At 38.7% G+C, this 238072-nt stretch overlaps 1 protein-coding gene across 5 annotated transcripts; it reads left to right on the top strand.

The window, feature by feature from the left end:
• The first annotated feature begins 66211 nt into the window (after positions 1 to 66211).
• Positions 66212 to 215964, top strand: EML4 (EMAP like 4). Of its 5 annotated transcripts, XM_042829864.1 has the most exons (25): positions 66229 to 66338; positions 143493 to 143675; positions 153889 to 154018; positions 159343 to 159516; positions 161544 to 161672; positions 165311 to 165336; positions 165778 to 165810; positions 176609 to 176732; positions 181739 to 181888; positions 183406 to 183475; positions 184693 to 184803; positions 186975 to 187070; positions 188936 to 189070; positions 189300 to 189435; positions 191194 to 191345; positions 192862 to 192987; positions 193103 to 193234; positions 193854 to 193921; positions 199880 to 199968; positions 201256 to 201353; positions 206642 to 206729; positions 208031 to 208129; positions 212397 to 212527; positions 213223 to 213351; positions 213454 to 215964. In XM_042829864.1, exons 1-25 carry the CDS (start codon positions 66314 to 66316, stop codon positions 213685 to 213687), a joined length of 2868 nt encoding a protein of 955 aa, XP_042685798.1. In that variant the 5' UTR covers positions 66229 to 66313; the 3' UTR covers positions 213688 to 215964. The 5 variants fall into 5 exon arrangements, with proteins under 5 accessions (XP_042685787.1, XP_042685795.1, XP_042685798.1 ...); XM_042829853.1 differs by having other exon boundaries at positions 66212 to 66338; positions 213223 to 215964; XM_042829861.1 differs by lacking the exon at positions 165778 to 165810 and having other exon boundaries at positions 66212 to 66338; positions 213223 to 215964.
• Positions 215965 to 238072: the final 22108 nt, after the last annotated feature.

Genomic DNA, 238072 nt, shown 5'->3' with positions numbered 1-238072 from the left:
GGAGAGGAGAGGAGAGGAGAGGAGAGGAGAGGAGAGGAGAGGAGAAACATTTTTACAGCTGAAACATGTTGAATTTGGGAGTTTCATTTTCCAACTGAAGTAATTTCTAAGGGATCATTCCCAATGCTAGTTCTGGTCATCTTCAATCAATGTCTCAGCCTCAAAATCTACTAGGTTCCAAAACATCTTCAGGAACTGCCATCTTCCAATGCTGAGAGACAGCACAAAGGTGGTCAGACTTCCTCCCCCTCCTACAGCCACTTTTTCTGTCTCATTCGGACTCTGTTCACTGGAGATTATGTGTATTACCATCTGATAGCTGCTATCCTCCTATCAGATCCAGAGCTTATTGGGATCTTGCTTGACACTCATGATTAAAAGGGTATTTTCTGATAATGACGAGGGCCTTGTGTGGCAGAGGTACAGTCCATAGCATTAGCAGCTACCAGAGCACAAGGCTCTTGAGCTATTATTTGATGCTATAAAATGTCCTGGCTCATACATATATACACTATATATACTGGTAATATATATTATTTTGTTTCCTTTTCTTTGCATGTGAAACTTGAGAGCCATGCAGGCTTCAACAAAACTCTGCTCATGTAACAATCCAGCTGCATCCCACTATGACATTAATCCAAAAATCTAAGACCTCAAAACTTCATAAGTCCTTGCCAGATTTTCCCTCGCCCTTCCTGGGTTAGTGCTGCAGCCAGTTAAAACCACGCTGAAATTACCTTTTAAACATGCCTTCAGGCATAGAGCAAAAGCAGAGGTTTGGCAAAGCTCTTCCAATTCTTAATGCTGTAATGCCATATTATTACTACTCATTGAAAAGCTTAATGCATTTAAATGCAACCACCATGCCAAAATACACTGATGTTATTTAAGAGTTTGCCATATAATTTGGAACTTATTGCATATTTATTACTGAAATAGTCTCAAACTGAAAAGCCCTCTGGTTTCTTCAGAAACACTTATCCTTCTCACACTTGCTTGTCTCTTCCTACATGGATGTTATTCACAGCAGGCTTCAGGGAATTCTTTATTTAAGAGCGAATATTTACATTTCTTCTTCCTTCATCACCAGGGTTTGAATTTGTGGTTCAGAGATTTTTCTGATGAAAAAGTAACAAGAATCTCCTGCAGTAAAAGATCTCAGATTCTTCTGTTTCAACACACTTCACCCCAGGCGTGCCCCAAGGAGCCAATGTGCTTGTTCAACAGCTTTTTGGAATGTGTCTATACAGGCAGCACTAGGAAATCATCCTCTTTCTTTGTGAAAGCTGTTGAGATCAGCATGAGTCGAAACAAACACATTCTAGGGCTAATTCTTTAATTCCTGCTGTAATTTGTAATTTAAAAGATGGATACTGAGAATCTGGCTAGCTGTCAATGGCCATTCATCATTTTAAAAAAAACACAAATAGCTGAAATGGATGGGTGCGTGTTCCCACAAGACGAGAACAGACAACACAAATCTCAGAGTCTGTTTGAATCAATTTTTAGCACATTCACCATTTTGCTAAAGCCTCTTTGCCTGCGTTTTTACACATATTTTGTATTCCTGAGGAAAATTCACTGTTGCTAGCAAAAAGTGCAGTCACAGAAAGACACTTTCTTGCAGCTACACCCTCAAATTACACTAGGGTAGTAGCTGGTGATGGTCAGTCACTGTAAACCATTCAGTAGCATCTCCCCAGCTGAACCATGCTCTCACAAAAGTACTCTCTTCTTCTCCCCTTATTTCTCCCTGTATTTCACATATAGCCACGCATATCCCGGAACATCCAAAAACTGCAAATGGATAGGAACATTTTTCAGATAGGAACCTGTTTCAGAAAAAGCTTCCTTTCACTGAATTATTCCACTAGATCATCTACTCAAAATCATAAAATCATTAAGGTTGGAAAGACCTCTAAGATCACCCAGTCCAACCATCCACATTGCTCACTAAACCACATCCCTCAGTGCCGCATCTAAATGTTTCTTTAATACCTCCAGGGACAGTGACTCCACCACTTCCCCCTGTTCCAAGATATACAATAGTAGCATAATATGAAATAGCAACCAAAGACAGCAATGCTTTATATCATAGACATGAAAATAAAATAAAATAAGAAAAGGAAAGGGAAGGGAAGGGAAGGGAAGGGAAGGGAAGGGAAGGGAAGGGAAGGGAAGGGAAGGGAAGGGAAGGGAAGGGAGACACATTTATCATCTCTCATTCAGAGAGGCATCCATTTGGCAGTACATTGAATGTGGTGGATATAGTTTGCACTCAGCAAGAACAAGATCAGGTCTCCAGTGCCCACTGTCAGTTCACACAGAGGTAAATTGCAGAAGGCAAAAATGCACTTTGTTATGCTAAAGCTCTCCAGCTGGCCTCTGTGGAGTAAAACCAAGAGAAGCACTTGACCCTCTGTGTATTTAACAGGATCTGTGCCAGGAAAAAGAAAAAAGAATAGGAGGATAATAGCCCACACACAGCCCTCAAATTTATCAAATAAGTATCTTTTAAGGAGTTACAAAAAATCAGTCTTTCTTGGGTGACAATTATATCTGTGTTGCAACTCACCTCTTCCACAACAAAATGACACTTTGCATTTCTTTTTGTTTGTTTTTTTTTTTTTTCTTTCCCAGCATGTAGTTCTGTTTCTGCCCTGCAAATGGGCTGTTCACCGTCAGCCACAAAGTCTGCAAATTGAACTTTGTGAGCAGAGTTTATTTTTTCTTTGAAACTATCAATCAAGTAAACTGCAGCAGACACATGGAGCTCTTTATGATATGACTTGTGCAGGAGCAGAATTATAAGAGCTAGAAACATTGCCTTTAATTTCTCTGACTGCTCCACTGACATCGAAGTGAGTTAGATCAGGCTTGACTGGAGGAACTTTATACTGGAAAAGGGTCACAGTGCTGAGGATATGGGAGGCAAAAAAGAAACAAACAGAAACCAAAATGCACTGAATCATGCTGGTCAATTAAGAAGCACAGCATTGCCACCCAAATGGAGGGGAGCAGGAATCCAGAATACACTCAGCTTCAACCACATCCAAACACACGTATTTCATAATGAAAGCATCTTTACTGATTTGTAGTGAATCTGGAGCCACCCAGATGTTGGGTATTTTGTTTGTTTTGAACTGACATGCTCCTTTCCTGAACTGATACATGAATGGAAGATGGAAGTGAAAGGGAATAAATAAATCTTGCATGGAGAAATAAATACATTTTCCCTCTTCACAGCATCAGCCAAACTCTGGGGAAATAGGACGACAACCACGTGTCATTTCATCATCTCATAAACTGACCAGCTTGATTTCTTGGTGCTATATTGGCCAATACAAATGAGATCATGTCATCAATGCGCAAATGTCAGAGGCCAAAAGCTACAAGAACAGCCCAGATACAGTATTTCTTTAACATCCAGAAGCAAGGAATTACACTTTCTCTTCAATGATTTTATTAGGCAGATTGTCACTTGTGCCCCTCTTTCAGTCCAGATACCCCACTCTGCTAAATTCCTCTAGCAGAGGAATATATACACAGCTTTACAATTTTGGTCATGCCGTTCCAGAGCTTATACCATCCTGCTCTCAAAAAGAAGTAGCCATCTATTCCTTAAAACTGCCAGGGAACAGCCTTGTTAGAAATGTTGGTGGGCAGTCCTTGGGAAACAGGGCAGAAAGCAGGAAATCTCAACAGCTCTCATACCTGGATTGGGATTTTTCTATCAAATCCTCACTGAGGCAACTCTGAGTCTAGTGAAAAGTTGTGGTCCACAAGAGCACACAGCAACAGCATGCTGGGAATGAGACCCTGTGCATAGGAAAAGAGCTGTTCTCTCAGGATCTTACAGCAAGAGCTGCTGTTGTCTAGGCAAGCTAACTCAGTTCTATTGAATATTTTTCAGTAAGTTCTACAAATTCTGTATGTACCTTAACAGAGAGAAAATCATATTGGACAACTGTGTTAATACATTTGATTTTGAATGGTTTATCTGGGCAAGGACTGATGAAACCAAAGAAAAGATTGTGGATTAGATAATTTTTGTCACACTGATGATGACCTTATCGTTATATTGCTTACTAGGTCATTTTCTGCACTGAATAAGATTAGCAAATTCCTTCCCCAGTGACTATCAATTCAGTTGCTATTTTTAAGCTTTCTTTTTCTTTGACATACATAACCCAAAGCAAGTCACATCAACTTTTCTCTGAGATGAATTTTGTTCCTGTTTCTTTACCTTCAGAACACCTCACACAGTGTTTTGAGTTTCAGTGAATCACAAGAAAAGGAAGAATGGGATCTGACATCTGGAAATGATTATGAAAACTTATTGTACTGCAAAAATATGCTTCTTTTTCCCTGCCCAATTCTAGCACAAAGCAGTGATACTGAAACAGATGCCAGACTAAACAGTGGAGAAAACAATGCAAATATGAACTTCGCCACCATCAACCTAAGTACTCAGCTGGATCATCAAGGAAAGTACAAACTGGACTGTATGGATATCCTGAAGTGGATGAAGTAGTCTGCTATGAAATTTTTGTGTATACATATATATTTATATATCTTGTGAACATAAGCAAAATTTGATATCACTGAAAACTAGCTGGTCTTAAGTTGCTGAAGTGTGAACTCACAGCAGAAAGATCTAGTTTCTAAAAAAGCTCTAGGAAAATAGGCATCTCTAGCAGAGAAGGAAGTCAGAAGGAAATCAACTAAAAAGAATGTCTGCTCCATTTCCTCTGAGACTTAGGTATTTCTATCTCCAGAAAAGGGGAAATAACTGCAGCTTGCCTTGGGCCCCAGCTGCCTCAGCCAGCTCTTTCTTGGGCTTTGTCATTTTCTTTTTTGATGGTTTTGGGTTTTGAGTGATCTGGCTTTATTATCAGTCTCCCTTTCTAAACATATTTTTGCTCTATCAAATATTATCAGTCTGCCTTTCTAAACATATTTTTGCTCTTTCAAATAACCACTGATTCTGCATTTAGCTAGTAATATGGCATTGGATTGCTTGACTCTGTTGAAGTATTTTCTTGTGTCTGAAAGTTCAAGTAACTTTTTATGTACATATATCTGACTGTCATTTATTTTTAATTCAATCAAAACCAAGTTACCAGTATTTTGAAAATCCTTTCAGTGTCCAGCCATATGACAGTCTGATTCAGTATTCAGAACAAACAGGTGATCACCCCAGAGAATTTACAACCACTGAGCATAGGTGGGAGAGAACTGTGAGAGTGAGGAGAGAAGTTATTCTAGAAACCTACATGGGGTACAAGCAGTTTACCAGGTAAACAAGTAAAAGTAGGGGACATTCAAACACTCCTTCAATTTGACATCAATTTTTGTTCTGTGAACTTACTGTGAATATAATTCCATCTTGCTGTCACTCTTATAAGCATGGAGATATAAACATGGTCAGCAAGAAGTCTGAATCAGTACTGTTGATCTTCCTGTCAGCCTAATACTCTCTAGCTTCCTTCTCCATCTCCTGACTTTCACTACTGCCCTACACTGTCACTAGCACTACAATAAGGCTGCTGTGCAACCAGTAAGCACAACATCCAGTCCTACTCTTCTTTGTATGGCAGTCCACTACAATCTCTTTTGCCCCATGAGAGAGCCCACATACACAAAATCTCTACACCTTCTCCACGCCTCTCATGGACTAGATGGACTTGCATTTCTGCTCTTTATATTTAGTTTCAAACACACTTAGAGGAGTTATTCACAACTGGTAGGCAGAAAGTATTATGTGTCTGCTGATACAAAAACAATCTGTAGATCTTACGTATTGCATCATAAAAAATTATGACTCCATTATTTATCATCTGAAATGTGATGCTATTCAGCTTGTTTTTCTGTTTCACTTAAATGCTAGATGGGTGAATTCTCTGAAGTGGTATAAAAAGTAGCAGATTATGACAACATAGGAAGACTATGAAAGTACGACTTTCCATTCCCTGCTCCACTGCATTTTTCCAATGTAGAAAAGAATATCTAAACTTTGGAAACTCTTGTAGAAACAGCAAAACTGTTCCAGATAACCTTCTTTAGGAATGGCTAAGCATTGGCTTGAGTTACTCACCCAAGTTGCCTCGAGTTCCTACTACTTGATGGGGCATAGTCCAAGGTCAAGCAGCTCCCCATGTGGAGCTTGATTTTTCTTGCCTGATAAAACACGGTTGATTTGCCTGAGGCCAAGCCGCAATGTGATCCAATAGAAGGAAGTGAAGATGGTGGGAGAGCTTGGATTCAAGCCACAAACCAAAGTGTAATTAGGCACAGATAATGTCATGTCAGAAAGCACTGCTGAAACCAACAAGTCAGCTCTGGCTGAAACCAACAAGCAGTTAGGTGTTATCAGGCAGTTATCTAGGCAGGTATTTTAACTGGAATCACATTATCATCTGACTTTTACTGCTGCACATGGGAGGGGAATTGTCGCTTGTCTTTGCAAATCTTTGGATGAGACCAGAAATGAGCAGGTACTCAGGTGTTTCCCTCTTCATATACTGACCCAAACCAGTAAAAACAGCTTGAAGACAAGTTGCTTAATCTCCTGATTCCAAGTGCACGATTTGCTAGTTCTTCTCACGCTCATAAAAATGTGCCTTCCAGAGCATATCAGACATCCACTTTTTCCAGGCAAAAGTAGCCAATCCAAAGAGAAAGTGTATTACAAAGCCCATGGTAGCTGAAAAACAATATCTCATCCATGAGTTATTCAGACATCCTTACACTCCCCAATATTGGCTGGAAATGGTTTTTCCTACAGGCTGGTTTTCAAACATACAGTCTGTAAAGTTCAAGGGAACTACTAGCAGCCTCATCATAGCCCATGATGCTGTGAACAGCAGCATGTGGTAAACAAATTTCAGCTCCTTACATGCATCTTGGTAACAGCAGTAGCAGCAGCATTCCTTTTCTCCACAGTCTACATATTCATGACATAGGGGAGACAGTTTCAAAAACATGCTGATATATTGGAGAGGCTGTAAAAGTGATTGGAGTGCTCAGGAAAACGCAAAATAACAAGAGCTGTTGTGTCCAATCTATGCATTCTATCAAACATGAAAGTGAAAGACAAGCTGTTCATCACATGAAAACATTCAGAAAAGAAAACACGAGGGATTCAAGATGTGTAAGGTCTGTATCTAGCCACTGAAGCCAAATAAAATCAAATTAGACTACAGGAGCACTTTTTAATTGCAATCATGATTATCCACTGGGGTAAAATCCAAAGAAAGTGGTGAGCTCTCTGCATCTCATTGTTTCTTATAGCAGGGGGTAGGTGCTTTGCTAGAGAAGATGATTTCAACAAGCAAATTAGAAGCTCAGTGCAGCAGTGAAATGCAGCCTGTGTGTTATTCAGAAGGTCAGACCAGATGATCTAATGATGTCTTTTGGCTTCAGAATTCTGTTTGTGAATCTGTGAATCCTTTTTTTTTTTTTTTTTTCTTTTTTATTTTTTTTTTTATTTTTTTTTTTTTTTTTTTTTTTTTTTTATTTTTTTTTTTTTTTTTTTCTTTTTTCCAGCTCCAATTGCTCTGTGCATAAACAGAGCTGAAATGCTAGTGCCTGCCACTAAGAGTATCAGTGTTTACACAGTTGCATTAACATCACTTCCACATCATTTTCACCCGGCATCCAGGGCAACATTAACAAGACAGACGCTGTCTACCTCCTTTCGCACTCAAACTAGGGGACAAATGCATGACACAGGACTCTCTCCAACGAAGCTCTGGAAAGTGTGAGGGCCAGAGGTTGGCGGGGCGATGATCCTCGAAGCAAAACGGCCATTCATCCGTTCTGCTGCGGATCCGGGAAGGCAGGAAAAATCTTTCCCCGCCCACCCGAGGGCTCGCAGGCAGGGCTCTCGCCGGAGGCCGTGCCCATCGGCCACAAGGGGGCAGCGCCGCGCCGAGCAGGCAGGGACCGAGGCCTGGGCGGGTCCGGAGCCAGTATCCGGGCCGGGGCTCGGCGTGCTGCGTGCCGGCCGCTACCCGGGTACTGCGCGGGTGCTGGAGCGGACGGGCTCGCGCTGCTCCGCTTCTCCTTCTCTTTAGCAGAAGGTCTTTTCTCTTTTCCTTTTCCTTTTTTCCTTTTCCTTTTTCTTCTTCTCCCTTCTCTCTTTCTTCTTCTTCTTTTTCTTCTTTCTTCTTCTTCTTCTTCTTTTTCCTTTTTCCCCCTGAAACCTAAACTAGACGCGTTGAAAGGCATAGGAGTAGCAGAAGTCAATGCAGTATTTCCAGTTGCATTGATCCTGTGTCATTCTGAAGCCATACTGGCTAGAATTAGATGCACTGTGCTCCTGGAGCATCTGCTGTTGCTTTACATTTGCATATACAGCCAGGAAAGGTTTTGGTGAGAAACAAAACCATGGCACACACAGATTTATGTTCACAGGAGAATATCCGTGGGGAAACAAAAGTTTTAAATGTGTAATTCCACAGATTAGTAACTAGTATATTTTAGGAATTAACAATTCTTGTAAACTCCGAGGATTTAGAGTTTTAATAAACCAAATGTTTGGTGAGCTAGACCTGCTGTCTGTTTCACACGTGATTTATGTGCTACGCATTATTTCTGAACCCATAAATGCCAGTTCCAAAGTGCTTGCAAACTCGGTAACACTACAGTGGTTTGCTCTGTTCACTCAGAACTCTGAAGTCCTGCTATTTTTGTACAGCATTAAATTCTGCCTTTATTTTTAGCACACTCTGATAACTAGACAGACATACATACCGTGGCAATGAAAGTTTACAGCAGAAACACCCACCACATTCTGAAGCACTCGTTTTGCTTCCAGAATTTGTGTTTGATGTATGGCAACATTTCAAGACACAAACGATGTGACACAATAGTGATAGAAACATTCTAATCCCTTGGAAGATGAAGTTTGGCCTCTCTCTCTTTTTTCCCATGCTGTGACTCTTGTATTTATTATGAACAAACTAGCAGGAAATTAATTTTATATTTAGATTTACTGTGCACTCAATACCTATGCTCCAAAACCCAGCCACCCGAGTTTTCACTGTTCCCCTGCTAGCTCCCTTTCCCATTGCCACTTTTTCTTGTACAGCCAAAACCACAGTTTTTAAACTCTGCGTGCCTCTTTCTCCTACACTGTTAAAAAGCAACAAGGGATTTGATTCCACTTTTTTTTTTTCTTAGAACCCCTTCCTTTCTTCAAAAACAATTTTTCCTCATTCAGAAAAGATACTAAAAGAGTTAGACCAGGATCTTGAGAACAGATAAAAATTAGGAGAGTTTTGCTTCTTATTCCATTTTCTTTCATTATAGCAGAAAAATTGAGTGTCCTTTCTCTCAAGTTCATAAGCAACAAAATAATTCCTTTTATGCATGGTTTCTAATAGACGACAAGATGTTTTCCCTGTGCTTGAAAAGGAAATGAGTAATAAGTAATTATTTTCACAAGATAAAGTTAATTCAACAGGAAAGAGCTATACTTCAAGATAAACTTAAAGTGTGATAATTATTTTTTTAGATTTGTTGGTTTTTTTTGTTTTTTTGTTTTTTTTTGTTTTTTGCTTTGACTGCAGTTTATGTGGACAGTATTTTTAAATGAGTGGCTTCTAGCTTATATAGTAACCATTGCAGATCCAACATCACAACTGAATAGAAACTGAATAGAAACAAAATAGAAACCTCACATAATTTAAATGACTTGAAGAGCCCTTTACACTGCATCTGTTACTCCTACAAATTCACTGACCCTTTGATAATGAAACAGTTAAAAATATCTGAAATAAATTGACTGGGTCAAATTGCTCCCTGTTACAATTCCATAGAGTATACTGGGGATGAATTTAGCACAATTTTATCAGCATTATAAAAGCTACATCCAGTCATTACCCAGTTGATAAATTATTCAGGAGATTTCCTTCCATACAGGCCATTAGGGAAAAAGAAAATCCTTTTTCAATCAGTCATTGTCTCGTCTTTATTTTTGGTACTAATTTAAGAAAACAGACTGCATTAAGAAGTGATTAATACTGCAGGTTGCATGCAGGTCGGGAGCATTGTTCCTCTGTGTGCAGGGGTCGATACAGCTTGAGCCCATCCTACACAAAGCATAAGCAGCTTGGAAGTCAGCTGAGCCAGTCAGCCCAGCACCATTTCCATCACTGACCACCTCCTGGTTACAGAGGTCAGAGCAGAAGATGCGCAGTGCAAACAAAATTAAGATGTATCACTGTGCATCTATCCCCTCAGCTATCCTGCAGCTTGCCTTTAAATCTTGTGATAGTGCTCATGATGAGCTTTTCCTATTACAGAGTTTGTCAAGCAATGGGACGCTGGATACTAAGCATAGTAAACCCCTTTTTGGTGACAGCTGCACAATTTCTACCCTCATTACCACAGCCATGTCCCTTAAAAGCACTTAGATGTTTGAGTTCATATGCCAAAATCCAATATTTCTGATCCTCCGAGATCTATTTTCTCCTGTTTTGAAAATTCAACAAATATCCATATTTCCTCAGCATTCGATTCCTGACTGCAATGTTCAAGGTCAGATTCATTACCTTGTTGAAGCCTTGTTGCACTTCCAAATGCCTTTGGGATTTCCCACCTGGAAGATTATGCCTTTTTTCCTATCTTTTTCTGCCCTGAGAACTTCCAGTGAACACAACAAACATTTGGGAGAGAAAAAGGAGGTGTTTTCCCCATTCCTCCTGCTTCAGCCAACAGTTCTTGAATAGCTGTAGCTATCAAATAATCCGTGGGACATCTCAGCTAAAATCTCCCACCAGCAGTTTCTGAATAGGATATCAAACTTCAATCTCTCATCTGGAAGAGAAATGCATCTCTCTTGCCTATGTCAGTCTGTAGTGAATTAATTTCCTTACTATTTTTCCATTTGTAATACAATTTTTGGATACAAACTGGGGGATGTACAGGGATTGTACAGTCTTCCAAGTTCAGGTCCTGTACGTGGGGCTACAGTCTGATTTTCAGTCCTTCAGTGTAAAATACAGCTAAGAGTATTGAGGATCTATTACCAGATTGACATTTTTTTTGAGAACTCCAAAACGTTGGGAAGATTCTAGCAGACATGGAGGGAATTATGAACTATACTAAAGAAATTATCTTTATAAAATTCCATTAATTTTTCCTTGCTTGAGACCTTTAATGTTTTTCCTATAATCTAAACACAAGATGAATACCTGGCTCATCCTCTCATATTGGAAAAGAATAAGCAAAACAATCTGTGAAGAGGAATTGTTTCTGTCATATCAGTTTGGGCTCGTTACATTAGGGCCTGGAAGATAATGCCTAGCTCTGCAGCAGAATTCTTGCTACTCTGTCATGCGGGTGAAACTAATTCATAATAGGAGATAGAGTTACACACTTATAAAGCCAATAACCATGCCAAAGCTTTGATGCGTTATATAAAAACTCAATATCAGCTTTCACTCCCCTTCAGTTCTGCCTGACTTAAAAATTTCCCCAGTCAGCTCTGTTATTTCATATCCAACATAAATTCTCTGCAATGTAAGTGAGCACAAAGCACAGTCCTCTCCCAAACCAGATGATATTTAAATTAGCTTCATCTATTTGCTTATTTAAAGCAGCATGACAGCAGGGATAGCTGAGCTCCACCTTGATGGCATAATAAACTTGAACTTAGTGATATGTGCTGGGGATTGATTTATGCTGTTGACAGATTCTAGGCTTCAACAATGAATGTGTTAGAGGAGATGTAAATGCAAATGGCCACATGGTTTTCCAGAGACATAAGTTCTCCAATGGTCTTATACTAATCACTTCCACATTTAACTCTTGTTTTCCTCAATGTAAGCTCCCTGCTTTTCACAGGAAAATTATGGACATTCAAACCAAATGTATTTATTTATCAGCTCAAGGAGTTTTTTTTTTTTTAATAATAAAACCAATTTTAAAACAAATAAAAAAGTACTCATCTTTTTGAAATATCTCTTAAAGGTGCATTCCAATATGTGTTAGAGCACAGCCCTGACTGAATGAGAACTGACATGGGGTAAAAATCAGTATAAGAAATGTCAACCTCTATTTCCTATGCTGTTATAGATAAATTATACTTTTTTTTTTTTACTTTTTTTTTTTACTTTTTACTTTTTTTAACTGTCTCTGAAAATTTCAGTTGGGAACATACATCTGTAATAACAGCATGAATTTTTTACCAAAAGATAATGCTATTTTCCTTCTCATTTCAGAAAGCCTCATCTCTCTCTCCTTCTCAAGAACCACAGATGAATCTTTAGTATCTGTTCTTAGACTGAATTCCAAAGCGTGGGCGTTTTGCTTTTGGCTTGAAATGAGACAAGAAAGTCCCAGAGATGCTGCTACCTTTCCCTAGAATTCTTGCCCTGCTTAAAACAAGACATAAATTTTGCATTATAGAAAACCTGTTAAAGGAACTAAAAAGAGGGGAAATCCTGATGCCTTGGCAATATAATTGTCTATTGAAGTATGACTCACTTCTTATCAAGATTACACATGTATAGCCATGCTGACAGCTCAGTAGGAAATGTTCTTCTCCTGCGGCTTCCAAGAAGAGCACAACTCATTCACTGCACCCATTGACAGCCCACAGCTCCTACAGAGAGTGTCTCGTGCAAGCAGATGTTAGTGGTATTGGCGTTTTGAGGAAGGAAATGACCTTGCCTATGAAGGGGCAAGGTCACAGACAAACCAGCAGCTGTCTTTTTAGACAGGAAATGCTGAACACTTAGCTGATGTTACTTTCTTTCTTCTCGATTTTTGTGTGAAAGGAAACAGAAGCCACACAAGCCTGGGGGAATGTCGTGGCTGGCAACCTTCTGTGAAATTCAGTGAAATCATAAAGATGCGGGGCCTGGTCTTGAATGTAACTGCTGTACAGAACTGTGAGGGGGAAGAAAAAAAAAAAAAGTTTTGCAAGGCAGAGCTGTTGATCCACCTCCAGCTTGGAAGCCAGCAGATACTTGTACCTGCTAGTGGATGCCAGCCAGCACGAAGTGCCCACGATTTCCAACATAAGCTTACTTCCTTTCCTCGTTGTACTCGCCCCATCCTGTTCCTTTGTGCTTTGAAGAGAGCAAATGCAAACACAAGGCTTTTCCTAATATCTCTGTGGAATTGATAGTCAAATCAGCTTTAGGATTTAAGGATGTTTAGGATTGCTGTTTGTACAGGCTCTGCTCAGAAGTATTTTGTTGTCAAAACACAAAACACATACAAGGCTCTGTTTGCCCTTGCTCTTGAAGCCATTCCTGTTCTTTCCAGCTTTCCCGTAGAGACATTAAAGCTGATATGAGTTTATCTGTTGTGGTAAACAAAAAAGAAAGAGACTTCATTCAAAAACTCCAGAAATTGGAGTTTCAAAGAAAAAAATTTCACAATAAGACTGCGAGAGCTGCCTGCTGTGTAGTAGCCTTGCAGTATCTGCTGAGTTGTCTCGTAAAGACTTGCAAAAGAAAAGAGATGGTTTAGTAACACCCAGATTACTCAAAGCCAGCCTTTCAAAACAAAACAGGAAGCTTTTGCTTTGCACTGGCTGCCTGACTGCAATGAAAGCATTTGCAAAGGGCTGTTGCACGCAACACAAGTCATTGAAGACCCTCTCTTAAAAAGAAGTATCAATGATTCCAAAAATTTCTACTGTTTCTTTACAATCTTTTTGCACTATATTTTATTTTCATCATTTGGAACAGATTTAGTTTCAAGGAATCTTATGGATTATAGGCAAGTCTGCTAAATCATTACATTAACACTTCCTCATCCCTAGGCATATCACTTTATAAACTTGAAACCTCACAGTGTTCTCAGAGCAAGCATTACCTCTGTTTTAGAGTAAGAGAGAAGTAAGCCATATTGCTCAAGCCAGGCCAGGAAGTCAATGTCTGAGCCACTATCAGTATTCTGGATTTCACTGAGTCCCCCACAGCCTCAGGCAGGGATGATCTTGGTGAACAGTGGTCCATTGGGACATTCTTGGAGGGCAGCATTTCAAGGTTGAGCTGGAAACTGCTAAGAAGTCAGTTTTCTATGAAATTTGAAAAAGACTTCCAGGCTACCTAGAAAGTGAAATTGCCCTCTCATTAACATCAGCTGTTTCAGAAAGGCAGCATCAGTCTGGTGCTAATGTATATCACAAGTTCAGTCACCTTAATAATGTGCAATGAACTCAGTTTGGTCAGCTTTAACGTTTAAGAATGTATTATATTTGCAGGCTGTTCCTAGAAGGGTTTTGCTGCCAAAAGCTAGAAAATACCATACAGACTAAAATTTCAAATTGCGTTAATTTGTCCAGAGCACACTGTTGGATACACATTGTGTGATTCCTCTTTTAGAAGTAGCATACACGTCATTCCGCCTGAAAAGCAAAGCAGAGCCACAAAGAGCTGAAAGTGATCATGTAAGAAGGTCAAGAAGTCAGAATCAGACACAGTTGTGATTGAAGAATGAAGTTAAAATAGACAGTTGTCCCACCTTGAGCTCATCTTGAAAGATGACAGAGATGAGTAGACTCCTCTAGATCTCATTCAAACACAGTGTTTCCTTTTTCTAATTCCAATATCCTGATCGACATCCAAAGCTGTACACTCAACAATCATCACTATTGCAAAGTGTCTCAAGGTAGTAAGATGCTTTGCATTAAGGCACCTTGATAATTCTCTGGCTACCAGCATACTAACATAGTATTCGGTTTAGATTACTTTCCTCTTGATAGTCTTTCACTGCATTGTAGCATAATGGTAGAAAGGACTGTCTTACATTTCTTGGTATTTCAACTCTTTATTCTTTCTACTGTAAATTTCCATGTGGCCAGTCTGGGGCTCAGGACATGGGGTTTTTGAAAATATCATACATGCTCACAGAAAAAGCTGCATATTCTTTTAAAGGGAGTAATAAATTCCTGTGTTTACAGGACAGTTGCAGTCAGAAAGTTCTTTTTTGTGTGTGTGTATTGTATTTTCTTGTATTTTTTTGCAGTAACAGCACCTTAATTACCCTGCTCTGTGTGATGCAGACTTTTTGGCTTAGCAACTGTTTGTTCTTTCTCTAGCCACGATTTAGAAACCCAGAACAGGTACCCCAGAGAGACAAAGATTCCTGACCTTAACTGTAGGTGGCATTCTTCATCTGTTCATCTGAGTTATTACTTAGGAAACAAGGACAAATGAATAATTTTCGTGTACCCTTGATTAATGTTATCAGCCCTCTTCTAAGTTTAATTAAATTGTACTTTCAGTTGGAAGGAATTTAGTTTCATAAAATCTGAAGTTGCATAACTGTGTTACCTGGAAAGATTAAAACAATACTCTGCTGTTCTTGTCCTAAAAGCTGAGGAAATGACATGCATTTGAATGATTTGGAGTGTTTCCAGATAAATTCTTCTGTAATGTGCTATGAGGAAGAAAAAGATTTAGTGCTTAAAGGTTTAGACATGGTCTAGAGATGATTTTCAATTGCCTTGAAGCAACAGTGAGTAAATACAGTTACATTAAAAAATATATATATATATATATATATATATCAGCACTATTTTTAGCAAAATCTCAGTTTATTTTATTGGGAGTGTTTTGACATATCTAGAATTTTTCATGTATCCTTGGTTACTTGAGACAGCTTTGCAGCCTTCCAGCAGCTTTAGAATTACCAGAAGATGAAGAGCAAATTTTCTGCTTTCTTGAACATAGCAAAAAATTCAGTGAGCTTGAAAAAGAGGAGTCACGCAAAGATAGAGCCAGACTGAACTACAAGCAAGCAAGTTATCTTTGAGTATCTCATGCAGCTCTGAGTACATTTTGCTCTCTAAGCTTTTCCAACCCTGATCCTTTTGCTAATGTAGTGCCATCAGTGGTATTAGATTGTGTGCATCGTTCATGATGTAGGCAAGCCATCCACAGAGGAGTAGACTAAGGGCATGGATTCATTTCTATTTGTGATATGGGAGAGTAGAAAACTTCTAATCTTGCAAATAAATCTTCCAAATGGAAATGCAATTCAATTAAATTATTCATTTCCCTTCCCAGCTTAATCAAAGATTAAACTACAAGAAATACGTACTTGTGCCAGATAACTAAAAACAGATGGCTAAGATTCATTTTCTTCATCGGGGAAATTGGTAGGTCAAAGACATTGAGTACCTCAACATTAGGCTTCTTTTTTTTTTTTTTTTTAATAATAAAAATAATGAAAGGTCTTAGTATATGAGTAGCTCATTTTCTTTTAATATTTTTATTTTTGTCATGACAGTGAGGTGCAGTGAGAATTGTTAAATGAGCTGTGTATCCACATAGCTGAGAGGGCTATGGGAGACATTTCACAGGGATTTATACATTTTTCTACTTTTCCTGTGAAAGATGTATTATCAGAATATTAACTTCAGCCTTCTACATTAATTGAGTTGAAAATCTTTAAGTCTTTTTCAAGGGGAAATACTCAGATAAAGTTTAAAGTAAATATCTTGGAAAATTACATTTTTCAGGAGACACTTTGGGGCTCAGTGCAAACAAAATGAAGTTCTGAATTTGGTGAGTTTGGTCTAGGTTTTCTGAGGATGGAAGACTAGTGCAGTTGTCCTCCCCTCCATCCCCGTCTCCCATTATTACTGCTTGGTGCAACATTCATTATCTGTTAAGTGGCAGAGATGATGTAATGAGTCTTATCTCTCCCACCCACAGTGTTGCCAGCTTCAGCCTTTGATAAGAAGAGCAGAAGTATAGATCAGTCCCCATAAAGAAAGCTGTGAAAGAGATGAAAATCCTGTATGTTGCTGTATAATAGTACCTTAGATACTCTTCCTTAATATTAAGTCAATGAAAAAATACTAGAATGCTTGCTTTTGATTTGTTGTTGTTAGAATGGTATATTAGAATGCAGGAAAATTGTATCAATTTATTTTTTCTCTGTTTTTTGTTTGCTTTGTTTTGTTTCCACCTGCTAATTTAAATACCAAAGCTTAAAGGATTTGTATTTCAGGCCAAACTCGCTATGAATGTTGAAAAAGGAACTGCGTAAAGGGCCAGCCTACTCCATAAGGAAAATACATCGCAAATGAAATGTACAAGTAAATAGTGTTGAAGGCTGTCCTGGATTTGCTGCTGACTACATCATAATATTTCAGAGATTTCGCTAATATCAACAGTATTTGTGTTATTTCACCAGAACAGGTGGATAGAAAATACATTCTTAGACCTGGTTCAGTATACTTGTGACTGCACTACACTGCAAAGTCCTGACCAGGTGAAACTCCAAACAAGACCCCTAAAAAGCCTTGAGCCCAACTTGGCTTAAGCTTATGAATGATTTATATCTCAGCCTTGCTTGTCTGAGTTTTGAAAAAGACCAACTGTATGGGAACTACTGAGTCACAGCCTGAACCTCTGATTGATCACCTGAGGCGAGCCATGAGTCAGCCAGAGGAGCACAGGTGAAGGCAATTCACCTGTGCTGCCGGAAGGGGTGGAGCCAGGCTCCAGCCCTCCTAGACCTATTTAAGAGCTGGCTACCAGTGGGGAAGGGTCTCATCTGGAGATTGCCTCTCTTGGTGTTTTGTGGTGAGCCCAGCCTAAGGGTAAGCCTTCCATTTATTCTCTTTTGTTATCATTGTCCACTTTGCCTAACTCTCTTGATTATATTGTGATTGTAACATCTTAATATACATTGATTATAACCAACACATGAAGTTCTTGTTTTGGGCTTTTTTTTTTTGTTTTTGTTTTTTTGACTTTCAAATTGGACCAGTGTTAATGAGGTCTTTAGTTGTGCAGGTGATAGAGAAAAGCAGCTGCATTCTGCATGAGGGAACACACCAATGTTACATAAAATGTTGTCTAGTATATGTTATAGCTGCCTTCATGTTCTCACGTCTGGAAAATATGCTTCACGTTGACAGTTTAACTAGAATACCATGAGCTGAAGCATGTAACAGATTTCTAGGTTTCGTATTTGGCAGAGAGAAAAAAAATAAAACAGCTTTGTTTTTTATAAACATTAGTCATTATGGTATTAACTTAATCCTACAACTCAAGCTGTGTCAGATGTATGCGTATTTACACAGACTTCTGTAATCAAGCAGTGGGTAAATAATTCCCCTGCTACCTTACCAGCACACAGCATGCTGCCATGTAGGCACAGCAAATTCAAAATACACATTCATAAACATACATTTTATAACGCAATATTTTTTTTCTCTTTACAGAAAATACACCTGATGTGGTGCTCCAGATGAAGTCATGTACACTACAACTCTGCAACGAAACTGAAGCTAGCAGCATTACACCTATGTTGGCTGCCTGGGTACGTAAGCAGCAGTATCTTTAATTTGTTGGTAACTTTGCCAGTTATTTTGATAGTTTAAAATTACCCCATGTCTTTTCCCAAGAACTATTGCTATCTGTCACATAAACATGAATGAGATGCAAAATCCAGCTTTACTGGGTATAGATAGATCTCTCCTTGGTCATATCCCTTGAAGTTACTGTGGCAGATAACCTAAGGGGTAGATGACTGGTCATAAAACTGCTCCATTCTGCTCACAGTGAAACAGACACAAGACAGTCTTGAATTCCCTGTAGCAGCACAGGGATGGAACTAACACAAGAAGGCAGCTGCACTTCATGTTTTGTGCCATGGGAGGGTGGCATCTGATTCTCGTGGGTTATTGTAAGAATTAGTTTTATAAATCCCTCTTCTCAGGTTTAATTAATAAAGGGATTTGGGTAAAGCAGAGAAAATCGTATAATCTGGAGAGAAATAGAAAAAAAAACTTCATCACATTGTAGATTTAATAATGAGAAGCTTTAGAGACCTACCAGGACCACATCTTCAAAAATCATGCAGTGATTTTCCCAAATGAAATTCATTCAGTGTTTTAGAAGAGGGCCTTGGAAAATGAAGTCCATGATGTTTCTTGTAACACGTGGACAGTGCGTAGGCATATATTCCCATATTCGTGTAAACAGATTGCATGTTTTCCCACTCCTCTAGAAACTGAGCTAATGCAGAATGACTGATTCATTTTTTTGGACTGTCAAAATGCTCACTGTAAATTCAATGCACCACTTAGCCTAATTAAGTTGCAGCAGAGGATACAGTCCAAGGAGCACAGTTTCTTTTCCCTTGATTAATAAAGTCTTGGAAATCATGCCCAAGAGCATTCCAAGTTCCCCTAAGGTGAACAAAAAATGCAATACTTGGGAATTAGAAGTGGTTCACACTGAGGCATTAGGCTGTAATTCAGCTCACCCTACCTTGCTCACTAATTTACTTTAAAAAAATTACAAACAGCTTCTGCCCTTCCTCTCCTTCTCAACAATGTTTTGTTTTGTTTTTCTTCCTTCAGGAGGGACAGTTTGGTTATTAGGGATCCCCATTCAGTCTTCATACTAATTACGTAGTTTGGCAGAATTGTTGGAGGGAACATACACTTCATTCTTCTTTTATGTTTCTGATTCGTAGGAAATACTGTGCACATCCCTGGCAGAAGTTAGGGCCACAACCCAAACATTTTTGCCTTGTATGTGTAACTGTTCAGTTGAGGACTGGCGGTGAGTGTGAGTTTGCTATAAAACATAAGGAAAAATCAGCTTTTGTAGGAGCTGCAAGGCTAGTTTTGTAGGAGCTGTATGCAGAGTGAGCAAACAGTTGTTGTTTTCTCCTTCTCAGTAATTTACTTCTAATGTAAACTGAAGTGCTTGTATCAGTACTTAATCAAATAATTCCCCTCACACACCATTGCAAATAAACTTTACGCAGGGAACAGAGGGTGTTCAAGCAAAGCCAATCAATATTTTCTGTCATAAGACTGCAATAGCAGCAGTACCTAACAATAAGTAATGACAAAGAGAAATAAAACATTTGTGAAGTGAGAGTATCAAATCAATGAGCGTCACTTGGGACCAGCCCAACTGAAGTAAGACAAAAGACATGGGGCAAGGAATGGTACACAGGACTCACAGGGACACAATGATGCACCTGATAGCATTAACTGAAAGGTGAAAGCCCACTCAGCAAATTTGAAATGTTACTTCTGTCACGTGGTTCAGTGGTGGACGGAATAGTTACAGAATTCAGTTTTGGGGTTTTAAGCCATTTTACAGAAAGTATGTTAACAAGGTTCAGCAAAGTCTCATGTAAATAGGTTGCTCTGAAAGTAATACCTCCTAATTTTTTTTCTATGGAGACTACAACAGAAAGCACAATTATGCTATTTAATAGAGGAAATTGTCAGCTGCAAAACACTACTTGTCAATGCAGTCACTACCACTAGCCATGCATTTTCATCAGTGATGAAGAAAAGCCTGCAGACCTCACTTGTATCAACCTGCAACCACAGGTGTAACCCACTGTTGATATCACCACTGCTGAATGCACTACCAACCACCTCACTGTGCTTGTATCCACTCTTAGGTCTCCATAAATGTTCAGCAAGTATGGATGAATGTCAGTGGGTGCCATTTTTTCCACATGGAGGAATTCAGTGACACACTATTGCTCTATACACACTTCCATGTCAGATGCCTTTTTGTCAGACTGTTCCTCTGCTGTCATATGTCATGGCAACAAAATGGAACAGGTTATTGGTGGGAAGGTTCAGGTTCTACTGCCATACCACCAACATCCACATCTGATGTCGTAGGCCAGCATCATAACATGGGAGGCATTACTTCTGGAGCTGTCCTCGTGTTTGTTTTTCATAACATTTCATATACAACTTACTAAAATCTGAAGAGCTTTCAACAAATGCTTTCAAATAATTTCTTCAAACCATGACATACTGAAAGCACTTTTTTTCTCCCTTGAGCAAGAAAAAAGGTCTTTTTAAAGCTTATAGAATGTGCAACACTGAATGTGTGTCTTGTCTAATGAAACCCCAAGGGATACAGAATGGAGTTCATATCACAGGAGCAATTCTAAGGCCCAGAAACCTATTATTTTGTTATAATTAATATGGAAATCCTAGCATTCATCACAGAATATTAATTAGTAACATTTTTATTGTATCACCACTGGAATGCCTTAATATCCATTAGGCAACTCATAAAGGCTTTATTTTTACAGGATGGAAGATGCTCATCTCAGGATCCAGTCTGAAGATGTCGGGGTAATATTGCTGCCTGGAAAGGAAGGTGCTTGGAATGCTAGAAAAAATGAAGATGTCAGCTTTATATTCATCAACGCAACAGCTTATCTGACGTTGTAAAATCATGCATTTCACATATTCTGAATGGAGAAAGGGCTGACATGTCAGTTACTCTCTGTTCATCACTACAATAACAAAAAATTCTGAAATGGGGGAAGTGTTTCCAGATTTCCTGTTAGGAATTTGAAATACCTGCTGATAACAACTGCTGTTTCTTTTTCCTGTTCCTTCAGTAATTATCACTCAGACTGAAAAGAAATGATAGCTGTGGTTTTGTCATTAGAATAAAAAACAGCTGTAACTGAGAAATAGTATGGAAAACAAATGTTAAATACATCACTTTCAAAATTCAGTGGCTCACTCATCTTTCTGTTGTTAATCTAATGAAGCTTGCAGTTATCTAATTATTTAAAATGGAATAAAAAAATAATATAAAGGCAGATAATCTTTATGTGAACAATTATATAGACAACACTGCAAGTTTTGACAAGAGCACATTATAATGCCTAAGGTCAGGAAAGCAAATTGAAATGCACAGAAATAAATGAAGCTTTAGCAAAAGTATGCAGTGGAAAAAAGTATATCAAAGGAAAGTTCAGGAAAAGAAAAATAAATTAAGGGGAAATTGCTTAAAGAAAATGGGAAAGAAAAAAATAAATAAGGAGAAAGCTGTTTAAAAATGTTGGATTGTAAAATACCATATTCTGCCTTCACTGGAAACCAATCTAATGGCTACTTTTTTATAGGTGGAAGGGTAAACGCTCTGACTGAAACACTCTGGATTCCAAACAGCATTGCCAATGCAAATATCACCAGGAAACATAAGCCGTGCACAACACTTGCCCCATAGTTAATTCTGTTGTTCTGACTTTTACAGGCAAAAAATGCTGTGCATGTTGTTCAGTAACATTATACCTGAGCCATGCATACAGATAGGTTTCCTTGATAGCCTCAGTGCATGCAGGGTCTGCCTGGCCAGCAAGGGGCTTGCCCATCACAAGCCTCCCAAGCCTGAAGGGCTCTACTGTCGTCATTCATTAAGCTCTTAAGGTAGGGTACCTTTCAAGTTTTGTATTTTACTCTTGACATACAGAAAACCTACGCTGCTTTGTGTGTTTGTGCCAGTGTTCCCCCACACCTAAGGAAAGACTCACAGTTTCAATCTCAGCAACTTGTGCAGTATCGAACCTGAGCTAGTTGAATGACCTTTGCCCTTGCATCTCTATGCATATGGTTAAAACAAACTGTTTGTGATCAAGTTGCCCTACTGCTTTCAATGGTTTACCACAAAATATCATTTGAGAACCTCTGAGAAATGTGAGGAATTTGTGCTGGCCTTCCTCAGGTCAATTAGAAGTGGCATGTTCACTAATATGGTTGACTCCATGAAAAACATGCCCACAGGGTCACAGCTCTACCAAACCTCCAGCATCTTTAGGGAGCAGACACATCACCACCTTCTGAAGGCCATCTGACTCGGTATTTTTCTGGTTGATACCTTCTGCCTCTTGCTGAGGGAGGAAGCAGCTACAGGCAATTCTTAGAGCGGATAGACTCTGCCTGGTGTCCTCAGTGTATACCTGAGATTGCCTACACTATTTCTTCCCTGGGATGGTTTAATTCATTACCAACATCAGTTTATGTGCCCTCCCCTTGTCGAATGAGTGAGATCACATCTTTACAGTCAAGGCAGTCCCAAGTAGAGATCACAAACCTGGCTGGCTCTGGGATGTGCTCAGTCCCGGCAGCCTGCCTGGTGGCACTTGTGAACCATGTCGCTTCCTTAATGAAGACTGCTCCCATCCCTGGGAGCTGCCAGCATCACTGGGAGTGTTGAAAGATAAAGTGAAGAGAAGGCTGTTTTAGGTATAGAATTTCATTGAGCTAAGATAAAGGTTATTTTCCCTTTCACCTTGTCTAAAAAAATCCTCTTTTCTGAAGAATTGCTATGGCCTCTCCAAGCCCTTAAGATGCTCAGAATTATAATTATTTTGGGAGGAAAAGATGAAATATTATTGTGTCATGTTTCCACTGATTTAAAGAAAAGCTTACTTGAATATTCTTCCTTTGATGTATGAAAGAGAAGTAATATCATTTTCAAACTCTTTTCATGGATGAATGCAGTATATACTGAATTCATGTCAAGAAGAAATATTTCTCCTTTTTCTCTTTCTCCTCACCAATTCATTTTGTAATGAAATGACAGCATTGACTCATTAAAATTCCTGAGTTCATGGCACACTTTTTAAAACTGAAAGTGTGTTTTAAAATAAATACATCTCAACTTGATCATTGTATTTGAAAAGGCAACATGAGGATGTGTTTGCAAGCTATGACTGAGCTATGGATCTCTCAAAAACACTTTTTTTTTAGTAGTCTTGAAATGGAAATTAGTCCAAACTTGGAAATTTTTATATAGAATGTCTGCTTAGTTAGTAATTATGGCTAAATGTAATAGCATTTTAAGGTTCATATACTGCTTGATATCTTTTTCCTGAACAAGAAATATCCAGCCATCTCTGCTATTGCAGTGAGGGAGAAAATTTCTGCTGACATCAACAAATTCAAATATTGCTCAAATTCCCCCAATCTCCAAGTTTTGACCCCAAGACGCTTATTTTCTATATTATAAATAAGTCAAATAATTATGATGCTATGTGTATGAAGGCAGATATTACAATTTAAACAAAATACAAATATTTGTTATAAGCATAAAATATGTTATAAGCATAAAAAGAAAGATAACATCACGAGCTTGAACTAATCACAGAAATCAAGTGCAGTTAATGTTTAAAATGTTATGCAAACATTGCATATTGGCTTCAATGTCTTTTAAACTAGTAAACCTGGAGGGTGGGGTATAATTCAATTTACATTTGAGTAGACATCAGTGATTTTTATGGTGGAAAAGCCAAACAGAATTTTTTTCTCCTTTTTCCCTTGTCCTCTCTTGAGAATGAAAAACAGGCATGAAAGACATATTTAAAGCTATCCAGTGCTAATGTTTTGAACATACCAAACATCGGAGTGTCAGAATTAAAATACATGTATGCGTAAATAAATAGATGTTAAATATAAAAACAAAGAGCAAAATAAAACAGGACACTGAGCAGTCATCAAGCAGTTTTATAAGGAACACCAAGATCCCTGATGTTTTTCATTTGTGTTGGAATATATGGGCAACATTTCTTGAATTTTGTTCCAGCTACTTGATTATTATTGCTGCCTTTTATTAGCTTTACAATGCCTTCGTTAATAGGTAAGCATTCTACTTTTTGATCTTTTCTTTTGTCTAAACTAAGAAATGTAGACTACTGTAAAAACAAAATCCGTGAGTTTAAGGAAGACCTATTTGAATGTGAATTTAAGTCAGAAATTCAAGAGGCTTGGAGTAATGATCTCCAGGTGGGAAGTTCCAAATCATTCTGCCTGCACACTAGGAGAAGTTAGTTGTTGCTTCTTTCTCCTTACAGAGCTGTCTGACAATAAGAACTTCCAACAGTGAAAATGCAGAGTAAATTCTCCTGAGAATGGCTGACAGAAAAACAAGGTGTGCCTCAATTTTAAGCTCAAAAAAAGCTTAAAAAGACATTTTTAAATGGCAGAGATTTTGCAAAAAAGTTTGCTGTTAGAAGCCAACAGTTCAGTAGCATTTTTAAGATCAGGAAATCCTTCTCTACAATGGATACTTTGTAATGCCAACAGACAGATCCAAAATTACATTGTGACTCATTCATCAGGCATGCAAAAATTTTTATTTTCTTCAAATGTCTGGAGTTTGAATCATCCAAATCTCCATCAAAAGAAGTAAGCAAAAACTTTCTCCTTTCTGATGAGATGTTTTGACAACAGGCTGTGTCTTTCGCCAGCAAATGCAGCAAAGTATGGGATCCGTATGTCAGCAACAGCAGTCTGCAGTGCTTGCAGTCTCTTGGGCACTAACCAAGCTGCTACCCAACTTGTCTCTACAGATTTTTACCTCTAATAGAGCCTTTCAAAGAACAAAAACACTTTGGCTGTGGTATGGTATATGTACATCATAATGACTTTGTACAAACTGTATACTGTTGAAATTAATCTGTTTAGACAAGTTCCTCATCTGATTCACAGCTTAAGTAACATACCCTGAAAAGGTTTCAGCAGGATTTTCTTAATTTTCTGTGTTGCTTCTATTCAGGCATTGCCGATATTAATTTTTTTGGTCAAACACAGGAGCAGCAAGGATCTTTGATGCTGACATTCACAAAACCCCATAAATTGCTTTCCTAAGTGATTTAATCCCCAATTTCGTTGTAGAAAGTGTAAGAAATGTGTTCATGAGGCGCATAAAGATTCACTTCACAGGTAAGTAAAGTCAGTGCTCACTTGTGAAATCTCACTAGTAAACCTTGAGGATTTTTTTTTAATACTTGAGAATATCTGTGAAGTTATTTTTGTATCTCATTTCGTTTACCCACTGCACCGTTCATTACTGAGCAGTTTTTGCCTGTAAGTGGTGAAAAACAGAACCACGAGTGGATTAAGTTTATTTTGTCTTCTCTCTTGACTTTTTACCTGAGAGGGACTGGGTTTTGATCATAAACTTAATGAGTTACTACATACAGTGAGTCTAAAATCAGGGTAAGTTCTATATCCCAGCCTGCGGGCTGTGCAGGCATGTACCATGTTCATATACACCCCTGTACACCATGTACCCCAGGTATAACAGCATCATTACAGATCATCCACTCCGCCAAACTGACAAAAGCTTAATAATCAAGAACTATGAAACATCTAGGCTCTTGTCTGCATGCCAAAGGAAGCAAATTAACTGCTTAGGTGGTTACAGTTTATTCATGTGGCTCTCCTTGAAACCAAATATAACACCTCACATTTGAGACTCTGATCCTACAGGTTCCTGCAAGCCCCTGAAGGACTGCCTGATTTTACTGCAAAGAGCAGTTCCATTCAGTGACTGACACAGAGCTGATAATGAGAGTTAAGCAAACAAGTGTGTGTTTGATTAAGCCTTCAAAGCTGATCTTTAGAGTTGATCTTTGAGTTGAAACTGAGGTATTCAACAAATTTCTTAGATCTGATGATCACTTGGACTTTATTTCAGTGATTATTTATTTTTTAGTTTCTTCATTGCAACAGTGGCTCCATAGTGATTTGATACAAGCCTAACAAAGAAAAATTATCTAGAATTAGATAGTTATTTTTAAAGTAGGTTTGATTAGAAGCAAGTCAATTAAAGTTTTAGTTCACACACAAAGAGAAAAACTGTAATAGGGAAATTGCAGTGCAGCCAGACAAACACCCAGTTGCTCACACAGCCTGAGAACTCATATTTTCAAACACACCAATGGCACAAGAAGGAATACCTGAGATTCCAGCCTTGGCTTTGCAAGAGTTCAAGCATTCAGACTTTAAAAGTCTTTTGAATAGAAAGTACATGCTCTCCACATTTTTTTAATACTCACTTCTAACTTTCAGAAAGCAAACTCTCAAATGCTATGAAGATGGGCATAAACACTGGTCTATTAATTGAACAGGTTATGTTCAGTTCACCAAGCATTATTACTCTCATTTCCACTACTAGTGTGTATCTGACTGTAGCAAGATTTTGAGGGTAGAATATATTTAAGTTCATACCTTAAATCAGAAACCTTTTTCAATTTCTGCTAATTATAATTGTCTTGAAAATAAACCTTTATCTATTCAGATTAGATCTACCACACTTATTGTATTATAAATTAGAACATATAAAAAAATGCTCTATTTTATTCCACATTAGGCTACCAACACAGCAGAATTACCTTTTCAGATTTGGTGATGTACTTGTGCTATACTATTTCCCGTTTTTGTCCTCTGTTCAAAGCTGGAATATACCTATGTGAGAACTGCCAACTGGAAAAACACCAGCGAGACAACAGACTTGCCAAGGGCTGGGTTGCACCATACAACCAGAAAAACCATGGAGAAAATTTTAACTGCTGTTTCTGGAATAATTTGTCCTTGTCTACTCTGGTTGTCTTATCAAACATAGATCTAGTTCAGCTGCAGCCTTTACTGTCTCTCACTGAGAGTAATAAATGATTTCTGAGGGTAAGTAATGACTTGAGGCAAAATCCTGACCTCCTGCTCTCACTGAAATACTGTGATTTCAGTGGACAGAATGTTAAAGACTGTTTATATCAAAGTGATGCTTTACTATTATTTTTAATATATTTAGAAGTATTAAATGGCAAAGTAGGCTGACACTCCTGCTTTAGATGTTGGTGTCAACCAGCATCAGGCAACCAAAGGGAAGTTACAACCAATACACATCATTACTACCTGCCAATAACTTGCAGAGAGAAATGACTGTTTCCACTGTGTTATCTGTTTAACAGTCATTGGGGTGCGGGTTTTCTTCGAATGCCTTTGCAAAGTCCACACTGTTATGAATACTCATACAATAGCAGATTGAATCTTGGCTCACTGAATTGACCTGTAATATACAAGCTTCCCTGGAGCAAGATAGCCATTAGTATAGCAATCTGTCTTAGACAGCTAATGAATGGCTGTCACAGCACAATAAACTTACTCTGAATGAAAAACAATTAACTCTGAAACACCACTGCAGTGAAAACTAACCACGAAGTCTGCATAAAAGTAAAGCAAAGAAATAACTTATATAGTGACAGCCTGAGCTGTCACCGTAAGCCATGCCTCACATTTTCCTTTTTCAGCCCTGTGGATCTCATAAAAGAAAAAAAATATGATTAATGTCACTCTGCAATCCACCAGTCACAAGACTTGGTGGCACAGAAGGATAATTTTGATTTTGAAGCAAGAAGTATGATAAGTATCCCCAAGAACACTTCAAGATAAACAGAGCCCAGGAATGTTATTATAAAATGCTCTCCAGGCATTTTGTCCTCATTTTCTAGAATCTTATACGTAATATGAAGACCCACATGGTAATGACTGCGAAGCAGAGTCTAACTTTTCAAGGTCCTTTCTCAACAGGAAATTTTTAGTGCAACATAAATTTACTTTTACTCTGCAGCTTCTGAGAGTGAGCTCTTTCCTGGAAGAAGATGTTGGCAATTTCTCTGGCCAAAAAAACAGACAGCAATCTCAGCTAGAAATTGCCTTGAGGTACTCCAGACAGCACTGTGATTCCCTTTGATTTGCCAGTCATTCAGCCTCAGTGATACTCAAAGGAAACTTCTCCAGAGATGCAGAAATGGCAAACCTAAATGGGAGGTAGTGTCCACCAGATGCCACAAAAGGCATGTTAAGATCTCTGATGCCAACATAGGCAAATTGCAACAGGTTTCCTGGCTTAGAAAGAGTAAGAAGATAACCAGAGAACTATGAATAATCAAAATCTCATACTCATAAACAAGTGATCAATCTTTTGTGGAATGAGATGATTATGAAAGAAAGCTGTATACTGTCCTGCATTTTAACCAAACTCACTCCAGAAGCCTGTCAGAGCATTTCAGCAGGCATGACGTGAAGACCAAGATCTGATTCCCCCTGTGCTCAGACTGTGTAGTCTGGTGGTGTCCAAATCACCCAGAGGACGCTGGCACCTTCATATCCGTGACACATCTGTGTCCATTGCAGTATCCATAGATGTTTTCCTTGGGAAAAACCAAACTTGCTCAGGTGAACAAATGAAAGCTAGGAGAGTTTGAGAAAAAATATTTTAACTCCCCAGGCAGAAAGCCATAGCAAATGAGGAACAGTGATAGGACTTCTTCAGAAACAGTCACACTTGGAAAAAAATCCTATACTGTTGCACTTATTCTTTCTTTGCACCTGGTTATGATGGCATTAAATTCTTTGTACAAAAAGTGTCAGAAATTGCAAAGCAAATATGTCCTATAATCATACTCTATGTCTCCGTTTCCTCTGTGAATCTCCAAGTACTCTACAAAGGAAGAGAAATATTGCTATTCCTGTTTGAAGTGGGTGGTTCCTGGGTCACAGGTTTAGTTACTACCCTAGTAATTGTTTAGTTACTACAGTCTCCCCAGCAGTAACATTTCTCAGTTCAGCTCTAGCTATGAAGAGGATCAGCTCAGAGATGCATTTTAACCAACATACACCAGAGAGAGAAACACAAACCTTGAAGCATTCAGGTTACATCTCTACAGGACATGTGAAGATTAGAGACGATGTTTCTTGTAGATACATACAGCCCAAATACCTGTATATTCTTTCGGATTTATTTCATAAAGTGACTTTTCTTTCCATTCTTCCAAGCAGCACATCTTCCAGCCACTCAAAATGGTTAGAAAGCAGCAGAAAAATTGGGGTGGGAGAGAAGCAAAGGGAAAAAGAGAATATTTATATGTGGCTTTAAATATTTTCCAGATTTGTGTTTTCAGAGTTGGGGGAGGAAAAGGAGGAGTGTGTTCTTCTAAAAAGCATGGGAATCCAAAAGTTGAAATCTTTAAATTTCCAAATGCCAAAATTCAATGGCGCTAAGTCAAAACAGATGTTTCATTTTGTTTTTGCATTTTAAAAATGGATTCATGTTTTAATATTGTTGTTCCATACAAAATATTTTGTTCTAAAACACGCTATAAAGCACTCCATTTTTTCCTCCCTGACTATTTTTAAAGCAGCTTCCCCAGAGAAGTTTCAACAGGAGAAAAGAAAGGGCTCTATGACCTCCCCTACCTCCAAGCTTGATTTTAACCTGCTATGCATACAGCTTGCACTGTTGTCTTCATTATGCTATGCTCAGAAACAGATTTACTGAAGAAGGTGGTAAATATTCTCTATTGGATATGATATGATGAGATAATGAATGAAGGACACAGAAAACATTACCTTTGCAAAATTCATTTTGCAATTTGGAATAATGTATTTCTTGTCATTTTAAAACTTTGAGGTATCTTAATTTTGTATTATTTTTTCCCATCAAGTTTCTCACAACATGCTTTTTATAGTCAATACTTCACATTTTGCATATTAGTAGAAGTGTTTTCTTTTGAGAGATATTATAGTACTGAAAGGACCTTAGAACAGTTCATGCAAATATACATATCAAGTATATGCAAATGCACATAGGGCTGTATTTTCATTTTTAATATATTTTAATACAGTATGCCTCCAATACAAAGAGAAATTAACACCTTCACTGAGGACTGATTTTCTTTCACTTAACCATCTTCTGCATTTAAAATGTTGCTTTGTGAATGATGCTGTTGACACATTTACAAAGAAGTGTAAAATCTTCTATAAATTTTGAAGCTAATCGACTAGCCTTCACAAACCAATGCCTTTCTAAAGATTTCTATGGCACCACAGAAACATTTATGCAAATATGCCCACTGAGATGAGAGTTAAAGACTGGAGAAGGCAGCTAAAGGGATTTTTTTTGGTAGAACAGATAAGGGTAATCTGAAAGGAAGAAAAATGTAGTTGCAAAATATGGACTTAACAGTGTGGATCCTGTGCGATAGGAAGGACTGAAGAATAAGAGAAGGGAACACATGCCTGAGGATTCAAGCAGAAAAATGCTAGAACTGCTTTGCAAATGACAGAAATAGCTTCTGTGTGCTATTTTTATCTTTAGCAAAGTAAGTCTAAACAGCATGCAAGGGCCCAGGGTCAGGCTTTTAAAACACAGAGGGTGTAGATAAGATGCAATGGGTGCAGAGGGACGTGTGTAATCTGTCATCTCATTCCCACTAAAAATCAGGAGGTGAGCAACTCGTTTTAACTTCAAAAATTCAGCCCCCAGCTCCACATACAGACAGACTGTACATGAGGGAGCAGCATTTCCTCTTTAAAGTGTTTTTCCATAAACCTTCAAAGAGCCATAGTATACAAGACCTCTTTGGTAGATTTCAGAGGGCTGCAGAAGCAGAGCGTTGCAGCAGGGCTTCTCTGCATTCCACTATTAAATTTACCCACCCTCAGCTGTCCCTTTATAACACTGCACAAGAAATTAAAAGCATTAAGTTATGTTTCTTCATAGCTAGTCTTAGACCGTGACTTCAAGGGCAACAAAATATCCTGCAGCTTTCAGAAAGAGCAAATTTTATTCACTCTGGCCCTTAGTCACAGACTGCATGCAGAGTTTTGGGCAATATTTTATAATCTTCTGTGAATTACCATGAAACTCTTCCTCAGGGCAGCCCACGAAGGCTGAAAACCTTCTGCTCCCTTTGATTTGGCCCTGATGTGCAAGCTGTCCACCTGGAAGCTCATCGAAGAGCAGTGCTACATCGCTACATCTGTAATTGCCTATGAATAGCACTGTTACTTCTGTGCTGGCTACTGAATCCACATGCTGCCTACAGGGTGGGTGCATTGCACTTTATTCTGAAAGTTTATGACTGATGGATGTATGATTGCTTTTCATTTGTGACAGGGCAAAACACTTCTGCCAATAGGTCAAAGCAGAACAACAGCTACAGCCCAAAAATCTCACTCCTCCCACTGGGATATTCATAGAGCCATTTGAGCTGGAAGGGACCCTGATTGATCACCTGAGGCGAGCCATGAGTCAGCCTGAGGAGCACAGGTGAAGGCAATTCACCTGTGCTGCCAGAAGGGTGGAGCGAGGCTCCAGCTCTCCTAGACCTATTTAAGAGCTGGCTACCAGGGGGGAAGGGTTTCTTCTGGAGATTGCCTTTGCTGGTGTTTTGTGAGCAAGCCCAGGATAGGGGTAAGCTTTCTATTTTTTCACCTTTCTATTTTTTTCACCTTTGTTATCATAGTCTGCTTTGCCTAAATCACTTGTCTTTTTTTGTGAATATAGCATCCTAAAGTTCTTTGATTATATAGCTTAGCAGCAAGGTCTTGGACTAAGGTGAGGGATAACCCTTTAGTGTATAATGGCAGTAGGTGTGCAAAAAGGGAGAAGAATTTGTATACCTCAGAAAGGCCCATAAGTTCCCTTAACAGGTCAAGATACACCCAGTCTAAAATTCAAAGTTAATCAAAACCCAGGGATTCCTAGCAGCAGCTGAATAAATTTAAAAAAGAAGTTAACAGAGCATACACAGAAAGATACAGATCCATGGGAGAATTTTCAATTTAAGCAAACAAGCAGCTGAGGATGAGATGGTGAGACATAAAGAGAGCACTCAGAATCACACAGAAAACTTGAGAGAGCAAAGCCCTATGCAATCATACTGGAAACCTCACTCCATTTTTCCAATTCTATGACGTGTGTCACCCAACCCTCGTGCAACCGTTTGGTGGCTCAGGAAGAAGTCTATAGCTTACTGATCATAATTCTCCAACTCAGTTCTTAGACTTTGGCTCAAACTTCCCTCTCTCTGAGTGGTAAATCTGTGGGAAGGAAGGCATTTCTAATCTATTTGAGAAAGTGAGGCACTGAAGCATATTGCCCAGAGAGGTGGTGGATACCCTGTCCCTGGAGACGCTCAAGGTCAGACTGGCTGGGGCTCTGAGCAACCTGATTCAGCTGTGGATGTCCTTGTTCATTGCAGTGAAGTTGGTCTTGATGGCCTGTAGCGGTCCCTTCCAACTCAAATGATTCTATGATTCTATGATTCAATGAAATATGTTCTTATGACTGTTCCATCACTGGAATTGCAGTGCTTACTAATCTTTGCAGAACACTACTTGCATTCCTTTCACTAATCACGAAATCAGTGTTCATGAGAAAGCTTGCTTTTTTCCTTAGAATCAGCATTTTGAGTTCTTTTTTCCTTTCTCTTTAGATTGCTCCCATTCCGTTTACTTTTCAAACCCATCTTATTTTCTCTCAAATGATGGTCAAAGAAAGCAGCTGACCTACCATGGTTCAGCTCTCACACAAACTGGTTGCACAGAGCTGTGGACATAAGAATGGTGCTTTTGGAGCAGCTGCCTGCTTGGCTGTCAGTACCACCTCCCACAGCCCTGTCTTGCTGCATGTGCTGTTAGCAGGGGTGGATGACGTCGTCACACACCGTTAGCTGCCCAAGAATTAAGCAGGTTGTAATACTGTGTCCTCAAGAAATTATTGCTTCTTGACAGGCCCTTTGTTCTGAGATCAGCCTCTTTTTTACTTAACTGGGACACTGAAGAATGTGTCACAGCATTTCAGCACTGCTCAGAACTGGCTGAGTGGAGTCAGTGATTAACTGCACATTCTGGGATACCTAATGATCTGCATCGAGTGTCTAGTCCTCAGAATCTGCTGCATTCATAAAATCTGAAAAATGGGGCCTTTGTAAACTTTCTTCTAAGGTTTTGAAGCATGTTTTCTTGCAGTTTTTGTGGTAATCAAGTCCATTATCCCTGTGCTGGTGCCCTGAGCTATGTCTTGGCACCTGCATGCAGACATTATATAAATACATACGTAGCAGATTTTCAGGCTGCTCGGGACTTGACTAGCTATTGCTTTTGCTTCCTGGCAATCTCTTCGCAAGTGAATTTATTGGCACAAATATTCTTCAACTAAAACAAGTCTGAAGTGGCTCTTATAGAAGTCTTTTGAACTGGTATTGTGTAAAATCTTGCTAGGAGCCCATTTCCCCGAGGTACAGACATCTGATCAAGGAATGTGCTGGAGCACTCACATCCTGTAAACATACGCTCAGCTTCACGACTTCACACTTTTCTGTGATAATAAATATTTGCAGATGATTGGTATTTCAGAATGCCACTCCCCACTCTAAAACCACTCGTGTTCCCACTTCAACTCTCTCCCTATCATTTTTTTTCCAACGGCCAAATCCCCATCGCAAAAGAGACGGAGTAAATCACCCCCTGAAACACCTCACAAGAAGATGAGATCCTGGGATCTCAGTGCTAGGCACAGCTCAGGCACTACTGGTGGACCATGGTCCCACTAGTGCAGCAGCAGCTTCTCCACTTCCCTGCTGTGGAAGAGCCAGGCCCAGCTATCGTCTGCTCCACATCTGGTTGGCAGACCTGATATCTGGCACTGTGTCTGTATGGATATTTGCAGTCTGTTGAGTGGTTTGATGAACATGTCAATATGATGGTCAAGCACATCAACTTTCATTTAAAGTAGTGTTGCCAAAGTATGTTTTTTATTTAAAGTGAGGCTGTTTTCAAACTCCCTTTCATTCTCCTATGATGTCTCATGGCTTACTGAAACTCATTTCTGGAAGGGCTCTGCAGCTCACCCTCTGCTCCTGTTGGGCTGCCCAGGGAACCCTGATCATGCTCCAGCATAGGCAGGGTGCATGGCCTTTGCTACTTCTCCTTGCTTGTATGAAAACACTCTGACACCACCTGTGTTTAGCAGTGGTTAGACATAACTGGGTCTAGACTTTGTCCCTGCTGGAAAAGAGTGGGTAGGATCTGAGCAGCATAAGAGCATTCCCACAACAGCACTGCCCAACACTGTTGAAGTGAGGGCTAGCCTCCAGGAGGCTACATGCTAGTACAGATGAGGACACCTAGGAAAGCTAATCCTTATTAACCTTTAAAGTGGATTGGTTAAACTAAATTAAACTCCAACATACATGCTTTTACTCATCAAAATGGAATAAGCCCTGGCAGCCACAGTGATTTATTTAACAGAGTCCACAGGGCAGTTTAATTCAATTTAATTAATTCATTTTGGAATTCACCCCTTTAATTAAATAGGAGTTCACTTTCTAACTGTCAGATTTGTTGACAAGCCTAAATGAATAGCCCTTAAAACAAGACCGTCTGTTTTTCTTACTAAAAAATGGAAGATGTGAGAGGAGCTGTAAAAAGAGCTGGTACAAGAAAGTGCTTGGCTTTCTTTTAAATTACAAACCACTCTGTGACATTTCACATACTTCTATTTTGCTGCTTTGGATTTCTAAGTAAGAATCTGAGATGCAATTAAATGATAACACTGTATCCTCGTTCTGTAAGGAATCATCCAGTTTCTGTAGACCTGTACTGAATTAAAGCTTATAAAAAACAAGACCAATAACATTCCCTTAGAGATATGTGTAGTAAATGGAGTCTGCACGTCCCCAGGCTCTATTCCAAGTGCCAAGAATGAGCAAAAAGTTATATTTGTTTATGCACAATGAAATACCAGTGCTGTTGTTTCAGTGATCTAGCAGTAAAGTGAGAAGGAAATATAAGACCAGTTCCAGGTGCTGTTTTTCAGTGGGTTTCCTGTCTTTAAATTGTCATTGAACTACCCTTGCTGCCCAGTTGGATGACTAAAGACTTCAGGAAAAAGAATGATGAACTGATAACATAGTGACTAATGGCTAATGCATTTATGGCACTACTGCTTATGTTTTGATGCCACAATGTGATATTTTCTTGATGCTTGAATACATGTATAGAAACTATTCAAAGTTGGTTAAAAGGCTGATGCTGAGTGGGAATTTTCGGTTTCTTGAATTGCTTTTTATTATCTGGGAAGGGCAACTAGGATACAATTCTTCAAGAGGTTATTAGGCATTATCTTAATCCAACAAAGCACTTAAGCAAAGAGCTTCAAAGCTCTGCTGTCTCCTTTAAGTCAGAGGATTCTACTGCACCTTGGTGATCCAGTGTCATGTGAAAGCTACCTAATGGGGGACAGCAAAATTGCTTCCAAACCATCAACAGTTAAAAATGCAGCTGCAGCATTCCAGTAATAACATCCGGGAAATCTCAGCCCCCGTAAGATGACATTGACCACAAAAATCTCCCAAGCTTAAACACTCAGAAAAATGATTGCTTCTGCTTTTCAAAAAAAAAAACCTGTCTAGTGACAGCAGGTTTATGAAATAGATTTGTAGCAGCAGTTATGGCCAATATTGGGTGGATTTCCTCTCTGATGAGAGAGTGATATCAGCACGCGCTGTTCTCTGAAGGTCTCAGAACACAAAACCTTGAGGGATTGTACAAAGGCATTTCTCTCAAGCCCTCCAGATGGGGCATTAGAAGTCATTGCTCTGCACAGCTATGCAAGGTACAGTCTCTAATTTACAACCCCACATATTAAGTCAGTTTTCAGACTGGATATTACAACCCTAGACGCATGAAGTACATTAAGCAGTTCTGTGGATAATCAAGAAGTTTTCCATAAACACCTAATCAGCTTCGGTGTAGATATACACTGTGATATGGGTACAGTTTATCTTTACATAATGCATGGATGCTGCTTCAGCTTTTCCTTTCTTAAAATACCTCTCCTGGAGTTGACTTGTTTTGAATTTCCTTTTCAAAGAAAGGAAGAGTCTGAGCACACAACATAGGTCAGATGTCTCCCTTTGTCTGGGTGCCCTAATGATCATCAGAGACTCCACAGAGGGCCTTCCTGCCTAAAGGAAGTGCTGACTCTTGTGAAGAAACTTTTTCCTCATCAGTAGGGTCTCTCCATTGCTTTTCATATCAGTGCTTCTGGCCCCATATGACCAGCTGAGTACTTCACAGCTGTAAGGAAAGAAGCTTATATGAGCCAAGGCCACCTCCTCCTACAATTTCAACATCAACAAGCATGTTGATTACAACACAGGGGGCAGATCATCCTCCTGCCACAATACTTGCATATGTGACTTCATCTTTTTTCAGGGCTTTGTCTCAGTCACTGTATAGTTTTCCTTAGCTTCTCCTTCTACTAAAATAAATAGGGATATCACGCAGGATAACACATACAGATCTGAGCCCAGCTTAGATCTTGTATAGGAGCACCAGAAAGAAAAACTCAATCTTAGGCAGTTCTGTAGCACTTGCAGACTAATGAGGAATTCATTTTTTCCCTCCAGAACAGTTACCTGGGTCGATTGTCCCCAACAGGAGGTGATTTGTGTGCCCATGCAGAGACACGCAGGGTGGAGAACTGGCTGCGCCTCAATAAATATTGGTCAGATGGGAAACTGCCTCTTGCTGGGTGGTATTGATTTCAGCATCTTGCCTTACTGATTCCTTCATGGCACTGTGACAAACTTCAGATTTATCTCCACCTCTGGCATTAAGTCTTCAACAACACATCCATGTGCCAAGACCATCCAGAAAAAAATGCGCACAATCAAAAAAATGTATGTATTTCTCCTCCTTTAATGATAGATTACCTTCATTTTTAACTATAATTGCAGTCTGAAATGGTTAAGATGTTAACAGAGCATATAGTGTAGTATTTAGAGAGCGATAATCATGCAGTAGTTGAAGCAAGGGTGGTAAGTGAAGGTGAAGCGTTTTATTAGACTTGGTGCTGTTGCAAGAAGAAACAAATGAACTCTGGTCTCCTTCACTCTGAACACCTGAATACCTTTTATTTGCTTTCCCTTTCTATAAACCATGTCTTAATTCTGCATTAATAGAAGGTTAAAGATGCAAATAAATAGAAGGTTAAAGGTGAAAAGAAGAAGAAGCAGTCAGTTCCAGGAGAAATCAAGAATGATATATTCCAGTTTTCAAATTTTAAGTTGTTGAGTAAAATCTTGAATTTAAGCAGAGTTTGTTTCGCACATCTCAGGTCTTACCATTCAAAATATGCCTTGGGTCCTTATTTCTAACTTGTTTTCATTTTTATCAAATGACATAGCCCACAACTCTTTTCCAGCCTATTTATTTATGCCACGCTTACATAAATCAGGATCTTTGTTTCTGCTATTTTTTCCAAGCTCATTGTATGTCACTGCTTAAATCTTAATAAAGATCTATTCTCTGAAGCATTTTAACTTCAGAAAATCAAAACTGCAGTCACTAATGATGAATGTTTAGATTCTTGTTTGGGGCTGATCTGTAGGTCTAGAAAATTTCTTAACTTCTATTTGTGAAACAGGTGCAAAAGGAGAGAAATTATTTCAAGGTACCAACACTTAATCTCACACGATTTCTTTCAACTTTGGCCAAAACTTTTGTCTTTGCTAATACCAAGGAAATACTTGAAGTATTCAGCAAAATAATAGATGGAAATTCTTGACTGGCAGTTGTTTGCTTAGAGCATAATAACCAGTCCAGTACCACATAACAATAGTATGGGAAGGCATTGCCCCATGTTTTTGAAAGGACAGTTGTAGGCACTATAGAAAAATAATCACCAATCTCTAATTTACTACTTCATCTAAATCTTTCCACAAAGAAAACCACAGTGGGTGAATCAGAGCTTTTGCTAGGGCACAGCATTAGCATCTCTTATTTCCACAGGAAAATATATTCATAGGACAGATGCACCCACCAGCAGCAGGAGTGAGTCAGGTCCTGGCTCCTGTGGTCGGAAGTGGTTGGGCATTGTGGCAGCACCAGTGGGAAGACAGGGCTGCGAGCTCTGCCTCCCAGCTCTCTGGAGGTGTGATGGAGGGCTGACTCAGTAGATGGTATGTTTTCCTCTGACTCGGGTTACTGCTTGCAGCACCCGGGATTTTCCCTGAAAACTCCCATTCAAAACTTCATAAGAAACCCTACTGATATACTGGCAAGGACTCAAGAAGAACAAAAGTCATCCTACAGAAAGAGAAATTGGGTCTGCTTACTGGGTGTTTTCTCTTTGTTTTATCCCCCTTAGAATTCAGTTTTCGATAGCTAAGCCACCAGAAGTATCAGAGAGAATGTTCCACAACTGAAACTTGCATTTCTTCAGCAATACAGTTCAGCAGTATAGTGTGATTTTGCAGTGAAATAACAGAAATAAATTAGTTTCATGATTATGGTAGTATTCTGCTAAAGGCAATTTCCACAAATAGAGCCTCTGTGACAAAATCAAAGCAAAAGTCTGTACTGTAGCTATAAGTAACACCACCAGCCAGCATCTAAGATCACTTACTCTACAGGGTTTGCCTCATTCTCCTTTGTGTTAGCATGGAAACTAAATTACGGTTTATATTCAGTGAGCTAAATGTATTTCTGAAATGTCCTTGACAGTCAATGGGTATCATCTTTTCAGAAAGCGTCATGGGACAGTGTGAGCAGAGAAAATAAAATGGTCTCATGGTCTCCACATCATTTTTTCTTTTGCTCTGATTTCCATCCACTACTTTCAGTGGACTTCTTTCACAGATTTGTATTCATCTAGTTATAGTCAGCTTCATTCTGTACATATTTTAAAAACTTTATATAATTAGCTTTTAAGGATGAGCACTGAAAACATTCTAAGAACTGAATGTTTTTGTGATACTGCTCTTCTACCTCTTTGTCTGGAGAAGGAAAATATTTGGCTTCTTTTGTAGGTGTGTGTACTTCATATTCTGCTCTTGATTCCATTAGTGTTAGTTTTGAACAACTCCATTTATTTTGTTTATCTATGTTATTAATCATATTCCTGACACTAGAAACTGGCAGCCTTTTCAGATGTCTGTTGAGCCAAAATTCTTTGTTCCACTATTGTGCACCTAAAACGAACACTTTCTAAAATTCAACACATTTACTCGTGGTAGCATTACCTCTCACAAGTTTCATTAGTAATTACTAATGTTGCTTTCCTTTGCAGGAGATAAGTCTCATTTAGATGACCTTGAAATGATTTTTTTCTTGAGATGACAAAGTGTTAGATCCTCTGCACTCACATGCAAGCTAAATCTGCACAGCAGTAGTGCGCCTTCTGTTTCTGAAGCAGTGTGAAAAAAGTCCCTCTGTTTGTGGTCCCAAATACTTTTAGGATGCTTTTTTGGCTGTGTCACTGTAGGTGCAAACTTCATTTCTCAGAATACTTAAGCAAGTAGATAGCCAGGTAAAAAAAAAAAAAAAAAAATCTGCCTGTGCATCACCTAGCCTGGCTCTCTGGCAAGGTACAACTTTCTTGTTCAAAAACTGACGGAATTGTCCAGACAGTAAACCTGTGCAGCCCTTTCTGTGAGTACACAGTGTTTACAATTAGTCACATTCCTTGACATGCTCACTCCTGTAGTAATTCCTCTATTTTGCATCAGGAATAAAGCACAAAAGCTGCTTGTTTAAAGCACCCATTTTCCCTTCTGCTTCTGTAACTCTTCTACTGGCTGGCCCCAAAGTCCATATTGTGAGATGACTTTCTAGTGCTAGGGCATGTATTCTATCAGCAGACCAAGTTTAAAGGCTTTCTCCTACATGTGACAGTACGAGACCAAGGTTACTCAAGTTGTCTTAGAAATGGGAAGGAAGGAAACACAGAACAGTAGGCTCACAGAAAGGTGCCAAGTACCTTGAAAGAGCATAGAGCATAGTCTATCTTTATTTGTCTTTCTTTGTCTTTATTTTTATGCTATCAGTGGGTCACATACTCCTGTTGCTAATGGCAAAAAGGACCAGCAGTGAGATGATTTTGTTGTCAATCAAGCACAATGTCTTTTAATTTCCTACATTCAGCTATCTCTGACCATCTCTTGCCAAAATGAAGGGAAGTCAGGTGGTTCAGGGCAGACAAATCCCATAGAAGTGCTAGTGATGTGAGACTTTCCTGTGGCAGGCTGGATGCCAGCAGCACAGCTCCTGGATAGGGGTGCTCTGGGAAGGTGGGTGGCCACAGCACAGCAGGCTACAGGGCAGCAGGGGCACAGTTCATCTGGGCAGGCCCACTACTTCCTCATCCCACTTGCTTCCCCTTCATTGGAAGGCAGAAAGTTTGCTGAGGTGAATGCAGAGCATTGTCAAATGTGACGGGGGAGACAGGAGGAGGAGCAGGCTGCCTCCTGAGTCATTTCTGTCTTCTGATATGGCCTGGTATATTCCCTACGTAATGCTGTCTTTTACATGGTTGTTCTGTATTTCTGCTCTCCATCCTGTACCTTGAGAGTATAATGTGCTCCTGCTCCTGCAACTTGGGGCCACCTCCCCCTGTCTGCTGAACAAATATGGATTCTCATTTCTAGGAAAATTTGGAGAACTTCTGCTAAATCAGTTCTTCAAGTATCTGCCAGCACATGTGGTTACTTCCAGTTTTTGTCAGCATTCGACCTTCTGCCCGTATGCTCAGCCTTCAGTCTCTCCTCTCCAGCCAGCTTTGCATTTCTTGCCACTCAAAGCCTCCTATTCCCCTGAATGAGAGGGAAATGGAACTGCCCTAATAGCCTTTGACAGACTCATGGAGAATAAACTTACCTGCAAATATCAGACAATTAACTACCCGCATCTAAGAATTCCATTTGGAGATTGAGACACAGTATAGATTATCTCAAGGAAACTCGGAAAGAATGGAGCTTTTTTGTATTGCCTGTATTTCCATTTTCACATTTGCTGTATATCCATTTTGGTATTCTTCCTTCAAGGAAAATTAGAGCAATCAGTATTTTAAATAGTATTTTTAGTTTGATTCATAAACAGACCTTGTTTTAACAGACACAAAATAATAGGGAAAAGAAGATAATTTCGTATACCCACAGGGAAAGAAAAAAAGATTGCTTTTTAAACAGCACCAGTGCTGATGAAAACAGGTTCTTTTGAGCTGACATCTGTTTGTCTTCTGCTCACTACAGCAGCACACAATTGTACCAATTATAGTTGAGATGCTCCAAACTTCCACCTACACCACTTCACCAGACGCCCTTGCTCTGGGCTGGAAAAGCACGCTGAATTGTGAGGCATCTTTTATTAAACAAACAGCAATTGAGAAAGAAGCAAGCCCTTAAGCCACCACTGTGTTCTGCTGAGAGCCCAAGTGAACTGCTACTAAGAGCAGGGGAGAAGTCTCCTGCAACAACCAGGCGCCCTTAGAGCAGACACTCAAATAATGCGACATTATTCATCACAATAGTATCTCTCATTAGCAGATGATTATCGCTACGTATGTAATCAAGATAAGGCTTCTAGGGAGAAACAGTTTCTTTTATTAGACTAGTTGGCATATTTGGAAGAAACTAACAAGCTTTGAGGAACACAGACTCTTCTGCAAGGCACCGTCTGAAACCATTTTCAACATGTCTGTTCACCAGTCACTCCTCACTTCTTGGATCTTCTGTTGCTTGGGGAAGTTCACTGGAACACTGCACAAGTTATCCTCTCCCAGGATTTGATCAGACAGTTTACGCCACAAGTGTATTTGTATCATGTAGTCCTGGTGCAGAAAGCAGAGGAAAGTCTGGAGGAAAGCAGAGCCCTGTCCTGGAAGCCAGCACTTCAGAGGCTGTAGTAAGAGGGACACCCCAGGGGACAAGAGGTAGGTGATGCTGGCATGACAAGGGGGTTCCCAGCCCGGAAGCCCATGGGAGGACCACATCCTGTGGCTTTTCCCCACTGTTACCCCTCTTTCTCTGGGCTCCCAGGGGTCTGACATACAACCTAGTTCAGCACAGGGAAAAAGCACCAGGGGCTTTCCTGTGCCTGCCCAACTCGCAGCCCACTCAGCTGTGCTTAATGCTGTCTTCGTGCTGTCAGCTCAGTGATGAGAAAGAGTGCTACCTTCAGGAAAAAAAGAACTGTTTAAAGTGGTGGAAGGTCTCCAGACACTGCAGCAATGCACACGCCTTGTTGCTTACAAGAGGAAAGGAGGATGCATGTGACACTAGCCGTGGGTGACAGCTGTGGGCAGATGCTGCCATGCCAGAAGGACTCAGCATCACTCATCCAGCACCTCCCCAGCAAGGGATGCAGCTCACAAGGGTAGAACTACCAGTCACCCCAGACGCTGTGCAGGAAGCCATCCCAGCAAGCTGTCGCTTCACTGTCTGCATGCATTTCTTTCCTTTTGGGGAGGCTGTGCACTGCTCTATCCACCCCATTAACAGTCTTCACCTTCTCTCAAATATGTTCTTGGTTTAAATGATGTGTGTTGCAATCACCTCCCAAAGTCTTTTGGATGCCTTTTTCCTGAATGCTGAGTCTTCACAAATTAAGCATGTCAAAGCTTATGTGCATCTTTTTCTTTCTTACTGTACATTTTATTCTGAGAAGCGTGGTCTGACCATAGAGAAACATTAGCCTGCATACCATTTTCAGAAGCTCAGAGATCTCAGCACTTGCCACACAGCAAGATTTGGTCTTTCTGTGTACTAGGTACAGTTCCAGCCCTCACGGAGGTAGAAAGGAAAGGTTTGAAAATGAAATGCTGATCATCCAGAGAACGAAAGACAACCAAAACCATGGATATAGTTTTTAAAAATGCGTAATGTTAGAGCACCTTGAGATTTTTGGAAGTTTGGGGCTGGCAAAAGAAAATGTGCCTCTTAATTTCCTGGGTTTGGAGAAAGATGTATCTGTACTGCGGAAGAATAGCTGTTGAGATTTCATTTTCATCCTGTTAGCATCCATCATCACTCTGTAAGAAGCAGACACACACACACCATTTCAAGCAGTCTGGGCCGCATCCTTATTTAGAGAACAGTCTCAGCTTCCTTGTACTTTTTGGTCTGAGCACGCTCAAGCCATGCTACACATTAACATAACAGCTGACAAAGTTAATCAGCAGTAATAGAAGCACTTGCATGACTTGACCCGTATAATCTATTTGAGGACATCTCTCTCTTGCCTGCTCTTTCGCTCACCCTGTGCTTTTATGTCTAGCTCACTTATTTTTACCCGTCATCTGCAGGGCAAGATGAAAATACTGTAGCATGACTGTGATTACTGGGCTGCACAGCAGAAGTTACTTTTGGCAGTAGTTACTATAGAGTGGGTCAAATATAGCTGTAAAGCTGCTCTTTTGTGGCATCTTGGTTTTTTCCTCATCTAAGTAAAAATCTGTATGAGAAAAATGTTGCTTGGTTTGAGACAAAGGAAGTAAAGAAGTAAAAAATCCAATTAAATTTTGGAAAAAACAAACAAACAAAAACAATACACATTAAGGAGTGCCAAAGCAAAAAGAAAAAAAGAAAAAACTTTCTTGAAAATTACCTCAAGTGTTATTATGCGTGACAGGAGATGTTACTCTTTATTCCTGATGTGTTTTTATTGTTAATAAACTGTATTTCTTCTAATCAAAGGGCAGAAAATTGAAATGAAAGGAAAATTTCTGTAGACCTCTAGACCTCTAAGCTTTCCTTACAATAAGAGGTGAAAAGGCCTGATTTTATGTTGTTTGAGAACAGAACTAACTCAAGACATCAGATAGAAAGGACCATTTTCTCTCTTAAGAATGAGAAATAAAAGATACAATACAGATAGAAAGACAATTCTCTCCATGTAATGATGATGAAAGTAAACCAAGCCATAGAAAATTCATTCTCATTATGCTGCATATATGCTTTTTTTTCCCTTGGAATACTGCCTTGTGTTACTGTGCAGTGAGCATCCTGCAATTGTCAGCTGACTGTCTCTGGGAGAGAGTGTGCAGCCCTGGGCTGGTAACACTTGGGATGTGCTTGGAGACTCTCATACTGCATCTGACATGGAGCTGGATGCCTTTCTGCCCTTATCTTCTCGAGCAAGGGGTGTTGCTATCTAACCTTACCAAGAATATTAAAGTACAGGCAGACACAATTCCATGTGCTATTTTTAAATCTGAAAGTATGCAAATACACATGCAAGTAAGGCATGGCTCAGGCATGCCGGTGTGCTTGCCAGGATACAGCTGCAAATTTTGAGGGGATTCTGGAACAGGCAACTGCATCACTACTCCCATTAAAATGGCTATTCTATAACATTCATTCTCTGAGTTAGAGAGTCTGAGTCTGAGTTAGAAAAATATTTCATTCCATGTTGTTGTGAAATATTCCATTTGCATAATTTTTGTCTATGGAAGTATCACAGGGAGGCAGGTGAAGACAAATAAATTACATCATAACTTACTACATACACTTCATGCTTGTTTATCCTACATACTATCCATTTCCAGATGACAGCTCTTCCAAACTTGTTTTGATGATGAATTTAGAAGTACTTCTCTGATTTTGCATTTCATGCAACAATGGACGAAAACAGAATTTCTTAGTTGTTTTTACTGAGCCTAGGTAAAGAGAAAGGACATTTGGTTCAAATGAATACATTCAGAGTGGATGGGAGAGTGTTAGTTTCTGTGAAGCCAGTTCTTAGTGGCTCTGGTGATCCACAGGAGAGGTCCAACACTACCTGAGAGCAATGGAGGGTTCTCAGTTTTGATTTAGACTTTACCAAATATATTCAGGAAGCATCACTTGCATCAGTGCAATATAAAAAGAACTGACCAGCAACGAATCAGTGGAGAAGTTCAGCTATCTCCATCTAGGACATGAGCCTACTCTTTGTACAACAGAAGGCTGAAAATATCCAGCGAGCCTTGAGCAGCAGAAAAGAACTAGGTAAAATTCTATGCAGCTGAGATTCTCAAGTAGAGACAGTAGCACAGAAGGCAGCCTTAAATTTTTAAAAATAGCAAAAAAAAAAAAAAAGGCACTTTATGATAAAATCACATTGCAAATGTACTTTACAGAGCATTGTAAAAACTTGAAAAGGGAAACAGAAAATTAAGACCAACAAAATTAAGGAGAGCAGGCAGAATTTTGAAATTCTTGAAATTAGGGGGGTAAGAACAAAGTTATTCAATGCATGGATTGAAAAAATTCTCAACTTTGAAAAAGTGGTCGAATTTTCAAGAGTAGTGAATGCATGAAAATGTCTGGTGTCAGTGGAAAGGCTTGGAAAATTTGTATTCGGAAATATTATCAGAGCTTGCTGAGGGCTTTCCTGAACTCTTTCCTTGAATCATTTTTGGCTGATGTTTTTTTGTTTCAGTTCAGCAGCTCCTGCAATGTAAAGGAAAACTGGGGAAGACTGAAGATCACTTAGGATAGTGTCAATATTTAAAAAACAGGTAAGTAAGATGAGAGGTATTACACTGGTGCTCATCTCTGAATCTCAAAGGATATACCCACACACTTCTCATCAGTCTAGCTATACTGCACAGTGCAGCTCTGTACAGAGATACTATCTTTGTTTCAGGAACAGTTTAGCTGCATCAGTGTAGCCTCTGTCCTAATTTAATTAGCCTGGGCATACCGCTGTGCTGATGCAGCTAGACTGTTCCCAGTTCTGGAGCTGTTTCAGTTGGAGTTATGTCAGGTATTGTAGCATATTTTTGTATTGCACCATAAAGGCACAAAGGCTAGGCTCCATACGCCTGTCCATGTAATATATTGCTCAACAGAGAGGTCATACTTTTACCACTGAGGAGAACTTCCTATTGGAAGAACAGGCATCGATACAACATAAATCTCACCAGCTGTCCTTCCAGCATGGTAATTTGTACTTGTCTCCAGCAATAGTGCATTCACAGTGCTACAAATGATGATTTATGAGCACTGATGTAAAATACAGTTCAGATGTTGCCACCATATCATGAACTACTTTGCATGAGACTTCTTAGTGCAGATAAGGTCAACAAGAAGGTGCCAGCCATGATGATTTACACACACACAGCCGAAAAGGAAAAACAATTGAGAGAATACTCTTGATAAAAAGGGGCCAGAAAAATACTGAAGACATAAGAAATCATCACACGTTTCAGGCATGGTTTGTTGAAGAGTAGAAAATGGGATCTTTCATCTGTTCATCATTTTGTTTTTATTTTCTGTGGTTGGATTTTTTAAATAATTCTTCTTCAAGTCCTGTGGGACTTCTTCCACAGCAACTGCCCTGGAACTTATTACCCTAATTGTGTGGATAATTCGTGCGACCCGCAGGCTAGTACTTGGACTTGGCTCTCCATACTGCCAACTCTTTTTTCCATCAAATTTTCTTCCTTCTTTAGTGCCATACTTCTCATCTTTCTCTTTTTCCTCCCTGCTGTGAAAATGTTTCAATTCTGCTCCCTCTAAATCTGCCCTCACCAGAGCAGGAGATATGGGATCTGACAGAGTTCTCTTCAGGTTGCTCATAAGCAGCAAAACATTGGCCATGGCAAGCTCCTTGCAATCAGTTAGCTGCCAAGAAAGGTTCCTCAGGTACACCTCCAATGCCTCCAGTAATGCAATGCAAGCCTAGAAACACTACCAGCTCTTCCTGGAGGAATGAACACACGACTGTTCATCTCCTCAAAGCCAGACCTTCTAATTCTTCCTCACCTTACAGCAGCCAATGAGCAATGCTGGGTTGGTGCTGCCAGCCTGCTGCTGCACTGCTGCTTCTGCAGGTACAATTGTGCCCCACAGAGGTACAGTGTTTTCTCTGTATGGTCCCTTTGCTTTGAAGGACGTTGTTGAACATATTTAACTTGAACATATTTAATTGCTTTTGTCATTAGCATGACATGCTGATACTATTCATTGAAGCATGGATACAGTCAACATCCCTGAATGTGCATGTAAAATCTTAACTAAGAATTGAAGGAGGAAAGAATGAGAAATAAAAAATACATTTTTTTTTGCACTGTCCGTGTCTTTAGCTCCTTCTACGAAAGGGGAAGAGTGAGGTAAAAGTGTTAAGGGAAATCCAGGAATATTTCTTGGTGGCAGTAAAGCTTTCCTTCCCAAGCTAACACCCCATCTACTTCACCATGAGATTAGGGAAGAAAGAAATACAGTCATCATTATTGCTTCCAGAATTTGCAGAGAGATACTTAACTCTCCCCTTGCAGGAGGGGTTTTTTGTGTATCCGTATGCTTTTTAAAGTCTTTGGCAACCTCCCATCTCTACAACAGATTCACTGCAAACATGTGCATTGTATTAGTAAGTTATATTGTCCTTTACCTTCCCTCATCATGTCAGCAGTATCAAGTTCTGGAATTAATTTGATCTCTTCTTTCTTCATCCTTGTTGTAAAAAACCCAGTCCTTCCCAGCTACTCATGCAGTATTTTAAGAGGAATATTTCTTACCATTTTAGGCATTTAAAAAAATACTTTGGTTCCTAGAATCCCACAGCTTTCAGTTAGAAATGAATTTGCCCCTGGAATCACCAAGAAAAGTTGCAAGTAATTTGAAAACTAATAGTCCCAAGCAAGTGAAAAGAACTGTGAATCTGTTACTGTTAAACCTCATTATTTTAAAAACAATCTAATGATCTTTGCGGTCTGACTTATGACTTCTGAATGCCTGGGGCTGGTACATTGTCTTTATTGAGTTGATGGAGTGCTTTATTCACACGCTAAAGCTCTGGCACTTTCTTAGGAAGAGGTGTACAGGTGGGATAGAACCAATAAAGATTATTTTTGTTTATTCATTTCCTATCTGTGTTCTTATGCTTTCTTGAGCATTATCTCACATGTTGAGGTACACTGCCTCTGCTCTGCAAAATTTTTCACAGGGCAGAAGTGAATTTTCACTTATTAGGCAACGACAGTTCATTTCTCCAGTTCAGATCTGGAGCAAGAAACTTCATCAAGAAATCAGGAAAGAACCATATCTATGATACCCCATGTTTTCCCTCAATCTTTTTTGAGGTCTTGTTACAATTCTGTAGGTGAAAGCAGGGTCTGTCAGCACAAACTGCTCATTTATCTGTCCCGTGGATACTTGTACACTGCCAAGTCTCAACTCTAAGCCAGTTCCCAATACACACTCTGTACTATGCAGCCCAGGACATATACATGGCTGAAGCAAAATAAGGCTTTTCCTGCATTCCCTGCACGTATTGTGTATATCCAAGTTCCAAAAGCTAAGGTAGAAGTTATTCCAAAAACATTGAGTCTTCAGAGCTGAAACAGTATCCACATATTGCAGCTTTTTTCCCCTCTGTGTATATACCCTTCTTATCAAGAAATGTTCATGAGACCCCTGCACAACACTACATAACAAATAATATAAAACTACATACTTTTTAATAGCCATTCTCCATATCAAAAAGCATGCACATGGACATCTGGTGAATAATCATTGGAAGATATGGCATAATATTACCCCAATTCTCACATTTGTACAAATCACTGAACCAAAAGGAATGTAGATGACTCTTCCTCTCCTCTTTTTTTTTTAATAAATGAAGTTTATTATAAATGAAGTAATTCAAGTTTGAACTTGAAGCTTTGCAGAGATCAGATGGTGTCCTGGGCAGGTGTTGGGCAGGAACTGCCACTTGGGTGTTCCTCTCTCACTGGGGCTCTGCCTGAACTCTTCCTTTTGTGCTGGAAACACTCGATGACCACGTGGAAGAAGAGGAGAGGCTGAAGCAAATGTAAATAATTTACACTACTTCAGAAGGCCAACTGTCTTTCCAGGCCGCAAGTAGCTCAGTGAAAGGCTGAAATGGGTGAGAGAAGCATTTGGTGTTGAGTGATGGATTTGATACCTCCTCTGCTCAACAACGGAAACCTATAGGGAGGGCAGAGCACTGAACTTTGAGCTCAGACTCTTTGAGGAACAGCTTGGAGATTTGAGAAGCCAAGGGTAATGCATAGTTTATGGAAGAGCATGAGAGAAAGAAAATGCTTCCTCCATGCTGAACACATTTACAAGAGCTGAGAGAAGAATGAATTCTCCAAAAAGGCCAGCATGGAAGTGAGTAGGACTCGAGTTTATTTCTAGGAAGCTCACCAAATCCAAGATTAGATATCAAAACAATGATAAAGGGACACTTTAAAGCACCACTGGAAAAAAATAAATTAATAAAAAATAAATTCCAAGAGTTGTACCCAGTGAATCATGTTGAATAAGTGGTGCATGCAGGCCAAAGCAACAGGTCCTGTACTTTATCAATAACAATTACAGTTATTTTGCTAGTATAGAAACTTGCAAAATGTGTTCTTAATTAAATTTAGAGCAATCCATACATTCAGTGTCTATGGGAAAAAAAAAAAAAAAAACAGGGAAAAAAAAAAACAGGGAAAAAAAAAGTGTTGGGGAATAATGAAAACTCTGTTGTAAGCACAAATAAATACAGGGCTTTGGCTTCACAGTATGTGCTGTCAGAATACACGTAGGTTTGTATACACCAAAGGAGGATCCAAGTTTCTGTGATCTTTAACATCGCCTGGTCTTAACTAGTGCAACAGGTCTCACTGTGCTGTCCTCCCCCTAGCCATAAGGAGCAAACAGAAGGCACCTTGGGAGGAACCTGCACTTCCTGCAGCAGATTCCAGGCTTGTGTTGGGGTAGTTGTCTCAGATTCTCCCCTGATGTGATTAAGGTGTGAGGCAAAAGTAGAAGAGATTTTTTTTAAACCATTCTCTTCCCAGCATTTTCTGCCAAATCATCTTCAAATGAGCTTAAGGGTAAGAGGTGTATTTAAGAGGACATAGAAGACAACTCTACTTAAAAGGAAATCTTGGAAGATTTAAATGTTAAATATACAAAATATAGTCAAGCAGAAAGCTGTTATTACATCCAGACAGAGAAATGCTGGTGGAGATCTTACTATTATGGCTTCACTAGACAGGGAGGAGATGGTGTGGTAACTGTAAGAAGAGTATTTTTTCCTCCCAGAGTAATACAACCCAAAGAACTCCAATTATTCCCATGGAGAGTGATAAAAACAAACAGGTTCTGCAAATGCAGTGTTTATTTGTGAACTCAGTCGTGACCCACTAAAAAGACGGAAGAAAGAACAAGAAACTTTAAGACCCCCATGGCATCATTTTAATCCCGCTCTACACATCTCACCAACTACAGTTAGAGCTGTAATGGGAAACACGAGCTCAGGAGTATAACTTTGGGAAGGGATCTCTTTTACCAAGTCATTGATGGAAGCAGTGAAAAGGCCTAGGCTGAGGTATGACGATTTTCAGGTGCATGAAAACACTCGAATGAAAAGAAATACATTAAGTGAACACAGGTTAGCAAGTGAACATTGAATTTTTCCTTTTATTTTTAAATATGTCCACAACACTCAGGGTCTGAAATATAAAACTTCATCCATGTTTATCAGACTCGGGCTCAGGCCATATTGACAACTGATGATGGCCGTCTCAGCACAACCCTGGCAGATTCTGGAAGACAACAGAAAAGCAGAGAAAAGGACAGAGTTGATCTTAAGCAAGGAACATCAAAACTAATACCAGTAAGACATACTGTGTCCCAGCAGGTTTTTCTTAAGTGTTTTTTTCCCCTGCAGGCAAGCAAAAAAAGAGTTGTACAGATTTTGAAATCTCTTTTAAACAATAACAAGGAAACATTAGTCATTACGTAAACGAAAATATGTCATATAATTATATAAATTGAACCAAGCTCCTAATGGAATATTATCTTTGCTATCACTGGCACTTAAGTAACGTTGAAGTTTTACCATTGACTCCAAAGAAATCAGGACTCCATCCTTAATTCTACTTCTTCCAGTGAAATTATAGGGCCGATTTTAAAACCTTCTGAAGCTATTAACAAAAGACAGAACAGAAGTCTTTGGATTTAGCGGGAGCAGGTGGTGAACTGACAAAGTATGAAGGTGCTAGATGAAAATACACAAGAATGTTTCCAAAAAAATGAGTTTTAACATTTGAGCCTTTTGCTGCTGGAGTCAATGGGGGTTTGTCTCAAAAGCAGTCCTGGTCCTTTCCAGACCAGCAAAGCAGAAGAGATCATGTAGTGAATAGGCAAGACACTGCTGCTGAGGCAAGTTTCTGCATGAAAGTTATTTTTTTGCACTTAATGTCTTCTAGGCACTGCCCCTGCTTCTTGATTCATATCCTTAGAGATTATCCTTGCATCAGAAATAAATATTGATGAATAATATTGAAGGATTTCATTAATCACTCCTTAATTGGTCTAGGTGAGGTTGAAAACACAAATTCACTAGTGGATGGTGTTGCATCAGATTCAGTAACTATTATTTGTCCTTTTGCATACTCGTCCTTTTCAAAGAAGTGGTGAAGAGCCACATGTACTTACTCCGCATAAGCTCCCAAACTCAGAGACTACATTGAGAAGTCAGGCTGTGGTCCCTCACACTGAGAGTCCTTGGCATCCCCAGGAGCCTCTCCTGCAAGGCCATGCGCTGCAATGGTGTCTGTATCAATCACAGCCAATTTTTCCACATATGGCAATGCTGGTGTGCTACAACTGATAAATAACAGGTGTTAAGCACAAAGGAATGCAGGCACATAACAAAGGCTGCATAGGGTTAAAACAGTGGTATTTTGCTTGCAGCTGTCCACAATAAACACGCATAAGTTCATTTTTTGCTTAGTTATGTATTCATCCACCTGTTTTCCTGAGAGTGCCAGACATTTTGTGCTCTGATTATTACCAGGTCCTAACCAAAATCCATTTAAGTTAACACAAAATTGCTTTCAGCGGTCTCAGAAAACTTGGACAAAGCCATATGGATCTGCAGATTCTCCCTATCAGATTTCTGCTAAAGGTTCTCAGTTTGACTTTAGGAGAGGAGAGCCTTGAGTAAAAAAGCTACATTCCTTGTACAAAAGACTTGCAGATTCTGTGCCATTCTTACCTCTAATGTTGCTCTTACGTTATTCCAATAGATTTCTCTGCAGAAGTATGAGTCTGTGGAGAACTCAGAGCTGTGGCCCCAACCAACATTGCCCTGCTCACCCCAGTTTGGATTTTGACAACATTTTCTTTTGCACCCAAGGCTGCTTCACTTGCAGCAGAGCGTTGGGCATGAGACAGAAGAAGAGTTGCTGCCACAGCAACAAGCATACTTGCTTTCAAGTATTACAAGCTTTCAGTGAGGTTTAAGGTTGTTTTTATAAATCTGGAACTACATCACAAAATCTATTATAGATCAATTAATAATCCATTTAACGGTGTAAGCCACCACATCATGAAATCTCACCTTTTTTTATCCTTCATCTTCCCTCATAAACCAGTAAGAAATTCTTGAATGTGACACTGCCTGGCTACTCAGAATCCTTAAATCACATGCCTTGTTTTATAACTAAACTACTAGATAATCAGCATTGGACTTATCTTTTTTTTATTGTTGGTTTGGTATTTATATTCAAGATGTTGGCAAATCTTGGTACAGAGGTGGTGAAAATGTGGTTTGCATTTAAAAAATGAGGGTTTGTTCACTTTCTACACAATCACTTTCTCACAGGAGCCTCTTGGGGTGGAGTTCCTTCTTGACCAGGCTTCAGGAGGTGAGTGGGTGTGATCAGGTGATGGAGTCGTAAACAGTATATGCACGTAGCAGGAAGTAAGCCTCCCAGTTTCAGCAAGTAAATGGAAGAAGAGATGACAGACTTTATTTCTTTAACATCATTTTACTTGCTTTTTTTTTTTTCCTTTTGCATTTGTGTAGTTATGTTAGCAAACCAAGCGAAAAAAAATACACGTTGTTTTCTTCTCCTAAATGTTTCAATTTGCATTGTCTGTAAGTGTAAATCCACCTATGTAAGCTACCAATAGCTAGGAAAAAATAAGGAAGATTATTTCTTCAAATCTATTTGGAATGCAAAGTATGCAGTATTTCCTCCTAATTTCACATGGTGAATCAAGATGCATTTTCTTGTTACTGACAGTTTTCCTCATGGTGCTTTTGTGATCATTTCAGTAAAAACAGCAGCAGAGCTCCTTCAGTGCCAGGCAGTCTCAGGTCCTTCCATCACATCCTGACACAATGAGGCAACAGTTGTCACCCAGATCCTGCATGGACCATGCAGGTGAGGCAGATAAGTACTTGGCTCTCTGCAGGCCAGATTGGTCCCTCCCTGCCTCATTCACATCCTTTCTTGCTAAGTGCTGTGTGATCCAACAGTAGATCAGAGTAATGCCACTGATAGAGTTTATTTTTGGAAAATTAAAGAGCTACCCTGCCCTGACAGTGGAAGCTGCATTATGATTATTTCAGCAGAGAAGCACAGTACAGCATTTTCTGCTTCTAAAGACTGCTGCAGATCCATGGAAGTCTAATGATTTACTCACCTTTGTTTTTTAGGGATAGACACTTCACATTTCAGAACAGACTACAAAGCCCAGTTATACATATCTATTGCAAGATATTGTATGAAAGTAAAGTTTACACCATAGAATACATATTGCATTAAAGTACAATGGTCATGTGTTATTATATATCTCTATTATCATATTATTCTTGTGAAATACTCTAAATATTGTAACATTCATGGTGAAATTAAAAGTCTCTGATTAAGTCCTGGAAATAGGAAATATGACTAGAAGAGAACTTCAGGTATCAGTGAGAAGTAATTTCCATCCCATGTGAAGAGAGCTCCAAAAGCTGAACAGGCTAAAAGAGAAGAGAAAGCCTGCATCTGTGCAAGCCTTCCCTAATTGGTTTCATGCTGCTGGAAGAAGCTTGGTAAAAGTTGGTCAGATACCTGGTCAGAAATAGCTAAAGCTGCTAGCAAGGAAAAACGGAGACATCTGTACACAAAAATGATTCTTTGCACAAGTACACAGACTGTTACTGAATTCTGGACCTGAATGCATCCCAGCCTTCCTTGTTGTGGCTGAGAAATTTTAAGAGCCACATTTTCCTTTTAAATTGATGTTCAGAAGAAAAAATCAAATAGGACATCCAGGAAAGAACCTCCTGGGAGTTCAGTAATGCTTTTTGCTGGAGTTCTCTGCAGCAAGTCAAATCATATGCACTGAGAATTAAAGAAGTGATTAGCAAAGAAAAGGAAGGGATGCTTAACTGTGGTGAGCCAGTATGGTTCCCATGCAATCCACAAAATGCCAATTCAAACAAGAGGAAGACAGAGCTAAAACTCTGTTTTGTATCTTCCTTTGATATATAAATACATACACATAAGATTGAAGATGAGTTTTTAAAAATCATATAACTATAATACCTGATGCAAAACACCACTCAGTTTTAGGGGCCTACTTTACATCATAAACCTTATGTATGAGAGTTTAATGATTGATTTGGCTCTGTAGTCGAGACAAAGCCTTATTTCTCAGAAGCATCAGCCTATGCTGTAAAGGGACTCCAAGTTTATGGGAAAAACATGCATAGCAGAAGCACTCTGATTTTACCATCAGTGATCTGCTTCAGGAAAAAGGTCTGCAAAGAAATATCCCCCAAACTTAATGAAAATATAAAGTACTATTTCCTATTAAGCCTGGACTTTTTCTGGTGAGATTATCCCATGCAATAAATTTGGCAAGAATCACCCCTGAAGAAAAACGTAATTGGTTTTACTAAGCACTGTTAAAAATGTATTTTAAATCTAGTATATATTTGTAAAGAGAGATGAACTTGGGAATACATTTCTGAATTTTGCAGCAAATGCTTCTCCTCACAAATGAGCACCAAGACCAAGAATCACTGCAGTGTAAGTGGACATCAATAATGGAATACTTTCTGGGCACTAAGCAAGAAGTTATCCTTTATACTGTACTATTAATGAACATAAAACCCCATAATAGAATAAGCCTATAAGAAGAAGTAATGCTGCAAACACGATTTCTGTTTTATCTAGTATTGCTGCAAGTGTAGATGCAACTAAAATATATTTACAGTTAATAGAATTAAATTCCCGACACTTTTATAATTTAAGTGTTCTTTTGTTAGTGACTTCAAAGAATCACTAAATCTAGTTCAGCAATGTAAATGTTGACTGCCTGTTTCTATACTGTGCTTTGTATTACTGTAGGTCCTGAGGCATCATTAAAAGACTTTGATACTTAGATTCAAAAGGGGTGAGTAATTAAGGATACTTTTGCCAGAACATCAGTCCTCTGTTCTGACTGTTCATCATTTTGCACCTGGTCTGGTCCATTGGAAATGCACAGAGTCAGTGTAAAAGATTACAGAATCAGGATCAGGTTTGTTCTTAATCTTTTTATCAAGGCATATGAAATGTAAGGCAGGAGATGGGATAGTCATTGCCATTGTCTTGTGGATCTGGTGCTGGACTGGATTCTAGCTGTCTTCATGCAAACTTTTCAGATTTGATCTCTTTCACCGTTAACTCATGATCAAATATGAGCTCTTGTTCTGTGGAATTCATGGATTCAAAGTCACAAGAACTATTACATGTAATGTGGTTTCTTTGAAAAAAGGTAACCAGCTGTAAATAGGACATGGCCTCGATTCGTCTCAATGTTCATTTATTTTTTTTCAGGTATCTGCTGGAATTCATTTATCAAAAGGCTGCTCTGTGCATTTTGCTGGACAGCATATGCACAAAAATATTTTCAAACTAAATGCAGATGGTTCTAATCCACTGATAATTCAATCTACATGCATCCCTAGCTTTAACATGAACCAAGACATCTGTAAAATGTTAGTTACATTAGAAGACACAAATTCACAAGTCTAGTTTTTGACCAGAGCTGAGCCAATCAATATGACTTTATTTCTTTGATCTTTGTGTTTTCTGGAATAATGGCAAGAAACCAAACCGAAGTCACCACAAAATCAATCCAAGCCATAATTCAGCCTTAAAACTACTGGGCACTCTGATTAGGGGTTTTGCTGCTGATAGAATGTCTCAGTTCGTCACATGCATTCCAGCGGCAACTCAGATTTTTCTGCAGAAATGAACTTAGAGGATAAACAGCACTTGCAATCATTTAGCAAGCTGTAGGAATGTTGAAAAAGGATGCATGCATATGTGGGCCTCCTTGCTTTTTTAAAAAATAAAATACAGGTCAATTTTTTTTTAAATAACTGGTATAGTTGATGCAGGAACTAAACACAGAAAGAATGCGGAGAAGAACAATTTCAAGTGTACCAAAAGCATTTTATTGATACTGAATATTCACGTTATGTTCAAACTGTACTTATTTCATACTATCACATTCCAGATCTAAAGTGGTTTCACTAACATATACATATAACATTAAAAAAAAAAAAAAAGAAGAGGACAAAAGATACTTTTTTTCTTTCCTTTACTCCTGCAATTCCTTTATTCATCTTGCATTTTTTCTCACATTTGTGAGACATGTACTTTTGACTCAGTATTTTCACCATCCTGCATTTATTAACATGAGAACAAGCTGGGTAGGAATGGGTATACTCCTTCTGCAGTAGGAGAGCACTTTCATTTTCCTTTGTGACCTTGTTTTTGTAATGAACAGACAGAGAAACTGGTACAGTCCACCAACTACTCTCCAGGCCTTGGGGAAGGATAGGAGCCATTGATAAGAGTTTGAGACTACACACTAAGGTGACCCAAATGTAGTTCTACACTTGCTGCCTGAGGTACATGTGTGTTTGCAGTAGTATCCCTTTTAAACATATGGGCACATAAGCCATTGGAAACCTGTCATCACAACCAAATTTACCTGAAACTCATATTTTCTAAATAGTGATGGTTTCATTTCAATAACAAACCAACATCTACTAGTGCCTGATGATGCTTTTTGCCTTTTCCACTTTACTGTCATTTACTGTCTTCTACTTCACAAACCAGGGGACCAGCTACTTCTCCCACGTTGTTAAAAATATGTGAGGCAACCCCATCCTTTGATCCACTTCAGTTGTGCGATGTGCTGTTGCAGAATGAATGGAAATGGTCTTACCCAGGTCAGTACAAGTAACCCTTCAGATAGTCACAGCTGTAAAGCATGGTGGATGTGTGACATAAAGTACGAGGGACAAGACCAAAAAAGAAAGCCCTTTCAATGCAGATCTCTTGGGCTGTGAAAAATTATTTTAAGCACAAAATATAAAAGCAAATGTGGTGAGCCAGGAAAAATAAAAGGAATAGACCATCTTCCTCCTTCTTATGTTATCACCCGTTCTTTCCCAACAAGAATCTAGCTTGACAGTCTTTATGGAAAGAACATTTAAATCTGATTTTGATCTCTATAAATTTTAACAGCTGGAACAGTAAAAAATAGAACAGCTCACAATTGGTTTCTATATGAAGAAATGCTGGAGATATCTCTAAATCCTTTGATTTGGCAGAGAAAAGCAGTATGTATTGCCAATATACTCTGTCTGATGCATCTTTTATTCAGAAAGAAAATGTCATTCGTTATCATGCATACTTCAACCACAGCATGCAGAGACAAGGAAAGAGGAGGAAATCTTTAAAAGTCTTCCATGGGAGCAGGGGGAGCATCTCACCTTTGAAGTCACTAGGGCCGTAAGAAATCTTGATTAAATCTGAAGCAAAGAACCTTCAGAAAATCACCATCGGTTGTGAACTGGGTCTGGAACAGGGAATCAGCCTGGCAGGGCAGTTTGAGCCAAAAAAAAGTCCTTATATTCCAGAGCAAAAAAGTATATGGTAAAAGAATTAGCAGAGTAAAGAGAAAAACACTAAGTCCAGTTTGGAAAAGAACTGGGTTGCCTGGTTAGAAATGTGTAAAGGGATCTACAGAGCATATGACAGCTGTGTATTCAGCATAACATACAAGAAGAGTAAGAAAAATTTTCACAAAAGAATGTCCATCAAAGCAATAGGATTGGAGAATTTGCTCAACAACAATAACAACAACAACAAAATAGACTATTCATAACGTCATGGGAATGGTTAACTCAAGATATTTTTCTAAATTTGACACAGTACTGTCCCAATATACTTGTTTTCCTCAGCTAGGAAGCCCTAAGGGAAGCTTGCCCTTCTCACAATTTATTTCCTTTAAAACATATTAAACCTCTGCAGAGATGGAGCTGCAGGATTAATTTTGATGCTTTGAATCACCTGTGGAAATCTTACCTCTTTTGGCTGCTATTAAAAGGATGAATTCATGAGCACCTGGATATTAAATGAAACTTTTGTCTTTAATGCCAGTCTCGCAACTTCAGCAGTATTCGTTCTTGAATAATGTTTTTCTTTCTCTTTTGCAAAGCCTTCCTTTGCATGGAACTCCATTGATGCTCAGGCAGAAAAGTTCTGATGCCTTGCTTCTAGTGTAATAGATTTTCTGCATTCAGTGATAAACCCTGGGAGGCTGTGGTCTTGATGAAAGATCCTGTTTGAGAAGTGTGTCACAAAAGGAGACTCTTTCCTATTCACCAGTGTTATATTTAAAGCAAAATAAAAAGACTGAGTTGCTCCAGGCACTCATCCCTGCCTTCAGCATTTCTTAAGCACTGTAAACCACACAAAAGGACAAAAGGATACCTCAGTGCCAGGCCAGAGAGACTTGAAACATGAAATACCTCTCCAGGATGAAGATCACAGATATCAAGATCACACACCAAAAAAAAAAGGTAATTTTCAACTTTCTTATATTCTCATGACCAGTGAGAAAATAGGTCACTCAGGAAATTATTTAAAGCCTACCCATCAAAGCAAAGAAAGCAAAAACCAGATTTGGTGGTACACTGTCTCTCCTGCTGCCATCTACTGTTTTCACGTGGAAGCATTGAAGATTTCAAACACTACCATGATTTTTCCTGTGACCTACTGCATTAACCCTGCCTACAGTCTGGCAAAATTTCCTGGACCATGCAGATGCAGACAGATATCATTCAAGCTGTTACACTCACTCCATGCTTTCAGGAAACAGCAAACACAGTTCCTTCATTTGCAGAGCTGCTGGTACTGGAGATGTCCACGCAGATTGACATTGCTTGTGAGCACCTGCAGGAAAACCATCCTCTGGCAGGAAAGGCTGATGCTGGCTGCACACCAGAAAGCCTCCACAGAGGTTACTCTGTTCATTCTATGTGAGCACTATACTCCATGAGGGCACTGGGAATACAGGAAATACTTGACAGAAGTGAGGAACCGCAATAGCTGTTGTGCAGCATCCATCTCTACATGAATACTGCAAGAACATCATTCCTGTGTTTAGTAAGAGGGATAAGCCAGAAAGCTTTTGGAAGCTTATTTCAGTTTGTCTTTGCTTGGAAAGCACCTGGTTAATTTTTTCTCATTTTCTTCAAAAGGAGAACCTAAAGTAGCTCATGGTGATATTCCTGAGTGTTATGCTCTCCCTGAAACATGGGCACTCTGTGACAGAGGCAGCTCCATTTTGTAGCATTTTCCCTTTATGCAAGGGAGCATCTGTTCTGTATAGGATCAGACCATGCTTCTTCACTTTTTAAATGCAAATATATAAATAAAATTAAGGGCAAATCTTACTTTTTCCCTATTTTTTGTTTAAGAAGGACAATTTATTAATATGACCTGGATCTTTTTCCTTTATTTCCACTGCACATTTTGGTGTTTTTTTGTTTTTGTTTTTGTTTTCTTTGTTTTTTTGTTTTTTTTTTATGTGAATTCCCATTTGGGGTATGTGGAAGGTTGGCCACTTCTGCTGAAAAACAAAGGATGCAGATTAATAGGGGAAATAATGTATTCATCCTAGTGTATTATATACTTTCTATAAGTAAGTTTTAATTGGATGACTTGCATAAATGGAATGAAAATGTCTCTAAAGCACAGCATGCGTCTGGTGCTTGAAAAGGCAAAGTTCAACTCCTGATGTCATTAATCAGGAGCTATAATTTGTAAATGTAGAGTAGGTAATGGAAATTAAAACAAATGTGCTTTATTAAGTAATTCTTCAGGCACAGGTAAATCTGTCTGAAAATGAGTTAATTCGCCGTAGCTAAGCACTGTGCCTTATTATGTCTAAGTTAATAATCTACTGCTGTTCACTGCAGAAAATCTAACTCTCCTGGATAAGGACACACATATGGGGACTGTGGTGCAAGATAGAAATTTCACCTTCAAGTCTTTACAGATTTGGTCTAAGTAAAAATCACTTATCAGCCCCATCACACTGTCTGCCTGAAAGGCTTTGGAGGCCTTATCAAAGCAGGAGATACTAAGCTGAGGCATATGTTTTGATGAGCATCAGTATTTTGATGAGTTAGAATTTTCATTTTCTTGATCAGTAGCAATGCTCCTCACATTATTCATTCAGCAAAGATACAGTCAGATATCTAACCATACTTTGCAAGTGATGCTGAAACCATTTCTTTACATCTATCCCGCAAATACACTAACAGTGTGTGTTCAAGAGAAGATCTACTTCTTAGAAGAAGAAGGCAGCAGCCTCCTTCCTACACCTACTTTTTCTCCTGGAGAAATAATGAAAATGTCTATTACGTAGGATGGAAGGTATCAATGCCCAGCTATTCTACTGTGCATTACCAGGTGTATGGGAACTGCTGAGTCACTGCCTGAACCTCTGATTGATCACATGAGGCGAGCCATGAGTCAGCCAGAGGAGCACAGGTGAAGGCAATTCACCTGTGCTGCAGGAAGGGGTGGAGCCAGGCTCCAGCCCTCCTATTTAAGAGCTGGCTACCAGTAGGGAAGGATCTCTTCTAGAGACTGCCTCTACTGGTGTTTTGTAGGTGAGCCCAGCATAAGGGTAAGCCTTCCATTTTATTCTCTTTTGTTATCATTGTCCAGTTTGCCTAACTCTCTTGATTATATTGTGATTGTAGTATCTTGATATCCATTGATTATACACCACAGTACTGAAAGCAGACTTCCACTTGAGTCCAAGCTCAAAGTTCTTATTTTTAATTGGAGTACGGTTGCTTTCCATTTTGTTTCAATTTAGACTGTGTTGACCTGTGTTTGGCCTTCATTCTTCAGCCTGCTCCCCTGCACTAACATCCGTGTTGGTGTTCTCAGCCTGTAAAATGGGGAAAGATCTCCATACTAACATTATCCTTTCCAAAAGAAAACATTGCACACCTGCCACGATAGCTAATGACTGGGCAATATAGTGGTTGTCATGGCTTAAAAATGCAGGAATGGAAATGGGAAAGAATTCCAAACTCCTAGAAGCAAAAAGCCAAAGAAAGTCAAAAACTTACTGCTGAATATGGTGCAGCTGAAAGGCAATAAAAGATTCCTTAAACTGGGCATAACAACTGGACAAAAGAAAAACAAAACTTCCCAAAATGTGTCTGTTTGGTTCTACTATGGGATCGACTGCTGTCTGCCAGCCTATTTTAAAGTCAACATTTCACAGCAAGAAACTATACAGTAATGTATCACTTCTCGGCAGGCACTTCCTTTCACTGACAAATGGTTCAAGTGGAATGATGGCCTAAACAGAATTACACAGAGGGGGGATGGCGTTGATGAAGAAGGATCTATATGAGTGCATTTATTTATAGATACATACACGTGCACACAGCCTATTGTGTGGACCAGCTTGTTATTGTGGAAATTATCTGCATAAAAATGCAAAGCTACAGGAGATGTTTTAAGTCAGGAAAAAATAATCTGACTGTGATGCTAATTTATTCTGTTCCCAAGGGGGATACCCATAACCCCTTCAATCTCAAAATCACCACCTCTTCCAGTGGCTTTAATGTGTAGTAGTTAGCATCTCTAGTTAGCACTACTAGCTTTACCTTTTCCTAATTTTTCTAAGTAGGAAAACAGAAAACAGATCTTTCCAAAGCTTACCACAGAGCTCCCAACTACAAGCTGAAGCACATTTTTTTTCCTGAGGCAGGGAATAAAATGCACCCTAATGTAAATGGCTGATACAATGCCAATGCACCAATTTATGCTTCAGCTAAATTCTTAACTTAGCACTTATGTAAGACATTAGACTTTTATAGGGCTTGGACCAAGGTATGAATTTCATGGGGAACTCACTAATTTGAGAAAACAACTGAGTGTGCTCTTTGGTATGAGAAACCAGACCACGTATCCATTGGGGAGAGATGAAGGAAGATAAGATTCTATTTTTTCAGCTTTGTGAAATGTTTTTCAGATTTCCTCACTTAAAGTAATCTCAGTATCAACAAAGTTCCAGAATAAAATTTTCAACCTGCTCTCTAGTTAAAATGCTGAGCCTTTCCCCTCCTTAGAAAAAAACACATTGCATACATTTCCAACTATCTCTGTTACAACTCTGCCAATTTTTTGAATGCTTAGAGCTGCACTGCATCTGCTTATTCCCCACCAGGGCTGGTGAATGAATTAGCACTAGAGCTCTGCTATTTTTCTCTTATCCAGTAGTTCCAGTTCTGTGAAACTGCCATTTTAGAAATACATTAATTCAAGGATGTGAAATGTAGCTTAAACTAACAGGTTTTGTAGGTTCTACATTTGAGCCAAAATGCATGCTTAACGAGGACACCAGGAAATTATGCACTTCTTGTCAGAGTTTCATTAATGACTTGGGATTGCAATTTTGGGGTAATCAATATAAAACAGCAAAACCAAGTTTGAGTTTTCAGGAGGTGAGTGCTCTGCGCACCCTCAAAAAAAAATATCTCCATTGGGTCTCCATAATGGAGGCCCTCAAAAAACATTAGTGTGTTTAAATAAAAAAAAGAGCTTTTCCTTTTTTTTTTTTTTTCCTTTTCAGATTATCATAAAATTGCATTTATCCTATGAAATGAAGACATTTCTGAATATTCAGGAATGACTCTGCAGACTGTGATCAAATCTATTTGCAATAAGCTGAAATAATTAAACTTGCAAAAGATCAGCTCCAAAAGTAAAATCTGACTGAGGAGATTTTTTTGCCACACTAATTAACAACAAAGTAGTGGCATTATAGAAATAAGACTACAATCCACCCTGCTACAGAGTCCACCTAACACAGAGTTTAGCCTCTGAAAACATGCCTGTAAAATTTGATCTTTTTATTTGGGAGGATAGTTTCTTTGGATATCTTAAAACGGAGGACCATTGGCAGAGCCTTAGGTATGCCTCCACTTCTGACTGCTAGGAATAATGTAAAAAGATAGAGTTTTAAGGAATTGGAAAGACTTCTATTTTTTTCCCCTCTCATGCACTACCAAATGCATTTAGCTGCCCATTCACTTTAATAAACACACAGCAGAGGATGTAGCTGGGAGTCTTTGTCAAAATCACTGAGGATAGCCACAGTAGTTAATAAAGTTCAGTCCAATTTGGATAGCCCGATGCCAGATTTAATGTAAACACTTAACAACACTGGCATTCGGCTCAACCACCATCACCGTCTGCTGCTACCTGCCAAGTTGTAATCAAATGTCCCCAGTTCTGTTCAAGTCCCTGGCATGACTCCTGTTGCTTCCCATGGCATTCAGCATTGTAGGTGATTCATGCCCTCTGGTCATGTATAGGGGAGGAAAAATCCCGGCTCAGAAAGGAAAACTCCAGACTCTGTGCTGGAGGTAAGAGGATTACCTTCTGTAAACCAGGAAACAGTAATTTAATCCACCTCTAGGTCAGGTACCAAATTATTTTCCCTTACATCAGTGACTCCTGGGAACTTCTTACAAATGCAGCCTTGCTTGGGAGAATTACCAATAGGCCATGCCATATGGTAAACCAATAAAATTGTTCCTCTTCAGAACAGGGCACCATAAAGAACCCCAAATACCCTCAAAGGAGCAGCAGCACCACACTCAGGATGTGATCCCTCACTGCTTCAGCCTCCTCCAGCTGCTCGGCAGAGCTGCTTCCAAACTGTGTGCTGCTTCTCCCTGCACTTGCAGGTGGTGCTGGGGGAGTAGGGCCAGAGCTGGTGCTGGGCTCCCTGCCTCCTGGCCAGCACTGCCTGGGGCTGCTTGCACCAGGAAAGCATGATGGAGGACATTTCATTCCATGTTTCCACTCTGGATCAGGAAACCGTGCGCCATGTTAAGTACTAGGAGATGAGTAGAGTGGGAAGCAGATTTCTCATGCTAATGGGCAAAGTGAAGGGGCTCAGAGGCTCAGACTCTCAACTTCACGTACAAGAATCTCAGCAATTTTGTTTTGTTTTAATCATTTTTCTGTGTTTCCTCGGTGGGAAGGTGGTTAATTACAATTTACATTCAAGCCACCAAAAAATTTAAACAACTCCCAGGCTGAACGTTGCCAAACTATGTCAATTAAAAATAAAATAAATACTAAGGTATTCTTATAAGAAGCACTGTTCAAAAAACCTGTGATCCAAGGAAAACGTGCCAGAAAAATGAAACAATAGGGGAAAATATCTTATTTCCTTCAAGAGCAGAGTAAAAATCCTAGGAATGCATTCAGCCTTTGCTGAGTGCTTCACAGCAACCTCCTTCTGCAGGTCATATTTTCCATTGCTCTCCTAAGTAAGAGGAGACTCCTTGTGTACACGTGGGCCCCAGCACAGCCCCAAGAGGCTTGGCCAGCGATGGGGCATCCACCACCTCTCTGGGCAACCTGTGCCAGTGCCTCACCACCCTGACAATAAAAAACTTCTCCCCTATATCCAATCTAAATCTCCCCTCTTTTAATTGGAAACCATTTCCTGTCACAACAGATCCTGCTAAAGATTTCATCCCCTTTCTTCTTCCATCCCTTTTTAGATACTGACAGGCTGTTATCATGTCTCAACTGAGACATGGGGTTGGTTTACTCACGTATCAGTGAGTAAATGTCTCTGCTTTTTAATTTCCTTAACTTTATTTGGTTCCTGAACTCCACAATGAAATAGCTTTATTTTTTTAAATGTTAGTATTTAAGTTTGGGTTTTCAATTCTACCTGAGCACCCCACTGTGCTTACAGCAAGGTAGTGGAGAGCTGGCTCTCTCAGCAGCTCTACCTTGTGGTGCACGTTGGGCAGGACTCATTTGCATTTGTGCTCCAGCTGTAATTAAGCCTCTAGATAAGGATTTGTTCCTTCAGCTCTGTGCCTCCCTTTTCCAAACTAAAAGGTGCAGTGCTGTCTCCAGCGACCCACCCGGCCCTGCACAGGACGCGCTACTCAAGATCTCCCCAGCCCTGCCCAGCGGCAGTCCCGGACACGGCTGCAAGCAATAGCAGCGCTATGGGGCAGCATCTGCCCCCCTCGCTGTGTGCACGAGAGGAAAGCGCTCTCACCACAACAGGATGTTGCAACGGGTACGCAGCCTTTCCTGGCCAGAGTGAAAGCAACGCATCGCACAACTTGGCGGCGTTGCCTAATGCACGAGCTCTTATGCAGGAGACGGGCCGAAGTGCAGCAGGGCCGACCTGAATTTCTGGTTCTGCTTAGCATTGCTCCTCATCAACGTGCGCGGGGCTGGAAGCAAAGGGGCAGCCCGGAGCGGGGCTGCCGCGAAGAGTGGCGGCTCGGGGAGCCACTTTACATCGGGACGAACAGCTCCAACGGCTGCTAAAGCACTTCACCCCCAAATTAGTCTGAACCAGTGATTCCATAGCTACCTAAGGAAACCTCAGCTTTGATCGCTGCGTCTCACAAAGGGTACCAACCCCTGAACGCAACCCGAGCAAATGCCCCACAGAGAGGTTGCGGGTGCCACTTCTCAGGTGTACAGGCGGCAAGGACGTGGGCAGGAACGGGGCGCTCCCGCTCCCCTTTGCCGGCTGCTCAGGCGGTGGGATTTCTCCCCCTGGGCAGCCGGGGCCGGCGTGGTGCTGCCGGCAGCAAGGACGGCCCGGACCCCGTCCCGCCCGCAGGGGAAGCGGCGGCTGCCAGGGCGGGCGGAGTCGGAAGCACGACAGCACGGGGCGCTGGGGCGGCGCTGGCGGCGGCGGGAGGAGCTCGGCGCTCGGCACTCGGCACTCGGCACAGCGTTAGGGTCGCGGCGCAGCGACGGAGCCGGGCAGCGCCGCCGGCCCCGCAGCAGCAGCAGCAGCAGCAGCAGGAGGAGCCGGAGCCGCCCCCCACCGAGAGCCGGGAGCCGCTGCTCCGGGCGGCCGATGAGCGCCGGGCTGCGTCGCCGCTGCCGCCGCTCCGCGGGTGAATGAACCTGTCCCGGACGGCGACAGCGGCTTCGCCTCGGGCTGCGGCACCAGCCTTCCCCAGGACAAAATGGACGGGTTCGCCGGGAGCCTGGGTGAGCGGCTACGGGCAGCGCGGAGCGGAGGGCGGGACGGAACGGCACGGGAGGGACGGGGCGAGCCTGGCTCCGGGCGGCAGCCCGCCCTCCTGTCGTGGGGCCGCGGACCGGGGACGCGCACCTGCGGCCGGGCCGGGAGCCGCCGAGGGCAGCGCCGGGCTGCTGGCAGCGCCAGCGGGAGCTGGAGCCGGGGGAGACGCGGAGCTGAGCGCGCAACGCCACCCGCTCTGCGGCGGGAGGGGAGGGAAGCGAGTCGGGAGGGAGGGAGAGAGAGAGAGGGAGGGGATGCCAGCGCGAAATCTGGTCAGCTTCAAACCATCTGTTGCGAGAGCTCCGGCTGCACTTGCCTCCTTTGTTCTTTCCTCGCCGTGGGCTTGCTCTTCCCCGGAGTTACTTACTTGGGCTTGTCTGGCTCGTTCTGTTTAATGCCATTTTAATTTTGCTCCGGGTGCGGAGGGACCCCGGACGGCCAGAGCCCGGCGAGACGGCTTCGTTCCCTCTGCTCCCGGGCCGGGCCGGCTCCTGGGCCGCCTTCTCGGGGCACCGCTCTGCTTGGAGCGCGGGGGAACAGCCCCTGCCCGGAGCTCGGCGTGCTGCGCTGCGCCCAAACCCGAAACATCTATCGCTCATCCGCCTCAGTGCACCCGGAGAGCTGACAGCCTGTGCTCTTTTCGGTTTTGCTAAGACGAAGGCAAATTTTCACCACGTAGTTTAGGAGAAATCTTCCAGCAGCCCTTTCTGAATGTTTCAGAGGATAACTCGTATATAGCGTGAAGCCGTCCTAGTTGAAAGTATGACCTGACCTGGTTATTTCTGTATGTAAGAACTGTAGAGTGCGTGCATCCTAATTTGTTTTCGGTGGCACAGCTCTGCCTATTTGGTTTGCAGGACACCGAGCAATGCGCTGTCTACCTGCAGCCCTTCTGTGCCTGCCCCAGTGCTGCTGCACCCGCTGCACCACTCAGCCCCCCTCCATTTTTGGCAGGAGAATAAATCTGCCCCTCTAAAAATGACACGAAGTTAATTTTACAGCACTTGGGTGAAATCTATAATAATAGGGAATAGTTCTCGATTTTCTGGAAAAGCTGACTCGTTTCAATAGTGCTGAGTGTGATCCCAACCTTTAAGGTTTCTGAAATGTCTGCTCCCACGTTTTGGGCACCTGTCCAAACCAAACTGGTGCACCATAATGAACAGTGCACTTCTTTAAAATATACTTTTTTTTGTTTGTTTTTCTTTTCTTACTTTTTAATAAACCTTGGCTCTTGGCCTGATCCACTCTCCTTGCCCAAGTAACTTTTCTGATTATTTCATATCTCCCGATCAAAAAGCAACACGGGGAAGAATTGCGAGTGTTCTATTCTCATTTTTCACCGGGAAAATTGTGCCCGTGGGTGACGTATGCAAATATACCTTGCTTAATATTTATGAACCTCTTTACCCAGTGGTGGAATTGATCACCATATCAAAGAGCACCCGTGTGCCTTTAGCTTGGGGACTACTGCCCCCCATGAGATCCTTATTCAGAAATAACTGTTGGAAGCGGCGGGGGGGCATGGGGGGGTAAAGACCCCAACACTGATTTTGAAATAATGGAGCACTGTTTTCCTGCTTGGAGGCTGCTTTCAGAGCAGCGACTCAGTCAGTGTTGTGCATGGAGGCAATGCCCGCTTGGGGCATCCTGCTCCCTTTACTGAGGGAGGCTCCATCTGGACCTTTAATTTGTTTCACTGTTTGGTCAGGCAGGCTCTGTGATTTTATTAGAATTTAATGAGGATTAAGCTCAGCTCGGTCTTTTAAAGTATATTTCATGATATTGTTAGTTGGCCTTTGAGTTTGCTTCTGGAGTAAGCATCAATGCATGTTGTTTGCAGGATGTCGGCTGGGAGAGCACGTCCAAAGTTTCAGGCTCCAAAATACAGAGCTCTGTGTGCCCCCATGCTCCCAGGTTCAGCTGTGCTGCCTGCTTGGTGTTTTGTCATCACTTCTTGTTTGCTGCTGGTGGTAACAAGCGTGTAACGTGCACAAAGTTGTTTGGAGACTTTTTTTTTAAACATCTCTAATTAAAATCTAATGGCTTGAATTTAATCAACTGTCCGCTAAGCGCCTTTAGGAAGGCCATAAATTAATGTAATTTGGGGTGAAACGTAAAAATTAATTGCCATTATTGTTGGCAAAACTGTGCTATCTCTGTATGTGCATGCTTTACCAGTCAAGCGAGCTTATTAGGAAGCAAGCTGTCTTTTTAATGCCTCCTGTCATCATCTGGAAGGCAAAATGTTATTACAGATTGTGCCCTCCAGCACAGGCAGAAATACCTTTTTGCATGTCTCCTGCAGTCTAAAATACTTCACGCAGCTGTTTTCTTTTGGCTTCCATACTGAAACTTTTATGAGAATAAAGAGATGAAAGAAACCATTTCATATGTAATTTAAAAAATTGTTGTAGTTGTTGATTTAGGATGTGCTTGTGTAGCAATGTGTCAAGAGTGGAGACACCCACTTACTGTAAAGAGTAAAAATAAATAAATAAAATTGGGCATTATTAGTTCAGTTCCACACCTGAAATAAGTTTTGGCTTGCTCTTTTGATAAAACACTAAGTTATTTCACATTTATTGGGCCTTGAGTGCATTTTCACTACTGCTACTAGCAAAGCAGTTACTGAATCCCATTTGTTAGGTCAGGTCTGGCGCAACTCACATCTAAGTGTTTCTAACAGAGCACTCACTGGGAGCTCAATGAATTGAGGGCTTGGTGAATTCTGGCTGTCCATTTTTTCAGATACACCCCTTGAGGTGAGGGAATGTGCTTCTGAATAGGAGCAAGAGATCCAGGGACTCAGACAGGGCTCTTGGGCTTGTGCCTCGTGCCCTTGCCAAGACACAGGCACAGCATGGTGGCTGGTAAGGGTCTGCCAAGTTCTTTTGCTTTGGGGTCCTGATCAAAGCAACCCAGGGGCATCATCTTCATGGGAAAGAAAGCATTATTAGTCCCACCAACAGAAGAAGACCGTGAGGTTTTGGCAAACAAAGTCAGTGTGAGAAATAGTACAACTGAGGCAACCAGCAAATGTTGCCTTGTTTTTACCATCTCTCTTTTTCATGGTGCAGACAGTTGCCTCGATCTCTTCCACTGTCATGCTCCTACCAGAACTGGTGGCCCAGCAGAAGGCTGTAAGACTGCATTGTTGGCAAAACAGTTGGTCATCTAACTTCAATTTTCACATTCCATCCAATATTATAGTCTATAGTCAATTCTTGCCTTCCTGCTTTCCCATGTGTTATAGGAGTTTGTCCATAAGTTGGCTTGTTAGAGGGTTGGAGAGGTTTGCCAGCCCTTATGTTGGCTTTACTGTATTGTGAACCTGCTGAAGTATGGAGAGGGATGCTTTTCTTGGGCCTAAATCTTAACTTTCTGGGACTGATACCTTCTTTGGAGCAACAAATCATAGAACTGTAGAATGGTTTGGGTTAGAAGAGACCTTTAAGACTATCCAGTTGTACCCCCTGCCCTAGACAGGGCTACCCCAGGCCCCATCCAACCTGGTCTTGAGTGCCTCCAGAGATGGGGCACCCAGAGCTTCTCTGGGCAGCTGTGCCACTGCCTCACTGCCCTCTGAGTAAAGGGCATTTCTTCATCACATCTGATGTAAATCTTCCTACTTTTATTTTAAAACTGCGCCCCTTTGTCCTGCCACTGTCTTTCTTCCAGTGCCTCTTGCTGGAAGGTCTGAATACAAAGCATTTGCCACTGTGTTACTTCTCTGGGTCAATTCTCAAGCCGTCCATGTAATACCCCTCTTATTTCTGCAAGATTTCTGGCTATGGTACAAGATCCTTTAAATCCCACTAGATTTAGACTCACAAAGGGTAAGTCGTGGGATGTTCCCCGATGGACAGTTTTCTGCTGTGCTTAGCTGTTGCATTGTTTTCTGTTCTGAGAAAGCTTCAGCTTGTTGAGCTCTGTAACAATAACCAATTGTAACTAAAGATGTGGAAGCCTTCATAAGATGCTTTTAAAAAGAGCACGTCTGTTTCCAAGTTTGTCACCAGAATGATAACAACGCGGCATGAAGAGCGTTATAGGACTGTCTCCAGCAATGAGGTCTGTGGGAGAACAGTAACTTATAAAAATAAACAAAGAGCTCGCAACTTACAAACTGTAACCATTGGTTCTGTGCGGGAGGCTGGGAAGCTTAGAAATCACTCCTCTCCTGAAGTTTCAGGCAAAGTAATTAAGAATTAAAGGAGAAAAAAATGTGGTTCAGTTTATGCCTTTTTTTTTTTTTTTTTTTTTTTTTTTTTTTTTCCTTCCCCCAGAGGAAGAGAAAACAGAAAAGAGTAGTAATGGCTAAGGGGGGTGGCTTTGCTCTTCTGTTGGTGCTACAAGAGGGGAAGCTGGAGAAATGAAATGAAAAAGAGGTTTTCCATATCACGCAGTATCTGCATACTGTTTTTGTCACTGTATGTACTGCTTTTAACTGCAGTACATCTTATCGCAGGAGTGGCATGTAGGTCAGATTCATTTATTTTTTAATTCTCAATTTGCATTAAAGTTTGTTTTAAAGTTGTTGGAAAACACGTCTGTAGCTGTTATCTTGGATAACTACTGAGACTTGTGAGAATGTGCTCCTCCTCTGGATATGGAAAGCCTGTGGTTCCTGTTGAGGCTCTGGCATTGCAAAAGCTCCTTCAGCCCTACAGTGAGAGAGGGAGAGAGACTGGCTGCAGCAGGTTGGAGGGTTTGTCATTTATGTGGGCTAGTTTTGTTTTCTAATGGATGCCCTTTTAGGCTGCAGACAATGAGCTCAACTTGATTCACTGGGCTGTGCTCCTGGGACTGCTGTGTGCTATTGTCAGTGTGCTAGCTCTCTGAGAAACAAAACTTTTGGCAGGACATCGATCTGTCCTGCCTGAGAAGGATGGCTGTGACTGGTACCAGGGTGTGAGGGTGGCCAGGAGGACATTGCTTGCTGTGGGAACTCTCTGCTGGCTCCTCTTGCTGCATGGGCAGCACACAGCAGCCCTGCTTCTCGTTGCCAGCAGAACAAAGAAACCATAAACCTCAAATGCAGGAGAATCTGTGAGAGTTTCTCTCTCCCTGCTGTAGAAAGGCTCTTAATGCCTGGGATGCAGGGGATAATTTTGGCCTTAACACTGTGTACTTCACACTCTCTGAATATTTCTAATACAGACAGCACAGTTATTTGGTAGAATTTTCTCTTGCCAGAAAAACCTCCTCTGAAAGGATTTTTTTTTTTCCTGTTTGTCACTCCCTGCATTGTGATGTCTGCAATTATTGAGGTTTATTATTTTTTTCCCTTTTAGATCCTTGCTAAATCTAATCCTTAATGAGGTAATCTTTAGGTCAAGAATGTTGTTCCTGTTTTACCCACACATGATGTAATAGAGTAATTAATTTTGTAACACATAGTGTGTATGATGACAGTACAGGTCTGTGCTGTTGCTGCTGTTGACTGTTTCTGCTAGGGAGATTGTTCTGTTCAACAGATCAGAATCACCTGATTAACAGCTTTTCATGAGTTTCACTAACTTCCTTTTCAAGAAATCTTCCTACATTGCTCCTGAGCTCAGGTGGAGCCTCTGCTTGCTTTGTTTCACCTCTCTGTAAATAAACATGCTGAGTTTAAAGAGGAGTTGTTACTCATTTTTGCTTCACCAGGTTGATGAAACTGATGCAGAACTTTGGTGTTATGGGAATTGCTTTCGTGACGAGCTCAATGAGGGACACCTGTAAGCCCCGTGGGTGATATGTGGGCTCCTCTGAGAGTTTGCAGGCATCTTTGGGAATCGCACACATGCACTCTGATTTAGGGGCAGGCCTGCAGCCTAGGTTGGTAATTCAACCAGTGGCAGTGAGAGGGTGCTGCTGATGGAGGGCTGGGATATGAAGAGATGCCAGAGAGGTTAAGACTCTGAGTTTATGGCTAGATCTCAGAACAAGTGAAATGTTTTTCTCCTTTTTTTAAATTTTTTTATTTTTTAATCTTTCCCATTCCCCTATCGCTTCCTACTTTTTATTCACTTTTTACTTTTGATATTCTTTCTCTTCTTTTGGCTCCATATTTCAATTATTCATGGGATGTTCAGTGATGGTACGTAGCAATGTGCTTCCCAAGTTTTATGCCTTAAGACTTCTTACTTGAATGGGTGAGGTGCGTTTTCTTAACTGTTTTTTTTTTTCTTTTTTTTCTGCTGTGTGTCTCAGTGGATTGCCCTTTCTGCTCATCCTCAATGGCTTCAGCCCAACTTGTTCGCTAAATATGGCTGTGTCTTGATGTTTTTTTAACTGCTCTCCTGGTTTTTAGTGTCTGTTCTACTTTGTAAGATATTGATTTTTCGTTTGTAACAACAACAACTTTGTTTTTTCTAGTAAGCACTGGAGAATCCATTTGCCTTCTTTGTGGTGTCTTCTGCTTGATTGTGTGGTCTTGCAGTCTTTAGGCAAGATGCTTTAGTGAGTGCAAATCTGACCTACTGTAGAAGTAGCCTTACTCTTTGTATTATATAAATTTTATTTAGCTATCTAGAGTAGCTTGTACGTGTGCATGACTCATATATGTACTAAAATTGTGATGGAAGGGGAAGAGATGAAGCAACATAGTTCTGCTGTATAAAAACTTACGGTATGTTTTAGAGAAGTTCATCTGCAAGAGCTGCTCCAAAAGTAATGCCTCCTACTTTATTATATTGGCTCACTACATTCAGAGGTGGATGCTGGTAGTATGACAGTAGAAGTTCAACCTTTCCACCAATATTCCATTACATTTTGTTGCCAGGTGACAGATGGCAGCAGAAGGGCAGTATGACACAATGGCATCTGACATGGAAGTTCACATAAAGCAAAGGTGTGTCGTTGAATTTCTCCCTGAGAAAAAGCTTGTTCCCACTGACATTCATTGAGGCTTGCTGAACTTTTATGGAGACCAAACACTGGATGTGGGCACAGAGGTGGTGGGACACAGCAGTGGTGACAACAACAGTGGGTCACCTTTGCTGGTGCAGATTGTTACAAGCACAGTGTGCAGGCTCTTGTTCATCTCTGGTGAATATGTATACCTAACAGTGACTATGCTGTAGAAGAGTGTTTTGAGCTGAGAATTTGCTCAAATAGTGCTATTGAGAATTTGCTCTATCAAATAGTGCTGTTGTGCTCTTTGTATCTGCTATAGTTTCCATGGAAGTAAATAGGCATCACATCTGGAACAACCCATGTACCTTTGATTTCAGGTGTTCTGTAAAATCAGGGAAAAACAGTCACTGTTGCCTGTTGTGTGATTCACTTGTATTTTACTGAAACCCAATTTCTAGCTTTGATGCAATATTCCAGAATGGAGCTGGTTCTCACTTGTCCTTCCAGTTTATCTGGGCTTATAAAGAAAAAAATAAATAGGTGGAAGGGACAAGAAGCCAAACTGTTTTAAGCTGAAATATATTTTAAACTTGTGTAAACAGTTTTAATGCATCAAGCTAAGTTGGCAGACTTTCATAATCCTCTGGGAAAATTGGGAGTTCAAAACCCAGTGGATAAATTGAAGTCACAAATGCTTTTAAGCCCAAGATTTGGCTCCCTAAAGGGATGCTGCAAATGAGTTAGGCCTAGAAATGTGGTTTAGCTAAAGCAAATGAAAATACGTTTTCATGAGAACTTTATGATTTTAAGGACAAAATATTTGGATTTCTTTGTTCTGAGCTGAGGACACAAAACCAAGAAATGGCTGTTCCCAAGAAAAGGTTGTATTTGCTGTCCAAACACAAGAGGTAATGATTTCACCATATTTTATGTTTTTAAATGAGTTTATGACATAAGAATAATAGAGGCTGTTTTAAAATGCAAAATTTCATTTAGCTGCTGAGTTGAGCAAATGTTCCCAAGCGTAATTGAATTAACAATGCCAAATATACATAAAATGAATGGCAGATTAGTTTGTTTACAGCTTATTGTATGTCACGTTGTTTCTCTCTTGGAGAACAAAAGAAAAAATGTTTCTTTTCCACGGGATTTTGAAGAGCTTTGCACCTACTGCAGTATAAAACAACAGCAGGAGGAGGGTGGGCTCCAGTTTGTTTCCTTCCCTCTCATTCACAGTCACAAGTAGACCATGCCATTTTCTCAAGAGGTTTCCTGTTGTGTACATTACGTGGGTCTGTAGTTAACTAGACCACTGAGTTTCACTGGCAAGTTGTGTTGAAAAGATGGCAGGAGACCAGTCAAAGGTTTATCTTGCAGATTGGGTTTTTGAGGATGGACATCACCTTAAAAACAAACAAACATATTTTCTAAGGTTATAATATACATCTGGCTTTTATAACAAGCTTTGGAGTGGCTTGGAATTATAGGTGTAGTCCCGTAGGACTACGAGATCTTTGACCAAGCTCTTTTCCAGGAGCAGGAGGTACTGGAAGTCTGACCACATGGAATGGAAAGAAATTGATGGATGTGTTATGGCATGGGGGTTTTATTGCTAGAATTTGGCTGAGAAGAAGTTCAGGATGCATTCCTACGAATGTGATCTTCGTTGCTTGTAGAGTTATGGAATCATTAAGATAGGAAAAGATAATCTGAAGATCATCTAGTACAACTGTCAACAAGTTGCCACCGTGCCCGTGTTTCTGAAGAGAGATGAGGAAGGAGAAACCTTCAAGGATAAGAACTGTACATGAAAATTTCTCAGTTGCAGGACTCACAGATGTAGCAATGCTCATGTCTAGATAATACCACTTCAGCTTTTTCAAACAAGAACTCAAACAAGAGGAAAGTTACAACTTTGTTTAGCAATGAAATGCTGTATTAAACTGCTGTAGCCTCCTGTTGCAGTGCATGCTATGCAAATATCATCAGAGATATCAAGCAGGAAATTAGTGGTTTGTGTGGTTGTAGTGCTTTCTTCCTAAACTCTAAACATGTCTGTTAAAATCATGAGTGAGACAATAATAACAAGCAGCCGAAATTCAGTGCATCTGTAAATTTTTATTTATTTATTGCCTGGAATGAACCTGAAAAAGTTCTGAGCCACTGAAACATCTCTGATAGGAGTGATAAGCCCAATTATGAGATCCCTTTTGTTTTTTATCTCTCATGCACTGGAGTTGGGAGGATTTCTGTGTTTCTGGCATTGAAAAGACATGACTTGCTGACATTGCTGTTCTCTAGGTTTTGTGGATTATTTTGTGTAACTCTTATTATATTTTCAATTACTTGTGACAACAGTATTTTTGAAAGGTGCTCGTTGGTTCAAGGATTGCCTGACATGGGAATGGCAACAGTAAGGCTCTGTCTGTTGTTGCAGTCAACCAAAAATTCTTGGTCTGAGTTATTATTAGAGGAGTTAATTAATAATTAAGGTGCATACGTAAGTTACTTTTGGAGGCAGATGTAGTGAAACAATTAGGAATGTGATTTCTTTTGAGCATATTTTTTCAGCTAAAGAACCAGAGTAATAAGACCATGTATTTAATTGGTGTATTCTTGATGTAAATGTGTTCTTTTTTTGTGTGTGATACATTAAAGTATGTTTGTTTGGTGAGATGCTGCTTCTGTTTGTTAATGTTCTTATTTCAGATTGTTTTAACTCATTTTAGTGGCCTAGATTTGCAGAATCTACTGTAGCTTGGGCAAACATTTAGTATGAAGCAAAGAAATACCTGAAATCTTACTCTGAGTTCTGTGCCTTTGCTTTCAAACTGAGCTTTGCTTTACCTGCATGTCGACAGATATCAAAGTGTGGTACATGCATATAACTTCAAGTTTTTGTTTGGAATGAAAGCCAGCTCAGGAGTTGCATGGTTTCTGTCTTCTGGCACTGTTCAGTTCAGCCACTTTCACTTGGATTCCAAAAAATGCATGTCTAACCAAACTATCATCTTGCAGCATGGGGAGGGGGAAGGTTTCATTAGGAGAAAGCTTAGAAAAGCATGTTTGTTCCAGGAAAAGCTTCCTGGAGGATTTGGTATGGAATATGAAGCAAAAGGAAAATAAGCAGGGAGCCCCACTACCCTTTCTGCTGCTTTCATGCTTATTTTCCTTTGGTTTATCATCTCATACCGGATTTCTCTTGCAGTTGATGTGGCTGAGAACACTGATTTAAGAAATGTTTGGTTAGAAGGAAAAGGAACTGCAAGAAGATAACTGTTGTTGCAGAAGTGATGGAGGAATGAAGTGGGCAGAATGTGCAGTGTTCCCAGCGGTGACGAGGCCAGATCCAGAAAGATAGAGTAATACAGCCATTAATACAGCTTCTAATGACTTCAGGTTCTGAATAACAGCATAATATTCTTTAATTCTATAACTAAAGCAGCATTTCCTGATTTCAGTAAGCTAATGGAATTAAGTTCTTTAGATTTATTTTTCTTTTCCCCTTGGAAAGTGGTTAGCCTTGCTTTGTACTTGTTGTTTTTGTTCTGCTTGATATGCAAAAGTGGTGGGGGATGGGAACCAATGCTAGAAACTACCACCAAACTCTACAAAAGTTCATGTCTTATTGTGAGTTGACTGGAAGCTATCACTCTGAGGTTCTTAGTGGCTCTGTTCCTCCCTAGAAGCAAGTGATTTAAGGAAAAATAATGTGATTAATTAGATTTTCTGTGCTAGCTGGTTTAAACGGAAAGAAAGTGGGTCTGAACTTATAATCAGCAGATTTATAGACTGATGTTTAAAGCAGCCTCAGCTAAGGACCGCAAGTTGTTGTAATGGCCGCAAGTTGTATCAGAGGAGGTTTAGGTTGGACATAAAGATCTTTTTCTCTCAGAGAGTGGTCAGGCACTGGAATGGCTGCCCAGGGAGGTGGTGGAGTCGCCGACCCTGACAGTGTTCAAGAGGTGTCTGGACAACGTGCTGTGTGATATGGTTTAGTGGTTGTGGTGGCAATGGTGATGAGGAGACGGTTGGACTAGATGATCTTATAGGTCATTTCCAACCTTGTGATTCTAAGGACTGGAAAAATGAAGCCAAAAAAGTAAAAAACAAACAAAAAAAAAACCCAGAAACCTCAGCAATTTTGTGATGTGAAAACACTAGTGAGAATTTACTTTAACTACAAAATTAATTCTAAAATAATTTTCATTTTTTACATATAGATGCCAAATCTGTACATAAAAGTTCTTACTTAAGTACTCTTGTAGAGGCAAGCTTTTATTTTCAGATGCATCGCATTGAAAGTGCCTATATTTAATGAATGTCAGTGAAACTATACCCAATAAGTTGCTTTAAGATTTCAGTGTAATAAGCACCTTATTTATTTTGTGAACTCTTTATTATTGTATATGGACATGGGAGTGAGAACTGATGCAGGGTAAAGAAGTTGAATATTCCAGTGTTTTTGTTTTTTTTTGCATCAATTATGTATTTAGATTTGCGGTATACAGAGTGTGTGGTAGAGGGAGGGGGGATAAACTGGGTAATGCAAGGGAAACCTCTCTTTGGTCTTCTGAGTGAGATGATTTAATACATTTAGACTTCAGTAGAGTTCTTGCAAACAATATGAGAATAGTTCTTGTTATGCTGCTGTATGACCATCAGTGATTGTAAGTCATGTAGCACTGTCATTGTGGTGTCACTGCGAATCTTGTTGATTTTTGGGCAACTTTTTTTTGAAGATGTCTCAGTGTATGACTCTACTTTTCACTCTTCTGTTGATGTACAGAATTGGCATCCAGCAGTAAACATTCTACTTAGAGTTCCACTTAAAAACATACTTACGGTATAAATCGTGTCTTTTGAGTGCGTGTGTGCTAGTTCAAAGATGTTCTGTATGGCATCAACATACTTGTTTCTGCTTTTCTAATTTTGTGTGTCCTTTCACAGTGAAATTGCCAATCCATTCATAAAATGATATGTCAGAGCTATGATCCCAGGCAGCGGTAGGAGTGTGAATTACAGCCTTGACAGGGGTGCAGGGCTGCAAATTCTAAAGGGTGCCACAATCGTTCTTCAGCACTGGAGGCCACAGCAGGTATTTTGGAACTCCTAGGGAGTGCTGAGGATGACAAACAAGAAAATGAAGGCTGCCTGTGGAGTCTGCTATGTATAAATATATTGCAAAGGTAACTTTGGTACAAAGGTATTCAAACTGGGGGCATCAGGTTGCCAGTTATTATGGATGTCTGATTGAAGTGTACTGCAGAATTGTTTCACTTGGGTTAAATTTCCTGGTGTGCATTGGAAAACACAGAAAATTGTGGCGTGTTTGGAGGAATCTTATGTTGTTTTACCATGGGATTAACTTGTCAGTGAGCTCCATATCACTGGATAGTAGTTAACTTGGCATCCTGTTTTCTAAACTATTATGATGGTGAAAAGTTGTTTGTTTGTTTTTAAATACCAAACACTGGAATTTGGAACTGCTTTTGGATCATTCATTTTGTATGTGTATCTACTACAAAAACATGGTTTTCTATGGTGGTTTTTTTCTATATGTCCTACTCCTTGCCATTAAAGGAATATGAAGTTGGGAGAGTGGTCAATTTGGATTCTAATAGCCAGGTGCTGAAGTCATAATCCCTGTCAATCAGGAGGATTGCAAGCCATTCGGTACTGTGTGGTAAGGTGTTGCAGAAGTTCTGCTTGTGGAGCTTGCAAGGTGTGCAAGTGTCAGACACTGCCTCTTGCTATGTGCCTGAACAGCTTAATGTATGCTTTACTCCTGATTTTCCTTCAATTCAAACATTTATGGCTTGCAAACTGTGCATTTGAAATTCTGTTTACACTTAAATCAATAAAATAAATAAGACATTACAGCTGTTTCAGTTGAAATTTTACCTGTTGTTTCCCTGCAGCTGAGGTTTGAAACCCAGATGAGACCTGACTTGCATGGTGTTGCTCCCCTCTTTTTTTCCTTCCAATCTCTAGTGATTTGAAACCTCCAGAGATAGAAGATGTGACCTAACGTTTGTGTGCTCTCTGAACATTGGTTCAATTATTGACCAGCTAAATAATAGAGGTGTATGAGTGTAGAGGTTCTTGCTAACATGCTTTTAATTATCTGCATTTACGTAATTATTATTTGCAGTAGAAATTTCAATTTCCTGTTCGTACAGCTAGAGCAGCTTTAGCAGTAAAAGAACTCAAAGCCATAACTCGGCTGCGGCTTTTGTGAATTAATGTCAGCATTCACTGTTCCATTTTTATAAACCATAAAGGGACTTTTGTTTTCCAAAACTATTGATAAAATGGCAAAAGGAATTTCAAGAAAGTGAAATTGGCAATAAAGCATACATAAGAGCATCTGCAGCATGTAGCATGTACTAGACTTATCAGTATGTGTGCATTTATACTTGATAGGGACATAGATATAGCTACCTTTCCACCTTCACTTAAAGATAAATTTAAACATATTTTCAGGATTATGATCATCTTATTCACTATAATGTTTGTTTTGCTTTTGTGAAGCTATAAGCTGACTCTGGAGTAGTATTTTTTTCCCTTTCTTTGTGCTATTGCTATTTGCAAGTCTTTTGCATTCAGTGTTGTACACATTAAAACTCAAATACTTCTCAAGTTAGAGTAATTAGCAGGTAAAAAAGTATATAAATCTTTACTAGGAAGAAGTCACTTGTTCAAGATGAACTACAATTTGGCAAACAGCTCTTGTGCCATCTTATGACCTTTGTGTAGGCATTTTAAGAGGAAAATTGGGTAAAACCTATGTCATATGAAGTCTCCTGTTCACCCTTAACTGCCCTGGGATATTATGGATATCAGCCTTGTGCTGTTGTACATTACATCTGTATCATTCTCTATGGAGTAAAGCTGTAGACATGAACTTTTCATGCTAGTGGTCATACTGAGTGTCATCAGCTTTGCTTGTGCACAGATGTGTCCCTTTCTGCAGCATGTATAGCATGTGTTGTCTCTGACCTCCTCCAAGCTGTGTGAGGAGCAACTGGTCAGTGGCCTTCAGCCACGTGCTGCCTTGTCTCCACCTTGGTGCTGGAGGTGCCAGGAGGCATGGCTGGGGTCCTGCTGGCAGATGTCTGAAAGGAAAGCCTGCTGCAATCGAAGGCAGTGGGAGCCACCCTCAGCTGCCCTCTGAGAAGTGTCACAGGGATGCTGACAGGCTGCAGCTGTCTGGAATGAAGCTCTGCTGAGCAACTCGTATTTCTTCCTATTGTGTTGGGCTGCCATAATATCATGCTCACCACTATAAATACCTGGAGTTTCCAACACTGTGTCATTTTTAGAACTGCTTGTCCCCACCCCCTAGTATCTGTATGGATGTTTTGTTTCCATTCTTGTTCCTTCTGTTTTTTGTTGTTGTTGTTTGTTTGTTTGTTTGTTTTGTTTTGACAACTGCTGCTGAACTTCAAGTTTTTGCTGCAAAATTCCTGAGGTGGGCCCTGACTGTTTCTGCTGCTGTTAGCTGCACAGCTAAGTTCTTATCCTCAGACAGGAGAAGCAGGGAGAGGTGAGGCTGGTCCTTGTAGTGTACTTGACAGCAAAGAAAGCAAATGCTGTGGTCATCCTTAGTAGTGTTGCTGTACTAGGGAGAGCGATGGGACCTGAAGTCCACATACACTTTGAACTTTTTTGTACCTGAGGGGAAAAACAGGGAAATGGTGAAGCTTTCTGTGTATTCTCTAAATGACGCTTGGTAGTTCCACAGTTCCAGCTGGTGACTGTGCTTCTGTTCTGACTTCGGCTTCATGGCTGCATGCCTCCAGCTTTGTGCTGGCGATGGCATAAAGTCACCCCTCAAACCCAAGGGATTGCTGTGGCATGCTGGCAACTGGTTCCAGTACAGCCCTGCTCTGCTAATCACTATCAGTTTTGTTGGTCCAAATCTGATGCACACAACACGCCCTCCATTCTTCTGCTGTGCTCCTAGTTGTTATGGACACATGATGTCACTCTTCTAGCCTGTACCCACCTCAGATGCCGACTAGATGATTTCCATGTTGTACAAGCAATTTTCCATCTCCTGGAAGCAGCTGTTAGAATAGGTTTTAGCAATTTAGCTTTTGCTCTTTGTTAACTGACGATATTTTTTGAAATGGGAAACTGAATCATTTTGACTCTGTGAGAACTTCACATGTTGCTGGGCCATTTCCAGGGAGCTTAGAGCAGAAAGCGGCTTCTTCAGCGCTGCATTGACTGCTCAGTTCAATAAGGATCTTCTCTTCTGTTCTCTAACAAGAACCATTCTTTAATGAGATGATAGCTGCCACATGGCTTTCTTCTTTTCCTTTAATTTTAGGTATGCTAATCGATGACCATTAGCCATACTGTTGTAGCACTGAAAGTAAGTTTTTAGGGTTAGTTTAGTGCATTAAGAAATTGTTTTCCTGATATTGTAAAGTACTTCTTGAGTTCCCCAAAGTAAACGTGTGTTGTTGTCTTGTTTTACTTACATATTTGTTTGTTTATTTGCAGAACAGTTGCTGGATTTTAAGATGACTTTACCTATTGAAATATTACACAACTTTTTTGCACTTTTACACTTATTTAACTTTGAATAAAACATAGTATTTAAGGGCACTTTCATTTGATAAGTGTTTTTTAGTTTAAGTATGTTCCAATTCTTTGTTAATCATTATGGCTTGATTACTTTGTTTGACATGAGTCATTTTTCCATGGGTTTTTATTGCATCAATTACGTACTTAAAACAGGAAGCCCAGAAGGATGTGTAACCTCAGATCACTGAAGATTCCCTGCTTCTTTTATAGCTGATCTGTGTGTTGGGTATTGTTAAAGTTAATGATTTCTTGCTGTACATATTCTGTTTCACCTGTATAGCATATACTGTGTCTGCTTTATCAGTGGAAGGCTTTCCTGAACCTAATGTGCATCAACATAATCAGTAGGAAACTTATCTTTGACTTTGTAGGTGAACACAGTTTTACTTAATGGTGCATTCCAGTGCTGCTTTTCTATTTTACTGATCTAGAAAGGTAACCTATGAAGCCATATAGATCAGTTATTGTAATTATCAAGATATTGTACGTAATTATACTTATTTACTCTGCTTCATATTGTGGTCTTGTTAATGTCGTTTGCATTCTACAGGAATTCTGCTTTTTTCTTTCTTCTTCCTTTCAATGAACCCTAGAGAGGAGTTGCATATTAAGCTATTTAGAAAAGGTTCAGTTTTGATGTAGTATTTGTCGTCCTTTGGTATATCATTGTTCCTGTCTGTATGAAAATGTTGCTAAAATTAGTAGCAAGGGCAAACCAGACTGACTTGATTTCTGGTTGCGTTCTGCCTACGTTCCTTCCTTGGAGCAAGAACAATATGCTCCTGTCTCCAGGACCACACTTTGCTTGTTGAGCATGTAAGCTCATCTGTTTGTATGATGCCTCATTGGGCATAGGGCAAACTGGATCCAATCACAAGGTGTTTCCGAGAGCCAGGCTCTCCTGGCTTGGGAACAGAAGTGTTATTGTAATTATTACTTTTTTTTTTTTTTTTTTTTTAACTAGTCAGCCCTTGTAAACCCTCTTCCTGTTAACACCGACTAATGGCTGTGTTTGAAAGCAGAGAAAACGAACAAGATGAGTGCTTCTCACAAGCTCATGTATAATGAGGTATGATAACATAATGTACTTAGAATTAAAAGGCTGGATTCTGCAGGAGGCTAATAATGATTTGTGGTTGCTGAGTTAGATGGTTTGCTGTTGACAACTACTTTCTTGCATGTGTTCGGGCAAGAGTAGTAACTTTCTCCTCCTCTTAGTCATGCTGAGGAAGTCAACCAGCCTTTCTGAGGAGCTTTGAGACTTGTTGGCTTGACTTTGCCCTCTACAAAGAGCGTAGGCACAGAGGTAACACCAGCTTTGCATCAGTGTTGCCTTTGACTTGGTTCCATTACTCTTCATCACGAACATCAGCATTGTGCAGCGTGAATGCAGCCAGTGTATAGAAGGTCAGAGGTAGAATAAATTTGTCATGTCTCTGGAGGACAGAAGGCATAGGTCTTGGAAGTGAGAGGGCAAAGAATCTAGAATCTTGATTTGGGAAGTGAATGTACAGGTGATATTGTGCCTCTATGGTTTTGAAAAACTCTTGAGCTGGGGGGAATGAGAGACAATTGGATGCTTTTTGTCATCTCTGTTCCTCCCTCCATAGCCCAACACCCTTTTTCTCCCTCTCAATTTTTATGCATTTCTTTTCCTCCTTCCATTGTCACGCTGTTTCCAGAGGAGACAACACTGGGTGCTTCTGTTTTCAAGAATGGATTTCCCTTTCCAGTGCCTTATGCACAGTGTAGTCAATCTCATTTGTAATCTTAAAAATACTATATGATCAAATGTTATTTAAGCCGAACAAACTCTGGACTTGAATGCAACTAATGATGTGATTTATTCTGCTTCATCATCGCTATTTGCTAGTTGTCTTTATTAAGGCAGTTACATTTTCTCATCTGCAATGTGCACATATTTTAATTGGGATTTACAGTTGCTGTGTTCTAAAATAATACAGCAGCTAACTTAATTCCAGTTTTGTCGCATTTATACCTTTCATGAGAGTAGCCTCCAATTAATGACTTAATGACTTAATTTTTAATTTACAAGACCAGATTGTGAGCACCGTATTCTAAAGCTGGTATGTTGTGGAACAGCTATTTACAAGAAAGGTGAATAAGTATCGAATTACAGATTTTTTCTACATTAGCGATATGACCATATGTGCTTTTGAATAACTCCAGATGGAACACTGATGGTTTACAATTCACTATTTTGGACTGAATGTCTTCCAAATTTTTTTTATTAACCCCCCCCTCCCCCCAAAACAAACAAACAAACAACAACAACAACTGGCACATTTTAAATGTGTTTTAAAAAAAAAAGTTGGTTTGCTAGATGTATGAATCTATTCTATAAATCTGCTCTATTCACCTGTTTACTCCCACACCCCCAATATTTTGGCTACATAGTTTGCATAGCTGCACTATCACAAATCTGGGATGTGTAAGGCTTTGATTGATTGTATAGACTTTTCTTGTTATGCAGCCCTAAGTGATTGTGTTTTTACAGTGTGATTATTTTTGATGTGTTTTTTAAAAGCATATTCAGATGCTTATCAAGTCTATTCCCACAGTGAATGTGAAACCTTTTAAATAAAAAGGTAAATATTTGAGAAAGTTAAAAACCTCTAGAACAATATTATAATGGAATTGTTTTGCAACCTTGACTCTGGCTGCCAACACTAGTGCACCCTGTGACTACTTTTGAAAGAAACACGCTTTGAGAGTTTGCCAGTTTATTTTGCTTAATGCTTCTCTGCTCAAAAGAGAATGGAGTACTTTGTGATTATCAGATAATTTAAAGACCCCTTGGTTACAAAAGGAATCTTAGAAATAGAAATGAGAGCTTAGTTCATCTTGGTGAAAGCAGTGGTTAAATACCCTGACTCAGAAATTGCAGCTGTACTTGTTGGCATGGTGAAAAAAGTGCAATTTCGTGTAATAGTTGATGAAATCACAATTGTTCCTATATCTCAGGTTGCGTGGGACTTTCTTGCATGAGCAGTGCTTTTGAGTAGTCATTCCAGTTCTCTTGCCCTCCTGCTCTAGGCTATTTGATCATCTTTGATCCCCATGAGAAATGCCCCACTTGGTTTTCAAGTCCTTACTGGTGCTTGTTTGCTTATTCCTTGTGATAAGGCACTGGGATGTACCATGGTAAAGTGGAATAATCCCTGCAGTTCTAACTCTGTGTGTCTGTATTTTCCGTTGTTTTTATTTCTCAAACAGTTTTAACGGTATTTTATAACTTGGTGTTACAGGAAATATTAATTTACCCATGTCAGTAGATTCTTTCAGCCACAGCATCGCATGGGGTATCTGTGTGACTGTGGATGACAAGCTAGCAGCAGAAGTGCTGGTTCTATCTTTCTTATTCATCTTCATCCTTCATTGGTTTGTTTCTGCTGTCAATGCCAAATTTCTGGAGTTTAAGAAAGGCTGTGTGTTTTCTGCTGCATTTACTCCATGACGGTGTAGAATTTAATCTTGGCCATTACAATTACAGAATCAGAGTATCTGGAAAACTCATTTTCATGGCTAAGTGCTTTATGCTGCTTTTATTACTTTTTAGAGCTAACAGTATTGTTTAGTGATTGCTCAGAAGTCGTGCGAAGTATAAAGTAGGACTTCAGAACCCTTTAATTTTAAGCCTTGGTAAGGTTTCCCCAGTGACTTTCAGCTAGAATTTAAGTGAAGATGTTCTTTGCATGCTTTGAAATACTAGCTGCTGTTTTTGTCTGCAGATTGTTCCTTTTCTTTGTGTAATGCTAAAAAAAAAAAAAAAAGAGAGAGAGAGCTCCATGATAAATCCTTTTTACGATAAATGCAAATTTGAATAAAATGTCAGCAATTATTTTTTTTTCAGATCTGTTCAAAGTATCTGTGATTTGAGAGAAATCATCTTGATTTTTGAAGAAGAATTGTATTTTATACCTTTATGGAGAAGTGCGACTAAGTAAAATAGCTTCTGGAGTACAAATCCTACTGTACAGTGCTATTTCTGAAATGCCACTAGGAAGGAGGCCAGGATTAGAAGCAGAGCAAAATTTAGCAGAATGGAGGACTGGGATTGCTGATCGTAAGCATTTTGTTATGCTTGTCCTGTTTTCACACAGCAGTTTTAAATTGATTGGAACATCTTAGGGGGAATAGCAAGAAATGTGATGTGCCTCTGTAACCATCTTTGTATCTTTTTTTTTTTTTTTTGGTTTGAATTCTGTATTCTAAATGGCTTTGTTTCTTTCATAAAAACTGGCGCCCATGTTTGAAAAGTTAGTTCACTCATTGAATGTGCAAATGTAAACATATTCACAAGTCCTTGTGTTTTAAAGGGAGAGTTATTTCAAGGAGCTACGCTGGGGACTCAGGGAGTGAGCTACCTTTTGCAGTATACAGCTTTGATTTGCTTCTTGGTCACTGTTGTGGGACGCTCTTGGAAGCACTGCTTTGCAAGTGAAATTCTGTGACTGTTCTGTTCATGTTAGCATTGCTAAACCTGGAAAACTTGCCTTGACACATGATGGTGGTTAGCTGTACAGTGCTGCAGGGAGTTCTTTACTGTGTTTTTTGTTTTGTTCTTAAACAGCTGATGTAGCACCAGTGAGGTCTGTCTGGCATTTTTTAAGCTGTGATTGTTCTCTAGCAGCAGCAGGCCTTCAGGAAGATAACCATCACCACACCTACCAGCAGCTCCTTTTTCTCAGGGAACTTCTCAGCCTACCGTTTCCTACCATGCTGGTAGGATTCAGCCCCTCAGAAGCATTTTTTTAGACCATTCTACAAGGCAACAGTATTTTACTGAAGGGCGATGAGCGAAACCTGGAATGAAACCGTTGCAGGCTGACAAAACCTGCCTGCCTCTGCCTCCGCAAAGGGTGTAGGGCTGGTGGGGTAGGTGTGTTCCTCAGCTCCTGGAGCAACTCATGTGAACCATGTTTTGGAACAGAGATGTGGTTTTGTCAGCACTGATTTTCTGATTGTAGCACAAGGAAAATATGGAGTGTATGCACGGACAGCTTGAAAAATGTCTGAAGCAGTTGTGCTCACTGTTTCCACAGAAATTGCCTTTGGGTAGAAATTGGGCATGAAGAGCACAGGCCCATATGGCAGTAATTTCCTGGAGCTATGGAATCACAGAATGACTTGGGTTGGAAGGGACCATCTAGTTCCAATCCTTCTGCCTTGGACAAAGTTGCCAGCTGCTAAATGAGGAATTAAACCACCAAAATTTGGAAAAAAAGAAGGATGATGCTATAACAGGAGGTACAGATACCTCCTCTTGGTGAATGCGGGTTAACAGAATACAATGTACAACACTGTGCCTCTGAGTTAAATGCTTAAACATAAGTAGATTAAATACTTTGGTCTGTGTAAAATAAGAAAAAATTTAGGGAGAAGATGCATTATTACATTTGAATACTAAAAGGAAGTAGTGGAGGTGACTGGTGGGGTCTTTAATTAGTTAAGATTAAAGAAATACCAACTATCTTTACAAGCAGGTGACCCATAGTGTCCTTTTCTACATAGCAGAAGCTGCTTCATGAAAATGGAATTCTTAATATGTAGTAATTTTGATACTATGCGAGCACTGTGTGGTCTCATTTCATAGCCTGGGTTGCCACAAGGAATTGCAGTAACTAAAATGTGCTGAAAGATATTTGCATAAAAATGTGCGGTATTTTAAATGACATGTTTTCTTCCACTGTTGAATGACATACCTGAATGTGATGTAGTTAATTTTTTTGTACAGAAATACCTAAAAAAAAAAAAAAAAAAAAAAAAAAAAAAAAAAAAAAAAAAAAAAAGTTTGTTATGGCTTTTGGCACAAGCATATTTATTTATAAAGATATTACAACTTCTGAAAAATAGTCTGAAAAATACCTTTTGATTTCTTTGCTTTTTTGTAAAAGTGTTTGAAATTTTTAGCTTGAGATTTCTGAAGAGGCAACTGTTACGCATGGTCCTGAATCTAAAAAATGTGGCTGAAAAAGCTCAGTAAAACTGCTCACAAAAGGAGATGCAGCTGCTTTTGCACACAAAGGGAGGTGCTCACAGCTTACAAAACTAAAGCATCAAGTTGAAAGCACCAAATTTTAATAGGGCAATTGCCATATGGGATTTAAATTTATAGAAGCATACTGTGAAATGGTTCTGATTTTATTTCCTTAGCTGCATTAGTTTCACCTACTTTTTGTGGTGCCCTCTGATTGTCCAAATACGAGTAACTTGAGTGACAAATGTGTGATTGTGTAATGCGGTTTTCTAGATGCTTCTGCTAGACACAATTAAACCTCTAGTCTGTATGACCTTCAAGTCTAGTGAACCATTACACCAAGTCACTGGATGTGACTTCTGACTTCTTTCAAATGTCTAAGTGGTTATTCAGTTTTATTCCATTTTCCAAATGGTTTAACCAAGATGTATCTATTTCAGTTCTGAATTTCTGATGCCACGCTATCTTGAGTCATGAAATGCCTCTCATTCAGTCAGAATGCATTTTTGTAAATGACACTTACATGGCAAGAATTAGATACTGATAAGCGTTGGCATCTTCGGTCACTGATCAAGCTCTACCACACTTGCTCTAAGGGTTTCGGTGTTCTATTTTTCTCTCCTTCCATCTGTGCATGTAGGGCATATTATTTGCTTTTTAGCCAATTTGCAGACATATGTTGGCTGAATTATTAATTATTTTTGGTTTTATGCTTTTGCAATTGAGAAGTAGCAAAATCTGCTGGGACTAATGTGTGTTTGCATGTAACTTTTGTGATCAGTGCAGGCGGCTTTATTTTGCATGAATGTAACATATGCTTGAAGTATAAATTTGTGACTCCACAACAGTGATAAGGAATTTAACACTTAACATCTTTCCTATGTTTCTGATACTATGCCAGGAGTGCTAATTCAGTACATTCCAAGATAGCCATTTCACCAGGTGTTGCAGAAAATCTGGCTTTTCTGCCTGTGAAACAAGGAATCTTCATAGTTGTGGAAGATCGTTTTCTCCTCTTTTTTTTGTCTTTTTTTTTTCTTGTAGAAGTAAATTACACCCAACTCAGTAGATTTCTGCTCACATACCAGCTGTTATGATAAAGGCTGTGTTTTCCAAATGTCAGCGCTAACATTCTTGCATGCTCTCTCTGTGCAATGTCTTGGCCTCCATATTTCTTAATTGCAGACCTTTTCCTTTTACTACACGAATCATCAATATTTTAACTTCTAAAATTACTTTCATCCACACATGCTCACCACAGGATCCTCAATTTGTTTGTGCACTTTTTTTGTAAATTACCACAACTTTAAGCAATGTGGAGGTAAATATGTTGTTATATTTTGGTTGTACTAAGGGATGTGGTTTAGTGGGAAAATATTGATGGTAGGTGGATGATGGGACTGGATGATTTTTAAGGTCTTTTGTAACCCTGGTGATTCTATGATTTTTGTGAAAGTCATAGCACTGGATAAGCTTGCCTTTATTCCAGAGGAAGGGTAAATTGAACTCTTTGCTTAACAGTGCTGAAACCACCTGAAATTTGCCATCTGTAAGTGGAAATAGAAGAAAACTCCTCAAAATAGTTATTCTTACATGAGAATAGCATTCTTATTAAGCCTAAATGAGGTGTACCCGTGTAATCATGGGATAGGAAGATTTGAATCTTTGTATGTTTTTGCATATACAAAAATCTTGTTACTAACTCCATCCTCCTTGCTTCTTGATATTTTGGAGATCATCGCTGACCTTGAAGTGAACTTCTTTATTGGTCATTGTGAGATCAGTGAAGAAATAAGCAAGTCTCAGTTCTTCATTCAGAATTCTATTACATCTCTCAACATTTAAGGACAGGAAACTGTGCTGAACTACTTCACCTTTTTATGGCTGGATTGAATATGTGACTTGCTAAATGCTCATGAGTTCTCCTTTGCAGCTGGGTTTACACTTGTATTTAGTTGTAACCTATGTGTAATAGATAAGTCCTTCGATATAGTTTTTATCCACAGAGTTCACTGGTTCCTTGGTTTTTCCACCTGTGCAGGCTGTTGTTAATTATTTCACCTTGCTAGGAAATGTGAATTGGAGACAGGTTTCAAATTTAATAGTAAATTTCAGACACAACAAAGTCACAGCAGATCTAATGCTATCTAATATAAATCTGTGCTACTCTTCTCTCAGTGGTGAAGTTCTGTTGATCAGCATCAATAAATTCCCAAATACACCAATACTGCCTTTTTGAGGCACTAGGCAGACATTTATATGGGAGTAAAGTTTGTTCTATCAGCTCCATTACGGAAAATCTATTTTCCCTGGATTGTTATAGATTTTATAGTGACTTTGGCTATCTATCATATGCTTCTATTTCTGCAAGTTTATCTGATTATGTTTCATAATGAAGTTGGATAGTCCTGATACTGGTGAGAGGCAGTCATCTCTACCATTTCAGTCCTGTCCCAGCATGGTGTTCTGCATGTGCAGGATGAGGGTGTATTCACCCCAATAGATAGATGAGGTGGTACTGACCTCCCTACTGACCTGTAGGGAGCACTGCTAGAAAACAGCTGCTGTTGAGACCATTAAATCGGAACCACTAACCACCACATGGAGCCCAATAGCCCAGCTAGTTTTTCATGTAACTTTTCAAAATGACTTACGTGTTAGGTAAAAATGATCATTTGATCCTTGTGCTTAACAAATGTGTGTTTGATAAGCAGATAAACGAAAGTCTGAATAGCAGAACAAATGATTTATATTGTAATCATTTAAAATACATCATTGATTTTAAGAAGGATTTGATTTTGGGAAGGACAGACTCCAGTAGATTAAAATTATTATTATTTTTTTTACCAGTCTATACCCATGTTGAAAGTGATATGTTCTAAGTAATTTGAACTAGAATGAAATTAAATGGAGAATTGTAGTTGTTTTAATTTCTTTGGTATGAGTTGGTGAGTTTTTTGAGTTTCATTGCAGTGGTTGAGTGTGGAGCACTTTTATGGTTGGTTTGATGGAGGAAAAAAAAAAAAAACTAGTTTGAAGGAAAATAAATGACAGTAGAAGCAGAGTGTCAGGTGAACACATTGCAACTATTTTTAGTTTTTCAACCTTACTTTAAAATCAGTCATGTATTTAAGTCATTCTTGTGAATTTCCTTTATGATGTAGGGTATTCTTTTCCAGCGCTGATGACAAATCATAGTTGGAATTCTATTTTGCAAATTAGTCTTCTGAAAGTGAACTAGGGTGTGGTTTGAATATCCTCAAGGTCTGTGAGAGTGGCTGCCTTGAAACACTTGGGCTCATCTGAACTGTGAAGTAGGTAATTAGTGGTATTTGCCATTTTGCTGGAGAATGGCTTTTTGTATAGCCTGACAGTAACAGTGGGCATAAGGAAGTTGTAGCTGGAAAACATTGAGGAGGGGACTTGCTAGGAACAAACAGGGATGATAGAATATGCTTCCAGCTCACAGCCATTGATATCAGTGAGCTCTCAGAGCTCTTCCTGTGTGAACGTGAGGAATGTGGCTGCTAAGTGAGGATGGTGCTGTGTGGAGGAAAGGTTTCAGCAGAGCACAGCAGTAGTGCTGAAGGGCTGCAGGGCTCAGCCAGCAGCTCTGTGTGACAGTCCTGTGTGCACTGTCCGATTCAAGAGTTGTACACTCATGTCCCTGCTCTCCTTCCTTGACATCTCCCTCTCTGTCACCCTTCCTTTTCCCTCAAATTGACAGCAGCAATCCATTGTTTTATGACTGATACTTAATAGGATAGTTAGTGTAAATCCTGGTTTAGCAAGTTGGAAATTCCTATCCCTAAAAGTACGACAGGGAGTAGAAGCTTTAAGCACAGCTGAGCTGCTCCATGGATGCAGTGCAGCCACTCAAGCATGGGCACTGGGGGGGAACAGGGGATTAACATAGGGTCAGGCTTGGGAAGAGTTTGTCTTGTGCTGCAGAAAGGCATTCAGGTACGTGCATCAGTTATGTAGAGCTGGATCTCTGTGGTGTAGTGTCTTTGGAAGGTATTGTCACTCTAGAGATGCTTCTATTTACTGTTCCTTTGGCACATGTGTTCAGTGCATATCCTTTATCTCAAATATATGCACATATCTTTATTTAATTCAGGTAAACTTTAAATTGTGCCTTGGTAAGTATACTCATTTTGCTAACCTCACCACATCCATTATTATTTTTACATTTTTCTATTTTATTTTGTTTGAATTGGACTTAGAAAAGTTTGCACAATAACAAAGATGTGTTTGCATGCCTTTTAACTATGCCAAGTAGCTCTGATTGTCAAAAGATATAGGAGTACATTGGCTTTGCAGGCATGCAAGCATTTGAAAGATGATTTAAATGGATATCTCTTTGATGAGACACTGTGATGAAAGAACTTTAATTTTCATCACATCAGAACTCACTTTTTTTTAATGATCAGAACATCACCTGCAAAAGAACGTTATGGCAGAGATCAGAACAGGAGGCCTTGAAAATGAGCAAAAAATACACACTTTTCTGTAGAAAGTTCTCATATGAATTAGTTGTTATAAGCGTTGATACAATTTCTTTGAAGATTATGATCAAACTAAGTAACACTTTCTCTCTAAATCCATTTTTTTTTTAAACTTAACATTCTTGCAATTAACCTGGAAAAATCCATTCTACACATGAATTTATACAGTTCTATATGCTACTAATATGAGTTATTGACATGTCAAATATAGAGGAGACTGTAGATGCGTTGACCTTTCGTTGTTAAATCCTTGAGTTTGCTGGAAGCACAAAGTAAAATCGTGATCTTTTGTTGTGTAAGATGATAGAGGTGCAGATTGATGCTAACAGGAATACTTACAAGAAAGAATGCATTCTTTTTTGAGTGAAAGCCTGCTTTCCCTACCTTGGGAAATATTCATTCTAAGTCTCCCATCAATTACACAAAAGAAGTGAAAGATATTTCAACTGGCAGCCCAGTAAAAATTAATGGAAGATGTATTATTTATATTATTTACTTTGTTATGAGCAGTGGTGAATACTATGTTTTTCTGTTTATTTTATTTGTATTCATGTGTTGCCTGAAGCATATCCAGCTGCGGTTATATATGTTTATTTACATATATATGTGTGTGTGTGTGTATATATATAAACTAATATATATGAAACCAGAAAATCTGGTCTTTGTTGTGTCTTAGTCAAGATTACATGCAATCCTTAGGTTCCTGATGCAAATCAGTAACTGTAGTCTATCTGTAGAGGACAACTAACTTTTAAGTAGTTCTGTTGATCATGAAATGTGTGTTCCCCTTTGCATAACCACTGATTTGCAGCTGTACAGCTGTTTAAAACACCTTAGTCAGTCTGCCAAGTTAATTTTAGTGAATGTAATTGCTGCTCTAATAATTACTGGTACTCTAGTAATTGCTGCTGCGTTGATTTGAGAACAGCTTGCTGTGAGCTTTAGTTTAATTAGAATTCTGTGCTGTTAGAAATAGGCACAGAAAACTTCTGATGAAATATGACTCTGATCTTCAATCTGTTCTGTGGAGACTGTGGGATTGAATATAGATAGAGTAGTTCCACTGGATCAACCAGCTGTGCCATTGGGATCTGGGACTTATAGCTTTGGAAGAAATTCCGTACAGAAGAACTTCATCAAGTTGCCTGTGGGATTATGATTATGTATGACTTTTTTTTTTTTTTTTTTTTTTTTTTTTTTGAGGATGTGACTTTTTTTGTTTTGTTTTTAGTAACTGGTGATGCTCTTGTAGGGTCTTTTAGTAAAAGCTTTGCATAATTTCAGCAGATTGTATGATTTCAACAGGTGTAACGTGGTAGATGCTAACTGAAGAACTGGAGCTCTAAAAATATCAGATTATAATAACACCTTGTTAGGAAGAAAGCTGGGGATAGCATCAGTATGAATTTTGAGTATACTTCTTCTTTCTATCGGCTACTGAAACAGAAAGCAAAAGCTTGTTTGGAAACTGCAACTTGTAACTTGGTACATAGTAGTCGTAGACACATTGTAGAATTGTCTAATAATGCCTGCCCTGAAAAGCAGGTGCTCTTGGAGTTTTGCTCTATATGAACACACCAGACCGGGAGCCAGAGCTCAGTCTGTAACTGCATGGCATTTTGCATTCGGTAAATACATGTTAGAACAAGAAGAAACTTCATCTATGAAGAGGGCAAAAAATCTAACGTGGGAAAAAACAAATAAACATTTTCTGTGGATTGCAACAAGGGGTATCTGAAATTTGCCAGACGAATTGGAAGCATGGCAAGAGTGCAAATGTAAGTAAGAATGGATTTGAAAACAGAGTTTTCAACAGAGGCTGAATTTAAAGTCAATTTAATATACCTACTCTGTGTGATCAGTACCCAACACCTGTTCCTCTGCTCTGGGACTCAGCTGCTGTGCTCCCTAATTCCCCCCAGGTGCAGGCAGGTGTTTGAAATAACGTACTGGCAGTGACTGCCTGCTTGTTGGCAGGATTTGGGGCTGGTGGATGGGCATTTGCTCCAGGAACTGGGAAATTGCGCTGCAGCGAGTTCCAGCTAGGTTTATAAGTGGTGGCAAGCCTCCTGTGTCTGTATGGCCTCAGTGTTTTCCATTGTTAGTGGGCACAGTTGTTTGAAGCTGTGACAGCTATGATTGACACTGCTGTTTTTTACTTTTTTAGTGAAGTATTTAGAACAATTGACTTTCACTATATGCCTTGAAAGTCCAGTGGTGACTCTGGTGGTGCTTGTTTAACTATCTGAGGCCATGCACAATTAGCAAGCATTATAATGGCAGTAGTAATTACTCTGCCCAGTAAGCGTGCATAATTTCTGCTCGCTTACAGGAAGATTATTTGAATATTCCCTCAGCGTAGCTTGTGGCAGCAGGGAGGTGGTTCCCCGTGCTAAAAATAATAAAGGAAGACATATTTCTATGTTGCATCAGTTTTCAGCATGCTTAAACTAATGTCTTGTGCAAGAGCGTGTCTCCTTTAGCTGATTTTTCTGAAGTCTTCTGACAAGTTTAACTGCTCCAAACCAAACAAAACCACCCCTAGGCATGCACACACACTCAAATAGGCCATTTGAAGAAAGCTGCGTTCCCATGCACGTTTCAGGAGGCCTATTGGAGAGGGGCTAGGTGAAACCAAGGGGAAAATGTGGTGAGATTTACACTCTGCTCTGGGCAAGTGCAGCTCTTCAGAGTTGCTGGCTCACACTGGAGCAGAGCTGCTGGTCTAGGGGCAGCTGTTGTTGGGGCAGTGCACCTTTCTTTAAGGAGCCTTTACCGAATGCCTAGTATAAACCTAACATAACTCCATACCATCCCCTCGAGTCCTGTTGCTGTCACAGAAAGCAGAGCTCAGCACTGTTCCTTTGCTCCCTGTGAGGAGTTGCAGCTGCCATGAGGCCTCCCCTCAGCTCCTCTGCTCTGAGCTGAGCAAGCTCAGGGACCTCAGCCACTCCTCACACACCTTGCCCTGTGGATTCTCCACCATATCTGTAGCCCTCCTTTGGTTGCTCTGTTATGTGTGCGTACTTTTTCATTCGTTTTTAAAGAAATACCCATGTATTTAAAAAGGAGAAAAAAACACTGCTTCGTAGCTTCAGCTGATGTGAAAGATATAAACAAAAAGAAGTGAGAGGGTTTTTTGGAATTTGTGTGTTCATAGCTGATCGTTCTTTAGCAAGAGGTTGTACTGGGTGATCTCCTTAGGTCCCTTCCAGCCTATACTACTGCCACCCTAACTGACCAATACTTTCATTGGTCATTACATTGCTAGTATTCTTTTTCCTTCAAGCGGTGGCTTGGTTTGTTCATCCTTTCCATGGTAACACATGAAGATTGGGAAATAACTCTTCCATTTTTGTTTTGTTTTAGTTTTACTGCATCACTTACTTTGAAAATGTAACATTACCTGTTTAAAGGGCAGGATATAATAGATAAGGAAGAGGTTATTAGTCAATGACACTGAGGAAATTCAAATCCTCATTGGGCGTTCTGCAAAGAAAATTGTTTTAAAAGGTGCTCTTAAGCTGTGTTGAAGGTTTACTTTTTCAAATTGAAAATTGTTGCACCTGTTGATGTTAGTCTGCTTTTTCGGTGTCAACCCAAATATCTCTTCATGCTGGCAATGAAGCAAAATGAACCCACTTTGTGGAAAAGCTTATCTGGAGGCTTTTGATTTAATTTGCTGTAATGGCACTGATCTTTTGTACTTCTGTGTTAAGACTAGGCAAACTCATAAGGAGATACATAGTAACCTGATGAATCAGCAGGAGGGAATGACAAGGAGACAAGAAAATTATATTGGACTAATAGGATTTGCAGGGGCTTAATTATTGTCTTGTGAGGGAAGGGAGCAGGATGAACATTGAGTGTACAGATTGAAACAGAACCTTGATGTAGGCTCAAAACCAAGGATAAACATCAAACTTTAAATACAGGGAGGAAAACCGAGTCCTTTATCTGTGTGCTTGTCTCTAAGGGATTGAAGAAAGGGGTGGGGGAAGTATTTGAAACAATGGAAAGGTAGAGCATCGCCTGGAAACAATGAGCAGCCGGTGAAACTGAACCCAAGGGAAAGGAAAAACTCCCACCCGCTCTTTTTCCCCTATCCTTGTTCTCATAGAATTAGTGTTTACACTGAAAAACATATCTCCTTTGGAGAAGCTGAAGCAGAAAGCTATGCTGAGATTTGGGATGATTTAGTCTTTCATATGGGTAGCAAGTAGATGTTACAGTAGATAATCTATGTTTAGCAGACTATAGTTATCATGCTTCTGGGCATAAGCATGTTTTAGAGGTGTTCTGTTGTTTCGTTTTTTTTTTTGTTTTTTTTTTTTTTTCCTTGTCAGGGGGAAGCATGTTTGAATGCATTTTTAACATAAACGAAGCAAATAATGACTATTTTAGAAATGAGCTGTTGGTTAAATGAACCAGTAGTCAGAGAATTGCAGAATCATTGGGGTTGGAAGGGACTTCTGGAGAACATTGAATCCAACCCCCCTGCTAAAAGTAGATTCCCCAAGTAAACAGTTTTTATCTCAAGTTCAGCCCTACTGCATGGGTAGCTCTCAACTTCTGTGTGCCTCAGATCCCCCAGAGGCTACAGAAATGTTCCTCTAGTTATGTGGTTTGCCTACTTCCTTTTTCATGTTGATGTTGCGCTGGGCATGGTGGGTCTTCCCTTTAGTCCTTCAGATTTTTGAGATCTGTTGTGAAATTTTCAAAAGCTGGAGCATGAATTATAGGCTGAATTTGTAGAAAGTGGTTGTTTTGTCATGTCAGGCAGGAGACCCATCTCAGTCTGGTTGTGTCACAGAATTGCAAGGGTTGGAAGGACCACAAGAGAGCATTGAGTCCCATCCCCCCTTCCAAAATAGCTACCCTACAATAGGATGCAAAGATGTCCCCCGTTATGGTATAGAGAGCTCCATTGTCTGTGATGAGGAAATAACATTTTATTTGGTGTTTATTCCCTACCAAATTGTCATTAATGAGCATCAAATGGAATTAAATACTTTTAGAGTGACTTTAAGTTTACTTTTGCTTGCTTAGCAAGTACTATTACTCTCATTTGCCACGGTGTGTTACAGAGCACATCTGCAAAGCAGTTTGCATGCCTACTGGACTTGAGTTTGTTACTTTTGTACTCAGGTGTGTGTGTGTGTGTGTGTGTGTAAATAATTCATGTGTGAATTGCTTAGGCAGGTGTGTTCAAGCAGAAAACTCACTCTTCAAATGATGTATGTCATGGATGCAAAGTACCTTCTTGGGAATGAGGAGGCCTCATGTCAAAGTGTTATCTCAATATGTACTTCTGAAGCTTGCTAAAGGAAGGCGCTTTAACTTCCTTTTATTACTGTTTGCACTGAATTATGGCAGTTAATCATTGCATGTGTGTTATGTATGTGGAGAATATGTCCATAAAAGCAGTAAATCATAAAAGCAGTAATTCAAGTTCTTTGCTTCAACTCTGCTCTGAATGAGATCTACCTGTGTGTGGTTTTTCCTGCATTAGTTGCTTTAAAAACATTTTTCAGTTCAGTAAGCACTGATGAACAGTCTTACTAAAAAAAATGCTCTTGTAATGCCTGTTTGTAATTGTTACATATTCTGAAGCACAGTAAAGCTGGAATATAGTTGTGCATCCTGAATTATAGTTCTGTATAATGAAGCAGTTGATACGATAATGCATATGTTTGTCAAAGGCAAAAATAAATAGACAAAAAAGCAGAAATTGCATTGTTTTCTTCGTTATCACTCAGTATTTGTTTTACAGTAATTGAACAAGGAATGCACAGTTGAATTCAAGGAAGCTGCTATTTTTACCAGTTGTATAGGAATACCCATGGTAATACCTTTCATCTCTGTGGTGACCTTCAAGAACATGCTGGTGTCTCTCTAGTCCAGTAATTCGTATTTAACTTCATTCATCATCAGTTCATTTGAAGAAAGGTACAAAACCTCGCTGCCAGACCAATGCAGTGTGACCTTCCTCCTTGGTTTTAACAGAAGTTGTTTTAAATTCTGAAGAAGTGTGCTTTGCGTTTCCCTTTAAAACACTTGTGGGTTTTTTAATCTTGCCTATTATATCTGTTTCAAAAATGGACTTTTTGTTCTTTTGATTTCTGTTTTTGTTACTATTAATCTGAATATATACATTCCTGGAAAGTGGTATTTTTAGGAATAATTGGATCTTTTGACTTTCGTTTGTTAAATGCAAATGTTTTTATTAATGAAAGTGCTACAGTACTTCTGTTTAGGGTGCTATTCTAGTTTGGGGGAATATAATAATATAAATTGTGTACCTCTTATTAGTGATTGTGAAAATGCTTCTTTTCCAAATCTTAGCTTTCATTAGATTTCCTAATATAAGTGAGAACAAAGTCCTCAATAAATACTTTTTTTTCTCCTGTTCTTAACATTGAAGACTACATTATTTTTCCCTAACAAAATCATTCAAGCAAAACATACTAAAGCAATACCAAAAAATTCATCTTGATTGTAAGGAATGTTAAAATGAGTTATAACAGAAGAATATTATTGCTTTTTTGTGAATCTTTGTGTTTCTTTGTGGTCAGTTTGAAGGAAGTAAGTACTTTGCATCCTGCTAGTGTGGGAGGCTTGGTGTTAACTTTTTTTAAAACCATTTGTGACTGACACATCCTGGTGTAGTTTACTCTTCCCGCTAGTGACCTTGAAAGCACGTCTGTGCAATAATTGGTTATTGCTGGAACAAAAGATAGTTCTGTCTAAGATTTGTTTGAATTCAGGAAGCTGTGTTTGCCAAAGTAAAAACTTGGTGACGCAACTATGTCAGGTTTCAGCAGCCACACCTCTGCTAAGCAGTTTTAAGTTTTCAGTTTTAACCTTTGTTCATAGCTGTATTCCACTTCCAACAAAACATCAGAGGTGGTTTTCTGCCATCTGTTGCAGTGGAGTTCAAAAGGAGCACGTGCTGTTGAGATTGGCACATTCTCTTAGCTTTGTGCTAAGTTGACTGGATGGTAGGATAGATGGACTCTCTTCCTAATCGTTATGGTAAGGATAACTCAGTATTTATAAGTATTGAATAGTGTAGGTTTTGTAGAATATACTGCGTTTTGATACCTGAGGGTGGGGGAAGAAAATAAAAGGAATGGCTATGGCTGGACTGCAGTTGCCCCACTGCAAGGGATGAGGGATCAAATAGAATAGGCATGCGTTCACTGCCATTGTACAGTTTTCAGTGTGGCTCTTGGGCTTTTTATAGGGTAGTAGTGTAATGCGAGAATAGCTTTCTAATGGGTCATGCTGCTGAAAGTGCTCCTTGTAGAACTGTGTGAATATAGTTTTCACTGTTTAATGATGAGGATTTGTTCTCTTGTGATTATGGATTTTGTAAGAATCCTTTCAAAATTAGTGATTTTGAATGGTGATTACAGTTCTGAAGCATATTTCACTGTGAGCATAATGAGTATGCTCTAGGGAGGGTGGGACTGGGTTTCTGATTAGCACAATGCATCTCCATTATTTAGCTGAAAGTGAGCAAGTAATTACAAATTAGAGATTCTAATTCTTTCGGCGGGGGGGGGAGGGGAAGTTATTTTCAGTGTCTTGAAATCAAGTTCTGAAGGATCATCATTTCAAAAGCAGGTCCACTTATTCCTGCCCAGAGCTATCTATATTTATTTGTGCGCATTCACGTGCAGCTAACTATCAAATACTACCATTTTATAGCAAAGCTTCTGCAATTTGTCCCTTAAACAAAAAAAGCTTTCTTTCACCAAGTATTCACAAGTATTTGAAGCGTCTTCGAAACATCTGGTAAACCTGAAAATATCGTGACACTGTGCTGCATGTTGCTGAGCTTTAGCTTTTGTATTAACTTGGGTAGGCTGGAATGAAACGTCCTGCACTTGGACAGCGTTCAGTGCCTAGTTAGTGCTCTTCTGCCAAGCACAATGCTAGGGGCCGAACTTGTTTAGTGTAGAAGTAAATAAAGAAATCAGACTTTTGCAAACTATTTGTGGAGGACCAGTAGTAGCTGGTTAAGTCTCTGTGGCTTCTTTGTCACTGCATTCAGCTCTCCTCAATTAATTATCCTGAAGTTATCACCAAGTAACTGGGTGGATGTCAAACAGCCTCATGGAAAGCAACTTGTCTGTGGTGGGTGGAAAGCCACCTTTTACCTACCAGCATTTTGACTGACTATTGCCTTTCCCTTGGACCTCTGAGTAAATGGTAAGTGAAGAAATGTAAAAATGGGATGGTATGAAAATTTGGAAAGTACTTGAAATATAGTCTAATTTTAAGGTGTTGTAGATGACTGTTGCTTTTCTGTCGGCATTTTAGATATAAACCATACCCATTTTGTGAGAGAACCTTTGAGAAGGGTTAGGTTGTGCTGTGGTTTTTTTTTTTTTTTTTCTTACTTGGGAAATATATTTACAATTCAGAGCACTGATAATTGACTACTTAAGTGTATTCCATGCAGAGATGATCCTTTTACTTGAAGACAGATTTACGTGATATTCACAGTCCATTAATCATTCTTGCAATGCCTCCCTGCAAGACTATTGGCAGTCATATTCATTACTCAAAATATACCTGTTTTCAATTAGCTCGAGGAAAATTCTCTAGGCATGGAGAGAACATACATCTCTACTACCTACCCTGAGAATGAAGCGCCCAAATATACTTGCATGAAGATTACCAAAGTGTACTCTGCCTAAGAAGTGGTATGTGCTGTGTTTTCAATGGGAGAGGATGGTAATATTTAGCAGAGCTGCCTTTGAAACTTTTCTAATCCTGAGACTTAAAACTGTGGTCAAATGTCTAACAGACCCTAGGAAATAAAGACTTGGAAAGATTTCAAAAAAGCCATCTGTGGTCAGTACCGTGTATGCTGGAGCGAGCTGTACAGATGCTAATTTGTCAGGGATAATGACAAGGCAAGGTGGTGCCTTGCTTATTGTAGTTTCTCTTTGGGATTGGATGGGAGACCAGTGCTATTTGTTGCTTTAGCAGTGCTTTACTGTATACTCACAATGAAGTCTTCCTTCTTCATATCCTTGGGGGAGGGGGGAAATGGAAAACTTTTAGCTTTGTTTTGGTCTGTGTCAGACCAAAATCCTTACTTGGATGCTTACTTTCTGTTTGCTGCTGCCCACTGAGCTGTCCTTTGCTTAAAAGAGGTTGCTGGGTCCTTGTACCTGCAGGTTATAGCAGATTGTTCTGTGCTTTTGGATTGTTCCTTATATAGTTAGGTTCACTTCACTGTATTGACTTTTTCCTTTCAGTTGAAGGAGAGGCAAAGGGAGACAGCCAACTTTCACCAAAAACTCTCCCATTCTCCCAACGGGGGATTGAAATAGTTTAATCTGAGACTTTTTGCATTGAAAATCCAGTTTGCGTGAACTGGCATACCTATAAATAAACAATGTCCCATTAACACAATAAATTCTAAATCCTTTTTTTGATGGTAGAATGGGTGATCTTGATTTGTGTAAAGTTGCCAAAGGAAATGTCAGTTGAAAACTTATGGCTTGCATTTAGCTGGAACAATGTGCCTGGCCTTCAAATTAAGCCTTTTTCACTGCCTGGTCAAGGATGAAAAGCTAATTTTATCATGTTTTGCTTTTAGTGAACAGATTTTTAAGGGTACAGTATTAACACATGCAAATGTTTGCTAAATCTCCAGTGAAAGAGGTGTTTTGCTTCAGCACTTTTTGGCATATCAAACTTTTGGCGATAAGACTTTATTTTAGGAAAATCTTCTTGGCCTGTTCTAGAGGGGATTGGGAACTTCAGGAAAGTACACATATGCGTGTGTGTACATGAATTCAGAGTTTGAATTCATGTACACACATGTTTTGAATGTGTGCTCAGCAATAGCTGCTGCTTCTTACTTTATGTAAATATTTACATTTAATATCACCACATTTGTTTAGATTAAAATCATGTTTTCTGTGCTGCCTGGTAAATGCTAACCATTTAATATTATGCAGTTACCTGTGGTAAAAAGAAGTAGGATTTTTGAAATGTGTAAAATTGAGGCTAATGTGAGACTGCTCTGATAGTAATGCCTTCTGTTTTATTATTTTGACCCATGCCATTAGAAATAAATGGTCGTGTTATAGCAGTAGAGGTTGAACCTTCCCACCAATATTCCATTACGTGTTGTCACCATGCAACAAATGGCAGCAGAGGAGCACTCTGACAAAATGGCATCTGACATGGAACTGTGTACAAAGCAAAGAGTTGCACTGAATTCCTCCTTGCAGAAAAGAATGCTCCCTTTGACACTCTCTGAAAACTTGTTGAATGTTTATGGAGAGCAAACAGTGGATGTGAGCACAGTGAGGAGGCAGTGGGTGGTGTGTCTCAACTGTGGTGACAGAGACAGTGGATCACCTCAGCTCATGCAGGTTGTTACAAGTATGCAGGCACTTGTTCATTTCAGGTGACAGTGTATAGCTAAATAGTGGTGACTAGGTTGAAGGATGGTGTTTTGTGTCTGAGAACAAGCTCTATTAAATAGTTTTATTGAGCTCTGTGTATCTATTGTAATGTCCATGGAAGTAAGTGGGGGACATTACTTTTGGAGTGACTTATATATATTCTGTGACAGGAGACATTTAAGCATAAAGACTTACTACTAAAGGAATTCTTTGTATTTATAAGAAGAACAAAGAAAAGGAAAGCCCTGAGCATCTTTAGGGGATGGTTCCAGGAGTAGCAAGTTAATACAAATCGAAGCTTATACGTAGCTTTTATTTCAATGTATCTAGGGTCTTACTGTTCCACACTTCTTATGAGAACAAATGCTACATGTGTAGCTCTCCACTGTAGGGCTTCTGAAAAATACCATTTGTCCTTCAATTGCACTCAAACTTTAACTTCACAAAACTGTAACTGTAGATTTTGTTCTTCAATTGCATCAATTACTTTTTTTTTTTTTTTTTTTTTTTTTTTTTACCAAACACCCATATCTCCTTGGCTATCATCCATCCCATGTAAACAGTTTCCAACTGAGGGAAAACTTTGAAATTCTAGAAAACTACAGGTTTATATCAGGAATAGAAAGAGAATAATGTAGAATGATATATTTTACCATAATAATTTTTTTAACTTGCTTCACAAACATTTAGTAAGATGGATGGCTATCAGAGTAAATTTTTGTGCAACTTAAAGAGCAGAAATATTAGGCTGCCCTTGTACCATTAAGAAAGTGTCTACAGAGTATGTGAGTGCAGCGTTTACAGCATACTGGCTCAGCTGTGTACAGGGTAGGAGGAAATACTGTCCTCAAACTCATATGAAATGAGGCTATTTAGTGTGCTGGCTGGTGAGGCCACTGGTCGGGCTGCCTGGATTTGCTAATAGTGGTGTTAAAGTTGAGGACAGTAAGTGGGAAAGGTACTGCTCAGTGTGCAGTTTGAGCTTTGATTTTGACAGCTGGGGAGAAGAAGGTTTGAATTTACAGAACAAATTGTGTTTAAAACTAGAATTATGTGAATCTTGGTCGTCTTAATATTTTTTGCTGTCAGAAGTGTTTTCTAGGAGAACTCTGACAGATTTCAACAGTCTCAAATTATAACTACTTAGTATGGGTATGATGCTACACTGGGCCATGGAATGTGGGCTACCAGTCTAGCAGCTTGGATTGTTTTTCAGGAACTGACAATGCTCTTTGAAAATATCCCCTTTTCTGTGCCTTCCAGAGAGTGATTTTTTTTTTGAATTTAAACATCCTGTCTCTTCAGATTGTTTGGATAGAACTTATGTGAGCATGAGGAGGAGAGAATAGATGTTTAGTGTGAGGAAGTGCTCTATTTATCATAGTCAAAGGCTGATATGTTTCAAATACATAGAGGCAAAAACCCGGCTCTCTATTACTGAATGACAGTAGATTTACAAAAGAAAAAGCGGGGGGGGGGGGGGAAGGGGGGGAAAGAGAGGCTGGGTGGAAGTAGTATGATGAGTTTCTTCTAGGCCTGACTGATACAATCTCTGCTGCTTACACAGTTTACGAAAAGGAAATAGTTCTAATTGTTTTTCGTGGATCATTGGTTTATGGGCTTGGTTCCAAAACCTTCTTGCACAGAATGATTTCATTAAAACGGTAACACTAATCAGAAGGAACTGAGAGCATTAATTCTTAGCAAGTTTAATAACGGAATGTTAATTTCTATCTTGATGCTTTCTCCCAAGTGCAGTAATGGTAGGAGGTGGTCTGCCTGACTTTTTTAGGTGGCATGAGAGCTCCATGTGTCTTGTTTCAGCATGTGAGTGGCAGTCTTGGTCAAGAGCTGAGAACCTGTACATTTGCCAGGGTTCAGGCTGGAAGGTGGAGGAATCTCAGTGAAGCTTCTGGGCTTGAGGAGGCATTTATTAAAAACTGCTTTTCCTTAGTTATATTTCCTTGGTTCTTGAGTCACCTCCAGCTCTAGCATAGGCAGTATTTTCTGGATTGTGCTGATCCTGAGTCTTGTTGACTTCCCCTGGGCTGGGAGCCAGAGCTGGTGATGCTCAGGTATGGCAGGTGGATCCAGTACATCTCCACAAGCAGGCTTATTTTCATCAAGTTGCTAGCGTGAGCCAGAAATGAAGATTTTGGTCCTTTATCCTGTGTGAGCTGTCTAGAAGGTCTGTACTGCAGGAATAGTTGGTCCCAGCACTATTAAGTGCACTATAAGTCATGAGCTTATGTACGTTGAAGCTGCAATGGAGCTAGCAATGCTGCTAATAACTATGTTACGTGGAAAACTATTGGCAATAGCAAGGTGTTTCACGTGTATTTTAAAAGTGGGCTGTATGTGAGTCTAATGCAATACCAATGCCAGCTTGAAATCTCTTCTAAACCGCACACTGACCACTTTCTCTGGTGATGTGAGGCCAGCAGCTGCAGGGCATGGCTGGTAGTGCTGAAAACTCAAAAGCGTTTAGGGTATTGAGTGAATTTCACATATATTTCTTACTGCTATATATTAACTATCAGCTTAATGCAGGAAGAGTTGGCTGGCTTTTTGGTGTATGCTTGGTTGTCATGTTTGCTTTTGCCTGCAGTTAATCCTGCGAAGTTGCTGTAGTATATTTTCAAAACCAGTTTGAAACAAAACATTTTAAAATATTCTCAGAAATGACCTCTTTTCCTGTAGGAGAGAAGCAAAGAAAAGGGCAGAATATTTGGAAGATATACTAGCTGCATTCTTACAAGGCAGACAGCTGGTGAGAGAGAGAAATCAAATACTCTCCTAAGTTTTGCATAGAATATGTATTGTCTTCATGCTTTTCCACAATTAAGAAGCAGAAAGAAAGAAAAAAACTATTTCTCTGTGAGAAAAAAATCCTAAATCTAATAATTCTTGGATTTTTGTTTGTTTGGTTGTTTTTTGTTCAGGTTTGGAGCAATAGAAAAATGAGATACAGGTTGATGACTTGTAATCAGTAACACATGGGCATAAACTGAAGATAGGTATTAGCCGCAGGACAATAGTTTCAGGTTTTTATGCGCATGAAATATTGCTCTCATATCCTGGTCTTCCCTGTTTTTTTGAGGAGATGTGACTTTCTTTCAGAGAAAGAATGAGAAAATAATTTTTTTAAAAAAAAGCTTAATGTAGGCTTTGCATAACTTTTGCCCTTTTAGTCTTCCTTTTTGTTTTCTTCTACTTTTTATTGGCTGTAAAGTCACCACTGAGCAGGGATAAGATCAGAATCAGTTACGCAAATCAAGTACACTTTTGTCCTTTCTTGTTCATCTCTGAACTGCTTTGGACTCCACAGTAGCCTGCTGCTTTCGGAGAACTATAAACCATTTTCCATGGATTACCATTACATCATCAACTTTTCTCGTTTTTAAGGATGGAGAGATTAAGATTGTTTTTAAATAGGCTGCAGTCATGCTTGCAAGTTGGAGAAGGGAAGTTTTTCCAGAGGTGACTACTGCAAGCTGTTAGAGGGTATGGCGAGATGAACTCATTTTCAAAAAGAGCAGAGCGAAAGTGGCAGAAAATAGAAGAAAGAGGGTTACTTTGCCAGAAGAATGTTCTTGTACTGCAAGTAGAGCCTAAGACAAGAAGTATGTTATGTGCAAGGTAAAACATAAACTTGCTGAAAACTTAACATTTTTGTCATGCATTATACAGGCATCCTTTTTAGATCTCGTGCCTTACTGAGAATAAGGAAATAAGGAACCTAGGATAGATCAATGTTATCTTCACAATTTAAGGATCACAGAGTTCATTTTACATGGAACTGCATTTTGTATATTATACCCAGTGCAAGTAGTCCTGTGTGCTGGATGCTGTGCAAACTGAGGAAGAGAGCAAAAGTTAACCAAAAGCCATTTCTAACCAAATGAATCAGAAGGGTAATGTGGTAGGTTTTACTGATAGTCCTGCACAGTTAAACAAACAGAACTTTTTTCCAGTGAAATGGGATTCAGATTGCTTAGCAAAATTTGGAGTTTATATCTCTGAGTTGCTAGAATTGTGAGACTTCATTGCACAGAAGTAAGATGAGAATTCCAGTTCAATTTTGAGAACATATTTTTGTTTGAAACCCAGACTTAACCAGATATGTCCTTTTTTTCTTCAGCACAGAGGTCGTTAGCAGAGGGGAACTTCTTGTCGAAGTGCTCAGTGCATACCTTGTAATGGAAATTGTGGGAGAATGTGAATAGAACAGAAATAGACCTAGCGTTTATCTGATAGTTCAACGGAAAGTAAATATTGAGATTTGTTTCTCTTCTTGTAATGGACTATTAAAGTACAGCTGACTTAGGATTAGAGGACCAAAGGGGACAATTTCCCCAAACAAGAATGTAAAAGTGAAAAGTTTAAATCTCGATGGGCATGTTGCTCACTTTCTCCACATGTTCTAACAAATTGAAAACCTTCATGAAAGGCTGAGAATGTGAATAAATATCAGTGTGTCCCAAGGAGACAAGAAGGAAGGTCAAAGACATTGTCCTATGTCTCTGTTATAGGAGAGGATGAGTTGGGAATAGTCTTGTACCTGAACTATGGAAGTCTGACTCAGGGAAGTTTTGCTTGAACAGCAGAAAAAAATCTGATTGAGAGGCCATGCAGCCCTGATGCCTCTTTTCCCAGCACAGTGTTTTTTGCCCTCTGTCTGTCTGGAGCTGTAGCTCTTGCTGCAAGGCAGGAGGAACCTTTCTGTGCCAAACACTGGGTTGCTAAAGAATTTATTTTTCTGTCTCAGATAATCAGTGGAAAGTATCAGTACAGTATTTAAATTAATGCAATCTAGTAATAGTGCATCCATGAACCTCTTAGGAAATGCCACAAATTGACTGCCTGAAGCCTCAAACCACAGGTGCTGTCTTTGCTCTGTAGATATCTGAGATTCTCTCTTGAACCACTTTTTGCCCCTCATCTGCCCCATCCTGCTCAAAGGCTGTTCAATTCTCCTGTCTGGAACCGTACTCTGTATTTCCACTCTGAACAAGCCATCCTTTTCCTATGAAGTTTGCCCTGCTCAACTGAAGATGTACCTTCAGTGTTGTATTGATTTTTAGCACCTTCTTGCTAGGCTAAAATATCCCAAGTGCTTTAGTTTCCCTCATAAAATACATTTCTCTACCCTGTATTCTCTGAGTAGTGTTGTGTGCAACTATTTCAGTTAAATTTTTTTTTTTTTTTAGGGGAAGCATGCTATTTTTACAATTTGTTTTCCTTTTAGTTTGGAGTGGGGAACCACAGTGTTATAAAACTGCAGCTACTGGCTTATCAGTACTATATAGAATTGATCATTCCTGTTGTGTTTTGTTGTTGTTCTTAGCAAAAAAAAAAAAAACCCACAACTTTTTGTTATAGTAACAGCAAAACATCAGTATTGAAGAGTGATTTAAAAATGCTAAGAGGAGGCTAAGATCTTTTGTGTTCTGAGGTCTTTATTCTCACATTCATCTCGTCTTAATAGGTCCCACGTCATAGTAAAAATCATTGTTTTTAATAGTCTTTCACTTGCTGCACAAATTTTATTGTGTTTTTGTCATTCCAGCCAGCCCAAAGGACAGTCAGATTTCTATGAGATAGCTTCAGGAGAAATGACTTCTCTTGACTTTTATCTCCCAGATACTTAGTGGGTACCTGCTTTTTTGTCACTACATTGTATATTTAGTAGCTCTGATTTCATAGTACTTAAGGAATATAGTACTGCCTCTTTGCCTGAACATCTTACCTTTTGTATAGAATCATAGAATGGTTTGGGTTAAAGTCCATCCAGCCCTAACCCCAGCTGTGGACAGGGCAGCCTCCCCAGCTCAGCTGCCCAGGGCCCCATCCAACCTGTCCTTGAGTGCCTACAGGGACGGGGCACCACAGCTTCTCTGGGCAGCCTTGCCAGTGCTTCACCATCCTCTTCCATAAAGAATTTCCTTCAAATATCTCTCCTCTTCCCCCTTCTCCTATTAGGCATTGTAAAAAGAGCTTATAAACTCCCTTGAAGTACTGGAAGGCCTCCAATGAGGTCTCTTCTGCAGGCAGAAAAAAGTCCAGCTCCCTCAGCCTTTCTTCATAGGAGAGATGCTCCAGCCTTCTGATCATCCTTGCAGATTCCTCTGGACCCATTCCAAAGCTCTACATCTTTCTTGTACTGGAGGCTCTAGGTTTGGATGCAGTTCTCCAGATGGGGCATCAGAAGGGCGAAGCACAGGGTGACAATCACCTTCCTCTCCCTGCTGGCCACCCTGTTTTGATGCAGCCCAGGATAACGTTGGGCTTCTGAGCTGCAAGTGCACACTGCTGGCTCCCCAGAGCCTTCTTTTCTCCAAGCTGTACAAGCCCAGCATTTCTTTCTGCTAGTGCTTTTTTTTGTTTTGTTTTGTTTTTTTTTTGTTTTTCAAGTGTTACAGATCTCCACCTTAAATATTATTCCAAGAGAGACCACATCAGTCCTTGCTTTACCTCTGGTTTAAGCTTGCTGTATTATTTGTATTATTCTTTTTCTATGAATAAATTATGCTATTAAAATTAAATTTACCTTTACTTCATTTCAGTGTTCATTTCACTACTACATTTCCTTGATTTCTTTTTCAGATCTTGTAGTATCAAGTTCATTGTAGCATGCTTGTAGCGCCAAGATTTTCTTCCTTCTCTCCCAAACTACTTCATTCCCCCCTCCCTCTCTTAATGATTTTTGGCATATCTGTCATTGTTACATGTGCCAATTATTTCAGCATTGTGGGATGGAGATTATCCAGATCCCTTCATTTAGTTTTTGTAAATGTTCTCATTTTGTTTCCACAGGGTATGTGGTAATAACCATTATCCTATCCTCATTTTCAATGTACAGTTTTATTATCTTTATTTAAACAGAAGGCAAAGTATTTGCTTTAGTATTTGTTCCTGCATCTTTTTTCCTTAACATCCTCTCAAACCTCAGTGTGCAGCTGCCTTTCTCTCCTTTTTTGAAGCTGAAATGCACAGTAACATTTATACCTCCCTGATTTCTTTTGCATAATTCACCTCAAGTAGACTTTTAGTTGTTTTTTCTCTATGGTTGTACCCTGTAAGCTCTGAAACGTGCTTGCAGTTCTTTTTTTCCAATTTGTATTGAAAGCTTTTCCACTTATTTATATATAAAAGTAACATTACTGATAAGGTGGTTATACATCTAGGTTGGTATTCTTTAGCTTGGTAAACAAATCCAAAAACTGAGGGGGGTGGTGGGGGTGGCTTTCAATCGGTGTATAAACACCTTCTGAAACAGTTCAGAGCCATCAGGCCCTTTAACAAATGACAGTAGTTTCTTGAGGTTTACACTCCCCAAATTCTAGACATTTGGGCATGTTCCTACGAAGCGATGTGAAACGGCCATAGGCTTGTATGTGTGAAATTGGCTTGTGGCTGCTTGAGCCACTGACAAAAAAAATCCCTGGTGATTGATGGCCAAAAGAGTCTTCCAGCTATCATGCCATTACTAATGTTTGTGATTTATTGTTTTTTTTTTTAACTATTATTTGTGTTTTTTTCATCTGATATGCTGGTTTCCTAAGAGTTCACATTTCTCAGTGATGGTGATCAGTGATGATGAGGCTGTTCTATGGACTGCAGTTCTTGTTTAGGTGTTAGTCTTTGCAGAGTCCCAGTTGTTCCCCTGAGTTGTAATTGCCAAAGATTTGTTACTTCTTTCAACCATTATTTCCTAACCATATAACTGGTATGTGGTGCTTCCTCGTTCCTTTACATTTAATTGCCTTGTAACCTTTGGTGCCTGTGTCTGTGTTGCTGCTGGTATATGTGATGGTGTCACCTGCTGCCACACAGTATCTGGCTCTGCATACTGCACCCAAGTTGAACTCTTTTGTGGCAGTGAAATACTGGAAGTTGAGCTCTTAAACTTGCTGATATGGTCAATTACTGAGTCATTCTACACCAACTAAGTCTGGCAGATGGATCCACTGTATAAGATGTATATTTTAGTACTTCCTTTATTTTTCCTCATCCAGCATTAACTAACTTACACAATGGCTAATACTGCCAGGTAAGAATTGACTACCTCCCAAAGGTTATATTTCTCTTAATCTACTTCTTATATTTCTTGATGTAGCAAAAGATAGCTTTTTGTGGTGCTAACACTTCTTTTGAATCTAGTTAGTGCTCACTGTGGCAAGACATTCATCATCTTACTGTGGAAAACTATTCATCATGCAAGAGAAATGTGGAGATGTAATACTGAAAACAAACAAACAATCGAATAGCAAAATAATAAAACTTCTGCAGTGGACTATTGCTGTAGGGTTAGAAACATTGTGGAAGAGCTGAAATGGCTGGAAATACTTTTATAGGAGAAATTCTGGCAGATCTTTAACCACCATATGAGAAACGTGATTGCCTAAAAACAAGTTGATGTCCTATTCTTCTTGCAGATGTGATCCCTGTACCATTAATTGTAATTCTAAGAGATGAGAGGACTTAGGAACACAAGGATGCATATAAAATGTGTAATCACACCAGTAACTGACTCAAATTTTTCTAATTCTCTGCACCCAGTAATGTATATATTTGACAGTGCATGTGCTGTATATGTAGTTAGTGACTCTTCTTCCTAAACTTCCTAAAAGCAGAGTGATAGATGTTAGCTATGCTGTGAAAATGTGTAAATGTTTGAATTGTTTAAACTTTCTTGTGTTACAAGAAGTTTGGATCTGCTCTCTTAAGTTGATATACCATTTCCAAATGGTTGCTTCACTGAAGGGTTGCCCAGATCCATATGTGTACCAGCTGGTTTTGCTTTGGTTTGGTTTTTGTTTTTTTTTTTTTGTACATGACTTCCTTTGCTTTATTTGTATGTTTGGTGGGTGTAGATGTTATGCACTGTTTTTTTAAGGTTTATGGTTTGTGGAGAGCGATGGGCAAAGGGAAGGCCTCAGTGAGTCTCGATGTCAGGCAGGATTTGATTACATTTGGAATAACTAATTGTGATATATATTGTTTATTTTTTTGATGAGAAGGAAGAGGAAGTTGGATGCATCCTGCATAACAGCTTCTTCTAATGCATTATGATTTATCCTTGCACCATGCTCTTGCTGCTCCCTGAATAGGTGATCATGCTGTTAATATTGGTGCCAGCAAATAAAGGGAAGGGGTGTCTGGCCATTCAGGAGGAGCAGTTGAGCCAAGTTCTATGTTATTCCTTCTAGAGATCTAAAAAGATATGGGTATAATCTCTCCCACAGTAAGGGGTCTCAAAACCAAAAACAACTCACTTGTGATGTTTTGGGTTCTTGCTTGTATGGTTATTTTCTTTCTTTCTCTTATGAGCATTGAACAGATGCATGCTCTGCTCTGGTGCTGGCCTTATCTTTGATGCACACTAAGTGTGATGCTCTGAGGAACCAGAGAATTGCCTGGTTTTGTGGGTTGCAGATTCATGCATGTATACACATATGTATATACATACGTATGTGTGCACGCACTTATATACAGTACAAATTTTTCTCTATTCCTCTATCTGTGGCGTTGACAACCTTTGTGCACAATCTTGAAGAGAAGTAGCCGGTATTAGTGTCATTATTCTTGGAGGAGCTGGGAAATGGAACTAGACCCTCAGTGCAAGCAGGGATGGCAGCTCACAATGCCTGTTTTCCTGCTGCTCGCTGGAGTGATGTGCGTGTCATGTCTGTCACAGAGCTGGAAGCAGCTTTGCCCTATGCTTGCTGGAAGAGCATTGCAGCTGAGTGATTTGCCTGAGGAACGTTCTGGCGTGGTTCAAGGTTTGGTGTCAGTGTTTAGGTGTCTGGGAGGCTATGCTGTACCTCTGCATTATGAACACATGAAATTGTGTTTGTTTGTGAGAAGGTTTTAAAAAAAGCAAACTGGATTCTTCCTTTTCAGTTACCTCCTTTGTATTTACTTTGGAAATGTATCTTCCTACATATAGGAATACTGTTTATTTTGTAGAATGGCACCTGCTTCAGTCTTTTCCAACACAGTCGGTTGCAGATCAAACAGGCGCTCAGGTTTAATAGAATTTTAAAAGCTGTCTGCTTAATGCTGTAGTGCAATCAAACCCTGCTCTGTTTGTAGAAGATAGGGTCAGCATTCGTTAGAACAATTGATATGGCCCATAAAAATAAAGCACTTTGCTCATTTTGCTGTGAATGTTCAAGTGTTTTGACGCACCAAGCTGTAGTGACCTTTACCACAGGCCATGTATTCAGTGACTGAAGTCCAACAATCCTGCTAGAGGAGGAGACCTCGAGTAGCTCTTTAGTATTATTTTGTGCATCATCATCAGCTGCATTGCTGAGGGGCATAACTTTATGGCAAATGTTTCAAGAGTTTGGTTTTTCCTAAAGTCACTCTTTGTGAAGCTGTGAATCACGGTGAAGAGGATCTCTGTGTGCATTCAATGAAAGTAGGAAGTCTGCAGCTCTCAAAGTTGCAAAAGGAGAAAGCATGTAGACAGCACAGCTGTAGGGTGCAGTGTTAACCAGGGCACACAGGCTAAGAAGAATCTGATATAACAAACACAAGATTATCAAAACACATGTACCCCATCCTAATAATTCCTAATAATGTTTTTAGGCTGGCCTTATACTTAAGATCTGCTTAATAAGTTTTACATTCTTGCGTGCGGAGGATGCCTGTCACATGATATATAGTTTAAACGAATGTATTTAATTGAAACTGATACTGTTTATAGTTGTTCAGTTGAAGCTGCTATCTCACTGAACAAAGCCTGATATCTAGTGCCTGTATCCAGCTGACCTATGTGGAGCTTCATTCTGGACTCCCCTGTATCTTGGAAAATACTTGCAATTGTAGAAGAATTTTTTTCTACCCTGTGCAGGTGATTGTGCTTCTTAAGTGAGAACATCAGGGAGCCTTTAGAGATGGAATTAAAAGTAATAATAATAAATTGAAAAAAGGAATGCCTCGCTTAGGGAATTAGTTTACTTCATTCCATGACATGAGTGGATGGTATCTATAACAGTACTGGAGCCACAGCCTATCTGGGAAAAGGTGATGCTATTATTAACTGCAACGTTATTTATTTTTTAGACTTCAGTTATACCTTCTCACCTTTCCTACTTAAGGTAGAGCTAATACATAAATGACAAATCAGTGACTTTTTTGCTCTGAGGAAAACGTCCCTGATTGTAAATACCATTTTAGTGATGAATTAACTGCAGTGGATCAATTTTCAAGTTTATATTTACCTATGGGGAAAAGCAGACTGATCTCAATGTGTTACTCTTTAATACAAAGTAATTTCACATGTAGGCTTGCCTTCTATTTTAATGCCCATTAGTGAAATTCATCTGAGAAAGTAGCACATTGGTAAAACCTGTTTTGAGCCTTTTTCATATGGTACCATGAAACTTTTTTTTTTTTTTTTTCCCCTAAGGACCTTGATTAAGCCAGCATAATTTTAATTTTGTCATTTTTATGAATTTATAACTTAATTTTCTTTCTGGCAAAACAAATGTGAGAAAAATAGATTGCTTGAATAATTTGCAAAACAGAATTTGTTTAAACTCTGATGGAATAATATTAGCCATTCATTTCACAAAAGTAGATCTGAGACTCAATTGGTGGCAACATGATGCTATAGAAAAAGGAATAATAGAGTCACATGTTTATGGTAGCATGAGATGTTCAACTGCTTCTTAGCTATAATTTTACTGAAATACTTGTTCAGAAGTCTTTGTGAGGGTGCCTTGGTTTAGAAACTTACAGAAGTTGCCATGTGGTATTAAACTACAGCTCAGGAGATGGCAATAGGCCCTGCCAGGAGTGCCGTGTTCCCTCCACCCAGGCTGAGCCCTTCCTGCACAATGGGGCAGAAGGACCTAAACATTTGCTACAAAATCAAATCTGCCAACAGTGAATCTAGTTTGAACTGCTAACTCCCTCATGGCCTAAGCCATACCCCAACTGTAGGGCTTCATGCCACGTATGGGTTATTTCTACTCAAACCCGTTTATCGAAGGGGGACGCCTTGAAAGCAGTTCTATGCAGGCCTTACCAGGCACATTTTGGGGATGGCTGGGCTCGTTCCACATAGATGCACCATTCCTAACTGTCTGGAGATCAGCAGAGCTGTGCTGCCGTGCCACTGTGCTCTGACATGGCTACGTCAACTGGCTCCACACCATATGTGTTCATGTGTGGTGTGTGCAGTGCCAGGTTCTGTTTGGGTTTAAAGGTCTCTTCTGGTAGAATGGGAAGATTCACCAAAATAAACATCTTATTAACCTTGAAAATGTATTGCCAGTATAGATTCAGGCATCTGTCATTTTTAAAGAAATCTTTAAAAGATCTGAGTTTTCTGCAAAGCAAATGCTCATCACGTGTTGTTGTGATGCCGATGCTCAGTAGTCTCAGAGGTGCAGTCTGAGCCCAGGCCAGCTTGTGTGGCTCTTGGAGCTAGTGATAAGCATCAGGCTGCAAATTCAGCCCCTTGTTTGGCTAGTTCATTCTTTGTAATGTATGTCCTGCTGAAGGATATAGCAATTGATTTTTAAATGAGAAAAGGAAGGAGACAATGCGAATTAGCAGTGTTTTGTTTTCTCACATTCATTTCAATACCATAAATCTAATTTAATTAATGAAGACAGAAATTAACAAGATGCTTCCTTCAAATTGCTGTTTAATTCAATCTTCTCTGAAATTCCCCCACCTCCTTCCAATTCTAGTATCCTCTGTGGCTCTTGAGGATGCTGTGAGATGATACTGATTTTATCCAATTGATGGTATGCAGGTATGCTTTAAAACCTGCAATTTGCTTTAATGGAACCTAACCCTGGCCACTTGTAACTGACAAAGCAGGTGAAGTCTATTGCCTGATTACACGTCAAGTGGGTTAAATCAAGTGATCCTTCTTTGGTGGGAGGGAGAGAAAGGACTTGAATCTGTCAAAAGTTCTGATATGTATGGAATTCCTCAGTTCAGAACATCTTGGCAGATATTATGTGTCATCATTTGCAATCCACAACTACTGTATTTTGTCTTTGTTTTAGAGGGGCTGGGCTTTACTGGGAGCCTCCTTGTGGGGCTGCAAACTACAACAAGGAGTTGTAGAGTGATAGAGAAGAAAAAATGACACAAAGCAGTTATTTTAAGGATTACTTTTTAGATACAGAGATCTACTTTTTTTTCAGATATATCTTAGTTATTCAAGTGCTACTCATGATTGGCAACAATTAATTGCTGTTTAACATTGTGCAATTATATTTTTGTATTGGGCGGTGGAATTTGGGGCAACTGAACCGAAGTGGAAGATTTTATTTTTTGAGTGGATGATGTCTTTTTGGCTTTCTTCAAATCTATTGCCTTGTAAGCTGAAAGCATCCTCAAACGGTGTCTGAAGAACTTCTAGAGAAGACTTCTGAAAAAGGAACTAAATTTCTATTTTCCTTGATATTTCAGTCTCTTTTCACTGCTACCTAATACTGCTTTCATTCTGGTATCCTACAATGTAATTTGTGTGTTTTCCTGTAGAAGTTTTCGTTTACGTTGAAAGTAGGAAGAAAAAAAAAAAGTTTTTGAGCTGTAAATACAGCCAATAGAGAACTATTCTTACGCTGGTGTTAAAATGTCCTGCTTTTCAGGTTTGTTACTTTCAAGTTGATTTCGCTGAAGGCTGTCTTATTTTAGTAACTCTCCAGCACTTAGCTGAAGGAAATAGCTGAGTCTTCCTGTTTATAAAAATACTAGGCAAAATATTTCTACCAAGTAAAACTGGTGCTGAAGATGTAATATTGTCAGTTGCTCAGTGTACTTTAGGCTACTGTGTTGACTACAAGCTCACTGACAAATAAATCACCGTTATAGTTTGTCTTCTGAAGTTTTATTTTGGCAAACTTTGGAAGCTGTGGAGATGATTTGACTGTTTTTAGAAAAAAAAAATTCTTCTGGCTTGGGATTAGAAGAAGGAAGAATGTGTGGATTTTAGAGTGCCTTGTATTCTGGAGTGAGTATTCTGATGGTTATGTGTAACTTGTGCTTTAAAACAAAAAATGACTTTTGATAAGTAATTCAGAGCACTTTACTAAGGTTGGAATATTAAGGAAAACATACCCTGTAAATATAAAGAACGCTTTATAATTTAAAAATGTAATTTAAAAGCTCTACAACCAAGTCCAGTTCTTTGATCCTCAGCTTGGCTTTTTTGAGTGCTTTAATCATCTTAAATCATTGATAAGAGTTTATAGTATGTTCTATAGAGAATACACAGTTGAAATTTAAGCACTATGTTCAAGTTATTTGTCAAGCTTCAATCTAAAAATCTTGTGGTGGAATTGTGATTCCGTCAATCTTGATCATGTAAACTTGCACATATGTAGTTATGAAGCTAGTTAAATGAAGTGTAGTAACTTAATGGTCTAAGAATACTCCTTGTATTTAGAAAATATTTTAATTTTAGAAAATAGTAGTTTAGTTTCTATGCATTGTTAATCTAGAGCAGATTACATTGCTTATCCTGTGCCGTTTGGAGCTTGCATCAGTCAGTGTTGTTGTTTCTTGTGTTAGTGAAGAATTTGATTTTGGTCCCATCATGTCTGGTATTTTATTCATTCAGAATGTGGATTTTCATCCTTGTCAAAGAACAGATGGATTCACTTCATGTCTAAAGAGGGCTTACATTTCTGCTAAAGTGTGTATGTTCCCATTGACATCAGTATGTTTTGGATTGCTTTCTTGTTTTCTTGCCCTTGATATTCAAAGATGGCTAGATAGAACATAGTATGAAACTTACAGAGAATAAAGGGCACAGTGAGCTCAGTCACATGCTGCGGCCACCGGCACCGCCTCCTGGATGATGGTTTTGCCGAGTATGAAAATGTCCCTCATGTAATACAATACTGTTTAATTCCTGTCACGTCTGACCTTTGGTAGGTCTCTGAAGCTTCAGTAGTAAGTCGGATTCTTGGAAAATACAATTCTACTGTTTCTTAATGCCACCAAAAACCTTCTCTATTTTGCCGTTGGCTTTTTCCCTGACGTGATACATTGTTGTCTACATCACAGTGGCAAAGCAAGACCTTTACCACTGCACACCAAAGCATGTTCTTTGTTTTCTCTTTTTTTTTTTTTTTTTGTTCATTTTGTTCTTGCTTTGACCTTTAACTGTCATAACAGAATTGATAATCCAAAGGAAGAAATAATTTGTCCTGACCAATAGAATATTTTATGGCAATATCCACATATGCATATCTGTATTCAAAGGCTGACCTCAGTCTTGACATGTAAAAGACCTATCAGTTACAGTGGCATAGGCTGTATGGTGTTTCTTGTTATCCCTTGTTGTTTTTTTTTTTTCCTCCAGAGACGCTGCCCAAAGTATCAGTTATGCCAGTTTTTTTGTAACGTTAATTTTTCATGCAGGAGGAATAAATCAGCAATCAATCTCTAATTTCATCTTGGTAATGTTATTCAAACTTAGAAATAAACATGACTTCTAGCATGGCATATAGTTTTTTAACTTGGTTGAAAGGTCTCTTGACTTTGGATGTGTGGTGAACCAAGCTAGTTCCTTCTAATGACAGTTTTGAAAATAGTGTGACTTGTTCTTAACGGTCATTTTTTTCCCCAGTGATCTGCTTCAGTCAGTCTCCTGTGTTACATTCACCAAGTTTTAAAGTGAAGGTGAAATATAATACTGAGAACACAACTGAAAAATGAGACGTGCACGGGAAGCTTCCAACCTTTTTTTTTTTTTTTTTTTTTTTAATATAGGTATGATATCTGTTATATTCTACGACATAGGTCATAAGCCCTACCTTAGGATTTCACAATATCTCAGTCCTCTTATTTGTAAACAGGCTATGATGTTTATTATTATGACCCAGTTTACAGAGTACAAAATATGCTGACTGGTATACATTTGAAGGAATGACAGATATAAAAGTGTCCTTTCAGATTCCCTTTGAACCACTTCGTTTGATAGCCTGTGCCATCAGTAGGGTAATTAATTTATGGACTGTACACCTGTTAAATGTAATATGTCAAAACTGTGGCTGTAAATGATATCCTGATAAGGTCAAACTCTGAGGTGTTGTAATAGTTGAAGGTCTGACACCTACATCACATTTGCGTGTACTAGGTAATATTTAAATAGGAGATACGATGTTTACACAGTGAGGTCCTAAATGTGGGCAATCACCCCACTGCTCAGGTGGGTATGTGAGTTCTGACAGTGTATGTAGGAGTCTAGACGATGAAAGCTATCTGGGCAAAGCCAGAATAGTACCTGTGTCTTTTCTCCCTCATTGACTTGTCACTTGATGAGTGGTTACATCAGAGCCAACCTGTGGGTTGTATTTCCAGTCCTTGCTGCCCACACAGCACCTTTCTGTGCGTGATAGGGACTGCATCGCTCTGGTGCACTGAGCACTAGGTGCATCAGCAAATCTCTTGCTTGTCATCCTCCATGATCATCAGTTTTGAGGCCAAGATCTCTCTCTCTCTTTTTTTTTTTTTTTTTTTTTTTTTCTTTTTTTATTAGTGTTGTTTTCATAACAGTTTTTCCAGTTCCTCAGCATTTTAAAGTGGATAGTAAATGAGAAACTCTCTGTCATGAATAGTGGACTAGTTTCAAATTTTATTGTTGCATTTCTTTCCATGCTAAATTTAGTTTAGAGTGACTTTTAAAAGTAGAATAATAATCAACATACGGCAACAGCCAACATTAGGAGATGTTTTGATAGGCAAGAAAGATATTTACTCATTTTGAAAGAATATACAACTCTTAAACATTGTAATGTTTCTAGAATTAGATACTTTATTTTGAAAGTGCTTTGTCAAAAAACATCTTTTGCAGTTGATTCATCCTCCCCATCCCCCTCCCCCCCACTTTTTGCAGAAGTGAGCTGAATGGTTTGACACCTGGACACTTCACCATGGCTAGTCCATACCAGGGCTTTGTGTGACTAAGACTGCCAATTACTTGTCTACATGAACAATCATAATTTTGCTGATTACTTTCAGAGAAGGAGAATGCAATGTGTTTAACGATGTAGCATGGTTTACCAGTAGCTTTGGAAATACCATTTGTGTATTCAAATCTAAGTGGGTTTTGGACCAAGGATGAAACTACAATGATCTCCAAAAATACAGGCTACTCCTGGCGGGGATGCTGTGCTCATGCTCTTCTCTTTCTCAGGGGGCAGGGTTGCACATTTTCACTGGCCTCTATGTAGAATATGCAACAGCTGTGCTCTGGAACATATGCCCAAAGAAAAATTCACTTTTCCTGGCTGTGTTTTAGATTTAATACGTTTTCATCTTGTTTGTTGGCCATTTCCTTATTGCGTTTGATGGGTAGGCAGGAAAGCAGCTGCAAGCAGTCTGCTTTGCAACTGCTGCTAGCAGGCAGCGGAAGGCGTGCTACAGCTGTTGTCTGATGTTATGGTTGGTGAAACATCAGCCTCTAGCACTATCACCCCTCCTGCTCTGCCCATCAGTGTGCTGCCACCTGGACAGGGCTCTGAGTGGGCAGCTGATGCAGCTGAATAACCATGTAGCAAGAACTGTCAGGTGGTTACTCTTAAAATACATGTGCGTTTGCTTTTTATTGCTTTCTTCCCGCCCCCTCCCCCCACTGATTATATAACGTTCTAGAGGGGGGAAAAAGGAAAAAAACAAGTAATTCTTCTCCAGATTTTGAAGGTGGCCGATTGCACAGCCACCACTATGGTTTAGTTCTAGAAGGCAGCCTCAGGATGGCTTTTACAGGTTGGATACAGGTGTCTTGTTTCTCGCATTTTCTGCTTGTTAGCTGTAGTTTAGGAAAAATGCCCATAGGATGGAGGAGTTCAGCATAGGTCCAGTGGCTTGTGGATGCTGAGGGTGTGCACTGCCTTCCCTGGCACTGCAAACTCCTGGTATTCCAGTCTTCTGTATCAGTTCTTGCTCTTGTTTTCTGGCAGTGAAGTGGCAATGAGGTGCTATTTACAAGTCTAGCTGTTTCACAATTGCCTTCCATTACCTGAAGCAGAGCTGCTATTGACTGATGAGGCTTTATGCTCTGGTTTGGATGACTTCATTTCTCTAAAGAATTTGGGTGATCACTGAAGAAATTACTGTTCTCTCTTTCATGGGTTGGAGGTAGGGTGCAGCAGTGACGCAGCAGCTGCTGGAATGCGATACCTTTGGTCTGGAAGGTAATTGTCAACTGAAATGTGGTTGCAGTTCCTTTTCAGAAAGAGGAAAGCAAAATAATTGAAGGATTGTTTTCCAGCAGAAACACAATCAGTTTCTTATATGTGAAGAAATACTATTGACTCACATTCCTTCTTGCAATTCAAAGAGTCGTTAAATTCATCTCTGTATACTTGATTATTTTATATTGATTAGAGATATTAGTAGCAACAGGTGTAAAAAAACAAAAAAAAAAACAACAAAAAAAACAACAAAAAAAAACCCACACCTTTTATCTTTAAAGAAAGGTAGGTGGGAGCATTATTTTGGAGGGATTATTAGTATTATGGAGGGGTTATTATAATGGCGTAAGCAACATATCTACCTCACATGTCATCTGTGGTTTCTACAACCTGCTGTGCAGGGAGGTAGAGATCCTGTTCCATGAAAACATGAGTAGACCTTTTCCAACCTTCATACAACTGCAGATACCTTCTGTGTAGCAGGATCATTACCAAGGAAGCTCAACCATCTTCTTTGATTTTCAGTTACAAATGATAACCCAGGAAGACCATGTCCATTCCTTGGCCTGTGTGGCTTGAGGGACAGTAGCTTTTGGGGGTTACCCCAGCTCACTCGGCTGGATTTGGGACACTGAAAAACAATGGCAGAGTGGCAGGGAACCTACTTCCTCTTCTTTGCATGAGAGATGACTCAAAAGAGTCTGGGTCTTACTGTGGCTTTCCTCAAAAGTCAGAGGAACCATGTGCCCCCACCTCTGAAGATTGCGTGGTTTGGAGAGGGTTTTGGTGCTTAAAAAGCTGAAGTGTCTCGAAGGACTCTTTCCTTAGGCTCATCATCTGACTGATGCTTCTGCAGTATTTGAGACGTCCACTGTTCTTATCAGATGTGTAATGTTCCAGAAGATTCCCATGTTGGTGACAGAAATCCAGGGGAAAAAAAAAAAAAAAAAAAAAGACAAAGCAAAACCAAAGAAACAACACCAAAAAAGAACCCCACCCACTCATCAAACAAAACCAAACCATGTTTCTTCAACATGCTTGCTCTATTCCTGATCTTTAATGTGCTTTATTATGTTAGATTGAAAAGGTTGTTGGTTTTTATTTTTCTTTTTCATGGGTATAACATGTGCTTTGCACTGTTAAAGCGCAGGGAGTTTTTTCCTCGGCAGAGGTTACTTGGCTACGTTGTGTGTGTTTTATTTAAATGTGAGTTGTGCTAAAATACTGCAAGAGAAGGGAAGCCTGAGATGTTGCTTAGGTCTGTTAGAGGTAGATACCTGTTTTGCAAGAGGGAGATGGCTTAGGAAGGAAGGTACTGGCTGGAGATGAGCAAGGAAGGTACTGGCTGAAGATGAGCAATGAGAGGTCAAGGTTTTCATGAAAGATTTAAAGGTAAATGAAGGAATTGTGACCCAGGTCCTCAAATTAGTGGGCAGTATATGGCAGGTGGGATGAGAGTTTTCAGGGTAAGCAAGGATACTTGGGGTGTCTGAAAACTATCTTCAAACACTAGCCTTCTGATGAGACTTCTTCAAGAAGCTTACTGCCCTACTGCAGTTTTTTTTTCTTTTGTTGAGACAGAAACAGCCTGATGATGGATTTTTCCCATATTTTGTAATTGTGCTAAGTATTAAGGGATACTAAAATCTAAAATGTATCTGTGCATCCAGCCCACCCAAGATAACACTCAGTGTTTCATCTTGCAATGAGGATTTTTTCCTCTAATAATGTGATGCAACATGTTGGTTAGGATAAGTGGAAAGCAGAGGGTCTTGGTCAATCCCAGTGCTGCAGCTGTGTGTTGAGTATCTTGGCTTAGGGCTGCTTACTTAATTGTTCCCTTGCCTTTTGCCCTTTATCACTTTCCATCATTCAGTTTCTTAGGCTCTTTTTATTACAATTATTAATCACAGTCATTGTCTGTCTTGCTTAATACAGGAGAGTTGTGTTCAGCTGACTGTCTGGGCTTTTTCCTGATATTTTTGTTTGGCTTTGGCTTTTCAAACCACTGCAGAGGTCAGTTCCTCCAGTGTGGTTCCTATAGTTCCTCCAGGAACTGCAGAAAATGAAGGTACTATTAGAATTATGCAGATGGATAATTCCAGGGTAAGAAATTCCAAGCTCTTGGTGCTCTCTCTTAACTATGTGTTTTTATGAACCTTCTTATCAACTGTTTGTTTGTGAGCATAGGAAAAAGTTCTGCCTGTCTTGTTTTTGAATGGAGTCATGAACTTCCCCTATGTATTTTTCATTATCTTGTTGGAAATAAAAGCTTAAATCAGGCAATATTTCGTGTGCTTACAGCGTTTGAAAACGAACTATTCAAAGAATGATAGAGAGATGAGGCAAAATGTATGCAATACATATTCACAAATAGCTTTGTTTTGACATTTATCTTGCTGCATTCATTCTGCCAACTGGCTGCAGGCATGGCTACTAAAAGAATGAACACATGTTGCATTCATTAGTTCTCATCTGGCTGTGCTTCATCTTGCAAGGCAGACAAAATCACGATCGCACTAAATAGATTGTAATGCATTTGTAATATGAGGTCTCTTCCACTTAACAGAATGGTAGCATTGCAAAGCTCCTGCTCTTAAACCCCTGGTACTTTGCTTCATTTTAATTAAATGAATGCAAGTATACTGCTAGTGACGTCATTGCTTTTTTGCCTTGAAAGATGTCATAGGAAAAATATTCCAATATAATATTAAACAAATAGCCACCCTGTTGCCCTCCCCTCTGTGTGAACTTTTCATTTCATATTGTGCTTTTACTGCTTTAAGATTGGTTTTCTTTGACACAAATAGACATTCTTTGGAACAATGATCGTTTCTTTGGATTGACCAAATATAAAAATCCTCATCATTAGCTATCTGCGGTGCTTCTTATTGTTCAGACTTATTGCAAATAGACTGCTGTTGTCTTTTTGTAGCTACCATCACAATATTAAAGCTGTGCTTAATGTTCTCTGTGAATTGTAATGTTCTCAGTTGCGGTGTTGTCTCTCTGGAAGAGACATGGCAGGGTATATCTGTGTGACAGCCTAATTGTTTTAGTTTTAAATGGAGAGCGCTACAAGACCCTGTGTATGTATGTAAACAATGGCCATTTTCTGACTTTCAAGCAGGTTGAAGAACAGCTGGTAAATTCTGCTTCCCCTAAGGGGGGAGGGGGGAAGGGCAAGAAAGTATTAATGTTGGGATCGCTGATGGATAGCTAGCGCACGGTGAAGTATTTCTGCGCTGCATGCACTCGTAAGTGCCTTTATTGGTGTGTTTCTGACGTCGGAGGGCAAGCCACTCCCTGCGGCAGCCTGGGATTTTTGTCCCCATCCCACCCCCTCCAGCCTCTGGCCAGGGTTGCAGGCAGAGGGGCCAAGCTGGGGGCCAGCAATGGAGGGCAGCTTGCCCTGCCTGGCAGTCGGCTGTGATCCTGCAGCACTGGGGAGCTTCTGTACGGGTAAAGTATGGTCACCTCTGGGCAGGGGAGAGGGAAAGCTCGCATTGAAGGGGGAAGATTTATCCGGGTGGTGGAGTTGACTGCAGTCTTGCTAGCAGCTGGCAAGGTGTGCTTATGGAGAGGCTGAGATAGCTTGCTGCATCGTGGTGTCCTTGAGCAAACTTTATGAGAAACCAATAAATTTGCTATCTGTGGATAGCAGAGGAAATAGCAGGAAGGTGACTGGGAGGTAAATAATTGGCAGGGCAGAATGTTTCTGATGCAGTGGCTTTGGTGGTATGCGTGGCAGCACATCCCAGAGTGGATTGTGCACTGCCAGAGAGGAGTGCTCCAAGCACCCCTTCCACACATGGGGAGAGCTGATGCTGCGTGCTCCCTTTGGTCCAAACCTCGATTTTATGTTGCAAATAGGAGAGCTTGATGAAGTCCCTGCAGGGAAGCATTGGCTTCTCAAGGGCCTCTCAGGCAGGAGGCAGCAAAGATTCATTCAAGATAGGTGGTGAAAAAATAACTCTATCTGCTGCAGTTTAAAGTTACTGTATTTCTGTGTGTATAAAATGTTTATTTGCCCTTCAGAGGTAAGATTTTTTTTTTCCACTTTTATTTTTGTCACTGTCCTCATAAATCTAACATCTTTCAATACAGACTTCCTTTCTTTCAGCACTTGCTATCAAGCTGACCTCTGTTCAGTGTAAACCAGATGATTATTTGAAGCATTCTTGCTATTATCAAAAGTATGAGTTCAGTTATTAGGAAAGGAAAATTAAAGACAACCAAATTAATTAGTGACCATGTGTATTGTTCTTGTGTATAGTAGAGAATTGTTATTCTCAGTGAAACAGTCTTCTCTGAGCAGTTCTTTTAGTGCAGTTTTGATGTAAGACATGTTTTGTCTAAAATACATCTATCAACAGGAAAACTTCCTCAAAAAAATAAGTACGGGCAGGTACTCGGTGCATTAATCTGTATGTGTATTTAATGGGAGAGAGAGAAATGACCTTGCCACAGTGTGCTTTCTTAAAGTGAGCAATGCACTGAGCTTTATCTGCTTCAGAATTCAAAGCATTCAGTTTAGAATTTAAGATGTTGCAACCCTAGGGAAAAAGAGGGAGGGTGAATTGGAAATCTTAAAATTACAAGTGTTTCATACAGGCTTATACGATTTTTTTTTATGGTGTCAGAGTAAAAAGGGGCAAACGTTTAACGGTTTATCTTTAGAATCAAATTCAGCAAAAGAGAAATTCTTAATGGCTGTAATTGGCCAGCATCGTTACTGGTGAGTTTAGGATTATGTGAGACATTTTCATTGACTTTAATGGCTTTTAGAGGGGTTTTTTAGGGATCATCTGATCACTGTAGCACAGTCTCAGGCTTGAGTTTGAGGCATACGCGGAGTTTTGGAAGAAAGCGTGACATGATGGACTGGCCTCAGATTTGTCTAGAAATCTAGCAGAGTAAGATGCAAGAAATATATTCTTTTCTCAAAGCATACGTTATACTTTAATCAAAATTTTCTAGGAAAAGTAAATTTTGGTACAAAACTGAAGATATTGTTGAATGAAAGTTCAAGTCAGCATTTGTAATTGAAAGAAAATGTGACTTTGGATATTTTTAGCAGTGCAATATATTCTGCTGATTTAAAATTTCATTCCTACTTACGTCATAAGACCTAATGTACCCTTGTATAAAATTTTTGTGGAATGTGCCCTGGCTGTCAAGTAAACTTACAGAAATGAAAAAGTGCTATCATGGAGAATCTACATAGAGCTTTGTTCGTATGAAAATTCTAACCACGTTGTCAAGAGTTCCTTGCCTCCAGAGCTTTTAGCAACTTCACAAGATGGCATCTAGTAACAAGAAATAGGAAAAAGCTTCAGATTAAGTTACAGATTTTTTTGTTGTTGGTGGTGGTTTTTTGGCAGTATGTGTTCTCGCTGTTTATGTGTGAAGGAGATTAAGACCTTGCAGAAATTATGTGGCATTTTAGGTAAAGTTTTGGCAATAACTTCTTACGTTTATTTATTTATTGAGGATCCTAAGGAGATACAGTTTGTTATGAGAGCTGTTGCTACTCTCTTACCTGTAACAGTGAATTTGTGCTTGACAAGCACAAAATCGAAGAAAAATACCAACAAAACTCAAATCTGTCTCTTCTGGTGTTTGTGTGTTTTTTGTTTTTTGTTTTTTAATTTCTGAGTATCATTGTATGTACATACATCTACTCACTCATTTCTTGGCAAAGCTAAAAATATATATTTTTTTTTCAGCAGGGAAGAACTAGAACTTCCTTTTAATAAATGGGATGTCAGTGCTGATAGGAAGCTTATTCACATTTTTAAGAAAACTAGTTTGGTGTTAATATTGATGACTCTTTTTTTTATATACTTTATTTAATTAGTCTTTTGCAATTAAAATACAGTCCGGGCTTATGTTATGACACATCTCTTCAGAGAGATCTTGGCTATCAAATTAGATCTGGGCTACAACTTAGTTTAGGTTATACAGGTCAGGGTACAGATCAATGCCCTGCTAGAAGGTCAGACTGTTCCCCACCAAGAGGATCAGCACTCACCAAGAGTTGAAGATGCAAAGGTTTGCATTATTTGTGACTTGGCCATTCCTGCCTATAACTGAACTCTCCAAGTGCTTGGAAATTGGATTTTCTAAAAGTAGTGATGAGTGGAATTCACCTTTCTCCTATATGTTTCTTTACTTTTTATACTGTGTTTTATGGAAGGAAATGCTGACATCTGCCATTCTTACTGGTGTCCTTCTCCTGCAATAAGGAGCCTGCTGATAGGTCTAGAGGTGAAATCCTGTCTCATTATAGGATATGAAAATAGCATGGACCCATAACTCTACCAGAGATGGAAAAATAATGTATGCTTGTTTCTAATTCTACTTCCTTAGCAGGTTACTAGAACACTATTTCCTTTCTCCTACCAATTTGGCAGAGTTAAATGAACATTTTATTCATCTTTTATATGAAGTAATTATAAGGGCTATTGGAATGAGCAATATTTACTTGCTTCATGCATTAGCTGAGCCTGTGCTTAATGAGGTGAGCTGTAAGCTAGATCAGCTTGTTCTGGTTCCAGGCTTCACTGGATGTATCATCCAAGTGCTATTTACTTGTCATATGCCACTCACTTTCCAGGTAGCCAAGGGCAAGGGACTTGTCTTGCTGGGGTTCAGGCAGGGCCAGCAGGGCAGCATGGTGTCAAGAAACATACTGGTCTCTGATGCATATAATTGACTGTAGACTTGGGCATGGTTCTGGGCAACCGGATCTGGGTGTCCCTGCTTAAGTAGGGGCTGAACCAGCTGAGCTCTAGAGGTCTCTGCTGACATTGACCAGTCTGTGAAAGCTTTTGCACACATGCATCTTAAACTAAGTAAATAAAACTTTAAAAAACAAGCAAACAAAAAAAAACAAAAACCTTCCAATGCTTACCTCTACTAAGAGACAAAAAAAAATTATCCCTGGTGTGCATACTTTGCTACATATCTACAGTAAATATCTACTTTAACACCAATAACACTAATGCTATTAACACAGGAAATAAAATTACAAGTTTAAAGGCGGTTAAGGGGTTTCATCTTACACTTTTAAAAAGGCTATATCTACTTGGTGGAATAGTCTCGCTTCTTTTAACATGATAGTTAATTTTCAAATGTGTGGTTATGGTTTTATGCAAAGTTTCTTCTGCTTTGCCTGTTCTGCTCTCTCACTTCTAGCAGTTCTAGGAATATATATTAGTCATCACAGGGAGGTTGAAATGATAATGACTGGCACAGGGTAGTGGTTAGTTGTTTTTTGTTTGTTTGTTTGTTTTTTGATCTTGTAGAAGTATCAAAGGTGCAGCTGATGTGATAAACTGTTATTCAAGGTCAGACAAAGATTCAGATGTGTATTCATATTCTCAGGTTTAAAATTTTGCTCTCAAATTTTGAATCATGCCCAGATTAGTAGACCTAAAAAGTTACTTTTGTGAACTTTGCATCATGCTTCTGCTTTACATGGAAGAGTAAATTGATCAGGATGGCAGTAGCAATTCAGACCTCCCTTCAGGCATGCTTCTTTAACCTCCTTCTTCTGCAGACAGAATGGAGCAGCTGTGAGAGCAGAATGTGCAAATAAACTCAGCAAAACTGCTGAACATGCAGATCTTACTCCATGAGGAGGAGAAGGGATGGCAGTTACAGTCATTAGTCAGACTCACTGTGTGATGAGAAGACACTTTGATGCATTGTAACAGTATAGGTTATATATGGGTAGAGTTCAGATGCCGTATCTTCTCCCTTTGTTTTTCTTGACTTCTCTTTTTTGTTCTTTTTACATTCTAAAATGGCACATGAGTTTGTTTTTCTTTTCCCTTGTTTGCCTGTGGTGCTATTCAGAAGTACTTAAAATCCATGATAATACTCAGCCAGATTTCTTGTATCTATGAAATATATTCAGCTTTTCCTTCCAGGAGAAGCTGAATGAGGTTTTCTTCTCTGTTCATGGGTTAACAGTGAGTTCTTTCCAGCTTGAGAGGTAGGGGCTGAATTTTGCATTTTGCCTGCCTGCAGTGACTTTTTGATTTGCACTCACAAGGGCTGGTCCTACCCAGTTAGATTGTGGGCTTTGAGCACCAGTTGTGGAGGGCTGTGTGAAGGTGGAAACTCACAGTGTGTTGACACAGCTGATTACTAAATGTGGGTTGATAGACTGGCTTTCCTTCTTGAGTAAGAGTGTATACTTGAGTTGTTCCTACAGGGAAGCTGCAGTGCTGTTGACTCCCTCTTCTGCTCTCTTGCTGGTGGTTTATGTGGCCGTACCCTACTCTGTAGATTTTTGGCTGCAAACGCACCCATCCTGCACTCATACCAAGTTAGTTCCTTTCCTGGTAACATTTAAAAAAAAAATAATAAAAGTATTTGGAAAATAAGATGCTCAGAATGATTACAAGGTGTTGAAAAAGTACAAAGCAATTTTTTTTTTCTCACTGATGTATTCTGTCAGAGCAGCTGGGATCCTTTCAGTGTATGAAGGAGCGTGTTATTTTGACCAAGGGTTTGTGAATAAATAGCAGATTCTTGGATAGTTGTTTTATATATTTAAGTAGATACTGTCCATGCATTTTACGTATTTAAGTACTTATTATAGTCAGTACTTAGTATATGTGAAATTAACCTTAATTTGCAAGAGTCAAATGAATATCGGATAATTATGTGGCTTAAGAGAATAGCTGCCTTCAAAATAACTCAGTTTTTTTTTAGGTTTAAGATTATTCCTCCTAGGTATGAGAAAGTTGGAGAAATCCTCAGATTTTAAAAATGGGAAGAGAAGCAACAGTCACCTAGAGTATATGGCTCATTTTTCAGTACTTTTCACTTTTTTAGAAGAGTTATCATAAAGCTTATCAACTTCCCAGTTCAGTGTTCACTGAGCTGCAGCTCAGCATTTCTGCTTTTTGTGAAGCTGTGTTTAAAGCACAGAAAGATCCTTCTTTCTAGCAAGACTTTGGTGTCAATTTGTAACTTAGTTACTTGATTTGAAAGAATAAGAAGGGAAACATGCAGAGCTTGAGGCAGCATTTTCATGATTCTTGACGCTGCTGTTATTTACTCACAACCGGATTTAATTCTTGGTTATCTGTGAAATGTCTGTACAACTTGATTACTTCTAATACCAGACATGTATATAAGCAGTCCTACCTCCCTTGATATTTATAGGGATTTATTCTTCTTCTTTTTTTTTAACCTAAAAACTGTTGCTTTATAACAAATAGTAGAAAAATAAGCCTGAAGAATTCTTCCCACTTCAGAGATTTCATCCATGTAAAAAATAAATGATATGAAATATGATGGATTTAAATAATTTTCATACAAACACGGTACCTTTAGGTTTGCAAACTTTGACAAGTATTCAAAATCAGAAATGTGTTTTCCTAAAGCATCCTTTGAGAAGGGAAGGATAAGGCATTCCTGTGAAAATGCATATTATTCCCTTGCAGACAACTTCCATGGACACATCCATGGTAATTACTATCAATTGTGAAATTATGGCGCTTTTGTATGGAACTTCTACATAAAATGTGGTGAAATTTTGGAAGCTCTTAACATAAACGTTCTTAACCTAGGTAATCTGGTTCAGTGATCTATTTTATTTTTTCCTCGAGATTGTGTAGCATCACAGAACTCTATTTACATGTCTCTTTCCTTCCTTGCAGGTTTAGAAACTTGCCTAATTCTTAACCTGAATGAAGATGAAACATACTTCTTCCTGTTCAACTGGAATTTTCCTTTCTTAAGTGGGAAAGCAAATCTCTCTGAGTAGTAGTTGGTGCTGTGTTTTTGCTTTTGAAAAGTGTGGTGTAGTAATCTCATGCATCCCAGTTGACACCCAGGATTTTTTTTTTTTTAAATTATGTTTATTTTTCCATTATTCTAGAATAGAGAAGGCTTTATCTGTTTCTTTTTTTGCTTTTTTTTTTTTTTTTTTTTTTAGCTTAATACACCCGCTGTGCTCAGGCATAATAGTGTCAGGATTAGCAACTGATACTATTCATTAAAGCTGTTCTGCTGTTCTAGAATTCTTCCTTGTCATGAATGAATGAAATTAGCTTAATTTCACTGTAACGTTGTTTGTAGGATTACAGCCTTTGCATGAAGTTTTTAGTGGTGTCCTTATTAAAGAAAACATGGCAGCACCTGGTGGCGGAGCTGCGGACTGCGTTGTTCAGCAGAGTACCTTTCTTTGTCAAATATGAAATGCTGATGTGAAATACATCCAAATAGCTGAGATCTGTATGCTGCAGAATGACAGGCTTGGTGGCTGTGCGGTAAGGCTTCTGTCAAACAGTAGCAGCCACAGCAGCAAGATTGCTGTGAGCAATGCTTTCCACCCACACCTTGTTTATAGGAAGTGCTAACTTCAGGGCTTCACTGGGACTATTTAGTCACTGATGTAATAAAACAAAAGACTGCGTCTAAAGAACTAGTTAGGTTTTTAATTGTGTTTATGATCGGTTCCCCTTTTTGAGGGTGGCTATCAACTTGTACCAGTGTAGGTATTTCTGCTTCCTGTCTACTCTGAAGTGTTTTCTGTGACATGTAGAATGGAAATACTTTCTTCATTTCTCAATATTTGCTCTTCTGTGGCAACTGAAATGAAGCTGACTATTAATGCGCAGTGAATGGCTGCAGATAGCAACTCACAGCCTAGCTGTGTGGGAGTTGCAGAGCTTGTGCTTTGTCCTCAAGACTGGGGCAGATAGCCTAGTTGTGTTCGTACCAGCACTGCTTCGAACAGAGGAGATTTACCTCTTTTCTGTTTTAAAAAAACAATGGGTGCACCTGCATGCACCTGCAGTCAGCACTAGATGTGATATGGGTGTCCCTCTTGTGCCAAAGCTGTGAGCAGTTATAAAAGTCAGGGAGGCATCTTAGAGGAGGAAAACTGAAATGGGATTTTGGCCTGCTGCTGTCAGTGTCCTGCTGCATCTGGGTCATGATTAGAGAGGTCTGGTCTCGTGTTCCCAAAAACCAATGGGCCTTAGTAAAAGATAGCAAAAGGAAGCTTTCTGTCTATTCTTGCCTACACAGAGAGGATGGTTGGGGCCCTGGGCAACCTGAGATAGTTCTTGACTTTGTGAGTCATGGCAGAGGGGGTTGGCTGGATGATCTCTGAGGTCTGTTCCGAGCCCTTCTATGAGATATTGCAACATTCATAAGGTTGCATCTTCTGGTTGCAGCACTAAATGTAACCTGCTCTGCACTAGATAGAACACTTCATCCAGAGGTGCTTGTCTCTTGGTACAGCTTAAAATTCACAGGAAGGGAATGTATTATCATTTTTTGCTTGCAGATAAGAAAATATAAGGAAGAACAATGACTTTGCAAGGTCACTTTAGCTTGTCAGTGAAAAGTGGGAGATTGCATGGCACTGTAAGTAGAAAGAACTCATATACCTGAAATACCAGAAAACTAAGATAATACATGTTGATAAGCCTCTTCCCAAGCAGATCTTTTCATTGATCTGAAATGGCTGTGTCATCTAACTCAGACATATAAGAGCCAGAGAGTACCCTCATGTGCATACTGGCCTGGTGTAAGCACATGCCTAATGAGCACTGGAGCCCACATGACCTTGTCCTTCACAGCAGACTGAGAGGGACTACATTCTCTTCAAGAGCAAGGGGTTTTTCAGGATGGGGACCTCAAGAGATGCCAGCAGCACAAAAATGAGTCTCAATGGGCTGGTGGTGAGGAGTATGGCACCCACAAGAGGGTCACTGTAGATTTTAGGAGGGATGAATAACAGTCTGCACTGCAAGGCTGAATTTTGGCATTGAAACTGTACCACAAAGAATGGGCTGGGCCAGTTTTCCCTTAAGCTTTAAGGAAGATAACAGTAAGCGAGAACAGCATGCACTATGCTGTGTTTAATATCAATATCAGTTAATGAATCTCTTTAACCAGTCAGTACTCTAATACACACATTTTTGTGTGCCCATCATTCGAGGAGAGGCAAATATGTTCTTTTTAGAAACTCAAACAAACAAAAACTTAGGCTGGTTTGTTGACTGAATGAACAATAAATGTTTAAGATTTTGGAGGGTGTCCATAAGTTTCAGGTTATAACTATGTTGGTACTACTGAATACAGAGGAGATTTGCTGCAGAGATGGTGAATGTTGAGTTTGTCCTGAGTTGTTGCAAGCTGAAGATTGAACGCTTTGCAAACTGGATTTTATTTGCACATTAGTGAAATAAATTGTCTTGGAAAATTGGTAGTAACCTGTATGAATTGGAGTTTAAATTTTACAAAAATAGGCCTAAATATACAGACAGTGCTCTAAATAGGAATTAATATAATCTCTCTGACAAGAACAGTTAAATAGGTAAATAAAATGCCTGGGGATGGAGTGAAAGATTCTGACATGATTATGAATGCTCTTAATTTTTTTCTCCTCTACTTACAAAACTTTATACCAACTTCCTTGCCCTGCAGTCATAACTGGTGGGTACCACTTTGTGTAAATGAGTTGACAAAATACTACTGGAAAGAAAGATTTCTTGGTGCACTCTGCACAGCATTTGCTGGATCTGCTGTGTGATGCTTTGGTATTTTTGTCCAAGCCTGGATAGTGCCAGTATCATCTTAAATGGTGCTGAGCAGATCAGTGACAAGCAGCACTACTGTCTTCTGTAGATTTATGTGGTAATGAAATCTCTTTAATGAAAATGGTTGTGCACGTGAAGTTGAAGACTGAACATAGAAGACATAATGGGGATAGTCCTTCAAACCTGTATTTAGACTTCTGGATTGCATAGGTGTTAAGGTGCAGCCTTTAATTACTTGATCGTTGTCTCTTCTGAATCAGTCAGTGCTCAGAAACAACAAGTCTGACTAAAAAGCTGCTGCTTGGTATTGAGTTGCTTTAAGTTTTCTTTGCTTGGCTACCTATGTTATTTTTATGGCAGGACTAAAAGCCCTCATTTTTCAAGGGTATAAATTTCAACACCGACTTTGCTACAGAACTTATGGTAGTGTCTCAGTAGCCTACCAGTGTTAATTAACCTTTACGGGTTAAGTGTGGGATAATACTTGCATTTAACAGATGAAGAGCATAGTTAAAAAGATTAAGGTCAAAAGCATCTGCTAATCACCCAATTTTCTAATTAAGTTATTCCCTAATAGGCAGGACAGCCCCATGCCTGTCAGAAGCCTGATTGCTGTGGACGTGAGATACATGGGAGAGCTCACTGGGCTCGAGAGAGAGAGCTCCTGGCACTGTCATTATTAGCCTGCTCTGTTTGGTTGGAAAAGTTAGAATCATAGAATCACAGGATCGCTCAGGTTGAAAAACACCTTCAAGATTTTTGAGTCCAGCCATGACCTAACCATGCTACTTTAACAACCCTTTGCTAAATCCCTGAGCACTCCATCCAAACGGTTTTTAAACACATCCAGGGAAGGTGACTCAACCACCTCCCTGGGGAGCTTATTCCAGTGCTTAACAACCCTTTTTGTAAAGAAGCGTTTCCTAACATCCAACCTAAACTTCTCCTAAACTTAAGGCCATTTCCCCTTGTCCTGTCACCAGTAAGAAGAGACCGACTCCGCTCTTGCTGTAAGCACCTTTCAGATATTGGAAGAGAGTAATAAGGTCTCCATTCAGCCTCCTTTTCCCCATACTGAACATCTCCAGTTCTTTCAATCTCTCCTCATAGGGCATATTCTCCAAGCCTTGTTGCCCTTCTTTGGACCTGCTCCAGCAACACAGTGGCCTTTCTGTACGGAGGTGCCCAAAACTGAACACAGTACTCAAGGTGAGGCCTCACCAATGCCGAGTACAGGGGCAGGATGACTTCCCTAGTCCTGTTCACCACAGCATTGTCATGGTTTTATGTTGTGGTTTTTTGTTTTTTTTTTTGGTTTTCAGTATTCCACATCAAAACATCATGTAGTATACTGGGCATTGAAGTGTTAATGCTCCAATTCCGGGTACCTATCCCTATACATTACAGAAGTCATGGGATCTGGCCCTACCGGGTTGGGTGATCTCTTACTGTCTGGCAGTGGGTGCTGGAGCATGATTTCCTAGCTGTTCCAAGCTTTTCAGGTTTGACTTGGTCTCAGAAACTTTCTCTCTCCTATCTTATTGATTCATCTCAATTTCAATTAGATTGTATTATATTGTGTTATCTTGCATTCTGTTATCATAGTTAGTAAAATAAGTTTTCCTCCATAGATTGTTGCCGCTGTTTTTCCTCTCTCCCTCCCTCCCTCTCTCCCTTCCTCCCTCCCATTTTGAGGGGCCAGGGTGGGGGGAGGGAGAGCAGGGACCTACTGCCCCCCTGTCACGAGCATAGATTGGTCTAGTTAACTCCATGACACTGATACAAGACAGGATGCCATTGGCTTCTTGGCCACCTGGTCACACTGCTGGCTCATATTTAGCCGACTGTCCATCAGTACACCAAGGTCCCTTTCCATCAGGCAGCTTTCCAGTGACTCCTCCCCAAGCCTCTAGGGTTGCCTGGGGTTGTTGTGACCAAAATGCAGGACCCAGCACTTGGCCCTACTGGAACTCATACAGTTAACCTTGGCCCATCAATCCAGTCTATCCAGGTCTGTTGTAAATAATGCTGACAATTCTAGCATAATATATATATAATATTATTATATATATCATAATTATATATATATATATATATATAAAATAATATTATATATATTATATAATTTTATATATAACATATATATAATATATATATACATTTCTAGCATAATATGATATATTTTCAAGTTTGTATACTACTGATCTTGAAGACGTTTTCCAATCTAGAAGATTTTAAGACACAGTGTTATGCATTAATGCATGTGCAGTTTATGGTAGAGCAATGCATGCAGTTTATGGTAGATGGTTGATTGCAGCAGTCGCTGTGAACTATTTAGTTCCTTTGTGAACTGCCAAGCATGTATGTTATATAACAGTAAGAGATGCTGTGCCTCACTTTCTATTGCTGTGACATGAAAACAGGGTGTCATCTGATATTAAAAAGAATCTGGTATGACTGGGACTGTTGCTGAACAAGTTATGCAGAGCATCCCACACAAGTCCCTGTAGTCATCATGAATTCTATATGTGCTGTTCAGAAGCACTGTTTTGGAAGATAAGGGCATGTCTTGCTGGTTGAAGGCCAAGCATTGAAAAGCTCAAGCTTCAGAAGACTATCTGAGGGATCAGGTACTAACCAATGCTGGAAAAAGAAAATTCTTAACAAACCACAAGGCATTTTAATTAGTGGGTGGTGAAAATACAGTGAATGGTTTTAGTGCTTAGATGCATCTTAATGGAGGTGGAGTTGATAAGAAGTATCCAACTGGAGAAAGGATATTTCAGAGAGAGCCAGCGTAATTACCTGCTTCTTCAAGTAATTATGTGGATTCCTATGTCAAACAGGAGAAATGTGCAGGAGTGTTTGTTTGTTTTTTTTTTTTATCCTCAGTCTGCTTATCAAATCTAGTATTGGCCATATGTGAAGTCTGTTCTGTTTCTTGTTAAACTTGGGTGCCCAGTAGATAATATGGTTACTGGAAACTTGGGCAAGCTAAACGATCCAGTTAATTAAATACAGGGTGGAGTTGCACGCTGTGAATTTTGTGCTGATAAATTTCTAGATTATCAGTATTGAAATAGGTATTTACAGCAGCAGATGCACTGGATTATTACAAAAATATTTTTTATCAAAGTGCTGTAAGTGTGGTAATTCCTAAGTTAATATTTCCATGATATTTTTTGTATTATGTTTTATGTATTATCTTTCTCTCTTGCTTTTTTGTGCCAGCAAATATATAAATAAATAAATATGAAAGCCTGTGTGCACAGATATGTTCAGCATCCACAAGCAAAACTAATTATTAGAGATGAAGATATAGATCATCACACACGTCAGACTAACTCTTTAAAATGAGATTGCCTCAAGACATGTGTGATATTCTCTGTAATGTAGTGTTGCAGTAGTGCAGGTTCACAGATGTGAACTCATTTCAAATCAATCATTAAACAATCAAAATTTACCAAGATCAGTAGCAGCTGTTGCATTTCAGAATATTCATGTGCTGTGAGAAAATCTTGTGAATCGTCGACAGACGGAACAGGATGCTTATATTATGGATGTGCAGTATGCTTAATTGAAAAGTCCAAAGGAAACTTTGTTCCACCATAGTTATGTCTTTGTTCTTATCTTAATGCAGTACTATGGTGATTTAATTTTATAGTATATGGCATGTTATTTTATTGTTTTTTATATTTGAATTTTGGGTTCTATAATTGTCCATAAAGATATACACAGATCTGTGCACATCTGTTCCAGATGGGCCGGTTTTCATTTATCAAAGTCATGCATAAATTCTTGACAGTATAAACCATATTCCTGTCAGGGTTTTTACTGAGGTATTTATGCACACTAAATTTTTAGCCTTGAGCAAGAGGTTTTTTTCTTTTGTTTAGTTTTATGGCTCAGTTCTGTATACTTAACATGGTGGACTGCACTGATGTATTTTAAAGTGAAAAGTGAGCAATCTTATTACATGGTCTATGGTTACAAATGTAGATTACCCTTTAAGATAACTGCTTCTAATGTTTTAGATGCTTACTGTCCATCAGACATTGCACTTGCATTTTATGGTCTGATTCTGTGGTAGCATCTGTGCAAGGCTAATGGAGAGTAATACGTTCTTTTTTGTTTGTTTTTTCACTATCACAGAAGGAGCTAAAATAAGATTGAATAGTAAAATGTAAATCAGTCCATTGAATTGTTCAGGGAAGATGATTTTCCCAGCACGACAGTACTCATGCACTGCTTGAGTGAGGAATGATGACATAAGTTCTTTCTGAAAACCTGAAGAAACGTTTGTGTGAAAAGAAAATAAAAAGTTTAGCTGGTGTTCAAAGTACCAACATACCACAGGTGAGCTGTGAAAGGGGACCAATCTACAATGATCTACCTACATTAGTTTCAAAACATCTGCAATAGTGTAAAGATACCTTTTACACCTTTGAGGCTGTAAATGATATCAAGCAGTGCATTGTTCTAAATTCTGAATGGAGGAACTGGGGAATGAGGCAAAGTGAGGGAAAAAGTAGGAAAGGAAGTGAATAATAGATGGGGTAATCAACTGTGTTAAAGGCCTGAGTCTTGCATTTGCAATAGGAAAAGTTGGAGAGAACTTCCCACTCAGCTTTCATGTCACTGGCTTTAGCCTCCAGGGACACATTAAGAGTTGATAAGGTATCTGTTGGGAAAATCAGGCTTTCCTAATCTTTAGTGTTCATGTTGTGTGTTTTAATTTGTTTTAATTCCAGTTGCTCCCATGCTCCTTACATGACATGTGTCCTTTACAAATCCAGGATAGCATGCTGGCAATTGGAGGAGGTGAAAGTGAAGATACTATTAGCAAAAGACTTTGGCATCTAATGCTATCTTTTTTTTTTTTGTTTTTTTGTTTTTTTGTTTTTTTGTTTTTTAGTGAATTTTGTATTATGAGTGCGAAACAGAATCTTTGCACCTTTGATAAACTAGTCCAAAGACATGTAAGCAACAGAAAGCTACAGCGAATTTTTCCTTCACTTTACTTGGTAGGAAAAATTTGTCTGTTATCTCTCTGGAGCTAAAACCCTCAGCCAGAGTCAAATTATTCAGTGGTCTTCAGAACAAAAGTTTCAGGCTGTGCCAACACTTGCCTTCCTGTGCACATGGGCACATCGTAGTTCTAGTGAGCAGGGATTCTTTTGGGTCAGTTGTCTTCTGAAATTGTAAGCCAGATCTTTATACCAGTCCAAGTAATTTCTGTTGCATTTCTGTAATAAAAGACTCTTAGTGCTCTGGGGAAAACAGAAAACTGTGTGGGTGCCTTGGCAGACAGTGGTTTAAAAATATCTGTGGTCTATGTGGTTTTATTGAACAAAATGTAGGATTTTCCATCCTGTGGTTTAAATTTCCAAGTGCTGGAGCTTGTAGAATTTGTTTTTCTGAAACGTTCCTTGTGTCTAAAAGCAAGTCCTTACTTACATTTAGTCAGAGCTGGCAGGAGTTGGCTCTGAGAAGGGATAATAGATACTTTGGAATTGTTTAGGGGCCCCAGTTCAGTTGTAAGATATGAGATATAATATATATATATATGAGATGTAATATATAATGTGTATATATAATATCTATAATAAAATAATATATAATAGATATGTAAGATATATATATATAAAAATACAAACGTTTTAAATGTACAGTGCTCAGTTTTTTCTCAAACAGACAGTGATTAAGGGTGATATCTTTCAAATACTGTTATTCTCATGTACCTGCTCAGTGATACGTGAGAAGGAGAGTTAAAGGTGTGTTGAGAGTTCTTAGTACCTTCATTATGCTTTGAATCCCACTGGCAGAGCTCCTTGACAAATCCTAAGGGAACTTTTGAGCTGCAGGTTTGTTCAGACTGCTGGGAGAGGTTTCATTCATGACTGTGAGAAGTTCCATGGAGCATAATGCATTTGTTTAAGTGCCACTTGGCTACCAACAAAGCACATCCCTGCTTAGTTCAAAAGTGGGAGGAGAGTTAATATTTTAATGGCTAAAATTAAGAATCAAACTGGTGAAGAGTATGATGAAATAGCAAATCTCATTTTGGAAGTTACAGTGTGACATATGTTTAGACCTAGCATAAATTTGCCTTTTTTTTTGCGTTGTAATACTCTTACCTTACACTGCTTTTCAAAAGCTGAAAAACCTCAGGCCCCCATTTACATGGAGATTCCTTTGTTTCACCAGTCAGCAGTGCAGATGGTGCTTTCTTCACAATGGATCTTGTTGCAAAGTCCCTCTTGAGAGTAGAGTTTATGGGCATCTTGGGAAAAATGACCAGAGCATCAGAAATTGTACCATTTTGTTATAACAAAAAATAACCAGATGAAAGTCCCATTGAAAATGAAGTCAATTAATTCAAATAAATAGTGAATTTCACTGAAGTCTCTGGTTTGATTTTCTGACCTTATTTCTCTTTTTGAGTAAAAGAAGCTCTGTCTGGTTTATTAAGCTGAGTGGTTCATGGAAGGCCTGGATATGCCCCATGTGGCATGAGGGAATGGCCAGATGTTTAGGAGTGGGAGAAGAGAAAGGAACAATAAAGTTTTGCTTGTGACTGACTTTGAACTTGCATTAATAAAGACAACGGCATGCTCTTGAAGGAAGTTTTTTGTTTAAATTTCTTCTGAAAAAGTTCTCTGGATTAAATGTATGTGTTTTTAAAGCAAGAAATCCCCCAGAGCCAGATATTTTGAAAACATACCTCGTGGATTCGTTAAACTAATCTCAAGGATTGCAGTGGTATTTACTTTCAAGGCATCTTCTTTTAAACTAATTCCTAGCTGATTTACTTTCAAGGCGCTGTCAAGAAGGGCATGTTGGAGTTCAGCTGAGTATTTGCTTTCCTGGGTGAGGTGTTTGGGTTGGGAATCTTTCATTTTCAGTTCTCCTACATGATGTTTAGTTGTCATAGCTTAGAACATAGCCTGCTTCTGTAGAGTGATAGAGAATACCAAAACGTCTTCACTGTGACTGTGATTCTTGGTCAAACAAAATATTCTTAATTTCCAGGTGATCTTCTTGATGTTAAGCTTCTTTCAGTCATTGTGTTTCATGTGCTGCCCTTGCAGTGCAAAGCAGCTGCTGGTTGTTTTCTCCCGCTAAGCACACAGCCCATCGCTTTACCTATTTCTGAGTCAGCTAAATGTCTTAATCTTCTTGATTTCCTTTTTATGTCCCATTTGTACACCTGCCATCTCTGACAGGTTGTTGGGGTTGTGAGTGCTTCTGCATCAACTCACTCGGCTTTGTTTAGGGGCTGAACCTCCATAGCACAAGTAGAAACCAACATTGCTCAACTTCTTCACCATCTTAGTTTATGTTGAGGAGATTGCAAAATTGCAGCTTCCTCTTACATGCAGAAAGCCTTGCCTCTCTATTGGCCTTTGGAGATTTGTAATGAGTGGCAAAACTCTGAGTTTGAGGCTGGCAGCAGCAATCTAATGAGCCTCTTTTCTGAGGTGCTTGAGCTTGGCACAGGCAGTCTTGTCAATACTGGTAGACAGTGGAGGTTTAAAAAAAAAAACAAAAAAACCTTGTAGTGCACTTCTGGCTGAGCTCATCAAAGAGAGACCGACATTGGAGTATTTACTGGCTTGGTAATTACTGCTTTTTGGACTTCACACAAAGAACAGAGCTATGTCTGGCTTCTGAAATGATGGTTTGCCATAGCTAAGAGAGAACTACTTAGTTCTTTTACAAATCTTTTATAGTAATGTGCTGCGTGTTTGAAGTACCTGGACATTTAACCACTATCAGACATATTAATATTTGATTAATTGAAGACTTTAACAGACAAGTAAAAATAAGATGTGAAAAATAAAAGTTAAAAGAAATGTCACACTTTTGTGTTTGCTTAGACTTCTGGTATAAAGAGATGAGATGTGAAGATTGTGATAATTACTTTTAAAATAATTGCCACTGTTTATTTACAGTGTTCATTTTGTCTGGTCCTGTGCATTTCTTTAAAGGCTAATACTGTAATTACAGCAGCAGTATGAATTATGTGGTTTTTCTTTCAATCCACTTTGCTAAAGCCAAAACTCTTCATGACTTAATTGATGTAAATTGACCTCAGTTCCTTTTTATGTGCCATGTAGATATATATGTATGCTTGTAGGAATATCCTGTAGCTCCTTACAGCAGATGGGTTTTTATTCTTTGAAAATAGAGTTTTCAATAGATGAACCTACACAGTTCTTTCTAACTGGAGTAGCAGTCATGGTGTGGATTTCTAAGATACCAGTGAGAGATCAGAGAACAAGCTAAGTTATAGAATTATTAAAATATCTCTTTAAAAAATAACCTTTTTTGTGTAGGTGGTTTACTATTATGGCTGGTGATACTGAAGGCATTTTGTTCAGAGTTCTTCTGATCCATTGTCTCTGGGACTCAGTCTGATTGCATGTCTTATGAATTCCTCTACAGTTCTTCTTATTTATTAATATGTATTATTATTAGCACTAGTATTAAACATGAAGTGATTTATTTCTGTTCTTGGTTTGACAAAATAGTGAATTAAGTTATTATGCAAAACTGTTTTCTTTTGGGAGTTGTCCTATCAGTCTGATCTTAACTATTCCTTTCAGTTTAATAAAAATTAACGTTTCACTATGGTTATTATTTTGTTTTGCTAATTCCTTGCAGGAATTTTTTCTCTTCGTAAGATTATTACGGTTTTCTTTTCAGTCAATTAAATTCTTACTCCTTCAGTAATGGCTATCATACATGTAGGCTTTGTATTTTAAAAGCATGGAAGTTGGCACTCAAATCTCTTTCATTTTTAATTAATTGGAGCAGTTTGACTTGTGTTTCACTTAAACAAATTCTTCAAAGGCTAAGCTATTTAGTGACAAATTTGTAGTTGTCCTTATTTCAACGTTTTTCCTTGTTATTTATCAGATTAGTGAGCTAAAGTTTGGGTTGTATATAATCACAGTAGTAAGATCCAGTGCTTTCCCCTAATGTGTGAATTTTCTGTTAGGAATAATTTCGTAAAATATTTCATACTGTCTGTTGTAGAATAAAGGTTACATTTTGTAAACCATTCCTTCCTGAGTTTTAATAAGATTAAAACAGGATGGATAAGGAATTCAGTACCTTGTGATTGAGCAATGTATTCTTTTATGGATCTTTTTTAGTGGTTAGACTGTGACTTATTGGAACAGCCAAATATGAAAATCTGTTATGTGTTATTTTGGCTTGGCAGAAATAATGCAAAGAACTGTCAAAAGCAAAGAATATGCAGAAGCTGTAATTTCCTTTTTACCACTGAAGAATAGATTTGGCCAGAGTATGCCTTTAATGCTAATCTATCTCTGTGTGGCCAAACAGATTTTTGGAACCTTTTTTTAGTATATTTACTTTCTTTTCACTTCAAGCCAAATGTTAAAATAATGTTGGCTTTTTTTTTTTTTTTTTTTTTTTTTTTTTTTTTGAGTCTGTGTAAGGTGGTGATGTTTAAAAAAACTAAACAAAACACACAAAAAAAACTCGGATTCTTGTTTGTTCCAACTGTATTTTTTGTAACTTTATATCATTTTAAATTTTTATATCATTTAAAATTCTCCAACGGTACCAAAAGAATGCATTACAAAATTCAGCCATAGTTTAGCTGGCTTTGTAAAAAAAACTTAATTTCAGGCATTATTAAACTGATAAAAGCATATTATTCCTTCTACACATCAAACAGAAAGTGATTTCCTCTTTTGCTTATAGTGGAGCCGTGCTATTTAAGCCTTCTTAGCTGATGACTAGAAATACTTCTATCTTAAAGCATTAATTTGATTTATTTAATATAATATCTCCTCTTCCTTTGCCTGAACACATTTGTTTGAACATCTTGAGTACTTCAAAGGGATAGGACAGACTTATTCATGCTGTACATGTCTTTCCATGGCTTTTGGTTTAGAATAAAACAATTAAATCTCTCTTTCTACTGTTTCGATTCCATACAGATGACAGCATCTCAGCTGCAAGCACATCTGATGTCCAAGACCGACTTTCAGCCTTAGAGCTGAGAGTACAACAACAAGAAGATGAAATCACTGTCCTAAAAGCAGCATTGGCTGATGTGCTAAGGCGCCTTGCTATCTCTGAAGACCATGTAGCTTCTGTGAGAAAATCAGCTCCAAGTAAAGGTAAGCTCATGTTCAGTAAATTTTTTCAGTCTGAAAGTTATCATTTAATACATTTTCCATTGGTAACTTTTTCCTTCCCCTTTTTGTTTGGACAAGCAGGTATATTTTGTGTGAAACAGTGCTCTTTTTTTGTCAAGGATTATTTAAAAATTTTAAAACACGTTCAACAACAGCAACAACAAAAGCAAAACAAGAAAAACCCTATTTGCACTAATTTGTCTATGTTTGCATGAATATTTTGTGATTTTTTTTTTTCCCATGAACATTTCGTTTTCCGTTTTGGATAACTATGTGCATTGTTATTGGAATTTACTCTGACTTTAAACTAGAGAGGGAGAACTACAGCTATGTATGTTGGTGATATATGTTAGACCTACAACTAAATAAAAGGTTAGTCATGTTTCAGCTAATTTACAGTTCTAGTTCATCATAAATGCATTTATCTCCACGAAATCATGCAGTCCAGAAGTTGCTGGACTCTTTCTCTGTATGTCAGCTTTCAAGTTCAGCTATTACTCCAATGCTGGTGTAACGCTGAACTGACACACCATACCCTGTGTTTGTTAAAGTGGCTGTGTTGTACAGGCTGAAAATGCTGAAAGTTTGAATTGTTTTAGCTATGGCAGAGAGATCAAATTGCTTAATTAAGTGTTTTTGCAGTCTCTCTGCCAGATGGAAGGAAGTGATGGTGCTTAATTGGCTTGGGTTGTGAATCCTGCCATTCTCTCTTACTCGCTAAATGGTAGACTGTTGTCATCACTGCTTATAAATGCAGCTTTATCTGTATGATACGCATCTCCGGTCTCATCAAGATTGAGACATCCTTGTCTAACTCTTTAAATTAAGCTGAAGCAAGTATTTCAGCTAAATCAGTCTTTGCTGTCTGCTATCTATTAGGACAAAAAGAAAATGTCTAAGTGGGAAACCGTGAGCAAAAGGAACGCAACACAGAACCTTCTTCCTGTTTATGTGCAGAGTAACAGAGATGTGCACAAACACGGATAAAGACTTTTGTCTTGGAAGTGTTTGATATCCAGAAAACGTGATGCACATGCCTTGTTCTGCAGAATGACTTGTAGCTGTCTCCTTCTGGGGATACAGGAGGTCTTGGGGCCATAGCAAGTTCTGCAGGTCAATTTCTTTAATGAGAAATAAATATATTTTTTTTTCCTAGAGAGGAAGAGGGAAGATTCTAAATATCTTCAACTTCATGAAGTTTCTAGTAATTAATGACAGCGGCAGTAACTGAGGAAAAAAAAAGTGGATGGGAGGGAAGAAGGGTGAGATGAATGCATAAAAGCATATACATTGAACATAGTTGAATCATGACTAAATTGACACTGCGTTTAAGTTGCCTGTGATGTGAACTCGTCTTCAGTTGCCTAATGTAACCATGCAACGCTTAGCTTCACTGTTTACCATAAAATCAGCTGCGTATTGACGGCATAAAGGTATCACAAAAGAAAAAGACTGTATACAGCTGTGGGAGGTGGAGAATGAACTAGATATTAATATTGTTTTGGACTTAAATTTCAGTATTTTATTAAATATTTCAAAATAAAATCATGCATAGCTTTTTGTGATGCTGTGGGTGGTTATTTTGCTTTCTGTATTTTAACTGCATTCAGTTGGTGGGGAACCCTCGAAACATTTTAACAAAGGGAAACGTACTGTATTCCTGAATTGACAGGATTGGCAGAAGATCTGAATTGTCATACAAAAATAATATAAGCATTGATTTTAATTTTTCTTTGAAGTATTTCATGGGTGTTTAACAGGCTTTTACTTGTTAAGTCATGGTTGTTACAAAGGTTATTGTAATTCTCCAAAATACTTTCTGGTGTTCGTGATTCTGTCGAAAGTATAGGTTTCTGCATTTCAGCAATTAGTTTCGTATCAAATAATACAGTGTGTTGTTTTTTTTCCAATTTCATTTAATTTTCATACTTCACAGAAGTATGTCTCTAAAGCAGTACTTGCTTTATACGTGCTGTCATTATTAATGAGTAACAAGAAAAGATGTGTATGTTTTTCTGAATACATTGAGAGATGTGTTTAATTTGAAGCGTGGCAAGAAAGTGAGATATATTATTCTGAAATAAACTGAGAAGTAATGGGACTAGAGAAAAAAAGGCATCCTGAATCTTTCCATCAGAGTTTTAATCTGAGTAGCAGATGATATCTAGCCTGCTTTGAAAGAGTCTCTCCTACTTGCTGCTGAAATGTTTTCTAAAGCCTCAGTGTTTTTTCTATAACCAGTTCAGCAGTGTCCTTGAAGAGAGATTTTTCATAAGCTAAAAATAAGTGCTGTGAAGAGACCAGTTCATGCTGAAAAGACCAAATACAGATCACTTTTAAACTGATATTTCTCATCCTGAAGTCGATATGCTAACTTGGTGCAATAAGAGATCTCTTCATCCTTTATGGTTATTATGCCTGCAATGCATATCTGGAAAGCTAATTCTTCTGTTTCTTTTTATACCCTTTATTTTACATTGAGTGATTGAGTCAACCACAGCAGAGGCTAGAATTTCTTGCATTATAGTCTTTGTTTTTCTTTTTTTCTACATAGTTTTTGTTGCATACTTATTTTGAATGTAGTCCAGTCTTCAGTGAAAAATTTGACGGAGGCAAGGGTAGATTTCTATTTATGCTGCATGGTCTATCATTTAGCTGGTTACTGCCCACAATTTAGGCTGTCCATCCGCAACTCAGAAGCAAGCTGCTGTTCATGTGATGCTAGGTGATCTGCAAACTGCTCTAGATAAGGCAGAGAGTTTTTATGCCATTTTAGTGTCTCCTAGTCAAGCATGAAGTGCAGGCACTAGATAAGGGAAGTACCTAGTTGCAGCAGAATTAGCATGTATTCTGCTATTGCACAGTGGACAGCACACAGTGTTGGTGTGGCTTGTCTTCCTCTTTAGTTTTTCTCAGTATAAAATCATTCCAAACAGAAAATCTTTTCAAAATGAAAAGGCTACGATAATACATTTGAATCTCTGCAAATAGCTACAAATTTCTATAGACTAGCAAAATAGCCACGTCTGAAGATAGTGTTGAAGGTTCTTAGAAATATGCAAGGTGCTGGTTAGGGAATAAGTCCTCAGCAGCTACAGGGTTTGGGGGAGGGAGATTGTGTTGTATGGGTGAGTTTGGGTTTGTAGTCTTTTTTTTTCTTTCTTTCTTTTTTTTTTTTTTTTAATTTAATAAAAGACTGAGCAAAGAGTTTTTCTTTGTAAGTTCTTTGTTTTTAGCAGCTCTGTGCTCTCATTGCCACATCTATCTGATGTTGATGTATGATTGCTGCTGTTAAAATTCTCAAAACAAAGCTTACCTGGACATTGAAGAAAAGGAAAATGTAAGGCAGCCTGGTGCCTGTGGCTGCCAGCAATATAGGTTGTCTCACAGCTGGTGTCTGGTAAACCTATTAAAATCTTTGAGGATGTCACAATGTATGTAACAGAAGAATTCATCCCTCAAAGTCTTGGTGTGTCTCACAATGGCACCAGTAAAATTGTTCAGGCTCATCACGTTGCTGGGGTAGGAGCTGTTGCCTGAAAGAGTGGCTGACAATGAGAAAGTACACCCTCATCTCTGCCCATAGAGTTCATGTTCTTTCTCTAGACTTGGAAGTAAGGAGGAGGCTTGTCACAGACTAGCCCCCTGGAGGAACATTTCCACTTTTTGAACGAGAACTGATGTAAAATAGTCAAATAACTTGCAAGCAAATTTAAGTCACAAAGTAAAATTGAAGCGATGGTGGCATTTTGAAGAGAGGTTCTCCCATGACAGTGAGGAGTAGAAACCAAGAGGCATTTATTTTATTTATGGTAGAGGTCTTGGGGATCTGCATTAGCAACTGTAATTGGAAATGCAATTTTTTAAAATTTGTTCAATGTGTTTTTCTAATAGGAACCTGAGAGTTTTCTGCGCTTTTCTGCAATCTTTTCTGGTGCAAAATGTCTATTCAACATCTCCACAATAAGAAAAATTCTGAAGTACTATCTTGTGTCATATTCCATCTCAGTTCTCTAATATAAGCAAAATGCTTCAGTTATGTTTTCTACCTCCTATCAACAATGGTTTCACTTTCATAACGTGCCGTCATTTTAATTTATATTTAAAAAATGGCTTCCAGTGTTCAGTAAGTTTAACTAGTGAAAGCATAAGATAGGCTTTTATTAGTGGTTTTAGTTTTAAAACATTGTAATTGCATAGTTGTTCTTTTAACAGGGTACGTGTTTATATTATCTAATTATTAAATGCTAGCAGTACTGAAAATGAAAATGCAGATTGGAAAATGTTCATCGTAAAGACAGATTATAGGCACTTATCCATGGCAGTAATACTTACCTGGCATGCTTGTACGTGTGTCTTTTACTCGTGGGAATAGTCCAACTAAAGTATGCTCACATAACCAGTAATGACACTCCTGAGGTCTTAATGGGTTTCCCAGGTACTGGTTTTAGTGCCATCTCTTCTTTCTGGAATTCATTTTTTTTCTACTCTACTTCCCCATTTTTTCCTGTCTTCTGCTTTTCTTCTGCCTTCTTTAATCTCTTGCTTCTGCTGTACTTTTCTTGATGTTCTTCATCTATTCAAAGTAGTTGAATCTAGAGCATGTTAATTAATTCAAGATCATTTAGCAGCTAAACTAAGTTGAAGGAAAGAGAAGAGGAAAGTAGATTTTCTTTTATTTAACTTCTGCAACATACTAATCCTGTTCGGTGGATTGTTTTTCAGTTGTGGTGATAAGTACCCTTAGTCTTTTTCCATATGCTTCTGCCAGTTTTGGACATGCCTTCAGTTATTTGTGTGGGTTTGGGTTTGTTTTTTTGTTTGTTTGTTTTTTGTTTTGTTTTGTTTTGTTTTAGAAGTGTGGACTAATACTTCTAAGATACTGCTCTACTATTCTCCATGATGCTTCTCAAGCTATGAATTGCAACTTGGAATAGCTGAACAGTGCAGTTAGCTTTTCCAAACCAAAAACTGTCTTGTTTTTTATAACACTTCAGTATCTTTTTTCAAGACTCCTTGCCTGAATTTATGAAATTGTTTCAAAATACCATGGATACTTTTTTTTTTTTTTCTTTTTTTTTTTCTTTTTTAAATTTCCTCTGCTTGAATACAGCTCATTTGGAATTGCTCAAAGACATAAGTATACCAAAGTGATAGGATGTTAGGAAGGTGGGAGAAAAAGTGCTATGTGGTTTGAATAAGCTGTTGGTTCTCTCACACCAAGGAAGTCTTCAGTTTCCCTCAGGAATAGATTTTAATTCTACTACTAGGAGTGTGGCTCTCCTGGACTTTTGGGAACATAACACCTGAAAAACTAGTTTTGTCTGTTGAAGGAGTAGTTATAGTAAGAAATATATATATTGATGTATATACATTGATAGGTACAAAAATCTGTAAGAAATCTGTAAATAAATATTAATTTATTTCTTAGCTTTGTAATTAATGTAACTACTGAGACAATTTTGCATGCACTGAAAGGTACTTAGGCTTTATATATTTTTTCAAACCAGTTCATTTTAAAAACCTCTATTTAAATTGCTCTTTTCCTTTTAATTGGAAAAGACAAACTGGGTTTATTTTAAAAAAAAAATTAAAAAATCTGAAACTTTTTCAAGTAGAAGTAGTTGATTGAAGAAGACTTTCAAAACTTAATTTTGACTTTATGTTGAATTATTATGTGAGTTTAAATATAATCAATTAGCAGGAAAAGAAGCTGACTTGTTTTTTCCGATTTATATTGTTCATTATTGGAGAATTGCTACCTCATTCTGACCTGTGACTTCTGCTCATGGGATAGAAGAACAGAACTTTTTTTTTTGTCTAGAATATCTTCGTTTAGAATTTAACTTACTTATTTAACTCAACTTACTAAGTTGAATGCACCAAAGTACTGAAGGAATTTTTTCCTGCCTCCTCTTTTCAAGTGGAGGTTTAGTGCTCCCAAGTCTTTGCCAGTCTTCCATCAGCTGAGTGTCGTCTTGTCCTTTGAAAGCTTGGAAACAAAGAAGCAATGACAGCAGCTTTAATATAATTTATTAATAAGATCTTGAAGTCTAAATTCATCTTGCTTTCAAGTTTTTGATGGCTTTATTTTGGGAAGAACTGATAAAGCCTTATGTTCTGCTACCCTATTAAAGGCTCACCTCTGTGGGTTGTCTAGTGACTAATAGTGGGGTTAAGTATAGATGGTACATGCATTTGGTATGAGTAACAAAGTGGGTTTCTGTTTTTCAAGCTTTCAGTTTTATTTGCACAAAACACCTATGCGTCAATATATTTTTAAATACATAGGAAAACACCTATGCGTCAATATATTTTTAAATACATAGGTATATCTTATAAATTTTGGTAAAAATAAAGTATTTAAGTATATGGTTTTGATATCATATGCTTTATTGCTATATTTAAAAAAAAAAAGGCTTAAAAATGATATAAGCAAATCTTTTTTGGTTTGTTTTTCTTAGAAATAACTCGTTTGAGGTTGTTTTTTTTTTAAATCCCCTTGGATGACATGTACAGAGAAGGTACTTTAACAGGTCTACATCAGTTAAATGAAATTATCCTAAGAAGAGAAAGAAGGTTTTGGCTTTTCTTTGGAAGGCAGTTTACTTGTCAGGATCAGATGAGGATACTCAACTAATTAGTATGGATAACGCAAGAGAAGGTGATAATAAACTATAACCAGTTCGGAGAAGAGAAATGAATTACTAGCTTCAGCTTTAGTATGTTGGAAAGAAAAGCTATTGTGTTATCATGAGATGTGTGTTTTCAAAACTTATCGCTGTCTCTTACAGCTATGCCTCGGTTTTCCCACAGTTAGCTAATCAAGGCTGATAAAGGAGTGGAAATATATTATCAGTTTGTTGTGTCCTGTGTTTTTTCCTGATCCTACTTATCTTTCTTTCTCACACATGTATACTTGACAGATGTTAATGAAATACTTCTTTGAACTCAACAGATATTAGTTAATGAAAACTATCAGAACTGAGATGAACCTACTATCCATAAAATATATTTTTACCACTTTGATCTCTGACAATTTGGCTTTAATCCTGGTCACCCTGCGCTGGATTTCATTGTACATTCAGTTTATGTCTGGCTTTTGTTCCAAAGCTGCAGATAAAGTGGAGTACTGTTCTGAAAATTTTCAGACTGTTTATTCTAGAAGGAGACATCCAACGCGATACTGGGGAGATATGCAATCTGAATGCTGGGACGACTCAGTTGTCCATATCAGTCCATTGATATGGAAATTGTATTTTCCTGAGTTTCTTTGTTATTACATAGGTCTCTGAAGCAACTTTACCTGTAGTAAAATACAGTGAAGAGGAAGATTGTGACATTACTAATTTTTGAAATCATCTAACTACAGAGGTCCTCTGATTAAAAGTCATGAAGTTGACTGCCTTGGGCCAGCTTGGGCTCTCACTCTGGCTGAGAAGAGTCTGTGTTATCTGTCCCGATGGAGAGCCAGAATTTAATGCTCTGCTGCCTGGGACTTGTACAGGGCTTAAACTGGTCTTCTTTTGTTGTAACAATTGAAAATCAAAATGTTTTTTGTTCGCATACAATTAGATACATACTTGATTTTTTTCCCTTTAAAAACAAGTTTTCTGATGGTAATGTTTAGAATACTTAGCAGAATTATAATGTATTTTGTAGAGTTTGGGAGGGGCTTATTTCTTAAATGTGTTAGTATTTGAGGGTGTTTGTGTTTTCTGTGTTTGTGTGCAGATTTTTACATTTTGTTGTATGGCATCAAACTGCCACTGAACAAAGTTTTATTTTTGATTGTAAAAGAGAGCATGATTTATTTTGACACATCAAAAAAAAAAAAAATTATCAAATTTGACCAATGCAATTCCCAAGATTTTTGTTGTTTTGGTCTGATTTAAAATGTTTTAAAGAAATGAATGGTGAGATTCTGTACCTTGCTTGAAGGACTGCTATTCTTTATGCTTTTCAGTGAATGCTTTGCTGGCAGAATTGAGAATTGCCACTATTATGCCTCCAGATTTCCATTTCTGGAAGGCTGCACTAGTGCTGTTTGGGGAGGCACTGATCTATTATGATGAGGAGACAGAGATGTTAAGGTCATGTGCAGTTCACAAGTGAATCATAGGCCCTGATATTATGCATCTCCACAAAGAAGATGATTTACTTTGTCAGCGAAAATAAAAGAATCTAATTTATAGGTTTCTAATGCTAAAAGTGCCTTTTCAGCTTGTATGCTCTTGTTCTTGCAATTCAAGCTTAAGAAGGGAGTAAAAATCTGTTGAGTTTTGTTGGTTTTGTATGGTTTATTACCTTTGAAATCTATATTGCAAATATGTCCAATAAAATGGTCTCTAAGAAGTGCAGAGTTGGAAGAAACTAAGTAGAGCTGATTTGTGAAGAATTTAAGAATAATAGTGATCTCTGCAGTGTTTCTGCACTTAAGTATCGTTACTTTCTTCAGGTTTCCTTCAATCTTGTTTCTGGGATATTCTGTGTGCTCTGTTGGTCTCTTGCAATGTGAATTTTAGATGGTGTCCCTTTTGTGTTGCTTGGTGCAATTGAATCAGGATGCAGTCAGCTCATGTCTGCCCATTTCTGCTTCCAGTCAAGTAGTTCTGAAACCCAATATTCCCTTGACACATCTCCCTCATATGTAATGCACTTGTTTAAGCATTAGTTTGTCCCTGAACCTACTTGACAGAACCACAGTTAGATAAATTGACCAAAGCTGGTATTGTTTTAATGATATGTCCACGTGAGTTTGCCTTCCACGTACAGAGCTGTTGATTCTTCCTGACTGCTTTGACATGTGGCTTCATGCCTTATTTATTTCGCACTATTCCAAGCCTGCCGTGATCACAGATGTATGATTTTCCTGTCAGTCGTGTCCTTTGTGCTTGCTGCTGAAGCCTGAGTGACTGGACATCATGACCCCATGAGGATCAGTTACAATTTGCTGTTTATGCAGTGGGGATGTGGCACAGAGATGTGGACAGAAATGGCTACTAATTATTGGGTGCTTTTTATTTTCTTTTTTTTTTTTTTTTTTTTTCCTCCTGTGCATGGGATGCTCTAGAAGGGAAAAGCACAAATTTGGAACTACAGGGAAAGGAGCACGAAACTCTTTTCTGAACATGATGTTAAAAATAAGACAGGAACCCAAAAAAGGAGGATTAGTGGGAGATGGTGAAATGTTAGGTTCCAGTAAAATACCATGTATTTCCCTGGCTGTGGCAGAGGCAGATCATGGTGCTGATTGTCAGCTAGCATTCACCCCTTTAGATAGAAGAACTCCTTCCCCTCTTTTTTGTAGTCTCCTCCCACATTCACTGCATATTTTCAAACTTCTCATTGAGAGAAGTGGGCATCTGATGGACAGCCTTCCTCACATACACCTTGATTCAATCAACAGAGAATCTGCAGTATGCTTTGCAGAGTGCTCACTGGGTGAGGCAGATATTCAATGGAGTAAACCATATCAGAAATTTAATAACTTATTAAAATAATTAAATTTAATAACACATGTGCTAAAAGGTAGACCTTTTTAAGATGAAAATGGGCAGCTGAAAATAAACAGAAAACTTTAATATTTGAATCCTTACTATCACAACCCTGAGGGGTTACTTTAAGGAATATCATTTAGGGGATAACTTGAATCGTGTAGTATAGAAAGGGCTTCTGTCTGCAACTTCTTTGGGCTTAAGTGGGGAAACAAAACAAAACAAAACAAAAAAAATAGAAAAACCAACAGGTTGAAAGCAACAGACCTCGTGTGGTATTATCTGTGAACTATGATGGTTTTGAAAAAAAGTTGGAGTTATCTGACCTGCTCTACTGCAGTTGTACAATTTACCAAGGCTAGCCATAATCTATCTATATTTCTCTCTGTGGATCACAGCTAGAAAGAGATGTGACATGTCACTGAATGAAGCTATATGCTGTCATTGTGGCAGTAGAGGGTGTCTCCTGTCATAGTGAATCCTTGCCTTTCTCTATGTGTCTCGGGTCTCCCTTCTCCAGCTATCTAGATTAAGGCTGTCATGAATGTATGCCAGTGGATACCAGCTGGTTGGTTGGTGCTGGGACTGCTACTGTGGAATTACCAGGTCCCCCTCTGAAAATTTATGGTTTCTCTGATAGATCTTTGAGACAGGTATGTAAAACCTAAAACCTTCTGCTCTTCATTTTCATTTCCTAGGTCAGCCAAGCCTCCGAGAAGCTATCTCGATGTCCTGTATAACCAATGGGAGTACAGGAAGCAGGAAAACAAGCCACAGTTCCTCTGTATCTGTTGCCAGAAAAGAAACTTTTTCATCTGCTGCAAAAAGGTACCAACTGGTTACTAAAATTGAGATCACATTTTATAAAGTGAAATGGGAATGTGATGTGTAATAACGCAAAAATAAGCTTTGGAAACGTGCCGTGTTGTTTGCCAGCTTACAGCAAGGTTCTAAAAAGAATTCGTAAATAGAGAGTATCTCTATAGGGTATATTGGCTAAAATGCATTCTCAGCAAGAGACAGAAGGGGCAAATATACTTCAGTGTGAATGGAAAACTTTCCTTCTGGTATTCATCCAGATCTTTTTCTTTCCGTCCCCCAAGGAGACTAAAGATGAAACTGAGTTAATTGTCTTGAGTGTAAATAGCAGGCAATAGTAAAGTAGTGATGAAACAATAGTGAATTTTAAGACAGAAGTTTACTTTTTTTTGTACATGAAATCTTAAATCCAAATGTCTTCATCTTTGCGAAGTATGTATCAGTTCTCAAATAGGTAAAAATAGCGCTTTTAAGCTTAAGTATTTGAAATTTAAATGAGCTGTACACAAAGCAATGGCTTTTTTTTTTCCCTCTAGTGTAATGGTTCCTGCTGAATACAATAAGCAAAGTGTTTCTATAATTACTTTCTTCTGTGGGATGTTTAAATAATGATTGCTTGGCTTATTTAATCAATACTTTACAATGGTTCCTTAGGAAGAACAAGCTGCCTGATATAGCCACAGGACAGAGAATACTCTTAATGTATAACCGTGGTAAATTATGTGAACAACTTCTTGGCCTCTGCAGAGTTCTCTGGTAACTCCAGTAGCTGTTTCATCTTCTGCTGTGGATGTAAATACTGTGCTATACAAGAAGACAGGAAAATGATGTATTTCAGGGAATAAAAACGCTGAATGCAAATATAAACTGTATAAGAACAAATTTAAAAAAAACCTTTAGTGCCATTTGGAATGTGGAATGGAAGGGTAATACCCTGGACTTCACTCTTCTCCCTCAAAGAGCATTGCATGTCTTCTTGTTTATTTTTTCAGCAATAAATTAGAAACTGATCATGGTATGTCTCTATCTGCTAGCACAACAGGCACTGGGACAAAAGACACTGCTGAAGGAAAGTATTTGTTAGTAAGCACTTTTCCATTAATCTTACCCATGTGGCTCTTAGAATGTTGTTGAGAGCCAGTCTGTTTCCAGCAGTACTCAGTTTGCATTTGCCTTCCTGATTAATTGGCTGCTGTGCACTTGACTACAGAAGAGGAGCGGAGTGGTGTGAGTGGCATCCCTTTCATCTGAGTTAACATCTTTAAAATGATTCCTGGATGGGTCACAAGAGGAAAACCCTAATGTGTGGAGGGTAGTTTTGCCCAGGCTCTGAAACCAAGTATGCAGGTGGGGAGCCCTGTTTCAGGAATGTTTTAAGACTTCCAATTTTCAGTTATCTTCTCAGCAGTTCTAATGCCTTTCCACAGTCTCCCATAAAATTTGTTTGGTATTTGGAAGAAAACAGGTTTGTCCTTTTGTAACAGTACTGTTTTAAGAAAGATGACTGCAAACGTCAATTCTCTCTTTGTGGATGTGAAGTCTGGTAAATTTTTTTCTTTTTTGTAACAATAGCAAAACTGTTCTGTACAGTGTTCGTGCTGGGAATCGTAAGTGAATTTCAATAGTCCCATCTTCTTAGCTAAGTCAGGATGATCATGTTGGAAATAGACACCTTTTTTCTTTATGATGAATAGGAGGCAGGCTAAAGGATAGTATCAGCAGATTGTAGAACACTTCACTTTTACTTTTCCAGGCTTTCTTTTCAGGCTAGAGATTCAACTGTTGCAGTATGTGGAAATGGTTATCTGTTTATCACAGAATCACAGAATGGCTAGCGTTGGAAGGGACCTCAAGGATCATGAATCTCCAACCTCCCTGCCACATGCAGGGCCACCAACCTCCACGTTCAATACTAGATCAGGCTGCCCAGAGCCCCAACCAGTCTGGCCTTGAGCAGGGACAGGGCATCCACAACCTCTCTGAGCAGCCTGTTCCAGCATCTCACCACTCGCTATGTAAAGAACTTCCCCCGATCTCCAACCTAAATCTCTCCTCCTTCAACTGAAAACCATTTCCCCTTGTCCTGCAGTTATCAACACTTCCAAAGAGTTGATTCCCCTCCTGTTTGTAGGCTCCCTGTAGGTACTGAAAGGCTGCAATGAGGTCACCCTGCAGCCTTCTTTTCTCCAGGCTGAACAAGCCCAGCTCCCTCAGCCTGTCTTCATAGGGGAGATGCTCCAGCCCCCTGATCATCTTTGTGGCTCTCCTCTGGATCCTCTACAACAGCTCCCTGTCTTTTTTGTACTGGGGGCTCCAGACCTGGACACAGTACTCCAGATGGGGCTTCGCAAGAGCAGAGTAGAGGGGGACAATCACCTCCCTATCCCTGCTGGCCACCCCTCTTCTGATGGAAGTTTATGTAGTTACCAAACAGCTCCAAAGTCTGTCTTAGCTTTTCACGTTCTGAATATTTGTAGCCACGCATCTAATCATCTACTGGAAGTTTAGTTTCTGTGTGCTGTGCAGTCTTAATATTGCATGTTTATTGGCCTTTGGCCTCTGTAAAGCTGGCATCTTTGAGCACTTCTACAGATAAACAGTTTCATACCTGGACTCCTTAATCCTCACTCTACCAACCTTGAACATCGTGAGATCATGGGAATGATCTGCACAACAGCACTGTGTCTCATTTCAACAAGCGTGCTGCAATTTCAGCTGTTGCTTCAGAAGCACTGAAAACAGAGCTCAGAAACATTGTGCAAAAATAGATAGATGATGTCTGATTCTGAGAAGTGAAGTAATATGTATGAGGAAAAATTCATCCTAGCTGTCTGGAGCTGATGTGTGACAGAGATGCCGAAATGCTTTTCAACAGAGAACATGCTGCATGCTTTCTATATCACCAGAGAAACACATTTGTACTTTGTGCTGTGCTCACAGGGACCTGTGATCATTTTCCTTAAGACTAAACATTTTTTCTAAAAACAGCTTCTAGTAAGGAGCTGTGTAATTTCAGACTGACCACCCTCCACTGCAGCTGCCAGAGTGTTGTGATCCAAGGGATGAAACATTGGGTTAAGTGAAAATGGAGAATCTGGAAAATTAGCACAGGTAGTGATAGATCTCAAATACTTGAATGTGGACTGAAGAAATGCTTCATCAAGTTGGGATTTGGAAAAAATTTTTGGATGCATTAAGTGACTGCTTCCCAGAAGAACTAATCTTTAGAAACCCACAAGAAAAAAAGGTACTCTCTTTGATTTGGTTTCAGTTGTTGCACAAGAGGTGCTAGGCGTTCCAGAGATATTAGTGGGAGAGCCACTCTACAATAGCAGCCATAATTCAATTAAGCTTTTAGCAGTAAATACATTCAGCACTCGCAGTGAATATGTTTTACAGTGAAAATATTTTAACTTTCAAATTAAAATAGCCATCCCATCCCCACACCCCCCCCCCAAAAAAAAAAAAAAAAGAAAAAAAGAAAAAAAGAAAAGTTTACTTGCAGCCTGGTGCCAGATAAAAAACATTGTATTGGAACACCAAGTATACCTTGTGCTGCAACTGCTAGCAGTGGTTGAGTGACTCTCAGAGATTAACAGAGAAGCTAAGTAGTGAAAGTCATGTCAAAGGTGGGAAGTGGACAGTCTACAGCTGAGAAGTTCAGTGAATAAATTAAAATATTCCTATACTGAACCTATGGCTTCTAGGAGGTGGATCAGATGAGCTGAATGAGTTCAGATAAGAACACAGAAAATATGAGACTGAAAAGTTAGGTAATGCACTGCTGTCAGCAAATGGTAATTGTACAAGCATGCTGGAAGAATGAAGAGATGAATTTTAGGATTGCTGACCCATCATTGTAAAGTAAAAAAAACAGAGTGGGAAAGGACTTTCAATGATCATCAAGACCAACTGACCATGTCAGGTTTAACGAAATGTTGACCCTGATGGTGTTTTCCAAATGCCTCTTGAACACTGACGGGCATGGGGCATAAACCACCTCTCTAGGAAGCCTATTTCAGTGTTTGACCACCTTCAAGGTGAAGAAATTTTTCTTAATGTCCATTCTGTTTTGTTTTCTTCTTACTGAAAAGAAAATGTAACTTAGAGGTACTATAATGATGTGTTTAACTAGTTGATATGGTTTAGTGTAGAAATTCCAATCGAGCCTTATAAATTTGTGAAGGGTTATGTTATTTTCTGGTATTTTACCCAATCCTCAGTGCTTCATCAGAGTGTGTAGAAATATTAAAATGAAATGTTTTGCAGGTTTTGTTTCAGTGATAGATGATACACTTTGAAATAACAATTTGAGCCAAGAGGATCCTATGAATCTTGTATCAAAAACAGGACTCCATTTTTATTAATTTGAGTATTTACTTAACTCCTTTTCACGGATAGTGTTTTGTGGAAAAATTGTAAATGGAAAAACTGTGAAGATTATACAGGAGTTGAGGGGAGAAGTGATGTGAAGAAAGAGAAATCTAAATACTGTTCTTCAGAAGGGTGCAATTTCTGTTTCACTTTGAATGTAAGAGAAAAATACTTTTATCCCCATTTTAGCTGCTGCTTTGTTTGGCTGATGCATTTATTTTGGAAGCGGTTCTTTTATCATATAAAAAATATGCTGTGTACTGTGGAATGCTCTTCTCTTTCAAGTCCTGTTACTCGTTATGTCATTCCATACACTGCAAATTGTGCTGTTCTACGCAAGTGACCTTTAGTTAGATCTTTAATGAATTTAAGGTTGCTAATGACTTACACTTAAAGCTGTTTCAAATGTTAGCCTGATAAATACAGCAATGTGAAAATAAAGATGAATTCTTGGTTCTTCTATATTAACTGAAGAAGTGGCAAGATAGCCTGACATTATCCAGCTGCAGTTCAAAACAGTGATGTGTTTTGAGGGATGATTTCCTTTGAACTCTGCTGCATTCACTTCTGTCAGCTTCAAGTGCTGTAGCAGCACCCAAGCATGCTCAAATCAAAGTTGTATTTCAATTTAAATCAGAGTAAATTTAGTATAACTATCCAGTATAAGTAAATAAACATCCATAATTCTATCACCATTTTTATTTTTGGAGCTTGTATTTACTTGTTTTATCCTAATCTTGTTTTAGCAAAATTCTCTCCTGAACAGTGTGAGTAGATAATCAGAAGTTTCTTTAAGTGATGATAGATACATAATGCTGTGACATGCTTTGCCCATCTTTTCATAGAGGGCATTTTCTCCCACCTTTTTAATTTATTTGCTTGTTCTCTTCTTTCTTTCTTTCTTTCTTTTTCTTTTTTTTTTTTTTTTTTCCTCCCCTGTATTATACTTTATTTTACAGCGGTACAGAAAAAAAGAAGGAAAAACCTCCTGGACAGAAAGAAAAAAAAGAGGAATCTCATTCTAATGATCAAAGTCCACAAACTCAAGCATCACCTTCTCCCCAGCCGCCCTCACAGACTCTCCAAACACACAGGCAAACTCCAGAAAGCAAGAGTTCTGCTCCAACTAAAAGGTTTTCACAGTACAGAGCTAGAAAATGATTGTAATGACACTGAGTTCATATCTGACAACAAGTCATGTGAAATAGCTCCAATTTCCTGATCAAGTTAATGTTTAATTTTTTTTTGTGAAAGAATATGCATTCAATATACATTGCAACAGAGCAAATCTCTTGAAAAATTTTGAGCAAATTTGAGATTGCAAAACGTTTTTGCTCAGTGATTGAAATTCTAATATAGTAAATTTACCTCTAATCATTCATTATCTTAAAGTACATAACAATTATTTTGACTTGATCTTTCTCTACAACCACATTATAGGTTTTGTCTAAATAGTTGAATTGAGTGCATTTTGTGCATAGACATTTACTACTTGCTGTTACATTTCTGAAAGGCTAGTGTTATTGCAATTCTATTTTTTTGGACGTTTTTCTATTCAGAAAAACCGCAGTTCAGATTTTTTTCTTTATTTTGATTTTTGCCTTTTCTCTCTTTTAATTCCTGCTAGTTTGCAGGAGAATTCACTTTTATTCTGATTCTTTACTCGAGTGAAGTTGCATTTTGACACCCAAATCACAGAACTGCTTGACTTGACTGAAGGTAGGAGTTCTAGATTTGCCTCTGTTCCTCTTTTTGGAGGAACAAAAAATAGAAAATAAAAAATTAATGGACTGGAAAGTTAAGGAAGTGAATTTTATGATTTGGTTTTAATTCTGAATTTAAAGGCTATTCAGATCACTTACTGTGTTGAGCTTTCGGGATTTTTTTTCCCTTTTTTGCATTTTTTTTTCTTTTGGTTCATTATCTTATTGTTTTGGAAACTCTGACATCTTTTTCTCTTAAGTTTTTTGTTTGGGAGGCAAACCTTTAAATTTATTTCTCTGAAATTTACTGTAGTTCACAAGATTGTTGTCTTGCATTGCTTGAATTCTAATAAATATTTAAATTTCCACTTGACTGATGCATGTCATAACACTGCATAAAGGCTGTCTTCATGTCTTGTACAAACTCTACGTTATCTGAAGCTGAACTTGCAGCCTGTTGTCCTTTTACCTTGGTATCTCACTGTAAAGGTGTTTGCCTGAAGTCTTGCATACTAATCTTCTGCAATGTGGGGAAAAAAATAAACGCCTTTTGTGGTCTCGTGGTGTAACATGATTTGGTTAATGTGTTTGTCTCAGGACCTTTTCTAGCCTCCTGAGGTGCTGTGAAGGTGAGCTTGCCAGTTCTGAGGCTACAGTTCAGAACTTACGCCTGCAAAAAGCATTTCTGATGGGATGACATGTAACACTGCTAGCTGAACAGATGCAGACAAAGACAGTTGGATGAGAGTAATATGGCCTATATCACTTTTGAACATATTTTCCCTGATTTGTGTATGAAACGAACTAATGACTGCAAAACTTTTCAGCTTCCTATTATTGTAAATTGGCTACAATAAGATTGCTGAAAAAGTACATCAGAATTCAGAGATTTGTCTATAACACTGAGCTAACCCTAGCTTGCCTTTGTGTAAGAAGTTTGCAGGCATTTTTCAAAATGATTGAAGCTATTAATGTTGTTTAAAATGGGCTACCTCCAAAGCAATCTTATTCAATCATAGTCTGGCAGAGTTTTTCCTCCATGGATTGTTGGTTTAAATCGAATAGTGTATCAGTCAACAAAAAATCAACTTTTCTGAGTGATTTTTTAAAAGTTTATTCCTTAAGTCTAATATGTTGTAGCTGCTTTTTCCCCTTTTTTTCTAATTTCTTAGCAAAGTGGTAACGAAGTATAGAGATCTTTTTTGTTCAAGACTTTATGTAAGAGTATATGAAAATGCAAAAGAATGGATAAAACATTTGGCATCTGTCTTGCTCAGTTGTTTTTGTTCATCCAGTTAGAACTTTTTGACTAATCTTTTTTTCCTGTTTCATGCTTCAGCTTGAAGGAAGATCTAGCTCTGCTTTTGTCTACTGCTGCTTGATCTGTCGGTTGCAAACCCATTCCAGTTACTCTTATCTTCTTGTCATTCTAAAATATATATTTTTTTTTCTTCTAGCATAAAGAGATCGTTGACTGCTGAAAAACCTCACAGTGCTTGGGAGAGCTCAGATGACAGTCGTAACAAGCTACTGAGAGTAGCATCAACATCTAAATTAATATCGAAAGTGGCAAAGAATGCAGACAAGTACGTATAGTTGGTGCATAAAAGTGAGTGAACTTAAAAATCAAAATATTAAGAAATTGCATAATTTAGTGAACTGGAATATATGCAAAAAAAAAAAAAAATTTGCACTTTTGTTTTCACTGCAAATAATTACTTGCACAATTTGGAAATGTGACACTCCAGATACTAGCGGAATCTGAAAATAGTTATAAAATGTGAAAGCATGAAGTGAGTGTAAATATATTTTAATGGTCTGTTTGGATTAGCAGAATTATGTGCTATGAGTTATGATTTATAGCTTAATACTACTGTAGTGAAGTTTCTAACCTGTCATTTTAATGATTAATAATTATTTGAAAATGCCATTATATTTCCTTGCTGTTAATTCACTGGATTTGACGTGTGTGTTTCTAAAGTAGATTGTAGTTACAAAAATAAACATATATGATTTCAGGTAGGTCACTGGTTAACAAATTTCTGCATACTGTTTCCAGATAATAGGCAAAGATTTTCTTTTCAGTCTGACCTTTAGTATGCCAGGGTTTATTTTCTGTTACTTCTGTCCATCAGAGAGTTCTATTTAAACAGTAAAGTGTTGCAGTGTTTTTCTAGGCCTGCTTTACAGCTTTTATTAATGCTTTCTGCATGGCGGCCGACTTTCACACAGCAACTGTGCATGTGCTTGCTTTCCTGCTCTGCCCTAAAAAACCCAAGAGTCCCTAGACATCAAAGAAGGCCTGAAGAATTGAATGGTGTTTTCTTATTTCATTAAGGTCTTGACAAGGCATAGAATACCACTTCTCCACCTTCTTAACATGAAGGGTTAGTTCTGGAGGAGCGAGCCTAACGGTGCTCAAAGTGGCTGGTAGGCTGCTGGGTGCTGAGGCCAGGCTGAAGCCTTCCCTGCTTTGCTCTGTACATCAGGCTGCCAGAATGCAGTGGGATGCCACACTCAGCAAAAACATTTCTGGATATCCAAGATAAACCACTGCAACTATAAATTAAGTTACCTTTTTGTCAATAGTGAATGGTGACAATGGTTTGTTGCTTTTTATCTGCTATGTTCTCCCGACCACATGGTGGAAGCCCTGTCTCCTCTGTCCTTACGTGTGGGTTATGCACTCTAAACCACTGTTCCCCTTGTGCTCTTCTTCAGTATTATTTTTCTCAGTTAGTCTCTCCACAGGGAAGGCACTAGGAAAGAATAGCACTGAGTAGTTACTTACCCACTTCTGTTAGCACAGGCACGAGTTTGTGTTTTGCTCTAACTCTGCATTGCTGACCCCCTTGCTTAACCCACTTTTTGTCCTCTTTGCCACTTCAGCTTCCAGCTTCATATTTGTATGTTTGGTTTCATTTTTATCTTTTGGAATTGTGCTCACTTTGTTGAAATCATTGTGCTGACTTTTGGGTTGAGACCTCTGCTGTTTTCTGAGATCCCTCTGAGTTCTGAGTTTACCCCAAAAGTACTGCCAGCTTATCTACCTTCCTGATCTCATACATCTACTCATTAATCTTCATTCAAATAATCATTAACTGATTCAAGGCAGGGCTACCTGAAAACCACTCCTGCTACAACAGGCAGAACTCCTCAGGCCTTTCAGAGTAATTTCCATGATGGTGTCCTGAGCTTCCATGTGAGACTTGCAAACACATATTTAATAAGATTGGTGTAAGTGCATACCATCTTCCCTAGGAACAGAAAGAACAAAAACATCATAAATTAATTTGTGGGGCATAGGTATCGGCACATTTACTAAAAGCTTTATGTTTAGCCTGAAGAGTGCTGTGGCTCAATGAAGTGCTGTGTGAGAGAGATTATGGCTTACATATTTTGCAAGTACTTTTGTTTCCTTTTAGTACTGTTTTTGACTTTCAGAACTTAAATGCCCTGTTTTCCCAGTAGTAGCAGAGTACTTATAGATAATATTTATGAATGAACAGCCCTCTTCTTAATCAAATTTATTTCCCGATTTCTATTATCCTAATAAAATATCTTTCCAAAAGTGTTAAGGTTTTCCTTTATTTAATATTGAAAAATATATTTTAATTTTATTTCCTTTCTGTGTATTGATTCAGGAAGGGTCAAAGTGAGTGCCTTGTTTCATTTTCCTGCTTTTTCTCTGGAAGACATTAAATGCCACCCTTCTATCGTCTCTACTGTAGAGCAAATCAGATGTCTAAGATAAGAGTGGTTGACAAAAGATTAGGATCAATTACTATCAGAAAAAGTTATTTGTCCACAGCTTGAAGCTCACATATCTTAAAGCATTGGGCAAAAAATGAAACTTCTAACAGTGTGGATTGTAAACTATTGTCTGATTGAGGAATGGATATTACAGTGTATTGAGTCTTTTGTTCTTACTTTCAGATTTATAGTAAAAAGAGTATTTGCATTCAAGAGCACACATTAAAGCTCATTTCTTAGGTCCTGCATGCTTGATTTCTAGTAGAATCGGTTGTATTGTGCAAAGACTGTGTTTAAAGTTCCCAATTATAGAAGTTGACCTAATCAACCTAAAATTGCCAGTCTTGTGCAAGGGAATAGAATTCAGCCCCTACTGTAGGCCTCAGGACAGAAATTTTTTACATGCGCTTTGTGCTGCCAGCCCGGAATATGGACTTTGTTTAGTAAGCTCAATCTTTAAGCCAGCGCTGAACCGTAATTCAGTCTAATGTCACGAGAAGTGACAGCATTCTCACAGCAGCCAATCATTCAATGTTTTTTAGGCAAAACTGTGAATTTGTCTTTAATTTATCTTTTGGTAGCACGGTGAAGGGTGACTGTACCAATAGCCAGAGACGACTTTCCTCATTTCCTCATGCATATGCTTGACCCTTAGTCACTGTTGCAAAAACTCGACCTCTATCCATTGGCTGCCTCTCATACCTTGCTGCTGAATTTCAAATGTATTCGAGGGTGGAATTTTATTTATTTTTTAATAATGCAATAAGTTCTCCCATCAAGACGTGTTATTCTGACAAGAAGAACTCTGATGCTAGAAATCAGTATTTCTTCCCCCCACCCCCCCAAAAAAAACCCAAAAAGACAGAAATTTTTGTGAAAGTTCATTCTTGGTTCTGGCAAGGAAAGATATCCGAACTGCATTCCTTGAGAAGACCTTGTGTGTATCCAGCAGTGCTGTGTGGATCCATTTTAAATGAAACTGTGACTTGCTTACATTTAACCCACGTGTCTAACAGGGTTAATTCCTAGAGAATTTCATGTTGTTCTGTGCAGACAACTTGTTTTGACAGGTGGTAAATTCTTCACATGCAGACCTGAGGGTGTTTGGCAGCTTAAAACATTTTGTTGTTACATATTTGCTCTCTTAAAATGGAATTTTCAGTCCACAAAAATTATAACCTTGATAATTTATTTTAAACATCATTTTACCTCTTGCTGTCAAAGTAGTTCTTAGAAACCCGTGCCATGCTGTCAAATGCTTTAACTTGAAAATAAAAATATAGAGACCTGAGTGAAAAATGTGTGTAAATGCTTACTACGTTGACCAAAGTTAATTATATAGCATCCTGTGGTACAGTTACATTACACACAGACTCTGAGAGTCTTTGTATAGTACCAAATGGAATAAAATATAAAAGTAGATTATATGGGTTTCGTGAAGTCCTAACAAAAACTTTGAATTTTTCCCTAGGCACAAAGATGTCATCATCAGCCAAGGTAAATAAAAAACTTTATTTTTAAATAAATATGAAAAAAATTATTTTTAACTGAATAGTATTTCTTGTAAATAAATGCATTAGGAATTGTGGTTTTGAAACAGGGATGCAGAGCTAAAATTGAGTTACTGCTTACTTCAAAGACTGATCTTGCCAACCCTTACTCAAGGCCTCTGTAAAGGTCTTTGAAATTATGGATAATGCCTCATCAAACTGGATCTTTAGATAGGACAGAGAATTTTGGTGGGTGGTGGGAAGATTCATTTTACTTCTCTGGGTTGTGCTCTATTTTTCCGTCTATGTATATTTGCAAATGGAGAGAGGTTAAGAAAGCAAAAAAAAAATTAAGCTTTTAAACTGTGTACCAGTCTTCATCCAAGCACAGGTGAGAGTGAGAATTTAGAAATAGTTTTAAGATATTTTGTTTCTGTCCCATAACCAGCAAAAATGTCAACTCGTGAAAAAAACAGCCAAGGTAAGAATTAAGCTATGCCCGTTGGTCACTTTCTAATTTACCTCTCTTGTGAATCTTTTACTTGGCTTTTCACAAACAAAGAGCATCAATGCATGATCTCTTAAAAACTCTGAGCACCTAAATGAAATAGTTCAACTTTCTTATTTAAATAGATTACAGTATGCATATTAATATATACAAGGTGGATTATTGGAGTAGACTAAAATAAATTACTACATGCGTAATTTTCTTAGAGAGGAATGTGTTTAAATAAGTCTCTTCAAGTCTTGCATTGTTGCCTAAGATATCAGATTATTAAGAACTGCCAACTAAAAGATTTGTTTTCTCAGCTTTCTGTCTTGCCAATATTAAAACATACACATGCTGATGAGACAAGAACAGAACCTGAAGGTTCTCATATAGTTTCCTAACATGAGAAATGAGTCTCTCCTAAAGTGTATGCTGTTATATCGATCAATCTTGCATTCTGTGGCTACCTGCTGCTGCTGGCTTGCTCAGTCAGGAAAAGGAGCCATCCCTCTGATCATGATGGAATGTGACAATAAAAGAAATCCTTTTCTCGTGTCGCCAAACTACTCTGCTTTGATGTCCTGCAAACTGTACCGAAGCATGCAGTTTCAAAACTGAAGCATGTTACCTAAGTGCATGCTGTACACAACATCAATCTATGCACAGAGGTTTTGTTTCATGCTTTTTTTGCTGCTAATTAACAAATCTGTAGTCTCAAAACTGTGTGCTGCAAGCAAAACTACATTATAAACAGTTTGATTACTTTCAATCTCCTTTGAATTTTCTTTCAAACAAAACAGTCAGGATTTTTGGAAGCTAGCATAAATTCTTTTAATATGCAGAAAATTAACTCGAATCCAGTAACTTTACTTTTTTTTCTAATTTACAGAGAAATTACAGATATAAAATATTCTAAATTGATTTATATCAAAAGCATCATTTGAAGACAATAGGAGTAAAAAGGGATGCGTAAGCAGCAGGAATGCTGCTTAATGCCAGGGCTCCTAACACCCACCAGCTGTAGAACCACGTGTAGCAATGGTTACTATAAAAAGAAAACTAATCTGTACTCTCCAGACCAGCTGCAATTTAGCTTTGCAAGAATTAAAAAAAAAAATAAAAATAAAAAACCAGTCACACTAAAAATACCTGCTAAAATACACAGCTTTGCAATACCGAGTTGCATACAGCTAAAATACCTTGAATACTAATCCTTTCCTGAAAATATGCATCTACAATTCTACACGTCCTGCCAAACATGGGCTGTCTCTCAGTTCTCTCATCTTGGTGGCTATAACGTACGTGGCCTTGATGTTTCTCTGCTATTTATTATGTTACTGCAGATGATGTGAACTTTCAGTGAATGATGAATGAGTACCTTTCTGTGCATGTCATGCCTTAGTTTGCTCTGAGCCTGGCTGAATGAAAGAGAAATATGATGTGGATTAGTGACCCCATGTGAAGATGGAAAGTCTCATCACAGAAAACGCATTTACTAATGTTTTTAAAGTGTAAAATAGTGTCAAAACATCACTCTACCTTTAACACTAACAAATTTGCAATTAGAAGGGTTCTACCTACAAAGACTTTTTTTTTAATATGGACCAATGGATGTATTTTATGACAGTTGTATGTGTATTTTATATCAGCTTTTTGTGCATGCCTGTGTTGGGTTATGTGTTAGATTTTGTTTTGGGTTTACTATCACAGAAGTAACCACTTGTAAGCTATGGTAGTTGCAGAGGGATTTCACCCCCCACCCCCTCCCAGTATCATCTTAGAAATGCTCAGCTAATGCTCAGCCAGTTCTCTGCAGTGCAACAACATGTTTGGGGCAGGTGACTTTAAACCAGTTCTCTACAAGATAGTTGCTATTTAATATCCAATTAACAATGGACATCTTGACTCAAGTGTCAGAACGTTCAGCGTTCAGTGGTTAATGTGATTTCAGAAGGCAGATCCTTGCAACTGGACAGATTTGGCTTGAGCAGGATAGGATGGAGGGTAGCTGCAGCTGCTGCTTTTCTGCGAGACCTCCCTGTTTTGCAAACCAAAGAGGAGACAAGCAGCTCAGACACTCTTTTGTGGCTTGTCAGCTTTTACCTCTAAAAACAAGTCTGTAGTGTGCTGTTAATTAGGTTCCTGCAGCTCGCCTGAGCTGCTCCTTTTGCTGGGCTGCATGTGCCTCACTGTGTACCCCAGCACACACCTCCTACGCTAATGATTGCACTTCTTAACTTCAGTGTGCAGGGGCTTTAGGACACTGCTGGTGTGCAAACCATCCGGCTTCAAAACAGATCGACAAAGAAGTCCTTTTTCTGCCTTTATGCACTTGGAAACAGTAACATAGCAAATTATTGTAGCAGAAGATAATTGCAGGCAGTAATGGGATGGAAGATGACCGTCCTGCATAGCTGTGACCATTTGTGGAATCAGTTTTGCTTTCTTTTATTGATTCAGATTATTCAAGAAGATACTTTGAAATTTGTCACTGTGTTAGAATGCCACAAAATGCAGCGAAATGTGGTTTTGCATACTTAGTTCTTGGAATCTTATTTATCTAGCAGCAGTATTACCTGTCTTGTGACCACCCGTGTATGTTCGTTGTGATTTCTGTTGAAGTATTATCTGTGAAAATGAAAGGTTTGAGCAATACCTGAGAATTAATCTTAGATGAGTTTCAGTAGATGAAAGGCATTAGCTTTATCTGATTCGGCACGGAGCCCCCAGAGAGCACACGGTGGGTGCTGCATGTGAACATCCCCAAGACCTGGGCGCCCCTCTCCTACCAGCAGCCACAGTCTGTATCTGCCTCCTGGGCAATCTCTTGAATTTCCTCACATAGCACTGAGGCCATACATATGAGCAGTGTTGGTCATACCTTCTCTTGCAGCACCTGATACTGCTCCCTCGGTGCCTCTCTCTCACATGGATTGAGCTGCACCTGCTGTACATTAAGGTTAGTCCTGAGATCCGTGCATCTGGGCATATGCTGAAGCAGATGCAATGCAGGAATGCTTTTGTAATGCCAATCCAATGAGGGAAGTATTAGACACGCTTCCATATGTATGCTGGAGAGGTTTGGGGGTTAGGTTCTTTGTTTCTCCTTGCAAACCAGGACAATTTTTTTTTCCAATAAAGTCAAATACTAAGAAGTATTAAAATTCTCTGAAAATCCAATAAAGTTATGGATGGAACAAGCAGATGCTTGCTACAATCTTAAAAGGACACTGAACTTTTTCTAAATTCTTTACCAGCAGGTGCTTATAATTGCCTATAAAGGCTATCTTGATTTTTACTTCAGGAGATATTTTTTAAAGTATTAATCATAAAGAATTCATATTTTATTTGCAAGAGCTAAATAACCTGTTGGTTTGGGGGTTTTGGTTTGTTTGTATTGTTGGTGGGTTTTTTTTCAGATAAAAGGTAATTTTTTCACTGAGATTCTAAACTTGAGTTTGAATTTCAGTGATAGCAGCTCTGTACACGAATCCCTTGTTCATTTACTATAATGTAATAGGAGACATTTAGACATTTTTGGATGGCAATAAAAACCATATGTGAAAGAATTAATGAAAAACATTCACTGCATTCCTAAGTTTGTTTCTTTTTAGATTGTGCTATGTTAGTTTCCAGTACTTTTTCTTCTGTTAGTTTTAACTGCGCTGTAGTTCTAGCTTCACAGAAAAGGGCAATGAAACTCACAGTGGAAATATTTACCCTGCTGACAGTGTGTCCTGTCCACCGAGAGCACAAAATCCAGTAACTATTTCAGAACGGTTTTGTTATCAGACAGAGAGGTGCTTATTGAAGGTGTTCAGGTATCTGAAGGCAAATAGTGACCTGGTCTCTCATATTTCTTTGGGCTTCTGGCCCTTGTATGGGCACAGTGCATGTTATTAAAAAAAACATCAGTACTGTCAGAAAAATAAATTTGCTTTGATGTACTTGTGAGTTTTATCACTGATTTCTGAAGAAGTCAGGACTTAATTCTTTAAGCAGGAAGGTTTTAGATACTGAGTTTAGTCCTACTGAGTTACTTGTGTGCAGTATTGTTTTTTGCAAGTCTATTTTTTTTTTTACAGGAAAAAGCTAGTTACTATTACACCTGAATTACTTCAGCGTGAATGATAACTTATTACTATCTAGATAGCTGGAGTTTCCACATATGATTTTCATATCACATTATGTAAAATTATTAACCAAAGGTCTGTTAAGAAATTGCAAGACAAAACCATTAAATGATTCTAAACCCACTCAGGTCTTTGTTCTAGCTGCTTTTTCAGACTGTTTGCCTTGCAGCAGCACTTAGCAGTGACAGTGCCTGCCTGCTTCTCTGGTTCTGCCTCTGATACTTGGGTTGGGATGGAGCAGGCAGACCAGCCACCTTGTTTGGGACACCCTGTAACACAAAATGCAGTGATCTGGGCATGGTGACTGAATGCAGTTTTATTTTTTCTCTGTGCAGTTAGCATTGGTTTAAATTAGAAACAGGATTGTTAAGCCTTTGTCCCTCAGGTTAGTGGTCCTATGGAGTTCTTGGACACAGGCCTGAAGGCAGAAAGCCTGTGGGAAAGAAGCTATTTGTAGTATTAAAAAGCATAACTTCACTGGTCAAGCAGCTAGAACGTGAAGACAGATTAATAAATGTACTCTGGATGTGGTAGTTTATTGTATGTTATTAGAGAGTTCTGCTTGGCCAAGCTAGCTGGAGACACATGGGGTTTTTGGTTGCTGGTAATTTGCTCCAAGGATTAGATTAAGATGATAAATGCAAATAAAACTGAGATGCAGTTTTTGAGGTACATATTTTGATGTGCCAGTCCCAGACCTCTCCCTTGCTCTCCCAGACCTCAAATAGTCATTAATAGTTTCCAAGGTCCAATTGTGCTAACGGTTTCTTAAGAATTACTTAGATGAACAATTGTCATTTATCCACTATTTATTTCTAGGCACACACATATATAAATAAACATCAACTGTGTATGCACGTTAGACTTCCAATTATGCATACATTTTCTAGCTGGAAAGCACTTAATTACAGTTCAGACTTAGGGAGCTTCCCCAGAGTCTGCCTAAGGTGTGATGAATAGTGATACAAAATGCATTTTAACATTTCCTCTGGTCTTGTAGAAATCAGTAAGAGACAATTAGGTCTTCTCACGTGCTTCTAGGAAACCACTGTGTGCTCCTGGACAATTTCATATGGAGGTTTGTTTTTTTTGGAAGTCAGGATCTTGGTTTAGCTACATCACTGTCTTCAAATTTCAGAAGGATATAAGCAGTAGCTTTCATGTCTCCTGAACCTCTCTTCTCTATAAATATTCCTTTGATCTTTTTTTCTGCTGTTTTCAGTTCCTACTTGTTTTCCTCATTTTTGCCTGGAAACCATCCGTATTCCCCTGAGAATATGGTTCACAAAGTAATGAATTGCTTAAGTGTGACTGCATGAGGCTTCCTGTGCTAGTTTCATGTAAGCACTGATTTCAGCCCTGCAGAGGGTTGTATTGCCATATATTTCTGATGTGTTTTCACCTGCAATATTTTTCACTTGTTACCTTCCAGCTTCTTCCATGAATTCCTGGGTTTTAAACTGTCGGTTCCAAGAGTGAATTAATCAGCTTTGTATGAAGTGGAATTTTACTGTTTCCTTTGTGCAGCGTTCTCATTTTCCACAAGACCTGATTAAAAGTTTGTCTGTATTAATGGGAATCTTGTTTTGATATAAGGAGATTTTGCAGAATTCCCTTGGTCCTTGCATTCTGTTTGTCCACAGTTCTCTAGTTAAGTTTTGTCCTAGATTCTTGGAGCAGCATGAACCAGTAGTTCCTTGGCAGTCAGCAAGATGCATTTGTTTGTTTGCAGATCAGGCAGGCTTCCTGGGTCCCTCTCTATAGCAGCACCTTGTTTCACCAACAGACTTATTCTTCTCTTTTTAGCAGGCCGTAAACTTTCAGAGAATCCTCAGGAGAGCAGATACTCTGCTTGCTAATGTCTGCTTTCAGTCTGCTGGGACCTATTTGGCTTAGTGTTTACACTAATGAACTTAGCACAGGAAATTTCGCTGATGACGTGAAGCTGAGTGACCAAACCAATAGAGTGGAAGCTGGAGATTTAATACAGGAAGACCTAGATGTTCCTGAAGTCTGGAGCAGGAGGAGATAAAATTAAATTATTCAAAGTGCAAGATCATATGTGCAGGAGTTGTTAGTGATGTTTTACCTATAAAAGCCTGTAAGGTTGTTTGCCAAAATGAGATGGTAAGTAAAAGGACTCTAACATGCTACTTCATCACACAAAGGTTGAACCTCTTATTATGAAAACATAAATGCAATCCATTGTGTGTTGGAAGTAATTCTAACAGACATACACAACCTTAGAGGGGGGTGAAAAAATAATGCCTCAAAACTCTGGTAAGCTCTCCTCTGTAGTATGTCAGGCAGTTATAGACACCAGTGTTCATAAAAGGCAAATTTTATGGCTGTGTGGAGCCAGACTGAAATTTTATCATGCAAGAGGACAGTCAAATAGCAGGATGTGTGTTGGATCATGTATTTTTGCATCTCTGGGGAAATTATTAACTCAGCCAGAGACCTCTGGGGATCCTGCAGAGCTCTGCATGGAGATTGCATGGTTCAGCACAGCTGGAGGGCTCCCATGTGAGGTTCATAAGCCTGAGCTGATCCTGCGCACAAAACTGGGAGTATTGGTCCAATGTCCCCTGGCACTTGTGCAAAGACATAGCTGAGGCTCTAGAGGTGAATTATTGCACAGCCAAGCAAGTCTGGCAAGGGCTGTGGATTGAAGCTCAAAGCCGCACAAAAGCAGCTCCAGCTGTTCCCAGAAAAGAGCTGGCCTTCAGAGCCGCAGCAATACGGCTGCGTGACGCTGCCTTCTGCAGCAGCTCTGAGCTTGAGCTCTTCAGTTACACAGCACCTGGGTGTGCTGACTGCAGGTCTGAAACTGTGCTCTTAGGTGGATGTGACCCATATTTGGAAGTACTGGTAGGACAGCAGAAGCCGGAGAATCATTTTTTGAGTGCAGAGGATTTTAGAAGTTTCCCCTCCTGCTCCTCTTGCCCTCAAAATGCTTCTGTGCAGTGGATGTTGGAGTCTGAACATCTCTTCATGAGGAGCAGAGATTTTTTTCTTTGATACCTGCTGTTTGCATACTACTAGACACAGAATTGACAAGGATTTCTGGTTTTTTGGGTTTTTTTTCGCCTCCAAGTTCCTTAAAATTTCTTTCTTTCCTCCTAATACCCATTTATCCATATTTCTGTTATGAGATAGATAGGAAAGAATCTTTAGTTCCAAAAAGTGAAGGAAAAAAAAAAAAAGTTACATACTGCTTTGTAACTGGAAACTGAGAAAGCAGAAAATAAGCAGATTGTCTGGCGCTCTTGAATATGCACTTGAGCCAGTGTGATAAGAAAGAGTTAAATTCCTGGTTTTCTTAACTTGCATTTACAAAAATTTGCCCTTAGGCAATTAGTTTCTCTGAAGAATGGTTTTGTTGATATGCTGCCATTCCTCTCCAGTATTTCAAAAGATTTTTACATTAATATTATATCTGCCCCACAGGTTATTCTGAGGAAAGGAAATTTACAGCTTTGGACAAAAACCTTTCAATGGGTTTTGTCTGCCTGCTTTTCTTACGCCCCTCCCCTTCTGTGGAGGGAGGCTTAATCAAGTCATACCCATTTTGTGTCTCTCTGACAAGTGTGTTAAATGTGTATGTTCAAAGATGATCTTGAATACACACAGCTAGCTAAGAAGAGCCAAGAATGTTCTTTCTTTTATAGGGCAGTTCAGAGAACTAGCTTGTATCTGACAGCCCTGCAGACAGGCTTTTCCCCAGACTTCAGAGGCCAAAGACTTGACTAAATTCCACTTGAAGTTCCTTGTCTGTAGGGTCCAACAGGTGCAGCTACCTCCATCCATATGCATCTCTGTTGCAGCTTGTCTCTGCCGTTCTAAGCAGCAATGGGAAATTGAAAGCTGAATTTGTGGAATGATTTTGCACTGACTGTATGGAACCAGGAGTGCCAAGCCTGGCATTAAATTAATGATTTGACTTGTGAAATGAACGATCTTTCTTAAAAGGCAATGTTGCCATTTAAGAGCACAAGCACCAGACTTCAGTAGGTAGACCGTTATTGATAACTTGTTCTCTATGTTGATCAGTACTGCTTTTTTTGCAAAGTGTATACTGTAAAAATACTTTGGTGGAAAAATGAGGCATACTTAGAATAATTATCTAAACATTTGTGTCAAATAAGTGATAACACAGATCTTTTATCTTTCTCAGCAATGTGCTTGAGCAGTGTACATTCAAAATAACTATTGTTTTTAGTTTAGCAACTGAGAAGTGATTTCGTTTGTTCTTTGATATTTGATCTGAGGCAATTTTTCTACTGTTGTCAATGGACAGACTCACAGAGGTCTTGTTCAAAGAATTTGTATTTGTTCTTGGAAAGAAGTGGGACAACTGTTTTTCATCTTCTTTGTATTGATTCCTTTGATACTTAAATGGCTCTACTTTCAATGTATTAATATCCAAAGTAAGGAAAAACCTTTATGCATATGCTAATTTTACACTACTCCGTTATTAGCAGTTTTTGTGCAGGAAGAATTTTCTCAGCTCATGTGCTGGCTTTCAGTCGTATTTGGACTATAACAGGAAAATTCTCATCTCTTGCCTCCAGGGCAGAGCAAACATACATACTAACAGGATTAAGAGAGACTCAAGACTCAAGTAAAATCAGTTATGATCTCAAAAGGTTGTTTTCAGCACACTAGAAGTAGAAAATGAGTCACATTAATCGTATCTTGTAAGGCTGAGAACTCAGTATATTTGATAAATTGGGATCTGCTTCCTCAGACAGTTGACTTAGAAAAATAAGAAAAAAAAACTTTTTTAAAACTGTAAAAACATCAGGAAATCAAACTGCTGTTTGATCAATCAACTGCCAAGAGCAAAAAAAAAAACAACAAAACATCTTTCTGACAAATTAAGTCTTCAGTATTATGAAATCTTCAGAGTGAATATTGAATGTGAGAGAAAGTGTTGAGATGCATAGATTCATTGACCTAGTTAAGAGTTTTCAGTTAGAATGAAAGAAATACTTGGAGTGTATTTTTCTGTCCAAGACTGCTTTGCGTACTTAGTGGATTAAAATTGTAGCAAATTTTTCCCTGTCATTTTATTCTGGCTGTAAGATAGAAGTGAGTTGTTTCTTATCAGATAGATCATGTCTCTGTAATCTAAATGGTGTAGATATTTCAAATTCAGAGAGGATGAGGACATTGGCTTTGAGGTTGGTGAATGTGTTTCTGATATGGCTCACAACTGTCAGTCTTTGCATCTGCTTTCTCTTGCTTTTATAGATTTCCAAGTTTGGAGTGAGCTATTAAAATATAATTCAGTGGGAATAAAGCTCAGTTTCTCATAATTTTGATTTGTAGATGTTTTAGGTGCAAAACACAGATTTCACATTCATGCAATCTGGATAATAATCTTGCAACTTAATTCAGGAAATACTGGTAAGCATTACCAGGGCATTTATAGAAAGTTTGTCTCATCTTTACTTTTTGAAGGTAATATAAAAGCAATTGTCCTGAGATTTTTACTTTTATAGCTTGATATTAGTCACATCAAATGTGATTGGAGGGTTCTTCGGATTATATTACAAATCCATAGCTATTCTACTTCAGTCTTAATCAGCCATCTACACTTGGGGAACACTTGAGTTCTCTCTGCTATGGTTTTCAAATTTTACTTAAAAAAAAAAAAAAAAAAAAGCTTCTTAACAATGTATTATATTACTTTAGGTTTGTGAAATTAACATTAACAGTGGATACTAATCACCAAAGAAGCGATCAAAGGAAGTGTGATTTTTAAAAAGCATTTAATTGATGCAAAAGTTGTGAAATACTTGAGTCCCCCTTAATCAGTATATTTTGAAATGCAATTCCTGTGTCAGTGGAGTTGAAGGTATTGGCAGTTATTCTTGTGAATTTGAGGCCTGATTTAGTTGTTACACTGCTGTTTTTGCTGCACATGTAGAGTGTAAAGACCATAATAAGTCTTTGAAAGTTTTATTTGTAGGAATTTTTTAATTTTTTTTTAAAGTTAGAAAACTGCTATTTTATTAATAGTAGAAGGAAAGCCCTCATAGGATCTAATCTCATTTACTACTAAGTAGTCTGGAGGGGTGGTAGGCCTGCAAGCAGCTCATGGAACTGCAAGAACAAATGCCAAGTCCTGCTCATGTAAAGGAATAGCTACAGCAGGGATGCAGGCTGGGGATGAAGAGGCTGAAAGAGTAGCTCTGCAGAAAAGGCCCTGGGAGTGTGAGAAGGCAGCCAGGTGCCCAGCAGGGCTGTGCCTTCTCTGCTCTGGGAGATCCAGCTTTGAGCCAGAAGACAGACTTAAAGACCTTCTGAGGTCTACTTCAGCCTGAAGGATCATATCCTTCAGTGTTTCCATGATTATTTATTTATTAAATTTTGCATTTTGATTTAGATTTAAAATTTATCTTATCTCTTTAATTTGCATGTCTAAAATGTTACATGCTGTCCGTTCAGAAAGTTATTAAATTCAACTAGCACTTACTGTGCCTGTGTTGTGTGTGTGTGTTGTTCCAAGCCTTTACCAAGCTCACTTCTCAAAAATAGTTGTATCAGAATCGTTTTTGCATCCCTCCGCTTACTACTACTTTCATGTGCTCCTTTCATGTGTAAACTTGCCATGTGATTAATATGATTTTGTTTGTTTGTTTCAACAGAGGGAGAATATATCAAGATGTTCATGCGGGGTCGACCAATCACAATGTTCATTCCTTCTGATGTAGAAAACTATGATGATATTAGGACTGAGCTGCCTCCTGAAAAGTTAAAACTGGAGTGGGTGTATCCTTGATATCAGTAGCTATCTCTTGGTGGCTTGTTTGATTTTCTTGTCTTGCCTTGTCTTTCTTCTTCATTATGTAGCCTTGTCTTCAATGGAGGAAGATATTTAAAAACAAACAAACAAAAAAGCAATAGCAAAACAGTTAAAGCAGTTTGTCAGTACTTTAGAATACATTTTTAAGTTGTAGAAACAGAAAACCTTTACTCTTTTTACTGTTGAAACCAAGTGCAGTTTATTTTTAGGAAGAATATTGCCTTTGGAGAGCTACTGAGTTTCAAAATTCCTCCCCTATATTCTCTATAAGATAGACCGTATTCAGGAACACAGTTATTTTTTATTTTGTGTACATAACTGGAGATTTTAGATCTACAGAAGCTCTTGAATAAGATCCAAGATTTCTCAGAGCTCCTATCTATGGGAAATGATTGCAGTAGCCACCTGCCCAAATTTTTTTGCACTAATTTTGTTTCAACTCTGAATTGAAGGGATTCATTTATTGGGGAGAGCGGTGTACTTTATGTAAATAATTTTTCCTGAGGAGATGAGTAGCTATGTGGCTGACAACAATTCTTCAGGCTTAGTAAATCTGGAGCTCATAACAAATGCTTCTGCACACATTTGGGCCTTCTTTCATGTCTTCCCATCTCTACAGAATCTTCTAATAAGTTTTGATTGTATAATTAAGCTTTTTAGTCCTTCTGTAAAAGAACATGTCTAGACAGCACTTGAGTTGTTGTAATAATCTGAAGCTTGATCCTTCTGATCTTGCTGAAAGCAATAAGATTTTAAGAAATATTGATGATGCACTATCGTATGTCAGGAGATGTGTACAGAGAGGAGCTCTCTCAGCATATCCCATAGCAACTAAGACATGCATCTTTTTTAACTATCCTTTCTTAGTCATTTTAGGGAAGATGATTTCCCTATTATTTTCCTGCTTTTATTGGGGGAAGCTAATGATACTGGATACTCAGTTATGAAGAGCAATTGTGGAGTCTATTCAACTTTGCAGAAAGATTGTAAAAGCGTAGAACATAAAGGAGGAATTTGGGTTTACTAGTCTGATCAGAAAGAAAACTGAGCTCTTACTCAGTCTTTATGAAGCTGTGGTGCCCTGCCTTTCCTAGTGTCACTGCTCCTCGGTGCTGATGCTGGCACTAATACGACCATGGAATGAATTGAGTCAGTTGCTGATCTGGCTGAAATGCAATCTTTTTTGTGGAGTTAACTTTCAGCTGGATCAACTCATTAATTTGATTTGTTCCATAAACACACAAGGAGCACAACCAGCACACTGGAGGAAGGTCCGACGTACTTTTTCAGCAGCAGCAAGAAGTTTGGACTGATGAAAGCTGATCGTGAAATCATACCATCAGCTAAGTATGTGCAAATCCCAGTGTGGAAATGCTTATTCGGTGTCCAAGGACCTCAATTTCAGGTTAAACCAGTTCTCTGCTGAGGGCTAATTAAAGTGAAATATATCTTGTGTAAACAAAATGCCCACATGTTTTTACAGTCTGTTTAAGAAAATATAGTCCTGAATGAGACTGGTATGTTTCTGTTTGTAGAATATCTTTTAGATATGATGCTGAAGAAAACAATGAGGAGAAAGCTGGGAAGTTTTTGAAGCAATAATATTGATTTGTATGACATTGAACAAAATTGGCATTCAGTTCTTGAGACACAAAGTTATAGCTGCAAATCTTGTAGTCATGCAAAGGCTGATAAGTCTGCAAGCCAGCCATAAAATCCAAATATAATTGCAGACTGAAGCCTGTGAACTTGATGAACAATACATGGGACAGTGATTCACAGGGTATTTTAGTGATGCCAGTTTTTTGCAACTGAAACATTTGATTTGCAATCAAGTGTTCGATAGTTCAATCTGTATGCTTTGTTTTGAACACCTTTTATTTCTCCAGCAGTTACCTTCTGGATGGTTGTGTACAATCATGCTTGCCTTTGATATTACCTTTCTGTAGCATGCCATTTACAGGCTAAATGATGAACTGTGAGAATAAACATCTTTCAGGCAAGAAGAGAGGGAAAAAGTTTTGAGGTAGGGTAGGGCTTTTGGTGTTTGCTTGTTGTTGTTTTGGGGAGAAGGAATATTTTCAACAAATGATTGCCAGAACTATAGGTTCAGTAGAAAACACCCTGCTGTTCTTTGCCCTGCCCTGTCACTTGGAAAAGAACTAAGTGACTTGGCAGGATAAAGTAGTTCATGGGGAAATCTGAGCTCTTGAGTGTGTCTGCTTCTTGAGTGATTTAATTTTAATTTAGTTTGGACTTCCCTGCTCTATGATACAGTCTTGCTTCAATTCAGAATTGTTTAAGGAATCTCTGGAATTCCTAATAATAGGAGAATGGGCTGCTATAGTAGCTGCTGAGATCACCATTAGTGTTACTAACGAGTGACAGTGACTTTTCAACTTCCTTCTCCCAGTGTAAAGTTACTCAGTTCCTGGAGGGAATTTCTGACTCCTTTTTGTAAGCTTATTTTTAGCACTGGTGTTTTTCTTTGTAAGAATAATTCAAGTCAGCAGTAACAATGCTATTAAATTCTATTGTTCAATGAGATCACTTCATGGGGCCATGACTATTCTTATCCACTTCAAAACAAACAAACAAAAGACAATAAAATCTGTGAAGTATGTCATTTTTTATGGCAAAACAGTTCTTGTGATTGGTGAGAAGCCTTCACAACATTAAGATGGTTACCTCTGAATTTCCCTGGTTGGAACATCAGCCTCACTGAAAGATAAACATTGAAATTTAGTATAAGTTAGGCATCAAAATTGTGGCTTTTTTTGTTGTTTTTGTTTGTTTTTTGTTTGTTTGTTTTTCTGTAGAGAAAGGGCAATTATTATATTAATGCATCTCTGCTACTTTGTTCTGAGAGTTTGGTGACGGGAAGATGTTTTGTGGAGCAGCAACACTTCTCGTTTTGAGGAAAGTAAAAATTTCTCTCGGGAAACAGGTTATGGCTTTGCATGCCCTTAAAAATGCTGCCACTGTTTGGTACTGTAATTTGTACAGGGATTGAAGGAAAGGAATGGGCTGAGAAAACAATTTTTTTATTTTTGCAGCCTTGGTGAATACTGCAGCTCAGTAGTGGATGCCAAAATATTTAGCCATAGCTTTGCATGTTAAACTGCTACAAAAGGATGAATGTTCAAAGATGTCAGTCTCAATAAATCCTTGCCATTGCAGTCCTTGCTATTTTCAGGAGATGAACACAATCTGCCTTTCTTCTTTGAGATGGCATTTAGACTAGTGTTCTCTGTGTTTCTGTATAGAAATAATATTTTCATTGGCTTATAGCCCATCATTTCTGAAAGTTAACTTTGTTTTGTTTTGCTTTTGTAAAGGGCCATTCTAGAGTTTCTTTTCGTTCCGCTGATGTTTAAAGGTGGAAAAACTGGTGAGAAGTTAAATGATGATAAAGAAGAATCAGAAGCATCCTTTCTTCTTATCTCACCATTCTGTTACATCAGTATTTCTCTTGATATCATTTGTTAAAGAAAACAGTGAATAATTTCATTTTCAGAGTCACTGTATTATTCTACAATATGGGAATCTGTTTCCGTTTCCTTGATCTTAAGGCACTTAATTGAAGACTGAATGCATTATCCCTCTTCAAACCATGGTTTAGTTACAGTATTTAATGATTTTAATTTTGCAAGTGTTCTAGTGGCATAGTATTACTGTAGTTTAATAAGACTACATAAGAGGAAATCACTTTATTTGCTGGTAGCATGCAGGGGTTTTTTTGGGAGTGGAGGGTGACGTCGAGAGGGGTGTGGTGGTATTTTTGGTAGAAAGGTAGCCCTTGTCCGAGCCCTTGTCCAGGCTGTCAAGTGGGGAGATATTAGTTTAGATGCTCCAAAATTTGGCCTACTATGCCTGCTTTTAATAAGAGACAGCTAGCTTGAGCCATTCAAATTTCTCCATGTTGGTCTTTGACTTTGTCCTTTCTTTCTGATTATCCAAGAGCTTGGAATCCTTCAGCTAAAGTTGCATGTTTTTTTCTTTCTTGTTGCAGATGTAGTTGGTGCTGAATTGGGAACCTCTGTCTTGTGTGTTGTGCAGGACATAACAGGAAAGTTTGATGGTTTTTTGTTTGTTTGTTTTTTACAATTAAGATCTCAGAGCTACTACTGCAGTCTGAGTGATGATTTTAATAGTACTTAATGACTGTGGGACTTGAAAAACAAGTAGACCACCACATTAATAGTCTAAATGGAGAAAGTTGCACCAGTTTCAAAGTAATAACAAGTTATAATAAAATTTGATCGTGGCTAACCAAGCCTGGATTGTAGTGCTTAAAAACTCTGAATGTTGTAGGGGCAGGAAAGTAATGCAGGCTTTTTAGAAAAATCATCCGTTTTATGTATATTGGGTTGTTTAGGGTAGACTATTTTTTACTATCAGTTCCTTTCAAGATTTATTTGCTTTAAAAATACTCTAAAGCATTCTAAAACACTATTTCCTGAACTTGGCAGCTGCTGTGCCACAGTTTGCATTTTTCTGAAGGAATTTTCACATGCTTGTTTTGAAAAGCCAAGCAGAGCCAACGTACTGGTCCCCAGCATGGAGGTGCCCAACTCTACTGCTGTTAAAGGTGTTAAGCCTGGATAGTGACATCCTGCTGCTACCTCATGAAAATTCACATTGAGAATTTCTGTAAGGTGACACAGTTACATTTTGTTTTACCCCAGTGCCTTACATTTTCACATCAATGATTATCACTTTTTAACAGTGATCGCTTTTCTGAAGTCTTGATTCTTTTTAATACATTTTTTTAAATTTTAATATTATTTTTTTTTATTTTAATATATTTTTAAACTGTTACTAAAATTGTGCTGTAGTTTCAGAGGAAAACAAAAATGGCACTTTGTGACATGAGAGATCCCCAGGAAACATCCTTTCTACGGTTGTTGTTTCTTATTTTTATGTGATATACAATGATTATAAAACCTTGACTTAAAAAATATGCATATAGATATGGGTACCGTGGAAGAGATTGTAGAGCCAATGTTTACCTCCTTCCTACCGGAGAAATTGTATATTTCATAGCATCAGTTGTGGTACTATTTAATTATGAAGAGAGAACTCAACGACACTACCTGGGTCATACAGACTGCGTTAAATGGTTAGTATAAAACATTTGTGTGTATGTGTGTCATAATTCAGTAAGGCGTTATTTTAATTCTTTTACTGTATCTGTGATCTCATTAATATCATCATAATTGTAGTTATTCTTTTGTTTCATTTGTCTCAGTAGATTTCACTGTAGTGAACACCATACAAATGAACAGAGCTAGAGTACTCCACACTAGCTTAGTGTTTCTGGCTTAAATTTAAAACCAGATATGTAGACAATCTAGAAGTGCCAGATTAGAGATAGAGTATCTGAATAAGTTGTTCTAAATACATACTCCAAGAATTATAAACTGATATCAACCAAATTTTTAGATCAAGCAGCTAAAGGCAATATGGCAATTTGTAGACTTGAGGAGAATTAGAAAATCAAATGGAAGACAGATGATAATTTTCTCATTTTTGATTAGTGCCCCATCCAAGTATTTAGACCATCTGAGGTAAGAGAAAGACACTTGCAAACAAAACATAAAAGCAGGAAAATTGAAGCCAATGTCGTTGTTGATGCAAATGTAGTTAGTTGGTCACTTCACAACATTAGTCTGAAAAGTAGTAGAGAGCTTTGATTTGAATGGTATATCCTCACTATACCTGAGTGGAAGAAAGGAGTTGCTGTCTAAACCTCTTTTCTTCTAGCCTGCTTTCATAACTGTAATTGCTTCCTGTGGGAAGAATGCCACCAGACTTGTGTTATTTACATTCTTTCAGAAACTTAGACTGAATTTTAAACATTTTGGTGTCTACCATCCTGGCTTATTAATTCCCCCACCTACTGTTCCGTCTTGCCTGTTGTCTTAGTTTCCTCACCTTCGTAATTTTACAGAGGAAGCAAATGACAAGGCTAGTAAAAAAATAAGCAGGAGTAAGAGGATGTGGACTTGGAAATTATTGTATCTGTTTGTTTTTGTTTTGTTTTGTTTTGTTTTACATTACCTTCAAAGCAAAAGCAGATTTTGACTTACACTGAGAGTGTACCACATTGGAGATTTTCATTAGAGACAGTAGTCCTTAACTCCTGGGTGCATGTACCCTTGTCCATCCTCCTAGCTGTTTTTTGGATAGCACAAACCTGTGCTATCCAAAGCTTTGGGCATATGAAGTATGCTGTAGTGCTTATAAAAATGGCAGGTAACTATATCTAGGAAGTTCAACATGAGACAATGTGTATTTTGTTACAGTAGACTCCCAGTATAGTGCAAACCTGAGATTTATTTCTCTGAGCACATGTGGAGGTGGCTCTTGTGGCACTCCTGGTTGTATGCCAGCAGCCATTACAAAAGCCTGATTAACACAGGATTTTGCAGTATTATATGTGACAAAATAGTCTGACAAAGAAAATTTTCAAGCTGTCTCATTAAAAGTGGGATCTAGAATCACAAATGACTTCATGGGCTTCTGTTGAAAAATAAAAATTTTAAAAAAAAAAAAAGAGAGAAAAAAAAGAAAAAAAACCTCTCAGTTCTGAAGGGTGATGACAGCAAAAGCAAGTCATATTTCTGTCTGTCTTAGTCTTGCAGTTCATCCAGACAAAATTAGAATTGCAACAGGACAGTTAGCTGGAGTGGATAAAGATGGAAGGGTAAGTAATAGAGCTGTTGAGCAGTAGTGTCTTGTTTTGAAAATCAGGGAAAATTGTTTTATTTTTCTTTTTAATTTCATGATCACCTTCTGTTTGCAGTTTTTCTTATGCACTGCATTTAGTGAGATATTTTGCTACTTCCAAGCTTAACAGTATATATTTCTAGTGATAGGTATTACCATATAGACACTCAGCCATACATCAAAAAGAGTAGAGGCTCATAGTCTTCAATCTGTGACATGGAAAATTCATATTTAATCCTGCAAGCAACTGTGAGCCTTGTAATTGTTTTGTAAGGCTACATCACTTGTTACATCTCTTTCAATGTCTCTTCTCCCAGAGGAAAATAAACCCCAGTTCGGTGGCTCCATGTGCTCATAAGGCTTCATGGGAAGGGAAACCAACTTTGGGAATCTGTTGAAAGTGCATCAAGCTTTGCTAGAAAGCTTGCTCAGTTAAGGACAAGCATAGTTAAAAGTTCTTGTCCGCGGTGAGCTAAGTTGAATAATGAGATTATTTTCACAAAGGTTATAAAGAAAATAACACAGATGCCTTGAAACATAGAAACACATTAAGTACATCCCTTACTCAAATGTTTCAACATCTATTGTTGTAATTTCCACTGAACTTTTGCTTAACTATGAGTTTTTTTCTGTTTTGGTTTGTTTTTGTTTTTTTTTTTTTATGGTGAATGCTGTCCCTAAGCCAATTCCTACTTATTTTGTAATTGTTTTGGATTTATGAAGCTAACCTGTTTTGGGGGTAGTAATTAGATGAAATATACCTTTGGAGGTTTTCCTTGAGTGATTGGTTATAATTAGGTGACTCAGTACAACTAGGGTTGTGTTTTTTAATATTACTTTCTGCATTCTTTTATGTTTTAAAAAATATGTTATAAAAAATATGTTTTCAGTTGTGCAAGCTGTTTAAGTCTGGGGTTTGAAATTCAAGACGGCTCTTCCATTATTTGTTCAATGGTTTAAACTGCAGATTTATGTTCACAAGTACCAAATGCCCACATGATATCTGTAGCTCCCACACAGTGGGCAGAAGCTATCTCAATTCTTGTCTCTTGAGGTTCAAGACACAGTCCAACAGCAGCATTGACACAACTCATTTCACCCCAGTTTGCTGCTTGGATAGCATGTCATAACCTGATGGCTTCATTGGATGTTTTTGCTGTCAATGACACTGTTTGTCCCATTGCTTTTGCACAGCCCTTGCAGCCCCATGTTAGAGTGTGGGACTCAGTGAGCCTGGTGACACTGCAGGTTATCGGCCTGGGGACTTTCGAGCGTGGAGTTGGGTGCTTGGATTTTTCAAAAGCGGTAAGACAGATGCTGCTATTGGGGTATATAACTGATTTGTCTGACCCTTCTGAATGTGATTGCCTTGCTGACCTGCTTTGGTATTAAAAGTGTGTTAGTAAAGTCTCAGTGTACTCTATAAAAACAGCTGACGAGCGAGGTGAAAAACAGAAATTGCAGTTGTAGAGTTGTGGCAACAAACAAGCTCTGTGAATAAATAGAAGGCACAGAAATACCTTGGCTGGAAATTGAAACCTGCACTGGTCTTGGTGGTTGGGGTGGGACAAGACGGAGCTTTTATTTGTTTAGATGTTAAAAACAAGCATGTTACTGAGCTTCATGGACATGTTTTAGTGGGCTCTGATGGAAAGGGTAGCTTGGCTGCTTCCACTGCTGTAATAGGATTTTATCCATGAACAGGAAATTAAAAAAAAAAAAAAAAAAATCAATTTGTGCTTCGTAATTTTACATAGAATAAGATAAATCTTATGTGTTGTTACTGTGCCCACAAAATTTATCAGAATAGTAAGGAATGAAAATGTGTTGTGTTGTTTGTCACTGATAAAATTCTCATTTCCAATTTGCTGCTGAGGTTTTTTTTTTGTGTGTGTGTACAATGCATGTGTTTTCATCTTTAAGCTGCCTTCCCGTTTTTACCAAATCACTAGGAGGTATCAACCTCCTGAAAATCCTATTCTTGCAGCAGCAGAGAATTGTTTTTTAAAAAAAAAAAAAACAAACAAACAAACACACACACACACAAACAAAAACACAAAACAAAAAAAAAAAAAAAAAAAAGACCAAAATACAAAAAAACAACAAAAAAAAACCCCACCAACACGAAAAAACCCAAACCCAGTGGTATTTTGCTTACGCAGAATTACAGAACAGAGTAGGTGGTAAAAGACCTCTTGTGATTGCCTCATCCAGGGCAGGCTGTGTAGGACTGTGGAGGACCAGTTGAGTTTTGAGCATCTTCAGACACATGTTGAAAAATAAATGCTTATGCTCTCTTGCTGCTATTTCACCAAACATCAAAACATTGCTCAGTTAGTTACGTCTTTGTTATGAAACATAAAAAAAAAACCAGCCTATTTTATAAGTAAGGTATAACATAAAATTATGTAAGAAGAAAACTGTAATTTCTAATTCCTATCACTGTAACAAACCAGGAGCCTTTTAACTTTAAGGCAAATAAATGCATGTGCCACCATTCAATGAAAAGAAGAAAAATGAAAATAAAAATAAAAACCCAACAATCTAAGGAATTTGGAATGTTAGCTTTTATTAAACTGAAAAAGTGAATGTGAAGTACCTAGAGCTCCGCTTTTATCACATAATCCCCCTAACCCACACAAAAGCAGTTGCCAATGCTCTCTCAAGGGTTTTTTCCACTTAATTGGAATGTGTTTGCGTAGTACTGCTCATGATAGCATTAGTATTGGGGAATAAAAATTTCAGCCACCTCTGTTTTATAATTTGTTAGAGAACGTGGTCTGAACTGCACTAATCAACTTTAAAATAAACAAGGCATCCTCCAAATCTTTCTACACATGTGCTTGAAGCAGCTGGCTTGTGCAAGTATGAGCCGTTTCAGTTTTTATCTACAGTATTTAACACTGTAGATGTGACATTTTTCTGCTTCTGTAATCACCATTTTGTTTTGAAAGTGTTATCTTGCTTCATTCAGTTTTACCAACTACATAATGAAGCTGGTCAGTACTTAATGTCTGTGAGGAAAAAGATGAGGTGCTTTCTGAATGTTAATACTGCAAAGTTGTGTTTGTGATGGTCACCGTTAAGAAAGAAAACCACACTGGAACTGTGTGTTCTGAGACTTGAGGAAAAACAATGTATTTGCAGAATAGAAAAAGGGAGAAACATTTATGCTACTAGAATGATAATTAAATATATTTATTTAGAAAATTTAAAAAAAGAAGAACGGGGAGGGAAAGATTTGGCAAGATACTCTAAAGCTTTCCTAGAATGTATTTTGAAACATGATGATTTGTTGTGAGATTATGGAAAAATATTTCTTACCTGTAAGCAAAAAGGAGATACCAGATATACTATCATATAATTCCTTACAAAGGACTTGCTTGATTTATATTTCTACTCCTGTGGTTTTTAAATGTTACTGCTATGCCTTGTTTCTGAATATGGTTTGATAATTCTTTGCCATTTTCTTTTAGGATTCTGGTACTCATTTGTGTGTAATTGATGACTCTAATGAACATATGCTCACTGTATGGGATTGGCAGAAAAAATCAAAAGTAGCAGAAATAAAGGTAAATATAACACAGATGCCTATTCTAAAGTACAAATGCTTTTATTCTCAAAAATACAATAATTTTGTGAGACACAAATTTGATCTTAATTAGAATACTGCTGGGTTTTATAAGGGCACAAAAGAAATGTGTTCTTAACTTGTACATTGGAAGAGTTTTGAATATTGGAACACATAATTAAATTTTACTCTTATCCAAGGGCTAATCTAAATAAAGCACTCCTCCAGTCTTTTCTTAATTAAAAAGTAATAATAGTTCCTGGGAACTTTGAAGGACCTGAAGTGATGATTCAGTGTATAATTCTTTATATTAAAATATATGTATATTTTATTTTCATTTTTCTCTGAATTAGGTTGCAGACATAGATTTGTTGGGTAGATACACTTCTGTAGATTGCCATTTGTTCTGCTTTCCTGATTCCCTTGTGAGCTGCTGAATTTCTGGTTGATGAGAAGTTTTGGTGTAAAGCTGATTCCACTGGCAACACCCAATCCAATAACAACTTGCTGCTGAACTCCCTGTTTTAAGACATCTTGCTTGCAACAAGCAAACAGATAAATATAGATGTGGAACTGAGTTTTGGTTTGTTTTTTTAAAATTTATTTTAGTCATGAATCAGTGTGTGAAATACTCTATAAGCAAACATTTCTATGCGATTACAAACCTGCAAATTCTAAAATCAGGTCTTGGGGGCCCATTTTCCCTAAATCATGTGTACCTATAGTAACTATGCACTGTTCTGTAAGAGTTAATGTAATTAAACGTCAGCTTTTGTTTTTATTTTAATTCCTTGCTGATATTTAATATCAAGCTATTCGGCACATTCTGTAGATTTCCTTTCCCATTTTATTGATATTGCGTTCTGACTACTTTTACCTTTACCCTTCAGTCCTTAGTGCTTCAGAGCTGGCTAGCAAAAAAAATCAGCCGTGACAGCTTCAGTTATTCATGTTTAGGACTTTATCTTAGAATATCTTGAGCACCTCACCAACAGCTGGGTTCAGTGTGAGCAGAGAGTTTCCTCCCTTGAGCTAAATGCATTCATAAACAACAAATTAAGTTTAAGAAGATTGTTCTCCTCAGGTGAGCCAAAAATATTGGAGTGGGATGAGGCCAAGCTGCAGTTCTTGCCTGGGTGCTGATTCAGCAACACTTAAGTATACTCTTTTAAGGCATGTACTTAAATACCGTAGAAGTAAAAGGGCATAAATGAATTTATGTAAGTGTTATGCAGAATGATTGCCTCCAGAAAATTACCTCAAATTAAGGTTTGTAGAGTTTACTTTATAAGTCAGAAAAATGACTAGTCAGTTTGTTTGTAAAATTCATTGATAGGGATATAATATTCGCTGAGGTGTTAATTATTCAGTAGAAGTATATGCGACCAGTAAAACTACAAAGGATGTACAGTATGTTTGAGAGAATAATGTACATAATCCTGGTATGCTACGGTTGCCTGAGTTATTTCTATCACAGTTTTGTTACTCAGAAAAGTCTGTGCAGAAACTAAACAGTGTTCAATACAAAAACGTGTTTTTGTATTTCACTCAGTTCCCATGGCAAAATTCTTAGCTATGCTAAAAAGCAAAGTTCTTGTGATCTGGAAAGTGAATATAAAGCACAGACTTTTTTACTGAGGTTAGCTAAAACTGAGATAAGCTAAAAAGCAAGTATGAATAGATGATACGAAAAGGATTTGTGCAGTCATTCAGCCAACCAGTTTAGGAGGGAATTTACAGATTCTTTCATATACAGAACAACCTGTGTAGCTCCTCCTATCTTTGTTCTGAAACCTGGGATTTTACATGAGTTTCTAGTAAAAGTAGAATAGAACATCTGAATAAATATTATTTGGTTTATTTCAGACTACAAATGAAGTTGTGCTCGCTGTAGAATTCCATCCAACTGATGCAAATACCATAATAACGTGTGGCAAATCTCATATATTTTTTTGGACTTGGAGTGGCAATTCGTTATCAAGGAAGCAAGGGATATTTGGGGTAAGAATGTCTTGATATCAGGTCAGTTTAAAATCAATCAAATCGTCTGCTCATGCTTTCTTCAAATTTGTTTTGTTGTCACCTCATATAGATTGAGCAGAGTGGTAAACAAACAACAAAAAGGTTAAATTCTATTTATGTATATTCAGGATTGTATGGGTGTGGATACATTATTCTAAGTATGTAGAGTACAAGCAATTATCCCTTTCTCTTGCTTATTTTGTTTCAGAAATATGAAAAGCCCAAATTTGTTCAGTGTTTGGCTTTTTTGGGAAATGGTGATGTGCTCACTGGAGACTCAGGTGGGATAATACTTATATGGGGCAAAACTACTGTAGAATCTACTCCAGGAAAAGGACCTAAAGGTAGGATGCGTTCACAGTTAATCACAGATTAGACAGTCTGTAGAAGACAAATATAAAGAATTGCATTAGAAACAAAATAGGAAGAAAAACCTGGCTATTAGTAACAAGTGATGCTGAACTCCACATCTCATGAATTTGATGACTTAATAACAATCTGGAGTTTCTCTTTGCCCAAAGTGAAAGAAAACTAAACTTTATCTAAATGTTTTCCATTTTACAACTGTGCAGTTAATCATATTTCCTTTCATCCTGTGGTCTGAATGAGGCCATGGATTTGGTTTGAGGATTCTGCAGGCTGCATTTGTTTCCCAAGACTTATGTTATATCATACTTAGTCCAGGGGATACTGTTAAGAGGACTTGCGTATGAAGGGAAAATGTAATCCAGCAGTTATGCAAATAGGAGTGTCTGATTAAGACAGCACTTAAGTCTTGGCTGTAAAGGATAGTTTTAAACCCATTTTATTTGAAACATGGGTTAAAGTTACTCTTTAAGACAAAAGTTTTGTAGAAAAGAAAGAAAAAGTATTTATTATCCAACATGTGCAGACCTGGAACAGTTGAGCTCTAAGGTAACTTATAAATTCAAGGATAATTCATTTTACTTGGCAGCTATTTCAAACACTCTGATTTAAATTGGTATGCCAGGAAAACATTCATGTAAAAAGCAAATATTTAAAGGTAAGTCTGCTTCTGTAGGTAGACCTTTTCTTGTCTTTCAAGCAAACTGCAATGAAAAAGTAATGTAACAAGTTATCTGATGTTTAATTTTGAGGTTCATTTTGTGCAAAATAACATTTTCCGTATATAATCCGAAAAGTTATCAAATACAACATTTATTTACATCAATTTAATCGAGTATGAGATATTTTAGTTAGCTCATCACATTAAATTGGTAATCAGACTTGATCTCAAATGCTTTTTCACAGCATAAGAGCATGCTGACTTGAACAGACTTCAGCTGTAGCCAGAGTCAGATAATTATGTTGGCATTTATGTGGGTGATGTTTCAGGATTTCTGTGTTTACTACTTGCATATGTGCAAATCTTCAAAGCCCCAAAATCTTCCCTTGTTAAGATATACTTTCCTACAGCAGTTCTTTTCAAATAAACACCCAATTAGAATGCAAGAGATTTCCTTTAATGCTGTTTTTCATTTAATTTTTCCATTCCTCTTGTTCTTTCTAGTGTTTTACTCTGAGTAGACTACTATATTGATAGTTGCCAAATGCTAGTTTACTATTTTTAAGTAAGGCAACATCAAGCATCAGATATTAGGATCACACATCCTGGAAACTTTGCTATAAATAATTTGCTTTTTTTTCCTCGTTTTCATTCCCACAAGACTGTAGACAAGTCTTTGAGTTTCTTTTAATAAAATAATTCTTTGTTAATAATTGCACTGCAAATATTTTTCAATACTTTGGGAGTTTTTCTTGCATCAGGAAAAACTGCGTTCCCTAGGATAGCGGGGAATTTAGAGTATTTAGCAAATAATTATGCTTGTCTTCACAAGTTTTAGAGCAATTACAAAACATTTCTCTTCAGAAAGACACGCCTTTTATTTCATCTTCTTATCCTGTAAGAAAACACTACCACCTTGTGTTTGCAGTACGATGCAGTGCTAATAGCCTGACAATCCAAATGCAATTATTGATTGCGCAGTGTTGCTTTACTCTTAAGCCAAAATGCAGTTTCTTGTAATCCTCAGTTGACAAAACGAGTGGTGTTGTGTATTATTTTCTTTTTGTGCATGTAGGAGTATATCAGATAAGCAGACAAATCAAAGCTCATGATGGCAGTGTATTTACCCTCTGTCAAATGAGGAATGGGATGCTGCTAACAGGAGGTGGGAAAGACCGAAAGATCATTCTGTGGGATCATGACTTGAATCCCGAAAGGGAAATTGAGGTAAGAAGGCAAGAGTGACAAGGAAGTTGTATTAACAAGATATGATCAGCAATCCTGAGCATTCCCCTATTCCTTAGAGTATCCGTGGTTAGGATGACAGCATACCTTCTAGTTGCTATCTTTTTAAGTGGAAGATTATGTTTTGTAATAAAAAGCATATCAATTTTCAGCCTAGAAATTAGCCCACGAGAGCTATATCTTCAGCTCTTCCGTTGTTTCTTTTGTTCATCCTATTTTTGAGTATTTGCTTTAGTATTGCCTGTGTTTTTCTAAAGTTTGCCTGTCTGGATAAAGGCAGTGTTATCAGGATTTGAGTTCTTTGTTGAGCTTTTTACGTTAGAAGAATAATGAGTAGGATAAGTATGGATACTCTGCAGAAATTAGTTGTGTTGAGGAACTTCTCTTGACTTCATCTAAAAAACAGATATTTATTGAAAATGTCTGCCTGTGATTCGTCTGTATGGCAGTGATAAGGATAAACTGGAAAAAAATGTACATCACAGATTCAAAAATAGTGGGTTTTTTTCCTTACAATAGATGACCTCTTGAAGTAGTTTATTCTCAGTTTTTCTAACAGTGATTTACTCAACATAACTAGTGTCTATTTATAGCAAGATTCTGATGGAACTACACATGAATGTTAAGGAAAAGAGTTTGTTACTGTCCCAAGTCCACTATTGACCGTTAGAAAACATGTCTGAGTGTAATTGTTGAGTTATCCTGTACAACCCTTAGACTTAAACAAAGCACTATTCATATCAATCTTTGTTTTCTTTTTGTTAATATATTAAGTTAAAGCTTTTTTTTTTTTTTTTTTTTTTTGGACAAATATAACCAGAACCCTATCACACAGCTTTCTGAACAATTGTAATTATTTTTTATCCTATGAGGCTAGTATTAAAGTAAGCATGTTTTCTAAAGCAAACCCATTTAGGAAGAAAAAAAACACACAAAAAACAACCCACAAATGCCCACTGTAAAATAAAGCACTGAGAGTTCAAGGTTGCAATAAACAAGCTCAATAAAACATGGAGTCATTGCTGACGTATGGCATATGAATGTTTACGTAAGGTTAATCAGGAAACGTTAAGAATCAGGAAACATTTACTGTGGGCTACAAGATTCTTCTTAATTTTCAAAATGTGTTTTTGAAAAGAAGACAGTGACTATAAATATTGTTCCCATCCTTATGAGTTGTAAGAATGTAGAGTGCATTTATTTGGTGTATCTGATGCTTAAAAATCAGTGCAACTTCAGGTTTGTTTTTTTTTTTTCTACTGAGACCTATTAAATTGGAATAATTCCAGTTATTTTGGAGTGAGGTCCTGTTGTATCTAATGAACAGATAAATGAGGTAAGTTTGAGGTCAAGTCCTTGCCTCGTGCATATGTGATTAGATTTTTCCTTCTTACTAGGAGAATTGCTTTTCCGGTACCATTGTGCATTATTTATGGCCTTCAGAAGTAAGTGTGCACTAAGATATGTGATGTGGCTTTACAAATGTTTCTCTTCCTAGGTTCCTGATCAGTATGGAACAATAAGAGCAGTAGCAGAAGGAAAAGCAGATCAATTTTTAGTGGGTACTTCACGAAACTTTGTTTTACGTGGAACATTTAATGATGGTTTCCTAGTAGAAGTACAGGTGAGCAAAATGATTTCTTGAATTATTTCCCTACAATTGTAAAAGTTTCCCTGATTGTATGTTGATCTGAGACTTTTTATTGTATACTTTATCAAATCAAATGTGTTCTTTCTAGGGACATACAGATGAACTCTGGGGACTGGCATCACATCCTTTCAAAGACTTATTTTTAACTTGTGCTCAAGATAGGCAAGTTTGTATGTGGAACTCTGTGGACCACACACTGGAATGGACCAGGCTGCTAGATGTATGTCAACCCTTCAACATTAAATATAAAGCTGGAAAAAAAACAAAAGGCATTCATTTTCTGAAACATCTTGTCCCATGTGATTGAAAGAAGCAAAAATCTTGTAACTGAGGCACTGAAGAGCCATTCAGAAGCTTTTGATAAGCTTGACAAGGTTCTTCAGATGTTGTATACAATGCTGTAATCTGTTGTATACAATGCTGTAATCTGGTTAGTGTTGTCCAAAGCCATTCTAGTGATTTCATTCCAGATCAGAATGAAACTCCAAGTGCTTTCTGCTTGTTGCAGTTCAATTGGGAAGTTTTCTTCCCAATTATTCAAACCATCTACAAAGACTACAGTGCAGATGTAAAAGGTTTGGCTTTAGAAGTTCATCCTTACAGTCATTGTTCAGATCATATTTTGATTAATTCTGTCCTACTATCTAGGTGAAAGCATCTTTTTATTAAGAAGTTTAGCTTTTTACTTGTGAGAAGGTCATGTAGTATATCAATGATCCATTAAAAGAAAGTCTGTCTGTCAAGTAGTTTTTCACTCTGTCAGATCATCTTTGATTTTTAAGGCTTTTTTGGAGTACAGAGCAGGTGGGCAAATGACATGTCTGTGCCTCCCTACTTAGGAACCGGGCCACTGTGCCGACTTCCATCCCAGCGGAGCGGTGGTTGCAATAGGAACGCATTCAGGACGGTAAGCAGGCATTGGCTGAGTTGTGATGATCAGAAGTTTAAAGGAGATTTACAAGAGTTGTAGTATCAAACCATCAGAATACATGTATTTTTTGATTTTTATTCTTCTGCATGGATTTAACTACTCTAAAAAGATGGGAGATGAGGCAGATCTTTTGTAAAGGATGCAGGTGAGAAAGAAGGATTATTTGAATGTTAGGCAGTTGTTTCTTCTTTTGTATTTTTTGAACTACTTTTCCATGAAAGACCCACCTCTTGTTTGGTTTTATTGTTTTGGTTGGGGTTTTTTGTGGGTTTTTTTTTGGTGCTGGGAGGGTTTTATGAGATTTCTGACTTCATGAAACACCATATATATTTTAATTGTATATGTAACATCAGTTGGTAAGTACAGATCGTTTCTCCTTTCCAAATCAAGCACGTTTGCAACCTCTTAGATTGACCTGGAGTGTCAAATGCCTATATTCTGATTTTTTTTTGTGTGTAAGGCAAATGTTAGCATTGCACATTTCTGCAGTGAAGTGCTGTTGAGCTGTTCGTATTCATCCCCAAACCGTTGCTTATTTCAAAACTGTCAAAACACAAGCCAGGACCTTTAACTCAGGCATCTTTTTGTGGTGGAAAAAAATTGTCTCAATTCATATCCAAATTCTCTTTGGCTCAGTATCATCTCCCTTGAAAGGAGTCCAATGTGGTGGAGTTCTAGCAAGTATCAACCAAGAGAAAAAAACAGGATATTCATAGCATTAGAAAGGTTAGAGGAGCAGCTAGGAAATCTACTGACATTTTTGTTCTATTTCTTACTCATATGTTAGTAAAGCAACACATGTAAGAAAATTATTTTTTGTTTAATCTGCCTCCTGTAATTTTTTTTATACCTAACAACATGCCTAAAAGCCATTCAAAATTTGGTTTGAAAAACTGCTGAGCATATGCAACAACCTTTAACTTTCCTGGGAAAATCTGCATGTTAAATATTTTTCAATGTGGTCCTTCTGCAAGTTGATGATACAATCTGCAGTAAATGCATTAGGTACAAAATCAGACTAGGAAATCTAGTGTACCTTCCTAAGAAAAATCTTATTTAGTTCTTGTACGTTTGATTTCCATGCTGTGCCTTTCAATGTTTTCATCTCTTTCTAATTATAGCATTAAACTGATTAAGTGTTTCAACTTTCATTAAACAGAGCAGAAGGTATTGGAATAATGAAACTTAAGATAAGGAAAAAGAAAATCAAGCCGCATTGCTTGGTAGCTACCAGGCATTTTAGAAATTACATCAAAGCCCAGTCAAGGCAGATTGAGCAGTCAGAGCATTCAGTCTGGTGTTTTTGCTCTTGGCTGCTTTTATTGTGGTTTTTTTTTTTTTTTTTTTTTTTTTCCCTGCAGCATTTAACATCACCTTTTCAATTCAGTGCTTTTCAGTTTAAATTCGTGTTATTTAAATTACTGGAGACAACCCACTTATACTGTATTGGTTAAGTTTATGTAGATGGCTTTGGTTTTTTGGGGGGGAGTTTTTTGATTGGTTGGGTGTTAGTGTTTTCATTTTTGTTATTTTTTACTAAGTTCCATCAACTAAGTAAACAACTTTTTTTACTAAGTTCTTACAATTAAGCAGTTACATTTTTGCTTTTCTATTTCTTTTGTTCTGAAATTACATGATTAGGGATAGGTTAGAAACACAAATTAAACTGAAATGAAGTGGGGGCCTGGTAAGTGTACAAGTGGATGAGAAATAGAGGGAGTTGTGAATCAAGATAAACAAAACAGCTTAAGATTTACAGACTAACCGTGGCATCACACGGTGCTTTCTGTGCCAGATAATGCAGTCTAGGGGAGTCATTTCCCAGAGGAATGGGGTTGCATGATAAATTTTGATTTGTAAAAGAGGAGAGTCAGGCCTATAACTAGTCATTTAATAACTTACTCAATTTGCAACCCAAAAGGCATAAAGCAAATGTTAAATGAGTCTAATTTGTTTACGATTCAATAAACCCAAACTTTGGTGTATTATTGCAGCTCTAGTTCTGCTTTGTTTCTAGTACAGAGGTCAGTGAGGCAAGGATTAGGAATGGAGCACTGACAAGGTTGAGTTTTATGGCTGAACTTGTGATATCTGAAGAAAACTGAATTTTCTGTCTCTTCCCATTCTTGTCTGTAGTTTCACGACATTGTTATCAGATGAACACATCATGTTTCTGGAGTAGCTTTCACATACCACTTCTCATGATGAGTATTTCAGTATCATTTTCCCTGTTGGGACTATCTGCAAATGATCTGCTGCAGGTTTTGTTCCCTTCTTTAAATACCTGCTGAATGTTTGGTCTTCAGTTGTCAGTGACTAAGCCTGGTTTGGAGAGAACTAATATCATTTTGTTGTTGCCGCTGTTTGCTGGAAGTGCAGAGCTGAAGAAGCCAAAAGGTCTGGCAATGGAAAATCTTTCCAGAAAAGTGAGTTTTTTCCAAAGCACCATACAGATAATTTTGCCATGCTGTCAGTGGTACCATTTTCAGGAAAGCAGACCTTCCTGTGACTAATAATGTAGAATATTTTGAGGGCTATTGATACAACTACTCAAAAGCACTACAGAAGAAATAGACTAGCAAGATTAATGTAAAAATTACTAATATTATTAAGAAAACTGAAGGCTGGAGGTCAAGGCCGGAACAAGCCAGAGCTCCAAAGAGGTAGATCAGTCCAACACAGACCAGTTCAGCATTTGTTGTGGAATGAAGCCTAGATGTCCCTGTGAACATAGTCATGAGATTGGTTTGTTGATTTTTACGGTCAACACGCTGAACACTTTTCAGGTTTAACATTCATTTTTATTTTTGTGGCAATTTCAAGCACTGGTGCAAAAATATAACTTTGGAATACTGCTTCCTTGGTGATTTTATCAGAAAAATTGTGTGTTCACAGATGAAAATTGCCACTGGTAAATGTTAGTGAGTCATTAAAAGTCACTTCCCAAAAGAGTTGTCTATAGGGATTTTGTTTCTAAATAAATAATCTATTTTTCAGATAGGTTGTCTATTAAAATAAGGCAAACAAAGGAATAGGGTGACAAAAAACAGATGAAAATAATGATAACTCAGTCTTGTTTATGTTAATTCACAAGTCAAGCATGTTGCTTGCAATAACAATGGAACAAAAATGGATACAAATCAGAAGGAGAACTACTATCTTGCAGCATTACTTCATCTGATCTGTGTATCTAAAGTCAGGAGAGTTCACTTAGCAACTGGATGCAGCATTTCCAGGGTCTGCTACCATTTGCATGTTGTATACCTCTGTGTTGGGAGGAAGATCTTCTCTCAAAATGCAGTCTGAAGGTGGACCGAGCTGTGGATGATATGTGGCATGTATGAGGCATGCCAATAAAATATTGTAGCTGCTAAACTACTTTTCATGGAAACATGTTTTCTTGCTGGCTTATTACTAGGCTTGCCACGGCTTTGGGAGAGCTTGGGTGATTGAAGGGAACACGTTTGATTCCAGATTGCAGAGGTAGAAAGAAACAGCTGAATTAGATGTGACCGGCACTTACTTTCCTACATTAACATCAGAATGTCATGGTGCTGTTTCCATGGCTGACTGTTTCCATGGTCTGCTATTAACATCTTTTGTTCAGGAAAAACTTTAGAGAAAGACTAGTGTCTCAAAATGCTATATTTTAATGTGCAGTGAAACTCAGTGTGCACTCTTAAGACCTGCAGAAGTTTTGTCTTGTGTTTCATACTACCCAATACAACTTCTGTGCTTTCTGTACATTGCATGTTTTTCCAACCTTTGAAAATATTTCATGTTCCAGAAGAAACATTGACAGGAAGGTTATCAACTTCAGGTCGGAACCTCAGAGGAGCTCCCTAAAGAGCCAGCCTCAGTGTCAGAATGAGCCATGTCCCTAATGCAGGAGCACTACTGTCTTCATTGGATATTTTGGGATGCAGCTGGCCAGCAGAAGCACTGCACAGCATGGCATGGGAAGGGGCACCCAGCTGTTGTATGAAAGAATGAAGCTTTTGCTTATTGTTGGGTTCATAATTAGTTTTTAATACCAGACACCATGACTGCTGCTCGGAAGAAATAAATAGGCATCATTTTCTGCCAGGTAGACAGATTTTTACCATATAGCACCAAAGTTTTCTGGTAGAGGAAGAGGTCTTCCTGCCTCTTGTTTTCCTGCCCATACACAAAAGATGTAGAGCAGTAAGGAGCCTGGACACTGTGCTGAGTGCAGGGAAAAAAAAAAGCCAGAATGGGGCAATGGTGCAGTGGCTTCAGACCAGCTTCTGGTGTTGCTTGAAAAACAGATGCTGGCAAGCCAGTGATGTCGCCATGTGTGTTTTCATCTGTTCTGTGATCCTGTGTAATTGTAAAGTAGTTTTGCTATTGCAGCAAAATTTTTGTTATAATTTTTTAATCAAAGTAATCTACATGGTATAAGTACACTCTCCTGTTCTCTTTTTCCCCATACCAAATTTGTTTATTTGTTTTTATTGTTTATTATATTTGTTTTTCATTATCTGTACCCTATCTCAGTTATCAGTCAGGTATAAAAAAATAACATTTTATTGAAATATTTGACAAGGACAAAAGGGCAGTGTTTGAACTGAATAGCAACTTGATACTTCTGTTGCCTTTAGATAACTTGGAAAGCTTCAGTATATAGACTGGAAGAAATCAAGAGACTGCATTTTGGCTTGCAGTACTGAGAAGCACTGAGTGTGGTTTCTGCTGCTGTCCATTGAGAACATATGAGCTGTTTTCTGCTGGTTCCATCTGCCTTGCACACAGACTCCTCAGCAGTCTGTGCCATGTGGGGCTTTTTTTCATGTACATGTTGTTCAATTTCTTTCTGTCACGTGGTTCTCTAACCACAAGCTGTTTTTAAACCATCAGAACCAGGCAGCTTTCCAGATGCCAAGCAGCTGGACTCTGGATCAGCATGAGCTGGAACCTCACCTCCATCCATAGAAAGCAGCCATGTGTGCATCTGTTAGTCAGGGCTTATTTTAGGCTGTATATGTTGGTTTTCAAGTAGACAGTCCTAGTTTTTGCAGTATGCTTGTTCCCTTGAGTTTGCTGTCATACCCACACTCTGAGCTTGCTGTTTGATGCTGGTTACATAAACTTAGCCATCGTGTGAACAGTGCTGAGATTTTCTAAACACAGAAATTATATTGTGTTAACATCTTTTATCTATTTAACAATGTTGTCATCTTCTGTTTTCATTACATGCATGTGTGCATGTGTATATATTCAACTTTTGTTCTCTTTCTCTAGCAAATATTTGCTGCTGTTATTAGGAGCTAGATAATGTCGTGAAAGGCTCTGGTTCTGCTGATCTTATTCATATTGCTGTCAGTGGTTTTTGGGCATCTATGAACTTTTTCGATGTTCCGTACAACTAATACTGCAGTATAGAAGTTACTGTTAAATAACAAACAATACCAATAAGAATAGGTGTCATGTACGGGATGAAAGTGGAAGTGTTTTCCAGTCTCTCCTCATTCTACTATGTTTGTTGTTGTTTTTCACCTTTGCTTCAAACAAATTGAAGGGTCAGATTTTATATCCAAGCCATTCTTCAAAATGGAGTATTAGTGGTAGATTCAAAATTCAGCTGTTGCTTCAAGGTGTTAAGGTGCCAACACATTTTCTATACGATGGCATGCTTATTGGCCAGGAGACAATTTGGTGATTACTGAAATGTTTAAGAGAGGGAAAAAGAAATTCAGCTGCATTTAAAATGTTATATATTTTTCACTGAAAATTGTTCTGTGAACCAGAAAAGCATTCTATTAAAAACAGATGTTTGTTGTGCTGCCCTTGAGGGCTAGCATGACAAGATGAAGCAAGGCAATGTTATTGTTCTTTTGCTTGCTGCTTTTTTTGTTGTTGTTCTTTTTTTTGTTTTAGTGGACATGATACTCACTGGATTCCTTCTCTCTCTAGGTGGTTTGTTCTGGATGCAGAAACAAGGGATCTGGTCTCAATACACACTGATGGCAATGAGCAGCTCTCAGTGATGCGCTATTCAGTAGGTAGGGAGACTTGTGCATTCAGAATAATTGTGTGATTAGTTTCTGATAAATGGGATGTTTGTTCCCTTAAGCTGTGTTCAACTACTCTCCAGTCACTGAAAAAGACAGAGCTTTGAAAAAAAAAACCTGCATTAGGATGCTTAATACCTGAATAATAATCACAGTAATACATGACTAATAGTATCTGTATATTTGATTTTGTATTTGTTTTTTGTATACTAAATCTCAGAGCTTTGCACCTGCAGACATTGCAGTCTCCTAGCCTTTCTTTCACGTTCATCCGTTCTGTCAGCTTTGTTCCCAGAGAAATTAAGAATTTTCATTTAAAATTGTTGGCATGTTAACAGAAGAGAAAAAGCTACATATCAGCATTCCACTATTCCGCAGTCTACTCAGGCTGTAAATAGCTTGGGATTTAAATAATATTTTAGTAACTTTCTTAGTTCATTTTTCAAGTTTAGTAATACAAAGCCATAAAACTACGTTTAGGTCTGTCTGAAACTCAAAGCTGTTTGTTAAATATGTACTACGTGATTACACGTACTCCGAAACAGTACTCTTCCCTTGGAGGTGGCATGACAGATCAGCAGAGGAATTCTCTGTTAAAACTGAGTAGAAGAAGAATCTCATAAATCTGCTTCTTGTTTGCTTTTGGATAATATGCAGTGTCAGTGAGTAAAATGCTCCTTTGCTGCTGCCACTTCTGCCAAGCACAGTAATTTATTTCAAATCACTGCTGTTCATCGACACTACAGAGGTATTTAATTGCGACTCAAAGCAATCTTGACCACATTAACCATTTTTTTTTTTTCAAATGGAGATAACACTGGTTAAAAAACTACTTACACTGACTGAATGATCCGCTTGCTATTTAGATCTTATTTAGTGCTGATTTATGTGCAATCTGCTCCCCCCTCCCACAGGAAAAAAAAAAATCCTATAAATTTGGAATAAATACTGTTCTGCATTTTTAGTAATACAGAAAACTGACCTGCTGTCAACAATTTCCATAAATGTAGTGCAGTCTGAGGATTTGTACTTATTTGTACTTTATCCATTGGACTTTAATTTAAAAGAGCAGAGGTGAAAGACTTTGCCCAAAAAACATACTCTCAAAATAAAAGCGTACTGATTGAAAACCAATATAAAGAAAACAGTTATGTAACCTTAAATATCAAGGAATAGCTTAATTGAGACAATTGTCTTAGTGATAAATCTGAAATCATTAAAATTTGAGAAACAAAAGTTCTGTTAGTTTCTATTAAATATTTTAATTTTCTGTTGTAGATGGCACCTTACTTGCAGTTGGGTCCCATGACAACTTTATTTACCTCTACATAGTAACAGAAAATGGAAGAAAGTATAGCAGACATGGAAAATGCACTGTAAGTTTTGGGGCAAATATAATCAGTTCTTTTTGTATTTCGATGTGATAGTAGTTGTTAAGCAGTGGAACAGAAAGAGAATCTCTAGATTGATGTTTTTCTACTTTTAATTTTGATTATCATTTTTATGTCTTTTTTAGCACTTAGTTAATTTTAAACTTCATTTAATATGTACTGCAACTGTTAGTTTTCAGGTGAACACCTTTGCATCAAATATGAACAGTTTTTCAGCTATTAACTGTTCTTTGAAATAGGAAAGTAACAGTAAGATGCAGAAATGTCTTTTGTTTAGATGCTGAAAGTCTTTCTGGGAAAACACTGCACTTTGGAGTTATTTTTTCAAAGAATCATACAATGACTTGGGTTGGAAGGGACTTTAAAGACCATTTAGTTCCAACCCATGTGCCCCGGGTAGAGACACTTCCCACTAGATCAGATTGCTCAAAGCCCCCTGCAATGTGACCTTTGTGGGGTCAGAGATGGGACATCACAGCTTCTCTGGGTAATCTGTTCCAGTGCCTCACTACCCTGTGAGTAAACATTTCTTTCTAATATCTAATCTAAACCTTCCCTCTTTTAGTTTGCTGCCATTACCCATTGTAATCCTACCCTCTTTTAGTTTATGGCCATTACTCTTTGTCCTGTAACTGCACTCTCTGGTAAAAAGTCCCCCCTTAGCTTTCCTTTAGGCCCACTTTAGGTACTGGAAGGTCTCTCTAGAGTCTTCTCTTCTCCAGGCTGAACAACCCCAGCTCTGGCAATGTGCATTGTGTTGATTCAACAGGGCCAAGTGCAAGGTCTCACACCTAGATTGGGGCAATCCCAAGCACCAGTATAGGCTGGACAGAGAATGTGTTGAGGGCAGCCCTGAGGAGAAGGACTTGGGAGTGTCAGTTGATGAAAAACTCAGTATGAACAGGGCATTTTCAGCCCAGAAAGCCAGCCATGCTCTGGGCTGTATCAAAAGCTGTATGCCCAGCAAGTCAGGGAGGTGTTTGTACCCCCTCTGTTCTGCCTTTGTGAGACCTTGCCTGTAGTACTACATCCTGTGTCTGGGGCCCCCAGTACAAGGATGTGGGGCTGTTGGAGCGGGACCAAAGCAGGGCCACAAAGACGAGCTGATCGCATGGCCCACCTCTCGAGCCTTGGTCCCTCCAGTGTGTCAAGCACACCACACTGCTTGAAGTCATGATTCTTGCATATTCCTACTGATAAAGTACTTCTTGGACCAATGTAGCATTAGATGATGCAATTTCATTAGGATATATAATTTTGGAGACTGCATATAAGCACTATTTTCAGCTGAATTTTTTAACATTTGGAATAATACCAATAAATTTCTGGCCCAGGATAAATAAATGCAAATGTTGTGCAAGTAAAGAAGTTTATTTTAGTTCTTGTGTTTACGTGATGTCCCAGTGCTAAAAAGATTTGTTTCAAAAAAGACATTTTTCCTTTTCTTTTTAAGATGTCTAACACCATGGTTTTAGTTCAGCCCTCTCTCTAGGTTATTGGGAATATTTACATAATGAGCATCTGATCCTCAGCGGAACTTGTAAATGATATCATAAAACTAGGTTCACATATCAAATGTGGCTTTTGTTTTTTAAAGAATGCATCCCCTGCTCAAAACACTTCTCATGTGTTTATAATCAGCTGGATTTCTCTAGTTTTAAAAATATAGGACCTTCTCAAGCTGTTTTCTTAATTTGAAAGTGGGGGTGAGAGGACCATAAGCCTAAACTATGCTTTGTAATATGTTATGCTGGTGATCTTTGATACAACATTCACAGTGGAACCTATTGCGGGTGGGAAACGGCTGATTGTTGGCGAGTCCTTTAGTACCACATGTGGTATCTTTTAGAGATTTCCAGTTTCCAGGCCATTCTTCTGAGGACAACTCACACCACCCAGTCCACACTGTTTGAGGACTGGGCATGCTGGGGACTCCTTGGGAGTGATGTGGGGTGAGCCAGGGTAGTGACAGCCAGCTCTACCCCAACACAGCATTTCAGTTCATCACCTATTTTTTAGGTACAAAAGATAAAATCACTCAAGGACCTCTAATCTTAAAATACATACTTAGCTTGCATAATGTCCATCAAGTTGTCCAAGTTCTTTGAAGAAATATGAAATCATTTATTTCTTTATATCTTATGTGTTGCTTTCCAGAGAGCATACTGTAATTTAAACCAGTATCAACTGGTGTTTAGGCTCCTTCTCCTTCTGTTGTAGGAGAATATTTCAGAGAGCAATTAGTTTGCTGATAATGCCGCTTTATTTCAGCAACAAATGTGTTAGTAAGTGGCCTCATAATTCAAAATCAGCTGGGAATATTGACCAACTACCAGTTTTCAGTGACTGAGGATGATGAAGCTGTGCCAAAGTAACACCCCACTGGAAAGTGTTTCTCTCCTTCCCTATCCTTTTCGTCCTCATGCACCCCAAGACTTTTTCAGATATGCACCTTCTTTTCATACATCTGTGTGCCTTGGCTGAGGGCACATAATGTGGGCTGTAAAAATTGAGGTGGGAAAAACAAGCATTGTTATACTTAGGCATGATCAAGAATTCATGTTTCAGTGCTGATTTCTGTTAACTGTTCTTTTTCAGTCTGAGCAACTGCACATAGAGGCCAAAATTAGCAGCCTGCTTTCTGTTGGGGCTGAGCTGCTCTGACCCTTCCAGCCCAAGCAGATAGCAGCAGCCTGCAAGCTGACCAACTGTATTGTAGGGATACCGGTTGGGTTTCATCTACCCCTGTGCCAGAGGGCCAAAACCAGATTGTTGTGAAGCAGGGTGGCGCCCAGGAGTGCTTGGGACCTGGGGCAGTCCTGGCAAGGGCTTGGGTGCTGGCACTGCATCCTTCTGGCATTCCTCCGTCATCCAGTAGCCTCACCGAGTGACCTCCAAGTAGTATGACTCAGTCCTCCTGCTAGGCAATTTCTGGTTGTTTCTTCCAACTTGAAAACATAGTTTGAATACTTTCAGAAGGATTTTATCTACTGAACCAGCATCAGTTTGTGTATAAGGGCTATATTCCCAGTGTTATGTTTAAATCCCCTTTCAGTCACAGAGAGGCTTTCTGGGGCTCCTGCAGAGGCATGGCTGTGGCCTGTAGTGTGCCTCCGCAGTGAGCAGTGGCCATGGCTGTGATCAGAAGGAATTCCAGATTAGCTGAAATGACCGCTTTGGCTTGTGCAGCTGTTTTTCAAGGGCTCCAGCTATGCAGACAGCAATGTGGAGGTATGGGCTAAGTTATGAATTTCCTATGTCTCAGCAGCTCAAGGCTAGCCACAGCCGTTTCTGTTTGCCTTACAGCAGAGCTATCTGTTAGCAAAGGAGGAGAAAGTACTCTGCATTTACCAAGAGGGCTGTGAGCTGGAAGCTGTGCGAGCAGCCATGTGTCTGATGCACTAATCTTAGCCTGAATAAATGCCCATCCTGTAGGCTGTGGGCATTTTGACTCTTAAAGCCCTGAAGTCTGAAACAGACAAACATTTCCAATGAAGGATTGGTTTTCCATGTGGTCAAATTACTTTGCTAGCCAGAGATAATGTGAGTGATTACGGTCATCATATGTAAAGGTACAGAAGAGAGTAAAGCATTACTTTATTGGTAGCAGCTACTGAAGAAGGTTTTTAATAAAAATTTGGATTATTCTTCTTAAAAAATAGTTATCAGGCAGGGATCGCTTGCTCGAAGGGATTTTCCAGCATGGAGCCCCCTGGCCAATTGCATTGTTCTCTTCCCACCACCCCTAGGAATTTTAACAGCTGCCAAATGTCTGGCAGGATTTAGTAAATGACTGACCAATTCTTTTCCATCTTGGAGTTAGCTTGCAAATTTGAAGGCTTGGAAAATAAGAAGGGGGGAAAGGAATCCTAGCCAGTACTGCATTCATTTTTTTTGTCAAAATGCCAAGTTTGCCTGTTGATACAATATATCCTACCCATGACTGCAATGTAGTTATGTCAATACATGAAAATTAGTTCATAAATAAATCTTTCAGGATAGCTTTTCTCCTAAGTGTTTTTAGACCCTCTCACAGAAGACCTAGTGACAGACAGATCAGGTTATATTTCCACACATAACCCTTGAAGCGCTCATTATCTCTTATGCCATACTGAAAAAGAGGTTGACATGGCAGCTGGACCAGTCCATGCTCCAGTGTGGCCCTATGGGATGCTCAGGAACAGGCAGTGCTGCAGTGCCATGGGGCCTTGAGGAAGCTGAGGGCCAATGTCTTCCTGAGGAGTAAGGAAGGAGAATGGGCAGCTGTCTGTCATGGAGGTGGCATGCTGTTGTCTAGCAGGTGGTTGGGGAAGGGAAAATAAGTAGTCTTGCCTTGGAGAGAAGAGCAGAAAGAAGAAATAGGAAAGTACAAGAAGAAAAGAGTGACAGGAATGTCTTTTCTACAACAACAACAAAAAAAATCTTACCCTTTGCAAATATGCAGCTTCTCTGGAGACTCTCTTATCTTTGTTCTTAGTATTACTACTGTCAGCAAAAATACCTAATGCTTAAGTAAAACATTCTACCCAGACACATTTAGTTTCTCCTGCAGCACCAAAGATGGGTATTTAGTGCTTGATGTCTTACTGGTAACTGCAATCAGGCAAAGGTGCTTTTATTAGGCAGGGTGACCTATGTAGCATAGGAGGATTCCATTTGAAGTTGGTATTAATTAGTATATGTGCCGTGTAAGACATTGCAGAAGCTTTCATAAAGATTGTAGGGGTTTTCTTGTAATGCTTCCTTATCTTGTTTAACTTGGTGGTTATTGATCAAAGTGTCCTAAGTTTTTAAGATAAGTAAAGAGAGAAATGCTCTCAATGCGGATGCATGCATTTGAAATTATTTTGAATGGATAGTGAAATGAAGTGTTCTGATGAGATCCAAAAGTGATCCCTTGCAAGTTAACTTGTCTTTCTGAATTAGTCACAGTGTATACTTTCTTAATGCAGTACAAAGTACAAATGTGAGCTCATCAGTATTTTAGCAGTGTACCTTCTCGGAGTAAATCACGCTGTGGTCCAGGCGGGACGACAGTGTTTACCCGTGAGGAATCTGCCATGCCGTGGGGAGGCAGGGTGCCCAACTGTGTGTGTTTGGCTGCTAGTGAGTATGGCTCTGGGCAGTAAGCAGCCTTTAAAGGAGTGCAAGTAGCTGGAGGTGGGTGGGGAGGTGCTTTTTTCCTGCTAGCTGTCCCATCCGTGGTTGCAACTTCAGCTGCTATTTTATTTAAAATGTGTGCTTCATATTGATGTTAATGCATTCTTCCTTAGGGACATTCCAGCTATATTACACACCTTGATTGGTCCCCGGACAACAAGCATATAATGTCAAACTCAGGAGACTATGAAATACTATACTGTAAGTATGACGTGAAATGTACTGGAAACAAAAACATGCATTAACTATCACAATATTTAGAAGAATGTGTTTGAGTCTTTGCAAAATGCTCTCTGACTAATTTGAACTCTTGTAACCTGATATCTTGATGTTATTCAGAGCTGTGTGTTACCTAATGGCAATGCCAAATATAGCTTACTTCTTTACAAGGTCATAAATCAAGTTAACAGCTTAGAATTTACAGAACAAGTGGTGCTACGTTTTGATGTTGGCTCAAATCTCCATAGATTGAAAATAATATATATAGTTGTCTAATTTGTGTCAACAGTACTGGTTATTTTGGAGGGATAAAATCAGCAGGTCTGTGCCTCTGTTGAGTTGTTTGTTTGTTAACTTTGACTGGTGATGCTGAGAACTGAGAAAAGCAATAATACTACGTTAATGAATTAATGATTATCTTGTTTTTGCATTTGTCATTTTTATATGTGAAAATATGAATTTAATATATAGTTTTTAGGCCACAAGTTCAACTTGTTTAGTGTATATCAGCCTACACTACTTTTTTATAATGTTCATATCGTTTTAGCAAGGAAAAAAAGGACTACAGTTCTGTTGCTGCATAGACAAGAAGAGCCAGAAGTTTGAATATCTGATATGTTGACACGTTCCTTTTGCTTGTCACTGCTTAGGCTTCAAATCTGGATAGCACAGTGCCTGACAATAGCAAAAGGAAGTGTTGGTGGTTGTAACTGCCTGCACAGGAAAGCGAAGAGCTGTGACCCATTGACTTTGGGCTGGTTTATTGAAAGAGACATTTTGTTGGGAAGCAATCTTTCCTTTCTATATCTAGTTGAAAAGCTGTCCAAGTAGTTGCAAGTCCAAGTAGTCTCTGGCAGTAGTTTCTCACTGCTTTAAAAGCAGAGTTTCCTGAATGGTTGACTGATTTTTAGTATGCTCATCAGGCTGGTAGAAAGGAGACATTCAGCTATTACATGAAAGCATTTATTGCATCAAAACATTTTGTAGGCTATTCTACAGTAGCAGTGGACTCAAACTACAAGTGTATTTGAGGTATGCTAATCTGAAAATGGAAATGAAAATTAAATGTAGCTCTTAGATACTGGGCAAAGCATCAGGTCTAGAAGGTACTGGTATATCTTTGCCTCTACAGTGCAATTCCAAGTTGGCCTTAAGATTTGTTTTGTTACTGTTTCTATTAATTTTATGTTTTGTTACTGTTTCTATTAATTTTAGCATCTTTAAAGAGCACCTGTATAAATGTGAGGGTATATGCTGTAACTCTTATTTCACTTTTATTACAGGGGACATTCCAAGTGGCTGCAAGTTAATCAGGAATCGTTCTGACTGTAAGGATATAGATTGGACAACGTACACTTGTGTGCTAGGCTTTCAAGTGTTTGGTAAGCACCATTTAATTTGCTTTTAAGCTACTTGATGCTTTTGTGATTTCTTTCTGGGATGGAGAGGACAGCCCAAAGAGACTGACTATTGCACTAGTCTGTGATACAGACCACTGGATACTGCACAGTGTAATTGTAATTGATATCTATTAAATCTTGAAGCCTAATATTTGATTTTTCTGCTGTCATTTTAGACTACCATCTTTGGGAAGTTTGAACTAAAAAGCTGGTATTTTTAAGTGTTCTTATGGTACAGGTAGATTGCTCTTTTCAGATGTTGATTTGGGATAGGAGACTATGCAAGTGTAAGATAGTTCATGACTTACAGTCATGACAGCACCTTGATAGCTGTAGTAAAAAATGAATAATAGACACTGGTTTTTAAGAGTAATACTGCTTAGAAAGTAAAAGATTGTACACCTAATGATTTATTTCTAAAATGTAAAAAATAATAATTTCACAGCTGACAGATACGTTAATAATCTAGTTTGGGACTGTATGCAACTAGTCCAAGCAGCTCCTGCTGATGGCATCTCTGTTGACCTTAAACAAGTTGCTCCTCTGTGTCAGGTTGAAAAGTACTACTCGATCCAATTTGTGTGAGCAGGATGCTGAATGTTTTGCTTCTACCACTGATCAGATACCTCCCTCAGTTGTTCACATTGTAGGAAACACCAAAAGCAGGCAAATCAGCAGTTTCTTTAGAAGGAAAGGTTAGGTTTACAGATCTTTACTTCTCAACTGCTAGGAGTTCATTTCTGAATATCAGTTTATACAGAGTAGAAAAAAAATCACGTAACTTAAGTGCTTTGTTTTAGCTTCTGAGAGCTATCATTTATATTTTTAGATTGTCAGCTGCTTAATGAGCAGCTAGTCAAAAGATTAGTTAGCAACTAATCAAAAGTTTGCAGGTTTTTGGGGGGCTAACACTAATGCTGTTGCATGGTGTAGATATTAGGTGGAAGGAATCTGGAGGCTTTATAACCAGCCTCATGTCTCTGAGTTCCAAAGATCTGAGGCAGAGCCAAGTGAATAAAGGGATCTGGGAAGGATTCTGACTGGTAGATAAACTGCACAAGTATTTTTTAGATATTCAGAACTTGAGAGTAGGTATCAAAGATAAACAGGCATTTGCTCTTTCTGGAGCTGAATGCAGTTGCTTAATGCAGTTTTAATAAAAAAATATTGGCTTCAATTATCCAGATAAATGTGTACCAGATTGTCTATGTGCATGTTTTTATTCATTTTGTCTGTGAAATTTAGATTGGATGGCTGTTTCCTCTTGATGCTCCGGACATGTAAGCCCAAGCTGATTAAAGCTATCAGTTCATAGTAGTCATTTCCTTATTTTGCTGCTGTGGAGCTACAACTGAAATAATAACATAACACAAATGCATTTTTTAAGTGGAATATCAGAAGATTCAGAAAACAATAATGTGAAAATCAAAGCTCTCTGTTCTGTGCTAATATGACCTTTCTCCAGAAGCAGTGAAAGCACTTTGTAAGGCAAATGAACTCACTGCTCTTGCTGGCATAGCCTGAGATCTGAAGCCACTTTTTGTTTTATTTGGAGTACTTTTATCTAGCAAAAATTTGGGGGCAGCAGAAGATGGCTTTGTTGCTACTGATAGAGTTATGTCACTTGGTGGTATAAGAGAGAAAAAGTAAACGGAGCAGCTGATCCAAGCACTTTCCCAAAAAAGTTTGATATGGAAGTGCGTATGAAGCAAAGGTTTGGAATTGAATCCCTCCATGCAGAGTAAATGGTACTCACTGACATTTATCAATGCTTGCTGAACATTTATGGAGACCAAACACTGGATATAAATGAGCACAGTGAGGCAATGGGTGGTGCTTTTCATCAGTGGTGGCAGCAACATTGGATCATGCAGGCTCTTGTTCATCACGTAAAAATACGTAGCTAATGACAGTGACTGTATTAAAAATGAGTGTTTTATAGCCAAGAATTTGCTCTATCAAATAGTGTTATTATGCTCTTTGTATCTGTTGTAATTTCCATGGAGATAAGTAGGAGGTATTACTTTCAGAGCAACCTACGTATTTAAACTTGCTAGACAAGATTCATCATGCTTTAATTTTGTATTGTCTGGTAGTTTGACACCACTTTCAGAACCATATAATTGTGGCTTGGTCCCAGACAAAGGCAATAATTTTCCTATTAAATCAGACAGTGCAGATATTTGCTGTTGGCTTTGACACCAGAGTGAGCTGGCTCAGAGATCCAAAAAAACCTGGGCACTGCTCACTTTGATGTTCAGAAGAGAGGGCTGAGTTTATGGGATTTAGGCTTTCAGGAGCATGTGTTTTACAGATTCATCTCTGTGGATGGTGTCTGTAGGCACAGGCATTGCACTGTTGTTGGCAGACTAAAGAAGATGGAAGCACACAGTTGGGATGAGAATAGCATTGCTCCCTTTTGGCTCTCAATACTACTGTAGTGGCTTAGTGGTATCCTCAGTCTGCACCCTGAGCACTTGAAGTTGCTTCCTTGTTTACTGCACATTTTCCACACTTCCCTCTGAGCAGATTCTTCTGAGAGGCTTACTCCTGACCAGCAGAATTTATTAAAATTGAAGTACAGCTGTTCAAGTCCTATTATTTCAGTATTGGGTTTTTTTTTCTTATTTTAAAGTTCTTAAAAACTCAGAACTTGGTCACTTTAATGCCTTAGCTTTCCATGCTTTCCAGCTGCACTGAAAGTGAACCCTACTTTATTATATTAAAAGATTGTCTGGCGTTTATAAATGCTGAAGGAATTTTTGAACACAAAAAAAAGTTTAATAAGAGACGCAATCTTGAATATTAGTCTTTTTAATCTTAAATTAAAAAGAAGAGGAGGTGTAGCAATTTAGGACTGCCTGCCTTAGGTGCTAGCTGAAACTTCAGGAAAATGGCTTTAAGTTTATTTATTCCTCCCATCTGATGACAGTATTTTATATAAGGAATGCAGGAAAAAGTTAATATTAATTCATTTTGAGCTACTTGGAAATTGTTTAATATATTTTTCATATTTAATTCATTGGTGCAAGAGTATTAAAATATTTCTGAATACCTTCTGCACCTTTAGTGCATGCCTTTAGTGAATAATATGCCATGTAGTTTATTGGCACTGCATTGAATGTGATAAGCTGCCTTTGTTATTGGTCAGAGAAAATGAAGTTCTCACTCAACCCACTGAAGAACTGGGAGGGGAAAAACAGCTTTAAAGTTAAATGTTTTTTTTACGATTTTGCTTAAAAAGAAGAAAATGTAGGAGTTTGAAAAGATAAGGTAGTGCTATGTCTGAGGTTTTTGCTGTATAAGGTAGTTAGCAGCATGTGCTTTTTATTCCACCAAAGCCAGTGATTATAAGGAAGGTTTTTTCATATCTTAGAGTGGATATCTCTTCCAGTAAATCAGACACAAAATCCTTCTTGAGGTGGAAAAAAATTGAAGGGAAAAAATCTTCATAACTCTCAGGTTAATCAAAAAAATTACTCTCACCTACAAAATCTGCCACCATTGGCATAAATTTCTATTTTACAGCACCTTGCTTAATTTTCTTTCAGTTTTTCTCACAGGTGTCAATCACCAGTTTTCTTATGATAATCTCTGAGGACTTCATTTTTGTTCAAACTACAGACTCTCCCCTTCCCAAATTGTTCATCCAACTGCTTTTCATCCAAGCAGTGTTGTTATTCTTTTGTCTAGACATATCAATGTCTTATTTTTTTACTTAAATCATATTGAATTGTACTTAAGCAGTTGACAGCGCTTTCATTATGAAATTTGCAGTCTGGGTTTCTGTATAAAGTATCATCAGTCATCTCTGTTGAATCATGCAAATATTAAAAATTGCAACAACAACAAAAAAAACCTCTGAATAATGTACAGTACTTTGCCTTGTTCCATACTTCAGCAGCAGTCTTGCTTTTTAAATGCTCGTGTGTAAGTCTGTGATAATTTAAGAGTTGCTAGTCTAAGCAACAAACTTAATCTTAAAATCAGCGTTAGGGAAGACTGAGCTTTTCACCAGGAAGTATATCAAGCCCAAGAGACTATCTGGGCTATGGCTGAGGGCCTGAGGGTAGAAGGGACTGTGGGAGAACAGCATTAGGCTGACAATGACTACAACATTTAATTCAACACCTGCTCCATTTTCCAATTGAATTTCTTGTTTTTCTTTTGTTATGCTTGTCTGTCACAGCCGTATAGATTTTGTTTGATAAATATCTGTTATCCAAATATCTGCACTCCTTTCTCCTAGGAGTATGGCCTGAAGGATCAGATGGGACAGACATAAATGCTCTTGTCAGATCCCATAATCGAAAAGTGATAGCAGTTGCTGATGATTTTTGTAAGGTCCATCTCTTTCAGTATCCCTGTTCCAAGCCAAAGGTAAGTCTAGACCAGTCTGATCTTATGTGTATGTTTGCACTACATGATGATTTCCTTGCCAGATGCCTGGTTTCAGCCTGAGTGTTTTGGAAAGTGCCAACCAAATCTGTGAGAACAGCACTAGAGATGAAAGCATACTTTTATCCATTAATGTAACAGTTGGTTCATAAGATTAAGATTTTTATAACGTGAATTTATTTATATATATATACTGAAGTAACCGTAGTTATCCTTAAGTTCTGGAGCAGAAGCTTGATTCATTCTGTTCAAAGGCCTTAATTCATAGAAACATTATGGTTGGAGAAGACCTCTAAGGTCATCTAATCCAGTCATCAACCTATCACCAATATGTCCACTAAACCTTGTCTCTAGGTGCCTCATCTACATGTTTCTCAAACATTTCCAGGGAGGGTGACTCCACCACCTCCCTGGGCAGCCTGTGTTAGTGCCTGACCACTCTTTCAGAGAAGTTTTTCCTAGTATCCTAGTTTGGTGTACATTACCTTTCAAATGATGTTCTAAAATTTTCCTGAGTTGTAAACATTAAGAAGAGAAGATTTATTGTATGGGAAATCTAAGCATATATTGGTACTTGTATATGTGAATGAAGGGCTGAACAATATTAACTTTAGATTTCAGTATCCTGTGTTCTTGTAATGAAATGTGTGATTCTTTTTTCCTGCTTATTTTAATAGGCTCCAAGTCACAAATACAGTGCTCACAGTAGTCATGTGACAAATGTCAGCTTTACCCATAGTGATAGTCACTTGATCTCAACTGGAGGGAAAGACATGAGTATTATCCAATGGAAACTTGTGGAGAAGGTAACTCTACCACAAAATGACATTGTTGTAGACCTCGGTGCAACCAAAGTGCCCATTTCTGCCAGTGAGAATGCTGTACAGTCTCCTGCTCCCCTCCCACAGCCTTTTAACGAAATGAACCAAATTGAAAGTGTAACTGGCAGCTCTCCGGCCTCCCTGGAGAGCAACTTGGAGCAGTCTGCAGAGGCCAGTGAGGAACAGAGCGAGGAGCAAAGTGATGGGAGCAGCCTGGACCCTGCGGAGCCAGGCTATGAGGAGCCCTCCAATGAGACGAGTGAGGAGCACAGCGAGTCCACGGTCACCGAGGAGCAGCAGGAGAACTTGCCAGAGTCATAATGCTCCCAGCTCAGATGGTTGTTATTGTCCCTTGGTGTGCGTGCTTTCATTACAGGGTGAGGGTTCAAATAGGCAAAAGTAGCTGAGATTCATGACCACTCCAGCTTTTTGAGTTTTGGTGAGATTTTTAGTCTGAGCTTCAGTTCAATATGTGGAACCATCCCAAGGGCCTGGCTTTGATGGTTTGTATCAAGATCTGGTCCAAGTTAGTAGTGGACATTATCATAGATCCATTGTAGTTCTGAAATTGCTGTTAGGAAGTGGCATGAAATATATACTGGAAAAAAAGGTTAGCTCTAAGAATTAGCTGAGATAGACCACCTTACCTATGTGAAAGGGCTTTCTGAAAGAGCTAAGCTGATGGGAAGCACTGAGCAATTCCAGCTGAGGAGTTACTGTGCTGCTTTTTCTAGGTGCGAAGACAAACAAAAACCAAAAATCTCTTGGTAGGGCTGTTTTCCTTTGTTTTTTCTTAGTGAGAAAAATAGAGGAAAAACAATGTAATGATGCCACGTGTATGGCAATGCCTTCTTGATCTAATACATATGCAATTTTCTAACACTACTAATTCCTAGTGGAGTCTGGACATGCTCACAGTTGGTCTGCCCTGGGTGCTGCTAGTTCTAAGGCAAATCCTATTGAGGAATGGTGTCAGCTGTTCCATTTTTTTAGGCTACTTAATAACAGACTAACCAAATACTGGTGTGTTTCACTTTTCATGACCTGAAGGTTGATTTAAACAGTAGGATCCAATTGTCTCTTCAAAGAATTGCCTAGAGAGTCTTTACAGTGACTTCGATGTGAATGGCAGAGAATGTGCGACAAGAACACAAGTCAGATGGGCTCCAGAGTTAAGCTTTAAGCCTTCAAGCAGAACTTGCTCCATCCGTAGTAGGAGAAAAATACAGTTAACTTAAATTATTAAATTGGTGCTTGGGATTAGTATATTAAGTCGGTAATTTTTTTCTTAATTTTTAGAGGTAACTCTAGGAATCATTAAACTGCAATCTTTTTCTTTTGTTTTTGTTTTCAGACTTGCTGATATATTTTGTGACTTTGTTTTTTCCCACCCCTACTTCCCCACCACCTCTCTCTCCCCAGGTTGCTCTAAGCCATGCAGCTCTCATGTGGCTATACCTGGCCAGTTACGGGATATCTTGGCATTTGTTATGCATTTGGAAAGTAATTTTTTTTTTTAATGAAGTTTGTCAGATAGTTACAATTTTTTCTTAAGTGCATACGTTTCCTACTTTAAAAAGATATAGTTTTACTGACAGATATCCATTTCCTATGTACTTGTTTATATTTTGATTACATAGAATTTTCTTTTTTAACTTGCTGCATTGTGCTGGTATTTTAGTTCTTAGTTAGAATATCATGTTTAGATACTTTGGATGAGTTCATAAGTCTTAATTGTGCAAGCGTTTACGTGATTGTGCCATTCCAAAGTGCATCAAAACTGTCATTCCCTTACTAGTATCTTCTCAGGAGAAATGCTACAGATCAGGTATTTAGTCATCATTTGGAAAGATAAAAAATAAATGGACTCCCAAAGGACATTTAGAACATTTATATATAAAATATATAAATATATATATACACACATATATATATATTAAAAAATATATCCTCTTGTTTACAACAGTTCCAGAAAACCTCAAAGTAGTTCCCTTCGGATGGAGGGACAAATGGATTCCAAGCAACCCATCTGTTTAAACTGTGCTCTGTACATAGTGTTTTTCTGGAGAGCTCTAGTTTGCCTGACTTGCAGATTTGCCAAAAAGCAGCCATGGAAGATAAAGATCAGCTTATCAGACTGTATGGTTCCGAAGGAGGAGTATGGCATAGGTTTAGAAAATTATCCTAGTAAAGGAAAAAGGATTTTAGAGCTAATGAGGCACAGAGCTCTCTGTCATTTTTATGAACTCCACGTAAGCAACACATTTCATTTGGAACATCTGTCACCTGGGGTTGCCATGTAAAATGAGAGTTATATAGTTGTGATATTCTTGTGTTTGTAGTTCAGAAGACTCTACTAATATGCAAAAAGCCTTACAGCTTTCAATTGCTGGCAACTACTGTTTAACAAATAATTAAATCTGTGATAATGGATGGAAATGGGTGGGATTATGTAACGGTAGATGTTTTAGAAAAATAATTGTGAATGAATTAAGAGTGTTTCATGTGAAGATGTTTGAGCCATTTCTATCTATCATGCATTCCTGTCTGAAGGCAGAAAATTTTGAAGATTAAAAAAAAATAAAGTAATCAAAAGAATATATTGCAGTGTATTTTTCATATCTGTTCTGGCTCCTTCTGTATGCAGTGTGCATGTTGTGGTCACATTTGTGATGTCTGTGTGTATTGTTTTAGAAGACAAGGAAAAGGACCTCATTTATTTTGTGCTTTCTTGATGACTTTCTAAAAATAAGCATCAGGAGCATCGGCTGACACTCCTAAAAATTGTTCATTCTTACTTTTGAAATGTTTTGATGGGCACTGTGGGATTACAGGTAGGTAAGTAAGTATCAGTCCTGGTGTGTATTGCAGGCTTACCTTCCTGGGTTCTACATGCTTCTGCAAGTCATGTGAAAAGTACAGGGTTATTTGTGAAATAATGTGTTAAATATCGTGATGCTTCCACATTGCTGATGGTCTCCATCCAGTTGCAGATGAAGAAGGTCATAGAACCATTTGGAAGGGGCCCTTAAAGGCCACCTGATCCAACTCCTTTGCAGTGAACAGGTGCACCTACAACTCAATCGAATGTCTCCAGGGATGGAGCATCCAGATCCTTCCTGAGCAAACAGTGCCATTGCCTCACCACCCTTACTGTAAAAAAAGTCTGTTTCATTATATCCAATCTGAATGTCCCCTCTTTCAGTTTAGTTTAAAACCATTTTCCCCTTGTCCTATCAAGGGTCACAATATGCTTCAGTTTCTTAATATATTCCTTGTGAATGATTCTTTGTCTTTTATAAGGCTTTGAATCATATTGCTTGCAGCTGGTTCCTGTCATTTGCAAAAGGAGGATGAGGTGGAGAAGAGAAAGAAACCTCCAAGATAGCCAAATACGTTATGTTTATCCTTGCTTAAAAGCAAACAAACAAACTAAAAAACATCAGTGCCACATCTTGAGTTTGACTGGAAATCTCAGTGACTGTTCTTTTCCATCAGATTACGTAGCTGTTCTAAACTGAACAAGCAGGTGCCTTAAGATCATGCTATGCTGTTTCCAGCACACCCACAACATCACGTACCACTGGAGTATGGGCAGCTGTGCAATAGCATGCTCTTCCTGGCGCTACTCCCTTTCTGTCCAAATTCAGCATGAGGTTTTGCTGCTTTTCCTGGGCTGCTCAGTAAGGTGGGAAGCAGCCTTTCGCACAATGGAAGCAGGATATGGCTTCAGGTGCCTGCTGCTGTGGAACAGCATCTTCTGCTGCCAGCTCAGGCAACTTGTAATGGTGATGGTCTTTGTCAAGTGGAGCTGGACTTCAGAGTGGAGGCTGCACTTAAGACATTAAAACTATTGTCATTGAGCATGACAGAAACTTTGAACTCTACATTAAAACGTTTGTTTAGGTTGCATAATTAAATAACTGAATGTTAGGAAATGTCCAGTATATGCATCTTTATGATATGCATCCATATTCAGATGTATCTCATGTGAGGTGATATTAACAGAGTTTTGCATATAAAGGGATACAATATGATGATATATTATGTGGGGCTTTTTGTTTTCCTTCCATGAAAGCTCCAGAGTAGGTAAGGAATAGACTACAGGTGTAGATGGGTGATGGGGAACCAATCATTTCTTACATTTGATCTTCCTATAATTCTCATTATAAATAACAAGTTCTTGTATATGATGTGTGTTAAGTTCCAGCCTCTTGGCTTTATTTAATCATCTCTAGAATGCATAGATTGTGGCTTTAGTTTTCTTTGAAAATGTGGAGCAAAAATTACGTTTTATGACACTGATAACAAGACCCTATCTGAAGTGTAGACTCTGTAAGTTATACTCCTTTACAGTTCCTTCAGTTCAGTGCGGTATTTTAGCTGAATTGGGACAAAAAGAAGTAGTAAGCCCTCGTGAAATTTAAGCTGATCTGAGCCAAAGAAAAAAGTTCTCCTTTCTGCTGCCAATGAATTGTTGATTCCTGGCAACAAAAAAATTAATATTACACGAGATGGATTTAACTTGTGTGAGAGTTGTGCTGCTTGTTTGCTTTCCTTCTGAACAAGTCCAAGCCCATTGCCTAATCCTTATTTCTCACAGATGGTTTATGTACTAATACTTTAATCAACTGAGAATGAAAACCTGCCTACAGTGGGATTGTACAATCAGGAATCGGAGCAGCATACGCATTGTAAGCTGTTTAATGTATACAGTGATGTATTTGTGTGTACATATGAGCATCAAACAGAAAAGACTTCCCAGGGACATTTTTTTAATGCTTGAAAGAGAAGGATAGGTTGCTGCCTTTATGCTGCAGGGAAGCACGAGCTCTTAAGGAGGTTTAGGAGTGTAGGGAAGGGGAAGCATTCCCAGCAGGATGTGAGGTGAGAGGGATGGGGAGGAATTGAAATGGTGGAACAGCATTTCCCATCTCAGTGCTGCAGGACAGGCCCCATTGCTCCCTGCGGGTCTGGATGCACACCGTCATTGGGATGGATGAGGTGAAGTTCCCGACATATCTTCTAGAGGTTAATGCTTCAGAAGAGGTAACTCACAATCTCGAGGCATTTTACCAGGTAAGCAAAAAACCCCCTCAGAGTTTGCTTTCTGACAAGCAGTGTGCTTTGTTTGTTCATTGGGATTGCTGCCTAAAACACTATTATTTAACTCAGTAAAGGCTGTCTGGATTATAGTCATTATCCCTACTTTTTTTTTTATGAAGTGCATTAAAGTTACTCTTTCTAGAACATACTCTGTATGAGGTGCTCGAGATAGCTCTTGAGATACCAAATTCCACATTGTGAGATGTTTCATCAATCTGATGCTTCTGTTGTGCACTGCTAGTTTATCAAACATGCTCTGAATCTCCCATGACACATCCTGCTCTCATCCGACACACATCATTGGACTTCCAGTCTGAAAGCAAGAGCGAACATTTGCTTATGATGGTGTTTCAGAACTTAATTCCCCTTTAAATAGGCCATCTTTTTATTCTAGTCAGTGTTCAAACATTCCCTCCTTCCCCCCTACTCCCCCAGTACATATCCATCAAATCCTTGTTCTGGGAATAAGTTTTTTCCTTTAGCCTCTCTTATGTCCATTCATATGCCTTTAACTATATTCAATAAAATTATAGAGGAGGGGATGTCCTAAGCTGTCTACATCTGATGAGGGTACTACTTCAAAGGCCAACTACTATGGAAGTGGTATGGAATTAATTCCTAGTGTTTTAAACGAAAGCCTTTGTCTGGTACTGTGTGGATGATAAAGTAGAATTGGGAACTTTGAGACCGAGATAAAAAAGAGATGAGAAAACATAGTGTTATTGTTACATTAGGGAGGCCTGGAGACTGACCCTGAGCTCAGGAAAAGTAGAACTGAGCACACGAACAGTTTTCTATATGACAGTGAGAAAAGAAGAAAACTGAGCTATGTAGCATGCAGAGAAGGTAAGTGTATGCTAAGCTCCCGTTGTTTCTTCTGGCACCAGTGTGATTGTGAGCTGCATCCCTGCTGGGCTCACTGTTTTAAATTACTCCCCTGCAGGTAGAGTTTCAATGGAAAATGTTGTTTTCCACTTTGCATTAGTTGGACTTTTTTCCTTGAAGGCTTGGGCACTGCAGAATTAAGACTAGAGAGAACAATCAAAATCTTGTGCACATGCATATACCCAATACTGTTAATGCTAATGGGATCTTTGTTGTGAATGTTTAATGTGAAGCATCTGTAGCATAAACAGAACTCCTATTTGCCCCAAGTTTAGCAAACGAAAACTTAAGTGCTGGTTGGAGTGTTTTGTGTGAAGCCGGGTCTCTTGCATCAAAAGCTGTCATGCATTAGCATTGCTTATATCCTAAATTGTGAAGGGTAAGTAGTCTTGTGGTGTTTCTGCCACCTGGGTGGAAAACGTGAGACATTTTAAACTGCTGAAAAACCTACCTAGGACAGAGTTGTTGGGGTAGGTGTCCATCCCACGCTTAGTCAGGACTATGTGTACACCCACATTAACCTCAGCTTATATTGGAGAATTTTGATAGATTCAAGGACTAAATGATATTGCTTGTGTATGGATGTAAGTCCATATACTTAGCAAACTGGCCAAAGGTTGCTGTGGGCTGCATTCTGCCCCACAGTAGGTTATGTAGGTCTGTCAAAGTTTCTGGTTAATGAGAGCACTACATCATCATTGTCAGTGCTGGTGATGTTCTTGGAACAGTTTCACTGACTTGGATTATTTCCTCCCAGAGTGTTTTCATCTTAGCAGCAGCACACAGATATCAAGATCCATGAATTTCAAAGAGGACAGGGGAAGAAATTTTTGTACTCGGAGTTCTCATTTACTGCATTGATTTGTCCTTTTTTTTTTTTTTTTTTTCCCCCTAATTTGTCACAGTTTTGAGCAAAACTGACTGGAAATGGGCAAAAGGAAGCATTGCCACAAGGTCTGCCACAGGTTTGACTGCAAAGCAAGTTCCTGTGTCTCTCCAGTTCTCTCTGGAGTTTGACCAAGGTCACAGATTTTAATGTCACAGATAGTATGAAAGACATTCTGTTTTAGCTCTGTTGTAAGGAAAGACTTAGGGAAACTGTGGGTTGTATCCCGTTTTGGGCTCTGAATTATTGCCAACTATAATATTTCTTTCTTGCATGTGCTATCTCCTGAGGATCATCCTGTGGGAATAAATCATAACCCTACAACGGAGAGCAGGAAGAATTTGTGCATGGAAGGGGGAGGGCTGTAGATGGGGAGAACTGCCATAAATGGTTTACTTTGCAGTCCAACTTCTTGCAGAATTCACGTTTCTAGAGACTTGTCCAACTGAAAATCATGGGGATTGACTCCTAAGTTTCCGAGTAGGTACATCTGTAAGAAGTTGGGAGCTTGGTGTGGGGGTTCTCTGCACACAAGTTTTTGCACATCTATTATGCTGTATCTCTGTAAAATACGTATTTAATGAAATCTGCAAGAAATTGAGGGAATTAAAATCACATGTGCAAAAGAACAGGCAAGTTTTTGATCAGCCCAGCATGAAACTATTTTGTTATCCTTAACCTGATTTGTTTGGTTTCCATTGTTCCTTTAAATTTTCAAAGGCCCTCCGCAAAGTTTATTCTGGGAAGTTCTCAAGAAATTTCACTTTGTATTCATTTTGAGGGCAGAGTTCAATTTGAAAAAATAAAAATAAAAATAAGCTTCACCATTATTTTCTCCTCTGATTGATAAAGGTTTGCTGAAACACTGAAGTAGTGGGGTTGCGTAGTTACCGATCCACAGTGGAGAGAAGAAGCCAATTCTAAACAGTAACCACAAATAAAACAAATGTAATACAGGCACATAAGTGTGTAGATATGATAGAGTTGTCTGCAGCACTTCCTTTGGCTGAACAATACCAATACTTGTTTTTCCTTACCTCTCATGTGCTAAACCATGTCCGTATATGAAGATAATGGCAATTTTTTGCTTCTTGATCTGTAATGCTCCATGGAAACTCGTTATTTTTATTTACTTGTTTGTTTGTTTGTTTGCATTGATTAGAGGGATGGTGGAAAAAGGCCAAAAAACCACCACCGAAAATCCCCAAATCACTAATCTCCTTATCATGAGCATGTTGAATATTTCTTATGAAATATTTGGTGTCTGGTCTTCCTGCTGCAGTTTAGATGAATGAATAGATAAATGTCGGCCCTACTTTGCCTTAACAGAGATTTCCAAGTAAATATTCGTTAGAGTTTATTCAGGCATATGTGTTCACGCATACTTTCACCTTGCGTTTCTTTCTGTGGAGAGCCTGGCAAAATTTACTGTATGAAAGCAATTTCAGAAGAAGCAAATTTTAAGGAAACATTAGCCGACATTCATGTAAGAAATCTCAGGGATACAAAGTTAAAATTTGAAATGGAATGGTGATTCTGGAAGTTATTTATGGAAAGGAAATATGTTCTCATATGACAGGCACAAATAACAGAGGTATGGGATTGTGTCATTGAATTTTCTTGACTATGACAGATAAATGGTCTCCAAATAATTGTTCAGATATCTGAGTTTGTTCAGGAATGAATGTATTCAAGGAAATGACGATATTTTTCTTCATAGCTTGCAAGCTGAAAGGAGGGAGAAAGCCGTAGAGAGGCAATTTCATATGGACGGGCTACCCAACTTTGCTAAGTAAAGGGATGTAGTCGCCACTATAGCATTTTGTGGACTAAATGGTAGTTTAGCATTTCTCATTCTGTAAGCTGCAAGAATTTGCCGTTTTGTAGGAATCTTTGATATTCTAGTAGAGAAAATGGAATGGGAATTATGTTGCACAATGATTGTCAAACCCGGTTACAAAATGTTTCTGAAGCTTTTTCTTCACTAATTTTCTCAACCAGTCTTTTTCAGTGTTCCTCTTCTATGTCAGACTTAAGCTTACTCTTGATAGTGCTCATAGGATTTATTTATAAGTCTTGTTTTCTAATACTTGTATTCATCTGAGGATGCTGTTCCATTAAAACAAGCTCTCATCAGAAATCATGCCATCTTCATCCACTGTGATGAGAGAAGATTTGGATATTATTATTTTGCTTTTCAGTCAAAGCAATTCTGAATATCTCCATACCATCCAATATTCTGTGCCTGTGTATAAGCACTTTCCTTAGCAGAGAGAAATTGATTTAGTTAACTTATGTCCTTAAAGGAAACATTTTGCCACTAAGGAATTGCACTGAGTAATTGCATATTCAAGTTTTTGAGTTTGTCCTCCAACTTGACTCAGGAGAGCCTCTGTTATAAAGGCTGTACCTTCTTTCCCTGCTGAAGAAGTAAAATATTTGGTCGCTAATCTGAAAGTCTGGAGATCTCCATGCAAGACCCTGGAATATTTTGTTTTGTGGCAATGTATGTCCTGTTTTTCTAGCTCTGCTATAGTTTCCCTTACTCATCTCTGAACCCCCTTTCAATATAAACTGGAGCTGGATGTCAGAGTTTTTACCTTTCTCACTGATGGCTAAAAATTTTCCTGGGTGGAAATATGCTCCTGTCTCCCAACTTAGATCTGTGAAGTTGTAGACCCAGTGAGGACAGGATGATGTGCAGTAAGACTGGTTTATTTCTCATGTTGGAAATAGACTGTAGCTTGGGAAATCCTATTGCTTTGCATGAATTCTTATGAAGACATTTTGAGTATTTTTTGTAGATTACTCCCTTTTCTTTTTCACAAAATATTTCTATTAATTTACAATGCCTTTGTAACAGCTGTGATTATCTAAGTTGGCTCCATGTAGGTTTGTGTTAAGAATGAAATTAAACAGTGCTGCACAGTCGCTTCTCAACATAGAATAAGTTTTCCAAAAATATATCCCTCCCTGGATGCATTTTTCATGTTGTTTATTTTTACTTCCCCCGTTCACTTACAGAACATCTGGTATTTCCATTTGCTGCAGGTAGAAACAGATTATTTAATCTCTCTGCCAAAACTTTGGACACAAAGTGAACGGTATCAATCATCAGGATAATCTAGTCTGGGCATAGGCCAAAAAAGATACATCTTTCTTGTTTTCTCCAGAGTAGACTATGAGCTTGTGGAAATAGGATTTTGTCTTTGAAGAACATTTAATTACTTTTTCTTAATTAGCAAGTTGTATTTTTATGGAGTTGGTCTATAAGGCTCAGATTTTAAGAAATTCACTTTCTTGGAAGGATCTCCATAGGTAGCCTACAGCACTGGGATGAGTATTATCGCCTCATTGGCTGGTGAACAATCACTTCTCTCCAGCTCAACCTCTGCGTTGCAAGCATCTGCTCTGAGAAACTGAAGGACAGATGACATTCACAAAATAGTTTGGGTCCTGTCCTTTATTTTGTGACAGTGAAAATAAGAAAAGCTTTATCCTGAAATCCTTCAAATGGTTTTCTTTTGTGTTCTTAACAAACTTTGACAACCATATGACAGTAAGTACCTATGATGTTAGAAACTGCCAACATCAGGAGCAATAGAACAACCAGCACGTATACCCCCTGGTCCCAAGGGTCTCTTACTAGTCAATCTGATAAGCCACAATGTTGAACCAAGCATTTGTATTAGTCTGAATCTTTCTTTGTGTATTATGCATCTTTACAAAGCGATGGCTGTTTGTGCCAGCTTCCACTCCACAGGTCGTGCTTCTCTTCATGCAGGGAGGTCTGTGCTGCTGCAGGGTACTGGAGCTAGTTTGTATGGGCCATCCATCCTTTTTCTCTGAGATACTTTGTTCCCTATCAAGTACAAAACCTGACTATTGTGAGGTGGGTGGGGAGTGCCAAAAAGTGGAGGATCAGGAGCCATCCAGCTGGTTGGCTTCAGTGGCCACCCAGCCTGGTGGGGCTTTTCTTTGCTATGCTTCGTACTTTGATAGGCTTTGCAGCATTATTTAGATACGTGGCATTACTCTGAGCACCATGATACTGAATGTTGAAACATTGACACACTAGGGATGTTATTCTGATGTCAGTGCCAAATACATGAGAAGAAAATAAGAACCAAAAATGAACCTTCTGGAAGAAGTGCTTTGTGCATGTATTTTTGAACAGGAATTATGTGTTTTGAAGTCTTTCTCAGGAGAAGACGACTAAATCTTAAACGGAAATATTCTATGGCCATTTTGAAAGCCATTCCTTCCACTCCAGCGGATACAACAACTAGAACCCATTTCCACTCCCTTTCTTCTTTTATCTGTTTCCTTTCAGTGAAGCCTCAAGAAAGTATTTCCACTCCCTTACCCTCCTTAAACCAGGAGGCTGCCTGATATCCTCGCGATTTGCTCTCCTTCAGGAAGCAGAATAAAAATCGCAATGGGATAACTTGTTAGTTTACACACGTGCACAGCTCCTTTATCTCCAGGACACAGGCAGCTGGTGAGGGTCTGTGTGTGCTTGAGCTGCCTCAGAAGCTGTATGAAACTTATCTGCTGTGGGAGAGATGCATTAATTTTTTCAGAACACATCTTTGAAAATATGAGAGCTTAAGAAGAACTGGGTCACATCTGACTGCTACCATCTGGCCCACTTCACTCCAAGATTACCCAGGAATGTATTTCACATGTGCCTTTGGAACAAGATTGTGAGCTGCCAAAAAAGAAAATATTTTGCAGCTGAGCATTGTGTTTCAGTCTGAACAGTTCAAATGCAGTAACCAAAAGAGGATTCCAGAGCTAGGAATCACGAGGATCATTCAGAATCAGCCCCTTTATTTTGTCTGAGTGGTTTTGTAAGACAGATCCTATCGTTTGTTGGATTTGGTTTGGAGGTCTCTGGGGCTTGTTACAGTAGTTTCCCGATGGTGATCTGACTTCTAAACCCAAGTCCTGGGCAGGGGGTTGATCTTGTACTAATTCAGTGGGGAAGCTGTTGCCAAAAGGCTCTACCCCCATGTCTCAGTTTTCCTGTGTATAGAATGAGGAAATTTTGCTTCTGAAAAACTGAGGTGGGCTGCCCTGCCAGAATTTTGTATAGAAGTGAAGATTTAATAATGTGCATTTATTACATATGGAAATGTGTGATGTGGTGTTATTATTTATTTGATTAAATCAAGAAATTTCTCCATGAAAAACAACATGTATGCAGGAACTTGACTGATTAAAGATTGCATAGAGTACATCATGCTTGAGCTAAAGTAGGTTCAATTCTACATAGCATGAGAAAACCTTCTCAGTAAAATGTCGGTTCTGAGGGACAGTAGCATTTTCCCTTGCCTCTGTCTGGGAGTTTTGTAAGTGGGGAGGGAGCTTCAATTTTTTCTTGTTAACTATTTTAGGCTTTATTGAGGTTTGAAACCCAGGGCACTCTCTCTTACTGGCAGTATTTGGGCAGCATACAGTATGCAGCTGGGGAAAGGTGTGCAGCATTCATATTACCCAGAGCCACCCATCCCACACTTTGCAGAGAGAGAACGTGCTTGGTGGGAGCAACTTTATACTTCAGAGTGGTCTTCCTGAGGGGCCTATCCTACAGAAGCATCTCCACACCCTATCTGCTGTTGCCCTCATGGACTACAGCAAATTCTTCTGTTGTGGCACCCGTGGTTGTGAATAGGCACAGTCTCAGCAGAGTGACAGCTCTCATCCCTAAAGATGAGACTTTTGAGTCAGAGCTGATGACTTGTTGTTGTAACACGGAGGAAGTTGTTCAGATTACTTTCGCTAATGTAGTAGCTGCATGTCAGGCAGAGCTTTCAAACTGCTGCACCTACAAAGGTTTCATGTCTCTCTAACCCTGCTGTTACCAAAACAAGTAAAGAAAAAGAAACCCGTGAATTGTGCAAAATTCTCCCATGGCAAAGATGTGTTTGCCATAATTTGAAACAGTTATGAAGCTGTTAAGAAGCATTATTTTTCTTCCACTATGGAAGAATTTGATAACTTCTATGCTTCAGTCTGTGCTTCTGAATAATAATACCAGGTTCCAAATACAAATAATGAAAGTAGTGTTTTGTGGCTTTGCTGCAGTCTGCAAGCACTGAAGAGGATGAGAAGGAAATAAAAAACTATATTCATGGAATCATTTCTTGATTCACTCTGCCCAGTAATACTGGCAAAAAGATAAGTTGTGTTTTTCATAATAAATGGCAATTAATCTCAGCTTTCTCTGAAACACACCCAAGGAAGAGAACGGCACCAAGCTGCAAATAGACTTAGTCTCAGATCATGTTTTGCTGGGAATATCTGTGCTCCACCCTGACGGTCTGTGTGAGCCAGTTGTTAGTAACTATTCGTAGCTCTCACTGAGAGACAAGAGTGAGATTTCTATAGGCTGGGTATCATTTTCTTAACAATCTTTTACAAAACACCCTTCTTTGGTGTGTTGATATCCTTTGTTGGTCTCAGAGAAGAATGTCTACAGCATGGGAAACATCATTCCTTTATAGTAGGAAATGATTAATCTCTGTTTGCACTGTCAAGGAATAATCTCATCCTCTGCCAGCCCAAAATCTTCCTCACAGTATCAGTAAAATCAGTAAAAAAGTGTGAACTTTTCTGTCGGTAACCTGTGTTCATGCCCAAGGCCTTGCATGCCCAGAAGCAGAGTTTCCACTTCATATTTCTTTTTAGGGAGCTGTGGGGCATGTAAGGTTTTCAGTTTGTGTTTCCTGGCCTTGATATATGCCTTTCACCTGAAATAAAAAAGATATTCTTTGCCGTATGTGACATGACCATTTCAGTAAGGAATTTGGATTTTCTTCCTGGTGGAAGAAAAAGAAAAGTCATGTAAAACAAAAGTTGAAGTAAACGTGGCTATTCTTTCTCTTCTATCCTTGGGCATTTCTTGAGTAATTTGAGAGTATTTTCTTCCATTTGTGTCTATCTTGTTCTGTGCTGAAGTCCTGAGCACATGTAATGACCTCTTTAGGGACTCACCTAGAACTGCAAGGCTTAGGTAATGGCAGAGTTTTGCCAGCTTTACAAATAATGCAATTAGTTCAGGCTGTTTTATAATTTTCCCCTCTGTTATTTTATATACTTTCCTTGCACCCACTCAGAGACATATAATATAATGCAAATGTATCTGAAGAACCAATTTTTGTTCAAGAATTTATCAGATAAGAGCGTGCTTTTTGACTTCAAACCTGCTTGGCACTAGGTGGCACTCTGCTATAATCTAAATTAGCTAGTCTTAGTTTTGAAGTTTGGTAAACATTTTAGCAATAGGAACAACAAAGAGATTAGATTAATTGCTAAGTTACCAGGAGAGATACTCATGCTGTGAGATGGGGGGGAATTTTTACCAGATTGTAGAACTGTCCCTGGATGAGGGAGCAGGAAGGAAAGTATGCATGTGTGTATTCTCATCGTACCTGTGATTGTACTTAGTGCTGAGAAAGCAGTGGGGGTAAACAGTAGGGAAGTTTTATAGTCTAAAATAATTCAAGACCACATCACCAGAGAATATGACAGGCATTCTGGGAACGCTTGGGGAAAAAAAAAAACAAAAACAAAAACATTCTGCGCTGTTTGTTCATAGCTTATTTTAGTACTAGGAGACAGGAAGTTACAGTATTTATAATTTTCATATTTTTGCATTGCCTTTTTTAATTATTGTTTTTAGTGGACTGGATGTATGGTGCATGAGAAGATTTTATCAAGAAGTGTATTTCTGGGATAGATATTGCCTGGATGGATGTAAGATCAATTACATGGGGGGAAAAGGTCGTAGTAATGGCTAGCAAGGTGGAGATATTTGCAGAGTGAATCATTAGAGAAGTGACTGGAAGTGATGGCTGCAGGGCTTGAGCGCTGGAACTGATTTTCTGGTGAGACTTTCCTAGAATCATAGAATGGCCTGGGTTGAAAAGGACCACAACAATCATCCAGTTTCAACCCCTCTGCTGTGTGCAGAATTACCAACCACCAGACCAGGCTGCCCAGAGCCACATCCAGCCTGGCCTCCTTGAATGCCTCCAGGGATGGGGCATCCACAACCTCCTTGGGCAACCTGTTCCAGTGCATCACCACCCTCTGTGTGAAAAGTTTCCTCCTAATATCTAACCAAAACTTCACCTGTTTCAGTTTAAAACCATTCCCCCTTGTCCTATCACTATCCACCCACATAAACAACCGTTCCTCCTCTCGTTTGTATGCTTCCTCATTTCAGAGTGAGGCATTGTGATCCATCCAAGCCCTAATTCCAAGAGGAGGTGTTGTCTGGGAATAGTGTTCAAGTTCTGCTTTAATGACATCAGCAGTGTGGCAAATGGAAGAGGAGTGTCTCAGTTACCACACACCTGGGAACAAACACTGAAAGATTGTCTTGTGCGGCTGGGTCTGGAAGCAGTGAGATTGTGCCATAAGGGCAGCTGGCATCTAGAAACTGAGCCTTCCTCTGCAAAACCTTTTTACTTATGGATGAGATAGTTTGTGTGTTTGCTGCTTGTCAGGAAGAAATGAATAGTCTTTAGAAAAATTCGAAAATGCTGTTTAAAAAAAAACCATGTCACTTGGAAAACGACAGTCAACTATTGATCTGACATCACTGCTATTTTTGGACGGCCTCAGAGGAAGGGTGACCCATTGCTCAGGACACAAACCCAGCCCTGGGATTACTGCTTTGATGTTGAAGCCAGATGATCCAGTCTTCCTGCATGACCATGAGCACCAGGGCTGAATTCAGCTGCTTTAACCTAACTCATCCCCTAGCCCACTTACCGTAGGAGCTGAGACTCTGCAACAAATACATGATGAAAGCTAAAACATGAGATGGGGAATTGAGATGTAAGCTGGAGAATTTCTTCACTCAGACCAGGAGAGAAAGGGCCTACAGCAGACGCCTCTGCAGAACAAATGTATTTAGTATAGACTGGCCATGTGTCTACAGTTATTGTGATAGCGAATGCTGAATTTTTAATGTAGGTCTGCAACCATTTCGATTTGTTTTCTGTTTCTAACATTGAAGGCTCCATCCTGAAAAAGCTTTTCTTCTGCTCCACATCAGTCAGTTCTAACAGCCCTAGATGACTGGTGCCATTTTCCTTGGCTACCTCCACGTGTAATTTGCTTAGCTACTTTTTCTCAATAGTCAATTTACAGCTTTTTTTTTGTCCCTTAATTTTAAGGCTTGGTTAATGCTATTAAGACTACTCTGATATCTTATGTTCCCTTTATTATTTTCTTCCCTTTAAATACTTACAAACTGTTAGCTTCCATTTCTATTTCATAGCAGAAATTTGGTTCATTTCTAATGGCGAAAAGATCAGTGTATTTTGTAGATTTTTTTTTTTTTTTTTTTTTTTGAGGTTTGAGAAAACTCAAAACTTCTGTGCTTCTATCTAGAGAAATTCTTGCAAAGAAAGATAAATCCACTTGGGAATGAATGACAATCTGTGCAATGCTTGATATGTAAAGATTATTTATTCTTTAATATTTGGGTGCATTATTGCTTCCCTCTTTGCAAAGATTGCATTACAAAAATTTCCGTATATATTCAAATCTGTCTGAAGCAGTTCATTGTGAAATGTGTCTGATCTGAGTTTACTTTGTAGAAGAATGCAGTTGCAATTTGTTGTTTCAAATCAGTCCAATATGTGGTGGAATACTGGTAAAATACACTGAGGCAGCCTGTCTTGCAGTGTATATTTCTGCTGGCAGAGACTTACATCTCCTTGGCCAAGCATTCAGAACTGGGATATAATCTAGATTCCCAACAAATTCTCAGTGAAGTGCAAGATGTTTCTTGAGCACAGAGCCAGAGATCAAACTGAAATAAGGCGCTCTCTCAGAAATATCTTTAAAACTGTTTGAATAACCTAGTGTATATAAATATTTTAGGTCAACTATCATATTCTCTCAAGACTTGTGGGCGTTTCTGTCCGAGTGCCAGAAGCACTGCATCTCTAAAGAATGGAACCAATGCTGATTTCAGACTTCCACTACTGTGTCAGTAAATCCACCCACGTCTTGATAGTGTCAGTGCAGTGTGATGGAAAGTTTTAATTACCACTGGGCTTTCATGTTGTTTTACTGATTTTGTGTCAGAGTTGCAAGAGAAAGGAGAGGGTAGTATCCAGGGATGTAATTCCAAAAATAAATCATCCAGGTATTTGAAGACAAACCCATCTTGCCTCAGTTTGCAGAGCAGTGCTGAGAGCCAGTCTTCCCATTTTTTTCACTTTTAAAAAACTGGTGTTAAATTAGTAGATAAACAACCATCAGCAAGCTCTTCAGTCACATTCCTGAAGCCCTATAGCATCACATCTGTGAACAGCACACACCCACTCACGTGCTTCCTTAGAGCCACATTGAGATTCTCTGTTGATGGGAGCAAATATGTTTTAGGATGAATTATACAGAGATGAGCCCAGATTAACAGGCTATACCACCAAGCATCTACCAGTGTGGTTAAATTTGTGGTGCAGACAGAGCTTAAGCTGGTGTCTCACTTCATCATGGCAACCACTGTGCAGTCTCCTGACCGTCTCTATTTGAGTGTTTTGGCAGAATCCTGTTTAAAATTGGAAGGAATGCTTTTAATAGTCTGTACATTTCTGTTGGAGGCCTGCATTCAGGATACAGTTGCATCCCACTCATATGTAAGTCTGATTGGAAAGCATAGTACAGGATGGATATACTTTGTGGCTACAGGACGTGAGCAAGACAGGCTGAAAGTAACACTGGCTGAAATATGAAAGATTCAGAGTTTTTAAGGTTATGTGCCAGATTTAGATCCTTCACGTATGAAAGCAGCAGCAACTTTATTGAAGTCAGTGGTGTTAATGTGTTGCAGAGCACATGAACAGCTTCTGAATGCTTAATTATTTGAACCAAAGCACATCCATGCTTTTATGTCACTTTGGGATATTGGATGTGGAGCTGTGAACCTCCTAAGAAGCCACCACAATTGCCAGCTGCTGCTAGCTTTCACACAAGAGAATTTAGCTCATCTCAAATTCATGCAGCAGTTTGGAAACAGCAAAATTCTTTGCTACTTTACTTTGGTATTAGAAGAAGGTACGGTTTCTGTATATTTCCAGTCAGGTGCTTGGTTTTGTTGAAAGGGCATCTGGCCATCTTCTGAGTTTTGTGCAGGTAGAGAGAGCACTGTGGGTTGCACATAAAATGTACAGAGCTTGCTTTGCAAGCACTGTTTGCAAATGCTGTATCCGGGCTGTGTCAGCGTGTGGGTTGAATAAAATCGAGCCGTCAACCACAAGAATTCACAGCTTAACTTTTGGTCCCTTCTCTTTCTTCTTTGCCCCATTTCCCAATTAAATTTCAATAAGGAGAATTTATTTTCTTATTGAATATTTGGCTTCTTTTTATATTTTATTTTCTGGCTCACGAACTGAACCAACACTCTTGGATTGCACTATAAAGCTTTTCTTTACAGCTAACAGGACTAGATTTTTTTTTTTTTTAATGAATTTAAAAATTTAGAAAACATAAGTGAGAATTGAAAGCAAAGATCTTCCCAGAAGTTGTTGATTCCTCGTGGAGACTTGAGGGAAAAAACAGCAACAAGAAGAGCTCCAATATCCAGAGCAACACTGAAGTAATCTTCTTAACTTTAGTTTAATTGAAACTAAAGCACAGACAGAATTAGCCGAATGGTAATTGCATCCTAAGCAGAAATTATGATTTCATGGAAAAGAGTGATAAAGCAAACACACCTGAAAAGGGAAAGTGCAAACTGTCATCTACTCATCAATATTTTACTGAACATGAGGAAATATATTCTACCTGGATTACAAGTGGGTATGTTGTTTTGTGATGCATGCTTTTACTTTGAAGAATCAAATGGTGCCTTCTTGGCCACCTGGGCACAGTCAGCTCATGAGCATTGATCAACGCTGCCAGGTCCCTTTCCTCTTCACAGTCATCCAGCTACATAGCCCCAAGCCTGTAGTATTCCATGAGGTTATTGTGGCCAAAATGCAGGACCTTGCAATCGGCCTCGTTGAACCTCATCCCATTCACCTCAGCCCAATCCAGCTTATCCAGATCCCTCTGCAGGGCTTCCCTACATTCAGGCAGATTGACACTACCTTTCAACTTGGTGTCATCTGCAAACTTACTGAGGGTAAGCTCAATCCCCTTGTCTAGGTTATCAATAAAGATGTTAAACAAGATAGGCCCCAGCACCAACCCCTTGCGTACACCACTTGTAACAAGTTGTCACCTGGACTTAACTCCATTAACTACTATCCACTGGGCACAGCCTGTAGCCAGTTCCTTACCAAAGGAAGGGTATACCTGTCCAGGACACGGGCAGCCAGTTTCCCCAGAAGAAGCCTGTGAGAGACCATGTCAAAGGCTTTCTTGAAGTCTAGATAGACTACATCAACAGCCTTTTTCTCTTCTACCAGTCTGGTCACTCAGCTGTAGGAGATGAGGTTGGCCAAGCATGACCTGCTTTTTATGAACCCATACTGGCTGGGCCTGATCCGCCAGATGCCACACACATGCCGTGTGATCTCACCCAAGATGATTTGCCTCGTAACTTTCACTGGTACCGAGGTCAGGCTGACAGGCCTGTAGTTCCCCAGATCCTCCTTACAGCCCTTCTTGTAGATGGAAGTTACATTGGCAAATCTCCAACCCTCTGGGACATCTCCAGATAACCAGGAGCACTGATAGATGGTGGAAAGCAGCTTGGCAGTCACCTCTGCCAGTTCCCTCAGTATCCTAGGGTAGAGCCCATCTGCTCCCATGGACTTGTGACAGTCCAGATGGAGGAGCAACTCTCTAACTGCCTCCACCTGAATCACTGGGGTGTGTTCTGCATACTGCTCCAGACTTCCAGATCAGGGTGTAAAGAGCCCTGAAGATAACTGACCTGACTATTAAAGACAGATGTAAAGAAGGCATTGAGGACCTCAGCCTTTTCCTTATCCTCAGTGGTCATATTCCCCAAAGTGTGACCTCTTTCTCTCTACCTGTACAAAACAGATTATCCACGCTTATTCTTCAAAAAGGAACTTTGAGAGTAATTTCATGCTCTGTAGTACTTAAACATATTTTTCTAAATTCTCCATACAGAATTATGGAATCAGACATTGATTTGTGCTATAGACATGTCCCTTCTTTTTAATGTAACATTCCACTATTCTCTACTTATTTGAATAATCTTTATTGGATACTTGTTGACCAGGGTATGGCAAAGGAATTCAGAAGTGTAAAAGTTACACTTCTAAAAGTGCAAAAGTGAATCTATGGATAAATGATTTGATTTTTAGAAGCTGTGGTGGTGATTTCTACAGAATAAACATGCCTTTGACAGCATCTTTATGAAAAGATGGGCTAGAAAACACTGGCTGAGATTAGATTTGAACACTGACTGAGGCTGACAGATCCGTCTCTTCTCATAGCACTGCAGAAGCCGCATGATGAGTATTGAGAGGTTATGAAAAAAATATTTATTTGTAGATGAGATGTTGATGGTGGAGAAACTGTCAAAAAAAAAAAGTGGAAAAAGTTACGAAGATACAACACAACATTTTTAGGTTCCAATTGAGTCCTTTTTAGAGTGGCTCAAATGAGCTAATTAATCTTCTCAGGTTTTGTTGACATTAAAAAATACTGCATGATGATCTCTAACATAAAGCCATTATTACTAGAGTATTTGATTTCTGCAGCATGCGTTTTGGGGGAATTTATTTTTGAATTGCAGTAGTCTGATCCTGAGGACTTGCTGCCCATTAGTACAGTATGTGCACTCCTGACGTGCATTGTGCAGTTGAGCTGAATGCTAACAGAACTTTGCACTCCGAGATATTCTTGGGGTACAAACAAAAATGCAGTGTAAGTGGGATTAGCAAAGAGATTCACTTCAAAATTTTTCTCCTAGCCTCTGGAGATGGGGACAGGAATTTATACTGTCCTTCCTTTTGAGAGGACAGTACCTGGGAATCTTAACCCTCTTCACGTCTGCGGCAGTCAGTCCATCATTCTGGGGGACATGTAGTCTCCCATGACTTGGGGAAATACAGCCAGCATCTCAGTTGCCAGCAGCTTAACTGTACCAAAATGAGGGATTTAACAGACAAGTTCCTTTAAAGGCAATCCAAAACTATCCATTTTTGGATCCTGACTGCACTTTTTAAAACATCAAACCAACGTGAAAGGAGTAAGGAAGGAAGACTGGAATGACTCTGCCTGATGTTCACTATTTGCTGCCCACACACTTGTCACAAAGCCAGAAAACTGGAGGAAGGAGGCTCACCTGTTGGCAGCACACTTCTTCTGTGTTTTAGCATTGCAAACTGGCAGGCTAGACCTTAAAAATCTACACTTTGCATATCAGTAAAAAAAGATTTCATTACAGCTCAGTTCCTTGCATTAATAAGTCTTAAATCTTCTTTCTCTTTTGTCTGACTTTCCATTTTTAGCTTGCATTTCTATATTCCTAAGGGAGGTTCCCCCTTTTCATTTTCACGCGGTCTTGATGCTGGGAATCCCATTAACATTGTTTGTATGACCTCCGGAATGTAAGTAAATGTTTCATAGCAGTCTATCTTCTTGGCTGCTCTCCAGAGCTTGTAATTAACTCTACATATATTCCTGTATCCATTGTGCCAGCTTCAGATCTGATCTAGTAGCAGCAATGGAAGCCAGAATAAAAAGCAAAGCTTTGTGAAAGTAATTAGATTGATATAAAAGAGTGCTTGTCTAATGAAAGTGCTTTGCTTGCTGATTAGTCTTGTTTGCTGTGCATACTCTCTCCTTTTAACAGTATAGCAGTTGTAGGAAATAGCAGCAAGTATAAAGCAGCCCTCCTAAACTATGACTCCTACCTAAAGTATGCAAGAAAAACCCAAATGGTTGGGCACCCTTAATTTTTTTAAAGGATGGTGGTAAACATACATCTCTAGTGAGTGGGCTTAATGAACTTTTGCTTAGAAAACAAAACATTTCACTTTATAAATCATTTAAATACTTCATCATCTTGACTAGCTTGCACAGTTTTTAAAAGTAGCTTTTTTCCAAATAATATGCCTTATATCCTTTGGTCTCTTTTTTACTATAATGTTCGCTTCTGGAAAATATTCATTGAGTCTGTGTCACTTAATACACCCAGTTCTTGGATAATTTTAGATACTGGAGAAAGATAAAACTTCTTTTAAAGCTGAGATATATCAGAGGATATAAGTTAATTCTTACCAAAATGGACCAGGTTCTGATCACAGCTATGCTGTAGAAATCTCTAATTACACTGAAACCAGTGCACCAGGAGAGCTGAATGTGCAGGTTGGCCTTTATCTTATAAAGCGACACTTTAGAATTTCCTATCTTTAATCCATTTGGTTTTCATATAATCATAGGATCGAAAGGAAAGTCATCTAGTTCAGCTCCCCTGCTATGCACAGCTCCATCAGGTTGCTCAGAGCCTAATCCAGCCTCACCTTGAAAGTCTCCAGGGACAGGGCATCCACATCCTCTCTGGGCAACCTGTTCCAGTACCTCATCAGCCTCAGTGTAAAAGACTTTTTCCTTGTATCTAACCTAAATCTCCACTCTTTAATCTGGAAGACACTTCCCCTTGTTCTATCACAACAGACCCTGCTAAAGAGTCTGTCCTTTCTTTCCTGTAGCTGCCATTTAGATATTGGAAGACCACTATCAGGTCACCTCACAGCTCTCTCTTCTCCAGGCTGAGCCACCCCAGCTCTCTCAGCCTGTCCTCATAGGAGAAGTATTCCATCACTTGTATCATTTTTGTGTCCCTCCTCTAGACACATTCAGAATCTATGCTCTCAGCTTATTTTCTGTATCCAATTACGGATATCGAACCTTGATTAGCATAACTATTGAAAAACAAAGGCTTTCTTACTGTTTCTAAGCTTAGTCTATTAACATGCATTAGACACCACTTGCAGAGTAATATTAGTGGCTCAGACAGCCTTTGTATAATACTCTTGTTGATGGTTTTTATATATGTCATTCACCTGGAACAGATGTTTTCCCTCCTTTCACCATTCACCAAAAATATCTGAGAGAAAAATGAAAACACAATTAGTATGCATGGCTATCCAATTAATTTAAATAAATTAGCATTAAAATTGATTCTAGATTTGTTTAGCCACTTTCTGCAGTAACCAGGAGTAATCTTGATGTGGAACCGAATTTCAGCAGATGCCTCAGTTAGCAGCAGAGGTACGTTTTCAAAATGGGATTCTTTATTACAAGATGGTAATTCAGTACAAGAACCAGAATGCTTTCTGTGAGATGTGTGAATCTGGGCTTTAGTCCACTGGTAAAATGGTAGAGAAAAGCACTCACTTGAAATAGAGAGAATCACAGTCAGTTGAATCTTCTGAGCTTTTTGGAAGAAGACAATGCATATCCACTGGATGTAAGTACACTTTGCACTATGGACTATAAAAAAAACTTCACTAAGCATTACTTAGCACAGCAGTTCCTAGATTAGATATTTTTAATACACTGGAAATATATGTTACAAGTTGTTGGAGGCTCAGGGAAGGAGAAATTATCATTCATGGTCAAAGGATGCAGCATAGGGGATGGTGTATTGCTGAGGGCAAGGAGAAAAGGGGATGATGTTTGGACATTTGAGAAGAACCCTGAATTTGTGTTTAGGGGCACTTCCTCTCTGTTGGCAGCTTAGGTGTGGAATTCATCTTCAGTCTTCCCTAGCATTTGCTTTCCTTATGTGCTGTGTGTTGTGATGAAATTGATGAATAAAATACATCCTCTATACAGTGCTCTTCCACAGCTGCCACTGTTTTTTCTAATCTGTATCAAATTTTCCAGCTCTGCTAGAGATTGTGCAGATAACTGTGATGACAATGTGGTGGCAAGTTTAGAGAAACTCTCCTATGAAATAGGTCTGATGCCATCTCCAATCATTCTCCAACCAAAGTTACACACGTAAATATTCAGAATTATCTATGATCCCATAGCTAAATAGCTAGCTGTTTTGTTCTTCGACTGTAGTTTTAAATGAGCTAGGACATGACTTTTTTCTGGCTTTTAGGAAGCATCATGTCAGTGGGGCAAAAAAATAAAATATGAGGGCTTATATGGAGAACACTATTCACTCAATCACTTAATGATAATGGATTGTGAGTGTTAAAATATTGCCTGGTTGGGAAAAAATCCAAAAAGCTGAAGCCTTTGCAATTAGAATTTGTTGTGCTTTGTTGCATTTTCATCTCCTCTAGACAGTTTTCTACAGCTCAAGACCTACCCTCCAAATCATTACACTGCAGTCTGTGACATGGGCCTTCGTCATCCAGGAAGAGGGGAGTCTGGGTTCTGTACTAGGACAGCTCTGTTCCCTCTTCCTTTTACTTTTGGCTTTGATTTCATGCATGAAGCCAATAAGCCATCAAGCACAAATAGATGGAAGCTCCCTTGTTGCTGTAATGAAGCACTTAAAAATAGTAACTAATACCAAGTCATTTTAAAAAAGGGTACAAAATGAATCATGATCATTTTCCCTTTCCTCCTCCAGAATATCAGCTGTTAATCTCCTTCCTCCCACGGGATAATGATACAAGATCCTTCAACCAGCAGGTGAAATCTTGAGTTGAATCAGAATACTAAAGAAAACTTATTCTGAGATAGAAAGATTTATTAAGTAAGCCTGAGTCAGTTATGTATATTATTTTAATATGAAGCCTGAGCTTTCTAAAAGCTGACAGCTTGGAACTTGTACCTCAGTACAAAACAGCAATGTAAACATGTCTTGTACTTTAAAAAAAAAAAAAAAAAAAAAAAAAAAAAAAAAAAAAAAAA

This window comes from Centrocercus urophasianus, unplaced genomic scaffold (assembly GCF_019232065.1).
Source record: "Centrocercus urophasianus isolate 14NV4802_14NV808 unplaced genomic scaffold, USGS_Curo_1.0 seq_10, whole genome shotgun sequence".
In the NCBI taxonomy this organism is placed as follows: Eukaryota; Metazoa; Chordata; class Aves; order Galliformes; family Phasianidae; genus Centrocercus; species Centrocercus urophasianus.
The sequence above is the reverse complement of the archived record's forward strand: the minus strand, read 5'-3'. Positions and strand labels throughout refer to the sequence as shown.

Bases quoted from the DNA above. Each gene is read 5' to 3' on its own strand.
- EML4 (XM_042829853.1), top strand. From the start codon at position 66,314: ATGGACGGGTTCGCCGGGAGCCTGG. The intron at 154,019-159,342 runs GTACCAACTGGT...TTTATTTTACAG, and splicing joins TTTTCATCTGCTGCAAAAAG to CGGTACAGAAAAAAAGAAGG. The intron at 189,071-189,299 runs GTAAGAATGTCT...ATTTTGTTTCAG, and splicing joins GGAAGCAAGGGATATTTGGG to AAATATGAAAAGCCCAAATT.